At 42.6% G+C, this 236,176-nt stretch overlaps 2 protein-coding genes across 2 annotated transcripts; one reads left to right on the forward strand and one right to left on the reverse strand.

Annotated features, from left to right (window-relative positions):
- Positions 1 to 29,388: 29,388 nt before the first annotated feature.
- On the reverse strand, positions 29,389 to 167,829 carry NDUFA7 (NADH:ubiquinone oxidoreductase subunit A7). Its single transcript, XM_044090685.1, has 4 exons — positions 167,619 to 167,829; positions 94,323 to 94,372; positions 35,219 to 35,368; positions 29,389 to 29,616 (listed from the first exon to the last, which is right to left on the reverse strand). Exons 1-4 carry the CDS (start codon positions 167,691 to 167,693, stop codon positions 29,526 to 29,528), a joined length of 366 nt encoding a protein of 121 aa, XP_043946620.1. The 5' UTR covers positions 167,694 to 167,829; the 3' UTR covers positions 29,389 to 29,525.
- A 120-nt stretch (positions 167,830 to 167,949) lies between these two features.
- Positions 167,950 to 212,965, forward strand: RPS28 (ribosomal protein S28). The gene is made up of 4 exons (XM_044090686.1): positions 167,950 to 168,074; positions 190,553 to 190,600; positions 207,516 to 207,641; positions 212,870 to 212,965. Exons 1-3 carry the CDS (start codon positions 168,036 to 168,038, stop codon positions 207,636 to 207,638), a joined length of 210 nt encoding a protein of 69 aa, XP_043946621.1. The 5' UTR covers positions 167,950 to 168,035; the 3' UTR covers positions 207,639 to 207,641; positions 212,870 to 212,965.
- Positions 212,966 to 236,176: the final 23,211 nt, after the last annotated feature.

Here is a 236,176-nt window from a genome sequence, read left to right on the forward strand (position 1 = left end):
TTTCTGGGCAGGGGGTGGGGTCGGGATGTGAATATCCAGTGAGATTAGTTTATGGTCTGATCTTACCAGTGAGGGATACACTTCTGGTCTGGAGCATAGAGTCCCATGTTGGTGATGATCAGGTCCAGTATGTTTTCCCCTCTTGTGGGAGTGGTAACAAGTTGTTCCATAGCATTTGAGTTTATAAATTCTAGGAACCTTTGGGCTAGGGTGTTGGAGCTAGAGTAATGCTCCCAGTCTATGTTTGGGTAGTTCTTTGATGAATATCGATACTCCCCCTCCTTTTGTGGTTCGGTCCAAGTTTTGGGGCCGAAAAGCATGGTATGAGGTATAACCTGGTAGTGCTGGGGTGCTCTCGGGAGCCCTGAACCAGGTTTCTGTTACTGCACAGATATCAATGTTCTCCATGCTAAGGAGAGTTTCGAGTGCGTGCATCTTGAGGTTTAGACTTCTAGCGTTGAGTAGCATTACTCTTAGTTTCTTATCCCTTGTGATACCTATGGAGGTGGGTTTGTCTTTTGAGCCTTGCCTAAAAAAGGCACTATGGGGGTAGCAAGAGCCTTTGCCAATATCCGAAAGCCCAGGGGTGACAGGTGCAAGCCGTCCCTAGCGAAGCATCGTGGCTTGTCGAGCATATCATCCCAAGCTGACAGGCATTGGATCCCCTTTGAATGACACCAGTACTTAAGCCAATTGTTGAAATTGATCATCTTGTCTTCATATTGTGGCATCATTCTTGGTACTTAAAGAAATCCCAATCCCTACGAGCTACATGCTCTAGGGACCTAAACATTGTCACCACAATAAACAGAACAAGCTGGAGGGATAGATTCCTGTCCCAGAGACTTCCCATACTCTGGAACAAACTACCTATCTATATCAAACAAAGCTCCTCATTAGCACTCTTCAAGAAAAATCTTGATGATTGGATGGGAGATCGGAAATTCACCCCAGGGATCACTTTTGTGGCTCTGCTTGACAGTGGCATAGGAAAATAGTTTTCTTGGGTGGCGAAAGCCAGAGTATCTTTGGCTAGGCTTATATAGGCCCTAGGGCCAATAGCCTAGTACCTACCTATGAACCCATGATGTCATGGTCTGGGCCTAAACAAGTGATGCAGTATGACTGGAAGGCTCAATGTGGTATTTGCTTTCCACAGGTGAGACAATTGTTAACTTTTTTGGACATCGGTTAGTGCAAGAAAAAAGGATCCCAATGGGGTACTTAGCTTTAGACATTTCCAGCTGTAATTCGAACTCTGGTAGCGACCGACTGGCACACTTGCGAACTGCTTCTGCTACACGCTCCACAGCAAGAAAAACTGATGTAATGGCATCGGCTGCCATCCTATATAGCACTGATAACCTGATGTCAGACAGCAGCCGACGCAGAAGAACATTGACTGTGGTATTCGGGCCAGCCGATGGCTACCACAGCAGGGATAACCCACAGGTGATGACTGCAACAGTGAAACACAAAGATGATCCTGGAATAGATGTGTAATCCACACTGGTCTGGGGGGATGGGCTGGATGACTCTATTTTCTAGCAGCTTGGAAATTACCTGTGCTGCTGCCTCCCTTTGCACAGGTGGAATGTCCGGGAGGGACTTGGCCTGAATTGGCCTTTGAAAGAAGGGGACTGAATATCCTCTGGATATGATTTGCAATACCTATTGATCATCAGTAATGGACTCCCAAGGCTGTTGGGTGTAGTGATAGTTGACCCCCAACTGCCTACAGAGACAAGCAGCCGGGCAACCCGTCAGAGCTGCTGCACAACCCTGTTCGAGAACAAATTCCGGGCCCCCTCTGCCACAAGGGTGGCATCTGTCAAATCCCCCTCTGCCTCTGGAAGAGGGCAAGTCCCAAGCATCCTGGGAATAACCCTGAGACATCTGCAACCACATCATCTTCGCCTCCTGCTGATTCCTGGAGAAGAATTGTTGAGGGGTTGAGAAGTGGATTCCGACAGCAGAGTCTTCCCCTCCTTCTCACGCTGGACCAATGTGTTACGTACTGTCTTTCCAAAGAGTATGGAACCATCATACAGGGCATTTGTAAAAGATGCCTTAAAGGGCTCAGAGAAGGTACAAAGTCAGAGCCAGGAGTGACGTCTGCTCCAACAGCTCTAATGGTGCCCTTGGTAGCATGACAGAGAAGCCGCATAGAGGTATTGGCAATAGAGGTGAGGGTAGCCATTCGAGAGGAGAAAACCTTCTTATCCTCTGCCAATATGGACCCTGGGGTAGACGCAGTGACCTCCTTCACCAGGTCTCCGTGAAGCCTAATAATGTGTGCCATATATAGTTCAGTGCATGCATAGAGAATGTGGCTGAAGCATAGGCCCACTTCCCAAAACGGTCCAAAGTCCTAGACTGTCGGTCCAGCAGGTGGACAGCAGAGCTCTTTCTTGGTGGCATCGACAAGTAGTCCCTTTGACCAATGCGGTTTGTCTGTGGGGGAGCTGAGGACCTAATCGGGGAGCTTGGAGATAGGCTCCACCGTGTCAGCCTCCTTCCACGCTCAAGAGGTCACATGATCCACCAGAGGATCTGTGGAAGGGGGCACCCAGGAAGTAGAGGGTCCTGTGCCAAATGCCTCCAGGAACACCAACTCATCAGGGTTGGGTTTTTGAACACACACACCCCCACACTGTTGCAGGATCTCCATGTTGTCTCCAAATGAGACATCCGCTGGGGGTGATGGTGGGAATCCTCCCCTTCCTCCAAGTCAGTGTCCTCCATGAGAGACTCTGGCGGGGAGTCTAAGTGCCTCCTTTTACACATATGTTTTTGAGAAACCTCCTTGGGGGGGTTCTCTGGGGAGGACTCCAAAACATCCAGCTGCTCCTGTGTGGGAGCTCCCTGGGGTGGAGAGGCAGCAGGCTGTCCCTGAGGTAGCAGGATGGCAGAATACAGACCAGACACCGAGGGAGCCAGGATGGATCCCGAGGATGAGATCAACAAGGGTCTCTATGGGATCGAGAAAACCCTCTCCACCACGTCAAAGGCAGAAGGAGAATGAACCATCTGAGTTGGGGCTATGGACAGGTCCATAATCCTCTGGATCAATGGGGGAGCCAGAGCCAAACCTCCAGGCACTGAGACTCCGATTGGAAGGCTCTACTCTGAAAAAAATCTGAGCTGAAACCATCCGCTCGGATCCGGCGCTGAGGCTATATCTCCGAGAGCTGTACAAATCTGACCTTCTCAAGATAATGGCCATCATCGAGGTACCAGGTTCTGATGGCAGACCTCTCGATGCGGAGGGTCCTCTGATCAAGGGCTACAAAACTGGGGGTTGGATCAGAGAAGGAGTAATCAGGATGAAGGCAGACTGTGTGCCCTCTGCTCTGGAGGGAGAGGGGGCAGGCAAGAGTCCCATCTGTATCTGGGTGCGGATGAATCTCAGCATCATCCTGTCCACCTCGGCTTCAGAAAGGCTGCAGGTAAATCTGGAGGAAGAGGCCGCCGACACTGGCTTAGAGAGGTGGTGAGGTGATGGTGACGCCAATGCCAGGGAATGGCTCCAAGGCACCTCTGGCTCCGGGGAGAAACAAGGGGAACAGAGTCAGGGAGACCCAATACTCTGAGCCAAGCAGAGCTTGACTGGTTATTCTGCTGAGGAAGAGTGGTCGGGGACCGCTTCCTTGGCCTGTCTCTATGTTTGTGTTTATCCCCGTCCCCAGTCCTCTAGCAGGAAGTTAAGTCCCAGAGGCCAGGGTGGAGATAGAAGAAATAGATGGGGTAGAAGTTAATTAGGGTGATCTGGGTCTTTGTGGTAGATGGAGGGAGTAGGCATTTCAGAAAAAGAAGTTATGTACTCACCATAACGTTCCATGCATGTTGTCCATCTCGCCTTCATTCTTCACTGGTTGGGTTCTGAACCAATCCTCAGTTCCAACTTGGCCGTATACAAAAGCTTGAGGTCTTCCACGAGCTTGTGACTGAAACCCCTATCCCATCATGCTCTAGTAAGTCTCTTCAAATCTTGTTTGCTGATATAACAATAGGTACCAAATAAAAACTATAGAATACCTAATAGAGTACTGAAGAAGGTTGGAGCACATTAATTACCAACTGTAACCTCTGGGTTCTCCAGGAGCCCACGGCTGGGGGCAGGAGGGTGCGATGTAAAAATGAAAGCAAGAATGACAACACACATGGAACGTTATAGTGAGTACTTAACTTCTTTATGTGATGTTGTCCTGTCTTGCCTCCATTCTTCACTGGTTGGGACAGTGTCCCTAGCACCATGTTTCTTGGGTGGCTCAAGGGAGAATATTCTTCAGAACAGTGGACCCAAAGGAGGCTCTGTTCCTGGAAGCCAAATCCACTTTGTAATGAGTGATAAAGGTATGCAGTGTTGCCCAAGTAGCTGCAGCACAAATAATGTCAATTGGTAGTCTAGCTTGAAAGGCCAAAGTGGTTGCTATGGCTCTTGTAGAATGACCTTTGACTTTAAAGGGGAGATCTTTGTTGTGAGATTTGTATGTAAAAGTAATACAATCTGATAGCCATTTTGAAAGTGTGACTTTAGATACATGAGCACCTTTCTTAGAGTCTGAGAAAGAAACTAATAATTGGTCAGATTTTCTAAAGTCCTTTGTCCTATGCAAGTAGAAGAATAATTGCCTATGCTCATCTAGTTGGTGCAGCATATATTCTGCCTTGTTGCCTTAGCTGTTGCCATAGGTGGGGAGAAAGTCTGGTAGTTCTATGGATTGATTCAGATTAGACTGAGCATATTGTTGGTAGGAAAGATGGGTTTGTTCGAAGGGAAAATCATGTAGGAGGGGGGGGGGCTTTATTAATAATGCTTGCAGTTCTGAAACTCTTCTAACAGAAGTGATGGCAATCAAGAAAATTGTATTCCAAGTGAAAAGCTTTAGTTCACAGGATGATGCAGGTTCAAAGTGGGGGGGGGGGGATCAAACGTGATAAAACATACTTTAGGTCCCATGGTGTTGGAGGAGTCTTAATGGGTGGTCTTAATAAAATAGTGCCCTTCAGAAAAGCTTTGCATAGTCTGAGAGACATCAGATTTGGGCCTGATTCACTTATATGAAAATTAGATATCGCTGCTAACTGAACTCGAATAGTGGCTGCAGCTGCGCCTTCATTGAATAGCTTTGTCAAAAATTCAAGAATAGACGCTATAGGTGCAGAAAAGGATTAATGTGGTTATTTAATGCCCAGGAAAAAAATATTTTCCATTTGCTCATTTATAATTTCCTCGTTGAAGCCTTATGAGATGAAATATGTTTCACAGATGAAGATAGATTAGGGAGCGTGGCTATGTTTGGAATTGGAGCAGCCAATCTGTCAATTTGAGGGTTTGAAGAGAGGGATGGAGCATCCCTGACACATGAGTCAGAAGGTCCGGAACTGGGTCCAGAACTCACGGCTCCTCCTGGAGATGAGACCAAAGGAAGGGGAACCAGATTTGATGAGGCCAGTATGGAGCGATGAGTATTAAGTTCCTTCCCAATGAGCTTGCTTTCTGAAGAAAGTACAGTTGTGTACACTTACCATAAATGTAGATGTTCGAGTGTATTCACTGTTGCAGTCATCACACTTTGGTATTCGGGCCGCCTGTAGGCAGATAACCAGAGTCTTAGAATTTCTGTGTCGGATGCTGTCGCCTCTTCCATGACATCAGGGGTATAAAACAGGCAGCCAGCGTCATTACATTAGTTTTTCTTGCCCCAAATGTCAGGAGCCCCCCAAATAGGAAGCTAGTATATGGTGTGGACCGCCACCAGTAAAAAGTAATCACCACTGCCATTAAAAATGGCCACAGAGAGGATAGGTAGAAAGGATAGAGAAAACCAGGGGGCTGGAGGGAGGGAAACCAGGATTGCAACAGTGAATACACTTGAAAATCTACATTTATGGTAAGTGTACACAACTGTACTATGTTCTTCATGTTTCACTACTGCAGTCATCACACTTGGGTTGATTCCCAAAGCTGAGGAAGGGTGGAGGCAGTCAAGAAGTGTTAGGGCTGGCTAGCAGGCCTTGTAAGACTGCTGCAGCAAATCCAGCTCTGGATTTAGAAAAAATAGGTAAGTGGTAATGCTTGGTGAAGGTGTGTACAGAAGTCCAGGTTGCAGCTTCCAGAATGTCCGTGGTAGGGACTCCCCTGAGGTGGAAGTAGCCCTAGTGGAATGTCTTCTGATCCCCTGTGGAGTAGGTTTTCCATGGTGCTTGGAGCAGAAATGGATGCAGTGTGCTATCCATTTGGAAATGGTTTGCTTTGAAATGGCCTTGCCCTCTGCCCCTGTAGCAAAGCTGACTAGCAGCTGGTTAGATTTTCTGAAAGGTTTAGTCCTGTCAAGGTAGAACCTGAGCCGTCTGTGCACGTCCAAGGAGTGCAGGATCCTTTCCCCTTTATTCTGAGGATTAGGGAAGAAGGTTGGCAAATGGATGGATTGGTTTAGAGCCACAATGGACACCACCTTAGGAATAAAGGACAGGTTAGTCCTGAGGGAAACCCTGTTAGCATGGAAAATAATGAAGGGTTCCACAGCCATTAGTGCCTATAACTCAGACACTCTTCTTTCTGAAGTTATGGCTAAAAGCAAAGCTGTTTTCCAAGAGAGGAATTTTAACTCTGCTGAAGCAGCAGGTTCAAAAGGGGAAGCGTGAGGTTTTTCCAGTACAAAGTTAAAGCCCCAGGCACGGGTGGGTGCTCTCCTAGGGGGCCTTAAGTTGTTAGCCCCTCTCAGGAACTGTTTGATGAGAGGGTTAGAAAATAGAGGTGGCTCAGTATTATGAGATGAGATGGCAGAGGCATGAATCTTAATGAGAAGGATAGGCTTCTGTGGATTAGCTCTAATAGGTAATCAAGGATTTGAGGTAAGGAGGGCACTGCAGTGTCCTTTCCTTGAGACAGATTCCAAGAACAGTATCTTTTCCACTTTTCAGCATAGGATTTCCTAGTACTAGGCCTTCTGGCCTGAAGAATGACGCCCAGCACCTATTTGCTGAGGGTTGCTGGTGGTGTATTCAGGGGATAAGCCAGGCTGCAAGGTTTAGGGTTTGCAATGGTGGATGCAAAATCTGTCCCTCCTGCTGAGACAGCAGGGAAGGTGTCTGAAGAAGGTGCCAGGGTGGCACTGTTGTCAGACTGCATAAGAGTGGGTACCAGTGCTGGCGTGGCCAGTCTGGGGCAATAAGAATTGCCCTTGGCCTGTCTTGTTTGATCTTGAGTAGTACTTTTGAGAGGAGGGGCAGAAGGGGAAAGGCATAAATTGAGTGGTTTTCCCATTTGAAGGATAGGGCATCCACCTTCCAGGCCCTGCTGTGAGGGTTCCTGGTGCAGAATTTGTTCAACTGGTGGTTCTCGGGGGAGGCAAAGAGGTCCACCTCCGGTGTCTCCCACCTCTGGATTAAAAGGTTGAAGGTGTTGGACTCCAATTTCCACTTGTGTGGATCCAGGAGATTTCTGCTTAAGTCTGCGAGGGAATTTTGTTTGCCTGGCAGGAATTGGGCTTGTAGATGCACTTGGTTGCTCAAGGCTGTGTTCCACAGGGCCATGGCTAACCTGCAGAGTGGGTAAGAATGGGTCCCCCCCCTGTTGTTTATGTACCACATAATTGTGGTGTCTGTTTTTATCAGCAGCTGTCCTGGAAGGATTAGGTATTTGAAGGCTGTCAGAGCATTCTGTACAGCTAGCATCTCTTTTTGATTGATGTGCAGGAGAATTTGTCCTGGGCTCCACTGGCCCTGGATGCATTTGCCTGCCAGGTGAGCCCCCATGCATAGTCTGATGTGTCTGTTGTCAGAGTTTGGGCTGTGAGGGGTTGAGTGACAGGCAGTCCCTTACTGTGGTTGCATGCTTCTGGCTACCAAAGGAACTCTGCCCTTAGACAAGGTATGATAGGAATGACTGTTTCCAGGTCCTGAGAATGTTGGCACCAAAGACTTTTTAAGTACCACTGAAGTTTCCTCATATGCAGTCTTGCATATGGAATTAGCAGAATGCATGAGGCCATGAACCCTAGGGCTTGCAGTATTTTCCTTGCAGATAGCTGGGTTTTGGTGCCCATTTGTTTCAAGTAGTTGGTCAAATAGACCCATTTCAGGAGTGAGAAATGCCATCTGGGAAGTTGTGTTCAAACTTGCTCCCAGGAATACAATGTTTTGACTGGGCACCAGTTGTGATTTCTTTTTGTTGATGGTGTACCCCAATGAAGTTAGAAGTCTTTTTACAAATGCCAGGTGCTGAAGTAGCAATTCCTGAATATCCGCCTGAATCACGCAATCGTCCAAGTACAGAAAATTTTGGATATTTCTCTGCCTGCAGTATGCAATGGCTGGAGCCAGGCACTTTGTGAATACTCTGGGTGCAGTAGAGAAGTCAAAGGGAAGTGCAGAGAAAGTACAGTTGTGTACACTTACCATAAATGTAGATGTTTGAGTGTATTCACTGTTGCAGTCATTACATTTGGGTAATCCTGCTGGCAGGTTGCCCTCAGTTGGCCTGAATTCCAAAGTCTTGGGTCCTGCTTTGGTTGCTGTTGCCCCTTCTCTGATGTCAGGGGTATAAAAGATGCAGCCGATGCCATTTTCTTCAGTTTTTCTTGCCCCAGATGTCAGGTCCCCCAAAAGGGTAGGCTAGATATATATATATATATATATATATATATATAAAACATACATGCACCAAAATAAACTTTACCTTCATCTACAAGCAAATACACCACATAGGTTGTATAGATCAGAGAAGTAAAGATAAGTTCCAGCAGAAATAAGGGGGATGGCGGGTGGGTAACCTGGACTGCAACAGTGAATACACTCTAACATCTACATTTTTGGTAAGTGTACACAACTGTACTATGTTCTTCGTGTTTCACTGCTGCAGTCATTACATTTGGGTAGAGTCCCAAAGCTATGGTTGGGGGGCTGGAGCTAAACAACACTAGGAGCGGCTATGAGGCCCTGCAGAACTGCAGTGGCAAAGCCTGCTCTGGATTTAGAGTAAAGTGGCAGATTGTAATACTTTGTAAAGGTGTGCACTGAACTCCAAGTAGCAGCCTCTAAAATATCTTTGGTTGGTACTCCCCTGAGAAAGGCTGCAGAAGTGGATGCAGCTCTGGTTGAATGTGGCCTAATGCCCTTAGGCACTGGCTTGCCATGCTGAGAGTAGCAGAAACGAATGCAGTGACCTATCCACTTTGAAATAGTCTGCTTGGAGATCGCCCTTCCCTGTGATCCTGCAGTATATGCCACTAGTAATTGTTCTGTCTTTCTGAAAACTTTAGTTTTGTCCAAATAGAATCTAAGTTGTCTGTGTACGTCCAAAGAATGCAGAATTTTCTCCCCCTTGTTCTGTGGATTTGGATAAAAAGTTGGCAAATGAATAGTTTGGTTAAGGGCCACACTGGACACCACCTTAGGCATAAATGTAGGGTTTGTCCTCAGAGAGACCCTGTCTGGATAAAAAATGATAAAACGTTCCACAGCCATAAGAGCCTGTAGCTCTGACACTCGTCTTGCAGAAGTTATTGCAAGAAGCAGAGCTGTTTTCCAAGATAAAAACTTTATATCCGCAGTAGCAGCTGGCTCAAAAGGAGATAGGGTGAGTTTTTCCAAGACATAATTGAGGTCCCATGCAGGCATTGGCGATCTCCTTGGAGGCCTTACATTTTTGGCTCCTCTGCCTTAATAAAGGATGAGAAAAGAGTGGTGGCTCTGTATTGTAATGAGTCGAAATGGCAGAGGCATGAATTTTAATTGATAAAAAAGATAGGCCTTTGTCCAGCATCTCAGTTAAGTTTTGCAAAATCTGAGGAATATTTGGTACAGCTGTGTCAGTTCCTTGAGCTTGGTTCCAAGTACAAAATCTCTTCCATTTTCCAGCATAGGATTTTCTAGTACTAGGCCTTCTGGCTTCCAAAATGACATCCATCACAGCTTTACTGAGAGGTGTGCTTTGTATGGCTACATAATCCGCCATGCTGCCAGATTTAGAGTCCTGAGTTGGCTGTGCATAATCTGATTGTTTTGTTGGGACAGTAAATGAGGTATTTGAGGTAAGGTCCAGGCTGGGCATTGAGACAAGTTCCTTAAGATGGGATACCAGTACTGGCGTGGCCAGTCTGGGGCAATCAGAATCATTTTTGGTTTCTCCTGTCTCACCTATAGAAGTACCTTGGGGAGGAGAGGCAGTGGAGGAAAGGCATATACTGATAGGTTTTTTCAGTTGAAAGAAAAGGCGTCCACTTTCCATGCTTGTCTGTGATAAGTCCTTGTGCAGAATCTTTTTAGTTGATAGTTGTGAGGGGAGGCAAATAGATCTATGTTCGGGCATCCCCATTTCTTTGTTATCATGCTGAAGACTTGGGAATCCAGGTGCCACTCATGGGGATCCATGAGGTTTCTGCTTAGTTAGTCTGCCAGAGTATTGTCCTTTCCTGGCAGGAATTGTGCCTGCAGATGAACTTGTTAAGTCAATGCTGTGTCCCATAAAGTCATGGCTAGTCTGCAAAGGGGGTAAGAATGCGTGCCCCCTGCTTGTTTAGGTACCACATGACCGTGGTATTGTCTGTCTTTATCAGTAGTTGTCCCGGATGAATTAGGTCCTTGAAGGCTGTCAGGGCATTTTGAACAGCTAGCATCTCTTTTTGATTGATATGTAGATGCATTTGATTTGTAGACCAGGTGCCCTGAATGCCTTTTCCTTCCATGTGGGCCTCCCAGGCATAATCTGATGCATCCATTGTTAGGTTCTGCCTGGCTGGGGGTAGTGATAATGGCTGTCCCTTGTTTTGGTGACAAGCCTTTGCCCACCATCGAAACTCCTGTTGCAGGCAGGGAATGAGAGTAAACATTGTTTCCAGGCTGTGGCAATGTTGTGTCCAGACACGTTTTAGGTACCATTGAAGTTTCCTCATATGCAGTCTTGCATATGGAATTAGTAGGATGCAGGATGCCATGAAGCCCAAAGCCTGCAGAATTTTTCTTGCAGATAACTGGGCCTTTGTTGCCATTTCCTTGAAATAGGTAGTCAGTTGCCTTTGTCTGGCGTGAGATAAGCCTTCTGGGCAGTTGTATTTAAGCTTGCACCCAGGAATATTATCTCTTGAGAGGGTGCTAGTTTTGATTTCTTCTCGTTGACTGCATACCCTAGGCATGTTAAAAGTCTTTTCACAAATGCCAGATGCTGTAGTAGAATGTCCTTGTTCTCTGCTTGAATGAGGCAGTCATCCAAGTAAGAATATATTTGTATTCCTCTGTCTGCAGAAAACAATTACTGGTGCCAGGCACTTTGGCTTATCTGCTGTGCCCAGGGTCTTCACAAAGTGCAGTGCAGAGAATTGGTAATGCTTTGAACCAGCCTTGAATCTGAGGTATCTTCTGCATGACTGTCTGATTGGGACATGCAGGTATGCCTCTTTTAGGTCTAAAGTGACGAGCCAAGCCTTTCCGCCCAGCATGGGCAGAAGCTGCTGCAAGGTCAACATCTTGAATTTTGGTATATCCAGGAAAGTGTTTAGAATAGATAGGTCCAGTATTGGTCTCCATGCTTTGTCCTTTCTGGGTACCAAGAACAGTCTTGAGTAAAATCCTTGTTCCTGCTCTTGCTGTGGCACTTGTTGAATAGCTCCCATGTCCATGAGGGATGAGACTTGTTTTTGAGCCTCTACCCATTGATTCTTTGGCAGGTCTGGCCAACCATTTGCCCTTGGCAGGGTATGGAAGTGAAACTTGTAGCCTTGTGACACTATGTCTAGGACCCATTTGTCCTGAGTTATGATGTGCCAATTTTGAGAAAAAAGTGCTATTTTTCCCCCTAAGGTTGCTGCCAGTAGATACGTGCTTGGTGCAGGCAGGGGGAAGTCATTGGGACTGTTTCCTGTATGGTTGTGATTTGTCTTCTCCACTTTTGGAGGTAGAAGCATCCCATTGCTTAGACCTGTACGAACCTTGCGGCTGGGATCTGCCTCTAGGGAGTCTGGATCTGCCCCTTTGAGGTCTGACACTGGAAAGGACCAATTCTTTGTAGGCCAGTGTCTGCTAAACCTAGGTGGCTCTACTTGTAAAAAATCTTTGACCGTTTGCATAGATTTAGCTTTGTCCTCCATTTTCTTTAACACCTCTTCTGCCTTAACACCAAACAAGGTATCATGCTGTAATGGTGCATCTAATAATTTAGCTTTAACATGATCAGGCAGATTTTGTTCCTTTAACCAAGCATGCCTCCTAATTACAGAACCCGTAACAGCGGCCCTGCAGGAGGCCTCCAGAAAGTCAAAACCACATTGCAAAGTATGCTTTCCAACTTGTTCAGCTGCATGCAATACATCCTGCATTTCTTTGTTTCTGCACATTCAGAATTTACCAACATTTTCTGTTTAAGCAGTGTCATGACATATTGCTAATATTTGAGCATATGAAACTGGTAGTTTAAGGCCCTTGTAGCCAAGGTAGCAGATATGTAAATCTTTTTTCCCCATCTATGCAGTGCCCTAGAATCTCTGTCAGAGGGGGTAGGGTTTTTTGCAATGGAAGCCTTAACCCCTTTGGAACCCTGAGAAATAATTTCAGGGTCTGCAGCAGGGTTTTTGAAAAGGAATTTACGAGAGTCAGGAACCCTGTAGTATCTGTCAGGCTTAACAGGAGCTGGAGGTAAGGAGTCAGGGGTCAGACTGGACTCTGAAAACACTAGCGGACCAGAGGCCTGTGTTGAGGTAGTAGAAGGAAGTTCTTGAGCCTCTTCTTAGATTCTGAAAAATCCTCTCCCAGTGGAAATGCTCCCTCATGGTATGCAAAGTTTCCCCAAAGGAATAGTTCTCAGGAGGAGAAGCTGAAGGAATAGACTCTTCAGCATCAGAATCCTCATAGGGGGGAAGAGAATATTCCTGATCAGAAGAGGAATCTGAGGAAATGGAAACCTGATCTGAAGATTCATAGTCTGTCTCTTGCCTAGGCCTCTTATCAGGAGGGGGATGGGAACCCCTGACCAAGGTAATTAAGTCTTCGGCCATTTTGAGCATCTGTTTTTTGGGCATGGAGGCCTGTCCATGTGGCTGGTGAACTTGTTTCTTTGCCTTTAAAAGTGCTTTAGTCTTTGCCTTTGAAGCTGTAGTCAGTTTAATGTATAATTGTTTAGGTCTGAAAACACCCTCAGAAGCCGATGCCTGCTCAGGGGCTCCGGACACATCTGAGGCTCCAATACCTAGAGTTTCCAGCGGCCTGACCGACTCCACATGGGAGTCGGTAGCGGCCTGCGACTCTAAAGTAGTGGGCGTCAGGGGCTGAGAAAGCGCCTCACTGAGGACCAGCGAACCGTCGACTGGCTTAGGAGAAGCTTTGTCATTGGTTTTGGACTCGGTTGCCTGTCTTTTTCTTTGTGCTTTTTGTGAACTCCGGTAGTCGGATGGCTATCCGACGACATTGTATAATTAAATCTGCGCCCAAAATAGCTTAGTGCAAAATCGTACCGACGCTTAAGAGTGCGTTGGTTAAATCTAGCACAAAACTGACAACTTGAAACATTGTGGTCAGGGCCTAGGCAAAGAATACAGTAAGAATGAAAGTCCTTATGAGGTATTTGCTTCCCACAAGAAATACAATTATTAACTTTTTCTGACATTGTTCTGGAGCAAGAAAAAAGTTTCCCCTATGGGGTACTTAGCTTTTAATGAAGACTTCGGATCTGAAACTCGAACACGAAAATCTCAGGAGTCGGCCGACTGGCTCTTGCGAACTGCTTCTGCTTTGGGCACCGCGCGGCAAGAAAGACTGAAGAAAATGGCGTCGGCTGCATCTTTTATACCCCTGACGACCTGACATCAGGGAAGGGGTGACAGCAACCGACGCATGACCCAAGACTTTGGAATTCAGGCCGACTGAGGGCAACCTGCCAGCAGGATTACCCAACTGTAATGACTGCAACAGTGAAACACGAAGAACATCTGACAGTGCATAGAGCCTGCCCTGAAGCGTAGATATTTCCTGCAAGATTCCCTTAGAGGGGTGTGCAGATGAGCTTCTTTTAAATCTAGGGTGACTAACTAGGTATCCTTGGCTAGCATAGGGAGAAGCTGTGGCAGGGTAAGCATTTTGAATTTTGGGACCACCAGAAAGGTGTTGAGAATTGATAGATCCAGGATTGGGTGCAAACAGCCCTCTTTTCTGGGCACCAAGAACAGTCTGGAGTAGAAACCTGTCCCCTTTGTTCTACTGGAACAGACTGAATAGCCCTGATATTGAGCAGGGAAAGTACTTGCTTTTGAGCCTCTGCCCACTGGTTTGGAGGAAGGTCTCGAAACCAGCTTGGGGTTGGCAGTGAATGGAAGCAGAATCTGTACCCCTGGGATACAATGTTTAGAACCCATCGGTCCTGAGTAATGGACATCCAGTTTTTTGCATGAGGGGCAAGTTTTCCTCCTGGGGCGCAAGTAACTGGGCAGGGCTGGGAAGGATAATTGAAAAATTGTGAACTTTTCCCATAAGGGGGTGGCTTACCACTCCCTGTTTTTGAGTTGGGAGCACTCCATTGTTTAGATATCTACATACCCTGAAGCTGTAGTCTTGGTTGTCCATTTCCCCTAGGTTTGGACTGAGAAGGCCTGGAATGGGCTGGAAAGGACCATTTTTTAAAGGCCAATGCCCATTGAATCTAGGTGGCTGCACTTGTAAGAATTCTTTAACAGTTTGCGTAGATTTAGCTTTTTCTTCCATCTTTTTAAGAACCTCTTCTGCTTTGGTGCCAAACAAACAGTCCTTATTTAAAGGAGCGTCTAGTAATTTTGATTTGACATGATTAGGCAAGGTTTGTTCCTTCAGTCAAGCATGCCTTCTCAGTACAGACCCAGTGACTACAGCCCTGCAAAGTATGCTTACTAACTTGGTTTGCAGAATGCATTAACTCTTGTAAATCTTTATTTTCTGCACAATCTGGAAGTAACACAATTTTTTTGTTTAATTAGTTCCATAATATGTTGCTGGTACTTCATGTGAAACTGGCAATTCAATGCTCTGATGGCAAGAGTTGCAGAGGTATATACCTTCTTACCTCATCTGTCTAAAGCTCTGGGATCCCTGTCTGAAGGGGTAGGGTTTTTGGCTGTTGTTTGTCTTTCGGCTTTTCCCGGTTAGGGGTCGCCACAGTGGAACTCTGGTCCGCTAATGATAGTCAGTAGATTTTCACGAACACCGAGGTGCCAGCTCAACATCCAACCTTCAACGAAGGCACGTCCATTTACGCATGTCTTTCGAATGCCCACCCAACCACAGGGAGGACATGCAGACTCCACACAGAAGGCACTCCTTGCACTCCAGCCGAGAATTGAATGGGATAACCTCTTGCTGTGCGGCAACAACGCTACCGCTGCACCACCACGGATGGTTTTTGGCTGTAGTAGCCTTAATATCTTTAGGTCCCTGGCAAATAGTCTCTGGAGCCGCAGTAGGATTCTTAGAGAAATTTGTGAGAATCAGGTACTCTGTAGTACCTGTCAGGTTTTTTAGGGGCCGGTGGTAAAGTGTCTGGAGTATGACTGGATTCCATGAAGACATCATCTACAACATCTAGGACAGGGGGGGTATAGCTAGAGGCCTGTGTTGAGGCAACTCTAAAAATTCTCTGAGTCTCTTTTTGGACTGAGGGTAGTCCTGGGATTCCCATCGGAAATGCTCTTAAAGTATGCAAGGTTTCACAAAAAGAAAAATCCTCTGGAGGGGAGGCAGAGGGAATGGATTCCTCTGCATCTGAATCCTCATAGGTTGATAAGGGCACATCCTGGTAATCAGAAGGGTCAGAGTCATTAGACTCCTGGTCTGTAGAACCAGAATGAAACTCAATTCTTTGTCTCTTAGCAGGGGAAGGCTGGCTTCTCCTAATTAGGGTAATAAGGTCTTCAGCCATTCTAAGCATTTGTTTTTGTAGCATGGGAGCTTGAGCATGCACTTTGGTCATCAGTTTTCTAGGCATAGTGCATACTCTGGGCCTGAGAAACTCAGTAGTTTTAGCTAAAACTGAAGTTGGTTTAATGCGAACATCTGTAGGTCAAAATACACCCTCAGAAGCCGGTGCCTACACAGCGACTTCGGACCCATCCAAGGTAGACACATCCGCAGGTTCCATAGTCAAAGAAGCATCTTGCGGCATACCAGACTCCGAATGGGTCTCAGTAGAGGCCTGCGAATCTGTAGAAGTGGGCATCAGGGGCTGCAAAGGAGCCTCACTGAGTTCCAGCAGACTGGCGACTAGCTTAAAGGAAGCGTCGGCAGTTATGGACCTATGCAGTCTGTCTCTGTCTTTATCATTATGTTTTTTTTTCAGAAGATCGGTAGTCGGATGGCTTATCGAAGACATTTCAGAATAAGTAGAACAGCGAAATAATTTAGCGACAAAGATAGCCAGACAACGAATGGTTCGGGCGTTAAACAAGGCAGAAAACTGACAGCGAGGGATGTTGTGGTCTGGGCCTAAACAGGTGATGCAGTAAAAATGAAAATCTCCGTGAGGTATTTGCTTTCCACAAGCAAGACAATTGTTAACTTTTTCTGACATCGGTTAGAGCAAGAAAAAAGAATCCCCAATGGGGTACTTAGCTTTAGAAAACTTCAGGTTTGAAACTCGAAAAACATAAATTTCAGGTAGCGGCCGACTGGCGCTTGCGAACTGCTTCTGTTTCAGGCTCCTTCTCGGCAAGAAAGACTGATGTAATGGCATCAGCTGCCTGCTTTATACCCCTGATGACCTGACGTCATGGAAGAGGTGACAGCATCTGATGCAGAAATCCCAAAATTCTAGTATTCGGGCCGACTGAGGGCTACCTGCAGGCAGATAACCCAAGTGTGACAACTGCAACAGTGAAACACGAAGAACATCTTTAGGTATTGACGGAAAGGGAGAGAAGGCGTATAGGAGACCTGAAGGCCAATCGTGTACAAGTGCATCCCTTGATGACTCCCCCAGAGGGGGGATTAGGGCAAAAATGCTGCTACATTTGGCATTTATGGATGAAGCAAAAATGTCGCAGCAAGGCTGGCCCTATTTGTGGAAAATCATCACCGCTACTTCCTGTTTTAGGGACCACTCATGAGGCATCAGAAGCACTCTGCTGAGTTTGTCTGCTATCACGCTGGATTTTCCTGGGATATGCGCTGCTATCAGAAAGGATTGGGAGAAGGACGCCCACTACCATACTCTCAGGGGCTCTTGACATACGGGGTAGGACCTGGTTCCTCCTGGTTTGTTGATGTACCAAACTGATATGTTGTCTGTCTGTATTACAACAGTTCTCAGTAGAAGACCGTCCTGAAATGATTGCAATACCCGAAGCACTGCTATCATCTCTAGGACAATGATGTGCAAATGGGCCTCGTGATCCTGTCAGGTGCCTTGGACTATTCTTCCCAGATAATGCCCCCCCCCCCCAATCTGGGAAGCATCCGTGGTTACTGTGGTTAATGGATGTAGAAGAACAAAGGGTCGACCTGATGTCACTTGAGTGGAGTGAAGCCACCAGCGAAGGTCCTTCTTGCAAGATTCCATTACTGAAATTTGGTGGGACATGGAAAGTTGTTGTAGGGACCACTGAGTGAACAGTAGCCACTGTAGAATCCTCATGTGCAGGTGTGCTAATGGAACTAAGTTTATTGCTGGTGCCATGGTCCCCAAGATTTTGAGTACTGTTTTTGCCGGTACTTTTCTCCTGGAAAGAAGGTTTTTAAGACCTGAAGTCCAAGTACTTGGACTCTTTCTGGGGGAAGTTTTGCTCTCATTTGTGTTGTATCTAGATTTGCTCCTATAAGAATGATACGCTGAGATGGCAACAAGGCAGATTTTTCATAATTTATCATGATTCCTAGATGAGAGCAGAGATGTAATGTGGTGCCCCTTGCTTTTTCTAGTAGATGCTTGTTGATATTAGGAGCCAGTTGTCTAGATACACAAACACACGGAATCCCAGACATCTCAAGTGAGCCGTGACTACTGCCATATACTTGGTGAACACTCTGGGGGCTATAGTGAGACCAAAGGGCAGGGCCCGAAACTGGTAATGACTGGCTCCCAGCCAAAAGCACAGATGACCCCTGGATGGCCTGTCCATTTTTATGTGGTAGTACACATCCTGGAGGTCTACAGAGCACATCCAGTTGTTTTTTCCCAGAAAAGGGAATACTGACTGCAGAACTTTGTTTTTCTTACAGATTTGTTTAATCTGATGAGATCCAGTATGGGTCTCCAGTCCCCTGTTCTCTTTGGCACTAAAAAGAACCTTGAAAGTTCCGGATCCTATTTGGTCTGCGGGGACTGTTTGGATGACTCTTTTGTCCAGTAACTTGAATTTCTAGAGTTGCCTGTTCCCTTTGATGGGATGTTTTTTATGTTTGGGATGGGGAAGGAAAAGGGTATAGAGTAGCCTCTGGATACGATATCTTTGTACCCAGAAGCCTGGCTAGAGATAAAAGACAAATGGGTACAAAGTAAGTGACCCCTGACTGCCTCCAGAGGGGGACATATGGGCCTCCTTTCAAGAGCACTGAAAGGGCTTACCACGGAAAGACTCCCTGTCGCCCTAGTTTTGTGGACCCCCTCTACCGTGTGGACAGCATCTTTCATTATTGCTTCCCCCCCTCTGCCCCTGGGGGAAGAATCACCACGTGTGTCTTGAAGAATTCTCTGGGATTTTCAGAACCACATTTTTCCTCCCTTTTGACCTTTTGGGTAAGGTCTAGAAGGTAGAGAAAAAAACAGCTCCTATGGCACAGAGTTTTTCTGTCTTGCTCACACCTGGTTAATGTGCCCTTGACTTTCGGCCAGAACAAGGACAAGCCATCAAAGGGGCATTAACAAAGGAAGATTTAAAGGGTTCCGCAAAGTCACAGAAGCGCATCCAGAAATGTCTCCTTAGGGAAATTCCTGAACCCCCTGCTCTTCTCGTTCCATCTGCTGCATAAGAAATTAGCCTCATGGAGGAGTTAACCACAGAATTTAAGGTGGAGAGCTGACAGGAAACTTTTCCTGACACTCCTGCAGCTACTGAACCTTGGAGAGTATCTCCTAGCTCCTTCACGAGATCTCTTTGTAGCCTAGTAAAGTGTGTCAGATAACTCAGCAATCTGAGCGGAAAAGTCACTGAAGAGAATGTGGGCTTTCAATATCTGTCCATTTTATGAGACTCCTTGTTTGGCAGATGGACAGATGAGGATGTCTCTGAAAGTTCCTTTTTGGTGGCTGCCACCACCACCATAGCATCTATTGGAACACCCTTGGCAAGGAAATCTTTGTCTGACGGTGCAGTAATAAACTTGTTTGGCCTCTGAGGAACAGGCTCCACTGCATGTGGAGACTCCCACACCTTTTGAATAACTAATTCCATGAGCTTGTTGAAAGTCGGAGACACCCAAGTGGCAGAAGGGTGAGACCCAAAGGCTTTCAGGTATACAGACTCCTCCTCAGAAGGGTTGATGGACTTCAGCCGCCTCTCTGCTTAAGAATTTCCAGGATGTCTGCAAAGGAGACATCCTCAGAGGGTGACCGTGGGGACCCTACTGACTCATCAAGGACTGTATCAGAAGTGACGGACTCCTCTAGGGAGTCTAAATGCTTCCTCTTGCAAAGTGTCTTACGAGGGAACAGCAGCAAAAGTAGTAGAGACAAGGACAAAGGCTCAGTTTTAATAAGCAAACTGTAGATAAACAATAAAAAGTACTGAACCACCACAGCAAAGCAACAGTTTATTAAAATAACAAAACTAAAAGAATAAGTGCTTTCTCTACGTTCACATTGCTTCATCAGACTAGTGAATGCAAAAAACAGAAGCAATTTAAATCCAAGCATAGCCAATCATTTGCTAGACCTGGAATCATTGACAGAAAGCACTTAAAAACCTTAAAGTCAAATATATGATGTATACAAAAAACATGAAATATATATAAAAAAAAAAAACAGAAAGGCAAAAAGTGACAATATGTCAATGTTTAACTGGATGTGCTTTGAGAAATGGTTTTAAACCAGGTGCTTTATCTGCACTGAATATTAAAATCCATTTCTGTTCAGCTAACTCAGTGCGATTTCTAATGTCTCCTCCTCTCATACTCACATCGAAGCTTTCAAGTACCAAAAATTTAAACATATGTTCAGCTCCATGCTGCAGGACATGCTGTGCCAAAGTGTTGGGTCTCTTTTTTACTCTAAATGTCCTTATAATGCTCAAGAATTCTTTAAGGGATCTATTTGTTTTGCCCATGTAAAAGCATAGCAAACTTGGCAACTGCTAAAGTAAACTATATTTGTGGTCTTGCAGTCTGGTAGAAACCCAAATCAATTCTGAACTTAGCATATGGATGTATATAAACTGGGCCTGGGAGGATACACTTACACGCTGTAAACGTTCTGCCTAACTTAGTTGTTTGCAATACCTGCCTATAGCAGTATGATCTATAACATAGATGTTTAAGGGATTTGTTATTCCTGAAAGAAAAACGGGGTGCATCATCTATCACTCCTCTTAGTTCTTTCACCATTAAAATATCCCACTTGTTCTTAATAATGTCACAAAACTGATTAATGTCACGAATATTGCAAAGACACTCAAAGTGTCATCTTTATCATTAGTTCTAGTTTGTGCATGTAATACCACCCTTTCTGAAAAGTAAATATACGGCCAAGTCAGAACAGAGGATTGGTTCCGAACCCAACCAGTGAAGAATGAAGGCGAGACAAGACAACATCATATTAAGTTTATTTCTCCTGTCAATCAATGTGCAGGGATTGAACCCCGTGTAGATCGAGCAGGAGGAATCAAGATGGGCAACTCTAGACAAACACACAGAGTGTGGCCATCAGCTGGGGAAAGCTTATGGCCACACTCCGTGCAATTGCAAAAGCCAGGTTTGGGAGTCTCTGACATGATCAAGAGAGAGAGAGAGAGAGAGAGGCCCAAAGAGAAGAAAACACACACACACACATTATTAAAGCTACAACAGCAAGAGTTTTTTTTTTTTTCCTAAACCGACACGAAACGCGGAAGGGTGATAGGAAAAGATAGAATGAGAGATTTTTTTTGGATAGAAGAGTATCTAAAGCAGAAATTTAAACACTTTCCCTTAAATAGCTTAGCACAATGGATCATGATGCTTACACAACCATGGCAAATGAGATCTGAAGGGAGGAAGGAGACGGGGAACTATGGGTAGGGGAGGAGTTTGGAGGTTGGATCGGATGCTGGAGAAATGCGTCAGAGTCAGATCCATCCCGGAGCAGTGCCCCAAGAGCAAATTAAGACAATTTCAGATCTATTTATATACGCACCCCGAACAGACACCAACCTGGCTAACAACAGATATAACAATGCTCTTACTTAAGACTGAACCTGCAAGCTACCCCAAAAATTATAGACCAATAACTTGCCTTTTGACGATGTATAAACTATACAGAGGAACTGATGCTGACAGTTTATAGAGGAAAACTTAATTATGGCAGTAAAACAAAAAGAGGCAATAAGGAAAGTCATATGGAACAAAGGATCATTTTTTGTTAAATAAAGTCATAGTGGAGAACTGTAAAAAGAGGAAGAATCTAAGTATGGCATGGATTGACTGCAAAAAAGCATTTGATAGTATCCCACATTCATGGATAAAAGAGTGCTTAAAAATGTACAAGATACACCCTACACTGCTCGACTACATTACAGTGACCATGAAACAGTGACAGACCCACTTTGCAATTAAGCCATGATAAAGGACAAATTATTATCCCAGGGATAATAATTCAAAGGGGGATATTCCAGGGTGACTATCATCATTGTTATTCTGTCTTGCCCTTAACCCATTAAGCTGTCTACTTAACAGCTTAGGCCATGGCTATAATTTGGCTCCTAGAAAACAACAAAGTCTAAAGACTTATCTTCTCTTTTGTCAATAATTTAAAATTGTATAACTTATCAGATGGGGAACTGAAAGCACAGGTTGTCAAAACCTTTTCAGATGATATTAGAATGTCATTTGGCCTTGATAAATGTTCAAAAGCAACCTTTAAAGCAGGAAAACTGCAGCGTCAGGAAAAATTCAGTTTGTGACAAGAATGTGATATAAAAGAACTTGAGCAAGAGGGAGTGTATAAATAATTGGGAACTGATGAAGGATCAGCAATAAAACATGAACAAATGCAAGTAAAACTTAGTAAAGAGTACTTTAGAAGCCTTAAATTAATCCTGAAAACAGCATAGACATCTACAAACAAAATCTAAGCTATAAACCAATTTGTTCTTCCTGTCCTATATAGTTCTGGAGTGGCTGACTGGCTCCAAAACGTGTTGGGTAGATTGGATATTAAAACAAGAAGGATGCTTCATGCTTACCAAAATGATCTATAAAAATCTGTGTATACCAAGATTATATAGTCCCTGTTCTGAAGGAGGAATGGGTCTCCTTGAAATTGATTACATGTATAGATCTGCAATCGTGGGACTACATGCACATCTGCTGACCTCACAAGACCCAAATGTAGTGAAAGCTTTGAAACATGAGGAGAATAAATTAAAGATGACAACTCTGCTTAACCTAGAAGAAGAAGAAGCATATCGGTGTCAAGCAGGAATGAAAATCAAATCACAAGTAGATAAAAGTCCGGCAGCAACTGAATGCGCCAAAAAACAAAGAAAGAAAATAAGGTGAAGGACCAGATGAAAAGGCAAGAAATATGGAAAACGCATATAGTTGCAAGTATAGAAAACTTTTGGAAGAACCTCATGTTGATCAGAAGCGAACGCAGGAATGGTTAAGGAGAGGTGAATTCAAACCAAGAGATGAAAGGGTTAACTTTGGCGGCCCAAGATAGTGGGCTACATACACACTGGTTTACAAAGTCCATTGAACATGTGGGAGAAACAGACAAATGTAGGTTTTGTAAAACTGAATTGGAAACTGTTGCATACCTTGTTGCTGGTTGTGACATACTAATGGCAGAAGGTCTGTAAACTGAAAGGCATAATAATGTGGCAAGACTGCTGCACTGGGGATTATGCAAACATTATGGTATTGAAGTGGTTGAAAAACACTGGAAACATGAGCCACAAAGCATCACAGAAAATGATGAAGTCTACATCACATGGGATCATCCATTACCAACAGTTCAAAAAAGACAGATGCTAGAAAACCGGATACAGTGATCCAAGAAAAGAAGACAAAAATAGTATTGATTACTGAAATCACCACACCCAGTAAAGTACAGTTGTGTACCTACCATAAATGTAGATGTTAGAGTGTATTCACTGTTGCAGTCATTACACTTGAGTTATCCTGCTGGCAGGCGACTTGCAGTCGGCCCGAGTTCCAAAGTCTTGGTCCGGCGTCGGTTGCTGTTGCCTCTTCCCTGACGTCAGTGCGCCAGGGGTATAAAAGTTGCAACCGACGCCATTTTCTTCAGTTTTTCTTGCCCCAGATGTCAGGTGCCCCCAGATAGGAAGGCTGGAAAGATAAAATTATGCCAAAAAACATGCATATATTACTATAAACATTTCCTTCATCTACAAGCAAATACACCACATAGGTTGTATAGAGTTGAGAAGTACAGAAAAGTCCCAGCAATGGAAAGGGGGATGGTGGGTGGGTAACCTGGACTGCAACAGTGAATACACTCGAACATCTACATTTATGGTAGGTACACAACTGTACTATGTTCAACGTGTTTCACTGTTGCAGTCATTACATTTGGGTAGAATCCCAAAGCTGAGGTTGGGCGGCAGGGTCTAAATTGGATTTGGAGAGGCTACCAGGCCCTGCAGAACTGCAGTGGCAAAGCTTGCTCTGGATTTAGAGTAGAGAGGTAAGTGGTAGTGCTTGGTGAAAGTGTGCATTGAGCTCCAGGCTGCAGCTTCTAAAATGTCTTTGGTTGGTACTCCTCTGAGAAAAGCTGCTGAAGTGGCTGCTGCTCTGGTAGAATGAGGCCTAATGCCCTTAGGCACTGATTTGCCATGCTGTGCATAACAGAAGCGGATGCAGTGGCCTATCCATTTTGAAATTGTCTGCTTTGTAATAGGCTTTCCTTGTGATCCTGCACCATAAGCTACAAACAGTTGCTCAGTTTTTCTGAAAGCTTTTGTTTTTTCCAGGTAAGATCGTAGCTGTCTGTGTATATCCAAAGAGTGCAGAAGTTTCTCCCATTTATTCTGGGGATTTGGGTAGAAAGTAGGCAAATGAATGGTTTGGTTCAAGGCCACACTGGAGACCACTTTTGGCATGAATGTTGGGTTTGTCCTAAGTTAGACCCTGTCCTGATGAAAAATGATGAAAGGTTCCACAGCCATTAATGCCTGTAACTCTAGAGACTCTTCTTGCTGAAGTTATTGCTAGGAGCAGAGCAGTTTTCCATGATAAGAATTTTAGATCAGCTGTGCTGGCTGGTTCAAAAGGAGGCAGTGTGAGTTTTTCTAAAACAAAATTGAGATCCCAAGTTGGTACTGGTGCTCTCCTTGGGGGTATTATATTTTTTGCCCCTCTGAGGTACTGTCGTAGTAGAGGATGTGAAAAAATAGGAGGTTCCGTATTGTAATGAGCTGAAATGGCAGAGGCATGGATTTTAATTGATGAGAAAGATAGGCCTTTGTCCAGCATCTCAGTTAGGTATTGTAAAATCTGAGGTATACTAGGGACAAGTGGTTCGAGCCCTTGTGCCTGGTTCCAAGCACAGAATCTCTTCCATTTTTCTGCATATGATTTCCTAGTGCTGGGCCTCCTGGTTTCTAAAATAACATCCATAACAGCTTTAGAGAGAGGTGCAGTCTGAGTGGCTACATTATCTGCCATGCTGCTAGATTCAAGGTTCTGAGTTGACTGTGCAGAATCTGATTGTTTTGTTGTGTCAGAAGATGAGGAATTTGAGGTAGAGGCCAAGCTGGGCCTTGAGACAAGCTCTTTAGGAGTGGGTACCAGTGCTGGCGTGGCCAGTCTGGCGCAATCAGGATAATTTTTGGCCTTTCTTGTCCGACTTTTAGGAGTACCTTGGTAAGGAGAGGCATCGGAAGGAAGGCATAGACTGTCAGGCCTTTCCAGCTGAATGATAGAGCATCCACTTTCCATGCTTGAGAGTGATAAGTTCTTGTGCAGAATTTCTGTATTTGGTAATTGTGAGGGGAGGCAAAAAGATCTATGTCTGGCCGTCCCCATTTCCTCGTTATCATGCTGAACACCTGTGGATTTAGTTTCCATTCGTGAGGATCCATGAGATTTCTGCTTAGTTTGTCTGCCGGTGTATTTTTTGTTCCTGGCAGGAATTGTGCCTGCAGATGTACTTGATAAGTCAGTGCTGTGTTCCACAAAGTCATGGCTTGCCTGCATAGGGGGTAGGAATGTGTGCCCCCTTGCTTGCTTATGTACCACATAACTGTGGTATTGTCCGTCTTTATTAATAGTTGTCCTGGATGTAGTAGGTCCTTGAAAGCTGTCAGGGCATTCTGTACAGCTAGCATCTCTTTTTGATTGCTGTGAAGATGCATTTGTTCCTTGGGCCATGTGCCCTGAATACATTTTCATGCCATATGTACCCCCCAGGCATAATCCGATGCATCCGCTGTTATTGTCTGCCTGGCTGTGGGTAAAGTGAAAGGCTGTCCCTTGTTGTGGTGACAGGCCTGGGACCACCATCGAAACTCCTGTTGTAGGCAGGGAATTAAAGTTATGATTGTCTCCAGGCTGTGACAATGCTGAGTCCAAACACTTTTTAGATACCATTGTAGCTTCCTCATATGCAGTTTTGCATATGGAATTAGTAGAATGCAGGATGCCATGAAGCCCAGGGCCTGCATAATTTTTCTTGCAGGGAGCTGGGTTTTTGTTGCCATCATTTGAAAGTAATGAATCAGTTGCCTTTGTTTGTCTGGCGTGAGATAAGCCATCTGGGCAGTTGCACCCAGGAATATTATCTCTTGTGAGGGCACTAGTTTTGATTTCTTTTCATTTACTGTGTGCCCTAGGCATATTAGCAATCTTTTTACAAATGCCAGATGCTTTAGAAGAATGTCCTTGCTCTCTGCTTGAATAAGGCAGTCGTCCAAGTACGGATATATTTGAATTCCTTTTTGTCTGTAAAATGCAATTACTGGTGCCAGGCATTTTGTGTAGACCCTGGGCACAGTAGATAAGCCAAAGGGCAGTGCAGAGAATTGGTAATGCATTGAGCCTGCTATGAATCTGAAGTATCTTCTGCAAGATTGTCTGATTGGGACATGCAGGTATGCCCCCTTGAGGTTCAAAGTAACTAGCCAAGCCTTCTTGCCCAGCATGGGCAGAAGTTGATGTAGTGTTAACATTTTGAATTTTGGAACATCCAGGAAAGTGTTTAGGATTGACAGGTCCAGTATTGGTCTCCAGGCTTTGTCCTTTCTGGGTACTAAGAAAAGTCTTGAGTAAAATCCTTGTCCCTGTTCTTGCTGTGGAACTTTTTGAATAGCTCCCATGTCCATAAGAGCAGCAATCTATTTTTGTGCCTCTGCCCATTTGTTTTGTGGCAGGTCTGGCATACCTTTTGGTTTTGGAAGCGTGGAAGTGGAACCTGTAACCCTGAGAAATAATATTCAGCACCCATTGGTCCTGGGTGATCATGTGCCAATTTTTTGAGAAAAGTGCTAGCTTTCCCCCTAGGGGTGCTGTCAAAAGGTAAGTGCTTGGCATTTGCAGAGGGAAGTCATTGGGACGGTTTCCTATAAGGTTGTGATTTGTCTTCCCCTCCTTTGGGGGCTGAAGCACGCCATTGTTTAGGTCGGTAGGAGCCTTGGGGCTGAGATCTGCCTCTTGGGCGTCTGTACCTGCCTCTTTGTGGCCTGTCTGACACTGGAAAGGACCAATTTTTTGAAGGCCAGTTTCTGCTAAATCTAGGTGGTTGAACCTGTAAGAACTCTTTCACTGTCTGCACTGACTTTGCTTTATCCTCCATTTTCTTTAACACCTCTTCTGCCTTAACACCAAACAAAGTATCATGCTGTAATGGAGCATCCAATAATTTTACTTTAACATGGTCTGGTAAACTTTGTTCTTTCAACCAAGCATGCCTACGAATAACAGAGCCTGTCACTGTGGCTCTACAAGAAGCCTCTAATGAATCAAAACCACATTGCAGAGTATGCTTTCCCACTTGTTCAACTTCATGCAATAAATCCTGCATTTCCTTACTGTCAGGGCCTTCTGTATTTGAAACCATTTTATGTTTTAACAATGACATGAGGTACAGTTGGTATTTAAGCATGTGAAACTGACAGTTTAAAGCTCTTACAGCTAAAGTTGCAGAAGTGTAAACTTTTTTCCCCCATCTGTCCAGAGCTCTGGAATCCCTATCCGAGGGGACAGGATATTTAGCAGTGGAAGCCTAAACCCCTTTTGGGCCCTGAAAAATTGTTTCCGGGTCTGCAGCAGGGTTTTTGTAAAGAAAGTTATGAGAGTCAGGGACTCTGTAGTACCTGTCTGGCTTGACTGGTGCAGGGGGTAAAAAAATCAGGAGAGAGACTGGATTCAGAAAAAACATTAACAATATCAAGCACGGGGGGGGGGGTAGCTAGGGGCCTGTGCTGGGGCAATAAAAGGAAGTCTGAGCCTTTTCTTGGATTCTGAATGATCCTGGCTCTCCCAATGGAAATGCTCCTTCATGGTGTGCAGGGTTTCCCCAAAAGAATAATCCTCAGGTGGAGAGGCAGAAGGTATGGACTCTTCTGCATCAGAGTCCTCATAGGGAGGGAGAGAATATCCCTGATCAGAAGAGGAGTCAGAGGAAATAGAAACCTGGTCAGAGGAATCATAATCAGTGTCTTGCCTAGGCCTTTTGTCAGGAGGGGGATGGGAACCCCTGATTAAAGTAATTAGGTCTTCGGCCATTTTAAGCATCTGTTTCTTTGGCATGGATGACTGTTCTGGAGAATGCTGTACTTGTTTCCTTGTCTTTAATGGTGTTTTTGATTTTGCCTTTGCTGCTGTAGTGGGCTTAATTGTAAGCTGTGAAGGTCTGAAAACACCCTCAGAAGCCGATGCCTGCTCAGCAGCTCCGGACCCATCTGAGGGTATAGTTTCCGTAGTCCCAATACCTTGAGTTTCCACAGGCCTCGGTGTCTCCACGTGGCTGTCTGTTAGGGCCTGTGGCTCTGAGGTAGCGGGTGTCAGGGGCTGCGAAAGCGCCCCACTGAGAACCGGCAACTGGCCGAGAAGGGGCTTAGTCGGTTTTGGACCTCTGATGCCTGTCCTTTTCTTTGTCTTTGCGTTTTTTATAGATTCCAGTCATCGGTTGTTCCGACGGCATTATGTAATTAAACCTTCGTCCAAAATAATGTAAAGCAAAATCAAACAGACGTTTAATAGTGCGTTTATTGAATCTAGCACAAAACCGACAACTAGTGACATCGTGGTCAGGACCTAGGCAAGGAATACAGTAAGAGTGAAAGTCCTTATGAGGTATTTGCTTCCCACAAGAAATACAATTATTAACTTTTACTGACATCTGTCTGGAGCAAGAAAAAGTTTCCCCAACGGGGTACTTAGCTTTATTGAAGACTTTGGTTCTGAAACTCAATTTTAAAAATCTCAGGAGTCGGCCGACCGGCACTTGCGAATTGCTTTTGCTTCGGTCACCGTGCAGCAAGAAAGACTGAAGAAAATGGCGTCGGTTGCAACTTTTATACCCCTGGCGCACTGACGTCAGGGAAGAGGCGACAGCAACAGACACCGGACCAAGACTTTGGAACTCGGGCCGACTGCGGGTCACCTGCCAGCAGGATAACCCAAGTGTAATGACTGTAACAGTGAAACACGATGAACATCTGCAGTGTCCTATGTAGAGAGAGAGACAGTTATAAAATATCAGGATTTGCAAGCAGAAACAAGAGCAATGTGGAAGAAAGATATGGATCTTATAAAAAAGAGTCTACAATCATATTTAGAGATGTTACCAATACATGTAAATTCATACGAATTACAGAAAGACTCATTACTGGGCATGTTGCGGGTGCTGTGAAGAGCACTATTGACTGAAAAGATTGAAACAATACTAAGTTCATGAACTTTAATCATATTTTGACTTAGGAATGGTGTCCATTCCCAAATAGTATTAGAAACCCAAAAGATTTGGAGAAATTAAAAAGGAATGCCCTACATAAGTATGTAAATGTAGAAACGAGCTGGTTGCACAGCAGAACAATTTTAATGTGCATTGCAAAGTCTTGAACCATTTCCTTCAATGCACAAATGATGCAATGCAATCCTACATTTGATTTATATTACTTGAAGATGTTTCTAGAACCATAAGATTGGTAGATGTTACACAGTACACAAACCAAATTATTATTTGTGCACCTACGTTGCAAAAACAGGCTTACTTGTATTGGCCAACACACAAAAAATGTCTTGCTTTTTTTTCTACAGTAAGAAACCACTCTCACAAGATACAGATGAAACATTTAATTGGCAGAAATGTCACTTAAGGTTTATATACAAAAGCCTGTGAGACTATGTGAAGCAGCTGGACACCCAAGTTTCTGGCAGCTTGTGCAGATAAATTACATTATGTATCATTTTCAATGTCACAAGTAGGGTTCATCCTTTGATAGCTCCAATTTTCTGGGTGGAACACCAGGTACAACAGGCTGCTTAGCAGTGACTTCTACAGCTTGGCTACAAAATCAAAATAAAATTAAAAATTAGTATTTTTCACACAACTACAAATAAGTGAAAACATTTTAAAACAGTTTTTTTTCTGTTGGCTTACTTTCAATAAAGGATAAGCAATCACAATAACTGCCCATTACAAAACAGCAGCACATAATTTGGAGGACTGGCTAAAGAGAAATAGGATGAAACAACAAAGGGCTCTTCTATGGTGAACAGCACAGGACAAGTCACTATGGTTCATACAAACAAGGGTTATACATGCAGTACATCAGTTATCAAAATGGCTTTCACAGTCCAACAAACATTATGGGGAGAAAAACATACATTTATGCTACCCATTCCTGGTGATCATTATGGGATGCTCATCTGGTGGAAGGAGGGGCAGAACATACATAATATATTCCACAGCAAGTAGTAATATGGGGAAACCTAGTTGGCAAAAAAGTTATGTACCTACCATAACGTTCCATGTTAGTTGTCTTCATCTCGCCTTCTTTCTTGCTTGTTGGGATCGGAGCTGACCCTCGGCTCCGACTCGGCCATCTTCTATAGCTCGAGAGCTGTTTACTGGCTCGAGGCTACCCCTTATCCCATGATGCCTAGGCTAGCTACCCAGATCTCGTTTGCAATAGCTAACCCCAGATATAGCAAGAATAATCTGACCAAACTAACAGGTTGGGCATATCTGTTACACTCACTAAGTCAGTAGAGGAAACAAACCAGAAAATACTCAGCCGGTGAAACCTAAACTCCTCTTGGTCCAATAGGACAGGGGGATGGAGGGGGGACGCAAGATAGAAGGCGAGATGAAGACAACTAACATGGAACGTTATGGTAGGTACATAACTTCAGTTATCTCGCCTTCGTTTCATGCTTGTTGGGACAGCGTCCCTAGCACCTATGATCCTGGGTGGCTCATTGGAACAGACTCTTCAGAACAGTGGAACCAAAGTTAACTTTATTCCTGGAGGCCATGTCTAACTTGTAATGAGAAATAAAGGTATGAGGATTTGCCCATGTGGCCGCGGCACAAATAGAGTCCATGGGCAACCTAGACTGGAAGGCTACAGAAGTGGCCAAAGCCCTAGTAGAATGTCCTTTCGGTTTGGCAGCCAAGTCTTTGTTTCTTAGTTGATAAATGAAGGTGATAATGTGAGACAACTACCTAGACAGGGTCACTTTGGAAACTGGGAGACCTTGTTTGCCCCTAGCATAGGAAAGGAAGAGTTGGTCCGACTTCCTTATATCCTTAGTTCTATGCAGGTAAAAATGCAGTTGTCTATGAACATCCAAAAGGTGTAACTTGTATTCTGCCTTGTTGGTGTAGATAGGGAAGAACACTGGAAGGTCTATGGATTGGTTTAGATTATTTTCTGAGCACATTTTAGGAAGGATGGATTAGTTCTCAGTGCTACCCTAACCTTGTGAAAGGCTAAGTATGGAGAACGAACGCTTAGTGCTTGAAGTTCCGATACACATTTGGCTGAGGTAATAGCTACCAGAAAGAGAGTTTTCCAAGATAGAAACTTAAGGGAGCATGAAGCCGCCGGTTCAAAAGGGGGCATAATCAAGGAGGTTAGTACCAAATTAAGGTCCCAAGGAGGAGGGGGATCTCTCACTGGGGGCCTAAGGAGAGTAGTCCCTCTAAGAAAGGCTTTACACAGCTTATGAGACAGGATATTTAGATTAGAAAAGCCAACATGATAGTTAGATATGGCCACTAGTTGAACCCTGATTGTGGCAGAAGCGGACCCAGAGCGAAAAAACTCAGTTAGGAATTCCAAGATCTCGTGAACTAGGGCTGAAAAGGGATCTATGTTCCTAGCCTCTGCCAAATGAGAAACGTTTCCATTTACTAGCATACGTCTTCCTAGTAGCCAATTTGTGAGAGGATACAATAATATCACGCACAGCCGGGGAAATGCTGGGAAGCCTGGCTAGGGTTGAAATTGGATAAACCAAGCTGTGAGCTGGAGGGTCTGGAGGGATCGATGCAGCTCTCCTGATTGATGAATCAGCAGGTCTGGAATAGGATCCAGGATCCAGGGCTGCTCGAGGAGGTAATGGTGCAGGAATGGAAACCAAATCTGTTGAGGCCAGTAAGGAGCAATGAGGATCATTTTGCAACCCAACAATATCGCTTTCTGTATGAGTTTGGGTATAAGAGGAAAAGGTGGGAAGGCATAAAGAAGTCCCTGAGGCCAATCATGGACTAGAGCATCTCTGGGAGGATGACCGGGAAGTGGTAGAAGGGAGAAATAGTTGCTGCACTTGGTGTTGAAGGGGGTTGCAAACAGATCGCAGCAAGGCTGTCCCCATTTGCGGAAGATGAGATCCGCAACTACCTGATTCAGAGACTACTCGTGAGGCATGAGAATAGCTCTGCTGAGCCTGTCCGCTATGATGCTGGATCTCCCAGGGATGTGCGTTGCAATCAGAAATCGTTGGGAGGAAAATCGCCCACTGCCAGAGTCTGAGTGCTTCTCGACATAGGGGGTAGGACCTGGTTCTCTAACTTAAACGAGTTCTAAGGGAAAATACAATAACACTAAAAACTACAACAAGCTAGTTAACAATAAGGTCGAAAGACTAAACTATCAAAAAATAACCCCTAATTCGCTAGAAAAAAGTATTAAAGTAACTTACAATAGCCTGAGCCAGTAAGAACGAACCTCGCAGCTGAAGCGGCAAACGAGATCTGGGTAGCTAATGCTAGGCATCATGGGATAAGGGATAGCCTCGAGCCAGTAAACAGCTCTCGAGCTATAGAAGATGGCCGAGTGTCGGCTCCGATCCCAACAAGCAAGAAACGAAGGCGAGATAGACAACTTAACATCTATTCTTACAGACACTATCACATTTCATAACTAACATTGTCAAGATTTTTAGTGCTTAAAGTTTTCACAGTAACAGTGTTACTAACAAAAGAATCAAGCTACGTGGCCTTGTTTTCTACACTTAGAACAGAGTATGTTTATGGCTGATACTCACGCTAACTATTGGTCTAAGCTGCATAATTTCATTGCATAACAAGCCCACAAAATTTTTAGCATTCTTAGCGTCAATTTAAAACATGCACTGCTATGAAAAAAGCAGGCAAAGCCTATTTAAATTTATTGACAACCAACGTTTGTACAACTTCCCCTTTATTATGCTGATCCTCAGGAGATGGCCACAGTTTAAGTACAAGCTTTACATCATATAACCAACATCTTATGGCCGTGTTATGAAACATCTGGGCTAGTACCTCACAAGTAACACCAGCTCTAACATTTTTTTTTACCTGTTTATAGCCCTGATATTCAGTCCCTTCCATGGTCATGAAGGCTTGCCCAGTCACTCCAGTCCCATCCCTTCTGGTGGGCATATACCACTCAAGAGCTATTCGGTACAGTCTATGGCATAGCCATGGTTTGGCAAACATCACCATTGCCTCCGCCACAGCATCAGTGTGGTTTGCAGCAGTTGCTTCACAGTCATCTTAGCAAAAAGGCAAACATATGTGTACTCCATGGAGAAGTTCACACTCACTGTTCTCCCTTTTAGTCAGGCAAACTGATTCAGTTCTACTCACAGCACATATCACAGGAATGCTGACTTTCCATTTGGGTACAATATGCTTAAACAAACGGACTTTGTGAAGGCAATGAAAGGTGTAAGTTTGGGATTTTGGGCATGAAAAGATGTGCCACAAATGTGCCTGCTGCACTCACCACATGGCATATGCAAAAGCAATATAGACCATTGGTTCTTAAAACAATGCAGCTTTATCAAACAACCATAAATGCTGGTGCAACCTCTTCTCAAATAACGGAGCCAAACATTAAGTACCGGTTTCATGAAAATTACAAAAAACATAGATATCCAATGCAATCCAAAGATGCCTTCCACTTTCTGGATTTTCTTCCAAAATGATGTCTAGATTTCTTAAATATAATTTTTAAAGTTTTGCCTTTACTGCAGCTCTTAAACCAGGACTACTGTCTTAGGCATACACACTCCCCCTACCACAACAGGCTGCTTTGTTAGTCTAACAAGACCAAAGTCCTCCTTTTTATACACTGCTTTAATACAATCGTAGACTTCCTTAACAAAGTCCCATGGACACTCTCTAACAAACACAGCATGTATCTGCCTTAAAAGGAACAATGCTATTTACACATCATAGTAACAATTGTACTTGCATTTTAAACCCCATCTCAGATTATAGCAGCAGTATTTACAATATTTCACACCAATTTTATATCACTTCGACATACCATTCCGGGAGAATCACCACACAATGCTACTACATATGTACCAATTCATCAGTTGGATACACTAACAGTTTTTGAGATACCAATCACTTTCATATACTTTGCTCCTTTTCTTGACAGATGTACCAGACAACAGCTCCTGGACAATATTTTGCACTTACTACATACCTCATGGGCAGCGCAATGGTGTTGCAGTTCAAGTTGTTGACTCGCAGCAAGACGCTCCCCGGTTCAATTCTCGGCATGGGTGCCTTCTGTGCGGAGTCTGCATGTCCTCCCTGCATTCGTGTGGGTCTCCTCCGGGTGTTCCAGTTTCCTCCCACATGCTAAAGACATGCAGTAGGTGGACTGGACATTCTAAATTGGCCCTAGGTGTGAGTGTGTGCATGCAAACATGTGGTGCACCCTCCAAGGAGGGTTGGGCCTTAGGCTAACGATCTGAACCTGTAAAACCTGTACCTGCTACAGAAACATGTGCTGAAAGGTGCTCGTTGCCTGATGTATCACATGGTGCATAAACGGGTAAGACAGAGAGCGACACACCTCATGCCACAAGTAATAACATGGCCCTATGTTTATGTTGCTAAGCATACAAACAGTTTTCATTTGGACATGGGACTTCCCATTATGGCTGACATTTCTGGTACTCCTTGGTAACAAAGTAAATGCTGTTTTTGTCTCTAATAACCCTGGGGAGTAGAGCTGCAAAGACCTTACAGCACTGCACAGGAGCAGTAAATCTTTCATATTTGTGGAGACGGGACCTATGTCATGTGGGGTTAAATAATCTGAAAGCAATATGGGGTGACTAGTACAATTTCCGTAAAATTGGTGATACGTTGTTAATGGAAATTCCTAGCAATCAAGCTGCTTGTAAATTTTGTGAGGGCGTCAGTGCTATGTGAAATTAATTTCATCCCTGAACTGTTTCTTCAAGGTTAGCAATACCCTCATATGCACTTTGTAAGCAGCTGTCTCCACCATATCCCTATTTTACATAATCATCTCTACGACTGATTCAGCTCAGAAGCAGGGGAGAGGTTTGGAACCCGCCCCCCCTTGAAGTGAGTCTACTGCAAAGCACAACTTGAATAACTAATGAAAAACCCTCCCTCTCTCTCCAAACTTCTTCTGGGCAAGTATCGCAGACAAATCTAGATTCTAATCCTCACCTCAGGTGACTTCAAAAGCTGTTGAAGTAGAACCACTGCTGCCACACACATTTTTTAATCTGTTTTTCAGAGAGTAATATTACAAGACTAACAATACTGACCTCCCAGCCTCACACACATTTTTAATCTTTGTTTCTGAAACAGTAACATTACAAGACGTTGTTTAACAATACTGACCTCACAGTCTCAGTTCCTGAAGTAAGTGCTTTTCTTGATGACATTACAACAATAGGAGGAAATGTTTCACGACGCCCATCTCTCATGCAGTAACTATTGTTTGCAAATTTATGACTTGGGCCATACGGAAGACTTGGTGGTGGCTGAGTTCTGAGAAAAGAATAAGAAAAAAAATAAGTTTCATAACTTAACTCATTCTAAAAAGTCTGGCCAGCTTACACATTTGTCTACTTATAGACATTTTTCATAGCTTTTACTCAACCTGCATGCTTAAAGATTTATTCTGAAGGAAAATAGCTCAGACTAATCCTTTTCAGTAACACCGAACGGGGAGGGGGGGGGGGCACACACACCTGCCAACCTGCAGCATTATGTGTTAAACTGCACCACTAACTAAAGACCAGTTTTCCTAGTTGTGCACAGGACCCCCCCCCCCCCCCCAGAGGAATAAGCCTGTTATGCAGCTGACAGGTAAACAGAAGTAAAGCTATGAGAGCATGGCAAACCTAAATTCATAACGGAACAGAATAAAACATAAACATGTGATAGCAAATAAGGACCACCTGCACCCACAGTGTCTGCCTTTACTTATACAATACTTGTAGGCTGCTACTGCAATCTACTGTGTTTTCTGTTCTAGTCTGTCCCTTGCTATCTTCAATATTCAAACTGCCACTGAATCAAGCATGGTATCTGTGAAGCCATGTCTTTAGGAAGTCTGTTTCTTGATTTCATAACACTTAAGAATTTCATATCCATGTCCAAGAGTCACAATCATTCTCCCTAGTTTGTATGCAACTTAACCTAAAACAGATTTCTAGTCTATACTTAAATTCCTTTAAGATTTCAATGCGTCTCTTAGTGCCACCAAAGAGGGGGGTGAAAGGACAATATGCTGCAGGTGTCACTTTGAAGGGGGCACCAATTAAATCTTAAAACATTATGACACCTGCCATTACATGGACACAAAAACTTACAGTATCAAACATTTTTTTCCTTAAAGTAGTTTAAAAAGACATCAATTTTGCCAGTGAGTCAACAAGCTGTCCATAAGCGACTGTGATCAAATAAACTTTAAAAAGTATGACAGCATACAAACTGCCATTAAGTGATTATTTATAGACACCGGAAGCACCAAAAGGTGTGTTGCCCATGGTGCTAAGCTCTCTTGCAGCAGCTCAGGTATCTGCCATATGTTTCTTTTCCCTCCCCTCCCTCCAGTGTGTACACCTTTACTTTGATTAACTTGTGATTGCAGATCTTGTACCATCTCAACAACCCTATTCCTTTTTCATCTCCTTGAAGAGACTTGACCTCCAAGTACATATCACTCACCAAAAGTCATCAACACCTTATCATCGAATGTCCATTTCAGCGAATGAGCACGACAGCAAATTTAAATTCATCAAATAGGCATAGTTGGCCAACTTAAAGAACACTCTGCATATTATGTCACTAAATTAGTAATGAGGATGGAGATATTCAGAAAACAATTGCCAATATGTTATATGTCAATCTGAAAGGTGAAAAATTAAAATATGTTATAAATAAAAGGTATGTGCAGTACAGTTTATAAAGTGTGTGTTTTTTTATTGGTAATATAAATAAATATAATATCCTGCTAGGTCTGATGGTTCACAAAGTAAATCCGGTATATAATAGCTATGTTGGATTCGTTTCATTGTGCATAAGGCAGTCTGCAAATTGCTATGGCCAAAACATGGGAGAGCATTCCTGAAGTGTTAGAGAACTTGTAGAATACAGTGAGATCTCAAAGCAATACAGGATATGTTGCCTGCAGACGGTTACTTGTACAATTTGGAAAAGGTAGTGAAGGAAAGAGTGCTGGTGCTGGTTTAAGTTTAGTGGGACGTGTAAAAGGACAAGCTGTAACTAAAGGTGGTGGTCACACAGAAGAGTTGTTAAACTCGGTTATGCATGACCTTCTCCTCCAATGCAGCTGAACTGGAGAAATATATTGCATGTACTACTATAAAAGAAAATGCTACATCATGCAGAGATACACTGTCCCTAGTTGTACATGATGTTTACTGCTAGTACATCTTTAGAAAGTACAATTTCTTTACCAAGTAGGAAGGGTACCTGGTTTGTATGTATTGGGGTGACTATTTATAAGGATCCAGTCTAGTATGCTTTCTTTGCTGCTTGGTTTGTGGATTCTAGTGGGGGTGGTTATAATTTGGGAAAAAACGTAAAGATTTATGTGGGTGGTAGGATTAGCGGAGCTGCGGGAAGCCCAGTCTATATTGAAGTCACCTAGCACTATGGTTTCCTGAGGTAGGCGAGTGGAGAGGCAACTGAGGATACTTTCAAGAGTATTAATATTATTTCCAGGGGGAAGGTAGAAGCAAATTATATAGATAGATTTACAGTTGTTGATTTGAAGTTTGACAGTAAGGATTTCTGCATTAGTATTTGAGGGTAGGTACGTATTATTTGAGGGTAGGTACGTATTGAAAGTTGCAACTTGAAGTTCAGATTTGTAGAGAATGGCTACACCCCCCACCCTTTTTGGTCTTCCGATCACATCTCAGAATGTTATATCCAGGAGGGGAATGTTATATCCAGGAGGGGTAAATTTCCTGGTCCTGAGTAGTAGGTTTTAGCCAAGTTTCTGTACACAGAGGATGACAAATGAGTGTACTTCTAAGAGTGCATGAAGGTGGGTTACTTCATTGTTTATACTATGGATGTTGAGATGGGATATCAGGAGAGAGTTAGAGGGTTTACTAGGGGTATGGGTATTGGAAGTTTGGTTCTATGGTACGTTATTAATGGGGCCAGGATTTGGATGAATGTCACCATCCAATTGAGGGTGTTGTTGAGGTCTTTGTATAATCTTTAGGAATTTATAATACTTATTTAGAGCTTTCTTGTCTTGGAAGTAGATTAAATGGGAGGATCTATGGTACTTTGGAAGTATATAGATGGAAGTGGAGGTTATGTTTATGTGGTTGTGGGAGTACATTTGAGAGAGTGATTGTGTTTCTAGGTGGGGAAGGTGAACTTCACTAAGTGACCAATGTTCATAGATGGTTAGAGTATATAGAATAGTTAGTGACGCTAGAATAGTTGTTATGAGTAGTAGGTGTGTATAACTGGTCTTATGCATTTGGACCAAGAGGAGGAGAAGGATAGGATATAGAGTAGATTGAGGGAGAGAGTATGCCGTAGGATATAATACAGGTAGTGATAGGAGAGAAAGATGGAATAGCAGGTTGTATGTTATTAGCAAGTATAGTTGCAGTGGAGAAGGCAGAGAGAATTCAGATAGGCGAAATGTAGCTTTAAGGAGTAGTAGGAAGTGGAGGTGTGGTAGTTAAGCAGATGTCAGTGGTTGGGTGATGGGGAAGGGGAGTGGTTATAGAAGTACAAGCTTAACTGCACTGGGGGTGGGTTTGATATGGGGGTAGGGGAGCGGTGTGAGTCCGCAGGGTGAATGGAGTGGGTTAGAGCAAGTGAAGATAGAGCAGCAGAAAAAAAAGTATCAGCAACAGTTATGCAACAACTAAGATAAGTGGGTAAGTAATGAATACTTTAGGGAAGCAAGACTAGAAAAACAAAAAGAAACGAGAGAGAGATAGTGATATAGCAAGGAGGGAGTGGATATATACAAGGTAAAGTAAGGTGGGGGTAAGTTACTTTTAAAAAACAAATTGAATAGTCCAGCCAGCTTCATATACTGAAGCCACAGGAGAATAGTCTTGTTCTAGGTGTGCTACGTGTAGGTGCTGCCACCTAGTGGTAAAAAGTGGAAAAACAAAGGATGGTAGGCAGAAGAGATATATTGGACCTAGTGTGAAATAAGAGGTTTGCAGGGCTTAGAGAAAGGAGGGGGGGTGGTCAGTAGCAAGTGGTCTGCAGTAGGCTGCTTAAAGAACACACACTCGGGAGGCCAGACAAGCACAATATACAGGAATTAAAAGTATCTTAAATTACAGATCAGCGGTAGTTTTTATGGGTACAGACATTCACAAAGTTTGTATTTGGGAGTCCTCACAGTAGGTAGTTAGTAGGAGACCCAGGAAGGCAGGCAATTTCTGGGAGTTCTTCTATGTTTAAGCAGGAGGTAATCCTTTTGAATTTATAGGCAGGAAGGGAGAACACGGGGTGGATTACTGTAAAAAAGAGAGAGACACAGTGGGTTAGGATATGTAGGAATAGCGAATAAAGAGTATACAGTGATAGGCACAGAAGTAGTGGAAAAGTCAGATGAGGGAGATAGACAAGTAGCATGTGTAAAGTAAGGAAAAAGACAAGAGATATAATGAGGGCGAGCAGTAGAAATAGTTGGGGGAGTAGATACTAGAGGTGGCAGAAGATAGGAGCAGTGAAGATTACCGTACAGCAAAAGGGCAGGCAGTAATAATCACACTAATAGTACAATGTTGTCACTTTACAGTCAAGTTAATGGAGAAAAAGTAAAGGTTTGGCAGCAGAAAAAACAATAGTGAGTAGCATTTACATACCAATACCATACAGTGTAAAACACAATTAACAAACCACTTTCTCTATGGTGACATACATGTCTAGTAACTTACAAAGTACCACTCGACTGCCCAGGCCATGCCCTATGAGATGCGATATGGCAGCATATGAGTCATGCTAATTTACAACAATTCTAGGATTCCCGCCAAATTCGAGCGATCCAGTCCTAAAAAACGAAAACTAAACTAAACAGAGAGACAACACAAGCGCTATATTATTAGAAATAGAACGTTGCATAAGGAGTTGAGTAAGCCTACCAATCATGCTATGTTCCCGCACATTGCTAGCTACCTAAGCCCAAGAAACTATAACAAGAGAGGAATAAAGCACTAACGCTACATTAATGAAAAACTAGGTCATTGCATGTGGCGTTGAATAAGCCCCATCAGCACTGCCAGTGAGTCTTTTGTAGCTAGAACAAGGTTTGAGAGGTAGTTGCCAACATGGTAGCGCATATTACTACAGAATTGTCCCTTTAGGAGAGACAAATCAGGCATGTACGATGCCTGGTGATTTAGCACAAATAGCTACCTAGGGCTTTCAGCATTTATGGCCGAGAGGTAAAATAATGGTGTAAGAACAGCAATTACTAAGTATAAACAAATTCCCAAACAGAGCCCCTTTAAGAGAGACCGCTCTGGTATGTGCGACTCCCTATGGTCTATACCTTTGACTAATTAGCTTAGTTCCCTCTTTGCATTAAATAGGACAATAAAAAGGAGTAAGCTGCCAATTGTCACATATAAATGATACCCAAGTGCAAGCACTGGAGCAACAGTTTGTGTTATTCACCATTAACAAGTGTCCGCCCAGGGGCACAAGTATTCTCTTCACAGATTCACGGAAGGAAATGCAAATCAGCTGTCTTGTCTGCATGGACCGCGAACATATGGGGAGCTGGTAGCTACGTTAAACCGCTACTCTGTTTAGCCAAAAGACACTTATTAACCTTGTTATAAGAAGAACATGTCTAAAATCTATACAGTTGCATATTACACATGTGGTGCTCAACATGCACCTATATAACGATAAGCACACTTTCCCAATCGCGGTTATAGAGTTCAAAACAAGTTAGCTATATCATGCATAAAACACAAAGCCTAACAGATTAAACAAATAAATAACACAAGTGAGGTGCTCTTTTAGCTCATAACAGACAAGCACGCTGTAATTACAACCTACCAGGAGGCGATTCCGAGCAGCCTGACCACGGGACCGATACCAGGGAGATGTTGAGCGCAATTAGAGTATTTTAAAAATGGCGCCACTGTATTGTGACGTCTAGAAATAAACTCTGGGGGGAAGGTAGTTTATAGGGGAGGGGATATAAAGAGAGGTAGTGATAGGTTATGAAGTAAGTGAGAGTGGGTGGGGAGAAAGTGAAACACCAGAGGCGGTACGCAAGTGAAGATAGAGTAGCAGAAAAAAAAAGTATCAGCAACAGTTATGCAACAACTAAGGTAAGTGGGTAAGTAATGAATACTTTAGGGAAGCAAGACTAGAAAAACAAAAATAAACAAGAGAGAGATAGTGATATAACAAGGAGGGAGTGGATATATACAAGGTAAAGTAAGGTGGGGGTAAGTTACTTTTAAAAAACAAATTGAATAGTCCAGCCAGCTTCATATACTGAAGCCACAGGAGAATAGTCTTGTTCTAGGTGTGCTATGTGTAGATGCTGCCACCTAGTGGTAAAAAGTGGAAGAACAAAGTATGGTAGACAGAAGAGATATACTGGCCCTAGTGTGAAGTAAGAGGTTTGCAGGGTTTAGAGAAAGGAGGGGGGAGGCCAGTAGCAAGTGGTCTGCGGTAGGCTGCTTAAAGAACACACACTCGGGAGGCCAGACAAGCACAATATATGGGTATTAAAAGTAGCTTAAGTAACAGATCAGCGGTAGTTTTTATGGGTACATACATTCACAAACAGTTTGTATTTGGGAGTCCTCACAGTAGGTAGTTAGTAGGAGACCCAGGCAAGCAGGCAATTTCTGGAAGTTCTTCTATGTTTAAGCAGGAGGTATTCCTTTTGGGTGTATAGGCAGGAAGGAAGCACACGGGGTGGATTAATTCACAAACAGTTTGTATTTGGGAGTCCTCACAGTAGGTAGTTAGTAGGAGACCCACTAATGGGTTTTCCCATCTTGCTGACAACTTTTGCTGTGTGTGTTTTTGACCTTGGGTCCATAGAGGGTCAAACCATCATAGGGAGCACTTACAAAGGACGTTGCAAAGTCAAAACAAGTGCATCAAGCATGTCTCCTTATGGTAATGCCTGTACCTGTGGCTTTCAAAGTGCTCTCATTCACATTAGACATCAGAGACAGAGGCATCTAATAGGGAATGAAGGGTGGCCAGCTGCGAGCCCACAGTTTTCTTGTCCTCTGCAGGTATCGACCCTGAGAAAAAGAGTTGGAGGGCTGCTTTGTCCATCTCTCTGAAATCTTGTAATATGTGCCACAAATAGTTAAATGACCTTAATGCAATGGTAGCGCAAACAAACTCACTTCCCAAACCTATCCAAAGCCCTAGACTATCTGTTAGGGGATGGAGAGATGAGCTCGCCTCTGCAAGCACATTTTTGGTGGTTGCCGGTACTACTGTGGCATACACTACTAGGCTCTTGCTCCAATATTGTCAGTCTTTTGGTACAACAAGATATTTATCTGGTTTCCCCGAGTACTGGTTCTATCAACCAGTTCTTCGGATACCCATCATGAGATCAAAATCACCAGCTCAAAGGGAGGGGCCACCCAAGAAGTAGCTGAGCCAGATCCAAAAGCCTTAGAAAACACTGACTCCTCTTGGGGGTTTCTTTCTTCCTTTTACTTTCTACTATGGTTGTCTCATGGGGTTGACGGCAAACTCAATGTGAGGCAATCCTGGGGACAGGGGGGGATTATAGGTAAAGGGAGAAGCTGGAGCTGTGGATCCTGAAGTCTAGATGTGGTCAAAGTATGACCTAAAGACCCATCTATTGAGGAAAGGGCAGAACAGACATCATCAGATTTACTGTTAACTTGGGGTGAGGTAAGAAGCAATAATGTCAATCCCAAGAAAAAAAAAACCTGAGATCAGGTTTGAGAAATGTCAACTCTGAATGAACACTGCCCCTTGGTAGCAAACAGCCCAAGTCAAGAATGTTTGCTTCAAACAGCATTAAGCATCTGCTTGGCTCAGTGTCGAAAAGGTTGTGGTACCTATATTAGTGAAAAAGAGCTCACCTCTGAAAGTCACTTCTGCACCAAGGAAACATTCAGCACAGACTCGACTTGACACAATATTGGCTACAGGACCTGTAAGTTTGACTCCAAAGCAGGCTTGGTTACCAACGCCTGACTATAAAACTGTGCCATACAGAAAGACCTCCTCATTGCCAAACAGAAGAAACAGGTTGGACTCTGAACTCATGGTCATGGGCATACGTGGAACCAAGGTTAAAGACTGAGATGGTCACACAGTAGGAGGTAGTCACTGACTGGTTTAATCAAGACAGACACAAGACACAACTAACATTAAAGCCAAACAGGGCTGATGACAGAATCCAATCAAAAAGCACTGTTCAAGCTGGAACAAGTACAAATATATCAGAAGGGTTAGGTGGGCAAAACAAGTAGAAGCCAGAGTGAACATCTGCGTGTTTCTCTAGGCTGCTTAAAAAAGTAAACTAAAGCATGCTCACAACTGATACCAAAGTCAGAAGCAGACTCATAAGGCCCAATTGTCAATATGTTAAGCTGTATTCACAATTTAATACAAAAGGCCTACCCAAGTTATGTACAGAACTTCAGTGTCTATGGATTCAAGAAAACTAATGAAATACTTCTTAAAGAAACTTTTTGATTGAAAAAAAAACTCAAAATACAAGAAGAGTGCAAGTATCAGGCTAGAACTAGACTGTCAGTGGTACCACAGTGTCAGTCAAGTAAACTGGATACGGAAGCCAAAAATGGGCTGGATAGGGGGTCAAATAGTAAAACAAGTTCCAAATAAACAAAAGAAAAACACTGGAAGCCCTCTACCAATTTAAAAAGTCTAAAGGAAATTTGTTATACAAAACTGATTTTTATTAGTAGTGTCAGAAACAGGCTGAAATAAGACCATAATGGAAGCTGGAGTATAGAAGGGCTTCATATCCTTGGGTAGTTACCTAACTACACGAAGACAGACAAATGTTAGTTCAATTCCAAAGGACTTTGTCTAAAGTATAAAAGCAGTGTCTCATAAAACTTAGAAAAATAGTAGCAAAACTGTAAACAATGAATGCATCCTACTGCACCACATGTAGGGAAAGTGCAAACTGGTGGGAGGAGAAAGTCAAGCAACAAAACTCAATTACCAACCTTAAAATAAAGGATTAAAAAGTCAGAAGTGACCAGGACAGTGAAGGCACTGAAAAGAACACAACTCTGGTAAACTCTCACAAAATAACCATAAAATGCAGTCTAAAATAAGTGGCACCTTGAGAGAGCCAGTGAGGTTGAATACAGCAGTAAGATGGTCCCCAAATATTACCAGATACCAGATTATCCTGCTTGGGTCCTGCAGTGATCAGACACCTTTTTCTTAACATTTCAAATAAAGAGATCTGGAAAGGGTTCTTTCTGCACACAGAAATGAGGAAAAAGAAGAGGTGTTAGGGGGCTTGGGAAAGTTTTTATGTACCAAGCTGCCACAGCCCTGACAACGTCCTAGAAGTAGAGAACAGTGGATCAGTCCTATCACATCATTTGTTTGTCCACAGTCTTATGTCTACTCTTCTTTTCCAGCTCTGTAGCAATGGCAGGCATGACAGGAGACTGACAATGTTGTGATTCTAGACTCACAAACAAAATGCAAGGGAATAACAAAGTGATCTGAAACACGTACCCATCAAAATGAAGCACTACAGATCATGCCAGAAATACTAAGTGTCAAATATACAGCCAGGGCCGTTTTGTTTACTCAGCTGCAGGGCATGCTTGCTGTGCAGCTAGGGATTTCCTTCCATGCATGGTTGAAACAAAAATACACAACAAGTGCGTACCCAGCATAACCACCACCATTTCTGATATATTCTCTGTTGCTTTATTTTGATGGGTGCGTGATTCAGCTCAGTGCGTCATTGGCTCACATTTTCTCATCAGGCCTGAGTGATTGTATCCTCCCAGTATGTTTCCATAAGGATGCAACAGAATGGTTGTCCAACTCATGCAACCTGGCAGAAGATAATTCCATTAATTAGCCAACATTTTCTAGCTACAATTTACTTTTTAACCCATGCATGCCTTCGGATATCGGCTCCAGTTCAGACAGTTATTAGTTCTCTCATGGAGTTGTCAAGTACAGTGAATTCAACAAATACCAGCTTTATCAACATATAGAGCCAAAACCATATCGTATCTGGCATCATTGGCTGACAAAGACTGTACACTGTCTTGAACTTGTAACAGCTTGAACTACTCTAATTTTTCCAAAAAGTAAGCCACTGTTCACTTTGAAAAATCAGTAGTTAAATGTTTTGAAGCCTATCAAACTCCATGGTTTCTTAGACTGGGAAGGACTGTGAGTAGGGCCAGGTTTTGGCAGAATCTGTTTTTAAACATCTTCCTATTCTTGGAAACTCTGGATAACCTGCCATCTTGGATCATTTACACAAGATCCTGCCAAGGTCTACTAAGAAACCACCGTGCAGATGGATGTTTTAATTAATATTTTTAAGCTGATCTTCAAGAATGCAGCCAATCTTGAGATCCTGTAAAGGACTGTTAGGCAATCTGTACACAAGGGTACCAATTCTGTAGCATAACAGTTCTATGGTTCTCTGTAAGCTTACCTTCTCCTTACAGACACAAATTCCCTTTTCGTTAAGGATCCAGAAATGCTAAAGATAGGCTGAATGCCCAAGGTTAAAGAACCCAATTCCGTCTAAGTCTCAGCTCTAAAATTGGAGTGTTAAAAAAACAATGTATTAGTATAAACATTTCAGCCTGACTGAAAATGGGTATATATACTGAGGTAGGTGCGGGGCTGAGCAAACATCTCTCACTTCCACAACACCCTATCACAAAGGTACTGAAGGCACTACTTTGAAACGCATATTCTTCCAGGGAAAGACCAAGTACAAAATTACTTAATTTGGTTACATTCAAATTTATTTGCGCTTGTTAAGACACTGAAACAGTCCTCCCTCATCTCACCATTACTGGCTGGTTATGCATGGTGTTATAATGTAGAAGTCTGTGGTTTCATGCTAAGAATCTGTGCAGTTCTACAATGGTTTTAGGAGTATAATGAAACACCAGAAAACATATAATGTAGTACAAAGTACTAACTTTATGGAGCAAATCCAGATTAGTGCCTGTAAAATATTGAGAAAAAAAAAAAATGTACACATTGGCTAGATGTTAAAATTTAAAATTAAGGTGGTTTGTAATCAAATTGCTTCTGATGAGTGACATTTCCCTTGCAAAAAAACAAAGATAATGATATAAAGCGTTATCTGGTGTTATATTAGCTCACCATTATTTCTGAATGTACCGCTTGTCTAGTTTTCCTATGAAGAAAGGTCAAGTATAACTTTTTCCATGAGCTTAATGATGTAGAAATCCGGTCATATAATGCCACTACTTAAACTACTACTTAGTTGTAAAATGAAGCAAATAAAACATTGAAGAAAATGCATCCAGTTATGTTACTGCAGGACCCAAGCAGGGTACTGTTGGCAGCTGGTAATATTTGGGAGATTGCCATTCTTCTGTATTCAAAAGTAGTAAATGATTTGCCTCTTAGCAAGTGCAGATGATGAGAAAAAGAAGTTATGTCTTACCACAACGTTCCATCGGTATTGTTGATCCTCGTTCAGTCATTACGCATGGGTATCAGTTCCGACCTCGGAACCGAGCCGGCCATTTTCCAAGCTCACGTCAGCTTCAAACTCTCATGCTAAACTCTTACCCACAATCCCCCTGTCCCTGTTACCTCAGATTCAGTATGCAAGTCAAAGAAGGTAGAGGCTACCTCTGGTCAAATAACCTAAGAGAACCAGATGGTGAAATCCACTAGAAGCCACTGGAAGGGGAAGGAGGGAAGGTCGTAATGACTGAACGAGGATCAACAATACAGATGGAACGTTATGGTAAGACATAACTTCTTTATCTGATATTGTTAATCCTCGTTCATTCCTTATGCATGGGACAGAGTCCCCAGCTAACCGAAAGATGCTCTTCCCTTGGAGGCCAAGTCCAATTTGTAATGATTGATGAAGGTATGAGGCGTAACCCAAGTTGCAGCTGCACAGATGTCATGTAAGGAAGCTCTGGCATGGAAAGCAGCAGAAGTTGCCACCGACCTTGTTGAATGAGCTTTCACGGTAGTAGGCAACGAGATATTGCGTTGTGTATAAATGAAGGTCACACAGTCCTTCAACCATCTAGCTAATGTGACCTTAGCAACAGCAGATTCTAATCTAGGTCCAGAAAAGGCCAAAAATAACTGGTCAGATTTACGAAAGGGCCTAGTCCTGTTTAAATAAAAACAAATTTGCCTGTGGATATCTAGGGTATGTAGGCAATACTCTCCTCTGTTTTAATGATTGGGAAAGAAAACTGGCAATTCAATGGCTTGATTAATGGACATTTCAGAGATCACTTTAGGCAGAAATGATGGAGGCCAATATGGTGCTATGAGGATCACCTTGCTCTTCAACTGACGGGCTTTCTTCAGAAACTGGGGAATGAGGGGAAAGGGTGGGAATGCGTAAAGAAGACCCGAGGGTCGATCGTGGACTAGAGCGTCCCTGGGTGACTGTCCCAGAGGGGGAATCAGGGCAAAGTAGTTGTTGCATTTATAGTTGGTTGGGGATGCAAAGAGGTCGCAGCAAGGATGGCCCCAGCGGTGGAAGATTTCCGCCACTATCAAGGGATTCAGGGACCACTCGTGAGGTTGAAGAATGCACCTGCTGAGTCTGTCTGCTATCACGTTGGAACTCCCGGGAATGTGCGTTGCTAGAAGAAAACGGTTGGTAGCAATTGCCCATTGCCATATCCTCATGGCCTCTTGACAAAGGGGGTAAGATTTGGTTCCACCTTGCTTGTTGATGTACCAGACCACCGCCATGTTGTCTGACTGAATCACAATTGTCCCAGATGGCAGTAGGGGATGGAATGCTTGCAACGCCAGAAGCACCACCCTCAGCTCTAGAACATTTATATGCAGAAGGGCCTCCAGTTCGGACCAAGTGCCTTGGACTGTCTGTCCCTGACATAGCCCCCCCACCCCATCAGGGAGGCGTCCGTGGTTGCTGGGGGGAGAGGGGGCGAGACCATTGTGACAGATTGGGTCATCCACCAATTTAAATCCTGTTTGCACCTGTGGGTTACTCGAATCATGGCTGAAAGAGGATGCTGAAAAGGATACCATTGGGTAAGCAGTAGCCATTGTAGAAGCCTCATGTGAAACCTGGCCAGGGGAACAACGGTGATGGAGGCTGCCATGGAACCCAACAGCTGTAGAACCGAGTGAGCAGTGGATTTCTCCCTTGAAATGATCGGAATCAGTTGTTGCTTTATCCTTAGAATTTTGTGCTCTGGAAGATAACTCCTATGAATTCTGTCGACTGAGATGGGGTGAGATTGGATTTTTGCCAGTTTATGGTTATGCCCAGCCTTTGAGCAGCAAGGAGAGAGTATGCCAGGGCTTCTTCCAGTAGATGTCTGGTGGGGGCAGAAATGAGCCAGTCGTCTAGGTATGGAAACACCTGGAATCCCTGAAGTCGCAAGTGAGCTGTGACAACTGCCATGCACTTTATGAACACTCTGGGGGCTGTAGAGAGTACGAAGGGCAGTACTCTGAACTGGTAATGACTGGCTCCCGCACGGAAGCGCAGAAATCTTCTTGATGGCCTGTCTACCTTTATGTGGTAGTACGCATCTTGAAGATCTATTGAGCACATCTAATTGTCTTTTTCCAAAAGTGGGAGGATAGACTGTATTGTGACCATCCGGAATTTTTGTACTCTCACAAACTTGTTCAATACACTGAGATCCAAAATTGGTCTCCAGTCCCCAGTTTTCTTTGGCACCAAAAATAGACAAGTAGAATCCGGATCCTGTCTGGTCTGGAGGGACTATTTGGATGACTCTCTTTCTTAGCAGTTTTTCTATCTCTAGTGCTGCTTCTTCCCTTTGACTGGGTGGAACGTCGGGAAGGTTTTTTGAAGGGGCAGGACAAAGATCAAAGGGGATATGATAACCTCTGGTTATAATCCTTTGTACCCAAGAATCGGTGGTGATTGTTAGCCAGGCAGAAGGGTACAAGGAGAAATGTCCCCCAACCACCTCCAGAGGAAAGGAGTTGGGCCGTTCTTAAGGACCGCTGGTAGGACTGACCAGGGAAAGAATCCCTGGAACCCTGGTTACGCGGACCCCCTCTGCCCCGAAAGGAGCATCTTCCCTGTGAGTTTCCCCCTCTGCATCTAGGGGAGAACTCGGCCTGTGTGTCACGGAAAGGACCCTGAGATTTCTTGAACCATATCTTCCCACTCTTTTGGTTTCGGGAGAAAGCACGTTGAGGGGAAGAATAACTGACACCTATGGCAAAAAGAGTCTTACCGTCCTGTTCACATCTGGCCAGTGTGTTTTTAACTTTGGGCCCAAACAACGAGGAGGCCTCAATGGGAGCGTTAAGAAAGGAAGCCTTAAAGGGTTCCGCGAAATTGCACAAGCGCATCCAGGCATGTCATCTCAAGACTGCAGCTGAACCCGTTGCTCTAGCTGCTCCTTCTGATGTGTGACATATCAGTCGCATAGAGGAGTTAGATATTGATTCAATGGTGGCCAGCTGAGAGGCCACTTTGTCAAGGACCTCATCAGACACGGCACCAGCCAAGGTTTTAGACAGCTCAGAAATCAGATCCCTTTGAAGCCTGGTAATATGTGCCATATAATTCAGGGACCTGATAGTAAAGGTCGCTGAAGCAAAGGTGCACTTCCCTATCCTGTCCAGGGCCCGGGACTCTGTTAGGCGGATGGACAGACTGGCTTTCTTCTGCCAGATCCTTTTTGTATGGACAGACTGGCTTTATTCTTCTGCCAGATCCTTTTTTGTTGCGGCCACCACCAAAGTGTCCACAGGAAGACCTTTGGACCAATGGGGATCCGAAGCAGGAGGGGACAAAATCTTATCTGGCCTCCGGGGAATAGCTTCGATGGTATCAGGAGCCTTCCAAGCATGCTGCACGATAAGCCGGACAAGTTCATCGACAGGTGGAGTATCCCAGGAGGTAGGGGACCGGGGGCGAAAGACCTGCAGGAACACAGATTCCACAGAGGTCGGATTAGAGGACTGCCAGTCACCTCTCTGTTTCAGGATTTCAAGGATATCACCAAAGGATACCTCAGAGGGTGACCGGGGGGATCCTTCCCCCTCATCAAACTCTTGTGTCTTCAGTGAGGGACTCCTCTATGGAGTCCATGTGCTTCCTCTTACATGAACTTTTCTGGTGGACCTCCTCAGTGGGAGAAGCTGGAGAAGACAGTGGAAAAGGGGATTCCTGTGGGAATATGTCCTGAGGCCCTTGCACCTGGTGTTCGCTAGGTGAGACTTGTGAAATCAGTGTACCAGAGGCGGGCGGAGGTATAGACAGTCCAGTATCACCAGCAGCAGTGAAAGCCTTCTCCATCAGTTGGAAAGCTGGTCCACCTGAAGAGGAGTGAATGTCTAGGACAGGGGGTCAACCCTCCCCTAAGTGGTTCAGGCTGTCGACTCGGAGTCCCTGGATGGCTGTGCAGCAGCAAACTATGCGCTTCACAACTGACATCTTGGGTCATAGCAAAACTTTCCTGCCATGAAGGCAACTGCAGTTCCTTAGTGAGATCCATAGATAGAACCACAGAAGGGGAAGACTGTGCTATATCCATGGACTTCAAAGGCAATGAAGAAGGAAAATAAGAAGGAGTCTTTGGAGACGGGTGATCACTTCGGGATACCTCTGGCCAAGAGCACCTGATCCACAAGACGCAACACATCGTGTTTGGAAAGGCTTCTAGTGGACCTCACGGAGACTAAGAGAGAAACAGGCCTGTCCACAGAAAAGGCAAACTCTGTGCCCATCTCACCCATCCGCACCGAGGACAACGGTGCCGAGAGAGACTGGACTACAGATGTCTACACCGAAGAAGTCATCGGTGCCGAGGTCATGGTCTGCACAGATACAGGGATCGGTGCCGAAGTTGTCGGTACCGAAGCTGGAACCGACAAAACTGGAGTCAACAATAAAGGAGTCAGTTCCGAGGACGCTGTCAGAACAGATGTGGTAAAGGTCTGCACCGACTGAACAGACGGTGCCGATACAGTGGTAATAGTCTGAACCGAGGAGCCCCTTGGTGCCGATATAGTGAAGGCTGCAGGAGAAGACAGAGCAGAGATCACTAAAGGAGCCGAAGGTCTAGGTACCGAAAGCACTGGGGATGATGAGTGAGCTCCGGAGCCGAAACTTTAGCCTTTTTAGGTTTTGGTTGGCGGGAATCCCCAGCCGGGGACGAAGGCAAAGATTTAGCCTTGGTAGGAACATCCAAGATTTTCTTATGGGCTCTAGGAGGGGTTGAGGCCTCAGACCCAGAAATAGCCTCTGAAAAGGGAGATTTAAGAAGTCCCTTCAGCAACAGCTTGTTTTTCCTTTCCAACAAAGTTCTATTTGAAAAGTTTTCACAGATAGTACAGGGCGGGTCAAGAGACAAGTGGGACGCCCCCAAACAATAAATGCACAAAGAGTGTGCATCAGAAGTAGGTAGTTTGTGTCCACAATCAGAACACCGCTAAAACCCCGGACCACCTTTCTTATCTGCCATGACAGCAAATTAATTAATAGAAAGCGGTACCAGCAATGGTACAAAAGAATACCCGAAGGTATGAGAAAAAAAGGGAAGGATTACCAACGATGGTAGAGAGAATACCTCGCGGTAAAAAAATAGAGAAAAGAGCAGAAAAACCTGTAGAAAATATGTACGCTAGATGCGACAGGGTAAGAGACAATGAAATATAAACTTTTCTGACAGAAAAGTAATATGAAAGACTATTAAACAACAAATAACTGTACTTGGCCCAAGAGAAGTAGCTTGCCATGACCGAATGGCAACGCGGCAAACGAAATCTGGGGTAACAGGGAGAGGGGGATTGTGGTTAAGTGTTTAGCTCGAGAGTTTGAAGCTGACGCGAGCTTGGAAAATGGCCGGCTTGGTTCCGAGGTCGGAACCGATACCCATGTGTAAGGAATGAACGAGGATTAACAATATCAGACTTTAACTTCAGTGTAGTAGTCTGCTTGGCAGCATGAATACAAGTCTTTAAATGGAACCCTGCCAAATGTACAACTCGTGGTTCTTGCTTAGGTTACAAAGAAGCACACCTGCAGCAGATTCGCCACTGAGGCTGGCATAACAGTTAAGCAGTTTACCTCACAGACACAAGATACAGGGTTTGATTATCTCCTTTGAAAGAGAAATTGAACTTACTTAAAATGGTATCCAATTGGCAGGTAGTCTAGTATTTAACTATGAACTAGTTGATGAAGTGGACATCACAGCAGTCGGAATATTTATGATGATACAGTCCTCCAAAAATGTCAGCTACAAATAAATGCAACTTATGGCTTTAGGTTCTTTACCCCCTTTTATACACAGGAAGCATGCAGCAATGGTTCAGTATTGCTAAACACATAAATGCCTGATTGCAAGCACATTCAGCATCTGTATCTGGTTCAGTCGAGCATTATAAAGTGTATGTAGCATCATGTATTCTCAGTTTAATAATTCTCAAAAAAAAGAACACAGATCTTCACAACCAACTCAGTCAGTGATTCTGTAACAACCATGTGGCAAAAACAGATTCTGCGGCAGTTTATTCAAGTATAACTTCTCTTGTCCACTTAAAGTAACAGCATCCAGTAATTTTAGGCTCCTGGAAAACCTAAATATTGCAAGTCTACATATCACTTAAATGTACCCATAAGATCTACAATTCAATATCTGCCAGAACAAGGTAAGCAAATTGCTTCACCTATCAGAAAGATGCAACTACAGCTGCCTCGCTTTACCTTTACTAGATAATATAACATTTCAGTAGTTTGCTATGAAACAGTTTTGTAATACAACATTCATTAGTTTGCCACGAACTAACAATCTTGCTCACATTAACTCCTCCGATACAGAAGCCATGCAAACAAATTCCAATAGTATTAGTTCCACTTAGCAGCTTCACCTTGTACTCCGTGACAGAAGCCATGCACGTGCACGTTAATTCCCATAGGATTAGTTCCACTTATCAGCTTCACCTTGTAGCAGGTTGGAATTTACTACTTAAAATTAGGGATTACGCAGATTAGAAACATGACTTGCATACTGTACATGAGGTTAAAAAAGCTATTCTGCAAGCAAAACTCATTATGCATTGCATTTGAAGCCTAACCTCCACAGCACAGTGCATCATACGAATCACTACAGTTGACCTTGGCTTGGCTAGAACTTAATACTCTAGAACTGAATGTGGGATACTGCACTTAAGTAGCTATTTGCTGCATACTATATACATTATACTGTATTAAATGACATGGCACACATCATCTGATGTCCAGTTTCTTACTGCATACACAGCAGTTAATATGGTTCAGCTCTACTGTTCAAAAGCCTTAATGGTTTAATCCATTCACTGCCCTCTGCCCAAAAGGATCCCATTGTATCTGGCAAGAGAAAAAAAACAAGCAGATGCCAATTACTGCAACCCACATTTATGGTGCAGATAAAAAGAAAAAGTTTAATGCCTCACCCTTTATGGATACACTGAACAATAAGCAGTCAAAGTCTCCCCAGAGTATCCTGCATAGCCCCAATGAATTAAGAGTGGGGGAGGATAAAAGAGAGTCAGCCTCTGCATGGTTTCCACACAGAAGCTGAACAGAAAGGAATTTGTTTTTTCCTCATATAAAACAGCATTTAGTGCTATTAGCATCTTAGGTAAACTTAAATGCCTCGTCCTTACTATTTTATACAGCAGTGCCGTTTAAATGCTTGTCTACTTAACCTCAAAGTATGAGCAGGTTAGATTCTAAGCTTTGTAAATCTCCCTCAATAAAGAGGTTAGAGTCTAAGCTCAGTAAACCTTCCTGTATAAACAGGATAGAGTTTAAACTTAGTAAACCTCAATGTATAAACAAGTTCATGTCTAAGCTTTGTAAACCTCCCTGTACACACAGGTTTGAGAGTCTAAGCTCTGTAAATCACTAGTTTCCTTAAAAGAACAGATAATTCTTAAGTAATCTTCTTACATCAATGGCAGGTACTTCACCTCACACCTGGCCACCCACTAAAACCTCTTGCGTTAATGGCACAGTTTTTCACCTCACACCTAGCCACACACTACAGTTTTTTACGTTAATGGCACATTGCTTCACCTCACACCTGGCTACCCACTACAGCTTCTGCACTAATGGCATGGTGCTTCACCACACATCAACTGCCTTACATTATCTTTAGTAGAAGGATTTCCATTTGTATACAAATTTTAAATCATACTCAGTAGTAGATGCTTACATCCACTTACGTGGGAAGTGACAGTGTTTTGAGGACTGATGCACACATTACTGTCAAACAAATTCTGTTCCACTCAAGGCAAACTTGGCACACACAGCACATGTAGTCCTTGAGCTCAATACAGGCTTCCTATTATATCTGTACAGGCTTTCACTCAGGCAACACATACAGAGGCCTTCTCAATACTGGGTCTAAGAAAACTTGGGAAACTGTAAAGGACTAGCTTACCTAATTACCCTAAAAGCTACATGCATCTTCAAGTTTTAAGAGTTTTGAGTTATAAAAGCAATGCAAAGGACCTCATATCTTCTTTCTGCCCCTTTAGAGAGTTTACTCCCCCCCCCAGTCACGAAGGCTGTTGACCGTCAAAACGGAATGCTTTGTCAGACATATATTGTGCTACTCTGTTCTTTTATGTACAGCTGTTCTGTGAAAGAAACATTAAATGCAAATGCTGCCTGTATTTTCAATTTGTTTAATGGCTCACACTAAACACTACATTGCATTGCTTTTGCATTTTGATTCCCTTTTTCCCCCCTTCTCCCTAAACATCTGTAACTAGCCAACATATACATTCTCCATACTAATCCTACCTAAATCTCACCCTTATCTCTTCTCTATGTGCAGTCAGGAGATGCAACTAAGGTCAGCAGCAGATTCAAGTAGACTACCCTTGCTACCTGAAGTTACTCAAGTGGTACCCTATAAAAAGAATGCAAGATGTCTATGCATGGTTACTAAACATATTGCTCAGGCTCTCTCCGCTCCCCTACCCTACCCCCTATTCCCTCTCACCCCCACTACCTCTACATTTATAGTGATCATAGCCACACCCACAGCTCACCCCTCACATCACCTCCACCAATCACAGCTTCTCAAGTCAGATCACATTATACCACACCAACTTGCTCCACAAAAAATACTCCCAATCACTCTCATTCCCATTAGGTATTTTTACATCACCCACACTACTTACCCATCCAGATATATTGCAACCCTATAATTCTTATTCAGACCCCCACCTAGTACCATCTTGAACTTTATAAGCATGACTATCACACAACTAAGTCTAGTCTGTATTCTTATAATTCTTTATAACACCAGAAGTTATCACTCTAGCAATATCCCTAAACTTAGTAGCACAACACTGCATTATGCACTCTCATATACAGACACCACACATTAGAATATCTGTCCAAAATTGTTCAAGAACTACATAATGGACCAATTCAGAACTAAACACATATGCTCTCATTCCTACTCCAAAAAAACAATACTTTCTCACACTCCTCACCAAACTCCAACATCTGTATCACCATTTTAAACACCAGGCTCACCATAAGTGGGGATATCCACCCCAACCCAGGCCCAAATCCATCATGTCCAACACAAACTGCTCCAACACAAATGTCAGAATATAACAAGCTCACTATCTTCATCCCTGGGCAAATCAACAACAGCAGCAAAACCAACCATCTTTTAATGCTAAATATTAATATTAGAGGTATCAAAAATAAAATACCTGAACTCCAGGCCACAATAGCACACTACTCCCCAGACATAGTTACTTTAACAGAAACCTGGCTAAATAAAAATATAGCCAACTCAGAAGTTCTCCCTACCAGCTACAGTATCAGACAAGACAGATCACTTTGTAAAGGGGTGGAACTGCCTTACTGTACAAGTCCCAACTTAACTGTATGTCAATTACCAAACTCCTACCCCTCCCCCAATAATAAAAGAATCACAACTTCAACTTCACCCTAAAAAGGTCATCACCACAACTGTGATCTATATTCCACCTGGTAATACACCTGCTAGCCTTGAATACTTCTTATCCTGGTGTTCCTCCACATACTCACAAGAAACCCTTATTCTGGGGGATTTCAACCTAGATTGCTTCATCTGCATATCAGAACCAACATGTAATCTAATAAATCTCCATGGCTACCAGCAGCTTGTCCAAATTCCAACTAGATGTGATAAAAAATCTAAAAAGGAATCCATCCTTGACTGGGTCCTAACTAACAACCCCACATTGTACCCCCACGCAGACAGTCTCCCAGACACCTTAAGTGACCACAACATAATATACTTTATACGTAGTAGAACAAGCATATGCAAAACCGCTAACTATATATCCACTAGAAACACAAAAATATTCTCTCCTGAGGTCCTTAATACTTTACTCTGTAACTGAGACTGGACCCCCCTAAAAACCCTCCCACTTGACCAGGCTGTAGCATATTTCAACAAACCATTTCTGCAACACCTAGACACTGTTGCTCCATTGCGCAAAATCAAGGTTAGAACCTCTACAAACCCCTGGCTCAGTAAAGAAACCAAACAAATCCTCAGGTCCAGAGAGACACTGCCCAGCTTTACTATCAAAAAAACAAAGAAACACAAAGCCTAAGTACCAAGAACTGCGCAACAGTGCAAAAAAATGCATTAGGCTGGACAAAAAATCCTACTACATGATATTACAAACTAAATACCAACACAACCCCCAAAAATTTTGGCAAAATGTAAACCAGCTACTAAAATCCACCCAAAAGGCTACCCCCAAACCAACCACCCCTGACACTAAAGTTCCCATCGAAACACAATTCAACTCCTACTTTGTGAACTCAATTCTATCCTTAGTATCACAAGACAGTTCCTTCCTCACTATCCCCCCCAACACAAATAACACTAATACAAGCTTTACCCTCAAAACAGTTTCCACCACTTCAATCAAACGCATGCTCTCCAAACTAAAAACCTCATCAACAGCAGCCAACCTACTCCCCAGCTATTTCTTGAAACTCACAGCAGATGCTATTTCTATCCCAGTCTCCACTCTCATAAACAGATCAATTGTTGAAAACTATGTGCCCAAACTCTGGAAAATATCCTATGTTACACCCATACATAAAGGTGGGACCTCCACTGAACTTAATACCTACAGACCCATTGCTTTACTCTCCCCCTGGCCAAAATCCTAGAAAAATGCATCCATACCCAGATGCTAAAATATCTCCTAGACAGCAACATCCTGTCACCTACTCAGCATGGTTTCAGACCTGCCCATAGTACCACTACAGCCCTCCTCTGCTTCACAAACACAGTAAACCATCTCAAAAATGAAGGCCTGCAGGTGTCAACTCTTTTTTTGGATATGTCCAAAGCATTTGACACAGTCTCGCACCAAATCCTACTAAACAAACTAAACCAGTGTCACCTATCAAATTCCACTCTTACCTGGTTCCAAAGCTACTTAACTGACATGTACCAAGCTGTGAAATGGGAAAATTCTGTCTCTCCTCAGCTGCCCATAACTATAGGAGTCCCACAGGGTTCTAGCTTAGGACCACTACTATTCAGTCTTCACAAATTGCCTCCATACCTCCACACAGCATGCATCACTCAGTATGCAGATGACACTACCTTAATCTGTGCTGCACAAAACATTCCTACCCTCCTGCAAACAACTCAACTAGCATTCTCTGACGTGACGTTGAAAACTACCTAACCAAAGTCCAAAGAAAACTCAGCTTATGATTATAACCAGTTCTAACAAAAAACACTGATAACAGTCAATTCAGTATCTACTCCACAAATGCTACTCCAATCGCTCCACTGGCACAGGCTAAGCTATTGGGAATAACCATAGACTCCCACCTAAAATTTGATAGTCATCTCAACTTAAATATTAAAAAAGTACATGCCAAACTGGGATCACTCTACCGTATCAAACCATTTCTTACCAACACAAAATCAGCCATTGCTCGCTCCCAACTTCTGTCCACCCTACTCTATGCATCTCCCATTCTGGACTAATCTCAACAAAACTGAACTAAGCAAAATGGAAGCCTGCTATAACAGAATTGCCCGCTTTGCTGCAAATTACTCATATAGAACTCATCACTGTAATGCTTTGAGACAACTCCACTGGCTTGAACTGCCCAACCTCCTAACCTACAATCAGCTCTGCCTCTGTCATTCTATTACCTCCCCAATAAGTGTCCTGCCCTCAAAAACCTAGTACAACATAACTTAGCCAAAAGGCCTCTTAGATCATCAAGCAAACTACTACTAGAAGTCAACAGCTACAGTAGCTTTGGAGATGCACTATACAGTAGTTCAGTGGCTAAAAAATGGAACTCTGTCCCCACTAGCATTCAAAACACATCATCCAAAGCCTCCTTTAAAGACCTCTCCAGGCAACATCTCAAGCAAAGTTGGCAGTGCCATGATTGCTCCCCAGGCTAGTGAAAGCGGATAAGGTACACATACTAAACCTAAAGTACTTGATTAAGATTGAAAACTATTCTCACAAACGCTGGCTAATCTACAATGTATGTACTGTACCTGTGTACTATGTATGTATTCTACCTATGTTCCAAATTTCAGCTGTACACCACATATCTATTAAGTACCTTTATTTTTAAATTAATATTTTTTGTTTGTTCTCTCCACTGTAACTGTTGATGTGCTGCATACCACTAACAACATGTCTTTTGTAATTTGTGTGTATACTGATAATGTCTAAATGTATCTGTAATTTTTCTATGTGGAGCTTTACTCCCCAGGCCTCTGCTGAAAAAGGGCCTTTTCGGCTCGGTCAGACACCCCCGGTTAACAAATGTAAAATAAATAAAATAAAATATTTTTATTTTACATTTGTTGACTGGGACAGTCCGACTGGCTGCATGTCCATTTTTAGCGGAGGCCCGGGGAGAAAAGCTCCAAGGGTAAGCAGATACAGCATTACATAATACCAGCATTACATATTACAGACTATTTACAGTGATTACATAAGTAAGCAAGCTACACAAGTTCCAAAGGTTAGAGTTAATACAGAGTGCAAGTCAGGATTAAATTAAATTACACAGTAAGCTGGTTAACAGATTTTTACACATTCTAGAGAGAGTTAGCCAGGCTTGATACATTGACATAGCCAGTTAAGTGCCAAATGTTGTTCGAGTCTAGTTTTAAATTGACCTAAGGTAGAAAGTAAGGTAATATCAGCTGGAAGACAGTTCCAGGGTCTACTTACAGAGTTTGCAAAGAGAGTCACCGGCTGTGTTATTAACTTTGCTAATCTGAATTAGTAGTTTGTTAGAGGATCGAAGCGGTCTAGGATAGTTATAGGGGGTGATAATATTTTTAAGTGCAGGAGTATTGTCCGGATTATAGAGGATTTTATAGGCCATAATCAGTTGGTTATACTGGATTAGGCTGGGTAGTTCCATCCACATTTCTCCCCCTACCCTACAATGGATCAACAGATCTCTCTCCAATAGGCAGCAATCCACCAAATGGCAACAATCTTACTCTCCCTTCCTCAGTACTTCCACAGGGGTACCCCAAGGCTCCATACTTGGTCCTCTCTTATTTATCATCTTTATTAACAACTTGCACACCACTCTCCCACAATGCTCAGTAATCCAGTATGCTGATGAGTCTACAATAATATGCACTGCAAATTCCAGCTCTGAACTACAGCAAATTACCCAGAATGCCCTCACATCTACTGAATCTTGGATGCTTAATAATCATCTTGCCCCAAATCCAAAAAAAAAAAGTTTTACTCCTAGGAAAACCACTCCATTTGATAAAAAAAGCTTCACTATACAAGCCCAAGACAATACCACTATAGAAACTGTCCCACACACTAAATTACTAGGCATTATTATAGATGACAACTTTAACTTTGACCTACACATAAACAATATCAAAAAACACACCAAAAGCTTAGTATGCTCTACAGGCACCAACACATTCTTAGCCTCTCTACTAGACAAACCCAACTCTTGCAACTACCTTTTTATTACCCTCTCTCCTTTATGGTGCCCCTCTCCTCACTAATATCCAAAATTCTACAAAATCCAAACTTGATATGTGTTAAAACAGAATAGCAAAATTTGCCACCAAGGCCAAATTCTCATCCCACCACTGTAAGTCACTGAAACAATTAGGGTGGCTGGAACTCCCCCACCATCGATCATTCACCCAACTAACTACTATGCACAAAATAATGTACAGACCCACAGACTGTCCTGCTCTCTCAACTCTACTTGCCAAATACCATCCCAGCAGGCATCTAAGATCTGAAAATCATCTACTTCTAAAAGTAGATAAGCCCACCTTACCTGCTGGTCAACTCTTCTATTCCTTCACCGTCGCCAAACTATGGAACTCACTTCCACCTTCTATAAGAAACACAGCCAGCACCACCACCTTCAAACAAATACTGAAAAATCATCTCAACTCTTCCTGGCTATGTACCTGCTCTATAACCTAACCTCTTCACTCTCCTTATATGATTACTAAACTCCTATGTCTTTTGCTACTAGTGACAGATGATACTTTCTCCATATTTATTTTTATCTTCACTTGTTGATACTGGTACAATAATACTGATTAATAGATCTCCGTTTATGCCACTCTGATTGAATTCATTGAATTCTGCTTTAATGTATACTTTCTGTATATATTACTGTGATCAAACAAACTAGATTCTTGCTTTTATGTATATATTCTGTATATGTTACTATATTTACTATCTGTAACACTGTTTCTATTTCTGTACTAATTAATGTTTACGTTTTTCTGTATCTCGGAGCTTTTCTCCCTGGGCCTCCACTGAAAATGGGCTCTTTTAGGCCCAGTGGACTTTCCAGGTAAACAAATGCAATAAATAAATAAATAAAATATAATGAGAGGAGGAGGGCAATCTGGGAAAAGTTTATGTGCCAGTTGGTCCTAATGCCTGCAGCATCAGTCCTGTTGGTTACAGGGCACGGGGTCTCTTCTTACTGTTCTCACAGTTACTTTCTACTTAAAATGCTGCCATGAAGACAAAATATTTATCTTCTATGCAGAAAGTACAGACTGATGCCAGTCTCCTTTTTTCCTTCTGTTTTTAAAGGAAAATCAGTTTCCACATTAATAAAAGCTAGCTCCAAGTTAGTTCAGCTGGGGAATTACATCCTATGTGACACTCAACTGTAAAGGTAGGTTATAGATGACACAACCAAGTACAGCGTTTTTTTAATAAAATGGTGTAATGCAATATTAATTATGCAATAGATTTACACAATAAGCAGAAGCTGTGTGAAATACTACATATAAATGCATGATATTGTACATTCACAGATGCTGGTACCTGGACACAAGAAAGAAGTTAAAGTGACTAGCCACTGCAGAATGCATACACTGCAACATAACTAAATACCCTAACAATACAATACTACTATACTATTATGGGGTGTTTTTTCCACAGAAAAAGAAAAATATGCTTCACTATTTTTTACATCATTTTCTCTACGTATGTGAACAAGGTGCATTATATTTCCACTCAAGTGAGAGAAGTATACAATAAAAGCAAGAGTGTTACAGGAATCTTCAATTGCCATAACATAACTGGGTAGTATGTATATTGCTACATTGTCCATCTCAGTGTAATTTAGTGATTTTTGGCTACTGTGCATGTAATACCATCATCATGCACGCATACAAGCTGTGCAGTGTCAGTTTATGTTTACAAGTCAAAACCAAGGACAGAAAAAATAAAAGTACAGCATAGAGAGACCTCAGAGGTTTCTACCAAAGATCAAGGGCCTCCAGCATGTGCCTTACACGGAGCAGCTAAAGTCCTTGACACTATAATCCGTATGTATAGACTTCTTAGGGCAGACTGGCTTACCAAGCAACCCGTGACCCAAACCTAATGAACTTACTGCACATCTGTAAATCAAATGGGTCTAGGGCTACCTATTCCAGGGACCTAAATATGGTCTGCGACTTAAATAGGACATGTAGGAGGGACAGATTTATTTCCCATTGACTGCCATATCTTTGGAACAGTCTACCACTTCATGTGAAACAGAGCACCTCTATGACACAATTAAAGAGGATCCTGGACGAGTGGCTAGGGCACTGTAAATTCTTACTAGGGATAGCTCCCACAACTCTCCTGGACATGGGCAGTCATCACTAAATGCAATCATGGGTACTGACTAGTACTTCTGTGGTATTACATTGGGTTGAAACGGCTAGGCTTAAAATGACCTCCAGGTCGACAGCCTAGTTATCTCCTATGATAAGCAGAGTTAACAAAATAAAGTAAGGAAAAGTAGATTATATAAACCCTGGTGCCCGTTTCTTTTCCACAACTTACTATAAAAGCTGAAATGCAAATCGAAGTTAACAGGCACAAGTTATGTACTCCTATTTTCAATTATCCCATGGTTTCTGTGACATGACAGGTCAATTCAATTGATCAAAATTCACACCACAGTATAGTAAAAAGAAAACATATGCTTAGTTACATCAAAACAAAAGACAGAAAAAAGTGCAAATATTCTAACAGGAAGATTGATCAGTTCCAGTATCCTGACAACATTCAAGTGTTAACACAGAACACTTCAACTAGTATAATAACCACAAACAAAGCCAAAATACTGGTGATGGCACAAGGAATGAAATAACCAAACTTCTTTAGCATATACTTTATTTTCACTGCTTTCGTCTTACGACTTCTGAATTCTTCAGAACTAAAAACAGCACTTAAAAATGTCCATACTTATATATACACACATACATCTTAACACTTCATTACATCACACCATTAACCAATTTCCATTTAAAATTCCACAGTAAAATTTAAAATCTTAAGCCTATAAAAAACATCATTTATTTACATACAATTTCCTATATTTCATACAATTTCCTATATTTCAAAAAACATTTAATATTAATTAAACACCAGGACTGAATGAAGTTATCTGCCTGAAATTGCATCTCCCACCAGGTTTCTCTTTGTTCTAAAAATCACTTCCCCTTGCATCTAACTTAACTATTTCTAAGACTGAAAAAAGACATTTTTTATATGTCCTGCACTCGACTATGTGCCTATATAAATTGCTTTTTTATCTCTATTTTTGATATTATAATAATGCTCTCTCATCCTTTCATATAATGATTTAGTAGTCATTCCTACATAAAAACTGGAACATCCACTGCACAAACATATACCACCCCTTTTATTTTACAGGTGGCATGTCCTGGTACTTTATAGTGCTGGGATAGCTTAATATATTAATAAATGGACCTTCTAATATATATCTGCAGTACCTGCAGCATCCACATTTGTACATACCTGTTTTTCGGAGTGTACAAGATATTTGGTGTGTACTTAGTGTAATTCCTTTTAAACAATTTTTTTCAAATTATAAAATTATTAACAAAACTGGTTTACTACCTACAATCTCGAACAAGTCTTTATTCCCTTCTAAAATCTTCCAGTTATTTTCTATTATTGTCCTAATTTCTTTACTGTCTGACATTTCCAAATTACAAGCGACTATGATATTGTTTACTCCCCCCCCCCCCGTTGTTACATTAGTTCTAAAAGATACCTTTAATATAGGGGGGTAACTGTCATATCTTTTACTATAAATTTAATCTGCTAATTTACTAAGTTCACTTTTATTATGCCCTCTAGCGATAAATATCTCACAAATTTTTGTAAATTCTTCTTTTGTAACTTCATCATTACTAGTCATCCAACTACACCTTATTAACTGACCTTTTGGTATATATTTTTTCTCAACAGTGGATGATTACTTTTATTATGTAGGTAACAGTTTACAAATGTCTCCTTATGATGTATTTTACTTTCAAATACATTAATTATTCCATTCAAATACAAATTAACATCTAAAAAAGTTCACGTTTATTCCTGTCTCCCAAAGTGAACCTCAGAAATTCAGATTTAACATTAATCACGTTTACAAAACTTATTACTGTATTATCATCACCTTCTACAATAAAAAGAAAAAATCATCCACAAATCTACTATAATAAAAGCACATTAAATATTTCATAGACTTCTTTCAATTCCGTACATTCCCACCATCTCATCACAATATTAGCAAAAGATGGTGAGGCGGGGGACCCCATCGCTACACTTTTCAAAATATTTATTACCAAACATAAAAAAAATTGTTGTCCAATAAAACATCCAACATTTCACAGTATAAGTTAACCTGTTGGTTATGGATGTTGGTAGACTTATTTAGAAAATTTCTCACATATTCTATACCTAATTCATGTGGTACTGAAATAAAAAGTGACAACATCTGTTGTAAAAATGATATACGTTTGTCACTTTTAAAAATCAAAACTAGTGAGAAATATTCTCAATTTATTTAAGAAGTCACACGAATCTTTAACATATGATTTAAGTCTTTGTGTTATAGGATTTAAAACAGCATCTAATACTAAGGCAATTTCTTCAGTAATATAGTTAGGAGAAGAGACTATGGGTCGAAAGGGGGGGGGGGGGTTGGTCCTTATGGATATTTGGTATTTCAAACAAGGTCCCAGTAGTAGGTTTTTCTATCACACAAATTATAAATATCAATGTTACTGCTTATTCATAAGATTGTCATATAAAAAATAAGAAGTTATGTACTCACCATAACGTTCCATCTGAGTAGGTGGCTTCATTTGTCTGCAACCTGTGGGTCTTGGATCCGATATCGGATCCGAGCCGGCAACTTGTAGCATAGCTATGGATCCGAGCTCCTAGCTCCTCCCCTCACCCATAATCCCCTGCCAACCTCCTATGACCTCAGATCAAGTTTGCCCCTCTATGGATACCTGAAAAGGTGTTCCAACAATCATAATAGCTAAAACAATATAACAGGACCAAGTTCTGAAGGCCAGGGGGAAGGAGGGGGGGATGGTTGCAGACAAATGAAGCCACCTACTCAGATGGAACGTTATGGTGAGTACATAACTTCTTAATCTGGAGTAGGGACTTCCTTTGTCAGCAACCTGTGGGACAGAGTCCCCAGCTACCTGAATCTTGGGCGGCCATCATGGAAGGATGTTCCGGAGCACTGCGGAGCCAAAGGATACTCTCCCTCTAGAAATTACGTCCAGTTTGTAGTGGTTAATAAAAGTATGAGATGAGGCCCAAGTGGCTGCCGAACAAATATCATCCAATGGCACTCTAGATTTAAAAGCAGCAGAAGTAGAGATGGAGTGAGTGGAATGTGCACGGACTCCCTCAGGTGCGGGCCTCCCGGAAGCTTGGTAGGCCAAAAGAATACATTGAGAAATCCAACGTGACAAGGTGACCTTTGAAACGGCTTTACCCAAACTGAATTTAGCAAAGGAGACAAACAACTGATCAGATTGTCTGTGACCAGCTGTCCTATGAATATAGAAACGCAGCTGCCTGTGTACATCTAAGGAATGCAGCTTGTACTTTCCTTTACTTTGATACTTAGGGAAGAAAACCAGTAAGTTGATGGACTGATTGATATTTACTTCCAATGCCACCTTGGGAAGAAAGGAGGGGTTGGTCCTGAGGTACACTCTGTCCGGATGGAAGACCAAGTAAGGAGGCTTTACGGAAAGGGCTTGGAGTTCTGAAACTCTTGGCTGAAGTGATGGCTACCAGGAATGCCGTTTTCCAGGACAAATATTTGAGATCGACCGTTGCAGCTGGTTCAAAGGGAGGAGCGGTCAAGGCTTGAAGGACTAGAGAAAGATCCCATGGGGGTACGGCTTCTTTGACAGGAGGCCTGAGTAGAAAGGTGCCCTTAAGAAATGTTTTGCACAATTTAGCTGACATCAAAGGGCCTGTCTCATGTCCCACATGGTAATGGGAGATGGCTGCCAACTGTACCTTGACTGTTGAACAACTAGCTCATTGCTGAAAGAGTCCGGTTAGAAAATCCAGTACGGATGGTAGAGAGGCGGTGAAGGGATCCAGATTATGATGTTCTGCCCAGACGGAAAAGCGTCTCCATTTACTGTGGTATATTTTTCTGGTGGAAGGCTTATGTGCTGCCACCAGGATGGCTTTGACTGGTGAAGAGATGCCGGGAGTCCTGACTAGGAACTGGGGCAACCAAGCTGTCAGCTTCAGGTTGACCAGATTCGGGGTCAGTAATTCCGATGGATGGGAGATTAGATCCGGAGTGGGATCCAGAATCCAAGGAGGATTCACTAGATGAGACCACAGGTAAGGGAACCAAGTTTGCCGAGGCCAGAATGGGGCAATGAGGATCATTCTGCTCCCCAACCGCGAGGCTTTCTGTAAGAGCTTTAGCATCAGGGGTAAAGGAGGGTAGGCATAGAGTAGACCGGGCGGCCAAGCATGCACCAGATCATCTCTCGGGGCTTCCCCTGGTGGGGGAATCAGAGCGAAGAAACTGTCGCATTCCGTATTTAAGGGAGAGGCAAAGAGATCGCAGCAGGGTTGCCCCCATTTTGCGAATATCTGCTTTGCTACTAGTGGGTTGAGAGACCACTCGTAAGGGGAAAGAATGGTGCGGCTGAGTTTGTCCGCCAGAATGTTGGCCCGCTCCGGCATGTGCATTGCGATCAGAAAGCGGTTAGTGGAAATCACCCATTCCCACACTCTCATGGCTTCTCGGCATAAGGGGTAGGATCTGGTTTCCCCCCTGTTTGTTGATGTACCAAACAGACATGTTGTCTGACTGAATTGCAATCGTTCCTATGGGGAGGAGATTCTGAAGTGCCTGCAACGCCAACAGCACCGCTTACATCTCCAGAACGTTGATATGCAAGGAGGTCTCTGTGTCATTCCACGTGCCTTGGACTGTCCTGCCCGTGTAATTCCCCCCCCCCCCCCCCAAGGTGAGAGGCGTCCGTGGTCACCGTGGCGAGAGGGTTAGGGGTGCAGAAGGGCTGGCCTATATGGAGGTCCGGGGATTGGAGCCACCATAACAGGGCCCTCCTGCAAACCTTGCTGATAGAGATAGGGTGGCAGAGAGGAAGAGATTGGAAGGACCATTGCACTTGAAGGGTCCACTGCAGTACCCTCATGTTTAGGCGAGCACATGGAAGAAGCGTTATTGCAGCCGCCATGGAGCCCAGCGCCCTCAGGACCAATTCCGCCGGTGGAGCTTCCGACTGTAGGATGGCCCGCACATGCGATCTCAGATTCTGTAGTTGTTCCGAAGTCAGGAAGACTCGTAGATCCCTGGTATCTAATCTGGCTCCTATGAACTCTATTACTTGTGTCGGAGCAAGGGAAGATTTGTCCGTATTGATTGTGATGCCTAACTGGGGGGCTAGGCAGAAAAATTAATCTCTGGCTGAGCAGAGTAGATGCCTTGTTGGGGCGGTTAGAAGCCAGTCGTCCAGGTACGGAAAGTCCTGCATTCCCTGGAGTCTCAGGTGGGCCGCTATCACTGCTAAGACTTTGGTGAACACCCTGGGGGCTGTGGTGAGGCCAAAGGGAAGGACCCTGAACTGATAATGACTGGCTCCTAGCCGGAAGCGGAGAAACCTCCTGGATCGTCTGTCCATTAGAATATGGTAGTACGCATCCTTGAGGTCTATAGAGCACATCCAATCGCTCTCCCGTAAGAGGGGGAGAATGGATTGAAGAGTGACCATTCGGAATTTTTCCTTGGTTCCCGTCAGGTTCAAGAGGGAAAGATCTAGAATTGGTCTCAAGTCCCCCGTCTTTTTTGGCACCAGAAAGAACCTGGAGTAGAACCCTAATCCGAGCTGGTCTTGCGGGACGGGTTGGATGGCTCTTTTTTTTTAACAGCTGCTGGATTTCTGCGGCTGCAGCCTCCCTCTGATCGGGTGGAACATCGGGGAGGCTCCTGAGTTTGGGGACATGATACATTGGAATTTTGTAGCCTCTGGATATGATACGAAGCACCCAGTGGTCTGATGTGATGGACTCCCATGCCGCCAGATGCCTCGAGAAACACCCCCTGACTGCATCCAGAGCAGAGCAGTCGGGCAACCCTTCAGGGCTGTTGCGTGGGCTGGTCAGAGAAGGACTCTCTGGACCCAAAGTTCTTCGGGGCCCCACTGCCCCTAGGGCGGCGTCCTCCCTTTCCTCCTCTGCCACGGAAGGACTGGTTGTCTGGAGCAGGTTGGGAATGTTGCGATTTTCGGAACCACATCTTCTTCTGTCCCTTTTGGTTCTTCGAGAAGGACCTCTGGGGAGCAGAGAAGCGGACTCCAACGGCAAACAACGTCTTCCCGTCCTTCTCGCTCTGGACCAGTATTTCACGAACGGTCTTGCCAAACAAGGCAGAACCATCAAAGGGGGTGTTCGCAAAGGACGCCTTAAAGGGCTCCGCGAAGTCACAATGGCGAAGCCAGGCCTGACGTCTCAGGACTAGGCCCGCTCCACTAGCTCTAGCGGCTCCCTCGGTAGCGTGGGACAAAAGCCGCATAGAGGTATTGGAGATAGACCTTAGAGTGGCCATTCGAGTGGAGTACAACTGCTTGTCCTCCGCCGACATGGACTCAGGGGGGGAAGCAGCGTATTCTTTGATAAGATCCCACTGCATCCTGATGACATGTGCCATATAGTTCAGAGACCTTACCGAGAAGGTCACTGAACTAAAAACCCGCTTCCCAAGGCGATCCATCGAGCGGGACTCCTTGCTCGGTGGATGGACCGAGGGGATCTCCTGAGCTAGTTCCCTTTTCGTGGCTGCCGCCGTCAACATGGCATCTACGGGGGGACCCTTGCTCCAGTGGGACCGGTCTGCGGGGGGGCTCAGTATCCTGTCCGGGCGTTTAGGGACTGGCTCCACAGTGTCCGGCTCCTTCCACACCCTGGTGGTAATAAGGTCCACCAGGGGGTCGGTCGGAGGGGACACCCAAGAGGTAGACGGGCCTGCTTTGAATGCCTCCAGGAACACGGACTCGTCAGAGGAAGCCTTGGGGGCAGACCACCCACCTCTGATCCTAAGCATTTCCATGATGTCTCCAAAGGAGACATCCTCCGGGGGGGGTGACCTTGGGGAGCCTTCCCCTTCATCCAAGTCCGTGTCCTCTGTTAAGGACTCGGGGGAGTCCACTAGCCTCCTCTTACACTTGTACTTGCGAGGCACTTCCTCGGGGGGGGCTGTCCCAGGAAGTCTCGCCAGCAATGTCTTGTTCCAATGGAACAACCTGGGACATCGAAGTAGGCTGTCCCTGTGGCCGGGTGATGGAAGCCTGACCCAGCAGAGAGGGAGTGCAGGGTGGCGCCGAGGCAAGGGCCGGGGGTCTGGATGCTCTCGACAGAGCCCTCTCCACTGCATCGAAGGCCGAGGGGGAGCCGCTCTCCCTGGGCTCCAAAAGTCGACTCCCACTTGGATCCGATGAAGGGATCGGAACCGGCACCGAGACCGTCGGATCCGAGGGACCAGTGTGCTCCGACCTGGACGGAGCCGAAGGCACACTGAAACCCTCTGATCCAAAGCTCAGCCCACAGCTCCGAGAGGTCGGATCCGACGATGGAACTGACAAACTCGAGGGCAGGGTCGGATCCGAAGTACCCAGTACTGTCGGCGCCGACCCACTCCCGGCTCCGATGCTGCCCGGCTCCGAACGCTCCGAACCCGGAAAGCAAGTCGGAAAAGGAGCAATCGAAGCAAAGAAAGGGGTCGAGTTCCCCCCGAAGGGGGGAGGAGGCAAGAGCACTCACATCTGCAGATGGGCCTGGATGAACCTTCGCATCATCCGGTCCAAGTCTGCATCTGAAAGGCTGTATGTGGATCTCGAAGAGGCCACCGAGGCAGGCCTGGAGTGCCGCCTCGATGACCTCGACGGAGATTGGGTCTCCTCCTCCTTGGGTCCCGGGGAGAAGCAAGGAGATCGGAGCCGAGGAGGAGGAGACCTGGAAGCCGTGGAGGGAGAAGCCCGCTTAGCCGGGGGGGCCAAAGCGGAGGCCTCGGCCCGCCGCTTGTGGTGCTTCTCCCTCCGTTTCTCCCTTCTGGCCTCCCTGTCCTCCGGCGCTTTAGTGGGAGTTTGAATCCTGGCCGGGGAAAGGGGGTAGGAGTGGCTACCACCACAGGCTGAGGAGGTGCCACGGGAGGAGCGGAGGCCGAATCCGGAGGCAAAAGACCCGCCAGGACAAGCTTCGACCTCCGCTCTTTCAGTGCCCTGGGGTTGAACGCTGTACAGATTGTACATCCTGACGAAAGGTGTTCAACCCCAAGGCACCGAACACACCGAGTGTGGCCATCAGCCGGAGAAAGCTTATGGCCACACTCGGTGCATTTAGAAAAAATAGGTTTTGGGGCCTCTGCCATACCCAAAACTAAAGTACACTACACAAGCACACAGGCCCCAAACACAAACACACACAGACACACTCTAACGACCAGCGAGGGGAGGGTGAAAACTAAACAAAATTAAACTAAATAGGAACCTAACCACTCACACAAATTACAACTACAAAGTCTGACAAAAAAAGATGAAAAAAATTCACTTATCTGTTGATAAACGCTAGGAGCTCTAAAATCTAGCTACACACTCGAGCACGGCAAACTAGATCTGAGGTCATAGGAGGTTGGCAGGGGATTATGGGTGAGGGGAGGAGCTAGGAGCTCGGATCCATAGCTATGCTACAAGTTGCCGGCTCGGATCCGATATCGGATCCAAGACCCACAGGTTGCTGACTAATGAAGTCACTACTCCAGATCATGTATTTCTTTAAATTTTCTTTGTATTTCAGCTAAACTAATCTGCTGATATTCTTCCGTATTACTTAAGATGTTTAACATACTGTGTATATATTGATCGGTATCAGTTACTACTAGTCCCCCTCCCTTGCACTTTTCATTATTTCTCATTTCCATCATACACTTTCTTTCATCAGTTGTCATATTAAAATATTTGTAACGTTTACTTTTTGCTAATACAGCTCTAATTTCGATCTCACACATGCCCTCAAACACTTTCAATGTATTTAACAGGGTCGGATTAAAACAAGAAGGTTTTACAAACTTAGAAACTCTGGTTTGCACAGTAAGTAATAAAAAATTAAAATTTAACTTCCTAGTATATTGTTTCAGTTCCAACAAAGTTCGTACACAGTCCGCCCTTCTTGTGGGCACAAAATTAAGTCCAAGAGAGAACACCTTAATATGCAATGAAGTTAAATGAAAATCAGATAAATTAAAAATACAAGCGTTGTCATTACCATTTGTATTCAATTGTCCGTTGATGATCCCGAAAGTATTGACTCCATGGTTCTCATGGCTCATTTTCACCCCTCTCTTCTCGGTTTGAAATAAAAAAGTTTTAGGCTTAGCACCATTCGTTTCATTAAGTATTTCTTCATGATTAATGAAGCAATTATCAGTTTCCCTCACCAGCTCAGCTCTTCTTAAGCTAGTTTCATTTGAAGTACTGGATTACTTACAGAACTGGCACAGGAACTATGTATTCTGCCCCCATGGAATTGGTTAAGAGAGCAGTCACTGTTTTTTACTCATAGAAGCATTCAAATGAAAACTTACTGTTAGAAACAAAACTCTTCTTGTTATGGTTTGTAGTTTTAACCGTAAAGTGAGAATGAGCTGTTGAATTTTCATAAGCAGCTGTATCCCTCACCAATTTATGTTTACGTGTAATAATGGCTTGTTCATGCTGTTCAACATCACAAAGGCAAGCAGAGTAAGAAGCATTCTTACTGCTTTGAGTATATAACTGCTGATCTAATTTCAAAATATCAGCTCTTAAGATTATCCATAATAATTTTATTATTGTCTATTAACAATGCTAGCAATTTTAAGCCAGCCTGATTGAAAAAATCAACAGGAACAATATAAAAGAGTCTGTCACATTGATTCCATTAGGGCATTTGAAAAAAGGCATTTGAAAAAATTCAGTCCTTTAGGTACTATTTTCAGTTCAAGACATCTCACCAGATATTTATTCTCAAAGTCCAAACTTCTATATTTTTTCAACAGTTTGAACATTTTATCACAGGATTCTTTATATTCATTATTAATTCTAGACATGGTGTTAAAGCTAGAATAAAAAAATGGATCTTGTCTGTTATTTAAGCAACATCCACATATTGGATATTGTTATGTTGTTCTTGTTTATGATTAATTACCTGTGATACTGGTCTCTGTATTCTGGTACATTCAATAACTCTCCATCATCTTCAGAACTGATAGCCACCTCTTCAGGTCTGCTGTTCATAGATACCAATTTCGTTAAGGTTTTTTGAATAACCACCATGGTATTAAGTAAAAGTTGAATAACATCAGAACTTCCGGTGCCAGAATTAGCTAATAAGGTAGAATCTTATCACAGTATCAGGAGCAGCCTCAGCCATGAAAAGCAAAACCATGAACCAGAGACACTTCAACCAGTATAATAACCACAAACAAAACCAAAATACTGGTGATGGCATGAGGAATGAAATAACCAAACTTCTTTAGCATATACTTTATTTTCACTGCTTTGGTCTTGCGACTTCTCCAGAACTAAAAACAGCACTTAAAAACTTCCATACTTATATATACACACATTAACACTTCATTACATCACAGCATTAACCAATTTCCATTTAAAGTGCCACAGTAAAATTTTAACTTTTAAGCCTATAAAAAATATTTATTTACATACAATCTCCTATATTTCAAAAAACATTTATTAATAACTTCATTCAGTCCTGGTGTTTTATCTGCCTGAAGTTGTATCTGCCATCAGGTTTCGCTTTCTTTTAAAGAAATTCTTAAAATCACCTCCCCTTGCATCTAAAAACTATTTCTAAAGACTGAAAACAGAAATGTTTTAAATGTCCTGCACTCGACTGTGTGCATATATAAAGTGCTTTTTTGATCTCCATTATTTGATATTATAATAATGCTCACTCATCCTTTCATATAATGATCTAGTAATCAGTCCTACATAAAAAGTACAGTTGTGTACACTTACCATAAACGTAGATGTTGAATGTATTCACTGTTACAATCATCACATTTGGATTATCTGCCTGCAGGTAGCCCTCAGCCGGCCTGAATACCAGATTCTTCGGATTTCTGAGTCAGATGGTGTCACCTTTTCCATGACGTCAGGTCGTCAGGGGTATGAAACATGCAGCAGACACTATTACATCAGTTTTTCTTGCCCCAGATGTCAGGTGCCCCCACAATAGAAAGCAATTATATGGTATGGTACACCCCCATCAAAAATCAAATACACATGTTAAAATATATACCAAACAAAAAGGAAAGGTAGAGCCAAGAGAAGTCAGGGGGCTGGAGGGAGGGTAACCAGGACTGCAACTGTGAATACACTCGAACATCTACATTTATGGTAAGTGTACACAACCGTACTATGTTCTTTGTGTTTCACTGTTGCAGTCATCACATTTGGGTTGAATCCCAAAGTAAAGAAAGGGAGGAGGAGGTAGTTAAAGATCATTAGGGCCAGCTATTAAGCCCTGCAAGACTGCTGTGGCAAATCCAGCTCTGGATTTAGAAAAGATAGGCAGCTGGTAATGCTTGATGAAGGTATGTACAGAGCTCTAGGTAGCAGCTTCCAGGATGTCCCTGGTAGGGACTCCTCTGAGAAATGCCATACAGGTAGATGTAGCCCTGGTGGAATGTGATCTTATCCCCTGTGGGGTAGGTTTTCCATGGTGCTAGTAGCAGAAATGAATGCAATGGGCTATCTATTTGAAAATGGTTTGCTTTGAAATGGCCTTCCCCTCTGCCCCTGCAGCAAAGCCAACTACCAGCTGGTCAGATTTTCTGAGAGGCTTAGTCCTGTCCAAATAGAATCTAAGTTGTCTGTGCACGCCCAGAGAGTGCAGTATCCATTCCCCTCCGTTTTGTGGATTAGGGAAAAAAGTAGGCAAATTAATGGATTAGTTTAGGGCCACACACTAGACACCACCTTGGGCATAAAAGGAAGGATTAGTCCTGAGGGAAACCCTGTCCACATGGAAGATAATGAAGGGATCCACTGCCATGAGGGCCTGTAATTCAGACACCCTTCTTGCTGAAGTGATGGCTAGAAGTAAGGCTGTTTTCCAAGAAAGGAATTTCAGCTCTGCTGTTGCAGCTGGCTCAAAGGGGGAAGAGTAAGCTTTTCCAATACAAAGTTAAGGTCCCAGGCTGGAGTGGGAGCTCTCCTGGGGAGAGGGGGTCTTAAATTTTTGGCCCCTCTAAGGAATTGTTTTAGCAAGGGGTGAGAGAAGAGGGGTGGCTCAGTATTATAATGTGCTGAAATGGCAGAGGCATGAATCTTAATTGACGAGAAGGATAGGCCCTTGTGGTGCATTTCTGTCAAGTAGGCTCCAGGAACAGTATCTTTTCAGCATAGGATTTTCTATTACTAGGCCTCATTGCCTCCAGAATGACATCCAGCACCTGCTTACTGAGGGATGCTAGAGGAGAGCTCATGGACTTAGCCAGGCTGCAAGGTTCAGGGTTTGAAGCCGGGGGTGCAGAATCTGGCCTGCCTGCTAGGACAGCAGGGAAGGGGACAGAGGCAAGCACCATGGTTGTAGCAGTGTCAGACACCGCAAGAGGGGGTACCAGTGCTGGCATGGCCAGTTTGGTGCAATCAGTATTGTCCTTGGCTTGTCCTGTTTGATCTTTAGTAGAACCTTCGAGAGGAGAGGCAGAAGGGGAAAGGCATAAGCTGAGAGGCTTTCCCAGGTAAAGGACAGGGCATCCACTTTCCCAGCTTGACTTTGGGTAGTTCTGGCGCAGAATTTGTTCAATTGGTAGTTCTGTGGGGAAGCAAACCGGTCTACCTCTGGAGTCCCCCATTTGTTCAAGAGGTTGAATATTTTGGGTTCTAGTTTCCATTCCTCGTCTGCCAGTGAATTTAGTTTGCCTGGCAGGAATTGAGCTTGTAGGTGCACTTGGTAGCTCAAGGCTGTGTTCCACACAGCCATGGCTAGTCTGCAGAGAGGGTAGGAGTGGATTCCCCCCTGCTTGTTTATATACCACATAACTGTGGTGTTGTCGGTCTTTACCAACAGTTGTCCTGGAAGAATAAGGTCTTTGAAGGCTGTCAGAGCATTCTGTACAGCAAACATTTCTTTTTAACTAATATGCAGGTGCATCCATCTCTGGTCCCATTTGCCCTGAATGCACTGCCCTGCCATGTGAGCCCCCCATGCATAGCCTGATGTGTCTGTTAGGGTTTGGGCAGCAGGGGGTAGAGTGAAAGGGAGTCCCTTGTTGTGGTAGCAGGCCTCTGCCCACCAAAGAAACTCTGTCCTTAGACAAGGAATCATTGTTTCCAGGTTTTGAGAATGGTGACACCATAGACCTTTTAGATACCATTGGAGTTTCCTCATATGCAGTCTTGCATATGGAATTAGCAGAATGCAGGAGGCCATGACCCTCAGACCTTGCAGTATTTGCCTTGCAGATAGCTGGGTTTTTGTGGCCAATAGTTTTGAAGTAGGTTGTCAAATAAAACTTGTTTCTCCGGAGTGAGGAATGCCATCTGGGAAGTTGTGATCAAGCTTGCTCCCAGGAATACAATCTGTTGGTAGGGTACTAGGTGTGATTTCTTTTCATTGATGGTGTACCCCAGTGAGGTTAGAAGTTTCTTTACAAATGCCAGGTGTTGTAATAGCAAGTCCTGGCTTTCTGCCTGAATCAGACAATCGTCCATGTATGGGTAAATTTGAATATTTCTCTGCCTGCAAAATGCAATGGCTGGAGCTAGACACTTTGTGAACACCCTGGGCGCAGTAGATAAGCCAAAGGGAAGTGCCGAGAACTGAAAGTGCATGCAGCCCATCCTGAAACGTAGGTATTGTCTGCAAGATTCTCTTATTAGGATGTGCAGGTAAGCTTCCTTTAATTCTACGGTTGCCAGCCAGGCATCCTTGGCTAGCATAAGCTGAAGAGTTAGCATTTTGAATTTTGGAACCACCAGAAAGGTGTTGAGAATAGAGAGGTCCAGGATAGGATGCCAGGAGTTTTCTTTTCTGGGTACCAGAAAAAGTCTTGAATAAAAACCTTGTCCCCTTTGTTCTGCCGGGACAGGTTGAATAGCCCTGATACTGAGAAGAGAGAGAACCTGCTGTTGGGCCTCCACCCACTGATTTGGGGGGAGGTCTGGCCAACTATTTGGGTTAGTAGTGTGTGAAGTGGAATCTGTATCCTCGGGGAAACTATGTTCAAAACCCATTTGTCCTGGGTAATGAGTTCCTAGTTTTTTTGCATGCAGAGCAAGCTTTCTTCCTAAAGGAGCAAGTAGTTGAGCAGGGCTTGGAAGGGTTAAGGTTAAGTCATTGTGCCATTTTTCCGTAGGAGGGTGGATTACTACTTCCTGCTTTGGAAGTGGGAGCCCCCCACTGCTTAGATCTGTGAGTAGCCGGAGACTGAAGTCTTGGTGGTCTGCTGTTCCTGGGTTTGGACTGAAGGCCTGGAAGGGACTGGAAAGGACCAGTTCTTTGAAGGCCAATGCCTACTGAATCTGGGAGGGTGTACTTGTAGGAAATATTTAACAGTTTGCATAGATTTTGCTTTTTCCTCCATCCTTTTGAGGACTTCTGCTTTGTTGCCAAAAAGGCGGTCTTGGTTTAAGAGTGCATCCAGTAATTTAGCTTTAACATGATCTGGTAAGTTTTGTTCCTTAAGCCAAGCATGCCTTCTAAGTACAGACCCAGTGACAGCAGTCCTGCAAGATGCTTCTAAAGCATCAAAACTGCATTGCAACGCATGTTTACCAACTTATTCAGCAGAATGCATTAAATCTTGCAAGTCTTTGTGTTCAGCACAGTCAAGAATCAACATAATTTTCTGTTTAAGTAGTCCCATATGCTGCTGATACTTTAACATATGAAATTGGCAATTTAAAGCCCTAATGTCCAAAGTAGCAGAAGTGTATACCTTCTTAACCCAATCTGTCTAAGGATCTAGAATCTCCATCAGAAGGGGTAGGATTTTTGGCAGTAGTAGCCTTAATGCCCTTTGGTCCTTGGGAAATGGTCTCTGGATCCGCAGTAGGATTCTTGAAGAGGAACTTGTGAGAGTCAGGTACTCTGTAGTACCGGTCAGGTTTTCTGAAAGCTGGAGGCAAAGTGTCTGGAGTAAGGCTAGATTCCAAGAAAACATCATCTACAATAGCCAGAACAGGAGGGATAGCTAGAGACCTGTGTTGAGGCAAGAGTAAAAATTCCCAAAGTCTCTTTTTAGACTCAGAATAGTCCTGGCTTTCCCAGTGGAAATGCTCCCTAAGGGTATGCAAGGTTTCACCAAAAGAAAAATCTTCTGGAGGGGAAGCAGAGGGAATGAAATCATCTGCATCAGAATCCTCATAAGTAGATAAGGGCAAATCCTGGTAATCAGAAGGGGCAGAGATATCAGATTCCTGATCAGAATAATCAGAAAGAAAATCGGTTCCAGGTCTCAGAGGGGGAAGGCTGGCTTCCCCTCATTAAGGTAATAACTTCATCAGCCATTCTAAGCATTTGTTTTTGAGGCATATGGGCCTGAGTCTGCGGTTTGGTCGTCGGTTTTCTAGGCGTAGTGCGAGTTTTAGGCCCGAGGAATTCGGTACTTCTAGTTGGAAATGATGCCGGTTTAATATGAAAGTCTGCAGGCCTGAATACACCCTCAGAAGCCGGTGCCTGCACAGCAGGTCCGGACCCAACCAAGGTAGAGACATCTGCAGGTTCCATAGTCGAAGAAGCATCTCGCAGAATACTGGACTCCAAATGGGTCTCTGTAGAGGCCTGCAAATCTGTAGTAGCGGGTATCAGGGGCTGCGAAAGCGCCTCACCGAGTACCAGTGGACTGGCGACTAGCTTAACGGAAGCATTGTCAGCAGTTTTGGACCATTGCAGTCTGTGTCTTTATCCTTATGTTTTTTCAGAAGATCGGTAGTCAGATGGCTTAATGAAGCCATTTTGGAGTACAGAGCTTGATAATGAAAGTATTTAGCTACAAAAATAGCCCGACAACGAATAGTTCGGGCGTTGAACAAGGCACAAAACTGATAGCGAGGTACGTCGTGGTCTGGGCCTAAACAGGTGATGCTGTAAGAATGAAAATCTCTGAGGTATTTACTTTCCACAGGCAAGACAATTGTTATTTTTTTCTGACATTGGTTAGAGCAAGAAAAAAAGGATCCCCAATGGGGTATTATCTTTTTTGAAGACTTCAGGTCTGAAACTCGAAAATGAAAATTTCAAGAGTCGGCCGACCAGCACTTGCGAACTGCTTCTGCTTCGGGCACCGTACGGCAAGAAAGACTGATGTAATGGCATCGGCTGCATGTTTTATACCCCTGACGACCTGATGTCATGGAAGAAGCAAGAGCATCCGACACAGAAATCCAAAGACTCTGGTATTCAGGCTGGCTGAGGGCTACCTGCAGGCAGATAACCCAAATGTGATGACTGCAACAGTGAAACACGAAGAACATCTGGAACATCCACTGCACAAACATATACCCCTCTTTGATTTTACAGGTGGCATGTCCTGGTACTTCTATAGTGCTGGGATAGCTTAATATATTAATAAAATGGACCGTCTAATGTACATCTGCAGTACCTGCAGCATCCACATTTGTACATACCTTGTTTTTTCTGAGTGTAGAAGATATTTGGTGTGTACTTAGTGCAATTCCTTTTAAACAATCTTTTCAAAATATAATTAATATAAACAAAACTGGGTTTACTATCTACAACCTCAAACAAGTCTTTATTCCCTTCTAAAAATCTTACAGTTATTTTGTATTATTGTCCTAATTTCTAGTAATGATGGAAGTTACAAAAGAAGAATTTACAAAAAATGTGAGAGATGCTTATCGCTAGAGGGTATAATCAAAGTGAGCTTAATAAATTAGCAGATGACATTTATAGTAAAAGATATGAGAAGACCCCTCTATATTAAAGGCACCATTTAGAACTCCTGTAACAACTGGGGGGGGGGGGGGGGTAAACAACATCATAGAATAACTTGTAATTTGGAAATGTCGAGAGACAGTAAAGAAATTAGGACAATAATAGAAAATAACTGGAAGATTTTCCAGACTTGTTTGAGGTTGTAGGTAGTAAACCCAGTTTTATTTATATTAATTATAATTTTAAAAATTTGTTTAAAAGGAATTACACTAAGTACACACCAAATATCCTGCACATTCAGAAAACAAGGTATGTACAAATGTAGATGCTGCAGCTACTGCAGATATATATTAGAAGGTCCATTTATTAATATAATAAGCTATCCCAGCACTATAAAAGTACCAGGAGATGCCTCCTGTAAAACAAAAGGGGTGGTATATGTTTGTGCAGTGGATGTTTCGTTTTTTATGTAGGAATGACTACAAGATCATTATATGAAAGGATGAGTGAGCATTATTATTATATTAAAAAGAGAAATCAACAACGCACTTTATATAGGCACACAGTCGAGTGCAGGACATATAAAATATTTATTTTTTTCATCGAAATAGTTAAGTTAGATGCAAGGGGAGGTGACTAAGAATTTTTTAGAACAAAGGGAAACTTGGTGGCAGATACAACTTCAGGCAGATAAAACACCAGGACTGAATGAATTTATTAATATTAAATGTTTTTTGAAATATAGGAAATTGTATGTAAATAATGTTTTTTATAGACTTAAAATTTTACTGTGGCACGTTAAATGGAAATTGGTTAATGGTGTTATGTAATGAAGTGCTAACAGTTGAACTCCCAACACAGTGGAAAGCATAAATCAAAGAAATGCATAAATGTCAAAGGAAGTGCTGAACATTTCAAAGAAAAGGACTAATTTTAAGGATAGGCATGAAATAAGAAAAAGGAACAGGTAATATTGCTCATTCTGTGCAAAAATAGCAATAGAATTCTGTGAAATAAGTCAAAATATGAAAGACCTGCAAGGTCTTTGAAAACTGAAACACTGATAGCCCACTGCTGTGTCACAGCACTATGGCTTACTCTACGGTGCACCACATAGGCCAAATTACAGGTGCAGGAAAAAGGAAAACTTATGAAAACACAACACATGAAAAAGCAAAACTAAAACTTCAGAAGCAAAGCCTACAGGTGAAACTTTGAAGCTTCGTCTTTGGTATACAAATAAAAGAGAGAAAAAAAAAAAGAGAGAAGCTCATGTATTATTCTCTTAGCTTCTTTGTTAAATAACATACTCTGAAAAGTAGCATCCTCAAGTTCTTTTTAAATTTCTCCAATAAAATGTACTTTTCAGAATGAGGCATGCCTTCTAATAATAGCTGACACTACTGTCTTGGAGAAATCAGTGTTTAAAAACTGCAGACAGTTTAGCCGTCAGTGGGTATTGGTGTACAGGCAGTTTTACTGACCTGTCCAAAAGGGTTATATTACTTACCAATTTGGCTGGACTATGATTTTACACACCAACCCTAGATCTGCTTTGATGGTTGCATGCTACTGTACTGTTTTCTTAGAAATATGTCTCAGACTCTGGATGCTGTACTGTTTTGTGAAACGGGTCAGTATAACAACCCACTGAGGGGGGCTATTGGTGACTAAACAATATTTTTTTATTTTTTTAAATTTGGCCCTTTACCTGTGCCACTGCTTTGAAAGTCCTCAAATTGGACATGTGGGTGGGATTCAGTCTTAAGATAGAGCATCTTCAGTCAGAATCCAGTAACACAACTGTAGGACTGTGCTCATTAACTGATATAGATGGAGAACAGGACCCTTCCTTTTATTGTTCCTTACTGGTAGTGGGATAATGAGGGAGTGTGTCACCTCAGGGACATAATCAGTGGATCCTGTGCTGTATTTGAATCCTTAGAAATTTTATTTCTTTCAAGTACAAAAACATTTGATATTTAAAAAGTTCGCTTTCTAGGTGCAATTATAGAAGAGGAACCAAAAGCATTTGATGGGATTTGTAATCTTCCTTATTTATTCATTTCTTAGGCACACAATGAAATCAATACCACAGCACATTTTCAAGATATAATTCACAAACACTTAGCACAAGTAACTTTATTTTAAAACAAGAAACATCTTTGTCTGTGTCCTAAGTGATCAATTTAATAATCATACAGTTACAAAAATGAAAACAAACCATACTGACATTTTCAGTTGCAAACATTATATATCATTTATAATCTATTCAGTCATTGTGAGTCAAACTCTTACCTTCCCTTAAACTCATTCCTCCTCCAAAACATTATTCTGCATGTACTGTTCCCACAATTCCCATTTTTTTCTAAGTAACCCCTTTCCTAAAGATACCACCTGCAGCTTTATCTCGGTTACTAAATTCCCTACTTATAATATGGTTGGTTTACACTTTAATTCTGTTGGCTGCCAAAGAAGCAATTACTAGAAAATAGAAATTAAACTCAGCAAGGCCTTACTATGTCCTGAAATTCCGATTATGCATCACAACTCAAAAAAATTTCTTTAGTTACACCGATTTGTTCACCCAGTATTTCTGGTAGAGTAGTCTGCGGGGAATTTTTGAAGTCTGCCAACTAATTACACCCCCAAAAAATGTGTTCCCAATTTCCTCTTTATTCCCCATCACACCTCCAACATGTGCAATCTACCGGAAGAAAAATTCTTTGCAGTCTTCTTGGGGGTATACAAATACCTATGCAAACACTTCCAAGCAAAGATCCTAAATATTCCAGACTTTGTTGCATATTTGTGAGCCATATATACATCCTCCCATTGTTTCTTTGAGAAATGATTATCCATTCTGTCTTCCCAATCCTTTCCAACCTCCTCTGATGGATTCCTGTAGTTAACATGCAATATTTTATGTGCCCTACCAGTCAGCCTTTTTTAACAGCTACGTCTGTTCTAGATTCTGCTAAAAACTCTACCAGTGCTGGTCTTTCACTTAGGACAGGTAACAAACAATTTGATGCAACATTAAAATCTTTGTAGTAGCTACTGCCCTCCTGCTGTGGACATACTCAATGCTCATGTGTAGCAATTGCACGTGCCCTTCTTAATTCTGTGACCACACGGGTGTTAAAACAATTTGGCTGATTGTATAATGGCATAGAAATCGAAAGATGGACTATAAATAAAAAGGTAGGCTTATGGGTAGTTTAAGTCCTGTGGCAGAAGTATGCAGAAGACTGTATGGTACACATTTATTCATGATGCTGAAGATGAAGATCAGTGCATCAAGGAAGGACAGCAGTTTAAAATCTGGAAAAGTGAGAAAGCAAAAGAAATATGGCATGCTTAGATGGACAGCAACTCTTTTACAGAGGTCTCTTTTGAGGTGCTAGAGGCATGAAATTTATTAACATTTTGTTAGATTATGCCTGCAAATGACAGATGCCAAGTATATAGCTGGACACTAACTTAAAAGACGCATTACTGAGGACCACACTTTGGAGGTTAGAGGGTAAAAGATCAAGTAGACCGCCATGAGATATGTTGGACTTTACAGAACATTTATTACATGTAGCAGGAAAATGTCAGTGCTAGATCAAACCACATTCTGAAAATTTCAACAAGAGGTTGTTAGTGGAGATCGGGGAAAACTCCACAGCAATGAGTTATGTATACTGTTCTGAGGTCTTCAGTGAAGTCATCGACTATGGATTTCAGCATGTGCATGATTATTAACAATTATACAATAACAGTTTATAAGCTACAAATGTCAACCATCTTGTACGCAGTAAAAGTATTTCGGGGTGGGGGATAAAAGTGTGGAGAACAGGTTTAAATCCACGCTAGCTATCACAATCAAGGGCCACGTAATTAAAGGTGCATTCTCTCAAGTGACTTCATCAGCTGCAGCAGAAAATAGAAGTTATGTTCTTACCATAACGTTCCATGTTAGTTGTCTTCTTCTCGCCTTCTTCTTGCTGGATGGGTTCGGAGCCGACCTCGGCTCCGACTCGGCCACTCTAAAAGCTCGAGAGTTGGTTCCACCGGCTCGAGGCTCCCCTTATATCCCACAATGCTAGGCGAGAGTTACCTCAGATCTCGTTTGTAAGCTAACCCAGCTTATATCAAAAACAGTAAAACTGTGAAACAGAATCCACCTCTAACAGCAGGAAGAAAAGGGGTGACCTATATCCTGAAACAAGAAAATATGCATAATAGCATATGACTAAGAAAGAGGTGGTAGAAAGAGAGGTCACGATCACAACTCCTCTAGGTCTGTCCAGGCCAGGGGGAAGGAGGGTGGGACGCAAGAAGAAGGCGAGAAGAAGACAACTAACATGGAACGTTATGGTAAGAACATAACTTCTATATGTTGTTGTCTATCTCGCCTTCATTCTTGCTGGATGGGACCGTGTCCCTAGCACTTTGTCCCGGTGGCCTAACGGAACAGACTCCTGAGAACAGTGGAACCAAAATTAGCTCTATGCCTAGAAGCTAAATCCAACTTATAATGGGAAATAAAAGTGTGAGGAGTAGCCCAAGTAGCCGCTGCACAAATGGTGTCAATAGGCAGTCTGTCTTGGAAGGCTAGAGAAGTAGCCAAAGCTCTGGTGGAATGGGCTTTAGGTTTATTAGGCAGTTTTTGGTGTCTAATCTCATAAACAAGGGTAATCAGAGATGTTAGCCATCTGGATAAAGATACCTTTGAAACTGGAAGTCCCTTTCTGCTTTCCGTGCATAGGAGACAAACAGCTGATCAGATTTTCTGAATTGTTTCGTCCTGTCCAAGTAGTACCTTAATTGACGATGAACATCCAGGTAGTGTAATTTTTGTTCAGACCTATTTGAATATTCCGGGAAAAAGACAGGGAGGTCAATGCATTGGTTTAGATTTGATGTTGAAACCACCTTAGGCAAAAAGGACGGGTTAGTTCGTAAGGAAACTCTGTCCTTATGGAACACAAGGTAAGGAGAACGACAACTGAGTGCTTGAAGTTCTGAAATTCTTCTAGCTGATGTGATAGCCACCAGAAAGAGAGTTTTCCATGATAATAACTTTAAGGAACATGAAGCTGCAGGTTCGAAAGGGGAAAGAATCAAAGAAGCAAGAACTAAATTTAGGTCCCAAGGAGAAGGAGGATTTCTTACAGGAGGTCTGAGAAGAAAAACTCCTTTCAAAAAGGCTTTGCAGAGTTTGTGGGACATTAGGGCAGATTCAGAAATACCCACATGGAAATTAGAAATAGCTGCCAATTGAACCTTAAGAGTAGATGGAGATGAACCTGCATGGAAGAGTTCAGCAAGAAAATCAAGGACTAGTTGGATGGAAGCGTGAAAGGATCTATGTCCTTTCCTTGTGCCCAATATGAGAAGCGTTTCCACTTACTCAAATAAATCTTTCGAGTGGAAGATTTATGGGAAGCTATCAAAATATCTCTAACAGAGTGAGATAATTGAGGAAGCCTGGCTACGGTTGGAAGTGGAGGAACCAAGCAGTGAGGTTCAGAGAGGGGAGGGAGCGATGAAACTGACCCGACTGATGGATCAAAAGATCTGGAACTAGGTCCAGATTCCACGGTCGCACCAAAAGAAATCGATGTAGAAAGGGGAACCACACTTGTCGAGGCCAGTAAGGAGCAATGAGGATCAATAAGGCCTTCTGAGCGATAGCTTTCTGTATTACTTGAGAGATCAGTGGGAAAGGAGGAAATGCATACAGAAGTCCCCGGGGCCAAACTTGGACTAGCGTCCCTGCTGGGTTGGCCTGGTAAAGGGAATAGAGTGAAGTATTCTCTGCACTTGCTGTTTTGGGGAGTAGCAAAAGATCGCAGCAAGGCTGACCCCACTTGAGAAATATCTCTCACTACAGAGTCTTTCAGAGACCACTCGTGAGGCATGAGAATAGCTCTGCTCAACTTGTCCGCAATGTGATTGGACTTCCCAGGGATGTGCGTTGCTATCAGAAAACGCTGAGAAGAAATCGCCCATTGCCACAGTCTGAGTGCTTCTCGACACAGGGGTATGATCTGGTTCCGCCTTGTTTGTTGATGTACCACACTACAGACATATTGTCTGTCTGGATTGCAATCGTTCCCAAGGGAAGAGAGTCTTGAAGGGCTTGCAACGCTAAAAGCACTGCTCTCATCTCCAGAACATTTATGTGCAAGTGGCATTCGCTTGGTTGCCATGTGCCCTGGACTGTCCTGCCCTGATAATGCCCCCCCCCACCCGATCAGGGAGGCATCCGTTGTCAGAGTAGCAACCGGAGGAGGTGGAACAAATGGTCTCCCGAACAGGAGCTGGGGAAGACATCCACCACATGAGATGCTTTTGCACGCTTGCGTGATCATAATGGTGTGAGACATTGGAAGTTCCTGGTATGACCATTGAGAAAAGAGCATCCACTGAAGGATCCGCATGTGGTATCTGGCCAATGGGAGGAGAGGTATGGCGCTGCCATGATTCCCAACACCTTTAGAACTAACCTGGCTTTGGCTCTGTTGTTGTTGAGAAGAATTGACACCAATTTTGAATGTCTGATATCCTTTGGTTCGTTAGTGTTGCAGACATGTTTACAGTATCTAAATTTGCGCCTATGTAGGTAATAGTACGACAAGGCGACAAAACAGACTTTTCGCAATTTATTGAGATACCCAGTTTTGACAGACGCGAAAAGTGTAATCTCTGGCCATCAGAAGGAGATGCTTGGTGGGAGCTGTGAGGAGCCAGTCGTCCAAATATGGAAACACCTGGAATCCTTGTCGTCTCAGGTGAGAAGCTACCACTGCCATGCATTTGGTAAACACCGGGGCAGTGGTGAGACCAAAGGGCAGGGCCCTGAATTGAAAATGACTGGTTCCCACCCGGAAGCGGGGGAATCTCCTGGAGCGCCTGTTCATTTTATGTGATAGTACGCGTCCTGAAGGTCTATAGAGCACATCCAGTTTCCTTTTCCCAATAGGGGAAGAATGGATTGCAGCGTGACCATCCGAAATCTTGTTTTCTTGACCGATCTGTTCAAGATACTGAGATCCAAAATTGGTCTCCAGTCCCCTGTTTTCTTTGGAACTAAAAAGAACCTTGAGTAGATTCCGGATCCTTGTTGGTCTGCTGGCACTGGCTGAATAGCTCTTTTGAAAGCAGTTTTGAAATTTCCAAAGCTGCTATATCCCTTTGAGCGGGTGGAACATCTGGAAGGGATTTTTTTGACTGATTTGGAAAACGAAGAAAGGGGATGGAATAACCTTCGGAAATGATGGACTGTACCCATTTGTCTTGTGTCAAGGATAGCCAGGCTTCTGGGTACAGTGACAATCTTCCCGACTGCCTCCGAAGATGGGCAGTCGGGCAACACCTCAGGGATGCTGAAAGGGCTTGTCAGGAAAGGCTTCCCGATTGCCCTGGTTCTGCGGACCCCCCCTGCCCCTAGGGCGTCGTCTACCATTGTTATTCCCACCTCTGCCTCTGGTAGGAAAACGACTCTGTGCGTCAGGCGAAGTCCCTTGAGATTGTTTACGGAACCACATCTTTCCACCCTTCTGGCCTTTGGGGTAAGGCCTAGAAGGAGTCGAAAAACGGACTCCGACGGCAGAAAGGGTCTTGCCATCAGTCTCGCACCTAGTCAGGGTCTCTTTCACTTGAGGACCAAAAAGAGATGATCCATCAAAAGGGGAGTTCGTGAAAGACGTCTTGAAAGGTTCCGCAAAGTTGCATAGCCGCATCCAGGCGTGCCTACGTAAGGCCACCCCTGTTCCTGCGGCTCTGCTCGCTCCATCGGCCGCATAAGAGAGGAGGCGCATGGAGGAGTTGGAAATGGAATTAAGGATAGCTAGCTGCGTGTTCATTTTTTCTTGGAACCCCGCAGCTGTAGGGTCCTTCAACATCTCACTCGCTTCCTTGACCAAGTCCCTTTGAAGACGAGTGAAATGGCACAGATAATTCAGCGAACGCATGGTAAAAGTCGCTGAGGAGAACATCCGCTTTCCGTACCTATCCATGGACCTAGATTCCTTGTTAGGTGGATGGACAGGCACTGAAGGATCAGCCAGTTCCTTCTTTGTGGCGGCAGCTACCACCATAGCATCCACAGAAACTCCTTTTGATAAAAATTGCTTGTCTGATGGAGCTGTGATGAATTTGGAGGGTCTCCTGGGAGTGGGGTCCACTGAATCAGGAGCCGTCCATGCCTTTTTTGCAACCACCTGCATGAGGGGGTCAAGGGGGACACCCAGGAGGTGGAAGGACGAGAGCCAAACGCCTCAAGATACACAGATTCGTCCTCTGAAGGGTTGAGGGCTGGCCAATTTCCCCTCTGTTTAAGGATCTCCAGAATGTCTGCAAATGAGACATCTTCAGAGGGGGAACCGGCGGAACCCTCAGAATCATCCAGATCTGTGTCCGGCGTGATAGACTCAGGTGAGTCAATGTGCTTCCTCTTGCACTTCCTCTTCCGAGGGGCTCTTCTGCCAAATCAGGAGAGGCCTCGAAGAGGATGAAATCCCAAAGGGGACTCCTGAGGAGCTGGCTCTCTGCGGTCCGGGATGAGGGAGTGAGTCGACTTACCCTGAGGCAGCATAGAGGAGGGGCTGACGGAGCCGACTGTGGAGTAGAGCCAGGCTCTAACACACTCCGCATGACCTCAAAGCACCCCTGTCAGGCAGAGCCAGAGGTCCCCGCTCCGAGGAGCTAAGGACCCCTCGGCACCGACAGTGATGGCTCGAGCGATGTCGGAGCCGAACTCACCAGCGCAAGCACCGAGAGGGAGAGGGGTCGGACAAGGGTCCGATGCCACTCACCCCTCGAGCCGACGAGGGAAGTCCGGCGCCGAGATTCCTCCACGGAAGAAAACGGAGCCGACGACGGGGCCGAAGACAATTGTCTCGGCTCCGAAGTGGCCACAGTCTCGGTTCCGGCACGACCCGGTCCGAACTCAAAAGAGTCGAAGGAGGAAAGAGTTGATGGACCGGGGCAGGCACCGACTGCTGAGTCGGGCTCTGAAGCATCTGGGCAAGTGCCTCGGACTTAAGTAGTCAACTCACCACCCTCTGAAGGTCATGATCGGAAAGCCTCGATGACCTAGAGGAATGAGACCTTTGGCTCCGTTCAGACAGCAGGGGAGATCCTGGAGCCGAATGAACGGAGCCAAGAGAAGGTGACCTAGACCTCTTTCTGGTTGTCGGCTCCGAAGATCTTGTCGGAGCCGACACGGGTACCTCGATAACCTCGGCTCCGGCCGGAGCCGAGGAAGCCACAGAAACTGTGGACTGAGTCTTATCGGCTCCAGCCGGAGCCGATAAAGGCAAAGGTTGAACAACCTGAGGTCTCGGCTCAGAAGCCGGAGCCGAAGACCTCGATGCCTTAGAGGGCTTCCCTGCTGAAACTGACAGGGAATCCTCTGGTTTTAACAAGCCTCTCAAAATTAACTTGTTCTTTCTCTCCTGCAGGACCCTGGGGCTGAAGCCATGGCACACAGCACAGGAGTCCTGCAGGTGCAAAGGACAGTAGACACAAGAAGTGTGAGCGTCTGTCAGAGACATTTTCTGACAGCACGCATCACACTTCTTGAATCCAGAGACCTTTGCTTCCTTTGACATTATTCTAACTGACAGGAGTACACTAACACACACCAAACACACAGTTATACCCTGTCAGAAAAATTATTAATAGTAAAAATAATTAACAATTTTAGTCAAAAAATTAGAAATTAAGCAAACACACCCTAAGGGAGGGAAGGCCAAAGGCCCAAGGGAAGAACCAGCGGTTCTTTTAAAGAGAAAACGGGGAAAACTAGGGTCGGGGATAAAAAACTATATTCTACACTAATTTGTGAAGAATTAAGGTAAAAAGGGGAAAAAAGAATAACTTTTTAGAATAAAAAGCTAACACTCACCAGGAACCGGTAGAAGCAACCAACCTCGAAGCTGTAGCGGCAAACGAGATCTGAGGTAACTCTCGCCTAGCATTGTGGGATATAAGGGGAGCCTCGAGCCGGTGGAACCAACTCTCGAGCTTTTAGAGTGGCCGAGTCGGAGCCGAGGTCGGCTCCGAACCCATCCAGCAAGAATGAAGGCGAGATAGACAACTTAACATCTAGTATTTATAGAAGTCACACTGATGGCATCTGCAGAAGTGCAAACTCCTTAATGAGGACTGATGTTCATTACCTAATTGACGGACTATTGCTTGGCAGGCAACTGAACTGAAAGTGCTGCAGAGACTCCCAGCTATTGTTTTCTTGGCACTGATAATGACCATTGCAGTGGAAGTTTCTGCATCTGGCTGCCCACTTGTAAAACTAAAGTTTGCTTACTGTACTTATTTCCTTGTTTCACTTGAAAGAAAGTTACTGTTGTCGTTTTTGCATTTAAGTTTCCTGTAACACATTGCATTCAGGTTACCTGGCACTTGCACACTAAAGCAATTATATAAGTCAGCACTAAAAAATTAAAAGCACTACACCCTCACAAACTCCCCTTGAGTACCTTGTTCCCCATTAGCCCTTTTTTTTTCAATTATAAAGGAATTCCCAATACTATTCTAGCATGTCCAAAGGTCAGTTGTCAATCTCCTCTCCGGTCCAGCTGGTGAATCTGGGAATCTTGAGGCAATGTTACAACTGCCTCATGTACACAGACAACCCTCTCCTCCGCCCAACAAATTCCAACACATGTGAGAGATGCAACCATATAGCCATACTGGAGGCTAAGCTCTCTCAACTCAGTACTGGCGTAACCAGTCAGGAGGAGAAGGAAACACTCACTACAATTCCAGTCTCACATAGACCTACCATGACAGCAAACCAAACACATAAACACACAAAAACATACTCGGAGGCTCTAAATAAAAATCTGCCTAAGCAGCAGAGACCTCCAAAGCAGACACCCAAGCAACCGCTACCCCAAAACAAAACACGACAACACATAGCTCACAAAGCCAGTGTGCGAACAGTCACAGCCCTTAAGGCTAAACAACACACCTGATACACTTGTAATAGGTGACTCTATCGTCAGGCACACTGACGTCCCGCTCACCAGGCTGAACAAGGAGAAGGTCACGGTGAGTTGCCTGTCGGGCGCTAGGATCCGCCACATAACACAAGCACTCAGGTCACTCCAAGGCAAGTACAAATATGACTCAGTCATTGTCCATGCTGGTGTGAATGACCCGAGACGTACCTCCCTGGACTACATGAAGAGAGACATAGAGGAGCTCTCTGAGCATGTAGCCCAGGCCGGTTTGACCCTGACCTTGAGTAGCATCTTACCCTCACCAAGAATGATGCCACAATATGAAGACAAGATGATCAATTTCAACAATTGGCTTAAGTATTGGTGTCATTCAAAGGGGATCCAATGCCTGTCAGCCTGGGATGACATGCTCGACAAGCCACGATGCTTCGCTAGGGACGGCTTGCACCTGTCACCCCTGGGCTTTCGGATATTGGCAAAGGCTCTTGCTACCCCCATAGTGCCTTTTTAGGCAAGGCTCAAAAGACAAACCCACCTCCATAGATATCACAAGGGATAAGAAACTAAGAGTAATGCTACTCAACGCCAGAAGTCTAAACCTCAAGATGCATGCACTCGAAACTCTCCTTAGCATGGAGAACATCGATATCTGTGCAGTAACAGAAACCTGGTTCAAGGCTCCGAGAGCACCCCAGCACTACCAGGTTATACCTCATACCATGCTATTCGCCCCAAAACTTGGACCGAACCACAAAAGGAGGGGGAGTATCAATATTCGTCAAAGATACCCACACCTCCAGGTTGGTGGCACAGCACGAAGCATCAGAAACTATCCATGTGCAACTAACAGTGGGTAAAACTGCCTTCCAGTTTATAGCCTGCTACAGACCACCCTCCCAAACCCAGGAACCCCACTCGGCCTTCCTGAGAACACTGGAAAATATGAAGGTCTCTCCAAACACCATTATATTGGGTGACTTCAACTACCCAAACATAGACTGGGAGCATAACTCTAGCTCCAACACCCTAGCCCAAAGGTTCCTAGAATTTATAAACTCAAATGCTATGGAGCAACTTGTTACCACTCCCACAAGAGGGGAAAACATACTGGACCTGATCATCACCAACATGGGGACTCTATGCTCCAGACCAGAAGTGTATCCCTCATTGGTAAGATCAGACCATAAACTAATCTCACTGGATATTCACATCCCGACTCCACCCCCTGCCCTGAAAACCACAGTGAAAAACTTCTCTAATGCAAATTTCACACTCCTCAAAACCGAGGTGGAATCCTTCAAAGCCCCCGGGCCTGTGGAAAATATGGCCCAGACCGCAGAATCCTTTACAAACACATTCTATGAACACCTTCAGGAATGCATGGATCATGCAATCCCAAATAAAACCAAGACCCAATCCTCCAAAGGCAGACGTCCTGTCTGGTGGACCCCAGCCATAAACAAACTATACAATAGAAGGAGGAAGCTACGACATGATAGAGCAAAATCCCAAAAGGGGAAGGCATCTCTGATCAGTATTAGCAAAATACTACGGGCACTCATATAATCATCTAAGGCCAGCTTCGAGAGAAAAATTGCACAGGACACTAAGGATAATCACAAGGCTTTCTTTAGTTATGTTAGGAACCTGGGTGGGAATTCCCAGATATGCTCAGAATTAGTCCAAAATGACAAAAAATACACCGAACCCACAGACATTGCCAACATCCTAGCTGACAGGTTCAGCGCAAACTTCTCCCCCCTCCCCACCAAAAGGGCAAATATCTATCCCAGCAGAGTGCTGCCCCCCTGACATCTCAGGCGCTCAGGTAAGAGCTGCCTCTCCAAAGCAAACACACAGCATCAATGGGACCAGACGGTGTCCCGGGCTGCATCCTACATGAACTCCAAGAAGAGCTAAATCCAAACATAAAACTACTGTTCAATCTCAGCCTTACTACAGGATATGTACCCAAAGAGTGGCATACAGCAACAGTGGTCCCTCTCCACAAAGGTGGTGCCTCAACGGATCCTGGAAACTATCGCCCCATAAGCCTGACTAGCTTGGTCTGCAAAGCTATGGAAGGATCATCATGGACCTCATAAATAAAGATATTGAGGACCTACAGAAACTGGATCCTACCCAGTTTGGCTTTGCTAAGGGCAGATCCTGCCTCTTAAATCTGGTTGATTTCTTTGAAACAGTCACTAAGGCTGAGGGGAAGGTGGTCCACACAGCCTACCTGGACCTCGCAAAAGCCTTCGATACAATACCCCACTCTGGCATTATAGATAAGCTTAAATATAAACCCCTATGTCACTAGATGGGTTGCAAACTGGCTCAAGGACAGAACCCACATGGTTAGAATTGCTGGAGCCATGTCAGACTCCAAACCAGTTACAAGTGGCGTCCCACAAGGCTCAGTCCTGGGACCTCTCTTGTTCGGTATATATTTCTCAGAGGTACAGGCCAACATGGAAGGACTGTGGCTGACCAAGTTTGCAGAGGACTGCAAACTGGGCGCCATAATCGACACTCCAGCCGACACAAGCATCCTCCAAAAGGGCCTCATACAAACAGACAACTGGTGCCAGAGCCATGGCCTCAAGCTAAACGCCAAAAAGTGTATAGTCATCCCCTTTGGCAAAAACAAAGTGCCCACAAATTACCACATAGGTGGTAATCCATTAAGTACAGAAGAAGTAATTAGGGACTTGGGGACCCAAGTTGATAGCAATCTCTCATTTGGCAACCACGTGGCCAAAGTGGTTAGAAAAACATTTTATATAGCCCACCTAATCATGAAGGGATTCACATCTAGATTAGGGGAGGTCATCGTGCCTCTTTACTCATCCCTCATCAGGCCCATAATTGAGTACAATGCCCCTTTTGGGATGTACCTTACCAGACACCTGCAGCAACTGGAAAGACCCCAAAAGTACCTCACCAAGAGGATCAAAGGGCTCAAACAGATGCCATATGCTGCCCGGTTAAAGAAACTCCAGCTGTACTCAGTGGCATACCGCCTGCTCACAGGCGATCTGTGCCTGACGTATAAAGCCATGTCCAACCCGGAATTAATGGACATGCTGCACCTCAGAAAATCCAAATCCCATCGAGCTCGTGCTCGAGACTTGAACCTCAGCACTGAAATAAATAGGACATGCTGGAGGGACAGATTCATAACCCAGAGGCTCCCTTCACTCTGGAATAAAATCCCAGTCCAGGTTAGGCAGAGTCCCTCATTGACTCTCTTCAAGAGGAATCTTGATGAGTGGATGGGAGATCGTAGGTTTACCCCGGGTATCACTTCGGTGTCACTGTTAGACAGAGGCACAGTATACTAACCTCGAAAAAGGGCATAGCAAAATTATTTTAAAATGGGTGGCGAAAGCCAAACACACTCTGGCTAGGCTTATAAATGCCCTAGGGCAGATAGCCTAGTATGAACATATGAACCTATAAATGAACCACCTTACTGGCAGCTGTGACATAGAACGTTTTGCTGCCTTTCTTTAAAGTTGCAGAACTGGCTAAAGCCACTTTCCTTCTCTGACTAAAGTTTGGAAACAGTGGAGGTGAAGAACTACTAATGTCTTCTGTTGATCTGAAAAGATGGTTGCACAGGCAAGTACAGAGTTTCTACCAAAGTCGTGACTTGAGTGCTTATCCCAGAAACGGCAACCTGTTATGCGAGCCTTCCTCCGCCAGACTACAATCATGCCCAGGCTACTTTCATTTATTTTCCCCAGTTTCTTAGACGTTTATTTTTTTCCTCCAGGAAGAGGCTGAAGTGATGCCTGGTGCCCTACTTTAGTGTTACTGCTGAACATTGCTGTGATCTTCAATGGCCTTCTCAATAAAACAGTGGCAGCAAACTGAAATCTTCAGGCACTACCTACCCTTCCATAACCACACCCGTTAACCAGCTTTTAGAGAAACATAAGGCAAATGTTTACACAAAACAAAGCTCTACTTGCCACAGACATGAGATAAGAGCATAAGTAAACAGACAACAGTAGAAATGGAAGAAAAAAGTACACAGATGGAAAATAAAGGGAATGAGAATCTTCAGGACAGTAAACTTCTCAGAAACAGAGCATGCTGTCAAGCAACTTCTTTGAGTAGCAAAGACAAAAGATGGTGCCTGCTTGAAGCATACGTCTAGTACACATCAATACCGACTAGTGAAAGACATTGGTATTAGCCACTACTGCTAGGAAAAACCTTGCTGGATCCACTCTATGCCAGGTAAGCAAAACCTTACACTTTACTTATTGTACAGTATGTACTGGCCAAAGATGATAAAATTCTCTTACAGACAAAAGAACTGCATATAACACATTTTCATACACAGAATACAAACAATAAAACAAATTTCATCTATGTTAAGATTTTTTTTTTTTTTTTTTTAGCATTAAGGTTAATTTTTTTTTTACCTTTTGGAAATTTCTGTATAACGAAGCTGTAGTTTTTCCTGCAGATTTTGCTGTAAAAGAAGGAAAAATCTGAATGCTGTCTTGTCTATAATTACAGATAAAAGTAGAGTGCATTCTAGTTATGGTATTCTTAAAAATAATGACACCTCATAATTACACTGAAAACAAACTGTTTAAAACCTCTGCTAGTCAGTAATGGTTGGGTTGCTTAGAGCTCATTTACCTACAGCAGTACCAGGCTCACCCCCTCCAGTTACCACTTACCCTTTTGGTCACAGCTCCTTGGAATATTGCAGGAAAAGTGGGTAATTTAATTAAGATTAGTCAGGGCACCTACTTTTGGAATGAAAGCCATGGTGCAGTGACAGCTCATCTGTAAAACACCAGGTACAGAGCGCCAACTAATATTCTTAACTTAGTATTTCCTGTTGACTAAAGTTTCCTTGCTTCTGCCACATACTTAATTGTCCACTATATATTAAAACAGGTTAAAAATAAGAGCCTACACTACTGCTGACTTTTAAAAGCAAAGATGGATTCATAAGTGCATCAAGATAAGCATTTTTTCTAACCAAAGCCATATATTATACTTGTAAACAGTGGTCCTACTGCTGGCTATTTTTTAAATGCATCTCGATGCTACATTTCTACGAATAGTGTCATACTGACTACCCTGACTTTCCTTATGGATTAAACAAGCATGGAAGGCCACCAGGGCACAAGGAGTGCGGAACACTACTCATACCAATTTCTCCCATCTTCCATTCTCCTGGCCTATTTACCTTGCCTATCTTAGCTAACCTTCTCTCACTCTAATCATATTACATAAATTATACTGAACAGCTCTTCTTCTGACCTTATTATATACATTACACTGAACAGCTCTACCTTCTTTTTACAATAGTCAGAACCACGAACAGTCCTATATTAACACCTGCCTTAACTGCATGCGATACACGACTCACGTGAGCTGCCTCTGACAGAAACCCTGTGCATAATTCTCCTGCTAAACAAAAGAACATAGCCTAAAGCCTCAAGAAAGCTCAGAGCCAAATAATGAAAGTTACTTCCTTTTCTAGTTGACATAATTCAGCAGTGTAACAAACTTACAACTTTAGGGCGCCAACATGCTGGAGGATGTAAAACTAATTCAGCTAAAACAATAATCCCGTGCTACATTATTTGATTAGATCTCTCTCTTAAAGTCACTCCTTTAAGGGAGTATTATGTAAAACTGAAAAAGTGATCAGAAGAACATCCTATAAATCATACTAAAACTTTTAGTGGTTGGGATAGCCTTGAAATGTTGCTACTGAAATGCCAGCCCTCTTAATGTATTAATTGTATAAGATTACCTTGATGATTCAGTGTATTCCTAACATTATATAACACTATGCGATATTGAATTTCTTCCTTTCTGCACATATATATATATATATATATATATATATACACACACACACATATATACATGCATATACACACACACACACACACATTGTGTCTGTGTGTATATAAATGTAAGCATATATATACACACACACACACACACACACACACACACACACACACACACACACACACACACACACACACACACACGTATATATATTATATACATTACATAAAAATTCTTAAAGTTGCTCCTCTACTCTAATCGGCACAAGCTGTCATCCTGTAATCTTTACTTAGTGTAAGTAATTTTTCATCATTTGCTTGCCTCAGTTTAGTAGAAATCTACTGATTGCTTCCTGCAGAATTCTCAGGTGTGGGCCTGCTCCATTTGCCCTCGCTGGAGTCAGACTCACTCCGCTCCCCTACACTACCTTCAATTCCCACCCACCCCCACTACAACTACATTTATTCAACACTAACTCCACCCCTATACCATATTTAACTAATCAAAACACAAGTCAACAAACCAATCATATTCCATCCATCACAAAGCCTCCTCTATTTTTTCTTTTCCAGTACTGTACTATTCCTAACATTCTATACATCCTCTCACTAATCATTTATCACCCACCTCTCCTATTTGCATACTCAATTCATATATCTTTCTACTGACACACCTGCACTAACACTTCACATTACACAAGAAGATGCTATAGCTTCAGCTATCTCCCTTTATACCACTCTTGAACCTCACTCTACTGACTTGACTATTCTAAATCTATTCACCTGCATCATACATTCACCCTTCTCTAGCTCCATCACAACCATTAAATATTTACATCTCAGTAACTATACTAAAGCCCCTTCCCCTTCACATTTTTTCCACTATCCACCTCCACAAATATAAACACATTGCCTCCCTTTCACTTCAAAAAAAGAGAAAGTTGCACCCACACCATCATTACAACCCAGAGGCCATAAACACAAGCCCCAAATTGCAAAGACCCTTCACAAAATCCCTCCACCTCCCAAACAAATTATCACTCTAGAACAACCCCCTTACTTCTAATGTTCATGTTATGTGTACCTGTAACAAGCTATTACAGCTTCATGTTTGGATAAGCCAGCATTCCCCTGACATCCTTATAATCAATGAAACATGGATGAAACAAAGATGAATACATTATTCCCCCAGGTTACAGAATACTTAGAAAAGACAGAATTCATAAAAAAGCAGGAAGAGTTGCAGCTTTTTTCAAAGATATCCTACACCTCCTCACCCTCTCTCTCCCAGTGTCCCTCAAACTAAACCACTGCAAATCTCTATCACTGACATTTACATTCCCCTGGTAATATCAATACAATGGAAACATTCCTATTCTAGACCACTTCCAATATTTCCCATGAGAAACTAATCTTAAGTGATTTTAACACTGACTGTAATTCCATTCACTCTGACAAATCATCAATGCCGTCAACCTTTATGGCCTTAATCACCCCCCCCCATCCATTATTCTAACAATTTGAATAAAGGGTCTACCATTGACTGGATCCTCACTTCTCCCAGTTCTATCTCCACCTTTGACATGCCCTCTAATGCCTTAAGTGACCACATCCCCACCTTCCTACCCAGGTTACAACACTCCATCCCCTAAAATCATCACATATTTGAAGTGTGCAACCTCACCCATTTTCAAGTACATTTTATTGCCAACTTAAAACTGGAACCACCTAAAAACAAATACCTCAAATGACACCATTAGCAACTTTAAACAAAACTTTCCCAGACATCCTAAATCATAAACATGTTTCCTTCTAGGTGGAGAAATGCCTCAAGTCCATTCCTGCCCTATTGCTAACCAAAAATACAAAGTCTGTCGTGAATCAGAAAAAACAAGCCTGGAAAACCTGAAATAAAAACAAAACCCAGTCTAATCTACAAACCTACACATATTTCAGAAACCACTCTAAATATCTTATCCAGGCAGACAAAAAAATAAATTAGTATTCTAACCTACAAACTCTCAACCTCAAACCCTAAACCCCTTTGGACTACCATAAACAAACTACTACATTCAACTTGATCTGCTTAGTCAGAGCCCAAAATAAGCAACTCACCTAATACTAAACCCACTCAGAATTTCCAACTCTCACTTCATACAATCTATCACATCCTTAATAAATTAACACGCTCCCCTTACTCACTAACCCTCAGCTGATACCATCTCCAAAGCAAACACCTTCCCTTTCCCACCCGTACTTACCTCCATCCTACCACAAAACACTAACATATGCGAGAGATGCAATTATACAGTCAAACTGGAGGCTAAGCTGTCTCCACCAAAGACTGGAACAGACAGTCAAGAGGAGAAGGTCAACACTTGCACCACACCTCCAGCCACACAGACCTACTAAACCAGCACTGGCAAAAAATACACAAATACACAAAACCATACTCTGAAGCTCTAAATAAAAACCTGCAAAAGCATCAGAGATCTCCAAAGCAGACACCCAAACAACCTGCACCTCCTGTCACAAACCAGACAACACATAAAACACAAAATCAGTGTGCCGCACAATCACAGCCCTTACGGCGAAATAACATACCTAACACACTAGTAATAGGTGACTCTAGTCAGGCACACTGATGTCCCACTCACTAGGCTGGACAAGCAGAAGGTTACTGTTAGCTGCCTGTCAGGAGCCAGAATCCGCCACATAACACAAGCACTCAGGTCAATCCAGAACAAGTACAAATATGACTCTGTCATTGTTCATGTTGGTGTGAATGACCCGAAATGTACATCTCCCTGGACTACATGAAAAGAGACCTGGAAGAGCTCTCTGATCATGTAGCCCAGGCTGGTATGACCCTGACCCTGAGTAGAGTCCTGCCCTCATCAAGAATGATACCTTAGTATAAAGAAAAAAATGATCAATTTCAACAATTGGCTAAACTTCTGGTGTCATTCAAAGGGGATCCAGTGTCTGTCAGCTTGGGATGACATGCTCGACAAGCCACATTGCTTCACAAGAGACAGCTTGCACCAGTCACTCCTAGGCTTTCGAATACTGGCCAAGGCTCTTGCTGCCCCCATAGTGCTTTTTTTAGGCAAGGCTCAAAAAGTCAAGCCCACCTCCGTAAACAGCACAATTAACAAAAAACTGAGGGTTATGCTACTCAGTGTCAGGAGTTTAAATCTCAAAATGCACATACTTTAAGCACTCCTCAGTATGGAGAACGTCATCTGTGCAGTAACTGAAACCTGGTTCAAGGCTCCAGAGAGCACCCCAGCACTACTGGGCTACAACTCGTACCACATGTTTTGGCCACAGAACACGGACCGAAACACAAAAGGGGGAGGTGTATCCATATTCATCAAGGATACCTACACCTCCATTGTGGCGCAGCATACCACCTCTGAGATCATCCATGTGCAACTAACATCGGGCAAATATGCAATGCAAATTGTGGCCTGCTACAGATCACCCTCCATAACCCAGGACCACCACTCCACCTTTCTGGAGACACTGGAAAACATGAAGGTCCTACCGAATACCCTGATATTGGGCGATTTCAATTACCCTACCATTAACTGGGAAAACTACTCTAGTACAAACTCCCAGGCCCAGCGCTTCCTGGAATTCATCATCAACTCAAATGCCCTAGATCAGCTGGTAAACTCCCCTACCAGAGGTGAAAACATATTGGACATGGTCATCACAAACATGGGCGACAGGTGTTCCATACCAGAAGTCAACCAGTCACTGGTTAGATCAGACCATAAACTAATCACTCTGGATGTCCACACCCCGCCACCACCCCCAACTAAGGTAACCACAGTAAAAAACTTTTCTAAAGCAAACTTCAACCTTACTTAAGATAGAGGCGGTAAGTTTCACAGCCCCCACGCTAAAGGGCAACGTTGCCCAGGATGCAGAAACCTTTACAAATGTACTCTATGAGCACCTACAAGGATGCATGGACCGTGCCATCCCTAGCAAAACCAAGACTCACTCCTCCAAGAGGAGGAAACCAGTCTGGTGGACCCCCGCCATAAACAGGCTATACAATAGAAGGAGGAAACTAGTTCAGAAAAAAAAAAACAAATCCCAAGAAGAAAAGACATCCCCGATCAGTATCAGTAACTAAGGTTCCTCATAAAATCATCCAAGGCTAACTTCAAAAGAAAAATAGCCAAGGATTCAAAAGATAACCACAAAGCCTTCTTTAGCTATGTTAAGAGTCTAAGTGGCAACTTGCAGATATGCACTGAACTAGTGCAAAAAAGCACAAAATATACTGAACCTACTGATATTGCCAACATCCTGGCAGATAGATTCAGTGCAAACTTCACCCCCCTCTCACCCATAAAAAGAGCCCACAACAATTCCGGAAAAGTGTAGTGTCCCAGAAATCACAGACGCACAGGTGAAAATAGCTCTTTCAAAAGCCAAAAAACACAGTGTCAATGGGGCCAGATGGTGTCCCAGGCTGAGTCTTGCACGAACTACAGAATGAACTAACCCCCCACCTAAACACGCTGTTCAATCTCAGCCTCTCCCACAGGCTATGTGCCCATAGAATGGCACACAGCAACAATTATTCTACTCCACAAAGGAGGGGCCACAACGGACCCTGGTAACTATCGTCCCATAAACCAAGCCTGACTAGCCTGGTCTGCAAGGATATGGAGCGCATCATCATGGAACTCATTAAGACACTGGGAACCTCCAAACACTTGACCCGACCCAGTTCGGCTTTAAGGGCAGATCATGCCTACTAAACCTGGTTGACTTCTTCAAGACAGTCACCAAGGCCATAGACGAGGGAAAGGTTGTTCACACAGCCTACCTTAATCTCGCCATGGCTTTCAACACCATTCCCCACTCGGGTATTACAGAAAAACTCACCAGCCTGAACATAAACCCCTACATCACGAGATGGGTTGCCAACTGGCTTACAGACAGAACTCACACGGTAAGAATAGCGGGCTCCAGGTCCGACTCTAAACCAGTCACAAGTGGTTTCCCGCAAGGCTCGGTCCTGGGACCCCCTACTGTTCGGCATATACTTCTCAGAAGAAGAGGCAAACACAGGAGGACTATGGCTAACCAAGTTCACCGATGACTGCAAACTAGAAGCCATAATTGACTCTCCGGCTGACACAGACATCCTCCAAAAGGGCCTTACCAAGACGGACACCTGGTGTCAAAGTCATGGCCTCAAGCTAAATGCCAAAAAATGCATAGTCATCCCGTTTGGGAAAAAGAAAACACCCACAAATTACCACGTAGGTGGCAGCCCCCTTAATACATAAGAGGTAATAAGAGATCTGGGGACCCAGGTAGATAGCAATCTCTCCTTTGACAATCATATTGCCAAAGTAGTTGGGAAATCCTTCTATGTGGCCCATCTAATTACTAAAGGGTTCGCATCTACAAATAAAGAGGTTATAGTGCCCCTCTACTCATCACTCAGATCCATCATAGAGTACAATGCCCCATTTGGGATGTACCTCACAAGACACTTCCAGCAGCTGGAGAGACCACAAATGTAAGTCACCAAGAGGATTACTGGCCTCAAACATATGTCCTATGCAGCCCGACTGAAAAAACTCCGTCTGTACTCAGTGTCATATCGCTTACTCAGAGGTGATCTCTGCCTGACCTACAAAGCCATGTCCAACTCAGAATTGATGGACGTGCTCCATCTAACGAAATCCAAGTCACTGCGAGCCATGCACTCTAGTGAGCTAAACCTCACTACAACAATAAACAGAACATGGTGGAGGGATAGATTCCTGTCAGAGACTCCCCATGCTTTGGAACAAAATTCCAAACTACATTAGGCAGAGCCCCTCACTAACACTCTTCAAGGGAAACCTTGACGAGTGGATGGGCAACAGAAAATACACCCCTGGGATCACTTCATTGGCTCTGTTTAACAGTGGATCAGTTAATTAAAACAATAGGGCGGCGAAGGCCGACACTCTGTCTAGGCTTATAAATGCCCTCTGGCAGATAGCCTAGTACCTACTATGAACCTATAAAAAAAAAACCTACTCAAAATGAAGAGTTTTGTGTCCCAGTACTTTGGAAAAATATGTTACATATTATCCCTATACAAAGGGGGCAACTCCACTGAACTGACTAACATTTGACCCATAGCCAAATCCTCTCCCCTTGCTAAACTACATGAGAAAATGCAGTTACAACTTAGCTTATACATCTCCGACAAACACCTTCTGTCCCTCACTCAAAATGGTTTTCAACCCTACCATGGCACGATTACAGCCTAATCTTCACTCACCCAATTAAACTTACCATTTGTCCATTATTCCTTTGCATCAGCCTTCTTTCTTGATCTTTCCAAAGCCTTAACACCATCTCTTATCCAATATTGCTACACAAACTTGCTATCATTGGCCTAAACAACTCCCATGTCCTGGTTCTAAAGCCATCAGTCCTGTTGACAAATGCTGTCAAATGCCAAATTGTCACTCAAGGTTCAGTTTTTGGCCACATACTTTAACATCTTTATTAATGAACTCACAACAAAACAGATAGGCCTCAATGGTCCAGTGAGCAGATGACCCCACCTAATTTGCCATTCTAACAACCTTGCCAAATTCAACTAATTACGGAGAAATCATTCACAGCAGACAAATCTTGGTTAGCCAACTCACAGCTACATCTTAACCCAAATAAAATTAAGTTCATCCTATTTACACCTAAAAACGCAATACCCCAAAAATCATCCTTTCAGAACTTCTTCTAACATTAGCAATGAACTTGTTTCCAAAACCAAAGTACTGGGTGTTTACACTGATGAAAATTTGAAAGGTGATCACACTCAAAATGTGGTGGAAAACATCCACAAAAAGCTTGGCAGCCTGTACAGAATCAGCCCATCCCTGACATACCCTGTCAGAAGGCACCTACTCTCTGCTCCCTCCTACCCACCCAAACTACAACAAAGTTACCACAAAATAGCTAGTCACTTCTAACCACCTACAACAAAACCATCACTGTCTTGTCTCTCAAGATACTTAACTGGTTAGAGATACCCCATTTCTTAGCAAAACAGCCAACTAACCTTCCTCCATAAATTTATATACACACCTAACAACTGTATCTCGAAATCCACTCATCCAACAATATTCACAATCGAGGCTATTACGATCTACAAATAAACTTACTATCCAAATCTAACAATGGCTCTAGGGATGCACTTCCCTCTAATTTCCCGGACAAAGCTTGGAACTCTATTCCAGTCTCTGTCAGACTAGAAGAAAAGCACAAAATCTTCAAATCCTTCATAAAACCTTACCTGGATAAATCTTGAATCTGCCTTTTCTCTTCCTCTGGATAGCAAACTAATAACTCTGCCTCTCTCTTCCTTTTCCCATATCTTGAACAAATTAAAACTACCTTGACTCATCACCCATTCTCTAAACAGCTCTCCAGTATGCAGATATTCCCTGAATAATTACTCCTTGCCTTTCTCTCATCCTCTCTCCCTTTCCATCTATACTGTATCTGCTTATAGTACTTAACTGTTCGTAATGTATTGCTCTACAAATGCAATACTCTTCTAGCAAATGTTACCTATATTACTAAATATTACCATCACCTTTTATTATTACTGGATACTCCTATATGCTGTGTTTTTCCTGGTAAACTGATCAACATGACCATTTACATGTACTGTCTCTTGTAGCATGATCAATGTTGTTACAATTGTGGAGCCTTTCTCCTGAAAAGGGGTCTTGCACACAGCTGGACTTCCTGGTTAAGAAATACAATAAAATAAATAATTTAGAAATTCTCCTGAAAGAAGAGACATTTAGCAAAAAAAGTGTCTTCTGAGAAAAGTATTCACATATGTGGAAGCTGCTAGTTCAAATGCAGATGTAAGATAAAGCTCAGAAGACTGTGCCCTTAAGAAAGCCTTTAAATATTATCATTAAAAATGCTAATAATGAAGAATTAAGGCCTTTATGAAAAGTTCAATATTGCTGCTAAGTGCACCATGTAGGACAATGACTTGAGTCCAGAATCAAACATTTGCACAAGATAGTCCAGTACTGATGGATATGGCAGCTGAGAAAATGTTCAGTTCCTTGACAGAGACACGGACAGAAAATGGATCCCTCTATCCTCAAGCGAGTATTAGTCTTTTGAAAAAGAAATATTCTGAACTGCTCTGTTAGAGAAATGACTGCTGGTCACTAATGGACCACGGAAAGCCTAATGAATTATCACAGAGAGTCTACATCTGGATGGATGAAACAGGGTTCTCCAAAAGATGAAGCAGATGAAAAGATGACATCTGGAGATGACAATACAGAGTAGAGAATTACCTTGGAAATGTGCTCTCTGGCCTTCTGGAAGATGGTCATCACTGCAGGAAAACCACAGGTTACACATTTCAGCTTCTTTAGTACAAAGTTAGAGGACAGTATCAAGGGGGTATGGATTCAAGAGAACTTGGGGATATGGATTGCCGACTTGGCACTAAAACACACCTGGACTGATGAAGTCCGGTTTGCGAGCATTGGTGCGGACATCATCATTACTTGCATCAGTAGTACTGACAGTAAGGGGGCAGACAGTGGAGGAAACATGGACACCAAAGTGTACAGTGCTCTTAACAGTACAGGCACTGACACAGATCCTGACATTATTACCAGTGCCAAATGGATCATGACTAGCATCCAAGACTGGCTCTCTAGAACTTGTGATATAAACTGAGGGTTGCTTTCCTCATTGGGCTTGATACCAAACAGAATTGGAGGGGAGGCACTGGAGTTTCCTCTAAGCCCCCAAGAGATTATTTAATGTTTGTTTACATTTGTTAACCAGAGTAGTGTGCGACTGGGTTGAAAAAAAAAAAAGTTTTCAGTAGAGACCCTGGGAGAAAAGCTCCACAACAAAAAGAACATTGAGGTACAAGCAGTAAACTTGGTTTAAGTAGTACATTGCTAACAATATCTAAATGAGCTTAAAAAAATTTTTTACAATTTACATCAGGCACATAAGTCATGCAGTTTTACAAGGCGAGTCACTTCTGAAAGACCAAAACTGGTCATATAATTTTATAAGTTAAGTCATCAGAAGGAACAAAGATTAATAAAGATAAGACCGACAGTGGGATAGCCCTATGTGAGATGAGCACTATTGGGGTTAATGTAGGAAAAAATAGGAAGATTAGTTGGGAGCAATACAGGGGCACAGCCAATTATTATTCAGTAGTCTTTCAATGTAGTTTTAATTGTGGACAGTTTAGGCTTTTTAGTTATCTGTTGAGGAAGGATGTTCCAATCTTTGGCTATTTTATGGGAGTAGAGGGAGTCTCCGTGACAGTTGTGAGACTGGGTTACTTTTAGCATTAATTTGTTGGATGACCTGAGGAGTCTACAGTTTGTGTTTGGCTGGACTAGGTTTGACAGAGCTGGGCAGTCGGTAGGGTTGAATATGATTTTATGGGCAAGTGAAAGTTGTTTTAGTAATAATAGGTTTGGAAGTTCGACAGTTGAGTGAGCAGTGCAGTGGTGTGTTCTTGGGGGTTGGTTGGTGACAAACTTAGCTATTCTGTTATAGCAGGAGTCTAGTTTATTTAGGTCAGTTTTTGATAGGTTAGTAAAGACCTCAGAGCAATATAGGAGGGTGGATAGCAAGTGGACAGTCTAGCTTGTTGTGCAAGGTAAGGTTTAACCCTGTATAGAGCACCTAGTTAATAGAGTGGATTTTTTTGATGGTCAGATAGATGTGTTTATCAAATTTTAGTGAGTCGTCTACATTTACCCCCGACAGCTTGGTCTGACTGGCGGGTTCAATTTTTGTACCGTTGTTAGATAGCATGGAGAGGGATTGGGTACTGGGTTTGGAAGATTTATTAGAGAACAGTTATGAGCTTGGTCTTATTTGGATTTAGCATGAGTTGGTGGCTGGTGAGGTACTTTTCAAAGTTTTGGAATGATGACTGCATTTTGTGTTGGAGCTCTTGTGGGAAGTGGGCTGAGCAGACAAGGGAAGAGTCCTCTGCATATTGGATGGCGGTGGCATGTTGGGTGGCAGTATATAGGTTGTTGGTAAATATTATGAAGAGGAGGGGCCCAAGCATGGAGCCTTGTGGTATACCCGTGGTGACTGGTAATAGTGGGGAGAGGCTGTTTGCCCATTTATTGGCCTGTTGACGGTCAGATAGATAACTGAAACCATGTTAGGGGTGTGGTACTGAGACTATAAGTGGCATGTTTGTTGAGGAGCAGCTGATGGGACACTGTCAAAAGCTTTTGACATATCTAAGAAAATGGATGAGACTAGTTGTCCATTTTTGAGGTGGTGAATGGTCTCTGTAGAGGTTATGAGGGCAAGTTAGTACTCTGTTTAGGTCTGAAGCCATACTGGGTGCTGGAGAGTAGGTTATTGGTAGTGAGGTGATTTATGAGTTGCTGGTGGATACATTTCTCTAGAATTTTGGCAAGGGGGGATAGAATGGCGATGGGACGGTAGTTAGTTAGGTCTCTAGATGGGCCACCCTTATGAAGGGGTATGATGAGAGATTTTCCATAATTTGGGAACGTATTGTTTGGAGGTAGAGCGGTTTATTAGAAATTATATGGGATAGGTGACAGATGGGGCAGCTAAGCAGCAGGTTTTAATTTACATAGGAGTTTTTTTAATGTAGGAAGTTGGAATGGGAATAACGGAGAAGGAGTATGCGTCAGGTGGGGGGGGTGACAGTGAGTGGTTGGGTTTTGTTGTCTAGGAGAGGAGAGAAGTGAGAGTTGATGAAGTGGGAATTGAATTGTGAGGCTAAGGGCACACAGGAGTTAGTAGTGACGGGGGCAGGGGTAGGGGTTAAGGAGGTGGTTGATATTCTGCCAGAATTTCTGTGGATTGTGCTGGTATTTTTGTTGGCAGGTGAGGAAATAGAAAAACATCATCAAGGATTAAAGAACCTTAGCATGGTTTCTAGATTGTCTGGAAAGGGCGAGATCGTTGTTATTTTTGGTCATATGATATACTGACCAGGCCTTACCTCTTTGTTTCATTAGTTGTTTTGTTTCTTTAGAAAGCCATGGTAGCAATTTGTTTTTTTTGACGAATTTTTCTGAGGGGAGCAAGATTATTCAGTATTTAAGGATTTAGTTATTGAAATATTCTACAGCCAAGTCTAGTTTCAGGTTTTTTAATGGGGGACCAATCGCTGTTTTGTAGTAGTAAATTGAAGGTGTCAGAGGAGAAATTTTTTTGTTATGGATGTATTTGTACAAGATGCTTGTTTGGATATGTGTGTTCTTCCTAACTAGAAATGTAGGGGCATGGTCACTTAGCGTGACTGGTAGACAGCTTGCCTGGTACCTGTGGTTTGGTTTGTTGATTAAAATCCAGTCTAGAAGTGATTTTTTATTGGCGTGCTTGTCGATGTGGGTGGGGTAGTTAATAATTTGGATGAAGTTGTACAAATTTATAAATGAGGTAGGGGAGCTGGAGGAGCAGAAGAACCAGTCTCGGTTGAAATCACCTAGAATAATGGTTTCTTGGGAGAGAGAAAAAGATGACCAGGATAGGAGGGATTCTATGTTGTGCAGGTTGTTGCCGAGTGGTAGTTAGATGGCTATGATGTTAATGGATTTGTGAGGATTAATTTGGAGGCGAGTGACGAGTTCAGCATGAGAGACATCTGGTGGGCAACAGTTTAGTGTTTGTAGATTAAGTGATTTTTTTTTAAACATAATTGCTACACCCCTACCACGTTTGTTTATCCTGTCTTATAATATTGTAACCATTTGTAGTAATTTCAGAGTCTTTGATGTGGGGCTTTAACCAAGTTTCAGTTATGACTGCAATGTCTGGGGAGCTTAAGCTCTTCTGCAAAATACATAGATCATGTTGAAGGGATAAATATGGATCACAGATAACATCACTTCTCTGGAATAATCTCTCTCTCCACATAAAGCAAAGTATTTTTCTTACTCTATTCAAGTGTAATCTGGGCAAATAGATGGGAAACTGCAAATTTACCCCAGTTTGACACCTATATCCCTTATGACTAGATGCAACATAGAAATGTCTACCCAGCTGTGGGCTATTTTTTCTTACAATATAAGTCTCTCTGCTTTTCCCGGTTAGGAGTCGCCACAGCGGAACTCCGGACCGCTAATGATTGGCAGTAATTTTTTACGGTGTCGAGTTGCCAGCCCGGCGCCCAACCTTCAAAGAAGGCATACTCACACACGCTCGCACCTACCTTAAGGTCTTCTAAATTCTGCATGTCCTCCCTGCGATCGAGTGACTCTGCACAGAAGGCGCTCCCAGCAGAGAATCGAACCGGAGAACCTCTTGCTGTGAGGCGACGATGCTAACCGCTACACCACCGTGGCCACTTCTATTTGTTCTTACAATACAAGGGCTAAAAACTTGTTGGGAATGTACAGCTAAGGTGCCAAGGATCCTCAAAGATCAGACTAGTAAATAACCACGGCCCTAAGAGGGCTGCTGCCACTCTATCATAGTCTACTTCAGGCATAGCAGGGGGAAGGGTAATTATAGGTATTGTAGGCTTTGAGTGCAAAATAAGGGAATACTCTATCGGCTTAAAAAGGAGACAAATATGAAATGCTTTGTGATTTGGAAATATTAATTTTTTTTTTTTTTTTTTTTTTAACAATGTTAACAGTAACTTTTTGTCCTACATTTTACATAATCCTAGGTTTAACCAGAGTAACTGTAAAGACAGAGAGTGTGCATAGCCGGCTTTAGGCACCGGTGAACCCTGAAGTCGCTGGGGGCAGTCAACCACATCAAGTTGTCTTAAAATAATATTTTATAACATGTCTGTTAAAAAGCAAAAGCTAGTACAGCAATCCTGTAAACTTACTAAACCAGGTGGGTAATAATAAGAAGTTATGTACCTACCATAACGTTCCATGTTAGTTGTCTTCTTCTCGCCTTCTTTCTTGCTGGATGAGTTCGGAGCCAATCCTCGGCTCCGACTCGGCCAATACTAAAGCTCGAGAGCTAATTCCACCGGCTCCAGGCTCCCCCATATCCCACAATGCTAGGCGGTAACTCCTCAGATCTCATTTGAAGCTAGGCCAAGCAAGAAAAAAGCTCCATAACATGGAGAAGGGTAACCCACCTCTATAGGGTGGACTGTGAGGTGACATAAACCTAACAGAGGAAATATAGAGGTGGTAAAGCGTGGGAGAAAAGGATTAGAAAAGGTCACAAAACAATCTCCTCTAGGTCTGTCCAGGCTAGGGGGAAGGAGGGTGGGACGCAAGAAAGAAGGCGAGAAGAAGACAACTAACATGGAACGTTATGGTAGGTACATAACTTCTAAATGTTAAGTTGTCTATCTCGCCTTCATTCTTGCTGGATGGGACCGCGTCCCTAGCACCTTGTCCTGGGTGGCCTATCGGAACAGACTCTTGAGAACAGTGGAACCAAAGTTGGCACGGTCTCTGGAGGCTATGTCCAACTTGTAATGAGAAATGAATGTATGAGGTGAAGCCCAAGTAGCTGCTGAACAAATAGAATCAATAAGAAGCCTATCTTGAAAGGCTATGGATGTGGCCAAGGCCCTTGTAGAGTGAGCTCTAGGCTTTGAGGGCAATTGTTGGTGTCTGATCTCATAAATAAAGGTAATCGTAGAAGTAAGCCATCTCGAAAGTGACACTTTAGAGACTGGAAGACCCATCTTGCCTTCCACATATGAAGCAAACAGTTGGTCTGTTTTTCTAAACTGTTTAGTCCCGTCGAAATAATACCTTAGTTGGCAATGAACATCTAAAGAGTGCAATTTTTGTTCTGACCTGTTGCCATAATCGGGGAAAAAAACTGGAAGATCAATAGTTTGATTCAGATTTGCTTGAGAGGCCACTTTGGGCAAAAAGGATGGATTGGTACGCAAGGATACTCTATCTTTGTGAAAAATTAGATACGGAGGACAACAGCATAGAGCATGAAGTTCCGAAACCCTTCTAGCCGAAGTGATGGCTATTAGAAAAAGCGTTTTCCAAGACAACAACTTCATAGAACATGAAGCTGCAGGTTCAAAGGGGGGTAGAATCAAAGATGCTAGAACCAAGTTTAGATCCCATGGAGGAGGTGGATCCTTGACAGGGGGCTTAAGAAGAAAAACTCCTTTCAAAAAGGCTTTACAGAGTTTGTGGGACATAATAGTAGACTCTGACACTCCCACATGAAAATTAGATATAGCCGCCAATTGAACCCTGATAGTAGAAGGAGAAGAGCCTGCTTGGAAAAGCTCAGCTAGGAAATCAAGAATGGACTGAATAGGTGCAGTAAAGGGGTCTATTTCCCTGGACACTGCCCATAAAGAGAAACGTTTCCATTTGCTGCTATAAATCTTCTGGGTAGAAGACTTATGAGAAGCTATCAAAATATCTCTGAGTGAGATATTAAGGGAAGCCTGGCTGAGGTTGGAATTGGAGGAACCACGCTGTGAGGTTCAGAGAAGAAAGGGATTGGTGTAGTTGACCCGATTGATGGATCAAGAGATCTGGAACTGGGTCCAGATGCCATGGTTGCGCCAAAAGGTAACGATGAAGAAAGGGAAACCAAACTTGTCGAGGCCAATAAGGGGCAATGAGGATCATTAAGGCCTTCAGAGCAATGGCTTTCCGAATCAGCTGAGGTATCAGTGGGAAGGGGGGAAAGGCATACAGAAGTCCCGGAGGCCAATCGTGAGCTAGAGCGTCTCTGATGGGATGACCTGGTAGGGGAAAGAGAGTGAAGAAATCTGCACACTTGCTGTTTTGGGGAGTGGCAAAAAGATCACAGTAAGGTTGGCCCCAAGTTCGAAAAACTCCTTCCAACACTGATTTCTTCAGAGACCACTCGTGAGGCATGAGTATTGCTCTGCTCAATCTGTCTGCTATCACATTGGACTTGCCGGGAATGTGCGTTGCTATCAGGAAGCGCTGAGAAGAGATCGCCCATTGCCACAGTGAGTGCTTCTCGACATAAATGGTAAGATTTGGTTCCGCCTTGCTTGTTGATGTACCACACTACGGACATATTGTCTGTCTGAATTGCTATAGTTCCCTTGGGAAGAGAGTCTTGAAGGGCTTGCAACGCTAGAAGCACTGCTCTCATCTCTGGAACATTTATGTGCAAGTGGCACTCGATCGGCTGCCACGTGCCCTGGACTGTCCTGCCCCGGTAATGCCCCCCCCCCACCCAATCAGGGAGGCGTCCGTTGTCAGAGTTGCAGCCGGGGGCAGGGGAATAATGTGCAAGTGGCACTCGATCGGCTGCCACGTGCCCTGGACTGTCCTGCCCCGGTAATGCCCCCCCCACCCAATCAGGGAGGCGTCCGTTGTCAGAGTTGCAGCCGGGGGCAGGGGAATGAAGGGTCTCCCTAGAAGAAGTTGGGGAGATGTGACCCACCAGAGAAGATGATTCCTGCACGACTGAGTTATGCTGATAGTGTGGGACACTGGTAGAAGTTGAAAGGACCACTGAGTGAAAAGCATCCACTGAAGAATCCTCATGTAAAAGCAGGCTAAGGGGAGGAGAGGAATAGCCGCCGCCATAATCCCTAGGACTTTCAACACCAGTCTGACTTTGACCTTGTTTTGTCGTAAGAGAAGAGAAACCTGCTTGTGAATGTCTGCTACTCTTTGTTCTGTGAGTCTGGCTGACAGACTGACTGTGTCTAATCTTGCGCCTACAAAGGTAATAGACTGACAAGGCGACAAGACAGACTTTTCGTAATTTACAGAGATGCCTAGAGTCTGACAGGTTCGTAAAGTGTAGTCTCTGGCTAAGAGAAGTAGATGCCTGGTGGTGGCAGTCAGGAGCCAGTCGTCTAAATACGGAAACACCTGGAATCCCTGGCCCCTCAAATGAGCGGCGACCACTGCCATGCATTTGGTGAACACTCGGGGTGCTGTAGTGAGACCAAAGGGCAGGGCCCTGAACTGAAAATGACTGGCCCCTAGCCTGAAGCGGAGAAATCTCCTGGATCGTCTGTTCATTTTGATGTGATAGTACGCATCCTGGAGATCTATGGAGCACATCCAGTTGTCCTGGCCCAGAAAGGGCAGGATGGACTGCAGCGTGACCATCCGAAATTTTGTTTTCTTGACAAACTTGTTCAAGTTGCTGAGATCCAAAATGGGTCTTCAGTCCCCTGTTTTCTTTGGAATCAAAAAGAATTTGGAGTAAATTCCGGATCCTCGTTGGTCTGCTGGAACTGGTTGAATGGCTCTTTTTGCTAGCAGCTTCGAAATCTCTAGTGCTGCTTGCTCCCTTTGACTGGGTGGAACGTCTGGAAGGGATTTTCCGGACTGTTTTGGGATGCGAATGAAAGGGATTCTGTAGCCTTCGGATATGATAGACTGTACCCACTTGTCTTGAGTAAGGGAAAGCCAGGCTTTGGGGTACAGAGATAATCTTCCCCCGACTGCCTCCGAAGGTGGACAGTCGGGCAACCCCTCAGGGGTGCTGAAAGGGTTTGTCAGAGAAGGTTTCTCGACTACCCTGATTCTGCGGGCCCCCTCTGCCTCTAGGACGGCGTCTATTATTATTGTTCCCCCCTCTGCCTCTAGAGGGGAAACGACTCTGTGTGTCTGGTAAGACTCCCTGTGGTTTGCGGAACCACATCTTCCCCCCTTCTGACCTTTGGGGTAAGGCCTAGAAGGGGTAGAAAAACGGACTCCGACAGCAGAAAGAGTCTTACCTTCTACCTCGCACCTTGTCAGAGTATCCTTCACTTGTGGACCAAAGAGAGATGATCCGTCAAAAGGGGAGTTAGTGAAGGATGCCTTGAAAGGGTCCGCAAAGCTACATAGCCGCATCCAGGCATGGCGGCGTAAAGCCACCCCTGTACCTGCGGCTCTGCTCGCTCCATCAGCCGCGTACGAAATCAGGCGCATGGAGGAGTTAACTACTGAATTAAGGGTAGCCAGCTGGGAGTTCATCCTATCTTGAAAACCCACAGCTGATGGGTCCTTCAACACTTCACTCATATCCTTGAGCAAGTCCCTCTGGAGACGAGTGAAATGACACAGGTAATTCAGCGAACGCATGGAGAAAGTCGCTGATGAAAACATCCGCTTACCGTACCTGTCCATGGTCCTAGATTCCTTATTAGGAGGATGAACAGGTACCGAAGGATCCGCTAATTCCTTCTTGGTGGCAGCAGCCACCACCATGGCATCCACAGAGACACCTTTGGACAAAAACTCCTTGTCTTTGGGGGCAGTGATAAATTTGGCCGGCCTCCTAGGGGTGGGTTCCACCGAGTCAGGAGCCGTCCAAGCCTTCCTCGCCACCACTTCCATGAGTGGGTCAAAGGGAGGGGACACCCAGGAGGTGGAAGGTCGAGAACCAAACGCCTCAAGGTACACTGATTCGTCCTCTGAAGGGTTAAGGGCTGGCCAATTCCCCCTCTGCTTCAGGATTTCTAGTATGTCTGCAAAGGAGACGTCTTCAGAGGGGGAACGAGGGGAACCCTCAGAATCTTCCAAATCAGTGTCAGAGGTGACAGACTCAGGTGAGTCAATGTGCTTCCTCTTGCACTGTCTCTTCCTAGGGGGTTCTTCTGCAAGATCAGGAGAGGCCTTGGAAGAGGAGGAAATTCCCACTGGGGATACTTGAGGCGCAGATTCTCTACGGTCCGAAGCAAGGGAGTGAGAAGAAATCACCGCAGGCACTGTAGAGGGAGGAGCTGATGGGGCCGACTGTGGAGTAGAACCAGGTTCTAACATGCTCCGCATATCTCCTTCAGGCCAGAGGTCTCCGCTCCGAAGAGCCGAAAACCTCCCCCGGCACCGACAAGGATGGCTCTGAAGCATGTCTGAGCTGAACTAACTAGCGCCGAAGCACCGAGAGGGAGAGCGGGGTCGGACAAGGGTCCGATGCCACTCGCCCCCTCGGAGCCGAGGGAAGTCCGGCGCCGAGATCCCTCCAAGGAGGAGATCGGAGCAGACGACGGTGCCGAAAGGAAAGGTATCGGTTCGGACGCTCCCACAGTCTCTGCTCCGAGCAGCACCGGCTCCGAACTCAATAGAGTCAGAGGAGGAATGTCTAGTGGAACAGGGGTAGCCATCGACTGTTGAGTCGGGCTGTGTAACATCTGGGCCAGTGCCTCGGACTTAAGAAGTCTACTCACCACCCTCTACAAATCATGGTCCGAAAGTCTGGAGGACCTAGAGGAGTGTGACCTATGGCTCCGTTCTGACAAGAGCGGTGAGGCTGGAGCCGAATGAACGGAGTCGATAGGAGACCTGGACCTCTTTCTTGTAGTTGGTTCCGACAAGAGTATCGGAACCGACTTAGACTTATCTGTCTCGGCTCCAGCCGGAGCCGAGGACACAGTGTGTGTAGTAGGTCTAGAATCATCGGCTCCAGCCGGAGCTGATGGTTGAACCGATTGAACGGTCTTCGAACCTCCGGAGGATGGCTCGGACATTGGAGCCGACTGCCTGGAGGACTTAGAAGGTTTCCCCGACATAGACTGTGTCGGGGGACCCTCAGGCTTCAACAAGCCTCTTAAGATTAATTTATTTTTACGTTCCTGCAGGACTCTAGGGCTGAAACCGTGACAGACAGCACAAGAGCCCTGCATGTGTAAAGGTCCCAGGCAATACACACAAGAAGTGTGACCGTCTGTCAGAGACATCTTCTGACAGCACGAGTCACACTTCTTAAAGCCTAAGACCTTCGATTCTTTAGACATATCTAAAGATATACACGTAGTGCAATCACTCACACACAAACACACAGATTACACTAAAAATAAAATTAAAGTAACTAAATTTAACAAAAATTCCCTAGAAAAACACACTCACTCCAACTACTAGGAGGGGTGGGAAGGGGCCTAAGGGAAGAACCCTTGGAAAATTTTTTAGAAAAGGGGGGAGGAATTTGTAAGGAAGTGGTAAAAAACTAAGTAATTAAGTAATAACTACTGAAAAATTAACTTAAAGGGGTCTAACTTTGGTAAAACTTTTATAAAAGTAACTAACCTGCAGAGCCGGTTGGAAAGAGCACCTCGTCAGCTAAGCGGCAAACGAGATCTGAGGAGTTACCGCCTAGCATTGTGGGATATGGGGGAGCCTCGAGCCGGTGGAATTAGCTCTCGAGCTTTAGTATTGGCCGAGTCGGAGCCGAGGATCGGCTCCGAACCCATCCAGCAAGAATGAAGGCGAGATAGACAACTTAACATCTTGTATTTATATCTCCTTCAAAATTCAGAGATATTCTGGTTGTAGGAACAGTGTTTTATCATGTAACAGGCTTCACAATTCCATTAAATATTTTAACACTGACAGTGCCCCTAGCTCAGTTAAACCCTGCTGGTGGGCATTCTCTCCACTAAATTTAACATAGCCAGATTTAGGTACCTGCAATACCCGTGGCTGCAGGGCCCCCCTTAATCATCCTTGTTGTGTGGGGGACCCACAAAAGCTGCTGCTGGTTGTGGAAAAATGAGGTGAAAAAAAAATGTACTAATTTCCAGATTGGTGCTCTTTTACCTTATGAGGGCTGTGATGGGACACTTTTAGGATAAAGCACCTTATGAGGGCTGTGATGGGACACTTTTAGGATAAAGCTGAACATGAGCAAATTAAGCACTAGAGAGAGAGAGAGAGAGAGATCAGCAGCCCAGAGTGACCAAGGTCTGTGCAAACCGCGGCCAGAGTGACTGAGGTCTGTGCAAACCGCAGCCAGAGTGACCGAGGTCTGTGCAAACCGCAGCCAGAGTGACCGAGGTCTGTGCAAACCGCAGCCAGAGTGACCGAGGTCTGTGCAAACCGCAGCCAGAGTGACCGAGGTCTGTGCAAACCGCAGCCAGAGTGACCGAGGTCTGTGCAAACCGCAGCCAGAGTGACCGAGGTCTGTGCAAACCTCAGACTTAAGAAAAGCTGCTTCTGATCTTCAGGGATGGTCTTCTCTTTCAGGGAGTTTTATAAGTATAGGACCACCACCAGATACTATAGCATTCAACTTTGATACTGAAGAATTCTGCACAATGCCAAAGATAATAGCAGAATAAAGGCTCAAAATCAGCAACATATTTAAGTATTAGTCTAATTAACTTAAATTAGAATAGAATAACACCTTCTGTATCAACAAGCATTTTTGGACAATAAGAAATATACAACTATTGTCTGAATTTACTGACCAACTGTAATCCTGAATGATTTACTGGGGGGGGGGGGGACTTTTATGAAGGACAGAGCAAAATTGTCAGGCAAACACCAGGGAATGTCTCTGAAATCAGGGACAGTGACAGGTAAAAATGACCCCTCAAATGAGGCAAATAAAAGTGACTTACTCCTGCTGCTGTTTGACGACTGCTAAACAGCAGTCACTGGTCTGATTTGGTAGAACTAGTGTTGCACATTGTATTACTATTGCTGAAATAAGTACAAATCTAGTATTGCTATGGCTTATGCGTGTGTAAAAATAAATCACTGATTTTTATTTGTGCGCACACCCAATAATACCAGGACACATACATTATTCTTCAGAGTATCAGTGCAGCTAACAAGCAATGATGCATGGCTAGGCTTAAAAAGGTCCTTGTGGTCATTAGCCTAGTAAACACTTATGAACCTATAAACGTAGATCTTCTAGGAGTCTCAATCTAACATCAGAGGGATGCATACACAGACTGCCTTTTTGGGGTGTTAGGACCTGTGCAACTTCACAGCAATTGTCTTGTTAGCCTATTGTGAGCTCCTATTTTGTCAGCTGTGAACATTAAGCCTGGAGCACCACTTGCGTCTTCCTTAAAAAAATAAGTAAACCGATTTTTTTTTTTCTCATGATTTTTGTTTAGACCACTGCTGGATTAAAAAGGTTGGGAAAATGCTCTAAAACACATCCCAAAGAATCTATAAACCCTAAAGTTCCTAAGCCAGCAGAGAGCAGAAAAAGCGACTTTCTTGATTAAAAGTATTTTTTAAACATTTTATTTTGCATTTTTCGATCTTTTGAGCTTTTTGACTACTGTTTGTGCCTATATTACTGTTTTATTACCTGATTTTCCTGTTTTTCTGTGCTTAAATTGTTGATTGCACTTGTTGGCTAAAGTTTTGCTTAAAAGTAACAAACAGGCTAATACACTCAAGTGTACCAGCCTTTGATAGCAATTTAGTCGAAAAACAAAGCATTTACTGTATTTTTTCTGTCTGTTTGCAAAAAAACTAAAAAAAAACAAAAAAATACTTCTCCTTTCCTAAACTTTCCTAGCTAGTTGTTCCAGTGATCAGATTTTGCTGATCCCTGGGCTTTGTATTTGTTTCCTGTGTTCCTCCATTTTCTTGTGTGGCCAGAGGTAGTTTCTTTACTCACCAGTGGGAGTGGGGAGTACTGAGCTGCTTGTTTGTCCTCAGAGGAGTGGTTAGAGACAGCAACTAGTAATTCATTGGCCATTTTGGGTCATTTCCTGTTTTTTCCAGCCCCCTGCTATAAAGCACGCGTTAGCGCGCTTTAAGGGCAAACAAGGTTAAACTATTCGGGCCACCTAAATTCCACTCTTCAAATTTTCCCTTAAAACTACCTTCCTCAAACTGTACTGCTGATATTAACCAGCGTATCCTATAACTAAAAAGTTCATCTCTACTTGATTCCCAAGTAGACTATTCTCTATCTGTAAAGCCTAGCACTTACTCCTACAGTACTTGCACCTTGATAAAGCACTTTTATTATAGATAGTACCCCACCAGCCTATAACCCATATCCCTCGGAGTCCTTTGTAAGTCTTTTTATCTATTACTTCTAGTATGTCGAGGGATCAGTTGCTAGTGTCCTCTCCTGCTCAACTGGTGAACCTGGGAATATTGAGGCAATGTTACAATTGCCTCATGTACACAGACAATCCTCTCCTTCTCCCACAAAACACAAATACATGCGAGAGATGCAACTATACGGCCAAACTGGAGGCTGAGCTCTCTCAACATAGGACTGGCAAGACCAGACAGGAGAAGGTAATCACACACACTACATACCCAGTCACACATAGTACCATCACAACTTCAAATCATACACATAATCACACTAAGACATACTTGGAGGCTCTGATCAAAAATCTACCAAAACAGCAGAGGCCACCAAAGCAGACACCCAAACAACTACCACCTCAGGACCCAACACACGCAACACATAGACCACACAGTCAGAGTGTCAAACAGTCACAGCCCTTAAGGCCAAACACAATGCCAGACACACTCGTCATTGGTGACTCCATAGTCAGACACACTGACGTCCCACTCACCAGACTGAGTAAGGAGAAGGTCAAAGTTAAGCTGCCTGTCGGGTGCTAGAATCCGCCACATAACGCAAGCACTCAGGTCTCTCAACAGCAGGTACAAGTATGACTCAGTCATTGTCCACGCTGGTGTCAACGACCTGAGACGTACCTCCTTGGACTACATGAAGAGACATTGAGGAGCTCTCTGATTATGTAGCCCAGGCAGGTATGACCCTGACCTTGAGCAGTATCCTACCTTCACCTAGAATGATGCCACAATACAGTGATAAGATGATCAGCTTTAATAATTGGCTTAAATTCTGGTGTCATTCAAAGGGGATCCAATGTCTGTCTGCCTGGGATGACATGCTGGACAAGCCACGCTGCTTCGCAAGGGACGGCTTGCACCTGTCACCCCTGGGCTTCCGGATATTGGCAAAGGCTCTTGCCACCCCCATAGTGCCTTTTTAGGCAAGGCTCAAATTCTAAACCTACCACCCTAAAACACAAAAAAGGAAAAACTAAGGGTAATGCTGCTCAATGCCAGAAGTCTCAATCTCAAGATGCACGCACTCGAGGCCCTTCTCAGTATGGAGAACATCGATGTCTGTGCTGTGACAGAAACCTGGTTCAAGGCTCCTGAGAGCACCCCAGCACTATCAGGTTTCACCTCATATCATGCGTTCCGCCCCAAAATCCGGACAACACCAAGAAAGGAGGGGTGTCCATATTCATAAAGGACACCCACACCTCAAGGTTGGTGGCAACGCACGATGCATCGGAGACCATCCAGGTGCAATTAACCATAGGCAAGACTGCTCTGCAATTTGTAGCATGTTACAGGCCACCCTCTCAAACTCAGGAACCTCACATGGCCTTCCTGAAAACATTGGAGGGGATAAATGTATCTCCAAACACCATCATACTAGGTGACTTCAAACTACCCTAATATAGACTGGGAACACTACTCAAGCCCAAACACTCTAGCCCAAAGGTTCCTGGAGTTCATAAACTCAAATGCCATGGAACAACAAGTCACCATCACCACAAGAGGAGAAAACATACTTGATCTCATCATCACGAACATGGGATCACAATGTTCAACACCGGAAGTATACCCCTCACTGGTGAGATCAGATCATAAACTAATCTCGCTGGAGGTCCTCATCCCACCCCCACCTGAAATAAAAAAGACCACAGTGAAAAACTTCTCTAAAGCCGACTTCACACTTCTAAAAACTAGTGTGGTCTCCTTTAAGGCCCCTGTGCCAGTGGTAAACATTACTCAAACCGCTGAATCACTTACAAATGTGACCTACAGGACTGCATGGATCAGGCAATCCCAAACAAAACTAAGACTCTTTGTACCAAAGGCAAGCGTCCAGTCTGGTGGACCCCAGCCATAAACAAGCTCTACAACAAAAGGAGGAAGCTACTACAAGATAGAGCAAAATCCTTGAAAGGTAAGACACCTTTGATTATTATAAGTAAAAAACTAAGAGCTCTCATAAAATCATCCAAGGCAAATTTTGAGAGAAAAATCGCCAAGGACTCAAAAGACAATCATAAGGCCTTCTTTAGCTAAGGTAGAAACCTAGGAGGAAACTCCCACATATGCTCAGAATTAGTTCAAAATGATGTGAAGATTACTGAACCTACACACATTGCCAACATACTGGCTGACAGGTTCAGTGCAAACTTCTCCCCCCCCCCTCCCCCAAAAGGAGAGATATCTATACCAAAGGATTGTAGCCCCCCAAACATCTCCAACGCCCAGGTGAGAACTGCTCTCTCCAAGGCAAAAAACACAGCATCCATGGGACCGGATGGTGTCCCCGGCTGTGTGCTCCATGAACTCAATGAGGAATTAAACCCACAGTTAGGACAGCTATTTAATCTTAGCCTCACCTCAGGATACGTCCAAGGAGTGGCGACGGCGACTGTGGTCCCACTTCACAAGGCGGTGCCTCCACCGACCCTGGAAATTACCGCCCATTAGCTTGACAAGCCTTATCTGCAAAGCCATGGAGAGGATCATAATGGAACTCATAAATAAAGACATAGGGAACTTGCAGACTTTGGATCCAACCCAGTTTGGCTTTGTCAAAGGCAGATCATGCCTTTTAAACTTGGTTGACTTTTTCGAGACAGTCACCAAGGCCATTGATGAGGAAAGGCAGTCCATACAGCCTACCTCGACCTGGCAAAGGCCTTCGACACAATACCCCACTCAGGTATCATCGAAAAACTCATCAGCTTGAATGTAAACCCATACATCACAAGATGGGTTGCAAACTGGCTAAGAGACAGAACCCACAGGGTCAGAGTTGCTGGAGCCATGTCAGACTCAAAGCCTGTCACAAGTGGTGTCCCACAGGGCTCAGTCCTGGGTCCACTCTTGTTCGGAATCTACTTTTCTGAAGTACAAGCAAACACAGGAGGGTTATGGCTGACAAAGTTTGCAGATGACTACAAACTGGGAGCCATAGTTGAAAACACATCTGACACAGATATCCTCCAGAAGGGCCTCACAGAAATGGATAACTGGTGCCAGAGCCATGGCCTAAAGTTAAATGCCAAGAAATGCATAGTCATACCCTTCGGGAAAAACAAGGTTACCCCTAGCTACCATATAGGTGGCAATCCACTGAGCACAGAAGAAGTGATCAGGGATCTGGGGACCCAGGTTGACAGTAGCCTTTCGTTTGACACTCATGTTGCTAAAGTAGTTAGGAAAACCTTCTACATTGCCCACCTGATCATGAAGGGATTCACATCTAGATCAAGGGAGGTCATCGTCCCCCTGTACTCATCACTCATTAGACCTATGATTGAGTACAATGCCCCATTCGGAATGTATCTGACCTGACACCTGCAGCAGCTGGAAAGGCCCCAAAAGTTCCTCACCAAAAGGATAAAGGGTCTCAAAAATATGTCTTATGCTGCCCGACTGAAAGAACTCCAGCTCTATTCAGTCTCATACCGCTTGCTCAGAGGTGACCTGTGCCCGACATACAAGGCCATGTCAAACCCAGATTTGATGAATATGCTTCACCTCAAAAAATCTAGATCCCTCAGAACCACAAGGGCGGGAGACTTAAACCTTGACACGGTTATTAATAGAACGTGCTGGAGGGACAGATTCATCACCCAGAGACCCCCTATGCTGTGGAACAAAATCCCGGTACATGTGAGGCAGAGCACCTCGCTGGCCTTGTTCAAGAGGAATCTTGACCAGTGGATGGGAGATCGCAGATATACCCCAGGGATTACTTCAGTGTCACTGCTTGACAGAGGCACAGCAAAATAATAGGCATAGTTTTATTCAAACTAAAGGGGTGGCGAAAGCCACATAACTACGGGCTAGGCTTATAAATGCCCTTGGGCAGATAGCCTAGTATGAACCTAAAGCTTCTTGGAGCTACAACTTAATTGAGTTATTCCCTACATAATTATTACTGTTCTTAGTCAGAAAAGGTGTGGTGAAAGGAAAACCAAAGCAGAACCACAGTGAATGTCTTTCCTTAATCATAAATTTTGTTCAAGCCTTCATTGGATGAACAGGTTATATAAAAAGAAAAAAACTTTACTATGTACATCAGAGCACGTAGAAAGTTAAGGCTTCTTGAAAAAGCTGAACAGCAAGGCAAAATGTGAGAAGAGAAAACAAGTAATGTGCATGGTATGGGGAGCAAGCACAAGACTGGAGTGGGGGCACATGAGGTGCGTGTATGTGGAGGGGTGCTAAAATAGTAAGCAGTGCCTCAGGTGCAATTTCACTGAAGTCCAGACTTGTACATTGAGTTATTGTAATGTTTTACTGTTGCAACTAAATGTCAGGTGCTGTGAATGCCCCTTTGTGAGATAAACATAATTTGGTGCACAGGCCTCTCATGATAGGGGAGTACTGAAGCTACAGGTCATTGTGTGTGTACTACTGCTAAGTTTGCAGCATGAACTAAAAAGTTGCTTAGGAGGGGTGGCAGTGAGAGGATGATACTTAGACAAAGCACCTAGGGACCTCTAACTTAACATTTGCTAGGAGGCCCCCAAAACGCTAACACTGGCACTCTGCTCAGTATGTTTATGTATTTTGACCAAAACCAATCATTTGACAAGGCTTTGAGGCCAAGGAAGACAAAGCTTCTGAAAACCTTGCCTGGCAAAGCTTAACAGTTTACGGTTACATTTTAGGGCCCAGCGTGTAAACTGTGTGCAAATTTGTCACTTTTGAATGTTGTGCTCCTTGCCCAAACAGTAGACATTGACTTCATGTCCATCCTGGACAGAATGTTCTTTTAGAAAGTACGGCCGTTAAAGAAACAGTCTAGTGCAAATAAAAGTAATGAAATTCCCCAAAAAATGAGAAAGGAAGGAAAAGTGTTTACTTGAAAGGCAAGCCCAAGTGAAAAAGTAAAGAAACAAAAACAGAGGAGATTAGATTCTGGTAAGCCTGACTTCATCAAATTAGTTTGCAACAATCAAATTGAACTTTACATCATCAACTGCTGCAGTTCAGTGATGAAGTGCATTTACACAACTAACATGTTGTTAATGCAGTCTATATTTTCTCAGAGATTAGTGGAGTAAGGAAATTTGTCCATATCTCCCACTATTGTGTATTCTCAGAGTTGGTTTAAAGTTGTGATGGTATGGGGGTGCAGTCCTCTACACTGAGGTGGTTAGGGGAGGTGTTTTGGCTATTTTCTTTAGTTTTAAGTTTATTCAAAGGGTTAGAGGGAGCCCTCCCATTTCAGTAGTTCTTTATTCAATGTACTGAGTCTGAGAACCCCCCCCCCCCCCAGTATGTACTTGCAGCAAGCAGTCTGGAGCCATTCCTATGTACTGCACTGAAGAACAGAACATCTGGAAAGGCTGGTCAATGCAGTGCATTATGAACTATGGGGTGAGTCTTCAGCAGCCTGGAGAAAAAAAGTACAGTTTTGTACCTACCATAAATGTAGATGTTCGAGGATCCACATTGCTGCAGTCATAACCTGTGGGTAGTCTGCTGTCCTCGGTCGGCCCGAATACCAAAGAGCTAGGCTGGCGTCGGTCATTGTCGCCTAGAGCTGACGTCAGTACGTAGTAGTACTTAAGCACATGACCGACGCCATATCCTCAGTCTTTCTTGACCCAGATGTCAGAAGGCCTAAAAATGAAGGCCAGAACTAAAGTAGTAAAAGCCCAACAACCACCAGTGTGGAAATAAAGAGTATCCCAAAAAGAAACCCAGCAACCACAACTATAGAGGGGAAGGAGGGAGGGATAATTGGACTGCAGCAATGTGGATCCTCGAACATCTACATTTATGGTAGGTACAAAACTGTACTATGTTCTTCGTCTCACATTGCTGCAGTCATAACCTGTGGGTAGAATCCCAAAGCAAAGGAAAAGGGAGGCTGGCAAACTACAAAGCATTAGGAGCTGCTAACATGCCCTGTAAAACTGCAGTGGCAAACCCAGCCCTGGACTTGGAATAAAGAGGGAGATGGTAATGCTTAGTAAAAGTGTGTACTGAACTCCAAGTAGCTGCCTCCAAAATATCCTTAGTAGCTACACCCCTTAGAGAAGCAGTAGAAGTGGCAGTAGCCCTAGTAGAATGAGGTCTGATCCCAGCAGGAACATCCTTCCCATGATGAGAATAACAAAAGGAATGACCAATCCACTTTGAAATAGTCTGCTTTGAAACAGCTTTCCCTTGTGAACTCAAAGCAAAAGAAACAAATAACTGTTGAGTCTGTCTGAACTCCTTAGTTCTGCTCAAATAGTAACGTAACTGCCTGTGGATATCCAAAGAATGCAAGACTTTTTCCCCTTTATTTTGGGGATCAGCATAAAAAGTAGGCAAATGAATAGACTGGTTCAAGGCCACATTAGAAACCACTTTAGGCATAAAAGTAGGGTTAGTTCAAAAGAAACTCTATCCTTATGAAATATCAAAAAGGGTTCAACTGCCATGAGTGCCTGCAATTCAGATACCCTCCTAGCAGAAGTAATGGCCAACAAAAAAGCAGTCTTCCAAGACAAAAACTTCAGTCCAGACGTAGCTGCAGGTTCAAAAGGATGTAAAGTAAGTTTCTCCAAAACAAAATTGAGATCCCAGGAAGGAGTAGGAGCTCTACGTGGGGGTCTTATATTCTTTGCCCCTCTAAGAAATTGCTTGAGCAAAGGATGAGAAAATAAAGGAGGGTCACAATCATAGTGAGCAGAAATGGCTGCAGCATGAACCTTCACAGAAGAGAATGACAAACCCTTGCCCAGTAATTCAGTAAGATATTGTAGTGCAAAACTCAAATTAGGCACTGAAACATCAAAGCCCTTTGCAGTGCTCCAAAGAAAAAATCTCTTCCATTTATCAGCATAAACTTTTCTAGTGCTAGGCCGCCTGGCTTCCAAAATGACATTCAAAACCTGTTGAGGAAGCTGAGACCCCACCGGCTCCATCACAGAATACGCCAGGCTGTCAGATGGAGGGACTGCACCTGAACATTGAGAAAATGATTGTTTGACTGGGACAACAAATGAGGAACCTGTGGCAGAAGCCAAGGAGGCTCCTGGATTAAACTCCTCAGCAGAGGATACCAATGCTGACGTGGCCAATCTGGTGCTATTAGAATCATGCAAGGCTTGTCCTGCCTGACTTTCAAGAGTTCCTTGGGGAGAAGAGGTAGAAGAGGAAAAGCATAAACGTGAAGGTTGTTCCAACTGAAAGATAGAGCATCCACTTTCCAAGCATCTGGGTGGAACATCTTTGTGCAAAATTTTGGAAGTTGAAAATTCAGTGGAGAAGCAAACAGATCTATGTCTGGAGTGCCCCAAGCCACAGTCAATTGTTTGAAAGCCTGAGGATCCAGTTTCCACTCGTGGGGATCCACAATTTGCCTGCTCAATATATCTGCTAGGGAGTTCTGAGCTCCCGGCAGAAACCGTGCTTGAAGATTGATTCGAAAACTCAGAGCAGTCTCCCACAAAATCATTGCTTGCCTGCAAAGAGGGTAGGAATGGGTTCCCCCCTGCTTGCTGATGTACCACATGACTGTTGTGTTGTCTGTTTGAATCAACACCTGTCCCGGCTGAAGCAGGTCCTTGAAGGCCATCAAAGCAAATTGAACTGCTAACATCTCCTTCATGTTGATATGCAAATGTAGTAGTTTGGGAGGCCACATGTCTTGTATCCATTTCCCATTGAAGTGTGCTCCCCAAGCCAAGTCCGAGGCATCCGTCATTAGGATCTGACTCGCCTCTGGTCGGGTCACAGAGAGTCCCTTGTTTAGGTGACATTCCTGAGCCCACCACAAGAATTCCTTCTGGATGCAAGGTATAATCCGAATGACAGTGTCCAAACCGTGGCAGTGTTGAGTCCACACACTTTTGAGATACCATTGTAGCTTCCTCATATGCAGTTTGGCATTGGGAAGTACTAGAATGCAAGATACCATGAACCCCAAGGCTTGAAGGACTGTCCTTGCAGTCAGCCTGGACATTACTGATAACTGCTGGAAGTAAAGATGAAGAGTTCTTTGTTTGTCCGGGGTCAGAAATGCCATCTGAGAAGCTGTATTCAGTCTCACACCCAGAAAGCACATGTCCCGAGAGGGTACTAGACTGGACTTTATTTTGTTCACAGAATACCCTAGGCACCTTAAAACTGCCATTACATACTGGAGATGTTGTAGTAATATGTCTTTGTTTTGAGCAAGAATCAGGCAATCGTCCAGATAAGGGTAAATTTGTATTCCTCTCTGTCTGAAGAAAGCAATCACAGGAGACAGAACTTTTGTGAATACCCTGGGCGCAGTAGATAAACCAAAGGGCAATGCAGAGAACTGATAATGCGAAGTACCAGCCCGAAATCTCAGGAATCTCCTGCAACTGGGCCTGATAGGGATGTGAAGATAGGCCTCTGAGATCCAGGGTTACCATCCAGTGATCTTTGCCTAGCATAGGCAGAAGTTGTTGTAATGTTAACATCTTGAACTTTGGAATGTCTAGGTAGGTATTGAGAATGGACAAATCCAGAATTGGCCTCCAAGTGTTTCCTTTCTTTGGCACTAGGAATAGACGGGAATAAAATCCTAGGCCTACTTCTGACTGAGGGACCACCTGAATTGCCTCCATCTGCAAAAGCAGAGAAATTTGCTCCTGGGCCTCCAGCCTTTGCTGAGGAGGCACATCCGGCATGCCTTTGAAAGGAGGAAAAGTGTGAAAATAAAACTTGTAACCTTGATTTATTATATCCAACACCCATTGGTCCTAGGTGACCAAATTCCAGTTTTGTTTGAAAAGTCCCAACTTTCCTCCTAGAGGAGCTGCCAGTAAAGAAGGGTCTGGCAGCGGAAGATACAGGTCATTGGGTCTGCTTACGAAAGGGCTGACCCCTACCCTCACCAGAAGACTGTGCAGGAGAGCTCCAAGTCCTAGGTCTGAAAGAACCCTGAGCGTGAGTCCTGCCTCTACCACGTCTAGACCTGCCCTTAGACTGATAATCCGAAGAAGGATAAGACCATCCTCTAGCAGGCCAATTCCTACTAAACTTAGGGGGCTGCACCTGCATAAAATCCTTGACCGTCTGCATAGACTTAGCCTTATCTTCCATCTTTTTCAAAACTGATTCCACAGGAGGGCCAAAAAGTACTTCAGATTGAAGAGGAGCATCCAAAATCCGAGCCTTAACATGCTCTGACAAATTTTGATCCTTAAGCCAGGCATGTCTATGAATAACTGAACCTGTAGCAGCCACCCTGGATGAAGCCTGAAGAGCATCAAAACCACACTGCAAAGAATGTTTGCCAACTTGATCTGATGCATGAACCAACTCCTGGAGCTCCTTACACTCTATACCCTCAGATAAAGCATCCACCTTAGATTTCAATTGGCCTAACAAAAAAATTCTGATACTTCAGCATATGAAATTGGCAATTCAAAGCCCTCATAGCTAACGTAGAGGAGGTGTACACTTTTTCCCCCCACCTATCTAACGCTCTAGAATCCTTATCCAAAGGAACTGGATTCTTAGCCACAGAAGCCCTAACACCCTTCGGACCTTGAATAATAGTTTCCGGATCAGCTCTAGGACTCTTGTACAAATACTTATGTGCTTCTGGAACTCTGTAATACCTGTCTGGCTTAACAGGGGCCGGAGGCAAAGAATCAGGATTAAGGGAAGATTCAGAAAAAACATCCTGAACAACATCTAAGACAGGAGGAATAGCCAAGGGCCTATGTTGTGGCAGAAACAAAAATTCCCTAAGCCTTTTCCAAGAAACTGAAAAAATCTTGACCTTCCCACTTGAAATGTTCCCTCATGGAATGTAAAGTCTCAGAAAAAGAAAAATCCTCTGGAGGAGAAGCAGACGGACAGGAGTCCTCTGCATCCGAATCTGAATAGGAAGGGAAATCCTGAATTTCTTCAGCTGAGGATTCAGAGTAGTCAGAGGAATGATCCATTCCCTCTAAATCTGCCTCCACCCTAGGCCTCTTCTCTGGGGGGGGGGGCATAGAACCCCTGATCAACGTAATCAAGTCCTCTGCCATTTTCAACATATGCTTTTTAGGAACAGGGGCCGGAGAGCTAGAACTATGACCAGGGCCAACAAGACAAGGTTTGGCCTTAGCATGGCCTTTAGCCACTGAAGTAGAAGGCCTAATAACCTTTTGTAAAGCTGGAACTACAGACACCTGAGAAGCACCCTCAGCCTGGCCTAACTCCTGAGAGGCCAACTCCTGTAAAAGTAAAGGTTCCCCCTGGGATTCAGCCGAACCCTCGGCAGGATCCACAGGTTCAACCGGAGGCTCCGTAGAACCGGAGTCCGCAACGGACGACTCATCCGGTTTAGACCTTAAAGATTTATCCTTACACTTTTTAGCGGTAGCGGGCGTCGGAGGATCAGACGGCATGTTATAGTTACACCGTTTACCAAAAACAAGCCTGGCGCAGTCTAATCTTCGTTTAATGGTGCGCTTATTAAATCTAGCACAAAAGCGACACCCGACCACGTCGTGCTCAGGCCCCAAGCAAGGAATACAGAAAGAATGATAATCCCTATGAGGTATCGGTTTCCAACAAGAAATACAATTATTAACTTTTTCTGACATCCGGATAACTGAGGCAAGAAAAGACAAAAATTTCCCCAACGGGGTACTTAGCCCAACTTGGTCTTCGGTCTGAAACTTGATAAATGAAAATTTCAAAACGCCGAACGGCACTTGCAAACACTGCTTCTGCTTCGGACCACGCGGCAAGAAAGACTGAGGATATGGCGTCGGTCATGCGCTTAAGTACTACTACGTACTGACGTCAGCTCTAGGCGACAATGACCGACGCCAGCCTAGCTCTTTGGTATTCGGGCCGACCGAGGACAGCGGACTACCCACAGGTTATGACTGCAGCAATGTGAGACGAAGAACATCGTTTTACTTGCTGAGATGTCCTAATGCTTGCCAACCTTAGTCCTCCTGTAAAGGGCATAGCCCCCCCCCCCCCCCACTTACTAGTTCCAGTATTACAACATTATCTGACACTAGACATTTTTAGAACATTTAGTACAAGAATGGGATTTTACTGGAAAAGAAAATCTGACAAGTTTCATATTGGATGCGAAATATATTGGAGTACAATCTATTTATTTATTTAACAAAGTCCAACAATACCACTGTGTGCTGAATAAATGCTTCTCAAACCAATAGATAAATCCAAGCAACAGCAGTAAGACAAAGCAACACCAGGCTATCATAAAACCAGCAGATAATTTATTTAAGAAACAGGCAAAGGCACAAGTGCATTTACAGTCTCAACTGCTTCATCAGATGCATAAAATCTATCTAAATCATTACCCACTTAAACAGGAAAATGTTAAGGTCACATGCTACATCAATAAAACTCTAAAAGCGAGACAACATCATATGTATGCAGTAACAAAAGCAAAGTTAAAACTTTCCTTCTCATTTATACAGTGGACGTAATTTCAACATAATGATAAAGTACCGTTAAAACCAGAGTCCTGATCCCATATTTGCTCTTCTTCTTTCGCCTTTTCCCGATTAGGGGTCGCCACAGTGGATTACCTGTCCGCTCATGATTGGCAGTAGAGTTTTACGGTGTCGAGTTGCCAGCCCGGCACCCAAGCTTCCATGAAGATGCACACTCTCTCGCCTAGGGCCAATTTAGAGTGTGTCCAATCCACCTATAGCATGTCTTTGGGATGTGGGAGGAAACCCATGTGACCACAGGGAGGACATGCAGACTCCGCACAGAAGGCACCCCAGCCGAGGATTGAACCGCTTGCTATGAGGCAACAATGCTAACTGCTGCATCACTGTAGCTGCCCTATCCCATATCTGCTCTTAACATATAGTATTTCTTACATCATTCAAAATGTTCTCGTATACGTTCCTTTAGCTTCCTATATGTTTTACCTACATAGTATTTACTGCAGACATTACATACCGCTAAGTAGACCACATGGCTACTATTACAAGTTGCCTCCACGAAAAACGTATATACCCTATAGAAATGCTATGAGTAGAAATGCACTAGCTAAATAGGTCAGAGACTTTTTCAGAGCAGAAGTTCAGGTTTCAAGTCATAGATATGGTACAAGAGAGTTTAAGGGGAGGGGATATTAGAAATGAAACTGAATGCTTAGAAAGTAAATGAATTATTAGGTTAAGAGCAGATATGGGATCAGGACTCAATGATAAAAGTACCATTAAAACCTATGTTGAAAGCACGTACGCTGTATAAAACAAAGGAAATTGTTCACTTTCCTTTTGTTACTGCATACATATGATGTCATTTCTTTAAGACATTGATGTAGCATGTGACCTTAACATTTTCCTATTTAAATGGTTAATGATTTAGATAGATAAATAAATAAAAATAAAATCTATTCTACATTTGTTGACAGGGATAGTCTGACTGGATTCATGTTCATTTTCAGCAGAGGCCCACGGAGAAGAGCTCCAAGACGAGCAGTTAAGACTGCAGATACAATATATACAGTGGTTACATATTTAACAAGTTATACAAATTCCAAGGTTAGAGATAATCCCGGGTGTACGTCCGGATTAAGTAACACAACGGAGCTAAATTATAGTTACTAACTCATAGTGGAGGAGAGTTAATCTGGTTCGATACATTGACATAGCCAGCTTAGTGTCAAATATTGTTAGAGTCTTATCTTAAATTGACTCAGGGTGGCAAGTAAAGTAATATCAGCTGGGAGCGAGTTCCAGGTACTACCTGCAGAGTTGGCAAAGAGAGTCACTGGCTAGTTTTGATCGTCTAAACTAGCAGTCTGTTAGAAGATCGAAGAGGTCTGGGATTGTTATGGGGGTGATAATTTTATTTGGTGCAGGAGTATTGTCTGGATTGTAAAAGGATTTTATATGCCATAATCAGTTGGTTATACTGAATCAAGCTGGGCAGTTCTAGCCACCCAAGCTGGTTTAGACTGATACAGTGGTGTGTCCTATAAGGCAGACCAGTGGCAAATCTGGCAATGTGGTTGTAGCAGATAGAGAGTTTGTTGAGGACAGACATGTTTAAATTCAATTAGAGAGTAAAGGGGATGTGTACAGAAGAGTTGAAAGTAGGCGAGAGTGAGCTATGGCAATTCTAGCAGGTGGGGTTAAGAAGGCTTTTATCCTGTAAAGTGACCCTAGTTTTTTTATTGATGGTTTGATTAACATGCAGGTTAAATTTAAGATTATCTATGATAACACCTAGTAGTTTTGTAGAGGTGTCTGGGGAGATTTATAGTACCATTATTGGATTTTATGGTAGAAGTAAATGCAGTAGACCTAGGAGTTGGTGAGAAAAGTAACAGTTTTGTTTTTTTAGGATTTAAGATCAGACAACCAGAAAGCCAATTTTCTATTATGTTGAAGGTGTTCTGGGTAGATGACCATAGTTCTGTCTGAGATGTGGCCGAGCAGATCAGGGTGGAGTCGTCAGCGTACTGGATACAGCTGACTTTTGGGATAACAGCATACATGTCATGGATGAAAATGGAGACCAGAAGGGGCCCTAGTAGAGAACCCTGGGGTACACCAAGGGAGTTGGGTAGGAGGTTAGATAGTTTGTTTTGCCAAAGGTCAGCTTGCTGTCTGCCACTCAGATAAGACTGGAACCACTGAAGGGCTTTAGTATCTAGACAGAATGTTTCAGGATGTGGATTAGAAATTGGTGATCAACCATATCAAATACCTTGGAGAGATCCAAGAAGAGGGCAGAGGATACATTATTGTTGCGATTATGGTTTATGGTGTTGGAGAAGGCTATGAGGGCTGAAGTACTGCTGTGGTGAGGTCAGAATCCGTGCTGGGAGTCTGCCATAAGGTTATTCTGAATCAGGTGGTGCAGCAGGTGTCTAGGAATGCATTTTTCCATAATCTTTGCAAGTGGAGATAATATAGCCATTGGCCTGTAATTAGATAGTTCAGTAGAGCTACCTCCTTTGTGAAGTGGGATTACATAGGGTATTTTCCAGATGGTGTGGATTTTGGCTTCTACTATGGTTCGATTGATTAGTATAGAGATGGATGGGGGTAAGCAATGGCATCAGATGCTTTTTGCAGATACTCGGCAGGGAGTAGATCAGCAGAGAGTAGTTGGTTTTAATTTTTTAATCAAGGTATGGATAAGTGACGTGGCAACAGATTGGAATCTGAATGAGAGTTGGTTACTCCCTTTATGCATCTGATGAAGCAGTTGAGACAGCGAAAACACTGTTTCTTAAAAAAAATTATCGGCTGGTTTTATGATAACCTGGTGTTGCTTCGTCTTACTGCTGTTGCTTGCTTGTTTATTTATTTATTTATTTATTTAAACATTTGTTTACCAGGGAGGTCCGACTGGACAGAGCTGTCAGTTTTCAGCGGAAGCTGGGGAGAAAAGCTCCAAAACAATTGCTAACATACTATACACAAGACATTTACATGATCATTTTGATTTACACATTCAGTTATAAAAATACAGCAGATAACATGATTGCACAAGATATTTACATAAGCACAGCAATTTAGACATACAATTAAAAGTATAGCAGGTTGTAACATATGATGGTTGTTCATACAGTATGTTTAGTAGAGATAATCTTGAAGATGTACTGAAGACAAGAAAGGAAAAACTAAAAAAGGAAGAGAATATAGACAAGTTCATATGAGGTGCAGTGACAATTTAATGGAAAGCTTTTCAATTTAGTCTAGGGAAGAGTTAGTGGGTATAGATGGGACAGTGGGGAGTAGGCGGCAGTGAGTTGGTAAGTAACGTGTGGTAATATACAGTGCATCTGTGGGAGTTTTAAAGAAGATGTTAGATGGTGGCTAGGGGAAGGGTGTTAGAATATGTCAGCTAGGAGTCCAGGAGTTGTCTAGGTGGGAAATAGGTTGTAACCAAATTTGTAGTGGTAGGGAGTTCCAAGTTTTGGCAATGTTGCTAGAATACAGGGAGTCACCAGAGCTGTAATGGCTTTTGGAGATTGCGATTAGTGCCTTGTCAGTGGATCTAAGTTATTGGTTACTGGAGAAGAGGGTGATCAAGTCTTGTAAGGCTGGATTTCTCAGGTTGGTACAGTATTTGGAGAGCTAAATGAAGTTGGTTTAAAGCTAAGGTATTGGTTGCTCCAGCCAGGAAAGCTGTTTTGGGGCTTGACAGTGGTGGGTGCAGTAGGAGGAGTTTGTGACAAATTTTGCTATTTTGTTGTAGCATACGGATAGCTTGTTTGTCTTTTTTTTTTTGGACTGCCGCAGTGGTGCAGCGGTTAGCGTGGTCGTCTCACAGCAAGAGGCTCTCCAGTTCGATCTTCGGCTAGGGTGTCTTCTGCGTGGAGTCTGCATGTCCTCCCTGTGGTCGTGTGGGCTTCCTCTGGGTGCTCCAGTTTCCTCCCACATCCCCAAAGACATGCTGCAAAAGGATTGGACAAGCTAAAATTGGCCCTAGGCATGATTGTGACACCGTAAAACTCCACTGTCAATCATGAGCAAACAAAGTGATCCACTGTGGAGACCCCTAACCGGGAAAAGCCGAAAGAGAGAGAATACAGATAGCTTGTTTAAAAATTGCTCGTTTAGATTAATTAGAACAGGAGAAGCAAACCGTAAGGTAGAGAGAAGATGGCTATGAGCTAAGGTAACATTACTGCTGCTGGTTAGGAAGTTTTTACATCTGTAAAACAGTACCTAGATTTTTGTTGATTTTGGTTATTGTATGAGCTATGTGTTTGTCAAATTTCACATTGTCAATAATGACCCCTAGTAATTTGGTTTGTGTTATGGGGGAGATAGGGGTATTATCCAATGCAGAAATTAATACAAGGATTTAAAAAGGTTTTGTGGTTTTCAATCTGAAGTTTCTGCAGTACATTAATATAATGTTTAACCAGCAAACAAAAGACAGAAGCATGTTAAGTAACTCTGGTAGGATATGTATCCTAACAATGGGGATGCCATAAATACAATTATGTCAGCCTAGTGAAAATGGACTACGAAAAAAGTCATCTGGGAAGACGTAACCTGGTTACAGTTTAAATGTTAATCTAAATTTTCATCGGCGTATAGGAGACAGCATTAACTGATCTCCTTGTATAAAGTTTTTATAGAGATACTTCTTTTTGTCTGTTTTGGTTCAACCACACCTAGGAAAGCAGCAAATCTGGGAAGAGGAAGGCTGAAAGCCCACTAGAAAAACAGGTGGTTGTCAAAACAGGTCAAGAATTCAGGTTCTTGGAGAAGCATATGGGCGATTTGGTAAACTGGTCTGATGTAGCACAAGGTATATGGGAAGACTTTGATATTAATACTCAGACACAGGAACCAGATATAACCTGCACTTCTTTCCAGAATGACAACTATCCACAATTTACTAATCCTTTAAGAAAATGTACCTTTCCAATTCCCTAAGAATCATAGTCACCCTGTGTTGTGCTCCCAATATAGGAGTTTTTTTGTTAGGCTGTACAGCATCCATAACCACACACAATACTAAAATGTGTGGCATCATTACTGTACTATGTTAGAGGTAGCAACATTTCAATTTGTAGAAGCAGTCCTCAACACAACATCTTGTTGGCTTTTTATAGTCCTTTATTTACACTCCTAGGGAATCTTTCTTACTCTGAATTCTAACCATAAAGTAAGTGGCCCTGAATTTTTTCATTAATGCCCCAACAACAGACTAAATACCTTTACAAAAGTCCATCATTCATCAAATCCAAGATGACATTTGACTAAACAACACACTGTTCTCTCAAATCTATTACATTATCTACAACACTATTATTAAATAGCACAAACCCCAAAATTCAAGAAGTGCAGTTGTGTGAGGCACTTGCTACAACAGCACTTCTTTGCTGACCGGTCACTGTAGCAGTAAAACATAAAAAGCACATTTACATCACTAATGGAGCTGCAAAGTTTTTGCCATTTTCCCCCCAAGAAGAATACTGCTGATCCCATAATGATGGTAGGGTGGATGTCTGAAGGGGCAAGGCTCTTGTATAACTGATGAAACACTAAAGAAGGTGCATTATTGTAAGACAAGAACCTTCCTCAGGATGGTGTGCTTACAGTAAACAAGTTTACAGAAAAATATAATGCCCCATACTGTGACAGTCTGCACCATGTTCTATGCATATTAAGTGTCCATATTACTAAACTAATAGATAATCTAGTCGCACACAGGAGAGAGAGCAGCTTTATTGTTACAACGACCTATAATTTGAGCAGCTAAAACCTCAAAAGTTGACATCTGTTTAACTGGCAAATTTTGATCCATTTTGCATGCTCTGGGGGTTAATCCTCTGAGAAATGCGCAATAGCCTTGTTGCATGTCTCATGTATTCAAATGAGACATTGAGGCATGGGATGGGTTCAAGTCATTTACTGCACATAAACACATCAGGAGCCGTAACTGGAACATACACTTCAGACTTCATAAACAGACTACTTCTAACACACATGTGCATCTCCAGTCAAGCTAGCACTCACACTGTGACTATACAAAATAGCACTGCTCTTGCATGTGCTCAGTAACTTACACATACATGCTCTCTGACTGCAGTGGCTAACTAGGTACAATATACACACTGATCTACATCCTCCCACTTTAATTTTGTTCGACATACGAAATAGAACAAAAACATTGAGAGTTAGACAATATATCAACATTTTAAGTTCAAGTCACCGTGTATTTTGGATTTGGTCTGGAAATTCTACCTGATCTGGAAACATAAAAACTTTGACTGGGTTTAGCAACAGGGACAGTATCTGGGGATTCTCACACAATGGGATTACATCAAAATTATTTGAAGGAAGAACACTGTCCTTTTGAATTCGAACAGGTGAATTAAGAGTCGTCGGCACAGGCAAACTGCTGTGTCACTGGTTCAGAGAGAGGTAACATGTCTTCGATTCTGTCTGAAATCCATTCAGTCCGATTGCATGATGCAAGATCTCAGTTCCCGACAAAATGTTCAGGATTCCCACTTGGTCGTATCCTTTAGATGTTTGCATTCTCACTTGCTTTTTCAAAATTGTCACTAGTGGTTGGATTTAATGGTACAGTTTTTGTGATGGATTTTTTCTCAACAGTTGAGCCTTGAGCACCCTGTTGTTTGCATTTGGTATTAATTGTTTACGGATTGGTAGAGTTGTTTTAGTCTGCCTAGACATGGAATGTTTCGGAGTGAGTAAGGTAAGGAAAACATCAGTACCATCCCTCTGGAATTTCTCTAACAAATGTTTTGCATTTTAAACTGCACATTCAGCTAACCCATTGGATTGTGGATACTCAGGACTACTGGTAATGTGAGCAAAGTCCCAAGACTCAGCAAATGTAAGTATAAGGTCAGCAGATCCTGCCCAGGTGTCCTGCAGAGACCTACAACGCCGGAGAGACTTGAGTGTTTAAGTACCATTTTTTTTTGTTTTTTCTTGTTGCTTATTGCCATTTCTGCCGAAATGGCTCGTTTTCTAGCATTTATTGCTTCTCAGAACGCTCATTTTACACTGAAATTGCATTTGTGCCTGCACTTTAAAAAAAAAAGGTTTTTGCTGTAAATTGTATTCTTCAATTGTTATTGGCTTCCCACTCATGTGTGACAGCCATTACTGCACTATAAAAGTGTTTTTGCATTTGTTTTTACTGTTTTCTTGAAAAAGAAAAAAAAAAAAAAATCTTGCTATTTTCCCATCTTACTAAGCTAGAAAAGTCCAGTTTCAGATACCTGCTGATACCTTACTTGGACAAAAAGGAAGTGTTTGCTCACCAGCGAGAGTGGGGAGCTCTGAACAGCCTACCGGTCCTTGGAGGAGTGGTGTCTGCCCAGAAACTGTAATTTTATTGGCCATTTTGGGCTAATTTCTCTCTTCAATCTTTCTGATATAAAACCCGCATTTGCTTGGTTTTGCACATCACACAGTGGCAGTTAGCTAGGCTTAAACTATCCCTGGCTCCACTGAGTCTGCTCTTCAGTTTTTCCCTTGGTACTAGCTGGTTCTTCCAGATGTAGCACTGAAATCAGTGCTTTTGGACTAGCACTTGGCGTAAAAAGAGTCAGAAGCACTAATTAGCTATAGTACTCTATACCCAACCATTGTCTGTAGAGAACAGTCAAATTATTCTCCCCACCAGGCAAATAAGTTCCTTAAACCATTCAGGCATGTCCAAGAGCCAGCTCCCAGTGTATTCTCCTGTGCACCTGATGAGTTTGGGCACCCTGAGGCAATCTCACAATTGCCTCATGTACACAGACAACCCTCTCCTCCTACCACATGACACCAAAATCTGCAAGAGATGTACTTACATAATTAAACTTGAGGCAAAGCTCTCTCTAGTCACAACTGGAATGGACAGTCAAGAGGAGAAGGTACCAACCTGCAGCACACCACTTACTACACACAGTCCCATCATACATGCAACTGCAAACCCCACACAGATACAAAGATATTTGGAGGCTCCAAATATAAATCTGCGGAAACAGAGACCTTCAAAGCAGACACGCAAGCAACCTACACCCACAAACACACTGCAGTCACATAACCACCAAAACCAGTGTGCCACACAACCACAACCCTTAAGGCAAAACACCATACCCAACACACTTGCTATAGGTGACTCCATTGTCTGGCACACCAATGTCACTCTCACCAGGCTGGATAAAGAGGTCACTGTCAGTTGCTTGTCAGGCGCCAGAATCAGTCACATTACCCACACACTCGGGTCACTCCACAAGTACAAATATGACTCTATCATTGTCCATGTTTGTGTGAATGACCTGAGAAGTACCTCCCTAGACTATATGAAAAGGGACATAGAAGAACTCTCGGATTATGTAATCAGAGCACGTATGACCCTAGCTCTGAGTAGCATCTTACCCTCACCAAGTAGGGTACCTCAGTACAAGGAAAATGATAAAATTTCAACAATTGGCTAAGTTTTTGGTGTAAAAGGGGATCAGCATCTGTCTGGGATGACATGCTCAACAAGCCTCGATGCTTCGCCAGAGATGGCTTGCACTTGTCACCCCTGGGATTCAGGATACTGGCAAAGGCTCTTACCATCCCCATAGTGCCTTTTCTAGGCAAGGCTCAAAAAACAAATCCACCACCGTAACAAGTACTAGCGACAAAAAACTCTCCAAGGCAAGAAACACAGCATCCATGGGATCAGTCCCAGGTTGCGTGCTACATGAACTACAAAACTAATTAACCCCTCACCTTAATACCATGTTTAACCACAGCCTCACCTCAAGCTATGTGCCCACAGAGTGGCGCATGGCAACAGTTATCCCACTCCATAAAGGAGGTGCCATCACTGACCTAGGGAATTACCACCCCATCAACCTGCCAAGTCTTGTCTGCAAGGCCATGGAGCACATCATCATGGAATATATAAACAATGACATTGGGAACCTACAAACCCTAGACCCCACCCAGTTTGGGTTCATAACGGGAAGGTCATATCTCCTAAATCTGGTTGACTTTTTCAAAAATGGTCACTAAAAGCAATAGATGAGGGAAAGTTGGCTCACACAGCATACCTTGATCTTGCAAAGGCCTTCAATACCATTCCCCACTAGGGAATTATAGACAAACTCACCAACCTAAATATAAACCCCTACGTTACAAGATGGGTTGCTAACTGGCTCACGGACAGAACCCATTCAGTGAGAACAGGAAATGCTAGATCAGACTCCAAACCTGTGACTAGTGGTGTACAACAGGACTCAGACATGCGACCCCTCCTGTTCGGTATCTATTTCTATGAGGTACAAGCAAACATGAAGGGACTATGGCCAAAGTTCGCAGATGACTGCAAATTGGGTACAATAATAGAGACTCCTACTGACAGACATCCTTCAAAAGGGTCTTGCGGATACAGATACGTGGTGCCAAAACCATGGCCTCAAACTAAATGCCAAAAAGTGCATGGTTATCCCCTTTGGGAAAAACCAAGTACCTATGAATTACAACATAGGTGGCAGCCCACTTAACACAGAGTGTGATGAGACCTAGGGACTCAGGTGGATAGTAACCTCTCCTTTGACAATCACATTGCTAAAGTGGTTAGAAAATCCTTCTACATGGCCCATATTATCACAAAGGCGTTTGCATCTAGGAATAGGGAAGTTATTGTCCCCCTCTACTCATCACTCAGACCAGTTATTGAATATAATGCCCCATTCGGGATGTACCTAACAAGACATCTGCAACAACTGGAGAGACCTCAAAAGTACCTCACAAAAAGGATAACTGGCCTTAAAAACAGATGCCCTATGCCATGAGGCGGTCGCGTACAGGCTACTCAAGAGGTGATCTCTGCCTGACATAAGGCTATGTCAAACCCCAAATTGCTAGAAAATGCTCCACCTAAGGAAAACCAATCCACAAGAGCTACACTCTCAAGGGACATAAATAAACAGGACTTGTTGGGGGGACAGATTAGTGTCCCAGAGACTCCCCTTGCTCTGGAATAAGGTGCCCATATATCTGAGGCAGAGCTCCTCGTTGGCACTCTGAGGAATCTTGATGAATGGATGGGAAACAGGAAAGTCACTCCAGGAATCACTTCTGTGGCCCTGCTCAACAGGGGCGCAGGTAACTAAACCACTTGGGAGGGAGGAGATGGCACAAAACTTTTGGCTAGGCTTAATTATGCCCTGGGGTCAATAGCCTAGTACCTACCTATGAAATGTCATATCTGTCTTGTAAATTGTGCACCACTGTCAGTCAGTCATGACTGTGTGGACTAACATGGACAGAAAAATCTTCAATTTTGTAATGATAGTGTTGGATGTCAAGTTAGGAAGTAGGTATTTCAAACCAATTTGACTAAGAGTCTACTAACACTAAGTAATGTTGACCATTCCATTTGAAAATATCTGTATCAACCGTCAACCATTGTAGTTCAGGAATTTGGTGAACCTGAAGTGGTTACTTTTGTTGATGCAGTTTAGTGGTGTTGCAAACGAAACATGCTAAGTTTCCTTCTCTATATCTTAGGACATAGAAGGCCAAAATACAATGCTTCCTGCCCTTTTGGTCAAATCAGTACCTGGGTGACTGATGCAAGATTTTGATATATTCCTGTTGTAATGCTTTAGGAATTACCTTTCATGATGACTCCAGCTTCCATCACGAGCTCATCTCAGTAAGGAAAATACTGCTGAATGTCAAATGGTAAACTGGTTTGTCATGTTGGCCATCCTTGACTGATGATGTTTTTCAGCTTCTGGAGAACTGGATTTGAAGCTGTGTGATTTCTCAGTTCATAAAGACACAATGATGAAAAATTTCTGAATTCCATGACTTCAAGTCTGCTGTTTTATCTTCATGCGGCTCTGTCATTTGTCTGGGTGTGCATGACAAAGCACCAGCTAGGTACAAGTACTTGCCCTTTTTGTAAGCAATATTAGGACTGCACTTTTGCAACTTTAACATCATGCCGTGCAATTGTGCTCGGCTGTATGCAATGGCTTTTTCAAAATTGTCACTAGTGGTTGGTGATCAGTATCTATTTGGATAATCATTGAACTTTGAACATGTTAACACTACTGCCAAAAGTTCTCCCTCTATTTTTGCATAATGCATCTCTGTTTGGGTTAAAGTTTTGGATGCATAAGCTACTGGTATGCCTTCTTGAAGGCATGCTGCACCAAGGTTGTACTTTGGAGCATCACAAGAAAGAGTTACAGGTTTGTGAACATCATGTTATCTCACTGTGGGTGGACTGGCAATTTTCTTCTTCATAATATCAAATGCTCTCTAGCGTTGTTCCAACCAGGACCAGTGTACATGTGTGTGTCAACTCATGTAATGGTGCAGAAAGAAATGCTCTCTAGCGTTGTTCCAACCAGGACCAGTGTACATGTGTGTGTCAACTCATGTAATGGTGCAGAAAGAAATGCTCTCTAGCGTTGTTCCAACCAGGACCAGTGTACATGTGTGTGTCAACTCATGTAATGGTGCAGAAAGAAATGCTCTCTAGCATTGTTCCAACCAGGACCAGTGTACATGTGTGTGTCAACTCATGTAATGGTGCAGAAAGAAATGCTCTCTAGCGTTGTTCCAACCAGGACCAGTGTACATGTGTGTGTCAACTCATGTAATGGTGCAGAAAGAAATGCTCTCTAGTGTTGTTCCAACCAGGACCAGTGTACATGTGTGTGTCAACTCATGTAATGATTCAGAAAGAAATGCTCTCTAGCGTTGTTCCAACCAGGACCAGTGTACATGTGTGTGTCAACTCATGTAATGGTGCAGAAAGAAATGCTCTAGCATAGTTCCAACCAGGACCAGTGTACATGTGTCAACTCATGTAATGGTGCAGAAAGAAATGCTATCTAGCATAGTTCCAACCAGGACCAGTGAACATGTGTGTGTCAACTCATGTAATGGTGCAGAAAGGTCACTTAAGTCTGGGATGAACTTTTCTAAATAGTTGACTATACATATAAAAAGTTGTAAAGAGGTCACATTCTCTGGAACTGGAATCTCAAGGACTGCTGTTTGCTTAGACAGATGTGGTTGCAAGCCAGAATTGGTACACAAAATGTCCCACAACTTTTCAGTTTGAATTTATATTTGAGGATTCAGTTTAAGATTTCATGTGCACAGTCTTGAACTTTCCTGAGGTTTCTAACAGGTTTGTCTTCATCATTGCCCCCGACAATAATGCCTACTATAACAGCACGTGGATAACCAGAAAAAAAAAAAATGTTCCATAGCACACTGAAAGACTTCACTGGCAGAACAGATTCCAAATGGCACTCTCAAAAATCTATTATCAACCAAATGGTATACTGAATGCAGTCAATGAAAATTCGTGATACAGCAAAATTTGCCAAAAGAAACTCTCTGCATCTGCGATTGAAAAACAGTGGAATTTGGCATGAGAGCAGCTACCTCTTCTACTGTACACATCACATGAGGATGACACTTGTGCTTTGTTCATGTCTCTTGGATCAATACATATTCGAATATCATCTGAGTTTTTTTTTTTTTTTTTATGAGCTACAACCATGGAGGATACCCATTTAGTTGGTTATTCTACTGGAGTAAAATGCCTAAATTCACCATTTGGTCTAGTTATGCTTTTACTTTATTCTGCACTGCTACTGAGATCTTCTGTGCTGGTCTGACAACTGGACTTACTTCATGGTTTAACTTCATGGAATACGTGACTGAAGTTTACCAAGCTTGTCTTTGAAAATATCAGCATATTCACTAAAAATAGTGTAAAACTATCATTGTTATTCATACTTACATGGTGAACATCTTTATTAAATGAAAATCAGTTCCATTCTTATACTGCCTTTGAGGCCTAACAGTGACTGCACATGTCTTTTGAAACTGCAAGACATATAGTTTCCAGCAGAAGGTCATGGAAGATCTACTGCACCATCAGTTTGAATCTCTTAACCACCATAAGCAACTAGTTTTGTACAGTTTGCTGAATCAAGTTTCTCACAAGCTTTTAGCAAACATCTGTGCTGATATAACATTGTACTTAGATCCAGTGACTAATTTAAGCTCTATGGGTTTCCCATTAATTTGCAAAGTACAAAATATTTTGCTCTTTGTTGACAACTGATAATATACTGTATTAACTGTTTCATCGATCATACAGACACCATCAACACAGAAAGTTTGCTCACAGCTCAGAGTTAGCTACAGTCTCCATCTGATCTACTTGCTTCTTTGGACATGCTCTTTTAATGTAAATCTACAACACTTTAGACTTCCAAAGCCTTTTGAAAGGATTCCACTTTTTCCATTTGTGACGCTGACCAAAAGCTAAACACTTTTCCCACTTAGGTTCATGACAGCCTCCACAAATGCAACAGTTAACAATGATGTTGGGATGGCCCCTATCAGTTTACATTTCTTTTTCATTTTAACTTTCTGCTGTAGACTAACATTTGCACTAGCAGACACTGCAAACATGCCTTTCTCATTCGTAAGCATATCTGTATGCTTTTCTGTAATCTCATGCATTTCCCAAATCTGTACAGTTTTGCTTAATGTTAATTCACCATCTCGAAGCAAAAATCTCTCACTGCATCATTATTAGCATCACATACAAGACAATCTTTTATCAGCTCATCTTGCAGATCACCAAATCTGCATGTTTTTGCTTTATTTAAGTCAGTAATATATGCTGCAATAGTTACCAGGTTTTTGATTTCTTGCATATATTTTGTGCCTTTTCATTATAAAAATTAATTTCAGGGTTACACATTTCTCCGAATTTACGTTTTAAGCACACAGGGTCTTCCAGTGTTTCAGCCTGTATCACAATATGGCAGTTCTCCCCCTCCCCTGCATACACTGTAGGCGCACACACAAGTGTTCTTGCTCAATGGCTTCTGAGCCAGCTAAATTGAGAAGTATAAATGCTTTTAGGTATGTGCATCTTAGAAAAATGCAGCCTGTATGAAAAGATCATGTTCTTGCTCAAACATTCGCCAGTTCTCAGCAATACTACTATCAAACACCAGCAGTTCAGGTCTATGAAATCCCTCTGCCATGACAAATTTCTTTTAAACATAAGTATAGGCCTGGTACTTGTAATTATACTCAAATGCAGAACAATCTCCCGGAAAATGCTTTATTTTAACACTGCAAATATCTCAAACACTCCAGACACTTCAAAAAAATCTTAGTTACTACAAAAAAGTTGTACATTGTAAAAAAAATTCAGACATTTTAAACACCCGAGAACTCTTTAATGATTATGTCGCTATTTCAGACATTTTAAATAACTCTAATTATTTTGAACAATTTGAATGCTATGCCACATCTTTGGCGACTGAAAAATCATTTAAACGAATTTATCTTTGAAGAATTGCGGACCTGTTTGCAAGTTTACTCCTGTATATTATTCCACTTCTAACTGCGTGCCTCATGGTTTGTGAGCTGCTTCAACTTCGGATCCTTTTGACACCATATCACAGGTCTCGTGTATTCAAATGAGATACTGAGACACGGGTTGAGTTCAAGTTGTGTATTGAACATAAACACATCAGGAGCTGAAACTGGAACATATACTTCGAGCTTCATATGCTTACTGACTCATTACTTCTAATCACACCTCACATGTGTATGTCCATTCAAACTAGCACTCACACTGAAGGACTACACAAAATGGCACTCATCTCGCACGTGCCCAATAAGTTACATGCATGTGCTCTCTGACTATAGTGGCTGACTAGGTACGATATACACAATGATCTACAAGCCTGTCGACATTGTGTTGCCGATGTTTGTGCATTAATGTTACAAAAGTTAATAGATCTGTTTAGTGTAGAATTCTACATAAATATATTAGATGCATTTTTATATCTAATTAATAAATGTGTGTGCTCCAAGTCAAATGGACAAAATATCACTGCATTAATGTCAACATAATGTTGTACAGACTACTACACCTCGAAGCATGCAAAATAAACTTTTTTCTTGCAGGGGAACACACACACACACACACACACACACACACACAAATTACAGTGGATATAAAACTTTTAGACACCCCTGTTAAAATGCCAGGTTTTTGAGATTTTTTTTTTTTTTTAACAGCCCACAATAAATCATTTCAAAACTTTTCCCACCTTTAATATGACCTACAACCTGAACAATTATATTAAAAAACAAACAAATCTGTTGGGGGGAAAAAAATATAAAAAAAATAAAAAACGTATAATAATCTGGTTATAAATGTGTACACCCTTAAACTAATACTTTGTTGAAGCACCTTTTGACTTAATTACAACAGCCTTCTTGGGTAGGAGTCTATAAGCATGGCATATCTTGACTTGGCAACATTTGCCCACTCTTCCTTGCAAAAGCTCTCCAAATCTGTCAGATTGCAAGGGCATCTCTTGTGCACAGCCCTCTTCAGGTCACCCCACAGATTTTCTAGAGGATTTAGGTCTGGGCGGGCCATTCCAAAACTTTCTTCTGGTGAAGCCATTCTTTTGTTGATTTGGATGTATGCTTCGGGTCATTGTCTTGTTGAAAGGTGAAATTCCTCAAACTTCAGCTTTCTAACAGATGCCTGAAGGCTTTGGGCCAACAGTGACTGGTATTTGAACTGTTCAAAATTCCCTCCACCTTGACGAAAGCTCCAGTTCCAGCTGAAGGAAAGCAACCCCACAGCATGATCCTGCCACCACCATGCTTCACCATGGGGATGGTGTTATTTTGGTGATGCGAAGTATTGTTTTTGTGCCAAACGTACCTTTTGGAATTGTGGCCAAAAAGTTCAACCTTGGTTTCATCAGACCACAACACATTTTCCCCACACGCTTTTGGGAAACTTGATGTATTGTTTTGCAAATTTTAGCCAGGCCTGGATGTTTGCCTGTGTAAGAAAAGGCTTCTGTCTTGCAACTCTACCCCACAGCCCAGACATATGGAGAATACAGGAGATTGTTGTCACACTTCGTACACAACCAGTACTTGCCAGAAATTCCTGCACCTCCTTCAGTGTTGCTGTAGGTCTCTTGGCAGCCTCCCTGCCCAGTTTTCGTCTTGTCATCAATTTTGGAGGGACATCCAGGTCTTTACAACACTGTTGTCCCATATTTTCTCCACTTTTTGATGACCATCTTCACTGTGTTCCATGGTATATCCAATGCTGTGGAAATTTTTTGTACTCTTCTCTTGACTGATACCTTTCAACAATGAGATCCCTTTGATGGTTTGTAAGCTCTGCGAACCATGGCTTTTGCTGTAGCAGGCAACTGAGTAAATGTTAGGACAATCCTACTAAGACAGCTGAACTTTATTTGGGGTTAATAAGAGTCACTTTAATTGATGGCAGGTGTGTACCAGAGACAATGCTGTAATTAAACCAAACAATGTTTCAACAAAGTATTAGTTTAACAGTGTGCACACTTATGCAACCAGCTTATTGTACATTTTTTATATTTTTCCCCTAACAGATCCGTTTTTCAATTGAATTGTACAGGTTATAGGTCACATTAAAGGTGGGAAAAGTTTTGAAATTATTTATTGTGGTCTCATTTTTACATCACAAAAACCTAACACACATATACATACACATATACACACACACACAGACTCAAAAAGAGATTGCACAATCCAGGGGGAAGGGCATATTCCCCTTACCACTAATGCTGATCATCACAGAGTGCCAACCCAACAGATGTCGATATTGAGTGTTTTGCTCAAAATGAATCAAAACTACACACAAATACTGAATGATGGAATTTGCCCCTTCTCCACTGTTGTGCGATATTGGAGTTGGTATATATAGTTAGCAGGGGGTGTGGGGGGCACAACCCCCCCCCATGAGGAAGCAGGGGGGCTTGCCTCTTGCATTAAAAATGTACTCAGTATTTTGAATTTTCAGTCTTTTGGTTTTCAGTCATTTGATAGTAAATTATATATCACACACATACATTATATATATATATATATATATATATATATATATATATATATATATATATATATATATATATACATACATATACACATATACACACACACATACACACACACACTACACATATTTAGACACACCCCTCTCATTTGCACTTGTATTGTTGCAGTTTGATAGCAACTACAAACCTCAGAATTTCAAAAGGTACCCCCCCATAAAGGAATGCAGTCTCCATTTATAGTAAATTTTAAGCAGTGCGAGACAATTAGACTAACCACTAGGGCTGCTCAGTAATACATCTCTAGGCTGCAACATTTCCTCAAGAATAAATAAATGGAAATTCTTTGTCCTTAAACAAGCATACAAAAAGCAAAACCATACACTGTCAAAGAATTACATCTGGCCAGGTATTCTTACTCAGTAACTTCACTCACTGAATTACTTGCAACACATTTTTCCCCCAGTACTTAATGTCCCAAGGAACTATCTGCTGGTTCATTTCCTTTGCTCAATAAATGTGCCAAGTGATTTGTTTTTACCTAGTTTTGTGGCATTATAATATGCAGGCTAAGAAGCAGGACAACAATTCACCTCTTACATAGTTTCTTATATGATGACTTCCCCACTTTGCTAGGATTTCATGGACTTTAGTAAGTAGCTTTTGCTGGCATTATGTGAGCTAATGAAACATTGTGCATCATACTCAAAGCCTCATACTGGCAGACTCATTACTTGAAGAGAAGCTTCTTCAGATTGCCCGTTTGTAGGGTTGTTGCCACTGTCAGGTTAACTCCTTGGGGGGGGGCACCCACTTATAATGTGCAGAAGAGGAAGAGTACAGGACAAAGTAATTGGTAATAAAGCAAAGGAAGCTAAAAGTTCAACTTTATACACCTTGGAACAGACATTTCTGCAGAGACAATTTCAGTTCAGCAAAATGCGCAGTGTAAGCATATTTTATCATTAAAAGTTGAATATGTATTCACCCCGGTCACACAAGCCAGCTACATATGCTTCAGATGAAAGGAATACCAGACTCCAGCATACTATTACGCTGTAGGATAAGTTAAGTGAGAATGTTGAATGTAGGACATGGGCTGCAATGAAATGTTGTAAACGACCAGATGTCCATAAAGAGAACCATACAATACAGATACTATATAACAGACAAGTTCAGTGAACCCACACCTCCGACAGTTCAGTGTGACAAGTGATTTCAAGAATGGCAATGCACGATAAAAGGTCAAATTGAAGAAGGGATGGCTACCACCTCCTCAGACAGTCTGATCAGAAATCTCTACTAGTTATTTACACCAATTTACCCTCATTTAAACAAAAGCACCCTGAAAGGTTATCAGGAACCCAAGATAGCAGTCCACTTTACACAAACTGTACAGCACAATCTCTAATTTCAAGAAGCACCAACTTGATTATCAAAAAGCAGGAACCTTATTTGTTTATGGACATTTGTTAACCAGGTAGTATCGTACTGGGCCAGGGAGGTAGTTTAAAGTGGAGACCCAGGAAGAAAAGCTCCACAAACTAATGACCTTACTGCAGTTTTTGAATAAATTAATTAACTATGCAGTATGAATAATACAGTACAAACAGTAAATTTAAAAGTGTTTGTAATAATGGCCTTAATCCAGACATTCACCTGTGCAAAAGAAAAAACATCTCAATTCTACATATAATAATACAGACAGCATAAATCCTTACAGGGATGAATCCCACCAATATGAAACAGGACAGGAATAAAAGGACAGATAAATCAAGAATACACTGGTCGCATGGGATGGGACTGGTAGGGAACCAAGCAGCAAATTGCTCATGATAGCTTATGTGATTAAACTTCATCACATCTGCATTGCAATTAGCAAGCTGGAGAAAGGCTATGAAGAATAACAGTATTAGCATAGCAGTTTAATTATGATGCTTCCCAGGATGTCCCACAAACAACCCAGGTACTGTAGCTATACAAGCCAGACTACTTGTAGAAAACAGACTGGCATGCTTGTTCAGTGTTTATAAGCATTATATTTAAAAGGAAAGCCTAAGTGTCCATCAAAAATACACAACAATGATCCTCAAATGAAGGACACATGATGGTTGACAAACTATATTGATCCACAAAGGATTTTTTTTTTTTTTACAGGAGGATGAGCCCTCCTGCACTCTCCACACTCCCTGCTAATATACATATATATATATATATATAGGAATGGGCATTCTTGGATCCCCAGTGTACTTTTATCTCATAGTGATAAAGCCAATAAGAAATTATCAGTGAACTGCCTCATATAAGAAAAGTTCTGCTCCCATTAAAATTACCTCATATTTCATTGCTCCATTTTCCAAATTATAATGTACACTAAATGTATAAATCTTTATAACAAGCAAGTGTTTTTCCATCAATCAAGACACTTCTGTATACATTTGAAAGTGCATTTTATTTTACTTTACATTTGTTAACCAGGATAGTCCGACTGGATACATGCTCATTTTCAGCAGAGGCCTGGGGAGAAAAGCTCCAAGATAATAATAATACACACTGAATATTTAGTAAATGCTAGTTTCAAGCAGATTACAGTCAAACACCAGCATTTAGTACATATAGTACTAACTTATTATAAAACATACATAACATTACATTCAAGTTTAAGACACACAGAGCAGCAGTTATACAATTGACCCTTCCTGAAACGGAGTGGTAGAAAATTAGATGTAGTTGAAGGTAAGGCACCTAAGAAATAGAGACGTCACTAGTCAGGGTTAGTGCAAGGACATAACCAATGAGTTTTGAAGTATTTCTTGAGTTTGTTTTTGAATCAAGTTAGTGAGGGTTCTAGGGTCAAGTTAGCTGGGAGTCTGTTCCATATTTTTCCAACAGAGTTTGGCCCAGCTGAGTAGTTGGATTTGTATGTCTGAACTAGGAGTCTAGTGGATGATCGCAGTGGCTAGGTGCTGGTGTAGGGGCTGATAATATACAAAAATAACATTTTGGTCTACAGTATTATGATCAGCTCTTGAAATATTCTTGTCTGGTTTCTTAAATGGTATTACAAATCTAGATGAATTTAATAGGGTTGTTCTCTGTGGACACGGTTCATTGTGGACAGTACTGCTACACCATTAAAGCTTTACTTGGAGACAAAACTAGAGAAGCTGGTCTCTACATCTTTTGGTTACGATTCTCAATACCTCCATTTTCTTTCAACACAGGATGCAACAATTCTGGCTGCCCTTCTACGTTAGGTGCTTCATTATATGTCAAACAAGTGTATGCAATGCCTAGGCCATTTTCCATGAATTACACAGGACTTCAGTTCATCTGCTTCTCCAGCTAGTTCTGCTTAAGGAACATTCCCAAGGCTTTTGCGTTCTTAACTTCTCTCTGGCCTGTAAATCTGATGGTAGCTACTGCTTAAGACTATAATAATATTTCTGCCTCTGCTGACTCTTTCCATATGCATTTTTGCTCCATTGCTTGCAGACCATCAAGCCTTCACCCAGTTGGAAACGGCCCATTTTACTCCTGCACTCCAGTAATTCCTGTCAGTGTCAGAGAAAGAGCAATCCATAATGGGCCATCATTCACACATTCAATAGGGTGCTTTGTGACTTCATCAATCTCACAGCAATTAGGGACAACCCCCTTGAAGGGGGGGGGGGATTTGTAATATGCATCACTCTGTGGATCCACAATACCCTTCCCATCACACAGCACACTACTGAGCACCTGTGCTAAAGGCTACCACCATCTCTTGTTGACCCTACCACCCATCTATATGTGGGGCTATGTTGAATAGTCAACTTGCTGAAATGTTGACTTGAACAGAATTGAAATTGGAACATCAAACCTGCACAACTTCAAATGCCCATAGCATCCAACAGTGGCAGTAGGTGTTTGCACAGGATCACAGTACAGCAGGGATTGTTGTGGTGTTGCACTTTCTCAACTGTACAGCAATCTCTGAGTTAATCTATCAATCTGTACATTATTTATATATCACACACACACTACATACATTTATCTATATGGTGTGTGTGTGTGTGTGTATATATATATATATATATATATATATAGTGCAGGTTCGATGTTCCCATTTCAATTATGTGCAAGTTGATATTTTGGAAAGTTGACTATTGAATGTAGACCCATCCACAGACTCTGCATCACCACTTTCGTCCAAGGGATCATGGCAGTAAGATATCAGCTCCAGCCTCCCCTCCATTCCAGAATAGCTTAACTTTTTTTATAAAAAAACCAACAGAAAACATCTATTAATTTAACCTTTTATAAATCATACCTAAAAGTGAGAATAGATTAAATTTCCTTCTTTATTAATATTTAATTTACGTTGCTTTAAAAAACACTTAATATTAATAGTCTCATTAAGACCTGGGGCTGTGTCATTAAATCTAAAGACGAAAAGAATGCCTTATTTAAGCATTCATTGAATTGTCCATCTTTTAGTAAATTCCTATTTTCTATACTTGAGGTAGGTCAGAAGGACATGAGAGATGGCGATTTCAAAAATTACCTTTTGCAAAGGGAAACATATTGGCAAATAAAATTAAAATCTGACACAGCCCCAGGTCTTAATGAGACTATTAATATTAAGTGTTTTTTAAAGCAACGTAAATTAAATATTAATAAAGAAGGAAATTTAATCTATTCTCACTTTTAGGTATGATTAATAAAAGGTTAAATTAATAGATGTTTTCTGTTGGTTTTTTTATAAAAAAAGTTAAGTTATATATATTTTTTTAGTTTTTGTTAGTTTAATTATTCAATTGGTTAATTAATCACATGGTTTTATTGCAGTATTTAAGAGAAAGTTTTTGTCATGTGTATTTATTCTGATGAAGTTTGGTACGAAAGCGGATAATAAATTAGTATACGCTATTTTTGCTGTTCTTTACTGCTGTGTCATTTTGCCTCACGTGGACTTCAGTTATTCTTTAGTTTGAAGTTTTATTTTGGTTTTATCCATTCCAGAATAGGCTTGCCAATCCTTACAGCAGTTGGATACCAGAGCTGCTAAATGAACCTGTGTCACCTGGGTTGTACTTTGGTGTAGAGGGATATTGCCCCATCGCTGGTTGTCTCTCCAGATTTTTCATCTCATTTACTTTGTAATGATGTTCAAGAAACAGTACGATAGGAGAAGTAGGTAATTTACTTTCCTGACTTCTGTCCTTAAACAATGAGCTGGTGACAGACCAAGTCTCTGCAGTGGAGCATTCCTTTAAACTTGTGAATTGTTAATTATCTTGCTTGTTATAGCTCTTCTTCAGGAGATTCCCACTGTCTGGACAGTTTCCTCCCGCTGTCCATTTCATTATAGAATGTGGATTTATGTTGTATGGCCACATTCCACACAAGTTTTATGCATTCCTATTTTTTTATATTGTAAATCATTTTCATATACATGTTGCCAGGTATCCACTGTCTTGAAAGATTAGTCTTGAAATCCAATTATATAACTGGTTAAATACCTTTCCACTCTGGCAGAAGCCACAGCTCTCCCAATACACAAGATAAGACTTCACAGTTTCAGGGGAAGACTCAAATTCCCAGTCTTTTTTTTTTTGGGGGGGGGGGGGCATTAAGCCTTGAACAGAACTTTAATACTACTTCCTATAAATATAAATAAAAAAAAAATGAATACCTTTAACGTCTTTCTTTCTGCTGTTAACTCGGGCCATCTTCTCATTGCAACTTTTTTCAGAAAATTAATTTCTAAGTCAGCATCAGTGTATCGACAAAAATGTTTTTACTGTTTTTTTTTTTTTGTTTTTGTTTTTTTTTTTTAAACTGGTACCTGCAGAATTATCCAAAGAATTTCTAGTTCTCTTTGCTTAACAATTATCCATCTTAACTGGCAACATATCTTGTTTACAGCTCCCAGCATGGACTGTATTTTACTTTAAGAGGATACTTCTGTAAATTAAGCAACATACTCTAACCGCACAGGTAATTTGTACAAAAATCTTCCCAACATGCTTGGTCACATTTCCACCTGAACATCTTTACCACGGATACATTCACACTATAGGCAACAGTTTCTGTTCTAGAAGGCTGTCTTCTGTGTTTGGCAATACTCTTAGCCCATAGGCAACTGGTCTGTTCTCTTGTAGGAGCCGAATTCCTATACCATTCTGTAATTGACCAGTTTATTCAGTGTATTTTAAATGTTGCCATTTCTGTAGCCAATTTATTAAGCATTTCAAAACTGCTTCTTATTCACAATTCCATTCCAATGTTATACCTTCCTTTTGCAGCCTTATCTTGTATGTATTATGAACAAGCTTTACAAGACGTGGAATCATTTCAAGATACATCAGGAATGCCTGCTTGCCTTTTAGCTTTGGCATCCATACAGCTCCACTTTTTCTAGATCAGTTATAACGCCAACTTTATATGAAACATGTTCTTGAAACTTCTCAGTCTTAAGTATTACTCAACTTGAAATGATGTTACATTAAATCTATTTAGTTCTTTATGTTCATGTCTGAGCCATTACTAACAGATCAAACAGTTTACAATATCTTCCAAGCCTTCAATTACTTATGCAATAACTCTTTACAAAATGTATGGCGAGGATGACATACAAAACATAAGTAATCAAGGCATCTGTACGTTTTCCTTACAGTGCATGAACACAGACGCACACAACTTGAAGCTTCTTCATCTTTGTTGGACTTCAACCTTCTCCTGCCCATCTTCTATGCCCCTACTTAAACACATCCCTACTGGTAAAATCTCTTGAAACAGCGTGGGAATGGAGAAAGTTGTTAGAATACTTTCTGCTGCTTTATGAATATAATATTTCTGGATAATTGTTACTATTCTCCTTAAGGATTTTCATCCAAAAAGTTGCTCCCCCCCCTCTTAATTCACCCCTCCCAATTTCATCATCCTTTTCCACTTTGATTTATAGCCCTCCGAGTTACGCATATGAGCCTGAACTGTGTAGCTTTGAATTACCTTTCAATTTAAGTAATATTAAGTCATCTTGCTCTATGAGAAGAATCAATTTATCCAGCTTAAGTCCTGCATTCCCACCCTACGATTCCAAAAAGGCAAACAAACTGTCGAAAACAAAAAGAACCAAGGAATAGCGTTTCGCAAAGCCCGTACACTAATCGTATATTGTTGTATACCATAAACGATATCCAAATACAGATGGAGCAACAGTTGTTCAAAACTGTAATGTTAGAACTTTTATTAAACAAAAGCAAGCACTTTCGGAGAGATTAGTATCTCTCCTTCTTCAGACAAAAATAAAACATCCACTTGTAATAGCTGCCCCATTAAATAGGGTGTCAATTATCCAATTAACAAACTGCCATTTCAATTAAAATGCATACCTTAACAGTTTGCTTAAATGTTAAAAGCATTAAAAACTGTTGTTTAAAACCAGGTCCACAATATTACCCCATTTTTATTGTCTAAAAATACTGCTCTAAGTAGCCCCATCGCATGTACTAAATACACAACCATTTTAATTACAGACGTTAATGAATATAATTGTGCTATACAATATACAAATAAAAAAATAATGAAAAATGTTAACGAATACTAAAAAGCAAGTAAACCATAAAAAGCTCTTTAAAATAAAAACCCCTATAGGTTAATATTGTTGTATTGAAAATAATACATAATAGGTTTCCTTTCAAAAACCGGAATCATACCAAAGAAACCATAAACTTTGTCAGTCAACCTACATTCCCATCCTTAGTTGGTTTGTGTTCAGTTTCATTAAATTTAAATTAAAACTAAATTTGAAACTGTTATATTCAACTAATGGTGCTAAGAAACTTCTTTATTAAGAACCATTAGTGACCACCTTGGACCAAAAATGATGCAAGCTGACATGAAAATTCCCAATGTAATGTTAACGATAGTCAACTTACTTAAAAATTATTTTATGAAAAGAGCTGTTACTGTATATTTCTATAACCATATTTTCATTACCATGTTATACTGTTTACAAAACAACACCTTATCTCTTAAGTGTCAGAAGCTTCAAAATACAAGTGAGTGATATAGCTTCATTCAGGCCCGGATAAGTATGTGCGGCCGTCCTTAGTTGCCATAGCAACTCTTCTTTTTCTAGTATTAGTTGCCATGGTCCTAAACTAGCTTGTGCCTTAATTTGCTTTAAAACAGAAAAATTAAAAAAGTGATCATTATTCTGAATAATGTGATAAGCTAATGCATTATTCATGTCCCTCTTAGAAATAGCATATAGGTGTTCATACATTCTTTTGTGCAATGCCCTTTCAGTCTTTCCTATGTAAAAAGCAGGGCATCGCCCACAGGTTGCTGCATAAACAACTGCCCTAGAGGAACAAGAAAAATTGCCAGATAGCCTATATTTTACATTATTTATTGTAACATAACTGCCTTCCTGTACGGATTTGCACTGGTTGCAAAACCCGCATTTGGTCATACCCTTAGCCTTGTTAAAAGTAGTATGTTTGTTCATCTCCAGAAGAGCCTTTAAATTAAACCCTTTTCTGAAAGTCATATTAGGTGTTGAACCTAACAATTGGCGCAGGTTTGTGTCTTCCATTATGCTTACCCAATTTTTCTGTAAGATGTTCCTTATAAAATGATGGTCAATAGAAAATGTGCACAGAAACCTAACTCCCAAATCTGGTTCATGATCCCTTCTGTTGTGGTTAACCTCCATGTTATGGTTAATTGTGTCATTTGACTCTTTTCAATTAAGGATGGGCTTAAAATATCCGGATTCTCTTTTAAACCTAACTTCAGATGAAATCTCTAAGATAAGTGAATCGGGATATCCCCTATTAGAAAACATCCTAGTCAGGTTGCTGCATTCATCATGGAAATCTTCCTCTTTGGTAATCATGCGTGCCGCCCTCACCATCTGCCCTTTAACAACCGCTCTTTTTTGATGGAGGGGGTGGCAGCTACCAAAGCGAAGGAAACCGTTGGAGTAGGTGGGCTTTCTATAAATGTTACTGATGAACCTAGCAGCATGCATGTCTTTGTTCAGCTTTATGTCCAAAAAATTAATTTCAATGTTATTCACTTCAAATGTGAAATCCAAGAAGTTAGTCATAGATTTAATATTATCTATAAATGCGATCACCATATCTGGGGAACCTCTCCATAACATGAACATGTCGTCCTGGTACCTTGTGTACCAGGCGACATGCTCCTTAAACAGGGGGTTTTTAAACAATAAGGTGTTTTCCCATTGGGCCATTACGCAATTTGCAAAAGAACCCCCACAAGGTGAACCCATTGCCACCCCAGAAGCTTGTCTGTATACCAAGTTATCAAAACTAAAAAAATTGTATTTCAATACTAATTCTAATAAGGTCTCAATTATGTAGATGGTATCCTGTTCAACCTGTCTAGACTCCAGGAATTCTCTGACCCAATTCAACCCTAACTGCTGTGGGATGACAGTATATAAATTTTTAACGTCCACAGTCAGAAAACTTAAGGTAGGGTCAAATGGTATTTTGTTAATATTGTCCAGGAACCCCCATGAGTCTTTGCAGATCTGAATCTCCTTTTCTATGTATGGTTTTAAAAGACTATCTACATACTTGGCACAGGCAACCAAAATAGACCCCCTGCCATCAACTATAGGTCTAAAAGGGGGGTCAATGATGGATTTATGGATTTTGGGGGCTCCGAAGAAAGTGGGCATTCTCGGTGCTACCATATTTAAATAGGAATGTACTTCCATGTCAATAAAATCTTCGAGAAATAAATCCTCAAGTGTGGACCTAACCTTATTATATGCTGTATTAACCTCATTAGAACTAGCTACTTCATATGGGCCATTATTCAAATGAGCAGTAAGTTTATTGATGTAATCAACCTGATTCATGAAAATAAGCCCGTTTCCTTTATCGGGTTTCATAACTCGAACCTTACAATCCTGTATTAATTTAATGAAATCACGTTCTTCAGATGTTATATTTAAGCTGCTTTTGTTTTTGTTGTTAGCTATACTACCAGCCAAGAATCTCAGATCTAGCTCACAGGATTTTTCAAAAATTTTAAGGTTGTTAACTAGTGGAGGGTTAAACAGACTAGATATCCTAAATGGCCTAATAAGTGCAGAATTTTTACCTAAAGTAGCCATCAAGTTTAACTTGCGAACATATAGTTTCAGGTCCACAATTGTTTTAACCATGTCCATATGGGTGTCAGGTACAAAGGACAGCCCTTTAGAAAAAAAGTCAGCCATAGCCGTAGAAATATTGAGGGTGGTATAATTAAAAATCTTAAAATCCCCCTCATTACTGCTTACAATGACTGGCTGACTAAAGTCCATCATCATTTGTTGTTCTGGTTCTGTTTGTTCCTCAATGTCATCTTGTTGTTGTTCGACCTCAGGTTCCTCTGTCGAGTGTTCTGGGCCAGTCCAAAACCCTGTTGATGTTCTGCCTGTGACTGACATGCCTTACTGGTAAATACACCCTGCTTTCGCCCGTTGTCATTCCCTTTATGAATAGGTGCATGATGTAATTGTTGATCTTCGTCCAAATCCACTTCTTCATCTTCATCATTAAGTGGGTCATTGTTATTATGTCCTCCTTCCAAAAACGTATCCAACTGGTACATGTTGTTACTATTATTGCCTACCTTATTCTTGTTTAGGATAGGCCCAGCTCCCCTGACTTTTTTGTTTGGTTGACTAGCCTGTGGTGGCTTTGGATAAGCCTTGCTGTCAGCATATTGCTTCAAGTCTCTCAATATTTTCTTTCTCTTGTTATCGCACAGTTTATTAATAGTAGCATCAATACTAGAGAACACTCGGGAATAGTCATATTTGTAACGCAGGAAATCATAATTATTTTTTATTTCCTGCTCCAAACTGGCTAAATCACTTCTATACACCTCCACCTGTTGTGCATAGTGGTCGATCAGCATGCCCATATATTCAAAACTATGCTGGTCGAATAAAGATAAAAGTTGTTTGTGAAAATCCGAGCCTTCTATTATGCCTATCGGGAACCTCCATTGCCTCAGCCCTTTAGGCACAATTCTCTTATCAAGACAATCAGTTAAATAAGAGATTTCAAGCTGCAACTTTTTGCATCTAAATAACTTGTAATCAAAATCTCCAATAAGCTCTGCAATGTTGTTAGGGTTAGCATCTTCAATATTATCTGCATTAACAGCCCCTGTTCCTGTGTTACCAGGGGCTGAGAAAAAGTTTTTTCTATTTAGAAATAACGATACCGTAGGAACGGAATCGTTCAAAACATTAACAGTACCTTGTGTTGTAGTATTCCCTGATGCTGGTATATGCCCTTGTCCAGCAGGGATGCATTCCCACCCTCCCAAATAAATTCCTTCAACTCTATTTGTCATTCACAACTTCTCCTCCAGTTGAAGAAAATATTTAGACCCAGATCAGGCATATATTTTAAATGATTCTTAGTACCCATAATCAAGAGGCTACAGTTTTTTTTAATTGTTGGCGTTTGCTGTTTAGTCTCTTCCCAACCATTATTAGCTACCATTCCTTATTAACCCATACACCAAAATAATTCATTTTACGCATGTATGCAAACTTATATCTTAGATCATGAAAAAAACTGAAAATTGCCTCCACTGAAGTGTTGCTTTCTGGATTTATCAAGTATAAAATAATATCTGCAAATAAGAATTACCTTTATTGCCACGCAATATCCTTCATTCCTCAAGGAGGGCAATATTCTGAGATACTACAATCTCAGAAGGACATATATATACTCCCCTGTTCAACAAGTACAGTTATTTCACAGATTTCAATTACAGATCCTCAAATTCAAAAGACAGCTGTTTTACACGAGACTCATGGCTTTCTCCATTAATGTACATCACTATCACTTCTCATATCTGCTTTCTTATCTATTACATTCAGTTCCTGGGTTAAGTCTTTTAACTGTGTACCTTTAAGGCATTTTCCTCAGTAGCATGAAGAAATGTGGCACACTATTTTTTCAGGCTTTTTGGTTGGCACTTCACAGTGAGGCTCTAATTAAATTTCTAGAACAAAAAACGAGCTTTTTGCAAAATTCACTTACAGAAAGGGGCTCGTTTTTTCATAATTTCCTCTCCAACCTCATCTCCAAATGCCTAAACCACAAAGGACTGCCTTCATGAAGTACACTGTCTTAAGCATACAAGGGCAATGGCCTCGCTATTATGGACAAAGCTGCACAGTGTATAGAAATGCATGATTGCAAGTATAGGCCGGTTTAGAAAAAAAAAGTAGCCTTTTTTGGGGGATTAAAACAAAAATTCTTACAGATTTAGATATATAATTTTTGGTGATTGTTTATATTAGGACACACCAGGATGAGCAGTAGCAAGCACCACCAGGATGAGCAGTAGCAAGCACCACCCCTGGTATGAAGTTAGCTGGCCTTATAATCTCAAAACTCCTATTTTTAAGAGATTAATGTTAGTGTGACTCATGAGAAGTGTAGTGTCCATTGGGGGGCTTACAACTCCCACACCCCCGCAAAAAAGGGCTGCAAAACACTTCAGCAGGGTGTGTAATAACCTTCTTAAACACTTAACTGACAGCCCCATTGGGATGTTAATCAAGGCAACGCCACCTGCTCAAAGTCTTTTGGACACACTATCGCTTAATTTTTATTAGTGCCCAAACCTACAAAAGGCATAATTTTTGTGTATTAAAGATTCATAACAATGCTCCCAACCTCCACTTTCAAGGATAGCTTCATTAAGGGGATCGAAGCTTCAACTCGCAGCCAAACAAATTACACACTCAATACTTTAGTATAAAATTCAAATTCTTATCTTACAGATTTTGGAAATTTTTTGAAAATGCTATCCAACTAACAGGTGACAAGAAAGCTTTTAAGTTTAGAGTGGACGCAAGATGTGTATATACTAGAGAGTCTATTATCAGAACTAATTGGGACCTAGGGTAGTTTGGATAATCAAACATACATTGAACTAGATAAACTTCTAAAATCTTGAGTTTTCTGCACGCAGGAAATACACTTTTCAACCATTCAGAGATTCCAGTGGACAATAAAGAATATGTTTCACACACAAGTGATATGTATACAAGCTCAAAAAACTCACACAAGCAAATAAGTATAGCATTTACATATTCAGACTCTATGATTTTTCCTACCCGAAAACTTTGTAAGGCTGTGTTTGGATAATTGACTCTCTACTGTACACTGTTATTCCAAGCAAAACTGGGATTAGGTTTACTAGAAAATAGATTTAACATCCATATTTTTTTCTTAGTGAACACTGTTATTCCAAGCAAAACTGGGATTAGGTTTACTAGACAAGATTTAACATACATATTTTTTCTTAGTGAATATTATCACAGACTAGGGAACTGCAACGGGGCAGTCATATCACCATCTTTTGCTAACCAAATAGACTTGTACAAGCACCAGTCATTTTAAGCTAATTACTATAAAACACTACATAGATTTATTTACAGAAGATGAAGTTATTCAAACATAGCTTACTACAAGTACTATACAGATTTATTTATCACATGGAGAAAAAGTGAAGATGGATAGCTGGAATCTACTGATGCAGCAAATGGAAGGATAACTTTTTTTTGTCTTTCATGGTGGGGAAAAAAAACTCCACTGAAGTGTGAATTACTTAGAGGTTTCTCTCAAAATACACTTAAAAGCCAAAACTACTACTTAAAGCCAACTTTTGAGAATAATTATTTGCACTCAGATATTGGTTACCCTAAACCAATGAAAAAGTAAAACAGTCTGTGGCTAATGCATTACAGACATTTGTTTTCAGTGGCAACCCGGGGAGAAAAGCTCCACATTGTACAATACAAAACAATATGACACATACAACAGTGATTTATATACACAGCAAATTGTGTTTTATATACAAAAAACAAAACAGATTTAACAACAATGACAGAAGATGCGATAGAGCAGAGAAATAATGAATTCATCACAGAGTCAAATATCATATGTAGGTAGCAGTTATGAGCATTGTATGTTTGAAACATGTACATGGAGCTAAGGATGTCTAATTCTGCTGATCACAGATATGGAGCAGAAATGGCAGAGTCCAGAAGAGAGGATAAATAAGACTTCCAGGTAGAGTGAGGAGTGTACTGGTGTTGCAGAAATTAATAGGGGTTGTGTGAAGTAGGTGAACCCAGTAGGGTTATAAGTAAAGGGCATGGGAAAGAAATTAGCCTGGAGAGTGGCAAGAGCACAGCCAGCGATTAGCAAGGGGTTCCTATAGGAGAAGTTTGAACAGATGGTGGTTAGGGATTTTTGCTATGGTCTCTTCAAGAGTGTCCCAGATTCTGGATATTTTGTGCAAATAGAGCGAGTCCCCATGAAAGTTGTGAGTTAGAAACCTTTAGCAAAAGTCTGTTAGAAGGTCTGAGAGATCCGAGATTGGTATTGGATTGGACCAAGCTGGAAATAGCAGGGCAGTTGCTAAGTTGAATGGTTATCTTGTGGGCCAAGGTTAGTTGATGTAGTGATAAAAAGTTGGAGAGTTCCTACCAGTTTAACTGTATGAGAGCAGAGCAGCGGTGAAATCTGTGTGGTTGGTTAGTAGCATATTTTGCAATCTTATTGTAGCATAATTCTAGGTTGTTGAGGTCTGACTTTCAAAGGTTTGGGAATATTAAGGAGCCATACAGGAGGGAGGATAGCAGGTATGAGCGTGTTGTGGCAAGTCTGATTTTTGGAGTTAGGAATGGTTTGGCCCTGTACAGGGTGCCTAGCTTGATGTGGAATTTGACTGCAATAGGTTTATCAAATTTTAGACTAACACCTAAAAGTTTAGTGTGGCTAGTGGATACTATTTTGGTGCCATTTGCAGTGATGATTGTGAGTCGGGGATGGGAAGGTTCAAGTTTTTTTTTTTATTATTATTGAAAACTATAATCTTTGTTTTGTTGGGGTTCAGAATGAGTTGTTGTTGGGAGAGGTATTTTTCAGTGTCCTGAAAAGCTAATTGCATTTTTAGTTGGAGTTCCTGGGGTGAGGTGGCTGAACAGGTAAGTGTAGCATCATCTGCGTACTGAACTATGGATGCTACTTGAGTAGCAGAGCTGAGGTTGTTTGTAAACATGATAAAGTGAAGTGGACCAAGTATAGAACCTTGGGGTATACCCACTGAAATGGGGAGTATGGGGGGGGGGTGAGTTTTCCCATTTTGCAGCCTGTTGCCGATTAGAAAGACAGCTATGGAACCAAGTAAGTGCTGATTGGATGAGGCCATGGGAGGGCAGTTATATTAAGTAGTAGCTAGTGGAATACAGTGTCAAAAGCTTTGGACATATCAAGAAAGATGGGCGAGACAAGCTGGCCTTTGTTCATGTGATGATGAATAGTGTTAGTGAATGTTATTAGGGTAGTGCTGGTACTATGTTTAGGTCTAAAGCTATGCTGAGAACTGGAAAGTAGATTATTCCTAAGGAGATAGTTAATGAGTTGCTTGTGGATGCATTTTTCAAGGATTTTTTCCCCACAGGAGAGAGAATGGCTATGGTGCAATAGTTAACTAGTTCTTTGGAGGGTCCACCTTTTGTAGAGGGGTATGATGTGGGATATTTTACATAGAAGTGGAACATATTGTTCTGTAAGAGAGCAATTAATCAAAATTGATATTGGGTAGGCAACTGATGAGCGGCAATTTTTAGAAATTCATTTGGAAGTTTGTCTGCAGCAACACAGCAGGGTTTACGTTTAGTTAAACATATTCTTTATGTAGTTAGTTTGTATGGATGAGAAAGTGAGGGGGTTAAGACAGTGAGAGGTTGAATAGGTTGGTCGTCTAGTAAGGAGATGACAGTATTTATGAAGTGAGAGTTGAATTGTGTTGAAGTAGGGTCCAAGTTGTTTGAGGTGGCTGGGAGAGAGGTTAGGATACAACCGGGGTTTAGGAGGTGGTTGATGGGATTGCCAGAATTTTTGGGGGATTATTTTGGTGTTTCCCTTGACAGGACAGGACGTAAGTTTGTTTGATCTGTTTCTTTGTTAGGTTTGTTAGCTGTTGATAAGTTAAGAAGTCAGTTTTATCTTTGGATGTGTGATAAGCTGACAAGGCTTTATCCTTGTGCTTCATTAGCATTTTGGTCTCTTTTGGTTAGCCATGGAAGGGGCTTGGCTTTAGTGCGCACTTTCCTAGTGGGGCAATGTTAAGTATGGTAAGGAAAGTGTTGCTGAAATACTGCACAGCTGCATCTAAATGCAGGTGTTGGATATAACAGCTTGCTGACAAGAGTTGGCAAATTATATAAAGTCTAAATGTAGGTCAGTTCCCTGTGCTTTCTCCTGTTAACCTGGTGAACTTGGGCATCCAGAGGCAATGTAGCAACTGCCTCATCTACACTGACAACCCTCTCCTCTTACCTCCCAACACTCAGACTTGCGAGAGATGCACTTGTATATCCAAACTGGAAGGCATGCACTCTCCAGCCAAGACCAGAATAGCTGGTCAAGAGGAGGTCAACACTTGCACCACACCCCATGGAACACATAGCCCTCAAGAACACACACCAGCACTGCCTTCACATAAAAACACAAACCACACACCCACCTTCACAGAGGCTCTCAATAAAAACCTACCGAAACAGCAGAGACCTCCAAGGCAGAAAACGCACTCTACCACTACAACACACTAATCACGAGACAACTCTCATGAACAGTGTACCACTCAACCAAAGCCCCCATGGCTAAACAGCATGCCCAGCACACTAGTCATAAGTGACTCGATAATGGGGCACACTGATGTCCCACTCACTAGGCTAAATAAGGTGAAAGTAACAGTCAGCTGCCTGTCAAGTGCTAGGATCAGCCACATAACACACGCACTCAGGTCCCTCAACAAGTACAAATATGACGCTGTTATTGTTCATGTGTGTGTGAATGACCCGAGACGTACCTCCCTGGGCTACATGAAAAGAGACATGGAGGAGTTCTCGGATTATGTAGCCCAGGTGGGTACGACCCCAGCCCTGAGAAGCATCCTACCATCACCCAGAATGATACCATAGTACAAGCAGAAAATGACTGATTTCAACAGTTGGCTAAGTTTCTGGTGTCATTCTAAGGGGATCCAGTATCTGTCTGCCTGAGATGACATGATTGACAGACCTCGATGCTTTGCCAGAGATGGCCTGCATCTGTCACCCCTGGGCTTCTGGATACTGGCCAAGGCTCTTGCCACCCCTATAATGCCTTTTTAGACAGTGTTCCAAAGACCAAATTACCACCATAACAGCTACAAACAAATGCAATCCGAGGGTCATTCTGCTTTCTCAATGCTAGAAGTCTAAATCTCAAAATGCAAAGGTGGTGGTGTTTCTGTATTCATAAAGGATGCGCACACCTCCAGACTGGTAGCCCAACATAATGCATCAGATACAGCTAACATTGGGTAAGACAGCGATTCAGCCTGTTATAGGTCCCCAACCATGTCCAAAGACACTCACTCAACATTCCTAAGCATCCTGGAGAATATTAGGGCCCAACCAAACACACTCATACTGGGCAACTTGAACTACCCCTCCATTAACTGGGAAAACTACTCATGCACCAATACACTTGCCCAAAGTTTCCTGAAATTCATTAATTCCAATGCCCTGGACCAGCTCGTTTTTACCCCCACTAGAGGTAGCAACATCCTTGACCTTGTCATTAGTAACATGGGCAACCGTTGCTCTACACCAATAGTCAACTCCTCCATGGTGCGATCCAACCACAAACTAAATCACCCTCCCACAACGGTAACTACCATGAAAAACTTCTCCAAAGCTAACTTTGGGCTCCTAAAAACAGGGGTGGCTAACTTCATGGCACCTATGCAAATGGAGAATAGTTGCATGACCGCCGAATCATACACCAATGCACTGTACAAACACATACACAAATGCATGGATCTCACCATACCCAATAGAACAAAGATGCTCTCCACCAAAAAAGGAAGCCAATCTGGTGGTCCCCTGCCATAAACAAACTCTACAACAGAAGGAGGAAACTGATACTGAATAAGGTGAAGCCCCAAGACTGGAAAAACTCCCTTATCAGTCTCAACAAAAAGTTGAGATCCCTCATCAAACCCTCTAAAGCTAGCTATCAAAATTGCAGCAGACAGTAAAGACAACCACAAGGCCTTCTATATTTATGTAAGGGGCCTCCATGGCAATACCCAGATTTGCTCGGAACTACTGCACAATGTTACCTCCTATATCGAGCCAACAGATATTGCCAATATATTGGCTGACAGATTAAGTGCAACCCCCCCCCCACCCAAAGGACTAATCACAGTACCAGTAGATTGCCAGGCATCCAGTATTACTGCTGCACAGGTTAAAATTGCACTGTCCAAGGCCAAGAATACAGCTTCTATGGGACCTGACAATATTCCTGGCTGTGTTCTACATGATGTAGAGAGAACTGGCACCTCACCTGCCTCACCTGTGTACCCAGTTCACAGTCTCACCTCGGGCTTTGTCCCTACTGAATGGTCACTGCTATAGTCATCCCTCTTCACAAAGGAGGAGCGACTACAGACCATGGGACCTATAGCCCCATTAGACTGACAAGTCTGATATGCAAAGCTATGGAATGCATCACCATGGACCTAATAAGGATATAGGAAATCTCCAAACTCTGGATCCCACACAGTTTGGTTTTGTGAAGGGTAGATCACGCCTGCTCAACCTGGTCGACTTCTTTGAGTCAGTCACCAGAGCTGTGGATGAAGGCAAGGTGGTTCATACAGCCTACCTTGATCTGGCCAAGGCCTCTGACACCATTCCCCACTCAGGAATCACAGAAAAACTCACTAAGCTAGGCATCAACCCCTATATCACTAGGTGGGTTGCAAACTGGCTCACAGATAGAACTCACAGTGTGAAAGTAGCTGACTCCAAGTCAGACTGCTGACTAGTCACAAGTGGAGTCCCACAGGGGATCAGTCCTGGGTCCTCTCCTGCTTGGTATCTACTTCTCAGAAGTCCAGTCCAATATGAAGGGACTCTGGCTGGCAAAGTTTGTGGACGATTGCAAGTCGGGAACCATTATTAACTCCCCAAGTGATGTTGGCATCCTACAGAAAGGACTCACCGAAACCAGCGACCATGGCCTTAAGCTTAATGCCAAAAAGTGTGTCGTCATCTCCTTTGGGAAAAACCCAGTTCCCATGAACTACCACATCGATTGTAGTCCACTGAACACAGAAGGCATTATAAGAGATCTGGGAACACAGGTTGACAGCAACCTCTCTTTTGACCACCACACTGCCACTGTTGTCATAATGTCCCTCTAGGTGGCACATCTCATTACTAAGGGTTTTGCATCCAGGAAGAAAGAGGTCATGGTCTCCCTCTACTCTTCCCTCGTTAGGCCAATCATCGAGTACAAAGCCCCATTTGGCATGTACCTCACTAGACACCTGCAACAACTGGAGAGGCTGCAAAAGTACCTCACAAAGAGGATCCTAGGCCTTAAACACTTGCCCTATATGGACAGGCTCAAAAAATTCCAACTATTCTCGGTCTCATATCGCCTACTTCGATCTCTGCTTAGTGGCATACCTCAGGATTCGGTGTTGGGTCCCTTACTGTCTGTAATTTATTTCTCAGAAATAAACGCAAAACTTGGATGGCTTGCAGCTGACCAAATTCGCTGATGGCTGCAAAATGGGAGCAATCACAGAGAGTCCCCCAACAATGTTAATATACTACAGACAGGGTTAATGCAGACAAATGATTGATGCCAAAGCCATGAATTAAAGGCAAATATGAAAAAAATATATACATTATTCCCTTTGAGAAAGCTGACATCCCTGCTAATTACATTACAGGCAGCACCCCCCCCCCCCCAAATGTAGACCCTATGGTATGTAATCTGGGCACTCAGGTTGACAGCAATCTGAACTTTGACTACCACATATCCACAGCAGTATGGAAATCCTTCTATGTAACACATCTTATAAGTAAAGGCATTGCATCTAGATCTAAGAATGGTAAAATTCCATTATACTTGGCCCTCAACAGACCAATAATTGAGTGCAGTGCTCCCTTTTGCATGCACCTCACTAGACACCTGCAAATATTGGAGAGCCCAGACAGGTTTCTCACCAATAAATTACAGGGTACACAAAACAAATCCTACATGGAAAGACTGAGTGCCCTGTTACTGTATTCTATCTTCGATAGGTTGGTAAGGGTGACCTGTACTTGGCTTACAGGGCAGTTTCTGACCTGGCCCCGATGTAAATGCTAGACACTTGTAAATCAAACTGCAGGAGGGTCACTCGCTCCAGGGATCTTATCCTAGCCTCTGACATGAGGCAGGTCATGCTGGAGACATAGATACATCTCTCAGAGACTGACACTTCCCTGGAAAAAAAATTATCCAGTTCATGAGAAACTGGGCCCCTCCCTGACCCTCTTCAAATGCAACCTAGATCACTGGATGGCTAACTGCAAATTCACCTTGGGGTCATACCCATGTCCCTCAGACAACAAAAGTCAGTATTATTAACTACCATAGATTCTTACCTCTGCGAACTTCAAGCACCTAACTGCCGACAACTGGGGCAACTCGGGATAAACATGGCTAGGCTTGTAAGGACTCTAGAGACGTTAGCCTAGCAACCTCCTATGAACCTATAAGCTGTGTAGTTGGTGTAAGAATACTATTCTCCAAACAATTTACATTGGATAGGTATTGTGAAATTCTGTATGTTGGCAGACTAACCACTCCATCATGGGATGCACCACAGAAAGCCCAGTCTTAACATGCCAAGTGATGGATTAACAACCCGAATCAACTCTTAAGAAAAAAAAAAAAAACGTGGTACACAAAATATATAAACATTAATTTAAGAGCCATTTTTGAAGTGCTACTACATCTTAACAAGTCCTTCAAGTTTTTCACAGCTCTTGGTGCTTTTCAGTCACTAGCCAGACCTAAATGTTAACCAAGAAGAGTACCTGTATGTAACGCTGAAGTTACTCCCATTTATTTTACAATGATTAACCCGTTTGGGGAGGTAGTCTACTCACGTTTTTCTGACATACTTCCTCGTTTACATTTGACCTAACTCTAACGGTACCAGAACAGCATGTCTTTATAGTTTGTTATTAAACTCGCAATGCTTGTATTTACCGCAGCAGTTCCTACATCACAGGAAATGCTTAACTTAATTCAGAAAGAAATAACTGCATGCAATGCACTTTTAATGTTTCCAGATTTTATATCTATGTAATAAACTGACACTGCAGATATATCTGACTACATACCAATTACAGTAAACGTAAATTATCAGAACAAAACGATTGCATATAACGTTGTCTTCTCACATTACATAGGGTATCCGACTACTGCACTGTACCACATCCCTAGCCTTCCTCAAAAAATAAACAAACAAGATACTAATCACAGAAAACAAGCTCATACTAAAAGTTTACGTGTAAGCCAAAGTTAAAAAAAAAAAAATTTTTTTTTGGGGGGGGGGGTGGGGTGGATAAAAACACCCAAATGTCTATATTTAAGTAGACATCAACCTTTGGATTGTAACTCACCCTTGGGACAAGTCTTGCTACTGCACCTACTTCATTCAACACTACCTCAAAAGTCGTAGTTAGAATATCATGAAAACTAAATATGCAACTCTACATAATAAACTACACTATACCAGTCAAGTGACTAAATACCGCATAGTATTGACTATTACTAGGTAGACACATACCCCTGAAACCCAGTTTCGTAGTTTCTGAATGATTTTTGTAGCTGTAGCCATTTTTGTTGTCAAGGGCAATGACATCTACTTTCTCTGTGCATTATGGGGAAGCTGTGCTCGGCAGTTTTATTGATACGCTTCACACCATCTAAACGTTATCTCATGTGTGAAGAATCTCATTTATTAAACTATTACATGTTATTTTAAAAATGAAAGCATAAATGTTCTATTAAGTTATTAGAATGCATACTGTTATTATTTATATTATAAAAAGAATACTAATAATTTTTTCCACAGCAAATGTTAAGTAGTTTAAACGCAATTGTATATGCGTCATACACTGAGGCTATAACTACGCGACAGGATTGAGTATAAAACTTGCGTCGTTTCATCACGTGATTCCTTTTGCTATTTTGATCTCAAAAGATGGACGCTAGCCGCGTGCAGCCTATTAAGTTAGCCAGAGTATGTATGCGTTTTAAGTTTCTTATGCATATTGTATGCAATATTTCAGAAAGCTAACATGTTTATTTAATGGTTTCTCCTCTACCAAACGCGTGTGTAGTGTAAATAGTGCAGTTAATAATTGTTCCCCCTCCCCCAAACGCTCTGCAGTTATTGTGCTTAAAAGTAATAAGCGAGTTTATATATTTACAATATAAATGTGATATTGTGTTATATGTAAGCGTACGTATCTGCATTGATACTAATCGAATGTGTCTTGGCTGGTAATATTAAAAAGAGCAGTTTCAGTTTTTAGAAACTTAAACCTTTATTCACTATTGCAATTGCGACATTGTACATCCTTTTATGTGCTAGGTAAAATTATTGTGAATCTGATCTAACTTATGTATGATCTCTAACTGTTTGAGTTCCAGAACATATGTTGATTTTATTAACAAGTTGATGTTTATTTCTATTTTATTGTAAGTTTTTATTAACAAGTCTGTTCTTTTATGTTTTGTGTGGAGCTTTTCTCCCCGGGCCTCTACTGAAAATGGACATATATCCAGCTAGACTAGCCCGGTCAACAAATGTTAAATAAATAAATAAATAAATAGAGTTGTAGCAGTTTGTGTGTAGGCGCACCTTTATAGGTGCTTTTTGTTTGTGTAATTCATATGATTACTAGGTTATCGACCCGGAGGTCATTTTAACCCTAGCTATTTCAACCCAATGTAATACTATAGAAGTGCTAGTTTATATTAAAATAACAGTTTGTGATGACTGCCCATGGCCAGGAGGGTTGTGGGCGCTTTCCCTGGTAAAAAATTTATGGTGCCCCGTCTACTCATCCATGTTCCTCTAGACCAGTGTTATAGTTACCAGTTTTTACATGAACTGGTAGCCTGTTCCAAAGGAATGGTAGTCGTTGGGAAATGTCTGTCCATCAAGCATGTCTTATTCAAGTCGCAGGCCATATCCAAGTCCCTGGAACAGGTAGCCCTAGACCCATTTGACTTATGGAAATGTGTTAAGTTCATTAGGTTTGGGTCTTGGGTTGCTCTGTAGGCCAGGTATAAGTATTCCTGAGAAGTCTGTACATATGGAGTATAGTGACGGATTTTAGTTGGTACATGTAAGGCAAATGCTAGAGGCCCTTTATCAATTTTTTTTTTTTTTTTTAACAAACTCAGGTCTCATTAATTGCTGTAGGTGTGGCTTAATATTAGAGAAGTACCTCTCTCTTAGTTCTGCGCAGGTATGGGTGTGGTGTTAGTGACTGACGGGGAACATGGGTGTGGAAATGCCCGATGACTGGCAGGCATGCTAATTTGCATGTCAAGTCATGTATTTATTACTGACTACTTAATATTCACACACTCTAACTGCAACCCTGTAAAGCAGCCATTGGTGAATGAGCCTGTAGCACAGTTAAACAGGAAGTAATAACTTTTACTCTTCGGGGGAGACACACACTTTTACAAATGTGGATGCCTTAAGGACAGGTGAAAGTTGAGCACTGAACAAGTGCTGTGTAACAGTGCTGCTACCATCTTAAAACATATTCAGCCGGTAAAATGTAAGTCAGTATAGTTTAGCGACTGTTTTGAGGTAAAATAAAATTGCCAAAGTTTCCAAAGACAGCCACAAGGCATTCTATAACTATGTCAAGAATCTAAATGGCAATGCTCAGATCTGCTCTGAGCTAAAACAGAATGGCATTTAAATATAATGATCCCAAAGATATTGCCAATATCCTGGCAAATTGATTCAGTGCCAACTTCACCCCCTCACCCCCTAAATGGCCCATCTCAATACCAGAAGATTGCCAAATTCCAGTAATAATGGCCACACAGGTAAAAAACGCACTCTCCAAAGCTAAGAATACAGCATCCATGGGATTACATGACATCCCGGGCTGTGTACTACATGAACTACAATATGAGCTGGCACCTCACCTAAGTGTCATGTTTAATCATAGCCTCACCTCAGGTTTCGTAACCACTGAGTGGCGCACAGCTACAGTTATCCCACTCCACAAGGGGGATCCACCGTGGATCCTGGAAACTACCGTCCCATCAGTCTGACAAGCCTTATCTGCAAGGCCATGGAGCGTAATAATATGGAACTTGTAAACAAAGACATTGGCAACCTTCAAACACTGGACCCCACCCAGTTTGGGTTCGTGAAGGGCCGGTCTTGTCTCCTGAACCTGATTGACTTCTTCGAATCAGTCTCCAGAGCCATGGACAATGGTAAGGTGGTCCACACAGCCTATCTAGACCTTGCCAAGGCCTTCAACACCATCCCCCACTCTGGAATCATAGATAAACTTATTAAACTGGGCATTAATCCCTACGTCACCCAATGGGTTGCTAACTGGCTTACTGATAGAACCCACACTGTAAAGGTAGCAGACCCCAAATCCAGCTCTGTAAAGGTAGCAGACCCCAAATCCAGCTCCAGACAAGTGGAGTACTTCAGGGTTCAGTCCTGGGACCGCTCTTGTTTGGCATCTACTTCTCTGAAGTACAGGCTAACAAAGTTTGCAGATGACTGCATACTGGGAGCCATTATTGAATCCCCAAATGATGTGGATACTCTACAAAAGGACCTTACAGAAACAGATGCTTGATGCCAGAGCCATGGGCTCAAGCTCAATGCCAAGAAGTGTACAAGTTATCCCCTTTGGGAAAAAACGTGCATCTGTGAATTACCATATAGGTGGCAGCACACTAAACACCAAAAGTGTGATCAGAGACTTGGGGACCCAGGTGGACAGTGGTCTCGACTTCGATAACCACATCACCACAACAGTCAGGAAATCCTTCTATGTGGCACACCTCATCACTAAGGGCTTTTCATCCATAAAAAAGGAGGTCATTGTCCCACTGTACTCATCCCTCATTGGACCCATTATATAATACCACGCCCCGTTTGGTATGTACCTCTCAAGACATCTGCAACAACTGGAAAGGCTGCAGAAATACCTCACAAAGAATCACAGGCCTAAAGCAGATGCCCTATGCTGACCGCCTTAAAAAACTCCAGCTATACTCTGTTTCATATCATCTACTCAGAGGTGATCTCTGCTTAACATACAAGGCCATGTCAAATCCAGAGCTGTTGGACATGCTACATTTAAAGAAATCCCAATCCCTCAGAGCCACACGCAACAGGGATCTAAACCTTGTCATCACAACAAACAAAACATGCTGGAGGGATAGGTTCCTGACCCAGACACTCCCCAGAGTCTGGATAGATTGCCCATACATGTCAGAGTGCCTCTCTGGCCCTCTTCAAAAAGAACCTTGATGACTGGATGGGAGAAAGGAAATTCACCCCAGGGATCATGTCAGTTACCCTGCTAGACAGGGGTCCAGGGAAGTAAATAGTGTGGGAAGATATAGCCAGGGAATTGTTATGGCTAGGCTTGTATAGGCCCTAGGGCTGATACATGTATAACCTCTGCCTGATTGAAATGTTTCAAAGTAAAAGAAATGTATACTTAACTCCTGTGCTCTCGTTGCGTCAACAGAACCCATTCATCGGTGTTCATTTTGGCACAGGAATGAATATTCACCAGATTCCACACGCCTCCAGGAATTTTCGGCATGGAGGTGTGGTTGGGGCAGGATTTGCTACTGCGCGTCCTGTGAGGTACTTCTCTAATATACCGTAGGTGCTTAGTACTGTACATACCGAGTGGGCATTATACTTAATTATGGGCTGGATAAGTGCTGAGTATAGGGGGTTGCAACTTCTTTTCTTGCAAGGCAATGGCTTTGAGCTATGTGGAAAGTACCTGGTGGTTGAAGTTAAAGTTGCAGTCAGCCTGTGATACCAGGTCCCTTACCACTTCATGGGTGCTTAGGATATTAATGATTTGATAGTGTAAAGGGACATTGTTTGTGCCAAAGGGAATGATAATGAATTCAGTTTGAGACTGTGGCTAATTAAACTAGTTGGTCTGTGTGAGACCCTTTTGGAGTCGTATGACTCAAATGACATAATTTGGGGATTTAGTGATTGCACCTAGTTTGCAGTCGTCTGCATACTTGGGCAGCCACAACCCTTTAGTTTTGACCTGAATTTCTGAGAAGTATATACCAAACTGTAAGGGAGCTAGCACTGACCCCTGTGGCACAGCACTGGTAAAAGGTCTGATGGTTGATATGGAGTCATCCACTTTGATAGTGTGTGTTGTTTGAGCCAATTGGCACCCCATCTTACAACAAAGGGGTTTACGTTCGGTTCATCTGTAATGCCTGAATGTGGGATTGTGTCGAAAGCCTTTGCCAAGTCAAGGTATGCTGTGTGCACAGACTTGTCACATTTTCAAAGAAATCCACTGGATTTAATGGAGGATATGCCCTTCATGAAGCTGGGTTGGGGTACAGCCCACGGTGTGGAGGTCACCTATGTCTGTGAGGTCCATAATGATGGCCTTACTGATGAGGCTGGTCAGGCTTGTGGGTCTGTAATTCCCTGGGTCTGTTGCTAGGCCACATTTGTGGAGGGGAATAACTGTAGCTGTTCTCCATTCTGCAGGAACAAAGCCTGTGGGTTACCCTATGATTGATTGAAAAGGGTACTTGGTGGTGATTTTAGTTCATGTTTTAGCCTGTTTAGAAGGCATGTCATCTGGTCTCATAGAGGCTGTGTTCTTTGCCTTTGACAGGTCTTTGAGGACCTGCTCTTCAAATATGTAAGGTAGGGGGGTTGTGGTGGAGGGTTTGCTGTAAGTTAGGAGGGATAAGGGAATGAAATCTATGCCAAACCTATCTGCTAGCAGGTTTGCTATTGCTGTGGGGTCAGTGTATGTGATGCCACCAGTTCTGCACTTGCTTGGGTCCTGCCCTTTAGGTTACATACATAAAGGCCTTATGGTTATCTTTGGTAGTGCTTGTCCTATTTGCCTGTCAAAGCTGAGGGTGCTTTTCCATTGTTGGGTCCTTGTCTTTGTTGTCTTGGACAACAACTCTTTGCATTTATTGTAGAGTTCATTGATGCTGGAAGTCCACCATGGCGGCTTGATTTTACTTGGGGCTCTGGCTTTTAATCTGTTTGGTACAGCCAAGTTTATACACTTATGCAAGTGATTGTACAGGGCTTTATTGTATGCTATGGTGTAGTTGCCTTGGTGAAGTTTTTAGTCTGATTTTATCCACACACTGTGTATTTATGGCCATTCGATGGTGTGAACATTAGTTCTAGATAACTGTTGATGTGACTCCCAGAAACCATGTGTAAAATGGAGTTGTGTTATTTCTTTACTGAGATTTTAACAATAAAATGTCTGCAAGCCACACTTCTCCATACCTTTGGCTTCATTACATATTTTTTTTTTCTCAATAAGGACCTGTATACAAAATTCTGCTCATTTCTTCATCTCGCTTCAATTTTTTCATCCCTTTACACTTTTGTCACTTTCTGCTTGTTATATACGATTATTAAATTGGGAGTTCTAATATTCTTCAAATTAGGTAATCCTAAACTACCTTGTTCTTAGGGGGCGATCAGTTTATTACACAAACTCTTCCTCTTCCAAATAATTTTTTTTCTCAATTGCTTACAGCTTCTTGTAATTGTAAAATATATGCTCAATGTGTATAAAACTAGAGGATAATATTTTTATTGCTAGTTTCTTTCTATCCCCATCCATTGTCAAGAGCTTCCATTTTCTCAGTTTTTGTATCTTTCGTTTAGTCGCTTCCCACTCACCTTCACGGTGGTAGCAATTCTTTAATCCTTGCACCTAAATATTGGTTTGTATAAATATGGGTGTTGTGGAACCAGTTCATGTGTGTTTTACAGATAAAACTTAATTTTTTATTTTCTAAAGGCCTGGCTTTAACTTTTATCTTGTAGTATAAGAAGAAAGAAGGCTGCATGGACCCTAAGGAAAATTTTGAGGTGCTGTTCAACTTTTCCCCATTTATTCTGTGGAGGTAGATGGAGTAATGGGTGGGGGGGGGGTTGCAGTATGAGGTGGAGAGATTGAGGAATAGGATATCTAGTGTTGGACAAGCAGCTTCTAAGTTTTTGATGGGTTTTAATTAAAAATGTTTGGCTATTAGTCTCCAGTTTGATTTGCTAGGCTTGTGTGAACTGTTTTTTGCAGCCCATAATTTTTCACCGCCACCCTTATGTTGTGGCCTCATTAAAGAATAGCCTAGTGATTTGTTCAGTTTGTCAATGAATTTATTGATCCACTTATTCTACTTGTCTGGAAGGGCTAATGGTTAAAGGAGTTGTCCATCCTTATCTACTAAAGTTGGGTTTTCTTTTTGCATCAACATGGTTTTCTATGCTGCTTTTTTCTGGTTTTGAGGTGTTTTATTTCTTCGTGCATTTTATTTCTGTGTATTTGTAAGGAAAGTCTGTGCTTTGCATCTTGCATTTGTGTACTCTGTCTAGGATGTCTACTGGGTTGCAAACTGGTTGTCTTAATATGTCTTGGGTAGTGAAAGTTACTGGTACATTCTGAGTATAGAATTGCATGTAGTGGAGGTACTGCAGGGATGGTTGCTGGGTCCTTTTGTTAGACATTAATTTTGAAGTCAACCAAGTCATGATCCCCTGAAGGGTGGTTGTTGCTAAGTGCAAGCTGGGCACTATTACCCACCAATACTGAACTACTTGAAAAAGGGGGGCTGGGATATGCATGTGCCTGATGCTGAGTGTACTGATAATGGTCTCAAGCTAAATGTAAACAGTTAAAGGCATGTCTGTACTTGACTCAAAGCCGAAACCACTTTTTGATTAGTGGTACTCCTGTTTAAACAGATGTTCTCATAAGACACCTGGGTATTTGTGGACAGCACGCTCAGGATTTCTTGTCTGGCTCGGTTAATTTCGAAGGGAATATCTTCAAAATGCAAAGTCCTCTTACTACAGTGCTGTTTCCTTATTGGACCCATCATCTAGTACATCAGTCCCTTTGGCATGTACAAATACAAGCAGATCTCAAGTGGAGAGGCCCTAATAGTTTCTTGAAAAACCTAATGGCCTTAAGTGCTTAAACTATCTTGATCAGTACAACTCTCCTTATACTTGATAGTCTGTTGGCTGCTATGAGGTGACTTCATTTTGCTTTTTGGGACACGAGACTCATTCCTGTTTGACTTATTTCTTGGCAAAGCCGGTGACATTGCAAACCCCTATACTGTGGGGCCTAAAAGTGCAGCAGTTAGACTATTGAAGGATAGGTGCCCAACTCTTCATATTCCCAATGTAAGTAGTAAGTTACTGTCAGAAGAAAAAATTCAATCGAGTCACATCTGCCTCGGGTGATAAATTTCCTTTAACTGCTAACCAGATTACAGCAACATGTTGGCCAAGATGATCTCATTCTGATCAGCTTGGTTACTGACATCAACTTTTATACTTTCCTGTTACTAGCCAAAATAGCTCTTGTTACATTTCTAACAGTTGACAGTTGGCTATGAAAAACATCTAGGATCACAATTTACCTCAGAAAAGAATGTTTTACCTCAAAACCACAGCTAGTGTAGGATGTTTACCTCAAAACCACAGTTAGTGTAGAACGTTTACCTCAAAACCACATTTAGTGTAAAATACTTAGTTCAACAGTGATAGCTGGAATTTTCCACAGCCTGCCTCTGTAAATTAACTCTTATTCAGAAGTATAGAAAACGGGTTTTATTCAAGTTCATAAGCAAACTACATCTATCATAGATAAAGCCCATCTTTAATAAACATGGTTTAATGACCTTTTCTTACCAACGCTTCAGCAAATAGCATATTCATTCATTTTGCTAGATGGAAGAAGGAGACAAATAACAGTATGTTTTAAAACTTTTTCTCTTAACATTTCCCCCCTCAAAACACTTTTGTCTTTTTATTTCAGCAATATATGGTAAAAACTAGTTTTTCTTTGCATACATTACTTCATTTGCAAGACAAACTTTTAAACTTTAAAACATTTACAATTGTCACATTTCAATGTATTCACTTTCACCAGTCTGTTGCAACTGCTGGTACATCGTCTTCGTAACAGCAGTATCAACCAGTCTTTGTAGAAGACCTCTGATGCAGGGTATACAACAGCAACCACATACCACCACGATAGCCACAGCGACTCCAGACACCAGGAAACTGCTGATGAGATGACTCCGTTTTCCAAACCATGCTTGTAGAAAGTCTGTGAAGGGATTATTTACCCCAGAGTTTTCTGCCAATTCTTCGGATAACCTCTCCAAACCTTTTAAAGCTCGAGTGCTGCTCCCATCAGGGGCAGTGTTATTCGGGATACATGTACAACAAAGTCCCAAACATCCTGCAAACTCCTCCTTCTTTGGCCAAGAGCATATCCAACGCAATTCGATTCTGCCATGCCACCTGCGAAGTGGCCTCCAGTTTTTCAGCAATACTTTTTAATGCATCTTTGGTATAGTTTAAAAGACGCCGCTGGTTATAGTAAATGTAGTTGATCCAGTCCACATTTTTATTGGGTTGAATCCAGACAAAGATGGATGCAAAACCAGCCGCTGTTTGGTTTATTGCTTTGTATTCATCAGGCACGCCTCTTGGTACGCCAATGCTATCGATGTAGACACTGCTATCAAAGGATTGCTTCCGTGCCTATCTCTTTTTCTTATTCAACCACCTCGACTTTATTTCAGGTTCTCTTACGAAATTGCTTGCTGGAACTGGGAAAATGTAGAATGGTAGAATCAACTTTGCAAGTGCACAAGTTCCCTTCCAGGGAATCGTAAGCCTTGATCCGAGTTTGTTGTCTCCACATAACCACCATACGTCTGCCAAACTATGAGTTTGGTTTTCCAGAAATGGATTTCCATTGCCATTTACAGTAACATTGCAATAATACTGTTCCATATTGCCATAATTTTTTCCTGTGCCGTCTCTGGAAATGCACATATACGAGCCTGGATAAGAGATTGCTGTGGGCGGTTTCTCAACTTTGCTTATGACTGGAAAACTCTGAGTTTCATCTTTGCATTTATCTTCAGTTTTGTTGAAGAATAATTTTAACAGACGCGTCTGATTACCTTCAACTTGCATCAATGGGACTGTCGCTAGTTGCTGTTTACCTTCAGCACAAGAAACACAGTTCTCACGATGTGCCTCTCTGATATTATATCTAACCCAAGATAACCATTCATTATGGTGTAAGAATCCCGTCTCGAGTAACAACTGTTCTTCCTCTGTGAAGGCAAAATCTGCTTTACTTGTAGCATTTTTAAGGCTTTTCACTAAGTTGGAGGGTCCCCAAAGGATCAGTTCCAATTGGAAGAGACACTCTGATTCCATAAACTCCTGAATCACTTTCTTGTGGTGACACGATGGTTATAGTAATCACTTCAGTACCTTGGAAATGCGCAATTTTTATTCTTTGTTGCCTGCTCTTATTTTTTTCCGGTATCACTGCACTACTTGTTTCCCATCCGTTTACATTTGTTGACCACCAAACATTTGACCAGGATGCACAGTCTCTATTGCACAAAGTATTTTGCAAGAGTCAGGAAATCATTACTGTTCCATTTAGCACAGTCCAAAATTCCTTCACAAAGTTTTACCTTGAACATAGTAGTAACACCTGTTTGCGCTTGCAGCACCACCATTCCTTTTTCTCTCACAACTGTTCCTTCTCGTATGGACATATTTACTTTTGCCACCAAAATCATCATCACGTGACAGTTCAAGTACCAGTTGAACATGGCCATCCTTCCTTTGTAGTCAGATTTTGCATTCAGGGGTCCGATGGAGTCTGACCAGCATCAATGGTAGAAGGAAAAGTCTTTTTAAGTTTTTTACAGTGAGTGATATGAATCCACAAAGTCCTGTCTGCGATCTTTACAGCCATAGGTGTCGAGATAAGTACTTGATATGGGCCTTCCCACCTGGGGGATGACCAGTTCTTTCTCTTCACAATTCGGATCCACACCCAGTCCCCGGGTGCCACGCTTAACAAGGTTTCACTTCTAGAATCTGCAAAGGAGTCATTGGTTACAAGAGACTTGACATTTAGCAGCTTCTTCATATAATCCGCCAGATCCTCACCCCCCCCTCACGTTCCGCTGCCAACAATCCTTGCCACTGCGGGACGTAATATGGTCTATGGTCTCTCAAACAAAGGTTTAAATGGTGCAAGTCCTTGTAGGAGGGTGAGATTCGCATGTACAGGAGTGCCAATGGAAGGCACGCAGTCCAGGATCTATGTGTTTCTGCCATCAGTTTGCGGAGCTTACTCTGACACCATTGTGTCTCTCCACCAGTCCAGCTGACTGGATGGTAAGCACAATGGTACTTGAGATCAATTTGAAACACTTGACCCAACTTCTGCACAATCTGGTTAACAAAATGAGACCCATTATCACTATAAATGCGCCTTGGTAAACCAAATTGGGGAATTATTTTTGTTGTCAAAAGCTTTGCTTCTGTGTGTGCATCAGGATGCTTTACTGGAAAAGCTTTTACCCACTTAGAAAAAGCATCAGTTATGACTAGACAAAACTTTTTTCCCTCTCAGGGTGTCAACTCAATAAAGTCCATACAGAGTGTGTGGAATGGATATGGAGGGGTAGGGAATGCCTGCTGAGATTTTTTTTTAACTCCCCCTGAGCATGATACTTTGCACACAATAAACAAGATAAACAGAATTGCTTTGCATAAGTTGAAAAGCCTTTACACCAAAACACCTTAGACACTATTTGAACCATTGTCTGTACTCCTACATGGGCAGGTCCATGGCCAACCAATGCAGCATACCTAAAAAGGTTTGAGGGTAATACTATTTTGCCATCTGATGCCCTATACAACCCATCCTGTTGGGTAATACCATATTTCACCCAACGACATTTTTTCTTCTGTGTTGTCAAGTGTTTGCATTACTTTTAGTGTCTCTAAGTCTAAGAGGTGTCCGGGCTCTAAATCATTGTCATGTAAAAGCAAATTATTTTTTTGAGCTGCCTTTTTTGCAGCCATATCAGCAAGGGCATTTTTCCTGGAGACAGGATCTTTTCTATTGGTATGTGCGGAACATTTACATATCGCTATTTGACTGCACTGCATCTAACAACTGTAAAATTAAATCTCTGATTTATTGGTTTGTCTGTCGCAGTAACCATTCCTCTATTCTTCCATTGTTGGGCGAAAACATGCACAGTGGAGAAAGCATACTGACTTATCTGTATAAATTCACTTTTTTACCCTCCCCTAAGGTACAAGCTCGAGTCAAAGCCACTAACTTAGCTGCTTGGGCAGAATAAATATTTGACCATCCTTTTGCTTTTAAAACTTCAGTTTTTGTGGTGACTGCATATCCTACTAGTGTTTTTTCTACAGTTTCTTTCTTTGCTGATCTATCTACAAACAAAACAAGATCAGAGTCTACCAATGGAATATCCGTTAAATCTGGTCGGGGAAGTACTTTGTTATGAATGCTCTCTAAACAAACGTGTGGAGTACCTTCTTCTGGAGTCGGCAAAAGTGTCGCCGGATTAAGAGTAGTACATCTTTTTATGGTCATATGTGGCTGTCAGCAGCACTGTCATACACGACAAATGCCGACTAGGAGATAAAAAGGTTATCTTATCTTGCAAAAGTATAGTAGCTACTGAATGTGGAACTCGCAATTTTAATGGGTGGAACAAAACTAATGATGCTGCGGCTTGCACTGCCATGGCGGCTACCACTACAGCTTGAACACAATGCGGCAATGCCCTTGCAACAGGATCTAATCTAGAGGAATAAAAAGCTATCTGTCTCTGTTTATCCCCATGTACTTGTACCAGAACCGAAGTCATATATCCTCCCTTACAATCAACCATTTGTACAAACTTCTTAGAATAGTCAACCATTTGTACAAACTTCTTAGAATAGTTCGGAAAACCCAAAACAGAGGATCCTGCTATCAATTGCTTAATTCTATTAAATGCTTGTATTGCCTTATCTGTCCACTGTATATTACTTTTAGCTGCCATGGGAGTGTCATAGATCAGTGCGGTCAATGGCTCTACTTTTTCAGCATAGTTAGGAATCCAACTTTTACAAAAATTAGTCGCACCTAAAAACAATATCATCTCCCGCTTAGTCGTAGGCATAGGTGCTTTAAGAATTGCTTGTTTTTTTTATTTTTCAATTGTCTACCTTCCTGCGAGATTAAATAACCCAAGTACTTTACTTGTGCTTTCCACAATTGTAATTTCTCTTTATTTACTTTGTCCCTTGCTCAGCTAAAAAACTAAGAAGGGCTAGGGTATACTTTTTTTACAACTTTTCTGCGTGGGTGAGGGCAACAAAATGTCATCTACATACAACAGAACCTGGCTTCCCTCTGGGGGAACAAACTGAGCTAAATTCGCAGCCATTTCTTGTGCGAATTTTGTCTGACTCTCACAATAACCCTGTGGCAATCTGGTGTATGTGTATCTTTTACCTTGGAAAAGTGAATGCAAATCAAAATCTACTCTCCTTGTGTAGTGGTATGGAGAAAAAGGCATTGCTTATATCTATGACACACACAAATATCTATGCTGAGGTAGTAAATCATTAAGTAGTGTATAGGGGTCAGGGACCACCGATGCTCTTGGGATTACAGCTGAATTAACTGCTTGTAAATCCTGAACCAACCTCCATGACCCATCCAGTTTCTTTACAGGAAACAACAGAGTATTGCAGGGTGAATCTGGGCATTCAACAAGAATTCCTACCTGTTTTAGCTGTTCAATAGCTGGCTTAATTCCCTCCTCCGCTTGCTTACTTAGTGGATATTGGTGCTTACGAGGTCTAAAACCTGACTTTGCAGTTATACAAACTTCACCTGCTGTTTTTATTAATCCTACATCTCCTTTACCTTTTGACCATAAATCTACAGGCAAGGCACTTAACGCACTATCTTTTTCTTGAGTTAGGAGGATTTGTCATGCCTTTTCTGTTTGGTCATCCCTGAAGTGCACGCTTGGTCGTGCCCAAGTCACCCAATTTAATCTTTGTACCTGGATCTGTTGATCTTTTAACTGACTTTCAGACATTGTCCCAAATAGTTACCTGTTTCTCCAAATCTACCCAATGCTTTAGTAACTGAAACATGCGGTCTATAACTTGAGCGATATAAAGAACTCATTTCCTTAGTCAAAGTACAGGTTACTGCTGTATTACCTTGCGTATCCCAAAACATGTTATTCAAAATTATCCTTGCACACTTGTGCTTAAAGAATTCTTTTTCAAATTCTTTATCCGGACCAAGGGCCTTGTAGAGCATTGTACAATGTAAGTGCGCCGCAACCTGCGGTGACCCACTCCTAGATTTACTTAGAGCTAGATTGATCAACTCTGTATCAACCCTCCCCGGGCCGTCTGAAATCAAGTCTAGGCTGTACCAGTAAAACAAGTCTTGTACTCCCTGTACTTCTGAGCCATCCGCTAACCTTTTTGCCTCAATACCCTTAGGTGTGGGAATTGCTGCTATTCCTAACACATGCATCAAATCTCTTCCCAGCAAATTAACTGGACAAACTTTTGATATAATTACCCTACACCTAACAGTTTGGTTTGTTTGCGGATCTGTGAACAGTAGAGGATGAGACAGTGGTTCCTTATAAATTTTCCCGTTTGCCGCTTTTACAAGGGCAAACTCATTTGTTTTGCAGTTCGGAGGCAGAACTGCTGGACCAAAAGTGTACGCGATGCACCTGAATCGCATAAAAACTTCACTTTCTGTCCCTCAACCAAAAACTCTATCATGGGTTTCTGATCTAGATGCATAGCAATACCCAAATTTGCCAGGTTTATGACTTCAGTCGCAATCCCACCCTTCCATTAGTGTTTTTGACATTCATCGTAGGGTGTCTGCCTCTTTACTATCCCCATAATGAAGATTGCGCCTTTCTTTACTATCATACAGTCATGCGGAGCCTTTGTTCGTAAGCTGTGGGGGATGTTGCCACTCTTCATAGTCGGCAGCGAAGTGCCCACGTCTACCGCATTTAAAACATTCTCCACGTTTTAACCTTTCCCTATAGGCTGAATGTCCACCCGGTTCATTTAACGTGTCCCATTGCGGGCCACCACTGCGCCCTTGCCCCCTTTGGTCCTGTACTAAGAATATCCCACCATCATCCCCTACTGCCAACACTTGTACTTTCTTTTTCTTTTTTAGATTAAAATGTCGCTCAGCATGCCGTGCATATTCAAACAAAGGTTGCAGTCTACATGTTCTGTGACCTACCATGTGCTTAGTAATAAAACTACTTATCGGAGCCTTACAACCTTTAAGGAAAGCATTCTTTAATTGCTGTTCATACGGACTATCATTAGTCTGATCCTGCGGAAACATCATTCCACAATGGTTATTGAACACTTCTGTCAGTCTTACAATATAATCTACAGATTCATCATAATTTTGAATGCACGGATTTATTACTGTCCAATCTGCTCTTGGACGCCACTTATCAGAAATTCTCTAACAGATCAGTGACTCGCGTATCTAACACCCCAGAATTGTGCTTTAATGTAGTGCCGTCATCTGCCTTACATGTCCAAGTACCACAAACTAAGTGCCAATTTGGACCTAAGATTTGTCGCACTACTTGTTCTACTTCTAAACCATTTAGATGATAACTTAAGCGCATACCAACTATGTCCTCAGAAAACTTTTGAAAATTAACCTTTGGATGAGGAATATCATCTGTAGCTCGTTTTATATCCTCTAGCCCAGGGACGATAAACTAAAATAGTTGGTTCTTGTCCAACATATCCTGCTTGTGGGTTTGCAACTTGTATTAAGGGAAGAGCTTCTGAATGGTCAGAAAGTTTAATAGCCCAACGTCCTTGCCCTTCTGGTCCTGACCTTAACTGCATAGGTTGGTCTACCTTTTGCAAAGCAACTTTAGGTACTACGGGAATTTGTGGGTAAATTGGAGGGGTCACAACATTTTCTTGAGCAGCTAATAACCCACCCTGCTGTACAGATCCCACATCTTTAGACTGATATTGAGGAGGTTCCCCCGGCAGCAGCAATTTCACCATACGGTGGGGCGGTTGCCTGCCTTTGTACTGCACAAACTGTGTGCTCATCCTCCTTATCTAAAATAAAGCTACTTTTCCACTTGGCACCAGTGATCCCTTTTGATTTATTTTCTCTCTTTCGGACACTGTTTTTCTTTTATAGCTTGTTTATTTGCTTTTAACCATTTTTGTGCTTGGGGAAATCCCAATTGTCTCTGCTTTTTAGTTCTAGTTCCTGCATCCTTTTTCAAATCTGTAACCAATTTTGCACAGGCATTCTTATACAGTGTACCATCAAAACCATATTTCAACTTCCACTTTCTCAAAAATTTAACATTATTTTTGTTTAAACTTTTCATATACGTAGCATCAACATTTAAACAGGCATCGCTCTCACACTTGCAGCAACTTGAACCCATGTTTTCCTAGATTTCTTATTTTAGGACTGCATCAAAATTATTTTTACAGGGCTTATTACAAAATGGGGCTATCTTAACGGGGATCCTAACAAAATAATCTTAACAATTATTCCTACCCACCCTTAACTAAATATAAAACCCCTGTCGACAAGGTTAAATTAAAAGAAAATTGTTTTTCATCCTACCTGAACCAGATGAGACTCAGTTTCCCCTTTTGATTCGGAAACTGTCCCTCTGATAGGGATCAGAGAGCAGCCGGCCTCTTTCCAATGACAGATCAGTCGGAGGGCTTTCCGTCGAGGGAATCTTAAGATAAGAAACCCTCACCTGCGCGGGTAATCTGTCTCTGTCAGCCTGATCCATATCTTCGTAGAGGTTTCCGGTCCAAAGGACCAAAATGTCAGAAGAAAAAATTCAAGCTAGTCACATCTGCCTCAGGTGATGAAAATTTCCTTTATTAACTGCTAACCAGATTACAGCAACATGTTGGCCAAAATGATCTCAATCTGATCAGCTTGGTTACTGACATCAACTTTTATACTTTCCTGTTACTAGCCAAAATAGCTCTTGTTACATTTCTAACAGTTGGCTGTGAAAAACATCTAGGATCACAATTTACCTCAGAAAAGAATGTTTTACCTCAAAACCACAGCTAGTGTAGGATGTTTACCTCAAAACCACAGTTAGTGTAGAACGTTTACCTCAAAACCACAGTTGGTGTAGAATACTTAGTTCAACAGTGATAGCTGGAATTTTCCACAGCCTGCCTCTGTAAATTAACTCTTATTCAGAAGTATAGAAAACAGGTGTTGTTCAAGTTCATAAGCAAACTACATCTATCATAGATAAAGCCCACCTTTAATGAACATGGTTTAATTACCTTTTCTTACCAACGCTTCAGCAAATAGCATATTCATTTTGCTAGATGGGAGAAAGAGACAAATAACAGTATGTTCTAAAACTTTTTCTCTTAACAATTACCAGTATAGGTAATGCTAAGACTTGATGGATGGATAACTTACCAGTTATGTATGTCCTGGCTTGATTTTGGAGAAGGGCACTATTAAGTACTCAGAAGGAATTTATTGACATTTTGTTGGCTGGGGAAGTCCACTGGTTCAGGAAGCCATTTTCCAGTGGAGGCCTGGGGTGAAGAGCTTCACTACTAAAAGATATGCATAGTTAAAGGTATTAAACAATTTTCACAAAACAAATTATGTAGGCTAAGTAATACAACAGGTGATAATAAAATGAATAGTTACTGTATACATATGTCAATGATGGACTGAGTTGCTATATACATATACTAGGCAGAAAGTGTCAAAAATGTTCATGATTTATCAAGGTGTATTCAGAAGAACTTTTGAATTGATAATGTAGATAGGAACGGTTACATTGTAAAGGTTTTGTGAGAAGGGGGAGGTAGTGCATCAGTAAATAGGGAAAGAAAAGTAAGGAGGTGTTAGGGCATTTGGGTATTGGACAAAAGGTAAGAAAAGCTGGCATAGTGGATAAAGTGAAGAGAGAAAGTATACTTAGTGATGAGGTCGGTAAGAAGACAGAAAAAGAAGCTGGGGAGATGGGAAGAAAATAAAGAAACTTTTACAATTTATGGTGGCATATAATTTTGGGCACAGGAACAGATCTAATGAGAAAATATTGATGGTTTGAATGCTTTTAATGAGTCTGATGGTGGTATCTGGGGGAAGGGCATTCCATAGCCTAGCAGTGGCACAGCAGTGAATGTTCTGACTGGCTCTTGGGTTTGATAGTGGTTAAAAGCTGTTAGTGGATCGCAGATTACGGGATGGGGAATATGGTTGCAGGGCAGCTGGTTTGTAAATTCTTATGAGTTGGAGTGAGTTGAGTGGAATCAAGGTTGTGTTGGAATACAAGCCAGTTTAATTCCTTAAGGGCTTGACAGTGGTGTGATTGGTAAGGTATGCCAGTTGCAAGTTTGACAGTTTTATGATAGCTTGATTGGAGTTTATTTTTAAGAAACTGGTGGGGGGGGTGGTGAAAATGGGGGGGCCCATATAAGAGGGATGGGAGCAGGAGGCTATTGGCAGGTGGCTTTTTGGTAGCTTAATCATGTAAAGTTTGTGTCTGTCGTTTGCCAAGTTTAGCTTTTTTAGATTTTTTTTTTTTTTTTTTTTTTTTTTTTTTTTTTGTGTGTACTTTGTATGTGTTTGAAGGCAAGTTTGTTGTCTGTAGTGCAGTAAACTCTGTTGACTGAAACGCAAGCAACCGGAAAAAAGTCAAATGTACATTGTGAACAATTCACTTTTCATGTGTTGCACTTGGTCTCCCCTGCCCCCCCAGCCAGGCTTTTAATTACTGTATTTCAATATTAAAATCAAATCAATGTAGTGTTATGGTATGTGGTACAGCATTAGTCAGGCCTATTTTTAATGGTAACTTAAGCAACCAGAAACTACAGTTATCTGGCATCTACCAATTCCCACGGTTGCTATAGTTTGGTATGTGTTGCTATTTCAATTTTTGTTGCCTTGAGTAAAGTCTTGTAAGACTGGTTCAGTTGAGAGTAGCAGTAGCTTAGATTTTTTTTAGTTGAGTAGAAGTTGTGCTTCATTTAACCAGGTCTCTATGGATGTTAAAGGCATTTTGTGTTATGTTGGTAGGTTTTGGAGATTATTGGAGGTAGAGATGAGTTGAGTATTGCATGAGTGTACTTGAAGGGAGGTAGTATCCATATTTATGAAAATATTGAGAGGCCAAAGAATAGACCCTTGAGGAACTCAGTTTTTTATTAACTAGATATTAAGATAGGCTACCTTGCCATTTAATACATTGCTGTCTATCAGCTAAGTTAAGAGAACCATTTGAGGGTGAATTGAGGGCATCTTACTATTGATAGTTGAAGTAACTTGGGATGCGACACTGCTAAAAGGCTTTGATAAGTCTTAATAGAATTACTGTTGTAAGCAGTCCGGAATCCAAGGCTTTGTTCAGTGTGTGAAGGAGAGGAGCAGTGATGCTATGTGCCGAAAGAAAATGGTCTGCCAGTGCAAGAAGGGTATTTTTGGTGAGATATTTTATTAGTTGCATGTAAATACATTTCTCCAGTAGTTTGAAAAGACACGAGAGGATGGAGATGGGTCGATAGTTGGTTAGTTCATTGGTTTGGCCACATTTGTGCAATGGAGGTAATGATGTATGTTTTTCCAGAGTTAATATTGGATGCTAGGATGGATTTATTAATGAGGATGCTGACAGGGTAGGCTTTTGAGTCAGCAGCAACTGAGATATTCTGAGGGAAAGTTGTCGGGGAGCACAGTTTTTTTTTGAGGTCCCTGTAAAGGGCGGGGTGTTTGTATGGAGGTTTGACTGAGCTTATAACTATAGTGTTTGGATTGTCTGAGGCTAGAGTGGGTATTGGGGGGGGGGGGTGACGTAAAGTTTAGAATACTGTTGAAGTGGGAGTTAAACATTTGAGCTATTTTGTCATTCTTTGTCTGGTCCTGGTAATGGGTTTTCTGAGCTTCCAGGATTAAGAAGTGAAGAGACTGGTTTACAAAAAATTAAGGTTATTTGCTTAGCTGGATAATTTTTGAGAAGTGAGTTTTTTGTCCGTGATTAGTAATCTTTTGCGCTATATTCCATATCTGTTTATATTTATTTTATTTGTTTTCTTTATTTTTGTGCCATTCTTTCCAGGCCTGGTCTCTGGAGAACAGTGTTTTTTTTTTTTGTGGCTTTAGTTCACTAAGGGGTATGGTTTAGCTTAGTCCTTTTGATTCGGATGTGGGCTAGGCTGTTTTTGGTAGGGTTCAGTTCATGGATTTTAGTATATTGAGTATTTGGTTAAAGTTAGCTAGATTTCTAGATGTTCTGAAAGTGAGGTTTCACGTTATGAGGCTGTTGGGGAAGGTGCCAGTGTCTGCATATGTATGGGGGGGGGTCTGTGATTAGGATCCAGACTAAGGTTGAGCAGTGTTGGTTATACTGCATTCATGTAGGGCTGGAGATGATTTGCGTGTAGCTGTGCAGATTTATGCCATTTATAGGGAGTCCGAGATTAGATCAAGCCAGCTAATGTTATCACTTAGAATGATAGTTTTGTTGGCTAGATTGTGTTGTCCAAGGAAGTCTTCTATTATAGGGATGTTTTGGCCTGGTGGAATATACAGAGCTGCAATGTTTAATTGCTTGGAGGAGTTTATTTGTAAGGTTGCTGTTAGTTCAGTGCTTTGAAAAGATGAGACTTATTAGAGGTAAGGGTTATTGTTAAATGGTTACAGTAGATTAAGGCTATGCTGCTGCCTTGTATTCTGTCCGTTCTTAAAATATTGTACCCTAGGGGAATGATTTTGGTGTCTAGCATGAGGTTTTGACCATGTTTCAGTTGCAGGTATTATACTGGGGGGGTATTGTGAAAGCAATGCATGAAATTCAGTAATTGTGTTGCCGATACTTGTGTTTAATAGTTTCATTGAGGGAGATCTGAGGAAGATTTGTGGATAAGCATGTCTAGTGTTGAGATGAATATCCCCACACTTGGATAATTTTTGGAGAAAATCTAAGAGGGAATTGAATGGATTTAGTGTGGGTTGTTGGCTTTTGTTTAATGGTGCAGGATAGAATTTGAATCTCTGCAAAGTGTGTGTCGGTAAGGTTGAATAGGGAGGATGCTATATTAGAAAAAACTTAACTGCATGGGTTTGTTGTAGTGGGGATTAAGTAGAGGTTTTTATGCAAAAAGGAGGCACCTGGCATGCAAGTGATATGAATTGGGATACCTAATGGTAAAAGTTATTACAAACATGGTGACGCTTAAGGTAACTGGCATGGTTCAGAAATTGTGTGGAAAAATAGGAGGTTCCAGATTAATAGGGCAGGAGTTGTGGTAAAGTTTAATTTAGGGGAGGAGTGGTTAGTGAAATAGTAGGCAAGAGGTTGGAGTGGTGGAATGAGATATTAATTGGATAATCACTTTAGTGAAGTATAAATTTAGGAAGAGGGGTGTGGCAGTGGGGGTAGGGGAGTGGAGTGAACCAGAGAGCAGCAGGGGCAAACAGAGTGGGTAGGACCAGATTGGTGTGGCAGAAAGGAAAGCTGTTTACTGGGAGTTTAATACAAAATAGGAAGTGGTAGATTAATCTAAAGGAAATTAACTTTCTTGGGGTGGCGTAAGCCAGGGAACCTTGTTGGCTAGACTTGCATAGGCTGATAACCTAGTACGTACCTGTGAAACCTATAAGATTAGAGGGCTTAATAAAAGTAAGGGAAAAATTAGAGAACCAGAGAGTTAGGAATTTTGATAGGTTAGTTAATAGGATAGAAAATTGGCTCAGAAGGGTCTCTAGGAATAGTAAAAGGAATAAAAGTACGACAGGATTAGGGGTAGTTGATGTGCTGACAGCCGTACAGATAGGAGAAAATAAACTTAATCAAGAGATTTATTTGTTTAAACGTATGTTAGCGAGTGTAGTTATTTGTAGGCTGGGAAAAGTTGGATTAGAGGTTAGGATATTCACTTCAATCAGAGCGAGTGTGCATTCTTCACTGAAGTTGTATCCACTGTTAATATCTAAAAGGGGGGGGGGGGTAGGGAGATAAAAGATGGGTGGTGCTGAGAGGTTACTGAGGCAGACAATGGGTAGAAAGGGAGGGCTTATTGAAATGGAGGAAGAGGAGCATTGCTACAAAATTTGTAGCAGTGGAATGAACAATAAAATGAACTGTCTTTTAAACAAACAGTTCATTGGGTATTTTAAAAATAGTGACAAGTTAAACATATAGCAATGGCTAACAATCTACACACAGACATTACATCGGTTTTTAAAAATACAGTGACCATTTAGGATACACGCAAAGCTTTTGGTAGCCATTATGTCATATTTTCTTATGCAAGTTACTTGTATTAAAATGCATAAAAGAGTTTCTGGTTACCAATATGTCATCAAAAATGCATATAAACGATGCATTTTGTAGAAACCAATGTATCCTACAAATGAGTTAAGCACTCTCCATAACATCAAATCATTTTATGGTCACAGATACAAGTAAAACACTTGTACAAGTTGTCTGCATTTAAAATCAGTATAAGCAAACAATTGAGAGTATATAACTAGGTTGTACTGGCTACAATCCCAGCAGCTTAAAAGACTAATCTAATAAAACCAAATGCGAACATGTTCAGCCACCAAGTTATGCATCCGGTAGTAACTAGCAATCACAGTAGATTGCAGTCAGTCCCATGTTGACCAAAAAAAAAATGCTGTATGGTTAACAAATGAGGTACTTTTATTGCGATTCCAGCAAAAGCAAATGGAGCTTCTTTTAATAAACGGTTTTTGCTGTTATAGCACACCAAGAATGGCAAGTATAAGTGTTTAGTTTAAAGGTGGACATTGTTGGGCCTGAGAGGGTCTGTGTCTTTTGTCCCAAAAGTAAACTAGGTGATGCAGCTGAACAGTGCTGTGGCTTTCCCTGACTTTAGCGTTTGCTGTGACTTTTTTGACATGCCGATAACCTCTTTGCTGCCTTTGAAGAGGCTGCAGTTGGCATTACTCAAAGCCAGTCTTTTTCATATTGCCATCTAATGGCATATTTTTGTCCCAGATTGAATGTACAGCCACTGATTGATTTTGCAGACAGCTTACCTTGGTGGCTGGGGTCTTTAGCTTCATGTATTTAACATGTTTAACAATAATTGAGATGATGCTCTTGGTTTCTAAGATCATGCCACGTGAAAAGTTGTGCCTGTGTTTCCAGTGTAGCGGAGCATGCTTCAGTAATTCTTGGTTTGAGTTTTCTGTATCTTTGAATGTGGAGACTAAATGTTAACCTATGTTTGCTAAACTCTATCAAAACTCCCAGCTCTGATTTAATAAGCTTGTGTGCAATTTTTCTTAACATTTTCCAACTATTAACTTAGCTGCTGTAAAGTGTTTAGTGTCTACTACAGAGATGTGCTGCAGTAGCCAAAAAGACTCAAATTTTGTCGAATTGTAGTCCAGTAGTATGTCACTGCATTTCATTATCATTGAATCACCTGTTGTCATTGGTACTTTGAAATGACTTTTATTAGAATTTCATTCTCATTATTTCCTTTCTTTTAAGGTTACCAAGGTTCTGGGAAGGACTGGCTCCCAGGGGCAGTGTACCCAGGTAAGAAACTTACATTAAACCTGTGCATGCTGCTTAATTTACTCTCTTAGCACATCTCTAGCGAATTTTATGAATCATCTTCACAGGGTATCATAGTAAATACTAGGCTGTTGACCCAAGGGCTCTAATTAAGCCTACCCATGCTTCCCAGTAAGTGATGGGCTTTCTTTTTGAGATTTGTGCAGGTATATATACTTGGGTTCATAGGTGTGTACTAGGCCAATGGCCCTGGAGCCTTTACAAACCTAGCCCATAGAAGTGCCCTGGCATCATGCCGCAGTTAGTTCCCAGTGCCTCTATCAAGTAGCTCCACTGGAGTGATCCCCGGGGTGAACTTTCTATTTCCCATCCACTCAAGATTTCTCTTGAAAAGGGCTAGTGAGGTGCTCTGCTTGACATGTATGGGAAGTCTGTTCCAGGGCAGTCTCTGGGTTATGAACTTGTCCCTCCAGCATGGTCTGATTGTGGTAATGAGACTGAGATCCCTGGAGTGTGTGGTGCGCAGGGATTGGGATTTCTTTAGGTGTAACATTTCTAACAGGGCTGGGTCAGACATGGCTTTGCAAGTCAAGCAGAGCTCGCCTGTTAATAGACTATATGAGACAGAGAAAAGTTGGAGTTTCTGTCCATGTACGCCATGTGTTTAAGGCCTAGGATCCTCTTCGTGAGGTACTTTTGTGGCCTTTCCAGCTGATGCGGGTGTTTAGTGAGGTACATGCCAAATGGGGCATTATACTCTGGTCTAATGAAGGAAGAGTAGATGACCTCTTTCTTCTGGATGCAGAACCCCTTGGTAATGTGCCACACAGGACTTTCTGGCCACAGTGGCAATGTGGTGGTCAAAGGCGACACTTGAAATGTGGTGTTCGAAGGAGACACTTGAGCGTGTGTGTAAGCTTCCCAATTCTAATAGATATAGGTGCCAAAACACTGGTAGATTTACTGTTCCTCATCCACTATTCCAAGTTTCGCTTGAATAAGTAAGGGTGAACTCTGCTTGGTATTGCACCTACTAAATTTTGCTATGAATTTTATTTTTTACTACCGGTTGATGTAGGGATTCCATCAGGGTAGCTTTTTTGGAATTGATCTTGTGTTGTGTACAACAGTTTCTGTGCAGCTGGTAATGTGATAATACAGGATTTCTGGGAATAATACTGTGCAGACAGTGGAGTTCTGTGGGTTTGGGGGGGGGGAGGCTTGAAAAATTTTGCCATGGTGTCACTTAGGATGTTTGCCCTAGAATAATTCCTGAAAGTTCCAGGGGTTAGCCAGTGTCCCTGGTTTTTACAAAGTTCAAGGATCTTTAGGCTTACATGTTGGGGAATTGTGAGCAATTCCCATTTTTTTACTGGGCTTTCAAGTTGCATGTAAGTATGGTGTTAGGTTGAATGGGGAGTGGTCCTCTGCATATTATGATTTCCCTTGGGTGATGAGGATCTTTGGCTTGCAAGGCTATGGCAGAGGGACTTGGTCTAAGGTAATTTGAGTGTGGAGAAGCTCGTGTACCATACTGGCTGACCAGTCTTGAGGTACTTTACACCTTCACCTTTTGTCCTTTCCTATGTAGCAGTTGGTCTTAAATGTGTAGGGCATTGTAGCCCTGGACTGCAGGCGTGGTTCCCGCAGCTTTAAACCATGTATCAGCTGCACATGTGCCTACATTCTCCAGGGTGAGTTAGAGCTTGCAGGGAGCTTCTTTTAGATTCCTGGCATTTACTAACCACATCAGATTTTCCTGGGCTGGTTTAGCCATGTTGGTAGGTTTCAGGTTGGCAGTTCCTAAAAAAGGCAGTATAGGGTTGGATATGATTTTAGACTGTGTTCAAAATCCCATAGGGGACAGGACACTTGCAAAAGCGTCATGGTTTGTCAACCATAATCTTCTTTGGCTTAAAATATAGTTACCCTTTGGAATGACAGCATACCCTTAGCCAATTTAGTCAATTGTATTCTTTCTATGCGTGGTATCCTAGATGAAGGTTGAATGTTTATCAATGCTAGGCTTATACTGGCCTGGGACACTGTCTGAGAGCTCAGTCACATTTCTACATGTAGTTCGGGGGGGGGGGGGTATCTCTCATCATTCACACCCACATGGAGAATGACTGAGTCAGTATATTCGTGATCTAGCAGGTCCTGGCTGCTGACAGCTGACCATGACACTTTTTTTGACATTTGTCTTTGGAGTTTCTATGACCAAAATATTGGTTGTGTGGCGATGTGCCTTGTGGGCTTAGGTGAGATGGCATAGTATGTGGCTGTATGTGTGGTGGTGGTTGCAGATTTGTGGCATGCCCTTGAAATTGCTGAGGATACTTTGAAGACTTTGTGGTTTAAGGAGATGCATTTAAGAGCTGCAGCATGTGTAGGTATGGGTCTGTACTCTTGAGGTGTCTGTAGTGTTACTGACAGCTAAGTACTTGTGTGTGAGAACTTTGCTGCAAGTGACGTTGTGTAATCGCTTTCAATTTAAGAATTGAGTTAAGAATGGAGTATCGGTAAACATAGGATAATTGCAACACTGCCTCAGAATGCCCATAACCACCAGTCTTCCTGCTGTGATAAGCTGGGAAGTGCACGTCCAAGACTGAGTCTGTTTTTCTTCTATTTTGGGGGGGGGGGGGTACAAGATGGATTTAGTTGGCTAGCTTGGTAGCTCCGAGTACTGATTTGTGGTTGCATTGCTTAGATAACACAGGCTGTTTTAGCCGTAAACAAACTGGCTTAGGCTGCATTTGCTTGGGGGGGGGGGTGCTGTATGTTTACGTGTGGAACTCCACATAGTCTCATGTTAGTCAGCTGGAGCAGAGGGTTATCATAGGTCCATAGCTTAGTACTAGGCTAACTGCCCTTGTGGGCCAATTACCCCATGTGAGAATCAAACCCTTTACCTTTTGTCTGCAAGGTAAACATCTTGACCATTATGCCATCCTCTTAGTTCATGTAGTCTAGGGTTTGATTCCCCATTTGCCTGAGCAGATCACTCAGACTGTGCTCCCGGGCTGTTTGAAGAGTCTTGTGTAGGTTTAAATGTTGTATTCCCAATTAAATAAAAAATGGAGGAAATTGGTTAGATGTCAAATATTGGAGTGTCAAAATGTCTACAGAATAAATGTACATGCATGTGTGTGTACATGTACACCGATGTATACATGAGACATGCAGTCATTCCCTGAGTTCACAGCAGTCACTTATCTGATCATAAAATGGCATTTGTCATTTCTGACTTTATAGTGTAACAGATGGCTGCATCAGGCTAACTTTCATAACAAAAGGAAACCAACACATATTGGGAGCTGTGGTTTCTGCTTGGCTTATAACTGGGCTTGCTGGTTGGAGAGGAGGCAGAGTCCCTAATTTGAGTAGTTGTGGATTGTTTAATGGGCCAGCTGATTTGGAGGGAGGCCAAGTATCTAATTAGAATGAGTCCTAGACTGGTTAGACTGCTTACCTTGTTAAGGAAAGATTCATTCACAATGTTAAGACTGAAAATTTCTGTTTAAGAAGACTAACAGAATATTCTAGTTTTTTCTGGTTCATGGAATGTTTTGGAGTGAATATAAACTGAATCATGGGTGCCTGCTTTAATAGGGCATCCATTGTCCTCTGTAATCTTTCTGAAATTAAAGTGGAGTGAATAAAAACAGTAAAATACTGTCCATTTTATAGGGTCCAGAGTTGGTTAATTCAATGATGCATCCTGTTTTAGAGTAAATGCTTTCTCCTGAACCGAAGCTTCTTAAGATTACCAGAACTATGACATTTCAAGGGAAACCTCTAATGCTCAGTATCAATATATACAATTTGCTATCAAAAACTGGTGGATGAGTCTTATTGATGGAAGGTCCTGTGTTTTTTTTTTTTTTTTTTTTTTTTGTTTGTTTTTTGAGCTGAAGGACTCTTGAACATTCAGAGATGAGACCTGGTTTATTGTATGCATTTAGCCTGACTTGCCATTCCAGCTTTTTCCTGAGAGCATTCTTCTCATCCCTCAAATTAGCTTGCTCAAATATCGGCCAGTCCATGACTAATTCTAAATGGGGACTCTTACCTCCCCTCCAACCAACATGCCCCAGCTATGAGCTAATCAAGAACCATAGCATTACCCCAATCCTAAGGGAGGCTTCACCACCACACCCCTTTGATTAGGGTTATTTAAACGGCTAGAATTGTAATGTTTTTTTCCAGGAAGAAACATCATATCTGTCTGATAGGTGGAAGTACCATTACTTTGACAACTTAAGGCTCAAAGAACAGTTGCTTTGTGTTCTTACTGACTGATTTTAAGAATGTGTACATTCTATTCTATTTAGCTGTCTGCCCGGGAAATGCTTACAGGACTACCAAACAGAGGCTTTTCCTTTGTTTTTACTTATTGCTTCTGCGTAGAACCTGCAAAATCCACTGTGCCTGGAGAGCCAGAAAGGGGTCCTGCTTCACAACAGGAAGCCTACATTTTGTATTTGTTCCTCTGACTGTTTTGGGCAGTGGTAAATGACTGGGATCCGGATACAGCATCATTGCCTGGGAAAGTTGTGCCGGATTTTTAGATCTTTGCCAGACTGTTGTGTTTGCAGAGACCGCCTTAACTGGTTATGACTTGTCTGTGTAGCCGTTCTGAGGAAGCCACTTGTTTTTCTTCATCCCCTGAATCCAGGGCACTAGAAAAGTGGGCCTTTGTGTCCTCCATTCTGTTTGCCGAAAACAATTCAAGCACACATGCTTCTTCAGCAATACACCTCGTATGTCCGGCTGAAATCCTAATACTTTTGAAGGTTTCTGACCGTTTAGTCTTCTGCATTAGGTACCCTTATGGTAATAGGTGTCTTAGAGGGAGCTGCAAGAGCCAGTATAGCTGTGTAAGCACTCCTGGCTGCACCTCAACTGTATTTACTGAGGTCCCTGAAGCAATGCTTACAGCTACACTCTTTGGGGGGTGCCTTGTTACAGATCTGTTGATCTAAGGCTTGAAGGATAAAGAGTAGTCCCAGTCTGAGATCACTTCACACTCCAGCATTTTCCTGTGACCTAAAGAATCCAGAAGGAAAAAGCTTTTATCATACCCCAAATGGCTGCAATATTAGGGTAAGGAATTTTTTCTCCCAGGGGTAGCTCCTAAAAAGTAACCATCTAGTTTGCCTCTCATCCCAACATTTTCTCCAGGGAGGTGGTTGGCAGGTTCCCTGCTTCATATGGTCCAAGATCCTGAAAAGATGGTAGATGAGAAATAAAAAAATGGATTTTGTACCACCTAAATGTGCTGGACATGCATTCTTATGAGGAGAGCAGTAGAACCAGATATTCAGTGTTTTGAGTTTTCGTCTCACCATATCTGGAGATTTTGTTCCAGATTTGTGTAACAAAGTAGCAGTGTTTTGGACCCATGGTAGATTATAATTTTCTGAATACCTTTATTCCAGTGTTTTGTCTTCTTGGAATCTTTCAAAAGAACATTCTTAGAATCATGCTCATGGCAACCATAGTATTTTAAGTTCTTGGAAAAAAGAAACCAGATACTATATCACCAAAGGTCTGTTGTAAAAAAAATGAACCAGATCAAAAAAAACTCAGCAGCCTACCAGGCTAAAAACATAAAACTTTAATCCAAGAATGTGATGGTAGAAAGTGATTAGTGCTTTCAGGTGAAAACCCTTCAAACAACCACATAACATTACAAAAGCATTATTTAAATTACAAACGGCCAATAATACTGCTTAATTAATTTAACAATTAAAAATGTCTACGCCTTTTAAGAGCTGGCTTTAAAGGCATAACCCCATTAAGCCCTGAGCTTCTATCAGCTCCTAAAGTAATCCAGATTGTTTCACAATATTCAGTATACCCAATTAAATCTCCTCTTATTAAATTGAATGGACTGCAGCACCATAAAATTAAAATAATGTCCTGGGCATTTATAAATATGTTGAAACAAAGCACTATGTATATCATTCGTGCGTATAGCTGGCAAATGTTTAAGTATCCTATCCTTCAACCTGCAGTTGGTTTTACCTGCGTAAAAAGATTTGTAACACATGCACTCAAGTGAGATAAATCACATTCTGCTTGTTGCAGGTAGTGAAAAGCCTAGGTGTATAAACTCTGTTAATAGGGTGAACAAACTTATGTCCTGGATAAATATGCTTACAGGCTTTACAGTGCTGACATGGAAATGTGCCTATCTTCTTGCACGCTGCAGTCCTATACTTATCACACAGTATCTGCTTCAGATTCTTGTTTCTCTTAAAGACAAAGTTGGAGGCATCCCCCACTATATCCCTTGGGGCATCACTGGAGGATAAAATCCTCCAATTACCTCTTATAATATTGCAGACCTATTTAATATCACTACTATATTTAATGCATACATTCACATTGCTTCCATTCTTACTATCAGCGATACTAGCCCTATTTCTCCCCTCAGCATGTTTTCTGTTCTTTCCCTTGGTTTGAAGGGGTGTAGCTGCCAAGTGAGTCATACTTTTGCACATCTGTACTCTCGAGATGAGCAGACTTGTTAACCCAATTTAACGTAACTTAAAACTCTTCTCAGAAAGCCACCTCCATGGTAATACAGCAGTCCAAAAGTAGGTCTTTTGTGCTTATTTTCTGAGGGTATTGCTGATATCCTGGTTTGTTTTGCCTGCCAGTGCAACTTGCCTTGATTGTGACTTTCAAAGCTAAAATCTTGTTAGCTTGTGTACTTCAGGGATCTGATCAGAGAAACTTCACAGTGTGATCTACGAACCCCTAGCTTGTCCAGCTCTGAATAAAAATTCTCAAACCTTTACAACCCAAACAGAATCCTTCGGTCAGGAGATGAGAAACTTCTCACCAAACCCTGTAAAATATCTGGGCAAAGCCTGTACTCTTGCTATGTTGCAGAAGCATGGAACTCGCTTCCCCTGCAAGTGCTTCTAAACGAGTAGCATTCAAAACCTTCCTAGAACTGCACATGAACAACGCTTGGCAGTGCCCGTGCACTAATCCAGGCTAATCTCTTCTCTAGAGCTGGCTAATCCCGCCCTCCCTTCCTCCACACACACTCCTCTAACTGCCTCCTCTTCTAAAACTCTACCAAAAAAATAAAACTTGCAGTTTGTACTTGACTGATATCCCAAAGCTCACTGTTTTTCTCTAAATGTATTTCGCTGCTTAAAACGTTTGTACACTACAGTCTGTAGCTAGAGCTTTTCTCCCTGGTCCTCTGTATGAAAACAGGTTTTCTGACCCAGTCAGACCATCCCGGTGAACAATGCCAATGAGGCTACATATGAATTGGGTATCTTGAAAAACATGTGCGACTGCATTTCAGTTCATGCTCTGCCTGTGAAGGCAGAGCCCGGTTTTTACACATCAAAAGGAACCCTGCTTTTGTATGTGCTCAGTGCCCACAAAGTCTAGGCTGTGAATAAGATTTGTTTCAGGAAGAGAGGGTTCAGAAGTCTTTTTGAATCCAAGATTTTTTACATTTGTTTACTGGGAAGGTCTGTTGTATATTTGTTGGTGCTGCCTTTGTGTTGTCTGCATGTCCCACCACAGCACTTCATAGGTTGGTACTAGGCTACAGTCTTAGGACCTATACAAGCCTAGCCATAACAATTCCCTGGCTATTTCTTCCCCGAATATTTACTTCCCTGGTCCCCTGTCTAGTAGGGTGACTGACGTGATCCCGGGGTGAATTTCCGGTCTCCCATCCAATCGTCAAGGTTCCCTTTGAAGAGGGCCAAAGAGGCACTCTGCTTGCCATGTATGAGTAGTCTATTCTAGAGTATGGAAGTCACTGGATCAGGAACCTATCCCTCCAGCATGTTTTGTTCATTGTGATGACCACATTTAGATCCCTGGAGCATGTGGCTCTGAGGTATTGGGATTTCTTTAAGTGGAGCATGTCCAGCTCTGGGTTTGTATGTTAAGCAGATATTGACTCAGAGTAGGCGATATGCGACAGAGTATAGCTGGAATTTTTTTAGATGGTCTGCATAGGTTAGATGGTCAGCATAGGTAATCTGCTTTAGGCTTGTGATTCTTTTAGTGAGGTATTTCTGTGGCCTTTCCAGTTGTTGCAGATGTCTTGAGGTACATACAAAATGGGGTGTTGTACTCTGATTGGTCTAATGAGGGATGAGTACAATGGGACAGTGACCTCCTCTTTTTCTGGATGAAAAGCCCTTGGTGATGGTGTGCCACATAGCCACAACAGTCAGGAAATCCTATGTGGTTATCGAAGGTGAGACCACTGTCCACCTGTGTCCCTAAGTCCCTTGTCACACCTTTTGGTGTTTAGTCTACTGCCACTTGTGTGGTAATTCATGGGTGCATGTTTTTTCCCAACTTGGATAACTACATTTCTTGGCATTGAGCTTGAGTCCATGGCTCTGGCACCAAAAATCTGTTTCTATAAGGCCCTTTTGTAGAATATCCACATCATTTGGGGATTCAATAATGGCTCCCAGTTTGTAGTCATCTGCGAACTTTGTTAGCCAGAGTCCCTTAGTGCTGGCATCTATTTCAGAGAAGTAGATGCCAAGCAAGAGCAGTCTCAGGACTGAACCCTGAGGTACTCTACTTGTCTGGAGCTGGATTTTGAGTTTGCTACTTTTACAGTGTGGGTTCCGTCAGTAAGCCAGTTGGCAGCCCATCGAGTGACGTAGGTTAGTAAGTTTTATCCGATTCCAGAGTGGGGGGATGGTGTAGAAGGGCTTGCCAGGGTCCAGATAGGCTGTGTGGACCGCCTTGCCCTCGTCCATGGCTCTGGAGACTGATTCGAAGAAGTCAATCAGGTTGAGGAGACAAGATCATAGTTTCATAGGTAGGTACTAGGCTATTGGCCCTGGGGCCTGTACAAGCCCAGCCAAAAAGGTACCCTGGCTTTTGCCACCCAAGAAAACTATTTTCGTGTGCCACTGTTGAGCAGAGCCACAGAGGTGATCCCTGGGGTGAATTTCCTATTTCCCATCCAATCATCAAGATTTTTCTTGAGTGCTAATGAGGAGCTTTGTTTGATATAAATAGGTAGTTTATTCCAGAGTATGGGAAGTCTCTGGGACAGGAATCTATCCCTCCGGCATGTTCTGTTTATTGTGGTGACAAGGTTTAGGTCCCTAGAGCGTGTAGCTCTGAGGGATTGGGATTTCTTTAAGTGGAGCATGTCCAACAGCTCTGGGTTTGACATAGCTTTGTATGTTTGGCGGAGATCACCTCTGAGTAGGCGATATGTGATGGAGTAAAGCTGGAGTTATTTGAGACTGTCTGCGTAGGGCATATGTTTGAGGCCGGTAATCCTCTTTGTGAGGTATTTCTGCGGCCTTTCCAGTTGTAGATGTCTTGTGAGGTACATACCAAAAGGGGTGTTGTACTCTGTAATTGTAATGGGGCTAATGAGTGATGAGTAGAGGGGAACAATGACCTTCTTTTTTTCTTTTTCTGGATGAAAGAACTTTTGTGATGTGTGCCACGTAGAAGGATTTCCTGACTACTGTGGCAATGTGATTATCAAAGTTGAGACTACTATCCACCTGTGTCCCAAGGTCTCATCACACTTTCGGTGTTTTATACTACCGCCTGTGTTGTAGTTCATGGGTACAGAGTTTTTACCAAAGGGGATGACTGTGCACTTTTTAGCATTGAGCTTGAGGCCATGGCTTTGACACCAGGCATCTGTCTCAGTGAGGCCCTTTTGTAGGATGTCCACATCGTTAGGAGTTTCGATTATGGCTCCTAATTTGCAGTAATCTGCAAACTTCATTAGCCAAAGACCTTCTGTGTTAGCCTGTACTTCAGAGAAGTAGATACCAAACAGGAGAGGACCCAGGACTGAACCCTGTGGTACTTTCCTTTTTCACTGGTCTGAAGTCTGATTTGGAGTCTGCTACTTTCACAGTGTGGGTTCTGTCAGTGAGCCAGTTGGCAGCCCATCTTGTGACATAGGGATTTATACCTAGTTTTGGCAACCCGTTTTGTGACACAGGGATGTATACCTTGTTTCGTGGGTTAATCCTAGAATTCCAGAGTGGGGGATGGTGTCGAAAGCCTTGGCAAGATCTAGATAGGCTGTGTGAACCACCTTACCCTTGTCTACGGCTTTGGTGACTGCTTCAAAGAAGTCTATCAGATTTAGGAGACATGATCTGCATTTTGCAAACCCGAACTGGGTGGGATCCAGAGTTTGGAGGTTACCAATGTCTTTGTTTATAAGTTCCATGATGATGCGTTCCATGGCCTTGCAGACCAGGCTTGTCCGGCTAATGGGGCAGTAGTTCCCGGGGTCTGTGGTGGCTCCCCCCTTGTGGAGTGGGATAACCGTTGCTGTGTGCCATTCAGCAGGCACAAAACTTGGTGAGGTTATGATTGAACATGGTACTTAGGTGGGGTGCCAGTTCGTTGTGGGATGTTGTCTGGTCCCATGGATGCTGTGTTCTTGGCTTTGGAGAGTGTGTTTTTTACCTGTGCAGCCGTGATTACAGGGACTTTGCATTCTTCAGGTATAGAGATGGGCTCTTTAGGGGGTGATTGGGGGGTGAAGTTAGCACTGAACCTATCTGCCAGGATGTTGGCAATATCAGTTGGGTCTGAAAAATTTTGTGCCATTGTGTTGCAACTCAGAGCAGGTCTGAGTGTTGCCATTGAGATTCTTGACATAGCTATAGAATGCTTTGTGGTTGTCTTTAGAATCAGTGGCGATTTTGGTTTCGTAACTAGCTTTGGAGGATTTTATCAGGGATCGCAGCTTCTTACTGAGGTTGACCAGGGAGCTCCTCCACTCGTGGGATTTTACATTCTCTTGCAAGAGTTTCTTTGGTTTATGGCAGGGGACCACCAGATTGGCTTCCTTTTTTTGCAGGATAGCGTCTTGGTTCTGTTTGGAATAGCATGATCCATGCACTCATGTAAGTGCTTATAAAGTGCAATTGTGTAGGATTCAATAGTCGTAACTGTATTGTCCATCTGCATGGGTGTCATGAAGTTCACCACTTCTGTCTTGAGCATGAAGTTGGCTTTGGAGAAATTTACCATGGTTTCCTTAATGGGGGGTGGAGGCAGGATGTGGATATCTAGGGTAATTAGCTTATGGTCTGATCGGACCAATGAAGCGTTGACTTCAGGTGTGGAACACCGTTCACTCATATTGGTAATGACTAGATCTAGGATATTGTTGCCCCTGGTGGGGGTGTGGATAAGTTAATCCAGGGCATTGGAGTTTATGAATTCCAGAAAGCGTTGAGCGAAGGAGTTAGTACATGAGTAGTTTTCCCAGTTAATGGTGGGGTAGTTGAAATCTCCCATTATTAGGGTGTTTGGTTGAACCCTAGTATTTTCCAGTACATCAAGAAAAGAGGAGTAGGAATCCTGGGGCATGGTGGGCGATCTGTAGCAAGCTACAATTTGGATTGCAGTTTTGCCCAGAGTTAGTTGCACTTGGATAACCTCGGCTGCATTATGCTGAGCAACTAGCCTGGAGTTGTGGATATCCTGTAATGAATATGGACACACCTCTGCCTTTGGTGTTCCGGTCCAGGTTACATGGCTGAAGTGTGGTATGAGTTATAGCCCGGTAGTGCAGGGGTGCTCCTCTGGAGCCTTGAACCAGGTCTCAGTCACTGCACAGATGTCTATGCTCTCCATTTTAAGGAGTGCCTCGAGTGAGTGCATTTTGAGATTTAGACTTCTAGCATTGAGTAGCATCACCCTCAGTTTTTGCTTGCCTGTTCCGGTGGTGAATTTGTCATTTGAACCTTGCCTAAAAAAGGCACTATAGGAAGCGGTAAGAACCTTAGCCAGTATCCGGAATCCCAGGTGTGACTGGTGCAGGCCATCTCTGGCAAAGCATTGTGGTCTGACGACCATGTCATCCCAGGCAGACATATGGATCCCTTTAGAATAGCACCAGAAGCTTAGCCAATTGTTGAAGTCAATCATTTTGTCCTTGTACTGTGGCATCATTCTGGGTGATGGCAGAATGCTACTCAGGGCTAGGGTCATACCTGCCTGGGCTACAAGATTGGAGAGCTCTTCCATGTAGTCCAGGGAAGTACGTCTCAGGTCGTTAACACCAACATGGACACTTGACAGTCATATTTGTACTTATTGTGGAGTGACTTGAGTGCATGGGTTATGTGGTGGATCCTGGCACCTGACAGACAGATGACAGTAACCTTCTTGTTTAGCCTGGTGAGTGGGACATCAGTGTGCCTGACTATAGAGTCGCCTATGACTAGTGTGTTGGGTACATTGTTTTGCCTTATTGGCTGTGGTTGAGTGGCACACTGAGTCTGCGGGCTGTGTGTCATTTGGGTTGTGTTGGGGGGTGGAGGTTGCTTGCATTTCTGCTTTGGAGGTCTCTGTTGCTTGAGCAGATTGTTATTGAGAGCCTCCGCGAATTGTGTTTCTGTGTGGATTTTGGTGGTGTAGGTTTAGTGAGACTATGTGGTGATTGTGGTGTGGTGCAAGTGTTTACCTACCTTCTCCTCTTGACTGTCAAGTTCAGTCATGATTCGAGAGAGCTTTACCTCCAGTTTGGCTAGATAAGTGCATCTCTCACAGATTGTAGTGTTGGGTGGTAGGAGGAGAGGGTTGTCTGTGTACATGAGGCAATTTCTACATTGCCCCAAGATGCCCAGATACATCAGATAGAAGAGAACACTGGGAGCTGACCCCTGGACATGCCTGAATAAAAAAACTATTTTCCTCTAGTGAGGAAAGCGAGTACAAGAGCTGTTTTTCTCTAAGCAAGTGATGAAAGCAAGTACCAAAACTGTTTTCCTCTACGTAATGAGGAAGGTTGAGTGCTGTAGTAATTAGTAGGTTTAGTGCTTACAAGTGCTGATTACGAATAAGCATATTCAAGTGCTAAAAGTAAGAATCTGTATCTGGACTAAACTAGTTACAGGAAAGGGGGGGAAACGAGTGCAAATGTGGGCTTTTAAATCAGAAAGTTGAGAGGTGGAAAAACTGCCCAAGCGTCCGATAACTACAATTTCTGGGCCAGAACCACTCCTTATGTTGTAGATAGGTTACCTAGTGCTTACCGCTCCCACTGATAAGCTAGAAGGCTTCCCCCTCCAACACAGAAAGGTGGGGGGGGGGGCGGACTCGGAAGCTTGTGTCTGTGTACAGAAAAGTAGCTAAAACAGCAGTCAAAACAGTTCAAATATAGTGCAGAGACAAAATAGCACTCGCAACAAGCTCCGTGCACACAAGAAAATAAATAATACCAAGTCCAAAAAGTCAAAGCTGTTGCACGGAGAAGCAGGAATCTGGAAAAGCAATGTCCGTATGTACTCAATGCGGCTACCTGCTATTGCACACCATCAACTGCTGTTTGTGACTTTTGTAGCTGCCGTTTGAATTTAAACAGCAGTTGATGGTGTGCCATAGCAGGCAGCCGCATTGAGTACATATGGACATTGCTTTTCCAGATTCCTGCTTCTCCGTGCAACAGCTTTGACTTTTTGGACTTAGTTCAAATACAGTGCAAGCTAGCACACTTGAGTATGTAGCAATGTTAGACCAAACAGTTTTAAAAAATGCGATTAAATTAAAAATGACTAAAAACAATGCAGAAAGAGTCTATTGGGTAGAATGAGGTAAAGAGATGGGACTGGGGGGGGGGGGCGTGTCCCATATCAAATCTACAGTGGGGGTGGGCAACTGCAAAAACCTCCAAATTTAAACACAGGAATAGGGAGAGGTGGGTATGGGAAAACCCAACACCTTCAGCAGAGATCTGAAAAACTATACAGTGAAGCAAAAATAACAGTGCACAACTCTGAAGTCAGCCAGCAATGATATAAAATTAGTCAACAATTAAGTGCCAGAAAAATCGGCCCTTTATGAAGCCAAACTGGGAGGAGTCCAGTGTTTGAAGGTTGCCAATGTCTTTGTTTTATAAGTTCCGTGGTAATGCGTTCCATGGCTTTGCAGATCAGGCTCGTCAGACTGATGGGACGTTAGTTCCCGGGATCCAAGGTGAACCCCCCCACCCCTTTGGAGTGGGATAACTGTAGCTGTGTGTCACTCATTGGGCATGAAGCCTGAGGTGAGGCTATGATTAAACATGACACTTAGGTGAGGTGTAGTTCATGTAGTACACAGCCCAGTATGTCGTCTGGTCCCATGGATGGTGTATTCTTAGCTTTGGAGAGTGCATTTTTTATCTGTGTGGCCGTGATTACCTGAATTTGGCAATCTTTTGATATTGAGATGGGCCCTTTAGGGGGTGAGAGGGGATGAAGTTGGCATTGAATCGATCTGCCAGGATATTGGCAATATCCTTGGGATCAGTATATTTAATGCCATTCTGTTGTATCTCTGAGCATTGCCATTTAGTTTCTTGACAGAACTATAGAATGCCTTGTGGTTGTTCTTGGAATATTTTGCAATTTTATTTTCATAACTAGCTTTGGAGGTTTTTGAGGGATCTCCCTTTCTTACTGAGGCTGGTAAGGGAGTATTTTGCATCCTGGGTTTTCCTCTTTTTTATTTTTTTTGCAACAGTTTCTTCCTTCTGCTGTATAGTTTGTTTATGGAAGGGGACCACTGAATTTGCTTCCTTCTTTTGGAGGAGAGCGTCTTGGTTCTATTTGGAATAACACGATTCATGCACGAGTGGATTTGCTCGTATAGTGCTGTAGTGTAGGATTCAGCAGTCAAACTTTCATTTCTCGTCTGCATGGGTGTTATGAAGTTTGCCACTTCTGACTTGAGTAGCATGAAGTTAGCTTTGGAGAAGTTTTTTATGGAGTTTTCCCTACTGAGGGGTAGGATGTGGACGTCTAGGGTGATTAGCTTATGGTCAGACCTGACCAACGAGGGGGTAACAACTGGTGTGGAGTATCGATCTTCCATGTTGGTAATGACCAGGTCTAGGATATTTGAGCCCCTGGTGGAGCTATATGGATTAGTTGATCCAGGGCGTTGTAATTTATGAATTCCAAGAACAGTTGGGCAAAGGTGTTGGTACCAGAGTCGTTTTCCTGATTAATGGCAGGGTAGTTGAAATCGCCCATGATTAGGGTGTTTGGTTGTTTTTTTTTTTTTATATTTTCCAGTATGTTTAGAAAGGTGTAGTGAGAATCGTGGGACATGGTGGGGTGATCAGTAGCAAGCTACAGTTTGGATTGCAGTCTTGCCTAGTGTTAGTTGCACCTGTAGAATTTCAGATGCATTGTGTTGGGCAACTAGCCTGGAAGTTTGATTGTCCTTGGTGAATATGGACATTCCTCTGCCTTTAGTGTGTCGGTCTTGGTTTGGTGGCTGAAAAGTGTGGTAATAGTTATAGCCTGTTATTGCAGGGGTGCTATCTGAAGCCTTGAACCAGGTCTCAGTTACTGCACAGATGTCTGTTCTCCATTTTTAGGAGTGCTGCGAGTACATTTTGAGGTTTAGGCTTCTAGCATTGAGTAGCATTACCTTCAGATTAGATTTTGCATCCTTATCCGTTATGGTGGCGGTTTTGACCTTTGAGCCTTGCCTAAAAAGAGGCACTATAGGGGTGGCAAGAGCCTTGGCCAGTAACCTGAATCCTAGGGGCGACAGGTGCAGACCATCTCTGGCAAGGCAAAGTTTGTCGATCATGTCGTCCCAGGCAGACATACTGGATCCCCTTTGACACCATAAACTTAGCCAATTGAAGTCAATCATTTTGTCCTTTTTTACTGTGGTATCATTCTCTGCAAGGGCACAATGCTACTCAGGGCTAGGGTCATACCTGCCTGGACCACATGATCTGAGAGCTCTTGCATGTCTCCATGTAGTCCGGGGAGGTACGTCTCAAGTCATTCACTCCAGCATGGACAATGACAGTCATATTTGTACTTGTTGTGGAGTGACTTTGAGTGCATGCGTGATGTGATGGATCCTGGCACCAGACGGGCAGCTAACTGTAACTTTCTCCTTGTTCAACTTGGTGAGTGGGACATCAGTGTGCCTGACGTCACCCATTACTAAAGTGTTGAGTACGTTGTCTTGCCTTAGAGGCTGTTGTTGGGGTGGCACACTGGTGGTGTGAGCTGTGTGACACTTTGGTTGTGATTGGCGTTTGTTTGCATTTCAGCTTCGGAGGTGTTCGTTGCTTGGGCAGGTTAATGTTAAGGGCCTCTGCATAAGTGGGTTTGGTGTTACTATGTGTGGATGTTGGTGGCGTGAGTTTTGAAGGGCTGTGTGTTGCTTGAGGTGTAACCTTCTCTTGACTAACACAATCTTGGGTGGAGAGAGCTTTGCTTCCAGTTAGGCTATGTAAGTGCATCTCTCACAGGTTGTATAGTGTTGGGTGGCAGGAGGAGAGGGGTGGTCTGTGTACACGAGGCAATTGCTGCATTGCTCCAGTATGCAGAGATTCACCAGGTGGACAGGAGAAATTACTGGAAACTGACACTTGGACATGCCTGGTTCGATCTTTCTTTTGTAAAGTAAGAGCTGTTTTCCCTTACCTTGGCAAGGTACTTTGCAATTATAGGCTGTTTAGTGCCTACAATTAATTTCTCCATAACAAGGAGAGTTGAGTGCTTGTATTAGTTTAAGGCTTCCTAGTCCTTTCCAGCAGATTTTAGAGCAAGTGCTAGTCACAGGGATTCAGATTTTAGTGCTACTACTGAGAAACCAGCTAGTTCTAAGGGAAAGTTGGTTCTCCAGTTTGGGTATTTTAACTTGTTTCTACTGAATTTATGCCTGTTATGCATTTGTAGCATAGGTGGTAATGCCTTCTGGAGTTAGAAGCACATTTTCTCAGTTGACCATTAGATCTGGCATTTAGTGCTACATTCTGTATGCCAGCGTTTCCCAGTGGATGCTAAATACTTCTCAATTCAGTGTTGCATTCTGGTTGCAAAGACTTGAATATTTAAGTATTGAAAAACTAAGTACTGAGTTATGAACATGTTTTTCATTCAGTTTCAAATAACCACTTTTTTCCAAGGTTCGTGTTGAGTTCATGGATGACAGCAACCGGTCTATCATTCGTAATGTCAAGGGGCCTGTTCGAGAAGGTGATGTACTTACCTTGCTAGAATCTGAAAGAGAAGCAAGGAGATTACGTTAATGGGTGAGCCCCTTTTCTACTATGTTTAACTGTTTTAGTAAAAATATAAAAAGAATTTAGCTGACCTAATTAATCTGTACTTTTCATGTATTCAGCATTTCCGTGGCAGAACAGTGAATTGTATCTACTGATAACTAAAATGGCTTTGTGCATAGTGTTCACAAGGAGTTTACCATCAGATATAGCGTGACATTCCACATTTTTTTTTTTTTTTTTTCCTCCTGCCTTTTTCTTGTAATCTGTGGATATTACCCCGGGAGCATTTAGTGCCTTTTTTGCTCACAGGTTTGAAAATCCACCCCCCAGTCCAAATCTCACTTTCAGAAAGGAATTTATGATCATATGGCATAAGCGAACAGCAACATTTCATAGCGTACTAGTGCAATCAGTTTTATGTTCAGGTCTATAAAGTTACAAACTGCAAAACATGAATTTTTTTTCTAAAGCAGTAGTTGGAGGGAGGGGGGGCACTTTACAAACAGTTGTGTAAACTGGTAAATGCCATTTTTGACTACTGAGGTGTTGCATTTAATCTGTGTAAATACCATTACAATGTCAAAAACTACAGGCAACAGTTTGCCATTTAAAAACACTGTTGCTGATGGAACAGAGGTGACCACGTTTAAGGGGGGTGGCCCTGAAGTTTTAAAGAGCGCATCTTTTGTCTGGTCTGTGCGGTATGCCAATTCAAGTAACTCTGCTTTCGAAATCTTTCTTAAAAAAGTTGGTGAGATATTGCACTGCTACTGTAATTAAATGGAGGGAAAAGTACATTTGTTTTTGTAAGGTCTTGGTGTGTTTACCTGCATAGTATTGAACTGTATTTCTTCAGTAAATGGATAACATGCTAAATTGAGCAGGCCACTTTCTGTTATCGTGCCATAGTAATCCCCCCCCCTTGTCAACCAGGCCTTGCCTAGTGGCCCCTAATAAGTCTGTGTTCTTGGAAGCATGATCCAGCCACTCACCATGGTTCTTGGGCAAGAGCACTGCAACCAATTCCGAAGGTTCCAGTCAGAGCATAGTTCTTCAGTAGAGTCAAGGGTTGGAATGTAGGTCAGACTGATAGATATGGTCTCCCGTTTCCTCCACTTGGAGCCCTAACCCCACAGTGGCTCACTAGAAACTCCAGTAGTGCTCCCCAGTGATGCAACATGAGTGCCCCTGGGCACTTCATGCTGTAGGCAGCTTAAGATCTGTAGGTGCTACACAATGCTTTATCTGGGGGGAAAGCCAGAACAAACTACTCCCCCCACGTGCATGCTGATGTAACCTGAGAAGTACACCTTTGGGGATTTCATAGTCTGTTTTAATTTTGGATATCTGGGTGGCATTCAAACCAAGCAGCGATGAAAAGGCATAAGTGCTTTTGCCAACAGTTTCTGCCGATGACTGATTTTCATTTGTGTACTGTCTTTGCTAATACCACATTTCTAGCCTTGCAGTTTGTCTGAACTAAGTCAGGTGTTGAACAAGGTCCCACCCTATCTTGTCAACCATGATGCAGACATTGGTATTGTCTGAACCTGAAGCTAGTGAGGCAGGTATCCTTACTAAAAAGTGAAAGGAGGAAGTGAAAAATGGGACTCTGTAATCTTGCAGCAGTAAGGACCATTATCAGAGACTCTTACGGGGGGTATTCAGTTGTCCTTCAGTTCTGGTGTATGTTACAGCTTTTATCTGCAAAGCACATTCAGAGAGACTCCTTTCCCAGCACATCCCACTGGACCAAGACGTCTCGGGCACCTCCAGGTATGGCAAGTCTGTAAAAATTGTCAAAACCCCATATGCTGACCCTTATTTTCCCACAGGGATAAATTGGGTGAAATGTGGGTAAAACTGGCTAGGTTTGTAAGGGCTCTTATGATGTTGGCCTAGTTATCTTCCATGAAAACCACTTAAACAAGAGAGCAGTGTTCTCACAGTAAAGCATGTGAGCCCTAGCTCCTGATGCTCTTTGCACATTGTCAAAATAAAGGGCCTTTCTGAGGTGCACCTCTTTCAGACCTAACCAGACCAGTCCTCACCATCCCTATTGCAAAGACCAGGCCCACCAAAAGTCTGTTAGGAGCCAGACTTCCCAAAAGGCCATGTGCGAGTGGTCCCTGAGAGAGTTCTTTCCATTCCCCTGTTGCTGGGAAGGGAGAAACTTGTTCTAAAGATCTCAAATGACAAGCCACAGTGCAGCTGAGAAACCTAGTCCTTTGGAGAGACTTGACAGCACTTCATTATCATGAATACTAGACTTCTGCTCACAGAGAAGCACTTTAGAACTTCTGGGTGTGAGGTCTTGGAAACCAGAGATTTATGTAGTGAAGGAGTATCTCCTTGAATGTTACTGCATGGAGCTTGACTTGTCCATGTCACCGTTAGAGGCATGAGTATTACAGGACCCTTACAGATCCATTTGTAAATCCGTTGTAATTCCTGATACTGTCACTGGAGTCTGTAGATGTTTTTCCATAATACCTTTCCTAGTGATTGGGATAGCAAATTGCTAGATATGGGAGGAAGGTGCATGCTTCTGTTCTGCTTTTTAGGGCACTGAATTGCCAAGACCATACTTTCAAATATCAGAAGAATGTCTTTGGGGAACTCTAAGTTGTAAAGGGGGACTGTAGGACTAAGGTAGCAAGACCCTCCTGAGTTGAATTCAAGCACCTCTTCATGTGGGTAAATGTGCTTTGAAGTTTGCCTGTTGCTAACAGAATGTCTGACCCCAGTGATAGCCCTCAGCAAATACATTGGGCATCCAGAATTTAGCATAACTGCCTTATCTATGTTGAAGCTGTCTAGACAGAGGGCATTGGTGCATCCTTAATGCTGGAGCAACCCAGGGATAACCCTTAACATACAAAATCATATGTCCTTCCCAGCAAAGTCTGTCTTGGGGTCCTTCTGGATTCTGTCCTTTGCAGACACTCTCCTATTAGAGAAGGTGAAGTCGTACTGCTCCAGACCAGGGTGCCTACGCCAAAATGGAATGATATGCAGAACTGGCATACCCTACGGGTGGGTAGCATCTACCTACCATCTTGATGCTTCCCATGTTTGAGTAACAGCCATCAGCTGAACCCTTTAGAAGTGACCATGTTAGTGGCGCCCTATGCCAAGAGGGAGCAAAATTAATGGGTGGCACAAATTGGGTGAAACTCTGCCAGTCAGATTCTAACTAGGCCTGGGTCAAACACCTTAAATGTCACGTGTCCTCTACTTTCGAGAGTACACGGTACATGTACACCTTCAGCAGGTGCTGGCAGTTTAATGCTGCAAAAGCATTCCCGTTCATATTGGTGTAGGGAATGTTGAAGTTAATCTTGACAAGACAGTAATGCTGCATAGGTTGTCAGAAGGTGCTCCTTACCTATGCAGCCTGGCTGTGCATGTCTGGGCACATACACTTGTGTGTATTATGTGCCTGTGAGCAACCTGCATTTCCAGTTGGGAGTGGCGATTTTAAGCAAGATTGTTATGCAGATAAACCTCTCGTCTACTCTAAGCAATAAGCAGTTAAAATTGTTCCATAATTCATCAGGAGTGGTTTGGCTATGGATGCCTTTCCCTGGAAGTCTGCTTTTGTTCGCCTTCCAGTTCCATGGCTTCCAATGGTTATTCAGAAAATCTTGAAGAGGTAGAAATGAGCCCAACTGCTCCTTTTTGCTCACAACACTGGTTCTCATCCCTTGTGTGCTACCAAATCTTGCAAGGTTCCTGATATTGTGAGGGGTTCATAACCCAGACCTGTGACTTTGGAAGATGCTGCTCATTCCTTTTGAGCCCCCTTTTGTTGTAGGGAAATGTTGGAAGGCTAGAAGACAGTATAAGGAATATGGTATCTAGCGGACTTCTGTTGCTACCAGTACGAGGTACCTGTGCCCTGAACCAGGTAACTGTACTTGTGGTTCAGTATGTGTTAGCATTTCTGTGCAAGCCTAGTTTACACTTGTCTATCTGTTTTTGCCAGTTTGCTTTCTAGAATCTTCTCCAGCATCCAGAGTATCCTATATCTTGGACCCACCTCTGTGGGTAGCGCTGCCCAGCAAGAGATCTTTGAAAAACTGGCCCTACTAACTTTTTCGAGCAAACAGCTACAGCTTTTCTGGAGTACTACATTTCTGATGACTTCATTCAGGAGTGTGAACTCGGCCTTTAGTGTGGAAATCTTTTCTTGCCTTTCACACTGATAGTTACCTCTGTGCCCTAAACCCCTCCTTGTCATAACACACTGCTGTGAATTAGGCTCTCTAGCTTTACCTGTCTGGTCTATAAACTCTCTGAATGAAAGATCATGCATTTCCTAGACAGCTTGGATGTTTGGACTGGACTGATGGGCTTTTGGATGTCAGATCAACTTTTGGTGGCTTTTCATGAAAATAAAGGGATTACAAAGTCAAAGAATAAAGTTGTTACCCTATTTTCTGCTATAAAATCCATCATCTACATTGAACAATTAGATCATGTCCGGCAGTGGCTGTTGCTTTTCTAATCTGGGTTAGTGTGTTGTGTACCAGAGTTGCTCACCACCTCCTCTCTATATTCTTCAGACATATGATGATAGACTTGGAGCAAGGGTTGCTTTGCCTATTTGAAAGAGATACTGTCTTGCTGTGTAGCTCCTCCTTTTTTTTGTGATTTGTGCAAGTGTGGTGAGTCTGGCAGTGGTGCACACAAAATAAATTGATTTTATTACCAGCTTGCCGTAATAGATGTTTAGGATGATCACTTAACTGGCTGCCCATCCCCTTCAGCTTCTGAAGGCTGGGTAAGTAGCACATTCCCAGAGTACGACTTGAAGTTTTATCTTTGGTTTCTCAGACTACTTTTGTTCAGGGCCCTTAGGAAAGGTTGAAATCTTGGTCCTTAACCAGGTCTTTTTAATTTTGATGGCATAAGAGCTTGTATTACAACAGTGTAGGTTTCTGGTCCAGGGGAGGGGGGAATAAGAACATGGGCAGGCAAATATTGCCTCTTTGCCACTTGCATGAGGATGATGGAGGGGTGCTGGGTTCAAAGTGGCTGGATGTTGGGAATGTGCCAGCTGCTCAGTCTGCTAATGGTACTGCAGTCACTAGCTCTACTGCCATGCTCCCCAAGGAAATGTACAGGTAAACAAAGCTTTACAGTTCTTTCATTTGTGGCCAAGTTTAGCAAATTTGTCAGCATTTGCATAAGTTGGTTGGGGAGCAGCTGTAGTGTAATATGAGATCTCATTTTTTTTTTTCTTCCTAAAGGTTCTGAAGACTGGAACTGGCCTGACCTGTCATCTGCACCAGGCTGTGTAATAAATGAACATTCGTGTTGCACTGTAAAATAAATCTTTTTCCAAATGTTTTGTTTGCTGTGTTTAATTGTATAAAGTGATTTTTAAGTGAAGTAGCAGTAGTTGAATATTTTATCACTAAGCTGCAGTCACAGACTCTTGGCTGCAAGTAGAGCTTTATGTGAGCATGCAAAGTTCCAGCTGTTGACTAGTCAAAAGTGAAAGTTCCACTGGACACGAGGTAACAGTCATTCCATTCATCAGACTGTACACCAGATGTTCTAGGTAGCCCGTTCATTCCATTAATAAAACACTACACCAGATTTTCATTGTGAACAAGTATTATGCAAATTTAGTGGTTAAGCTTTAGTAGTTTTCAGTTTGATCAATCTAGACAACATAAAGAAATCTCTACTTTGCAGAAATTTTAGAAATACATAGAATTACAAATGTAAGGCCATGCAAATGAACCATATTGACCAGCTATATATTCAGAAAGCTTGAATGGCTGTGCATGTACAATGTCCAAAAGCATATTTTTTGATACGATTTTGTCTAGTAAAACCACCATAAGAATGGAACTGGACAAATCAACCAAATCCAGCTGGGAAAAAGGGCAATCAAAGTACATTACATTTCTGCTAAATTGTTTGCAGTGGTGGGAATGCTTTCTGAAAATAAGGCTGTTTGGAGACTTGAGGCAAAGCACTTATAGTTGATGGCCACCGTGGACCTGAATTTTTAAATCCTGGGGCACTGCAACATTACCTGTGTACCTCCAAGCACAGGCAGAGTAGAACAGTGCCAGGTGCAGCATGGGCATTGTCTGGTAACTGAACTAATTTAAAATGCTTAATTCATACACTAAGCATGTCGTAGTTCCCAATATCTTATGATGGCAAACTGTACCAGGCTTTAGGCAGAATCCAACAGAAAACCAGTTTGATACCATCTCGGTAAGCAAGCCATAATTGCAAAGTTTAAGTCTGTGGTGTCATCTTGTGCACTGGAAGCCAGTTTGATTCCATTGAGTACTTCACCTTCGTAGACAAACCCTATAACAAAGTACCAGAAGTCTCGCACTGTATGCAGTACCATTTGAAAATGTGAAATATCCAAAAGGCTGTGGCACAATTATCTGCAGTGTCTAACTTTAAGACCACCCAGCTGATGGGTGCCTCCCCTTGATCTCCATCTCCTAACCTCCTTGCTGACCATACTGAGCTAACTTTTCAGGTATGTGACAGATCAATGGCCTTTACAGAGGTATTGTCATCTGGGGAGGGGGTATTGTTGTAGGCTCAATTCTTTAGTCCCAATGTCTTCTTTCAGGTTCTGGAAATGTAGGTTTCTTGCAGAAGGGCCCACTCCCCACAGCAGTACAGACCACTTGGGATAATTTCCTTGTGCTGCCCCATGCCTTCCCAGTCTGGGACAGGGAAATGGGTGAACTAGGAGATGCCCTTTATGTCCAGACCCAATTAGTCCTCTTTCTAAGACAAAGATGTAATGCTGCTTAGAAGAAGCACTGTCCTTCATAGAAGCTGCTGCACTGGACAGGGATGATAAGGAAGGTGATTCTCTCCCTTAAAGGAGTACCGCACCCACAGACTCGAAAACATCATGGCATGATGTTTCCTACACTTAACAGCACTCTGGGATTATATACAGGATTTTAAATATTTTTATATGCAATTCCAGACTCTGACCACCTGGAGGCTGGCATATTGATGTGGTTTGGATAAATCAGGTTGCCATCCTGTATCCCAGAAATCATTGTTTGGCTCAAAAATGTTACATCATGCAGGCCTCCGTTTGCCTAAAGTTCTTGTCATTTCATAGATGTTGCATGCGTACAAAGTACTCAGTAAATAGAACAGTGTAACATTCCCTGCTGCTGGATGACTACTTGAAACGGTGCAAATGCCACAGAACACACTCAGTGCTGTTTACTGCTGCCTTTTTTTTCTGATTTAGTTTAAATGGCACTAATTTGTGAGACAATGAATTCCAGTCCATTTACTTCTCCCCTCCCCCATAACACCTAGCTTCCCTAGCTGTCAAAGTTCTGAGGGTAATTTGACCTGGTAATTCCATTGATTGGCAGATCTCAGCAGGGTGCTTGACTTGTGTAATTTAATCTTTGCTCTAGCATTTCCTTTGTTAGAGGGGACTTTTTTGCTGCACTATAGCCATTGCCTTACTTGGCTGCAATCACATCCAGTAAGTTCTTGCACCAAGAAGCTGAAGAATAAAACATTTATACTATTAACCAGTTTAGATAAGTGTTAAAGTATCACTTTATGCTTCCACCTAGTTACAAAATTGAGATTTACAAAGTGTGTTGGTATGCAGTGTTTTGCCTTCATATGTTTTTACTCCACTGGTTGGTTTGCAAAAAAAAAAAAAAACCTTTTGCAGTGTCCCTGGATTTGTCTTTGCACATACAAACCACATTGCTATATTTTCCCCTTCCATTTCTTGTGTCCAGAAGTCACTTATAACAAGTAAAATTTTTATTTTTTTTTTAAATAAAGGACGTCAAGGTTAACTTATCAGATAATGGATGCCACGGCAAAGAATCACTGTTGAAATATTTGTGCATGGACAAAATCCCTTACTAAATCTATTTGCCAGCCTCCAGTTCAAGTGGTGCTATGACTTTAATATACTGGTGTGTTTGCTCATGCCTTCCAAATATTTCCACCATTACATACCAGTTTTGCAGCGTAGTAACCACCCGGCATGCCCATACACCTTTAGCCATCACTATGCAGCTACTCCTGTTCATGTGAGTATGTGAATTCATTTTCAGACTTAAGGTGTGGAAGCTCCACTGAATAATTCTAGGTGCTGGTTTCACATTGTGCTTGCTTAGAGCTACTCTCATGTTAAACCAGTATGAATATGTTGCACTGCCACCTCTGATACCAGGGTTATGTTTTAATCTTTCTATTCCCGCACTGCACACTAGCAGTATCTGGTGCAAATACAACAGAGAAGTATGCAATCGATACACCACCTAAGCATCACTTGCTGTGCAGAATGTACACGTATGCATACCAAATTTCTGTGTTTCCAAACATCGGTGTTACTACACTACTACTGAATAAAATGAACAGCACTTAGGCTGGAGGAAGGACAAGGGAGCCATGACATCGCAGAATAGGTGGGTCTTATTATTTTAGTTAGAATCGGATGACTGCTGTGGTGATGTCACTTTGGGAGAGGGAACTGATTAAAAAAAAAGTAGTACCTGCACTGCCTGGCCTTGATGTCAGTAATTGGGCAACTCCAGCAAGCTTTATTCAAACGTGAGAGAATCACTTTGTAAGTGAAACCATCACAGTATGAGAAGGTAGGCTTCTGTTACAGATGTAAGGGAATTATAAAAATTGTAAATGCTTTATTGTTGCTTTACAGAGGACAATGTAAATAGGGAGGAAGAGGGCCGTGAAGTTGAGGAATACATTAGAGAAACCTGTTGTACTCATTTAATGCCTATTTGTCATGTTGGTGGTAATACAGCTCCTCAGGATTTAACCTATGTTATCAAGGTCCTCTGGACTTCGGTGGACAAACTGCTTTTGATTGTAGCTCGGCAAGGGATTGTGGACTTGGACAGAATAAGTTGTGGGGAAATGTTCAGGTCTGTAGTGCACCCTAAAATGTGTGTGCTGGTTATGGTTCTTGCATTCCAACCAAAACTTCAGGAGTTTTTGTGAAGCAGATGTTTAGAATGGTTGTGCTTCCAGTGGAGATGGGCTAAGGAGGAAATGACTGTGGTCCTCCTAAATGGGCATCTCTTGAACCCAAGGCCTTGAGTTGGTGGAGACAAGGTGGTTATTTTCCTCCACTTTTTGGTATAGGTGGCCATTGGCAAAGGACCCCTTCAGATGTCTGGGCACAAAGGTTGCCCAAGAGTTCAGAAGGGCATTTTCACTCCAAAGTGAGGGCCAGTCGTTCAAGACAGTATTTGGATTTGCTACAAACTCCCATAGTATACTATATGTAGGTCATGAAGCAGCACTCTTAATTAAGAGTTCTCCAGTCTTTTTTCTTTTCTTTTTTGAATGACTGGCTTCTTGCTGCCCTTGTGACGCAGGATGTGTTTCCTGAGACATGCTGCTTTCCTTTTCCCAGTCCTTTGTGTGATTCACTGCTGTTAGTGTTGGCTGTTGTCTACTCATTTCATTACTTTCACAGGCTGCTTTCTGACCACTGGTCTGCTGAACTTTCCAGTATGCGGACAGCATTAATCTTGGAATCCTATTTATGGAAATACAGTAATATGGTCTGTGCAGCTTTTCCTTAAGTGATTCAAATTGATGTCTTGTGAAGGCAAAGATGGAGAGACATTAGATTGTCCTTCAGAGTAGGCATAATTTGTATTCAAGACAATTCTCAGCTGCTGTTTAGAGACTTTATTTAACAGTATTAAAAGGACAGCTTAAGTTGTGCAACCAGAGCCACTAACAGCATTGGGGGGGTACATGGGCCATAGCTGAGGCTTTAACCTGCCCCACCACTAAGCATAGTGCACTGCTAGACTTTTTGGCAGATTTCAGTATAAACACAGGAGTAAGGCCAGTCTGACTTCCTTGGTAGAAGGTTGCCTAATTTCATGGAGGAAGAGTGGCACTTTATGTTCCATGTACTAAATTTAGGGATAGCTAGTAACCATAGTTGGCTCCTTTTTCTTCTAGAATTTAAGTACATTCTGCTATAACTGCTTGTTGCCACATAGGAGTACTTTGTGGGGTAGAGGAGCCAAGGCCTGCACTCCAGTTCCTTGTCTAAAGCAAGGAATACTTTGATGCAGGGTGGTATGGCTCCATTCGAGCAGGTCTGCTTCCACATTGCACTAGTTCATCAACTATCAAGACTAGACTACTTCAAAGAGAGGAAGGCTCAACCCAAACACAAGTGAAGTCACCTTTAAAAACTCTGGGTCCAGGCAAGTGATGAAACAGCAACCCTTTCAAAAAAAAAAAAAAAAAAGGGTGCCTGCTTGATGCAAACTAAATGGAAGTTCTTGCAAGACTGTAGGGGCAGTTACAAAAGTAAGCATCCTGACATATAGTAATGCAATCAAGTTCTCTGGCAGCAGGTGTGTGCGCCCTCCTAGGGAATTGCTATGGCAGTGTAGAAGTTTAAAATGCTTTGGTAGGGAAACAAAGTGTGGGAGTTATGCTCCACACCCATGATCTGTATGTAACACGTGTGGGGCTCCCTATTCCTGACATTTTGCTGAGGGTGGATAAGACTTTTCCACCTGTTTTATGGGTTACATAAGGAAACTGGGCTCATTCCCTCCAGCTCTGGAAGTTTGCACTGCACCTCTAACAGGGTGGAGCACAAGCTTTTTCAGAGAATCCAAATGATATCGGGACCCCTAGCCATTACCAAAGTCTTAAGTTCAGCACAAACTATATTTAGGGTGGTAGTATTTAGGTTCTAAAGTAAGATTAAACGCTAAATTTGTAATGTCTCGAGTTGAACAGGTAAAACTGCCAGCAGCCTTTTATTCAGCTGAGTTTTTATACTAGGCTAAGTAGTTTTGCTACTTCGTTGTCAAGATATGACAATATAAAGATTATATGAATAGTTGATCTTTACTTTGTACTAGGGTGAGGGCAGATAACTACCACTCTATGGCTTTAAGATGGACTGTTTGAATACCTTTTATGTAACATGGTTGTGGAATTGATGCAAATATAGCCAAGCAATATTTGATGGCTAGAGTTTGCAATAGGGTATAACTGCAGAAACAGAGGGGGGGGGGCACTAGGCTGTAATAAATGCTCACATTACCTTGCGCATACACACATTTATATATAGCACAACTTTGGTAAGGCCTATTATTTGTAAAGTCCTCAACCTGGGCAATGGTGGCCTATTGGAACATTAACCCAAACAGTTGTACATTTCTATGCAGTAGCATTCCCACATTGATACTGCAGCAGAGATATTTGTATGCAAGTGTGTTGACCCCTGAGAGCAGGCAGCTACTGCTGCTACACAATAGTTTACCATCTTGGTGGGTTTTTTGGTCTTGCAGCTAGTGAGTGGAATAGGCTCCGACTCTACTGTAACAGCATAGGTATGCAGCAAATGTAGAATCAAAGCACTCTTCATAAGCTACTTCCTCCAGGACAAGTTTGACTGCTTTATTCAAGACGTATGGAGATTATCTATTTTAAATACTGCACAGTGTTCAGAAAAGTGCATGCCATGTCCTGTAGTTGAATATTAAGTTAGAGAATATGCAGACAGTAAATACTTACTCCATGACAGTTACCAGGGGCTATTGCAACTTAAAATGATGCAAAACAGAAGCTGTAAGAGGATTCAGATGTCTAGACAGGAACTGTTGCTTGGGATGTGCTAGGAAAGCCACATTGCAAGGCACCCACTGATTATTGTAAACTAATCAGTGCTATGTGGAAGTTGATCATTTTAACTTTAAGTAAAATTTGTTACATTCATAAGTCTCAAGGGATTAGCTCTTTAGTCTAAGCTGAGTAATGCCTGCAAGTTCCATCCGAGGTGTGAGTTGTATATGTCATGGCTTTGTTAGTATTAATACAAAATATTTCAGTTTAAGGTAATTGTGTAGTGGTTGCTGCTGTAGGTAGATTTTTTTTTTACCACAGTCTGACAACCCAATAGCTATGGCAGAACTGTATAGTCTCACATGAAGACTTCCCGATAACAGCTGAAAGTATGTTAACTAGGGGTTGAGAGTTTTCAGTTTAGAAAAATATTACAAACAGTCTGGTTTAAGGCACAGAATCTCAAGAATACTACACAATAGAACTAATATGTGCTGAAGTCAATTACACTTGTTTAATAACTCCAGTTTGAGATAAACATTTCTTTGAAACGTGAGGACATAAGCTGATTCTAGCCCAAAGCTTAGGCTGTGCCCAGTGAAAGTTGGTGCAAACTTCTGAAGCTCCTTGGGAGGGAAGGATTTCAGTGGTCTTATTAGCTATCTACTAGAATTATGCCCTGTGCACAGCTAATCTCACTCTGGTGTGGTTATTACTACACAGCAGCTTTATTACAAAACACCTTAATCTCCTTACAATTTGTTTGGCAATGCTTTCCATGGCTTTTACACTTGTATCTTTTACTTAATTTGGTCATCTCCCTGTCGTTTCTAACAGTAGTTGGGCAACAGTAATGTAGAAAATTACTAATTTCAGCTGGTGCTGGATGGAGTTCCTCCAAGGATGTCTACCACTAGTGCACAATTCTGCTGTTGTTCACTGGACAATGCCCCCACACACCCCTATCAGGGGTGTGGCTTTAATTTGACATCAGAAAAATCCACTCATGTTCTGCATTCCTGCCTTTTGCAATTCAGCCTATTGCCTGGTAGCTTTTTGTGAGCACAGCAGTTTAGGCTGTGGTTGATTTAAAGGAGCTGGCCTCCAAGTCAGATGCACTTATCCCTTCCAAGATTGATAACTTGATGGTTGGTCTTTAAGCTGTACAGTCACCTACAGCTTTGATGTGATACATAGCCATAAATCTGGTAGTACAAGTACAACACTCCAGCAGTGAATAATGGGAATTTAGCCCTTGCTTAGCACTCCCATCCAACTGGGTAGGGGAGTGGGTAGATGGGATTACAGAGGCTATGCTTTAAAAGGACCAGGTACAGTTTAGGGTCCTATACATAGCACAAGCAGGACACTCCAATTTAAGTGGATTGGGCAGATTAAAAAGTTTGAGACTGGTAATTTGGATACATATCCTTAAGGTGAAGAAGAGCCATCGAGATGATCACATAAGAGTGGTCTGAATGGAGAGAATTCACCAAGCAAAGGAGTAGTATTGCTGCCGTTGAATTCATCTTAAGTGTGGGTGAGTACCTCCACAAGGTGGACCCTGTTTTTCTCAATCCCACCAGGATGACCCTGAGATATAGACTGTTTTAAATTACATATGTCATGGATAGAAGTAGGTAATAAAAAGCTGGGTGTACAAGACCCTAGCATAAAAACTGCCCCAACCTGCTAGGTGCACTGGTACCAGGACTGCCAAAAACTGTGTAACCTCAAGGTACAGAAACATTCCTACAATAGGGCCAGGCCCAGAGAAGGATGCCCCATTTTGTAGAAAAAAGCAGCAGTCCACAAAAACTAATAGGCCAAATCAGAGCCATAAAGATGATAGTGTACTACCAAAGATGAAGAAACTGTGTATTGTTACTATTATACAAAAAGCCCAGACTTTCCCGATACAAAAGATGGAGTGAGAAATTAGATGAATGAAAAATTGACGCTTCAAATAAAACTTCAGTTTGTTTGTTTCTTTCAGCTTTTCGTGGTTAGAGGTCACCACAGCAGAACTCCAGTCCGCAACTGATTGGCAGTTGATTTTTGCATACGAGCAGGCCAGGTTTAACACAACCTTCAATGAAGGTACACCCATTCACGCATGTCTCCACACTGAAGACGCTCTAACTGGACAGCATCTTACTGTGAGGTGACAACACTACCGCACCACCCCCGTGGTCCAGTCTGTTTGGGGAAAAAAAAACATCTGTGGAAGTGGGGAAATTATAAACAAAACCTAGAACGTAAAGTAATGAAATGATTGCAAAGTGAAGAATTTGGTGCAGGTGGTTAACATAGGTTACAGTCTTCAAAGTAAGGAAAAACAGGAAGATCAGGAGATATCTAAAGAATATGGACATGGGAAAGAAAGAATGTGTAATATTTATGCAAAGCTAATCAATATAAAGAGCAGCATCAAATATATTTGAAGAGAAATGTACACAAAGGAATCCAGACAGGAAAAGTAGAAACAGGCTATGGATGACCTATAAAGGGAAAGATTCAGTATTAAAATCTAACTTAAAGCACCACAGCAGGCTTTAGGAATAGACCTCCAAATAGAGAAATAGCAACTCTTCAGTTGTCATATAAAGATATTTCGGAGCCTTCCATTAGATATACACATTCCCTTGAAGCTGGACAACAGACGGAATTTGGCAATTCTGATATGATGGAACACCGCTAACATAGGGTGAAATTGAAGAGAATGTGCTGTAGGAAATGGAGAACAAAAATGTTGCCTCAGCTGAGAAGAAAATGAGCTAAGAGAAGAGTTGCTTGAATTGAGTGACATAAGTTTTATGAAAGACACAGTGGAAGGTCAAACAAATGACCGCAGTAATTAGGACTCTCCAAAGAGATCCATGCAATAGCAGTAAACAGGATATATTGTGCAAATACAATTCTACCACAACACAGGATGGGAAGGGGGAGAAGTTGAATAGCAAATTAAGACAAATGTCATTTTTAAGAGTCTAGAAGAGGGAACAGAATAAAAATAGTCTGACATGGTAAAAGCTGTGTGCACTATTGTAACATAAGGATTTATCATGCACAATTACAAACAAACTAAACCTATCTGCACAGGCAGAAAAAAAGACACACGTAAAGGAAGAGTACAATAAGCAATTTGATTTCAAGAAACAAGGTAAAATGAATTGAGACCCCCCCAATTAAAAGAGAAATGGATACATTTTGGAGAAGCATTGATGAAGATCCTGTGGAAAATAGAAGTGTAAAAAAAAAAAAAAGTTGAAAGGTACAGGATAGGAAATGGGATGAAGTAACAGCCAGAGAGACTGCAACAAAGTTAAGAACAGCCTCTAACTGGAAAACCCCATCTCCAGTACCTCACTTCTGGTTAAAAGTATTAACAGCTTTGTACAAAGACATAGCTATGAGTAAGAACTATCTGTACAAGGACCCACCTGGCTAACAGGAAAAACAGTGCTAAGAGGGAACCTGAAAGTTACCCTAAAAATTATAGGCCAATAACTTGCCTTCTGATGACATGAACTATATACTGGAATTGATTCTAAAAGTTTATAATCATTTAGAAGAAACTCTATGGCAATAAGAGTCATATGGAACAAAGGATCATTTGTTGGTCATCAGAACTATAAAAGGGGAAGAATCTAAGTATGGCATGGTCCAGCTACAAAAAAAAAGCATTTGACAGTATCCCACATTCATAGTGCTTAAAATATGATACACCCTACATCCAAAATTACATAACAGTGGCAAAACACTTCACAGTTAAGCCATGATAAAAGAAATTATTATTCCAGGGATAAAAAATCCAAAGGTGGCTATTCCAGGGTGACTGACTGACACTCTTGCTTTTTTTTTTTTGCCTTGCCTTTAACCCATTAAGATGGCTGCCTAACAAGATTATGTCATGGCTGTAATTTGGCTCCCGGAAAGCAAAGTGTAAATACTTTTCATCATCTCTCTCAATAATTTAAAACTCTATAGCTCATCCTATAAGGAACTGCAAGTAGTCAAAACTTTTACAGATAATTAAGAATGTCATTTGGTCTTGATAAATGTGCAAAAGCAACCTTTAAAGCAGGAAAGTTGCAGCATTTGGGACAAGAATGCAGTATAAAAGAACTTGAGCAAGAGCGAGTGTAAAATATTTGGGAATTGGTGAAGACTCAAACAAATCTGAATAAAACTTCATAAGGAATATTTTATAAAAGTGTTGATGTCTAGGAACAAAATTCAAGCTATAAACCAGTTGGTCTTCCAGTCCTAACTTAGTTTTGGAGTGATTGACTAGCCCCAAAAGGGGTTGGATAGATTAGAAAAACAAGGTTGCTTCATGTTCATATCATTTATATTACAAAAAAAAAAAGTGTATACCAATATTATATATTCCCTGTTCTGAAGGAGGTATGGGTCTCCTTTGACTGGATTACATGTACAGATCTGCAGTTGTAGGACTGTATCAACATCTGCTGACCTGAAGACCCAAATATAGTGAAAGTTTTGAAACACGAGGAGAATAAATCTAAGATGACTTCCCTTCTTAATCTAGCAGAAGCATATCTGCTTCTAGTGGGAATGGAAATAAAACCAGAAGATAAAAATCAGGCAACAGCTGAATGTGCCAAAAACAAAAGAATACAAGGTGAAGACTCAGATGAAAAGCCAAGAAATCTGGAAAATGCATAAATATAGTTGCAAGTATAGAAAACTCCTATTAGAACCTCATGTTGATCAGGAATGGTTAAGGAGAGATGAATTTAAACCAAAAGATGAAAGGTTAACATTGTAGGCCCAAGATTGCAAACCAACATGTACACAGGTCACCAAGTCCATTGAGCATGCGGGAGAAGCCAACAAATGTAGGTTTTGTAAAACAGAATAGGAAACAGTCACACATCTTGTTGCTGGTTGTGATATACTAATGGCAGGAGGACTGTATAGTCATAGGCGTAATAATGTGGCAAGACTGTTGCACTGGGGATAGTGGAAACACAAGCCACAAAGCATCATAGAAAATGAAGTCTAAATCACAAGGGCTCACAGTTCAAAAGATAAAGGTGAGAAAACCAGATAGTGGTCCATGAAAAGAAGACAAAAGTAGCACTGATCATTGAAATCACTACACCCAGTGACTTGCTTACAGAGAGAGACACAAAGTCAAAATATCAGGATTTGCAGGGAGAATGTGGGTGATAAGATACCCAGACAGTTCTATTAGTAGTAAGAGCAACAGGTCTTATGTAACCAATACATACAACTCCATACAAATTGCAAGAGTTTCATTACTGGGCACATTGCAGGTGCTGCAAAGAGCACCTCTGGCTGACCGATTGAAACAATGCTAATTTCATTAACTTTAATCATACTTTGACTTAGGAATGGGGTCCATTCCTGTCATATTAGAAACTCAAAAGATTTAGAAAAATTAAAACATTATTGTCCTTAAGTAGCAGAAAGTATTCTAACTAGGCCAATACAAGAATGGATAACAGATTCTGCTGCTAGGGCTGGCTGCAATTAGGGCTGTAGGGAAGACTGGGCTGCAATTTACTGTAGTAAACTGGCAAAGGAACAAAGCTTTTAGGAGCAAATAATTAGAGAGGGGAAAGGTAATAGAATGGGAAGAGACCAAGAATACATTTGGCCTGCAGGCTAGGGATGACCCTCCGTATGAAGTATGGGCAAAGAGAAAGGATCAGCACTGGTTGCATCCTTAGTAGAATCAGAAGCTGCTGTTTAAAAAAAAATCATTAGTAAGGCATATAAAATTTTGCATAAATATAGGAATAAATCAGAGGAGATTGGATAAGCATTTCACCAAACATTGCAAGAATATATGTATACAAAGTTTAGAAGATTTAGTACCTTTGCTTGGAATTGTTTGCCTGGGTGTGTTTTTTTTTTTTCCTCAGGTAGATTGTAAATGTTGGCAGTGTGATCAGGAAGAATGAGGTAACTAGGTATATATTTCTTTGGGAGTGTAATGAGTTGGCAGAGTTTAGAAATTTCCTTTGTCAGAAATACTGTGTGAGCAAATTGGTGTAACTAAGGAAATGATTATTTTGAGCTGTGATCCAGAAGCAGAATTGCCTTTACATAGTAAGCAGTTGCTGGTGGCTGCCAAAAAAAAAAGCAACAATTAGAAAGTGGAAATCAGTCTAAACCAACTGTACTAGTAAAATGAAGATAAAGAAATGAGGTTTAATGGAAAACTAACTCAATGAGTCATGTTTGCAACTGAATATGGCATAAGTTTATATATAGTTTTTTTTTTTTTGGTAAAAACTGGCCTGTTGTTCCACACCATTTGTGTTTTTTTTTTTTCCATTCCTAGCTCTCAAGTCAGATAAGAGCATGCTGTATACATCATACATAGACCTGGGCTGACAAAGTCTTCACTATCACAGTTGTAAATCTGTGAATGTATTGAGGGCTACTCATAACAGTACTGTGTACCAGGATCTACATTTCATTACTTTTGGATGATATGCTAAATATTGCATATTAATGTCAATAACCTTTTTCACACCATTGTATAGGCTTCTTCATTTTTATATCATTTGAAATGGGATCTATCAACAGCCCCCTTGTATGGTGCATTGTTTCAAGGTTGACACTGTACTTTTGTTTTCACTACTGGGTTCATTCTTTCCTTTGACAGCCAGTGTCTTTCATTTACATTTCATAGTCTTCATATGTTGACATTATAGGCCTTGTTCATTCACTTCTCAGTATCTGCTTTACAGTCAGAGCCAGTAGGTGCAAAACCATAACTAATCCTAGATCATATTCTAATCTGTTGTAGGACACAGTCACAGCTAAGAGCAGTTTTAGCATCAGTTTGTCTTTTCTCCTGTCTGCAGTATCCCTTGCAAAACCCAAACAATGGAAGCACTCCAGACAGAACCTACCCAGACAAATGAAATACCAGGAGGTAATAAATCCAACCACCACCCTCAACTAGAAACAAAAATGTTGTAGGACAGTGAAGTAAGTACTGTGGTTTTAACAGCCCACAAATTGAGTGTTGATAATTAGGTTCATACTAGGCTATCTGCCCTGGGGCAATTATAAGCCTAGCCCGATTCTGTATGGCTTACGCCACCCCTTGATTTGAGTATACTGTGCCCTTTTTAAGGTTTAGTTTACTGTGCCTCTGTCTAATAGTGACACGGGAGTAATCCCTGGGACAAACCTACGATCCCCCATCCACTTAGAGATTCTTCTTGAAGAGATTCAGTGAGGTGCTCTGCCTCACATGAACTGGAATTCTATTCCAGAGCGAAGGGAACCACTGGGTTTTGAACCTGTCCCTCCAGCAAGTTCTATTTATTTCTGTGCTGAGGTTCAAGTCCCTCAAGCGTGTGGCTCTAAGGGATTTAGATTTACTGAGGTGGAGCATGTCCATTAATTCTGGATTTGACAGCTTTGTATGTCAGGCATAGATCGCCTCGAAGTAGGCAGTATGCAACTGAGTAGAGCTGGAGCTTTTTTAACAGAGCAGCATATGGCATCTGTTTGAGACCCTTGATCCTATTGGTGAGATACTTTTGGGGTCTTTCTAATTGCTGCAGGTGTCGGGTACGGTACATCCCAAAAGGGGCATTGTATTCTATGATGGGCCTGATGAGGGATGAATAAAGGGGCACAATTACCTCTCCTGATCTAGATGTGAAACCCTTTGTGATGCGGTGGGCTATATAGAAGGTCTTTCTAACCACTTTGGCAATGTGGTTTTCAAAGGAGAGATTGCTATCAACTTGGGTCCCCAGGTCCCTAATAACTTTCTCTGTACTTAATGGGTTTCCGCCTATGTGGTAATTTGTGGGCACATTGTTTTTGCCAAAGGGTATGACTATACATTTTTTGGCATTTAGCTTTAAACCATGGTGCTGGCACCAGTTATCTGTCTCTGTAAGACCTTTTTGAAGGATGTTTGTGTCAGCTGGAGAGTTGATTATGGTGCCCAGTTTGCAGTCGTCTGCGAACTTGGTGAGCAATAGTCCTCCCACGTTTGCCTGTACCTCGGAAAAGTATATACCGAACAAGAGTGGTCCCAGGACAGAACCCTGTGGGATGCCGGTTTCGAGTCTGACATGGCTCCAGCAACTCTCACTCTGTGGGTTCTGTCTTTGAGCCAGTTTGCGACCCATCTTGTGACATAGGGGTTTATATTTAAGCTGGATAGCTTATCTATGATATCCGAGTGGGGTATTGTGTCAAATGCCTTTGCAAGGTCCAGATAGGCTATGTGGACTACCTTCCCTTCATCTATGGCTTTGGTGACTGTTTCAAAGAAGTCAGCCAGGTTCAAAAGGCAGGATCTGCCCTTGACAAAGCCGAACTGGGTAGGATCTAGTGTCTCTAGGTCCCCAATGTCTTTGTTTATGAGCTCCATGATGATCCTCTCCATAGCCTTGCAGACTAAGCTAGTCAGGCTTATGGGGCGATAGTTTCCAGGGTACGTAGAGGCTCCACCTTTGTGGAGTGGGACCACTGTTGCTGTACGCCATTCTGTGGGCACATATCCTGTAGTGAGGCTGAGATTGTATAGCTGTTTTATTTGAGGGATTAGTTCCTCTTGTAGTTCATGTAGGACGCAACCTGGGACGCCATCTGGTCCCATGCAAGCAGTGTTTTTTGCTTTGGAGAGGGCAGCCTTCACCTGAGCATCTGAGATGTTTGGGAGGCAGCCCTCTGCCGGGATAGATACTTGCTCTTTTGGGGGAGAAGGGGTGGAGAAGTTTGCACTGAACCTGTCTGCCAGGATATTGGCGAGGTCTGTGGGTTCAGTGTATTTTATGTCATTTAGAATCAACTCAGAACAAGTCTGGGAGTTGCATCCCAGGTTTCTAACATAACTGAAAAAAGCCTTATGATTGTCTTTGGTGTCCTGTGCAATTTTTCTCTCGAAGCTGGCCTTGGAGGATTTTATGAGGGATCGTAATTTTTTGCTAGTATTGATCAGAGATGCCTTCCCTATTAGGGATTTTGCTCTATCATGTAGTAGCTTCCTCCTTCTGTTGTACAGTTTATTTATGGCAGGGGTCCACCAGACTGGACGCCTGCCTTTGGATGATTGGGTCTTGGTTTTGTTTGGGATAGCATGATCCATGCATTCCTGGAGATGTCCGTAGAATGCATTTATATAGGATTCTGCAGTTTGGGCTGTAGTTTCCACTGGCCCTGGGGCCTTGAAGGATTCCACTTCGGTTTTGAGAAGTGAGTTCGCTTTTGAGAAGTTTTTCACTGTGGTTTTCTGGGCTAGGGGTGGGGTCGGGATGTGGACATCCAGTGAAATTAATTTATGGTCTGATCTTACCAATGAGGGATATACTTCTGGTGTGGAGCATAGAGTCCCCATGTTGGTAATGATCAGGTCTAGTATGTTGTCCCCTCTTGTGGGAGTGGTGACTAGTTGTTCCATAGCATTTGAGTTTATAATTTCCAGGAATCTTTGGGCTAAGGTGCTGGGGCTTGAGTAGTGCTGCCAGTCAATGTTTGGGTAGTTGAAGTCGCCCAATATAATGGTGTTCGGAGAGATCTTCATGTTCTCCAGTGTTTTCAGGAAAGCCGAATGGGATTCCTGACTTTGAGAGGGTGGTCTGTAGGATGCTATAAACTGAAAAGCAGTCTTGCCCACTGTTAGTTGCACATGGATGGTCTCAGATACTTCGTGCAATGCCACTAACCTGGAGGTGTGGATATCCTTGATAAATATGGAAACTCCCCCTCCTTTTGTGGTTCGGTCCGGGTTTTGGGGCCGAAAAGCATGATATGAGGTATAGCTTGGTAGTGCTGGGGTGCTCTCTGGAGCCTTGAACCAGGTTTCTGTCACTGCACAGATATCGATGTTCTCCATACTGAGGAGAGCTTCAAGTGCGTGCATCTTGAGGTTAAGACTTCTGGCATTTAGCAGCATTACCCTTAGTTTCTTGTTCCTTGTGCTGTCTATGGGGTGGGTTTGACTTTTGAGCCTTGCCTAAAAAAGGCACTATGGGGGTGGCAAGAGCCTTTGCCAATATCCGAAAGCCCAGTGGTGACAGGTGCAAGCCGTCCCTAGTGAAGCAACGTGGCTTGTCGAGCATGTCATCCCAGGCTGACAGACACTGGATCCCCTTTGAATGACACCAAAATTTTAGCCAATTGTTAAAGTCGATCATTTAATCTTTGTACTGTGGCATCATTCTAGGTGAGGGTAAGATGCTGCTCAAGGTCAGGGTCATACCAGCCTGGGCTACATGATCAGAGAGCTCCTCTATGTCTCTTTTCATGTAGTCCAGGGAGGTACATCTCCGGTCATTCACACCAGCATGTACAATGACTGAGTCATTTGTATTTGCTTTGGAGTGACCTGAGTGCTTGTGTTATGTGTCGGATCCTAGCACCCGACAGGCAGCTCACTGTGACCTTCTCTTTACTCAGCCTGGTGAGCGGGACGTCAGTGTGTCTGACAATAGTGTCACCTATAACAAGAGTATCAGGTGTGTTAGCCACAGCCCTTAAGGCTGAATGCTTGGCACACTGACTTTGTGGGTTATGTGTTGTGTGTGTTTTGTTTTGAGGTAGCGTTTGCTTGGATGTCTGCTTTGGAGGTCTCTGTTGCTTAGGTAGATTTTTATTTAGAGCCTCCGAGTATGTTTTTGTGTATTTATGTGTTTGGTTCGCTGATGTGGTCGGACTATGTGATACTGGAATTGTGTTGTGTGAGGTTACCTTCTCCTCCTGACTGGTTTCACCAGTTTTGAGATGAGAGAGCTCAGCCTCCAGTTTGGCTAAATAGTTGCATCTCTCACATATATTTGAACCTGTTTGGAGGAGGAGAGGGTTGTCCGTGTACATGAGACAGTTGTAATATTGCCTCAAAATTCCCAGATTCACCAGCTGGACTGGAGAGGAAACCATTGACTGACCTTTGGATATGCTAGAGTAATAGGGAAACTGAATTTAAGATGGACCAATAGAGGACAGGGTAATCGTAGAGAGTATAAGAGTAAGTAGTGCTTATGGTTTAATAGTGCTAACTTGTAGGATTACTTAATTGGACCAGTGAAGGGCCTTAGAATGAGAATATGGTGTTTAAATTGAGAGATAGAGCAGTTCTAAGGGAAAAAGTGAAGAGCAGACTTTGTGGAGCCAGAAATAGTTTAAACCCAATTAGGCGGCACTGCCCGCTGTTGCGCTATGCTCAAAAATGTGCAAAACCGTGCAAAAGAGGGTTTTAAGAGAGGAAGATGAAGGAGTTTTGGAATTGACCTAAAATGGCCAATAAAACTACAGTTTCAAGTCAGTAACCACTCCCACAGGGGCAGGCAGGCTGCTCAATGTTTTTCACTGCCACTGATCAACAGAGAGACTTTCCTTTAGCCCAAGCAAAAAATGGCCTCACAGAAACTTACAAACAGTTCAAGAACAGCAAGCCTGTAACTGAACTTTTTTAAATCTCAGAAAAGCGGGAAAAAAGCAAGATTTTTTTTTGTTTTTTCAGAGATAGCAGAGGTTAACAAGTATCAACAAGTTATAACAGTGCAGTAAATGACCCCACACAAGAGTGCTAGGCCAAAGACAGATAAAATGCAAGTTTTGAGAAAAAAGATTTTAAAAATAAGTGCAAACAGGAAATTCAGTAAACAGCTCTAGGTTGTGCTCTAAATGCAGTTACTAATGCAGAAATCAAATTTAACAAGCCAGAAAATGCTCAAAATAGGCGGCTATGCAGAAAAACTTAGCAAATAAACAGAGGAAAAATACTTAAAAGTCTCAAAAGTGGCTCCTTTCTTCTCTCAGCGTTTTCTCCTCTTGGTGGGTGCTTCACCAACAGCCAACAAGCCTGAAAAGACGCCAAAACCATGAGGCAACCAAGTTTTAGGAGAGGAAGATGAAGGAGTTTTGGAACTGACCCAGAATGGCCAATAAAACTACAGTTTCAAGTTAGTAACCACTCCCACAGGGGCAGGCAGGCTGCTCAATGTTTTTCACTGCCACTGATCAACAGAGAGACTTTCCTTTATCCCAAGCAAAAAATGGCCTCTCAGAAACTTACAAACAGTTCAAGAACAGCAAGCCTGTAACTGAACTTTTTTAAATCTCAGAAAAGCGGGAAAAAAGCAAGATTTTTTTTTGTTTTTTCAGAGATAGCAGAGGTTAACAAGTATCAACAAGTTGTAACAGTGCAGTAAATGACCCCACACAAGAGTGCTAGGCCAAAGACAGATAAAATGCAAGTTTTGAGAAAAAAACGATTTTAAAAATAAGTGCAAACAGGAAATTCAGTAAACAGCTCTAGGTTGTGCTTTAAATACAGTTACTAATGCAGAAATCAAATTTAACAAGCCAGAAAATGCTCAAAATAGGTGGCTACGCAGAAAAACCTAGCAAATAAACAGAGGAAAAATACGTAATGTCTCAAAAGTGGCTCCTTTCTTCTCTCAGCGTTTTCTCCTCTTGGTGGGTGCTTCACCAACAGCCAACAAGCCTTGCAAGCTTACAACTTCAAATGAGAACAGGTTAACCATAGTTATGATGCACATTGCAGCTTGAACGTCTGGTTACATTTTTCAAAGAAATTTGTGTATGTCGGTTCTGTTCTTCCATCCCACACATACAGGCATTTTATAGTGCCCACTTCATCTACTGCATGTTTTTGGAGTGCGAGAGGAAAATAGAGCACCTGGAGAGAAGTCATGCTAACACAGGGAGATCTTGCAGACTCAACACAAGGTATCCCAGCTGCAAATTGATCCAGATATTCTCTTGTTGTAACATAAGACTTACACTGCATTACACACACAATTAGATAGTCCTGATGTTATGTGATCCTATCTCGCCTACATTCTGACTGATGGGTTCGGAGCCGATCCCTCGGCTCCGACTCGGCACACTTATGCCAAAGAGCGAAGTCTCTTATTGGCTGAGCTTACTATATCCCAGGATGCACCACTACCAGTCCCCCAGATCTCGTTTGCCGCTAACAAGTGAAGACGTGGTCTCGAGCTGGCTGAGTTAAGTAGTGATTATTTTCACTAACTTCCTGTCAGGAATTTCTTTATACTTCAACTAAAAGCTGTTTTAACAGCTATCTTGTGTTTTGAGTGTGTTTGGAGAAATTTACTTGGTAAATTCTTGTGTTGTGAGTGTTGTTTGACTAGAAGTACCTCTTGTGTGGAAAGGCCTTTCCCGGTCTTTTTGGTTGTTAGGTGACTTCTGTTCTATTTAGGGATCTCGGATCCTTTATACTGGTGATAGTTTCTCTTTCTTTAAAAAGAAGGACAAAGCAGAGAAAATTTTTTTTTTTCTGTCATAGTTACAGTGTTTGTACTGTGTTTGGCTAGTTCACTGAATAATTTACCGGAATGTCTCAGGTTCCTAGGCCTTCAGGCTTTAAAAAGTGCACCAAGTGCAACTTTAAAATGTCTATAACAGGTGACCACTCTCTCTGTGTTTATTGTTTGGGTGCAAAACATTTGCAGGAGTCCTGCAGCGTGTCACGCTTTTTCCTCGAGGGTCCTCCAAGAGAGGAAAAATAAGCTTATATTAAAAGGCCTTATAAAACCCTCCTTTGAAGAAGCTTTAGCATCCTCTCCTTCTCCTGCTAAAGAAAAGGCGCCGGCTCCGACCAGTCCGTCGGATCCGACCGCCAAAAGACATAGGCAGGCTTCTCCTTCGGCTCCAAGGACTTCGGAGCCGAGGGCGGAACGGTCTGCCTCGATGCCACCAGTCTCGACTCCTCTGGCTTCGGAGCCGATGGCTGGGGCATCGAGAGGCGGGTCACCTTCGTCGGCTCCACTGGTCTCGGAGCAGATGAAGGTTGTCCGCTCAGACACTTCCTCCTCGGCGCCTAAGTCCTCCTCGGCACCGATGGAAGCTAGTTTGGGTATTCCTTCGGCGCCGATAGTCGAGTCGCCTCGGAGCCGGTCCCCTAGCCCCTTGGGGCCGTTGGAGAGGCCATCTCGAACCCGTTCAGTATCCTCTAGGTCATCGAGGATGTCAGATTCGGACATAGACAGGGTGCTCCAAAGACTGTTCCAGTCCCCAGTCTTTCAAAAATTTGTTTCGGCTCCGACCCAGTTGGTTTCGGAGCAGACAGCCCATGCCCATGTCATTGCCATTCCTCTTCCGACCGCTTCGGCTACGTCGGAGCAGGTGCTGTTGGAGCCGGTGGAGGTCTTAGGGTCGGCTCCAACCCCGGCCTTCGGGTCCGAGTTTGGCACACGGACTTCTTCGGCTGGACCCGGGGGTGACGTTTCGGGACCTATGTTGTCGGTTCCGAGCCTCCCTCTCGGTGCTTCGGCTGCGGGACTTCCGTCTGCTATCATGGCTCCGGGGACCGGACACTCCCAGGATTCTGGGGGTCCGGCTTTCAGAGCTATGAGGAGTGCCTTGGCCAAGTCTTCTTCGGCCATCTCTCCGGCTTTACCGGCACCTTCCCTGGGCGTGGAGACTGGGTCTTTGGCAGTTCCCCTGTCCTTAGACAGCGGAGCCCCGGGGCCTGAGGTTACCCCCTCTGGGGGTTCCCTCCTCCTGAGGGTTCTTCGGAGTTGTCTTCAGAGGAGCCCCCAAGGAAGAGATCGTGCAAGAGGAAGCACGTGGACTCCCCCGAGTCTCTTACATCGGACACTGATCTTGATGATGCAGAGGGGTCCCCAAAGTCGTCCTCGGATGATGTCTCATTTGCAGACATTTTAGAGATCCTCAAACAACGAGGCAGCTGGATGTCCAAACCCCCCTCTGCTGATGAGTCAGTGCTTCTCAAGGCCTTTGGGGCTCAGCCCTCCGCCTCCTGGGTATCTCCGCCTTGACGAGCTCCTGGATTTGGTTTGTCGGAGGGCGTGGGAACATCCAGATACCGTGGAACCAGTGCCTTCTCGTCCTAACAAATTTTTGTCTGCCCCACCCGAGAAGGAGTTCCTGACTAAAGGCGTGGCTGTAGATGCCATGGTGGTGGCATCTGCTACACAACAGGATGTGGCAGAGGCTTCAACATCCGTCCATCCTCCTAATAAGGAGTCTAGGAGCATGGACCGCACGGGAAGCGCACCCTGACTTCAGCGGCCTTTACTTTAAGGTCCCTGAATTATTTGGCACATTTTACCAGGCTACAGAGGGATCTGGTCAAGGAGCTGTCAGATTCCTCTCGGGTAACCTACCTGAGCAGCTAGCCCAGTCGGTTAGCTCTCAGTTGGCTATCCTTACTTCAATTTCTAACTCGTCCATGAGGCTCATTTCATATGCGGCCGAAGGGGCGGTAGAGCGGCAGGCACAGGCGTGGCTCACGGAGACAAGCCTGGCTCAGTTTGTGTCATTTTTGGAGGCCTTCAAGTCTTCCTTCACGACGCTCCCTTTGATGGGTCCTCTTTGTTTGGACCTAAGGTTAAAGACACTCTTACCCGCTGTGAACAAGAGGGAAAAACTTTATCTGCCGTAGGTGCACGTTATTCCACTCCTTTTCGGCCTTATCCCAAGGCTAAAGGAGGAGGGAAGATGTGGTTCCGTAAATCACGTAAGTTTTTTCCTCAACAGCAGGAAGATTCCCCTTCCAGAGGCAGAGGACGGGGAAATTTTTCTGGGAGACGCCGTCCCAGAGGCGGCAGAGGGCCCCGCAATTCTGGAGACCGCGAGTCCTTTCGTGGCTCTTCAGCCTCCCACACTTCATGAGGGATTGCCCGGCTGTGCTGCTCCGGAGCCAGTTGGGTGCCGTTTTGCCAAGCACCTAAAAGCCTGGGAGTCTTATCACTCAGGACAGATGGGTGCTTCGGATTATTGCCGGAGGTTACACCATTCCCTTCACACACACACCCCCACCGTCCAAAAAAATCCCGGACCCACCACCCAGTCAAAGGGAAATTGCAGCCGCAGAAGCGTTAAAGCTGCTAGAAAAAGGAGTCATCCAACCGGTCCCCACAGACCAGATCGGATCCGGAAATTACTCAAGGATCTTTTTAGTGCCAAAAAAGACAGGGGACCCGAGACCAATATTGGATCTCAGCAGACTAAACCAATCCGTCACGAAATCCAAATTCCGAATGGTCACGTTACAATCCATTCTCCCATTGGTGGAGAAGGATGTTTGGATGTGCTCCATAGATCTCAAGGACGCCTATTATCACATACCGATTCATCGGGCGTCCAGGAAGTATCTGCGCTTCAGCCTGGGAGACAGTCATTTCCAATTTTGTGCACTGCCCTTTGGTCTCACCACAGCCCCCAGGGTGTTCACCAAGTGTTTGACAGTAGTGACTGCTCACCTGAGGAGTCTTGGATTCCAAGTGTTTCCCTATCTGGACGACTGGCTCCTGACTGCCACCACCAGGCATCTACTAATGGACAACCTCAAAGCCACCTTTTCCCTGGGTGCTACCCTGGGAATTACATTCAATTGGTCAAAGTCTGTCTTGCTGCCCTCTCAGCGCATAAGGTTCATAGGAACAGAGATAGACTCAAAATTGATGCGCGTCTTTCTTCCTACCGAAAGGATTCAAACTTTACAAGGTCAAGTTCAAGCCCTGCTTTCAAGATCCAAAGCCCCAGCCAGGATGGTCCTGCAACTTTTAGGTTCAATGTCAGCCACGGTTCTCCTAGTTCCTCTGGCAAGATTGCACATGAGGATTCTTCAGTGGCTATTATCGACTCAATGGTCCTTTCAGAATCTTCCCCTCAATCACCCCATTTTGATTACAGAAACGTGCAAACGGGACCTCCGCTGGTGGCTTCACCCGTCCAATCTGAATCAGGGAAGACCTTTTGTTATCCCCCCTCCGGTGGCCACCCTGACGACGGATGCCTCCCAGACAGGGGGCATTGTCTGGGCAGGTTAGTTCAGGGTTCCTGGCTTCCAGACGAAACCTTTCTCCACATCAATGTATTGGAGAGGAAGGCTGTACTCCTGTCCCTACAGGCCCTCCACAAGTTTCTCCCTCAAGGCATTATCGCTATCCACA

Source organism: Protopterus annectens, chromosome 13.part0, assembly GCF_019279795.1.
Source record: "Protopterus annectens isolate FY-2018-M chromosome 13.part0, PAN1.0, whole genome shotgun sequence".
Taxonomy (NCBI): Eukaryota; Metazoa; Chordata; order Ceratodontiformes; family Protopteridae; genus Protopterus; species Protopterus annectens.

Bases quoted from the DNA above. Each gene is read 5' to 3' on its own strand.
- RPS28 (XM_044090686.1), top strand. From the start codon at position 168,036: ATGGACGCTAGCCGCGTGCAGCCTATTAAGTTAGCCAGA. The intron at 168,075-190,552 runs GTATGTATGCGT...CTTTCTTTTAAG, and splicing joins AGCCTATTAAGTTAGCCAGA to GTTACCAAGGTTCTGGGAAG. The intron at 190,601-207,515 runs GTAAGAAACTTA...CTTTTTTCCAAG, and splicing joins CCCAGGGGCAGTGTACCCAG to GTTCGTGTTGAGTTCATGGA.
- NDUFA7 (XM_044090685.1), bottom strand. From the start codon at position 167,693: ATGTCATTGCCCTTGACAACAAAAATGGCTACAGCTACAAAAATCATT. The intron at 35,369-94,322 runs GTAAAAAAAAAA...TTCTTTTCTCAG, and splicing joins TATACAGAAATTTCCAAAAG to AACTCAGCCACCACCAAGTC. The intron at 29,617-35,218 runs GTCAGTATTGTT...TTGATTTTGTAG, and splicing joins TCAGGAACTGAGACTGTGAG to CCAAGCTGTAGAAGTCACTG.